The 288,358-nt window shown below is 40.7% G+C and overlaps 3 protein-coding genes across 3 annotated transcripts; 1 reads left to right on the forward strand and 2 right to left on the reverse strand.

Annotated features, from left to right (window-relative positions):
* Positions 1-36,962: 36,962 nt before the first annotated feature.
* SHC3 (SHC adaptor protein 3) lies at positions 36,963-235,379 on the forward strand. Its single transcript, XM_054588065.1, has 12 exons — positions 36,963-37,418; positions 95,402-95,472; positions 147,800-147,863; positions 150,230-150,349; positions 153,507-153,560; positions 158,852-158,903; positions 165,687-165,813; positions 169,851-170,001; positions 170,953-171,040; positions 186,542-186,700; positions 188,985-189,280; positions 235,251-235,379. The coding sequence occupies exons 1-12, from the start codon at positions 36,963-36,965 to the stop codon at positions 235,377-235,379; spliced, it is 1,767 nt and encodes a 588-aa protein (XP_054444040.1).
* On the reverse strand, positions 176,783-177,268 carry LOC129082358 (60S ribosomal protein L31-like). The gene has a single exon (XM_054588066.1). The coding sequence runs from the start codon at positions 177,257-177,259 to the stop codon at positions 176,882-176,884; it is 378 nt and encodes a 125-aa protein (XP_054444041.1). The 5' UTR covers positions 177,260-177,268; the 3' UTR covers positions 176,783-176,881.
* A 9,080-nt stretch (positions 235,380-244,459) lies between the features above and the next one.
* S1PR3 (sphingosine-1-phosphate receptor 3) lies at positions 244,460-245,651 on the reverse strand. Its single transcript, XM_054587955.1, has one exon. The coding sequence runs from the start codon at positions 245,634-245,636 to the stop codon at positions 244,500-244,502; it is 1,137 nt and encodes a 378-aa protein (XP_054443930.1). The 5' UTR covers positions 245,637-245,651; the 3' UTR covers positions 244,460-244,499.
* Positions 245,652-288,358: the final 42,707 nt, after the last annotated feature.

Raw genomic sequence — 288,358 nt, forward strand, 5'->3', positions numbered from 1 at the left:
GGTCCAGCGGTGTGTAAGGTTTTCAATCCTCACTTTGGCCAAGGAGAATGACCATGGTGCCATTGGAAAAGTTCCCTGTTATGTACAACTTAGGACCTGAAAAAATGGAATCAGGGAACTTGGGCCACTTCAAGGAATTGTCACTTAACAATAATAAAACTTATTCCCAACAAGTAAAACATTCAATAACAATTGGCTTAATGGAAGATTCTGGATTCCAATAAGGATTCTGATGAAATGTTACAGTCTGTTTGCCAGAATATGATTTTGGAGACATTCAAAGGGAAACCTCAAAAATATTTTGATTTACTTCATTTGGGGTTTTCTAAATATTTAATGTTTAAAATTTTTCAGACCATTGATTCAAAATGATGTTTATTTCCAACAACTTATGTTTGGTTGTATTTGTCACTTATAAACATTTAATAAATCCAGTCCCATATGCCATTTAGAAGTGTTGGTAATTGATATTCTTCTTTTTTTTTCTTATAATTCTAGCATTTAAGGTGCAGGAGGATGGTGAGGAGGTCCTAAAAGGAAGGCTGCTATAATCTGAAGGGCATAAAATCTCAGAAGCCATTCCAGGAATTATCCACACTTCTTCCTCCCACAGGGACAGCCTCCAACAGTTTCTGCTGAATTCACTGTTAGGATACAGAGGAAAATGGCCCTAAATTAAATCTCAATATTCCAGCCAGCCCAGCCGCTCAGGCTAACAGCATCTCAAAGTGAGGATAACACACTGATGTTCACAGGTCCCCCTTAGCAACAGGGTTGCCATGGGAACACATTGTAACTTGTTGAGAGGAAGTAAGCAGGAGCTAGAGTTTGCAGGAATTTCTCATTGAAATAATTACAGTAGTTCTCAGTATGTTTAAGAAATGAATGCACCATGATTTTTTTCTTAATTTTCTTATTCACATAATGTTTATGACAGTCTTGCATTGAAAGAGTTTAGCTCAAATGCTTACTATTTTAAATCTAAATACTATTGTATTTTTAAAAAGCCAGGTTTGGGAAACACTTGGCGATCAATTATTTTTTCTAGGACATAGAGAATCATATACATTTAAATGTTTGTCCAGATATGAAAGTCCCAAGAAGGAGCCTGGTTATAAATATGAGAGGCAGAAAAGATATGTATGAATCTTTTTTATAATAGGGGCATTAAAGATTTGATATGATTTTTGTGTTAATTGAATGACTAAGTGCCATTCATGCTTTTGTCCGATATTCTTGATGAATTGTCACTTTTTTAGGGTTATATCAGTACCATTACTAGTATTGAGACTTCTGAATATCTGATCATTTGGGAAATTCTAGGGCTAGTATGAAAGGCATTGTTTCTCTTCAGGAAATTTTGGGTGCTTCTCTGAATCATAACTCAAAGAATAATAAAATGGCATTTAATGAATTGCTCATAAAGATTCTTTGTGGTGGGGACCTGATTTTTATAAAAAGTAGCCTTTTATTATGGTATATATATTCCTAGTAGAATTTTCAGAAAATATATGAAGGCATAAAGATTCCCCACAACTCTCCCTCAAAGAGATACTCATCAGCAAGGTTGGGCACAGTTCCTTGAAGTCTTTATTTTTAGCTGTATGCTTTATTTTTCATTTTAGTGATTATGGTTAGGACAGTATTTAGAGACATGTATTGGAGACATGCATTGAACATACAAAGCAAAAGAGACTAGGTTCTTGAGCTAAGAAGAAAAACCAAAACGTGAACAAAACTTGCAGGTTATTTCACATACAGGGCTGTTAATTCTTAACTCGAGAAAGGTGGTACTGCAAGGTAAACCAATTAAAGTGCTCATTATGAAAACACTATTTTAAAATCAATGCTGGCTATTAAGTTAACTCCTGAAGGCAATTTTCCAGGGACCCTGCCCTGGGAAGGTGGTGGCATGATTAGCTGTGTTGGCTAGAACAGGGTTCCCCGCCGCACTGTGCCTGGGTCAGCACTAAATGAGGACCCCACACGATGCTATTCTAGTTTACTGTCACCATTTTCATTTATTTGATGTGAAAATGTCCATATCCTTCTAAGGCACAGGACCTTAGAATCAATACATTATGTTAACACAGTAACAAGTAAAATATCTAAAAATGTAACTCAAATAATAACATCCTTTTCACACTGTGTAGAAAATACAATTAAATCTAAATCATCCCACATCTGGGAATCCTGGGCATGGGGTCTTTTGTTCACTGCATTAACCATTGCACTGCTTTAACCAAGCTGAGGACCATGACAGCAAGTGCACTGGAGGCTGAGGGTGCCATGTCCACAGGCCTTCTGGGAGTTCCTATGGGCTCTGTCATCAGAAAACACAATGCAGAATACGGAGACCTCGATATAGAAACCAAGGCCTGCACTAGAGTTGAGACCTGCAAATCAGGTAGTGATGAAATTTCCACCAGATTAATCAGTGGCTGCATTTCTTTTTCCTCAAAGAGAATTTGGAAACTGGTTGTGCTACTATGGGCATTTTATAGGAGAAGATAGTTACTTAAATACCACCATATGCTGCAAAAAAAGTGCTTGAGGCAATTTCTTCTTCCTCCTTGTCTACCAGCAACAGGACAAGATAATGTTTAAAATATTTTTTATTGTGGTAAAATACACATAACACAAAATTTGTCATTTAAACCATTTAAGTGTATGATTAAGTACATTCACAATGTTATGTACCCATTACCCCCATTCATTTCCTAAATGTTTTTATCATTCCAAACATAACTTTCAACCCATTAAAAAACAATTTCCCATTTCACCCTCTCCCAACCCCTGGCAACCAGTATTCTACATTCCGTCTATGCATTTTCTGTCTATACATTTGACTACTTTAGGGACTTCATATATGTGGAATCATAGAGTATTTGCCCTTTTGTGGCTGATTTATTTCATTTAGCATAATGTCCTCAAATTCATCCATGTTGTAGCATGTGTCAGAATTTTCTTCCTTTTTAAGGCTGAATGATATTCCATTGTGTGTATATACTGTATTTGTTTAGCCATTGATTAGTTGATGGACATTTGGATTGCTTCCACCTTTTGGCTGTATGATACTGCTGCTTGTGGCTGTACAAATATCTGTTTGAGTCCTTGCTTTTAATTATTTTGGATATGCCCAGAAGTTGAATTGCTAGATCATTGGTAATTTTATGTTTAATTTTTTGAGGCCTTGCCATCCTTATTTCCATAGCAAATGTATGTTTTACATTCGCCCCAGCGATGTGTGAGCGAGGATTTCAATTCCTCTGCACCCTAATCAATACCTGTTATTTTCCATTGGTCAAACTGAGAGTAGCCATCCTAATGGGTGTGAAGTAGGGGAGGAAATATTCTAAGAGAAGTTAGCAGGAATCGAGGCAGAGAACCAATCATCAATGTGACTTCACCCACAGGACCAGATCTCCCTCCTGCTGGGAGCTGGGCTCACTGGGGTGGGAGTGCCGCTTCCTGTCTTATCTTGCCCTCCAGGAAGGAGGGAAAGCTCACCACCTGCTCTTGGTAAGCTTTCCCTTGACCTTTTCACTTCACTCTCTTGAAGCAGAGAGAGCAGGACAGCACATTCTAGTTTCTGACTGGGGTAATCCATATTGTGAATAGAAAGGTGTTTGTATAGAAAAGTGTAATTTTCAGGCAAAGAGAAAGTGAAAAGCCAACACCAAGTTGGATGCCCTCTGCAGTACCCTTTGAAGGAAACATCCATGGCCCAAGACCCCCTTTTGACTTCATCCCTGCTGGGCATGCTGCCTAGCGAACAGCATGCTGACTCGACTCCTGAGAGTCCTCTTCAGCCCTCTGGTGAGCACAGGCACCATGTTTTCCCTAATGTGAACATCTGGAGGAAAGGACCCCTTAGTTCTTCTGAGAAAGCCATTTGTCATCAAATTCAGGTGTCACCCATGGGGAATTGTTCCTGAAAACTTCTAGAAGGGATTTGTCACAACCTCCAGCACCTTCTGGCCTTTAAAGCCCTGTTGAGAAATGGAAACTGCAAAGGCTTGTGGAGATCCATGTCCCTGGACTGTGCTGGCAGAGAAAGAAAGCCCTATTGAAAACGTGCTTGTGTCAGGGGAGATATGATTCAACTTTTACCTTTTTGAAAGACTGGAAGAAATGAAGAAGATTCACAGATTTGACTAGGGACAAGTGTAGTGGCCTGTGCTCCCACTTCACCTCTGTGCAGTGCCTCAGGTGCGGGCACCTGTGACAGACCTAGGGTGTACACCTTCTCTGCAGGGTTCTTGAAACACCACCATTGTCTGGGCAACTCCAGCCTGACCTCCATCTCCACTTGGCACCTGCACTTGGAGGTCTCCAAGGAATTTAAACCTGACTCTTGATCTTCTTCCCCAAGTTGTCTCTTCTTCCTGTGTCCTTCATCTTGGTAAAGGGAACAGCTATCCACTCTTTAATCTTACCCTGGCCTTTTCATCTATTCTAACTCCTCAGTACATAGGAAAACAGTCACTTCTTTCCATCTCTGTTGCTGAGTCCGGGCTATTGTCACCACTCCCTTGGATCTACTGGCTGCCCCCTTTCATCCATTCTCTGACCAGCATTCAGAGGATGCTCCAAATGCAGATGGAATCCAGGCAGTCCCCTGCTTCAAACACTCCAATTGTTTTTGACTCCTAGGATCAAGTCCAAAATCAGTGCCATGGCCCACCCATCTGTTTCACTTCTCTTGCTCAGTCTCTTGGGTCAGTAGAATACCTCCCTTCTGGCCCTGTGGCTGCTGCCTGAAATGCCTTTTCTTCCATGCAGACCCAGTAGTGCTTATAGACTCCAGTCACAGATAATAGTGTCATGTCGTCAGAAAAGACTTCAGACATCCCAATGTGAGTTCAGCATTGTTTTTTGTACTTTTTCAGATTACTCTGCACCCTCTCATTGTTCTTTAGAGCCCTGCTATAATTGGTAATCACATGACTATTTTAAATTATTATTTTCTCCCTTTTATTAATGAAAATTTTGCATTTTAGATACACTCTTCTATACCTTCCATTCTTTGAATAATTAATTTGTATTTTTGTCCATGTTTAATTTTTAAATTTTTGATTAAGCTTTTAGCTTTGTGATCGTTGTAGATTTACATACAGGCATAAGAAACCTCATGTATTCTTCAGTTTCCGTCCAGGATAATAGCTGCAAAGCTGCAGGAGAACCTCTCCTACTGTCCTTTCCTGGCCACAGCCACTCCCTCGAGCTCCTCCATATCTCCTGGCAAGTGCTAATATGCCCTCTATTTCTTTTCTTTTTTAAAAAATATTTTATTTATTTATTTTTAGAGAGGGGAAGGGAGGGAGAAAAAGAGGGAGAGCAATATCAATGTGTAGTTACCTCTCACATGCTCCCTACTGGAGACCTGGCCTACAACCCAGGTATGTGCCCTAGACTGGGAATCGAACCAGCAACCCTTTGTTTCGCATGTCAGCACTCAATCACTGAGCCACGTCAGTCATGGTTGCCCCCTATTTCTATTATTTTGTTATTTCAAGAATGTTATCTAAATGAAATCATATAATGTACAACGATTTAAGATTGGCTTTTTCACTCAGCATAGTTATCTGGAAATTAACCCAACTTGTTGTATAGATCAATAGTTTATTTTTTAAGTTGTATTCCATGATGTGGATATACCAAGTTTGTTTAAACATTCACTTATTGAGGAAATTCTGGGTTGTTTCCAGTTTTTGGCCATTACAAAAATAAAGCTGCTTTAAACATTCATGTATAGGTTTTTGGGTACACATAAGTTTTCATTTCTCTGGTATAAATGCTCAGGGATACAATTGCTGGTTCATATAGTCACATATGTAGTATTTTAAGAAACTGGACCAACTGTTTACTAGAGTGGTTGTACCATTTTACATTCTTACCAGCAATATATGAGTGAACCACTTCCTCATTGTAGTTTTAATTTCCATGTTTCTAATGGTTAGTAATGCTTAACATCTTTTCATGTGCTTATTTGCCATCTTTATATCTTATTTGGTGAAATTTCTGTGTTTTTTGTCTATTTTCCAATTGTTTGCTTTTTTACTGTTCAGTCTTTTGATTTCTTTATACAAGGTCTGTCTAGAAGGTATCCAGTCATGTAATACAAAAAACAGAGACATTTATTGAAGAAGATACAAGAAACAAGAAATATTGTACATAGGACAATGATATCTCAGTGCCCTTCAAAATAGGCACCTTGGGACCTCACACAATTCTACCATTCGCCATCAGCTGCCCCGTTGTAGTTTCTTGAATCTCATCAATGGTCTGAAATCTCTTCCCTTTCAAAAGTGAGTTTAGTTTTGGGAAAAGCCAGAGGTTACAGGGCGCCAAATCTGGGCTGTAGGGAGGCTGAGTCACCTGGGTGATTTGATGTTTCACCAAAAGACTTTGCACGAGACATGATGTATGAGTGGGCACGTTGTCTGACAAAACTGCCAATCACCCATGGCCCATAGCATAGCTGTGGCCTTCTGAATCATCCATATAGTTTCCACAGAGGAATGTTCAAGCTTAACACAAAATTTGAAGCAGATTAATTGCTCTACTCACTTAGTAATTTTGAATGTGATGGCCACACAGTACACATGCTCACTCAAGGGCATCTACTGCCCCCACTGACTAGTACAGAGAAGTCATTGTTGTTCACACATTCCAGTCCATTCTCCTTGGCTGCCGGGTTTCATCGATGTTGTGCAAACCATTCTCGTTATATGAACAATGGCTAGACTTTCTCCAGACAGATCTCATATATTGTAGATGTTAGCTCTTTGTGGGATATGTGGTTTGCAAATATTCTCTTCCAAATTTGTTGTTTCATCCCCTATTTGTTTAAATGTCAGTTTCCCTTCCCTCCAACATAAGCTGTAGGAGGTTCCCGAGGAGCACCATGAGATGGACTCACATCACCTTACCCACCACAATCTCCTCAGCCACCAGAGACAATTGCATGGAGAATGAGGAATAAATGCATAAAATGGCAAGATATGTTTAATGATGTTTATATAGTTGAAATAACTCTAAATATAGTTTTAAAAGTAAATTTATTGCTTTTTTTCTGGTTGTAAATAATACACTTTAGTTATAGAAAAATAAAAAATGAGCATAACACAAAGAAAGCTATCACTTGTGACACTATCATTTGGAGATGACCATGTTTGTTTGTATGTATATACTAATATGAGATACATATGGATATATGTGGACCTACGCAATTTTCTTCTTCATGGATTTTGACAAAAGCTATGAGACTCTTGGGTAAGAGACAAAGAACATTGTTACTCATAGCACAGCATCAACCTATCTGTGACACAGAAGGCTAAGGGCACCACATAATCAGTGAGTTGCACTGCAGGAGAGGAGTGTATGCTTGAGGAAGCCACTGCTTTTACAACAAGCCTGCTCCTTGTCCCAGTGAGTATCATCTCATCCCTCAGTGTTGTTTGCTGAGAGATGGCCAGGGCAAAGACCAATCTAGGCCTTAAATTCTGGGTATACCTGGAAAGATATGTAGGAGCCTGAGAAAACTGTCTCTCTCATTACCTAGACGCCAAGCAACTTTTACATTTCAGGAGCATATTTTATAATGTTTTGCAAGACTTTCTTTCATGTAGTAAAAGTATGTGAATGTTTTTATGAACTTCACTTATTTATAATATGCATTACATGTATATGTCTATGTGTATATATTGTTTTAAATGTTTGAGATCAGAGACTTCCTGTCAAGATGGTGGTGTAGGCAGACATGGCTGACCTCTTTGCATAATCACATCAAAATTACAACTAAAATATAGAATAACCATGACTCAGAACTATCAGAAATCAAGTGGAATGGCAGTCGGATAACTACGGAATTAAAGAAACCACATCCATCAGAATGGTAGGAGGGGCACAGATGCAGGATGGGCTGGTCCCTCGCCCACTGTGGTGGATAAAAGTTCGGGAGGGATATCTCACGAGTGAGGAGTCCTAGCCCCACTCCAGGCCCCCCCAGCCCAGGACGATAAGTCCCCATAACTTCCGACTGCCAAAACCAGCATGGATTGAGGCAGTGGAAGAAACTGCTGGAGTCCCAAGCCTCTCCTCTTAAAGGACCCACATACCAACTCACCTACTCAGACTCACTCTTTCTGAGCTCCAGCATTGGGGTAGCAAGTTGGAAGGCACCAGTAGCATAAAGGGAGGAACTGAAGTGTCTGGCGTCAAGGCAAGCGGAGGCCATTGTGCCTTTGCTAAACCCTGCCCCCACAGAGCCAGGAAGCCGGTGCCATATCTGAGACTCCATCAACCTAGCTAACACTGTTTGACCCACCTTGGAGATGCCCAGAAGCTCTGCCCCACCCAGCTTATGGGCCCATCCAAGCTGCATTTCCATAGGAATGGCTGGTCTTGGCTCCTAAATCCTATCAAACAAGCAACAGCTGGCTTCAGGGAGCCCTAGTGGCAGCCAGATTAGACTCACAGCTTGGCTTCACCTGGGAATCTCCAAGCCCAGCACAAGTAGCAGCCATCTCAGGTAGCTTTACAGCTCAGGCAGGGTGCCCCGGGCAAAACACAGGAAAGGGCTGACCTTGGCCTGCACAGCCTGGGGAACCCCAGGGCCAGGGCACTCCCAGTGGACAGCTACAGACCATGTCAGAGCACCACCACCCTGCCCCCGCACAGCTGATCCTCCACGGGGGCGGAGGTTGGTGGTCAGTGGTCACAGACAGTCCTTGCAGCCGACTGGCCTGGGTAAATCCCTCCCATTGATCTGCCAAGAGCCATCAAGGCTCAATGATAGGAGGAAGATATGCTCAGTCCACATGAAGGGTGCACCTCAAGCACCCAGCTTGGGTGATAGGGGAGGCTGTGCCACTGGACCCTACTGGACACTTACTAAATTGGGCCACACTACCAAGACATGGAGTCAAAGCAGCTCTACCTAATACATAGAAACAAACACAGAAAGGCTGCCAAAATGAGGAGACAAAGAGACATGGCCCAAATAAAAAAAATATCAAAATGCCAGAAGAAGAGGCAAATGAAATGGAGATAAGCAATCTTTCAGATGCAGAGCTAAAAACACTGGTTATAAAGATGCTCAAGGAACCAAGGACCTCAACAGCATAAAAAAGGTTCAGTCATAAATAACGGTTACACCAAGTGAAATAAAGAACAATTAAGGGGAAACAACAGTGGAATGGATGAAGCCCAGAATCAAATCAATGATATGGAGCATAAGCAAGCAAAAAACAGCCAATCAGAACAACAAGAAGAAAAAAGAATCCAAAAAATGAGTATGGTATAAGCAGCCTCTGGGACAACTTCAAGGGTCCAACATTTACCTCATAGGGGTGCTGGAAGAAGACAAAGAGCAAGAAATTGGAAATCTATCTGAAAAAACAGTGAAAGGAAACTTTCCTAATTTGGTAAAGGAAATAGACATAAAAGTCCAGGAAACACAGAGTCCCAACTATGATGGAACAAAGAGACCCACTCCAAGACATCATAATTAAAAGGCCAAAGGTGAAAGATAAAGAGAGACTCTTAAAAGAAGCAAGAGAAAAGAAGTTACCAGATGGTTGCCAGATGGGAAGGGGGAGGGGAAGAGCAGGTAAGAGGTGAGGGGATTATGAAGTACAAATAGGTAGTTACAGAATAGCCATGGGGATGTAAAGCAAAGTGTAGGAAATGGAGCAGCCAAAGAACTTAACATGCACTACCCATGGACATAAGCCTGAGGGAGTAGGGGGCACTGGGTCAGGGGGCAGAGGGGGAAATATAAGGACAACTGTAATAGCATAATCAATAAAATATAAAAAGGAAATTAAGTTAAAAAAGTTATATACATGTCTAACCACTATGTTATATAGCAAAACTAATACAATATTAAATCTCAACTGTAATTGCAAAATAAAAATATTACAAAGAAAAAAATGTTTGAGATCAGAGTAGATAATCTTTGTCACATGCTTTTTTATTTAACAAAATTATTTTAACATGATGGATATCATAAAAAATCTACCCTCTCAGCAAATTTCAAGTATACAATAACAAAATTGTTAACTATGGTCACATTGTTGTGGATTAGATCTCTAGCTGTTATTCATCCTGCATAACTGAAACACTGTAACCCTTAGCCAACATCTCTTATTTTCCTCATCTCCCAACCTCTGGCAATCACATTCTACTCTGTTTCCATTGTAGATTCTATACGTAAGTGGGATCATGCAGCATTTGTCTTTCTGTGCTTGGCTTATTTCACTTAGTGTAATGTCTTGCTGGTTTATCCATGTTGTCATAAATGGCAGGATTATCTTCTTTTTAAAGAGTGAATTTTATGTATATATACATATGCATACATTCCCCAGTCCTCAGCAAGATGGGACCATGCGTGCTTGGGGAAGCCCTGCGGGTCTTGAGAGTGCCACCATTAATGACGGTCTCAGCCCTGTGCCACCTCAAAAGAAATTCAGGGAATTGTTTAAGCTCATAAAGGCTATGAGATAAAAATACTTTCATGAAGCCTGCGGGATTTGCACAGCATCGCTGTGGGGGAGGAGTGATGCTATAGCTGCCAACATTTTGCAGAGATGGCCATGGTGGGGCCATTGGCCTCAACAGATCCTCTAGGTACACAGCATCTCTGTTCTGGGAAGTGAAAGGTGGTCCACATTTCAGAAAGAGAGCAAGAGTTAAATATATTTGAGGGACTACTCTCTTTGGTGGAAATCATGGAAGTAACTTTGGGCTTGTGAACAAATGGAGGTAAAACCTTCCCAGAGCAAGATGAGGTGGGCATGTGGGGAAGACTGGTCTCCTTTCTCAGAGTAGATTCATGCCTGTCCTGCTGCTCTGGCCTGAGAGTCCTTATCTCGACTCTCTTCATGAACAAAGAAATTCAAGAGCAGAAATTCTACAATCCTCAGTTTAAATTTAAAACTATGGCTACAGATATTTGACAGGAAAGAAAGGTTGAAATGAAATTTCTGTTATCCACGAGACACAGAAAAGCAGGGACATCCTTGTACATTTTAAGGATCAGGGTATGAAGAAGAAAACAAATGCAGGTATTTGTCCATTGTTTTTAATTTATAAGTCACTTTCACATTCATTGTTCTCATTTAGAAAAATAGTTTTGTGGGATAGGGATTATGATTCCTATTTTATGAATATAGAGAAATAAAATTTGGAATGGTGAAGAGACTGTGGTAAGCTCACCTGGGAAGTGGTAGGTGGGCCGTATGATGCTGATAATGTTTAACAATCAGCTTCCTGGAAAACCAACCAACCAATCTTGATCAACAGTGTTCATGATTTCTGTGGTGTTAATGCTTCACCATGGCCAATTTCAAGCTAGTCGTGATTTCGCATGAAGCTCACAAAATCCCTGACAATTTAACACTCGGCTCTAGGGAGCTGGTACTAGCTCCTCCTGCCTGACACCACTGCTGGGGAGAGAACCTGTATCCATGTCTATCTTCCTTTTTTTCTGAATGCTCCCTCACTGCCGGGGTAATTTAGGGGTAATAATTTGCACCTGATGAAGCAATGGGGGCAGTGTTTGCAGTAAATGGGAAGTGGTGCATTAAATACAATACTGCATGGAATACTGTCCTGAGCTTTTGGATGCTAATTCCTACTTACATTCTATGGTCAGAATTGGTTCATTTTCTTGAGTGTGTTGTCCCTCCCTTGAGGGCTGCACATAACAGTTTGCCATGTCTACTGGCTTTTGTTGGAACTGTTGTTTTCTGTTGGCCCGGTTCTATTTCTCAAATTTTTGCAGCCGTGGGAAGTGAAGGAGAGTAGTCTTTGTGAGGCCATCACGAAGATTTTCTGTCTGCATTCAGCTGCTGTCTGTCCCTTAGTGTTTGGGGTTTATGGGCTGCGTGGGGAGCATGTTGCCAGGGAGACAGGTCTGACTCGAAGGAAGGCAGTGGGAGTCCTTCTGCAGAATCGTGAGCTGGAGCTGGCTGCCTGTCCTGCAACTGTGACGCTTTCTGCCACATGAAACTGCAGTGGGAGGTACTGGCCGACATGCGGGGTGAGTGACTACTGTGATTGTGGCAACCCTGCTGCAATGCAAGATAAGGCTCCATGGGGCACGCTATCAGAGAAGGCTCCAGTCTTCTCCCTGGGATGTTGTGTGTCACCTCCTCAGGCTTTGACCCTCCAACACCTATTATGCTATGCAAAGTCATTCTCAAGCCCACCTCTGCCACTGTACCAAGAACATACAGATTGTTAATCACTACACATTTACACTTCCAGTTAACTTGAACGCAGTGTTTGGCTCTCTGACTGTGGGTTACACATCTGCATGTGTTTCTTTTGGTGTCAGTTCTCTCTGACATCACACAACAGGTTAAACTACAGAGACACAATGCTGGGGGAAGAACATAGTGGTCCCAAGATCTTGAGCTCTGATTGTTGCTCCCAAGGTGCCTAATGTCTCTTACCATTTTCTCATCTGCAAAAGTGTAGAAAATACTTTTAATCTCATAGGTTTTTGTTGTGGAAATTCATGAGCTCCTCCAAATAAAATGTATCTCTGGGTCCTTGCCCTGTGGTAAGCACTCCACAAATGCTGGTCCAACCTCTGACCAAATTGCCAGGGACAGTTGACTTATGTACATGCTATAAACATAGAATCCTTACACTTGTTACTGCCCATCTTTTGTCAACATGATCAAACCCACACATCTCTCTCCCCACCTTCTCACTAGTGTAGCAATCCCAACCACGCCTTTTTTGCAAGTGATTAAAATCCATTAAAATTCATCCACAATGCATTCCTCTACATAATAGATGCATTTAAAAACTGAAATAAAACTTCCAGTTATAAGATGAATAAGACCTGGGGACATAGTGTACAACATGCTGACTATTGTTAACAATGTTGTGCTGTATATTTGAAAGGTGCCAAGAGAGTAGATCTTAGAAGTTCTCATCACAAGAAAAAAATTGTAACTATGTGTGGTGACGGATATTAACTAGACTTATTGTGGTGATCATTTTGCAATATGTACATATATCAAATCACTATATTGTACACCTGAAATGAATACAGTATTATATGTCAAATATGTCTCAATACAAATTTTAAAAAAGGAAGTGATTTAAATTAATTTGGTTTGAGAATTTGAAGATTTTATGTCATCCATGGAGGAACTTAGGAGCACTCTGTGCTGTACAAATATTGTTGTCAGTGCAGCTGGAAGTAGAGTGTTGTTTCAGACAAAACACCAACTAAGCATGGCAGAGGTAATTATTAATGCTGACCAGAGGAAAACCTCAGATTAATCTGATCAGATTAATGCTGATCAGATGACATGTTCATCTGATACACATGGGCTGGTTCTTGGGACATGAAGAGTGTCTTTTTGGTCCTTCGACTTCTCTTAGAAGACCTGATTTATGGACCAATTCACATTTCAGTGGTGCTGTCTCAATAAGCACATGTGGAAAGCTAGTATTCTATATTCCTGAGAGGACTGAGACAACTGCTCCTTAGAAGTGTGGGTATTTCAAGACAAAATTTGCTTTACTCGCCAGTGTTCTTCATGTTTGTCCAAGGAATCAGCACTTCTAAGAGGTAAAAACAAGTGTCATATGGGTCCCCACTCTTGACCAGACTCACAGGGCAGGATCAGGTCACATGGCATGCTGAGTGAGCTGTCGGGAGCCCCTGATGGCAGGGAGGAGAAAGGCATGCTTTTACTCTCTATGTGTTCATGTGTTCAATGAGCCCCAGTTAGGGACCTGAGGACAAGCTGAGCAGCCAGCCCTCAGGGTACATACCTTCAGGCATGGCAGAAGGTCACAGCAGGTTTTGTGAAATTTTGCTCCATTCTTTTCATCAACTTGTTCATTTCCCAACTCTCTCAGCCACACTCCTCTTTCTTTAGATTTTTGAGAGGGAACATCTTGCCACAGGGCATGGCACAGCAGTGAATGGGTTCCCTCTGGTCCAGTTAACTTTGCCAGGTTGGGTGTTGGCATCCTGGGCTGCTCACTGGGGACACCTCAGCTGCTCCTGTTGCCATTGAGATGAGCGAGATTCCTTCATACAATCTGCAAGGTCTTTCTGGACCCATTTATATCTCACTCAGTGGCTTCATCATGAATGCCTTCCACCCAGACCTGGATGGAAAATATGCAAGCCCAGAGCAAAGTGAAAATGTAGCACGTGGAGTGTGCCTTAGAGGCACTTGGAAAGCTTTTCTCTTTCTTCTGAGTGCTCCCTATTTCTAATAGTGTTTGTATTTTTTATTTAATATTCTAAGGGAAAAAGTTAAAAATTAAATTGTCATAAGTTTTATTGTTTGTCTTTATACTGTGCAGTGCCAGTTTTAGATGCAAACTTCAGAGCATTCAACTTGCATGTAAACTCACTGAAATGACCTTTGCATTTCCTGGCTGATCCCTGGAGGCCTTCAGCTGGCTGGCACAGAGGGACATGAAGATTCAGTGAGGGAAGGTGGAGGAGAGGACCCCTGGCACACAGCTGGCTCAGGGAGAGCTCCCAGCTGGGGCCTGCCCACCTGTGAGTTGGGGCATCCCCACACTGGCTCAGCCACAGGGCTGCTGGGTTCCGCCTCACCAGCTTTGGGACAAATATGCTGTGCTTTGATCATGGGACAGACTTGGGGAGTGAGCCTCTACCATTCTCCTGGGAACACTGTGTCAACTGACAGTGGATGGGTGACCCACCAAGGAGTCTTTCTGGATCAGGTATTGATGAGAGACTTACCCAGCTGAGGTGTGACCTCCTGCCAGCAGCCTTCCTGGTCTGCAGTGGTACATCCATTCGGAGGTGGGGGGAGCTGATAACTTGCCTTGCCCTACCTGAGATGCTGCAGACATGCTCACTTGTGCCTAGACCTCTGCTGGTGGCAGAGGTCACAGTGTGCAAACAGGGAGTCTAGCTAAGACCCTGGCACAGGGGAGAGGGGAGCAAGCAGTGGAGAACCCCTCCTGGGAAGAGAGCTGGTGGTAGGACTATGTGAGCCACCTCTTGGAGCATGCACCACTGCCCCCCTTCACTTAGAAAACACAAGGTCAAAGGTAAAATGAATAATTTTGACATCATGACAGTGGACTGGAGCATTAAGCCCCAGGGGTGTGCTACAGCTCTGGTCACTGCCCCCGCAGGTCGGCCGACCTCCCTCCCACTCCTGTGCCACGGCCACAATCTTGGCCACTTCTGCACACAGGGCTCCCTTCTCCTCCCAGCAGCTGTGCAAGCCCACCCTCTGCTTGAAGGAAGCCATCTGGCTCCTCTGCCCTCTTCAGTGTTCAGCCAAAATATCACTCTTCCTGCAGGGTCTCCCTGTATTCTCACTGAGCCTTCCCCACTACCAACATTTTTCCAATCTTGTGTCTTGTATTCCCCCCAGTATTTTTTTTCTTTTTTGGGAGTATTTTAAAATAAATCTCATATATGGTGTCAGTTCATTCATAAATGCCTCAAAATAAATCTCTGCCTTATATCAATGTTTATTTAAAACATTGACTACCCAGACCATTACCATACCCAGCAAAATTAGTAAAAATCCCTTAATAGCTCATCTGTATTCAGATTTCCCCAACTGTCTCAAAGGTGCCTTTTCAGTTTGTTTCAATCAGGGTCACCACAGTGAGTTTTGGTGGAGGATGAGGATAATTCACCCTACCAAGGTGGGTAATGTCTGTTGGAGCTGAGCCTGTCTTCAAGAACAGCATGCCCAGTAAGCAGGGCTTTCGCTGGGCTCCACTAGCTTGGCCTGGGTTTGAACCTCTCTACTTGCGTGAGTGGTTCATTTTGGTCCTAAGTCACAATTCACACTTCCCTTTCTCTTTTTGGTTGGAGATTGATTAAACCCCCACTTGCTGAACAAGCTTTGTAAGATTATGCTAAATAATATTCCACAGGTAGAAAACATGATGTGGCACTCACATCATTAGTATTTCTTGATCTTATTCAGGACTAAAAAAAAAACCCCACCTCAGAATGTTCCCATTTTTTTCCAATTCAATGTGGGAATGACACATCAGAATTGGGTGGAGAGAGAGAATAAAGATGGTGGGGAAGGGAATGAAAGTCACGCTGACCTCCTCCCAGGACCAATCTGGTATTACAACTAAATTCTGAAGAAATTGCCTGGAACAAACAACTGAGTAATTAATGAGAGAGGAGACATAACCTCAGACAGAGAAAAGAATCAGCTTTAGAGCAACCTAACTGATAAGGAGTGCAGTAGAGACTCGAGAAGGCAGGCGGGGTGCCCACCGGCTGCATCACCAGAAGGATATTAAAATGGCCAATTGGATCCCCCTGAGGAGAGGGGGGTCTAAACCATAAGTGGGGATCTGCAGCTTGCAGCACCAGAACCCATAAAGTACTCAGATAACAGCCAGATGCAAAAAGCAGCAGGGTTGCTCTCTGCCAGAGACAGGCGGCTGGAGATGCAAAGAGCCATTTAAAGGGCCAAAGCACAAATTCTTATTTGCAGCCACTTACCCTGGTCTCCGGCAAAGGCAGGGGCAGATTGGGCTAGAGACGCCTGAGGAAAGACTGGGAAAGGAGGCTTTTGGGAGAGAATGGAGGTAGCCAGTGGGATCCCGGAGCTGACTCATTCTCCGTGTGGCAGCACCCATCTTGCTCAGGCAGATCACTCCCCTGAGTGGCAAAAGAGTGAGAGAACACAATAGCCCCACCCCCCAGGAGGGACTTGGCCCTGCTGAGTACAGAGTGGCAGCCACAGATAGTAGATCCCTGGTTAAGGGAGCTCAGAGTGGTCTACAGACTCTTGAAGAGAGACTGGAGATGAAGGCTTTGGAAAGAGAATGGAGAGAGTAGCTGGTGGGATCCTGGTGCTGACTCCTCCTTGATACTGTAGCAGCCATCTGACTCAGGCCGACCATGCCCCTGAGTGACAGTAGTGTGAGAGGACACAATGACCCTGCCCCCAGGAGGGACTCTGACCCATCCTGTGATGTCTTTAAGCCTGACTGCTGAGTGGAGAATGGCTAGATTAACAGCTGAAGGAGACAGTCACAGACAGTAGATTCCTGGAAGTCTCCAACAGACTGTCTAAGGTCAGACAGGGACAACATCTGACATCATTAGAGGCAGATCCAGAAAGAAAAGAACAGTGGTCTCCAATCATAGAAGTCACACCACAAAGTCAGGAAATCAAGACAGATCAGTTTAAGAAGCAGAAGCAAAAAAGAAGAGTCTCACAAATAATGGGAAGAAAAAGAAACACCCACCCCCATTGAAGGTTAAGGAGGAATCCCCACAAAGAGAACTAAATGAAATAGAGGCAAGTAAACTATCAGATACTGAGTTCAAAACAACAGTTCTAAGGACGCTCAATGAGCTCAGTGAGCTCAGAGAGAACTACAAAAAACTACAGGGAAACTAGGAGGAACTTACTGCAAACTATATCAACATGAAAAAGGACATAGAAACTATCAATAAGAGACAAGAGAAATGAAGAATACAATTTCTGAATTGAAGAACACAGTAGAAGGAATCAAAAGCAAGCTAGAAGCAGAGGATCAAATCAGTGAGCTGGAGGACAAGGTAGAAAAAAGCTCCCAGAAAGAGCAAGAAAATGAAAAAAGACTCAGAAAGAATGAAGAGGCGTTTAGGGAAATGCAGGACAACATGAAACGTGATAATATAAGTATAATAGGGATACCAGAAGGAGAAGAGGATGAGGAAGGGATAGAGAACCTGTTTGAAAAAGTGATGATGGAAAACTTCCCTAATTGGAGAAGAGAAAAAGTCACCCAAGTCCAGGAAGCATCAAAGGTCTCATTCAAGAGTAACCCAATGAGGGCTACTCCAAGACACATCATAATTAAAATGGCAAATATCAAAAACAAACAGAGAATCCTAAGGGAAGCAAGGGAGAGACAGGTAGTAACATATAAGGGAGCCTCAGTATGGCTAGCAGCTGACTTCTCAACAGAAACATTATAAGGCAGAAGAGAGTGGCAACAAATGTTCCAAGTAATGAAAAGCAAATGCCTGCAACCAAAGGCGACCCAGCAAGGCTGTCAATTAAAATCGAAGGCAAAAGAAGGAGTTTCCCAGACAAAAGAAGGCGAAAAGAATACACCTCCTCCAAACCAGTTCTGCAAAATACGCTAAAGGGATGCTTTAAGAAGATGAGGAAAAAGAATCTATGAATACCCAGTTCCTTTCACTGTCACCAATACTTGATATTACAAATATTTTTACTACTTAATCTAATGGTGACAATGATGTTGACACTAAACTTGTTTGTGTATATTTCTTGTCTATTTCTAATATTTTTTAAAAAAACCTTTAAATGACTTTTTGGTATTCTTTATCCATTTTTTGACTGTTTGTAGAATTTTTTCCCTAAAAAACCCTCAAAGCTATTAACCCTTGTTTAGTTGTGTTGCAAATACTTTCTTATTCTATTACTTGTTCTTTAACTTTTTTTTAATACATATATTACTATATAGTCTTAAATGTTTAATACGGTCATATTGTCAATATCTTACTTTTTAGCCTTTGGGTTTTAATATGTTACTTCTGGGTAAGAAAAATATTATTTGGTATTTTCTCCCAAAACTCCTTAGATTTTACATATTGACTTTTAACTCACCTGGATATTTTTTGTATAATGTGTGAAATAAGGCTCTATATTTGTTTTATTTCAAGTAATAGTGGTCCATGCACCTTATTTGTTGAATAAGCCTTATTTTACCCATTGATATGACATATCAATTTAATCATATATTACATTGTTAGACAGATATATACATTTATTTCTACAATGCTCATTATATTTCATTGATCTACTTGATTATTTCTGTGCTGGTGTCATGTTTTAATTGCTGAGAATTATAATAGATTCACATTTTTTAATAATTTATAATGGATCTTGAATTTAAAAAATAAATAAATAAAATCAATCTGCATTTAAAAAACAAGGAAAAAAAGAAGGAGCTCCTACCTGTTGCAATGACATGGATGTGACTGGAGAATATTTTGCGAGGTGAAATAAGCCAGTCATTGAAAGACTAATACCATATGATCTCATCTACAAGTGGAATCTTTTCGGTAAAATAACCTAACGAACAAAATAAACCAAAAGGCAAGGAAACATGGAGTGGACAGAAAGTGACCGGAGGGGAGGAGGAAAGAGGACAATGGTGGAAAGAAGGAGAAGGAACTAGACAAAGAACATGTATGAATGACCCATGGACATGGAGAGCAGAGTGGGGATTGACAGTGGGAAAGGGGGGTGGGGTCAGATGGGTGGTGAGGGCAAAGAGGGGAAAATTGAGACAACTGTAATAGAATAAACATGATTAAAAATAAAATAAAATCAATAAAAATGAATATATTAAAAAATAATTGGATGGAGAGTCTGAATAAAATTCTTCAATGCTGATCAAGTTAGTCATATAACTGTGAAAAGCTTCATAGTTTTTCAGGGAGTTGGAATTTTTTCCCTCTCTTTAAAAATTATAAAGGTAACACAAAATACAGTTGAGAAACAAACTTAGATCACAGTTTTGAGGGCTAATTCCATTGTCCTTTTTCACTCTGCCACCGTCTTCAATCACATATATTCCTGTGAGACAGGCCCTCTCTGACTCAGCACCTGGAATGTCAAGTGCCAGTTCTGGTGGTGGCACTTCAGGAACATCACACAGAACCAGGGAAAGTCACAGAAGCACAGGCAAAGTGATCAGGAGGCGGAGAGGTTGGACTGCTGGTGGCAGGCATCTGAAAGGATCTCTTTAGTCTGAAAAGATCAAGACAAGAGGGAAAGGATCTTGTATTTTGAACCTTGCGTGTGGTGTGAAGAAGAACCATGGGCTGCTCCTGCTGCTCCCAGGACCGGAGAAAACACTTCAAACTTCAGAGGTGAGAGCTTGAAAGCAAACTGAGGAAAGTGTTTATCATGGGGAGCACACTGAATGCACCTGGTTTTAGGCACTGTTTAAAGCCTGTAGGTTCAGTTGTAGTTGGCAGGTCTGTCATGGATATGAAGGGAACCTGAAGCATTTTTGGGGCCTGGCCTTTATCTCTGAGAGCAAGGCCCCCAGCACACCTCTCCCTGACCATCTCACAGGGGCTATGGGCCTTGGATGGACAGAGGACCCATCATGCACAGTGGCTCTGGGTTCTTGAATGGGACTTGACCCCACAGAGAACAGAACAAACTCCTTCCTCCTAGGTTAGTTGTTCCCAACTTGGGGACCAGCAGGTCTGGGAGGTTTTTCAAATCACCCCTTCTCATTCTCCCCAGCCTCAGACAATTCTGAAAAGCCCCAAGCTAACCAGTAAACCCTTCTCTGAGGCAGAAAAGCACTTAATTCTCTTGTGCTCTATTGCTTTTTGATTCTTACCATTTACTGCAGTGTGCTGAGCCAGCAGAACATGTGGGTTTGTCCCCCGAGATTGTAGAGAGGCGTACTTTCATTACCATATGTCATTCAATGGCATGCTGCATGGCATAAGATGGGACACTAAGAATGCTTGTTCCACGAATAAATGAAGCTCTTTAAAGAAAAGCCTCTTGGTGTCACAGTGGATAAAATGTACCCACTTGGTGCTTTCTGCCACTTAAGCAAGCCAAGTGTTAAGATGTTATAGTGCCATAGGTCTCATGCACTTCAGTCAATTTTAACATGAAATCAGCACTACATATTGTTTCAAAAGGAATTTTTAAAAAATGGAAATAAAGGAGAGCGATACCTTTACAATGGAGAAATCTGAGAGGCACATTTTTAATCCAGTGCTCAAACGTAACTTAGAGATGATGGATCAAAGGATATGACCAGACATAGTGAGAAGAACAGTTGGTCACACTGAGTGAGGAAGGGATAAATGACATGATGTCTGCAGTGACTTCCACATCAGTCAAAAATACGTTCAGAGAGAAAGGGAGCAATCAAATACTACACAAGGTAAACAATTGTGGATCTAGGTGAAGGCATATGGTTGTTCACGAACTTATTCTTCCAACTCTTCTGTAGGTTTGAAAATTTTCCAAATGGAGACTTTGGGGGAGGGAGATGGAAAGTGTCACAGGAAATGAGAGGCCTCTGATGACCTGAGGTCCCAGGAGGCAGGGCCACTGCTTGTCAAAGAGGCTATCGAGGGCGCCCTGACTCCTAGAACACCTGAGTCTGCAGACCAGGATGAGACACACTTGTACTCTCCATCTTGTCACCATCCCTCATTCCGGGGATCATTCTGCTCCCAGTCCGTTCTCCATCCTACTTGATGCTGAGAGCCCGGTCCTGTGACAAGATGGTTTAACATACTTCTAGAGGTTCCTATTCGTTAACCAAAGAGCTTCTGCAGACCCTTAGCCAACCCCATCCCCAAGGGTCTCCATTCCCGACCCGTGCTGCCACGCCAACCACTCTGATTCAAAGTCTAGCTCAACAAGGCTTGGTGAACCCTAAATCCCCTGTCCTTCTTGTTATCCTCTTGAGGCTCCTACTGGGTCACGCTCACCCCGCCAGCATGGAACTGCTCCCTTCTTCCCCTCTGGGACCCCTGTGCTCTAGGAAACCTTTATGCATGCACCCAGCTCCCTGCATTGCCCTTACCCATCCCCTCGTCTGTGCTCCAGGCTTCCTGTGTGGGGGTCGGCTGGGTGGTTTGTTGCATAGCACAGCGCCAGACCCAGACTGCAGGAAGGGACGTGGGCAGGATTAGGATTGAGTCCCCAGGCCAGCAGTCCTCTTCCTGCAAGAAAACAGCACCGGTGTCCAAGTCCTTGGTGAGCTAGGCATTAAGGTCAGACCTGTGGCATCAGCTCTAAAAACATCTCCAGGGAAACAGCTCAGGGTCCCGGTCAGAGCTTCCCTGTTAAGATTCACCTAAATAGACTTGCCAGATAAAGTACAGGGTACCCAGGTAAATTTGAAGTTTAGTGAATTTTTTTTTGTGTAATTATGACCCAAATATTTCATGGGATATACTTATACTAAAAATTATTCATTGCTTCTCTGAGATTCAAATTTAACTGTGTGCCCTGTTGTTTTTTTTTTCTTTTTGAACATGGCAACTCTACACCAGACCCCTGTTTCTGTTCCACAAAAGCTCCTTGTTCTAATGGACACAAAGTTGTGTTTTTTTTTGAAAATTATTTGTTAAAAATTACATAAAATGTATTATTTTAATCATTTTTAAGTGTACAGTTCTGTGGCATTAAGTACATTCACATTCATATGCATCCATCACCATCATCCATCTCTGAAACTCTTATCTTGCAAAACTAAAACTCTGTACCCATTAAACACCAACTGCTCATTCTTTTTTCCAGCCCCTGCTACCCATCATCCTGCTTTCTGTCTCATACACAGATGCTAGGAAGAGGACTCAGAATTTTCTGAAGGGGAATCTGGACACATGGATCAAGAGCTTTATATTTTGAACACACTTTGACCCAGCATTTTCATCTATCAGGATTTAATTTAAGGAAATAGTCATGAATGTGTACAAAGGTGATGACATAAGGATCTTCTTCCCAGCACTGGTGCACTTGACAAAAGTGAGTTTGTCTGAATAACCCAAGCAGGAAACTGGCTTAGGAAAATAATGTACATTTAGACTGTAAATGAGTAACAGCTTGTAAAACAATGATGCAAAAGAGGAAGGTCCTTATCCTTTTTGTTTGATATGGGCTCCTGTGGCACATTATTCTCAGTATAATTTTTGCTTGATTTTTGTGGTAAAATATACCTAAATTCACCATTTTAACCATTTTAAAGTATACAATTCAGTGACACTGAGGACATTCACCATTGTGAGTGACTAGCACCACTGGCCAGTTCCAGAATATTTTCATTACTCCAAAAAGAAATATCACCCCCGTTAGCAGACACTGCCCATCTTCCCATCACCCCAGACCCAAGCAACTACTAATGTTTCTTCTGTCTTTGTGGGCTCACCTATCAAACTATTTATTTTAGTTAAAAATTTTAATCTTGGTAAAAATACACATAAGATTTCCCATCTTAACCATTTATAAGTGTACATTTACTGGTGTTAAGTAAACATATTCACTTTGTTGTGTAACCAACCCAGAACTTATTTCATTTTGCAAAACTAAGACTCTGAATCCATTAAATAAAAATTCTCCATTTCCTCAGCCACCTACTTTCCCAGGCCCCTAGCAGCCACATCCTATAATACTTTCTGTCTTTAAGGACCTCATATGAGTGGAGTAACGTAGTATTTGTCTTTTTGTCACTAGCTTATTTCACTTAGCATTATGTTCTCAAGATTCATCCATTTTGTAGCATGTTTCAGGATTTCTATCTTCTTTAAGGCTGAATAATACTCAATTGTGTGCCTTTTATTTCTTTTTCTTGTCTAATTTTTCTGGCTAGGACTTCTAGCATCATACTGAAGAGAAATGGTGAAGGCAGGCATCCTTATCTTGTTCCAGATATTAGAGGAAGAGCTTTCAGTCTTTCACCACTGAGTATGATATTAGATGTGGGCTTTTCATATATGATCTTTATTATGTTGAGATAATTTACTTTTATTAGCAGTGTATTGAGTGTTTTATGAAAGGGTGTTGAATTTTGTCATTTTGTTTTTACATCAAAAAATGGTGCTCAGATGTTTTATTTTCCCTTCATTTGTTAATATGTTGTATTATGTTGATTGATTTTCATATGTTGCACCATCTATACATTCCAGGAATAAATATTGCTTGGTCCTTTAATGAGCTATTGAATTCTATTTACTAGTATTTGTGGAAGATTTTTACCTCAATATTTCTGAGGACTATGTATCTGTTTCCTTTTCTTATAATGTCTTTGTTTGGTTTTGGTAATGCTGATCACCTATATGGGTTTGAAAGTGTTCGCTCCAATTTTTGGAATATTTGAGGAGAATTAGTGCTATTTTTAAAAAAAATGTTTGATGGAAATTTACCAGTGAAGCCAACTGGTTTAGATCATTGATTCAACCTCCTTACTAGCTATGAATCTGTTCAGATTTTCTATTTCATCATGATTCAGATAGGCTGTGTATTTCTAGGATGTTATCCATTTCATCTAGGTTATTCAGTTTGTTGGTGTATAATTTGTTAATAGTAGCCTCTTATGATACTTTGTATTTCTGTAAGAGCAGATGCAGTGAACCTCTTTCATTTCTGATTTGAGCCTTCTCTCTTTTTTTCCTTAGTCAATTAGCTGAATGTTTTTTCCATTTTGTTGGTCATTTTGAATAACCAAATCTTGTTGTTGTTGTTTTTTTAATTTTCCCTATCTTCCAATTTGTTTACCTCTGCTCTATTCATTATTACCTTCCTTCTGTTAGTTTTGGGTTTAGTGTTTTTTCTTTTTATAGTTCCATAAGATGTAAAGTTAGATTGTTTACTTGAGTTCTTTCTTCTTTTTCATTGTTTATTTACAGCTATAAACTTTCCTGTTAGTATTGTTTTCATTACACCCCATACATTTTGGACTTTCGTGTTTTCATTTTCATTTATTTCAAGGTATTTTCTAATTTCTCTTGTGACATTTTCTTTGACCCACTGGCTGTTTGAGTGTGTTGTTTAATTGCCACATACTCATATGTGTTGATTTTCCAGTTTTCATTCTGCTGTTGATTAATAGTTTCATTCCATTGTGATCAGAAAATATACTTTGTAAGATTTAAAATTTTTAAAATGTATCAAGTCTTGTTTTGTGGCCTATTATATGGTACACCCTGGATAATGATTCATGTACACTTGATAAAATTATATATTCTGCTGTTGGGTGAAGTATCTATATATGTCTGTGAAGTGTCTGTTTATGTCTGTGAAGTCCTAATGGTCTATAATGTTAAGTCCTCTATTTTCTTACTGATCTTTTATCTGGTTGTTAATCCATTGGTGAAAGTTTGAGTATTGAAGTCTCCTGCTATTACTGTAGAGCTGTCTATTTCTCCCTCCAATTCTGTCAATGTGTGCTTCATTCATTTAGGTGCTCTGATGTGTGGCACATATATGTTTATAATTATTATGTCATTAGTGAGTAGACCCTTTAACCAAGTACAATGTCCTTCATTGTCTCTTGTAACAGTTTTTAACTTAAAGTCTATTTTGTCTGATATTAGCATAGCCACATCTTTTTTCTTTTGGTTACTATTTGCCCAGAGTATCTTTTTTCATCTGTTCACTTTCACCGTATGCTTGCCCTTAAATCTAAAGTAAGTCTCTTGAAGACTGCATATATTAAAGGAAACTGTTTTTAAATGAACAGAATGAAAGTCAAAGAATTACAAAGAATTCTAATTATAGTTAAGTGCAATTATCAATATGCTAAAAATACATTTGACATATGCCAATATAGGCACTTCTTTATTAATTCATAGAAATCCAGATACAGTAGTGGTAATTATTACTGCTAAGGCAGTGAGGAATACAAATGATATTTTAAAACTGTATTGTGATCAATTACTATGTTTGTCACCCACACCTATATTTTATTGCAATGCTAAATTCTAGTTTAAGATTCATTTTTTTCCCTGTTGGAATTTCATGGGCCCCAGGTAAAGAACTCTGCTTATATAGAAGAACATAACACTGGACAGGTGTTCACAATATTGTTAAGTGAAAGAAAGAGGAAATAAAGCAAGTGATTTTCTTCATGTGGAAAAATAGAGACAAAGAATGAAAGAGTGGACTGAATATGAGCAGTGATTTAATTTTCTTCTTTATGCATGTCTGTATTTTAGGTGCCTACTTAATTGTTTCCAGGAGTCCTGTTCTTCATGTTTCATAGCACACTTGTGATTACCTGTTCTGCATTTGCCTTCTCACCAGTCATGGGGGCGTGTGGGCAGGCCCTGTCACTTGTGAATGTGGTAGCTGGCATTCCTTCATGGTGAAGGCTCTGGGCCTTTCTCTAGTCAAGACTTATACTGTGTGACTTTAATATTTACACACTCTTCATCCATCTATTCATCCACCTATTCATCGGATTGATCTTTCCTGAGTGGTGAATGAGCATGCAATTTGTACCAGGAGGAGCTGAGGTGCTGAAAGTGCATGATGCTTAGAGCAGCCTGTGCCCTAGAGACCTTGCAACCTCCTCAGAAGGGACATACATGGCTGTGGGACACTGCATTATCATTCCCTAATCACTGATCTACCTCTCCCAGGAAGATTGAACAGCATCTCTCACTGGACTCAGGCATGGCCATCTGATATGTTCTGGACAGTGAAATGTGAGCAGTAGTGACCTATGTCACTTCCTGGTGGAAACCTGAAGGTTTGAGCATTGCAAGCACTCTTCCCTCTGCCACAATTTTATGCACAGAGGCTACTCTGCCAGCTGAGTACCTGAGATAAGACAACAAGGAGCAGAGCCCAGTTGAGCCAGCATGGTTGTGCAGAGAGAGCAATAAGTGTGACACAAGGGTGTTGGGTTTTCTGTTACTATGGTGTAAGCTGACAGTACTGGGTGTGGTGTCAGATATGGTCCATCTGACAGTACTGGGGCAATCACACAGGTCTACATAGTAACACAGGCAACATTTATGAGCTTCCAGGAACTGAATATATCATTTATTTTTGCTGTTCTTTACCTGGTTTTCTGATATATCTGAACTGATACATCAAAATACACAAACTCCTTTTATTAAGGTGTAGATATCACTCAGATATCTAACTCAAGCTTTAAAGTGTTTTGAATTTTATATATTCTATGTTCCTGTCAGTTAAAATTATTATTATAGGAGGTGTGAATTCTAGGTAGTATCAAATAATGGTTGTCCTAAACTCTCATTTGGAAAAGCTCTCAGTAAGTGTGTGATTCTGGAAGAGGAATACAAGGTGAAGCCAACCTATAATCACAGCTAAGTAGAATTAAATGGAAACCTGTGGGATCAGGGTAGGGAAACACTCACATATAGTATTACAGATTACTATATATTTTTTGTGTATTATTATTCAAGTATAGGATTATAGATTACTATAGCATTACAGATTATTATCAATTAATCCTCCATTGTTCTCTGTCCTTGAACGGGAGGTCTTAGGCTAACCTAGAGGCAGTCATATACCTCCTAAATCCATCCTAAAGATTTACACATGGCATGCTTTGAATATTTGGTAAAACCTACAAGGAAAGCCAAATGGACTGAGCAAAGCCTGCAGTTCTTAGCAGTTCACCCAAAAATGACTCAACTTTCTAAACAAATTTTTAAAAATCACTTTTTAGGGTAAGTAATAGTAGATTAACATTGAACACCAGTTTTCATTAATTGCTGAGGGAATTATTTCTCTCAGTAAAGGAATATCATTACATTTGGAGACTACAACATGCTTTCTCGATAGGACTCAGTAACACCATCTTTGATTAAACTTTAATGTTGGGAAGTCCTCTAAGGGAAGTTCTTTTACTGCAGAATTTAATGTCACAGGCCCAACTCCTTTAGAGAAAACTCAGTGCATATACCCCATTTTTAGAACAGGCAATAATTCTCTCTTTTGCTAGATATCTACCTCTCATCTCACCCCATCTCATTCTAAACAGTCTTGCTGCCTTCATTTAACATCTTGTATGAAGAACAAATGACTTTAAGGCCTAGCATGTAATATCACTGGGAGATCAGAATTGAAGTAGTTTTACACAAGATGACACTTTCATTTCTAGTTATTATAAAAGGCTATTTCCAAACATTTTTCTTAAAATACATTTTTTTCTGGCATAATTTACATACCATAAAATCCACCCACTTAATAATTCAATAGCTTTTAGTACATAATTTTTACAATTCAATGCTTTTTAGTAAATTTACAGGATTGTACAACCATCTAGTTCTAAAATATTCTCATCACCCCAAAAAGTTTCCTTGTGCCCATTTATAGTTCATCCTCTTCCCCCACCACTTCCTCCAGCCTCAGCCCCAGGTAACCACCTCTATGTTTTCTATCAGTAGATTTGCCTAAGGGAATTGTATTTTCTTGACTTTGTGGAATATTACTCAGCCATGCAACATATTTGTGGAGATCATATTATAAAATTAAATGCCTCTGAAAATATATCCACTAGAGGAAAAAAGGGAACATGAAATTATTTCTACATAAAATTAGACATGCATGTGGTCAAGGAATTGACAGGAATACAGAATTCACTAAATGTTTCTGAATGAATGAATTCTTCAGGAAATACAATTTTTACACTTTTTTTTCAGTTTGAAACTTTATTTTGCCTTTTTTTATTGTTCAAATACATTTGTCTCCATTTTCCCGCCACCACTTTCTCCTGCCCACCTCCTCCCCTCAATCCTTTCCCACCATGGCTTTGTCCATGGGTCTTTTATACATGTTCCTTGACTTGACCCTTCCCTTCTCTTTCCTTGCCTCGCTCCCCTCCTTCCCTCTTGATTTTGTTGGTTTTTCTGTCAATGTTGCTGGTTATATTTTCCTTTCTTGTTTGTTTTGTTGATTAGGTTCCACTTATAGATGAGAACATATCGTATTTGTCTTTTCCCTCTTGGCTTATTTCACTTAGCATAATGCTCTCCAGTTCCATCCATGACGTTATGAAGGGTAGTAGCTCTTTCTTTCTTTTTGCTGCATAGTATTCCATTGTGTAAATGTACCATAGTTTTTTGATCCACTTATTTACTGATGGGCACTTAGGTTGCTTCTAGCAATTGGCTATTGTAAATTGTGCTGCTATGAACAATGGGGTGCATACATTCTTCTGAATTGGTGTTTTGGGATTCTTAGTGTATAATCCCAGCAGTGGAATCACTGAGTCAAAGGCAGTTGGATTTTTAGCTTTCTGAGGAAATTCCAAACTGTTTTCCATAGTGGCTACACCACTCTGCATTCTCACTAAAGGTGTACTAGGGGTCCCTTTTCTCCACAGCCTCGCCAGCACCTCTTATTTGTGGATCCGTTTATGATGGCTATTCTGACTGGTGTGAAGTGGTATCTCATTGTGGTTTTAATTTGCATTTCTCTGATGGCCAATGATGCTGAGCATCCTTTCATATGTCTCTGGGCCCTCTGTATCTCTTCCTTGGAGAAGTGTCTTGTCAGGTCCTTTGCCCGTTTTTTAATAGGATTGTTTGTCTTCTTGGAGTGGAGTCTTGTGAGTTCTTTATGTTTTGGAGATCAAACCCTTCTCCGAGGTATCATTGGCAAATCTATTTTCCCATGCAGTTGGTTCCTTTTTCATTTTGCTGATGTTTTCTTTAGCTGTGCAGAAGCTTCTTATTTTGATGAGGTCTCACTTGTTTATTCTTTCTTTTATGTCCCTTGCTTTAGGGGACATATTGGTGAAAATGTTGCTGCATGGGATAATTTTTACACATTTTAACTGAACAACTATTTCAGTGTTCATAGCCTCCCAGCTAATTCCTTATAGTGCAAATCCTTGTGGTTTTCTCCCTTTTTCCTGAGGTTTGTCCCCTGGGAATTAATTCCTTTTTGAAAGAAGAGATGTTTTCCAAGTACTGTTTGCTGTCTGGTGTGTCTGTTATCAGAGTGGATTAAAGTCTTCCCCTCCTTTCTCCATCTTCCCCACTGAGGCCAAAGAGCCAAAAGCTGGCCCAGAGACCACTTTGTCCCCTTTATTATGTGTGTACAATTGGTGATGCTCATGCTGAGACTGCCTTCTGGTAGCCATGGCAATGGTGTGAAGCTGTGGTAGTAGTTGTGTGGTCAGTGGTAGGGCTGGAATCAGGACACGTTTTTGTGTGATTATTTTTGTGGAGTGTTGGAGTCAGGCTGGCTATCATGTGAATCCTTGCTCTGCTACCGGCAAGTTGAGTCACCTTGGAAAGTCACTAAACCTTTCTCATCCCAGTGTGCTGATCTGTAAAGTGGTGTAATAATAGTACCTGCAGGGTAGGATCCTGAGGATTGGATTAGCCTATGTGAAGCGCTCAGCACAGAGTCTTGCCTGGAAAGGAACGGCAGCAGCCACAGAATGAGTGGGTCTCACCCTATCCCTCATGTGGGCATGTGGAACTGAGTTATCTGCATGGAGCGACAATATCTGAGTCTGAGAAACACAGCATTCATGGAGAGGTGCTGGCCACGCGGAGCTTTTCTTGGAGCTCGCCAGGGCTCAACATTTGCCTCTGAGCGTAGGCGCCCAGTTCACGATCAAGAGGAGCTGTCCCTGGTGCTGAACCAGTGACCCCGCACAGTTTTCAGTCCCCAGGTTTTCCACCATTGTGTGTCCTGTTACAGATCATTCTTATACCACAAATATTCCTACAGCCATGAGATGGGTGATAAACACCCGAGGGTCTCTGCAGAGAGAATGTCTGCCACCTTGGTCTTGGGACCCTCCCCCAGGTCTGGTGCCCTCCACTGCCTCCATAGTTGCCTCTTTGAGTGGTTCACGTTTTTTCCCTTCCAAACATTCTGTGCTTTCATTCTCTCTTCTCCCAGTGCCCAGCCATCCAACCCCTTCTCACATTGTTCTGCGATGTGAACTCCCTTTCACTACCAACCTCCTCCCAGGATGACCCCAATCTCACCCCAGCTCTCCAGTGAGACTGTTCCTCCTCCCCATCTACGCTCCTGTGGTACCATCAGCGACCTTCTGCTCCCTCCACTTCCCTCAAATGTGCATCCCTGAAGAGTCAGACCACCACCTCCCTAGAACCTCAAGACTGTGTCTCTTTTGATCTTCCTTCCGGGGCCACTTCCACCGCTGTCCTTCCTCTATCCACAGCCAATCACCCACTCCTGTTTGCCTGCTTTCTCATCTCCCTCACTCTCCTGCTTGCAGCCTTGAATAAACCTAACAATTTGTTTTCTTCCAGATTGTATGTAGGCAGGTGAACACTTTTAGAGAGAATCACACCTCTGCCCTCAGAGACACCACAAGTCATGGTGAGTTCATAATTCTGTGCGGTGGTGCTCTCACTCTTCCTCACTTGTTGGCAGTATCTTCTGTTCCCTTCATGGTCATTCTAAATGTACACCATCAGCTCAAACTCCTTACTTCAATAGACCCCTTTCACCCTTTAAGTACAGCCTTGCCTCTTATTTACAGAAAAAATTAGGTTAACATTCAAACTAGTCATAAAAATATTTTGGCTTCTTACCATGATCACAAATAGATTTATCTGCAGACATACTCACTGTACCTGCTATGGTCTGACCCCTCCCTCACCCTGCCCAATCTGTGCTGTGTCTGGGAGGCTGTCCCCTTACTTCCCATCACCAGGCTCCTGAACCTCTGGCTTCCTACAGGTTTGCACAATGGAGGCACCAATAGGAGATCAGGAAATGGGCAGAGAGAGAGACTGGGATATTTTTTCCTTGTTCCCTCCTTATCATTGTTTCCACCTCAGCTACCTCTGGTAGCTCCTCCTCCAAAATTCCAGCTGGAATTCCATTGGCTGCAGAAGTTCAATTGCCTTTCTCTTCCTTCTGCCCTAAATGTGGAATGGTTAATGGTTCTTAAGAATGCTTTGTGGGTCACCACCCTTTGGACTTCCTTAACTTCTCATTAAGTCCTCTTTTTGGGAACCACCTGTTTCCTACTCAACCCTAGGTGATTCCTCCATAATTCCTTTCTCTTCTCACCATCCCTCTAGGGCAGTAGCTCCACCCATACTTGACCCTCACTCCCTCTGTCCTGTTTCTCCATTTCTCCCATTCTGTTCTACTCCCTTACTCTAAACACAGCCCTAACTCTTCTATCACCTGTGCTATACCCTGCTGTACTTCCAACTCTTGCCCCCTTGTCTTTCCTCTTGTTTCATTCAGTCTTCTGTGCTTAGTGATTGGTAATCATCACATCCAATAGTAATTCTCAGCATGCACTTACTTAAGCTCTCTGAGTCAGGTGAGGCTGTAAGTCAAATGGGCTGGCCAGCTCCTAATACTGGGTGGTCCTGGCATGTTTGTAACCCTTCTGATCCTCAGTTTGTTTGTTTGCAGAGCAGGATGTGAACTCTATCTCACAGGTCACAAAATCAAAAGGAGATGATATTGCTTAGCACATGGGGAAGCTCAAGGAAAGTAGTTACAATTGCCACTGCTGCCTTTGTTAACCATCACCAATTTTCTCTTGAAACCAATATTTGTGGCCCTCCAAAATGCATAGGCTAAAACTCAACCTCATTTGGAGATGGGTCTTTAGGAATTGAGTAGGTCATGAGAGTAGAATCAGTGCCTTGTAAAAGAGACCCCAGAGAACTTCCTTGCCCCTTCTGCAATGTGAGAACACAGGTTGAAGACAATGTCTGTGAACCAGGAAGAGGGTTCACACAAGATACCAATCTCCTGGAATGTTGATCATGTCCTTCCAGCCTCCATAACAGTGAGAAATAAATGTTTATTTTTAAAGCTACTTCAGTCTGTGGTGTTTCTGTTATGGCAGCACAAACAGAATAGAAACACATCACCCATCAAACAAGGTTTCCATACATATTCTCCCAATCTTGACTAGTTTTTCTCAGCTTCCACCTGGAAAGTTTGGTGTTCCCTTGAATTCCTTCTTGTTGATCTTCCTTCTTAAGTTTGCATTAGTCACTGAAGAGCTCGCCTTCACCTACATGCCAATGACCTTCAAGTTTCAACCTCTAGCCCTGACTCCTCCTCCGCATGGACATCTCCATGAAAGTGCTCAGGATTCACAGGTATTCAAAACCCATCCTTCACCTTCCCTCTGGCTGCCTGTGCTTTTCAACCCAAGGGATGAAACTCATTCAGCCTCACTGCCCAAGTCAGAAACATGGCCTTTGCTGTTCATTTCCCAGAATATGAAGAGGGCCTTGCTCAGAACCCACAGCAGGCCACCTGCCCCACTGCCGGGATGTGGTGTGCTGGTGGTCTCTACTGTCTACTCCTTCAGGAGCTCAGGCAGAGGCCACTTGGCTGGAGACCCTTATCCTGGGGCAGCTGAGCAGGTGAGGAGTGAGGAATGATGGAGCAAGTGGGGCCTATAAGTTATAGGGATTACAGGGGACTCCTCCCCAGGCTGGAGCATATGTGGCTTCATACAGCCCCACTTCTTTCTATGCCCCATCCTGAGGCCTCCTCTAGCCTTCCATTGAGGTTGGTTCTTAAAAAATATCTTGCACCCTAAACTCTATCTCAGCTCTGCCTCCAGACAAACCATACTTCCCACTTTCCCTCACCCATCCTTGTCATCATATCATTTTACCTTCTCACTGTATCTTGAACCCACCCCCTCCTTTCCATTCCTCTGTTCTTACTTTCTTTCAAGACCTCATCATTTTTCACTTGTGCTGTTATTTGCTACCCCCTCAACTCCCCAGAGCTCTCCCATATCACCATCAAGACCTCCAGCATAAAATGCAAACATGGCTGCATCCCATTCTCAAGCCCCTAGGCCTCTCTGTGCATCTCAAGGGAGTTAGGCATTATACTTGGACTTTTCCTGGCTAGGGTCTTTTGGTGGCTTGGCCTCCCAACATTTCCTCTAAACCAACAATCTATGTGGGATTCTGGGAAACTGAGGTGTCTCAGCCTTGAGTTGTTCCCCACACAGCATCTCCTCCTGAGGTTTCCCCTCCTTGGCCTAGAAGATACTAGCAATTCTTCAAAACTCTGCGAAGTCATCCCTGACATCTTCAGGTTAAACTCAGCACACTCTCCTCTGGATAGTTTTTGTACCTCATATGTATTAAAACATTCACATAGAATTATAATGGTAATTTTAGATTTTCTACATATCTTGCTTGAATGAAACCTTCTAGGAGGAAAAGCACCTTCCCCAGGACTCAGCTTATGGCCCACCCTCAGGCATGCTTGAGTGGCTCTACAAATGGGGAAAGGCCAGGTAGGGGATTCTCCCCAAGGCCTCCAGAAGGTGTGTAGCCCTACCTACTCCTGACCTTTATTCCCTGCGACCCATGTTGGGCCTCTGACTTACAGCACAGGGAGGTAATACATTTGTGTCATTTTAAACACCGATTTTGTGGTTAAGATAGTGATAGAAAACCAATACACTGTTAAATTAATAGATTTAAAAAGAAAAACTGTAATAATCTGGAAAGGCTATTGTAAATGACCTAGGCTTCCTGGCTTTCTTCATCTCAATGCTGACTTTATAATGGTTTCCTTTTTTCTGTTTTGTTTGTGTTGCCAGACTATGAAAATGTCACCTATTATCCATCTCTGCATTGTCACAGGCTGATAAACCAGATACTGGGGCTTTGGGGACAGTGTTTAAAATAAGCAGGGCTGTCCTGGGAGGGAGGGGCATGGACCCCTGGGCTGGGCTGGCAGCTACTATTTTGGTGCTGAGCTGCCTTTAGGGTTTTTTTCTGCTTTTCTTCAGTGTTCCAAATCATTGATACCATCTTCTTCATAAGTAAAGTTTCACTGTACTATTATTAATCATCTTGTTTGATTATGTATCTTCTTACATGTAAATTTATATTGCTATTCATAATTTAAAATGGCTTATTGTTTCCATTTATCTCATCACAAAAAAAGAAATAAATCTTCTGTTGGCTAAAGGGTTAATAGTGTTGCTTTAGATTTTTTTTCTTCTTAGAGACTCAGACGTGCAGGCATGTTCTATATTCCTTTCACAAAAAGAATCCAGGGCGAGGTGCCTAGGTTTTGAATGTGACTTCACTGTACATTCATAATGAATGCTGAACCGAATGGTACATTCATGGTTGCTCCCTGATGGAAATGAATGGTTGAATGAAATTTTGGGGGCACAACTCACCTCCAGGAGGGCAGTCTTGTTCACACCCGTACCTGACCAGTGCTTTTTTATTTTCCTTGAAAACCTAGTTTTTCCTGTCTCAGAACAGCAGTCCCTTCTTCCCTGCATCTTTGTGATCAGGCTGGCTTTCTTCTTTTTGTTTTTCTTCCTACCCCCCTACACACACACACACACACACACACACACACACACACACACACACACACACACACACACACACACACACACACACACACACACACACACACACACACACACACACAGCCGTCTGCCGTTGGATGAAAGATCCCGCCTTTGATTGAAATGGAATCTTCCACTATTGAGCAAGCCTTTGTTGAATGAGTCATCGCGGCGGCTGCTCATTGGCTGCGGCCGCTGGAACCAGGGGATTGCCTGGCGCCGGCTGCAAGGCCCTGCTTCATTCACAGAAACGCTGGCTCCTTCGCTAGCCCTTTCATTCACACAAACAGCATTTCATTCACATTTTGCTGTTTTTGTCTGAAGATCACAGTTTGGGAATGATAGGGCATTTTCGCTTTAGATTTGGGGGGGCTTTGATAACCACCCCAATCGTCTAAGGGGTGTGCATTTGCTGTTGCTATGCAAGCAAGGGGAAGGGAAAAGATGAGAGCCGGCTTCCATCCTAGGCCTGCGCCTGGGCTGGTAGCTGCGTCTCCCCTGCACTCCTAAGTCGAGCAGCTGGCTCTCTTTGAGTGGCACTGGTTACAGCTGCTCCGTACAGCTCTTCAAGGCTCCGTGCCTCATGTGTCACATGTCTAGTCGTGGGTGTCAGAAGACTCAGGGTGACCTAATAACGAGTTAGAGGTAAATTCATTTGCTTGCACAGAGGTAGCTGGAAACTTGAACAGAGAGCGAGTCACTGTGATGGGCAGGCTATCTCAGTGCCAGACGAAGACGGTAGAGCCCATGGTGACAAAGGTCGTGGGTCTGGGCCTTGAAGACCTTCTGGGGGCCGTCAATGTCCTGTTCTGAGAAGAAGGAGACCTGTGCGGTTCTCTTGCAGCCCCTGTCTGACTCCTGAAAAGAAAGCATTTTTCCTGAGATTCAATGTGTAGTTAGAGCAGCTGCATTCCTCCATCCCTTTTACTGTAGGTCTACAAGCAGTAACTGAAAGGATATTGACATGTATTTGTAGCGTTTCTTGGGCATTTTTCCTGAGCCTGAACACATTCAGTTGGAATAAAGCTTCAAGCACATCTCCTTTTTTTGGAATGGATTTCTGGATCTTGTTGCCATTCATCAAAGAAGCACTCTTCTTTTTTTTGGAAGTAGGTTTTCAACTTACCCCTGGCTAAGAAAGACTGCTGTAATCACAGACCTTAACTGGCTCTGTGCAGATTTTTGCTTTTTGTTTTTTGTTTGAGGAACTGCATTGCTACAAAGATACTTGTCATGGCTGCTTTGTTGATTCGAAAAGAAAAAAAGCAAAACCCAGGAAATTGGTATTTTATGTTCACCTGGGAATGAATATTTTCCTTCTCCTTCTTCTTTTTCTCCCCCCCCCACTTTTTTTCTTTCTTTCTTTCTTTCTTTTTTTGCTGTTTAACAATCCCTGCTTGCTTTCCAAATCAGAATTCATGAGGATCCGCTGGAGATCTTTTTCTTAAAAAGCCTTCGTCACATTTTAACTCGTCGTTGTCAGATACTTACAGGCTCACACAGATGGGCTGACGGGGGAAGAGAAAACCCTAGCATAGAATAATGGGTTTCAGAAAGTTCCTCTGATCATCTGAAAAAATTGGATTTACTTCTGGCGCAGGAGGTGAAAAATCAAAGGTTGGAAGGAAATATCTGGGAAGGTAGAAAAAGGAAATTTGAGAATTGATTGGCTCTAGTGTGCTGTTAGTGGGTGTATGGTGTCTGTGGTTTTGTCCCCCCCCCCCTTTTTTTTTTGCTACAGGAAGTGATTTGCAGCGCTCACCGAGCCTTTGTTGAGAAGGGTCTCCTCTCGGAGTGAGTCATGCTTTTGCTGTGAGCAGCCCCAAGCAGCAGCTGGGCGCTCATCAGAGGAAACTATGACTTTTGCAAAGCGAGCGTGCCGCCCTCAGCAGCAGCGTCCGGGGCTCGGGCTGCGCCGCCGCGGCGGTTCGCGTTGTTAGCGGTGGGAGGCCGGCGCCCCCGCCCGCTCGCTCAACCCGGTCGCCGTCCGGGCCGCTGAGTCTGCCCCGGGGACCGCGGCTCGCCTGCTATGCGCGGCATCCCGCGCCCGCGCCCGCACCTGCAGCGCTCGGGCGGATGCAGCGAGCCCACGGAGGGGCATGCTTCCACGCACCAAGTACAACCGCTTCAGGAATGACTCGGTGACATCGGTCGATGACCTTCTGCACAACCTGTCGGTGAGCGGCGGCGGCAAGGTCTCGGCGGCGCGCGCAGCCCCGGCGGCGGCCCCCTACCTGGTGTCCGGAGACGCGCTGCGCAGGGCGCCCGACGATGGCTCGGGCAGCCTGGGTCACCTGCTTCACAAGGTGTCCCACCTGAAACTCTCCAGCTCGGGTCTTCGCGGCCTGTCTGCGGCCAGGGAGCGGGCAGGCGCGCGGCTCTCGGGCAGCTGCAGCGCTCCTAGCCTGACCACCCGGGACGGCAGCGCGCTCCCCGGCCCCCGCGCCCCTGCCATGCGCGCAGCCAGGAAGAGCCGGCCCGGTGACGAGCAGCCACCCCGCGCAGGCCCCGCCAGCGACCAGGTGCTGGGGGCCGGAGTCACCTACGTCGTCAAGGTGGGTGCGGGCGCAGGCCGCCGGGTGGGGAAGCTTGGGTGCAGGCTTGTCCACTACGGGTGGGTCGCCTTGCAGGCCAGGAGATACGCACCCCTTTGCAGCCACCTCGCCTGGCAGCGCGAACAGGGCACCACGAACATGACCTTCGCGAATCCGTTGGGAGAAGGTTTAAAAACGGTGACCTCCCTCTGTCCTGGTTTCCTTTGGCCCCACTTCTTTGGCATGTCTTCGCCGCCTCGCTTTGCCATGTGTTTGGCCAGTGCCTCTCTGACATGGACCCCTACACCTGGCTAATGTATGTCGGGCCTTCCTAGCAAACAGTGAACACCCTCCGGAAGAACTGGGCAGCCCCTGGGATGCAAAATGCAGGTGGTGCCACCACTTCTGTGTTTGCCCCAAACAGCAGGTTGGGTGGTTTCGTTTTCCCGTAGCAAGAATTTCCAGCTCCTGGTCAGTGCAGGCCAAATGTTGCCTTGCTTTATGTAAGATAGGCTGTCCTTTCTTAGCAAGCAAGGTTTTCTTTGGTGTCTGCCTTTCATTCCACATCTAAAGATTTTGGTTTACTGCAGCAGGAGGAGAATTTGGGACAGGCCCTCCACTCCTGGTCTTCCAGTTAAACAAATGAAGGGGGCTGAGCTGGTGGCATCTGGAGTCACAGTCTGGAAAGGAGATTTTTCCTCTAGCTTAAAGAATGATAAAATCCTGCCTGATGTGATCTATAAAATCCCTTCCTTATGCAAATAATTTGCAATATTTTCAGGAATTTGTTACTCAAGTACCGAGCACCACTAAGTGCCCTGTCCCACTCTTCTATCCTGCCTTCAGAAATCAGGAGGCTATCACAGCCCTGACCTACAACAGGGCAGATCTCCAGACCAGGCCTGTGGGGTAGACATGTATTATTTCAGTCTGGTCACCCCAAGGCATGACTTTTTATTTAAAAAGAAATGAGACAAATCTATTGTCAATTGAGAAAACTTCAGGACACCTGGTCCGTACATACTGGTTTTAGATCCAGTTTAAACATTCAAGCAGATCATGTCCCCAGGTAAAATGTTGTATCTTGGTAATTTTGGAACCAAGATATTAAAAGAAACAGTTTTTGTGGATTGTCTTTAACTATCTAAAAAGTACAAACAAAAGAATGTGATCATCAGTCTTAAGAATGGGGCTCAAAGTCTGCTTTTTAATTTATCTTCATTTTAGCTTGAAACTTGATTAAAAATAGGCACATCTGGTTGAACTTGTTATAAAAGAGAATGAATGTTCTTGTATTTCTTCTTTAAAATATATAACCAGGAGCCAAAAACAAAAAGAAAAAAACCACAACTAAACAAAAACCTTTGACAACTTTGATTAAGTATTGACACCAGAATACAGCACTTCTAGTGTGTTAGTATAATTGCTATCTCAAAACAAACAAACAAACAAACAAACACAACAAAAACAAAACAAAACAAAAAACCCAGAGACTACATTTAAAGTAGACAAATCGACCTTGGTAAAGCTTTCAATACCTGGCACATTGAATGAAGAGGGTAGTTTTCAACTGAAGGGAAAATTCTTAAACTTTTCCCTTTAAAGTTTTCTTTTTTTTAAAAAACATCATTCACTTTGTGCTTTGCCCTTGCTTTATGAAGAACAGAAGCAGACATCCAGTTCTAAAGGTCAGCTGTGGCTGAGTAATGATGAACCACTAAAACAAATCTGCCCTGCTGGTCCATTCTGTTGGAGTCAGGTTGTGACGTGCCAGCAGCAGCTACTCAAATTGTTGAAGAGCTGGGTCTGCTTAGAGCCTTCTGCGGCTTAGGGTCATTTTGTCATGACTCAGCTAAAGGGTTGCAGTGACTTGGGGTGCATAGCATGGCTAGATAGTGCCCTGTTCCGGTGCCTGGTCCATCCTCAGAGGTGAACAGGGAGTGGAACAGTGGTCATAAGCTCAGGTTGCCCTGGAGAAGTTTGAAATTACACAGCAAAGACTAGATGCTAAAGAACAATTTCTCATGCACATGTTTGATTTACATGATCATGCGGCTTTCTGCTGGTGTACATTTACGCATTGCCCATGTTGAGTTTAAATCATGAACATATTTTCTTGAATAATCACAAAACTGAAAAAAAGTCTTAATTTGGTCCTTTTGCTGATATGTAAATCATTTTATTGGTAAGGGACCTTTTTTAAATATCACTGTACATCAGTTGTAAAATCTAAATGCTTAGGGTTTGGGAAAGAGCTTATTATTATTATTCTCTTTGATTTAAATTTATTTTTAAATTAAGGAAAACAACCAAATTGTTTTCACTTTCCTGGAAAATGCATGTGCTTTGTAAGCATAGATTTCACTACTCTTAGAAATTCCTGCCTACAGACAATATTAGGGTATTAAACAGACTTGTTATTCAAAAACATTTCAACTCAATTTAATTACATGAAAATGGAAACTGTAAAATATGGAAGTCTGGTGGGTTTTGATCTTTTAGAAACATCAGGCTATTTGAACAGAAGGTTGTAATTTAAATTAATGAGGGATATACAATTTTAAAATGGATGCAGTTCCTGAGCAGAATTCAAAGCTCAGAGGATGTTTGTTGTCTTTCATGCTATTACTTGAATCTGTGGCTGATGACAGTGTTAGGTTATGCATATGAGGAAGGTTGGACTACACAACCTCTAGGTTTGTACTGATGTTTGAGGGCCACTTTGTAACACCTTTGTATCCCCTCACCGCACCTGACACCCGGCTTTTTCATTCGGTGATATGGAAGGGAAAGAACAAGAAAATATGGTTCTTAATAGACATAAAAGGAAAACCAGTGACAAAGAACAATGAATATTTTAATGACAATTACATTTTGGAACTATTTTAAATTTGGAACTGAAAGGCTGATAGAAATGCAAAGTATTGATCATGTTGCTGCCCACCTTCAAACTCTATTGCCTGAGAATCCAAGCTGGCTAGGACTGCAAGTGCCCATGGGGGTTGCTGCTGGTTTTTGGCAGGTTTCTTTATTTCTTGTTTTTTCCTTTTTACTGAATTTATGGAGGTGACACTGGTTAACAAAATTATACAGATTTCTGGTGCGCAGTTTGTTTTTTCTGTGTGGTCTTTGGCAGGTTTCAAAGGCAATGTTCAGGTTCATCCCCTCCCCCACCACCCTGCACACACACCACACACCATGTACACACCACACATTCACATCCACGGGTCCACAGAGCAAGAAGTTTAGGAAGGAGAGATAGACATGAACAGTTGAGGAGTGTCAGTTCATAAGGATGGCCACAGGCAAAGGAAAAGAGCTGTTTGAAGACTGGCATGGCTTGAGGTTTAGCCTTGACCCTGTCTGATGGGAAGCAACAGTGTGGGCTCCATGTGGGTAAGCCATTAATTCGGGAGGTCCCCTAGAGAAGGGTTCCTCCTTACATCGCAGACTCAAAACAGGATAAGAAGTGACCACACTTAGGACTGACCTGAGTGCCCACAGCAGGGGTCTGGAACTGAGAGTGAAAAGCAGTGCCTTCTGGTGCTCACAGTGCACCATCAGCATGTAACAAGACTGTCGCTTATGCCGGTAAGAACCACTGGTGACTGCACCCTCAGATTCACGATGAAAGAACTGCTGAATTATTTCCTGGTGTGCTCAGTTGTTTTTATTTTGAAACAGAAGCCTTGGTTTTATAAGAAGTCTTTAAAAATTATTTTGTTTTCTTCATTTGTGAATCTGATATTTAGGGTGGTATAAATTATTCATTTATTTATAAATGTCTTATTCTTTATAAATGGTCTTTATAAACTGTACTATTCTAAAATTTATTCATTTTTTAAAAAGATTTTATTATTTATTTTTAGAGAGGGGAAGGGAGGGAGAAAGAGAGGAAGAGAAACATCAAAGTGTGGTTGCCTCTTGCATGTCCCTGGAGACCTGACCCTATAACCAAGGCATGTGCTTTGACTGGGAATCAAACTGGTGACACTTTGGTTCACAGTCTGGCACTCAATCCACTAAGCCACACCAGCCAGGGTTAAAATTTATTCTTTTTAAAAAATTTTTTATTTTTAAACCATATTTATTCTATTACAGTTGTCTTAATTTTTCCATCGTTGCCCTCCTCTACTCATCCCACCCGGACCCCCTCACCCATAGTCAATTCCCACTCTGTTGTCCATGTCCATGGGTCATTCATACATGTTCTTTGTCTAGTCCCTTCCCATTCTTTCCACCCTTGTCTTTCTTCCCCATCCCCTTTGGACACTTTCAACCTGTTCCTTGTTTCCCTGCCTGTGGTTTATTTTGTTCATTAGTTTATTTTGTTGACTAGATTCCACTTATAGGTGAGATCATTTGGTATTGTCTTTCACTGACTGGCTTATTTCACTTAGCATAATATTCTCCAGTTCCATCCATGTTGTCACAAAAAGTAGGAGTTCCTTCCTTCTTTCTTTTTTTTTTAATGCAGATTGATATTACTTATTTATTTACTTATTTAAATGTCAAGATTCATGATAAAATATTAAAAAATTTAAATCCATTATCAAGTCTCAGCAACTAAAACAAGACACCAGCACAGAAATAATCACGTAGATCAATGAAATAAAATGAGCATTCTGAAAACAAATGTATATATCTGTCTAATAGTGTAATATATGATTAAATTGATATTTCAAATCAATGGGGAAAATAAGGCTCATTCAACAAATAAGGTGCATGGACCAATATTCCTTGAAATAAAACAAATATAGAGCCCTATTTCACACATTATACAAACAATACTCAAATGAGTTAAAAATCAATATTGAAAACCTAAGGAGTTTCAGGAGAAAATACCAAATAATATTTTTCTTACCCTGAAGGAAAATATTCAAATGCAGAAGCTATAAAGTAAATTATTGACAATATGACTACCTTAAACAGGTAAGACTATACAGTAATAAACATATAAAAAAGTTAAAGGACAAGTGAGAGAATAGGAAAGTATTTACAAAACATCTAAAAAGGATTAATAGTTTTTTTTAGGGGAAAAAATTCTACAAACATTTAGTCAAGGAATGGATAAAGAATACCAAAAAGTCATTTAAAGCTTTTTAAAAATAATAGAAATAGGCAAGATATATACAAAAACAGGTTTATTCAACAAATAATAAGGTAACAATTAAAATAACACATCATTGTCAGAATCAGATTAATAAGTATTAAAACTATTGATAATATCAAGTATTGGTGACTGTGAAAGGAACTGGATAGTCATAGATTATTTTTCTTCATCTTCTTAAAGCAGTCCCTTTAGCATATTTTGCAGTGCTGGTTTGGTGGAGGTGTATTCTTTTTGCCTTCTTTTGTCTGGGAAACTCCTTCTTTGGCCTTCCATTTTCATTGAGAGCCTTGTTGGGTAGAGCAGTCTTTGCTTTTCATTACTTGGAGTATTTCTTGCTGCTCCCTTCTGACTTGTAGCGTTTCTGTTGAGAAATCAGCTGCTAGCCATATCGGGGCTCTCTTATATGTCACTACCTGTTCCCTCTTGCTGCCTTTAGGATTCTCTGTTTGTCTTTGATATTTGCCATTTTAATTCTGTTGTGTCTTGGAGTGGGCCTCCTTGGGTTCCCCTTAAATGTGACCCTCTGTGCTTCCTGGACTTGGGTGACTTCTTCTCTCTTCCAATTAGGGAAGTTTTCCGTCATCACTTTTTCAATCAGATTCTCTATTCCCTCCTCCTCTTCTCCTTCTGGTAATCCTTATTATATGGATATTATTATGTTTCAGGTTGCCCTGCAGTTCCCTAAATGTCTCTTTATTCTTTTGAGTCTTTTTTCATTTTCTTGCTCTTCCTGGGACCGTTTTTCTACCTTATCCTCCAGCTCGCTGATTCATTCCTCTGCCTCCTCTAGCCTGCTTTTGATTCCTTCTGCTGCATTCTTCAATTCAGAAATTGTATTCTTCATTTCCTCTTGTCTCCTATTGATAGTTTCTATGTCCTTTTCCATGCTGATACAGTTTGCAGTAAGTTCCTCGTAGTTTCTCTGTAGTTTTTGGTTTTTCTCTCTGAGCTCACTGAGCTTCCTCAGAACTGCTGTTTTGAACTCAACATGTGATAGTTTACTTACCTCTATTTCATTTAGTTCTCATTTAGTGGGGATTCCTCCTTTCCCTTCGACTGCGGGGTGTTTCTTTGTCTTCCCATTATTTGTGAGACTCCTCTTTTTCGCTTCTGCTTCTTAAACTGATCTGTCTTGATTTCCTGACTTTGTGGTGTGACCTTCTGTGGTTGGAAACTGCTGTTTTTACTTTCTGGATCTGCCTAGGATGGTGTCAGATATTGACCCCGTGTGACCTTAGGCAGTCTGTTGGAGACTTCCAGGAATCTACTGTCTGTGACTGTCTTCTTCAGCTGTTAATCTAGTCACACTGAACTCAGCAGTCAGGCTTTAGAGACATCACAGGGTGGGGCAGAGTCCCTCCTGGGGTTGGGGCAATTGTGTCCTCTCACACTCCTGCCACTCAGGGGCGTGATCTGCCTTAGCAAGACAAGACGGCTGCTGTTGCATGGGGAATGAGTCAGCCACGGGATCCTGCTGGCTATTCTCTGTTCTTTCCCCCAAAGCCGCCTTCTCCATTCTCTCTTCAGGCGTCTCTAGCCCACTCTGCCCCCGCCTTTGCCGAAGCCCAGGTAAGTGGCTAGAAATAAAAATTTGTGTGTTGGCCTTTTAAATGGCTCTTTGCATCTCCAGCCGCCCATCTCTTGCAGAGAACAACCCCACCGCTTTTCTTTTTGGGCTCTGGTGCTGTAGGCTGGAGATCCCTGCTTATTACGATTTAGACCCTGCTCATCTCAGGGGGATCCAACGGGCCATTTCAATATCCTTCTGGTGCTGCCACCTGCTGGTGCCCTGCCTGCCTTCTTGAGTCAGTACAGCAGACTCACCTCACCTTACCAGTGAGGTTGTGCTAAAGCTGATTCTTCTGTCTGTCTGAGGTTATAAGGCTCCTCTCTTGCTACTGCTCAGTTGTTTGTTACAGGTGATTTCTCCACAATTTAGTTGTAATTCTAGATTGGTTCTGGGAAGAGGTCAGTGTGACTTCCACTCACTTCTCCGCCATCATGGTTCCTCTGTCCCCACTTTTCATCTTAACTGTTTGTTACAGGCTTTCCCCTCAGGTAAGTCTTGCTATGGAGGGCTGACCACATTTCCCACAGTTCATGGACTTACATCACACACACGTAATCCCCTCTAAGGAATTATTTCTTTGAAAAGAAGGACTGCTAAACTCTTCTTGATTCTTATGGGCCCAGTCATGGGCATCTTGTAGGTTCCCTCTTAGTGTGAATTGAAGTGATGAAAGGAGAATCCACAGAGCCATTGAGAGTCTAAGCAGTGACCACTAACTCTGCCCTCATGACAGAGATAGAAGAGAACAGCTTCTAGTCTTGAGAGCTGACAGATTTTTATTCTGGGTGAAGTGGGGTGGAGAGAGGGGCCTAGAGGGGGAGATTTGAGCTAAGGCCAGAGGGGCAACTGGTTTGTGGGAAAACAAGTTGTTTCATGCTTTGGAGTGTTGGGACTGAGGGACAATAGATGAAGAGCAAACCATGACAATGGTTTATAATGAGGAATTTAGTCTGAATTCCCAAAGTGAATCAAGCAACAGAGAACGTTTAATTAGAAAGATGAGACATGTATCACATTAACAGAAAAAGGGTGAAAAATATTCATTTCACTAGATGCTGAGAAAACCTTGGAAAAAATTCACCGACAATTCCAGATTTTTTTTAATTGGAAAACTAGGATTGTACGATTGTCCTCCTCAATGATTGAGTATAGAAGGCCTCATTCTGTAGCCTGAAGTGAGAAAGTGACCTTCACCAACAGAATTATGATTGTAGGACTTCGGACCAAGATGGAGGCATAGGTAGATACACTTTGCCTCCTTGCACCACAACAAATTTAAATCACAAAAAATAACCAGAAATGCCAGAAAATCGAACTGTATGGAAGTCCAACAACCAAGGAGCTACAGAAGAAACATTCATCCAGACTAGTAGGAGAGGTGGAGATGGACAGCTGGGGCAGAGAAGATGTGCAGCAAAGCAGTGGCTGGCAGACTGGACAGTCTCACATTTGTGTGCAGATAAACTAGAGGAACAACTAGGGAACAAGACAGACTGCACAACCCAGGGTTCCAGTGCAGGAAAAGAAAGCCTCAAAACCTCTGGAGGTAAAAACCTGTAAGGGTTATGGCAGCAGAAGAAACTCCCAGCCTCACAGGAAGGTCCGTTGGAGAGACCAATGAGGTCCTAGAATGTACACAAACCTGCCCACCTGGGAATCAGCACAAGATGGTCCCAATTTGCTTGTGGGTAGCAAAGGAAGGAACTGAAAGCCTGCTGAGAGCTGAGCAAGCAGCACTGTTTCCTCTCGGACCCCTCCCCTACATACAACATCACAACTCAGCAACCTGTGTTGCCCTGCCCTGGCAAAGACCTCAGGCTCTGCCCCTCCCAATGTAACAGGTGCACTGAGACAAAGAAATATGGCCCAAATGGAAGAACAGATCAAAGCTCCAAAAACAGAGCTAAGTGATGAACAGATAGCCAACCTCTCAGATGCACAATTCAAAACACTGGTAATCTGGATGCTCACTGAATTGGTTGAGTATGGTTGCAAAATGGAGGAAAAAGTGAAGGCTATGCAAAGTGAAACAAAGAAAAATATACACAAAACCAACAGTAAAGGGAAAGAAACTGGGACTCAGATCAATGATTGGGAACAGAAGGAAGAGATTAACATTCAACCAGAACAGAATGAAGAAACAAGAATTCAAAAAAATGAGGAAAGGCTGAGGATCCTCTGGGACAACTTGAAACATTCCAACATCTGAATCATAGGGATGCCAGAAGGAGAAGAGGAAGAGCAAGAAATTGAAAACTTATTTGAAAAAAATAATCAGGGAAAATGTCCCCAGTCTGGCCAAGGAAAGAGACTTCCAGGAGATCCAGGAAGCTCAGAGAGTTCCAAAGTCATTGGACCCAAGGAAGCACACACCAAGTCACATCATAATTATATTACCCAGGATTAAAGATGAGGAGAGAATCTTAAAAGCAGCAAGGGAAAAGGAGACAATTACCTACAAAGCAGTGCCTATAAGACTATCAGCTGATTTCTCAAGGGATACCTTGCAGGCCAGAAGGACTGGCAAGAAGTATTCAAAGTCATGGAAAGCAAGGACCTACATCCCAGATTACTCTATCCAGCAAAGAGATCATTTAGAATGGAAGGGTAGATAAAGTGCTTCCTAGATAAGGTAAAGTTAATGGAGTTCATCAACACCAAGCCCTTATTATATGAAATTTTAAAGTGATTACCTTAGAAAAAGAAGATCAAAACTATGGACAGTAAAACAAAGGGGAGAGGAAGAAGAACAGGGTAAAAATACAAGGAATAAGCAGCATAAAATAGTAGGTACAAAATAGGCAGGGGGAGGTTAAGAATAGTATAGAAAATGGAGAAGCCAAAGAGCTTATATGTACATATGCCTGCAGAAAGTAGAGGATGGATGGGAATAAAGGGAAGAAAAAAAAATGAGACATCTGTAATAGCATAATCAATTTTATATATATATATATATATATATATATATATATATATATATATATATACACACACACACACGAATTATCATTGTACTCTAGGTCCCGCCAAAGCCATTAAAAAAGGCAAAAATATTTGTCCAAGTGGAAAGATTCATGTAGAAGAATGTTCATTATTTTATTAACTGTGAGAAATTGGAAACTATCTACATGTCTAACAATAAGAAACTGTTTGAATAACTATTAGCACATCCATAATTCAAATATTAAGCAAATGCTGAAAGGAATGCAGCAGAATTATAGGTACCAATCTGAAAGACTTCCAAGGCATACTAAGTGAAAAAGGCAAATCACAGGGCAATATACCATATGTACAATTATTTGCTTGTGTAACGGAAAAAGGAAAAACTATAAAAGAAAGGAAGAAAAAGAAAAAGTGTGTGTGTATGTGTGCATCTGAAGTATAAATAGCAAGCAGTTGAGGATGATTGTCTCTAAGAGGAAGAAAATCAGGCATATTGGGAGGGGAGTTGAGGGGAAACTTTGAGACATTTCAGTAAAACTATATAATACTTTTTATCAAATTTAAAAAGAAGAGTCTCTTCCAAAGCAATCACCTGAAGACCAGTTAGTTTACTATAGTAATCACAGCAAGAAATGATGAAAGCATAAATCAGAACAAAACAAAAGGAAAAGAAGAAAGATTTGAAACTCTGTTGATTAAAAATGAGAGTTTAGTGATTGAACAGATGTAATGGGTTTAGGGAAAGGAGATACTCTCCAGGATGGCTCTACAGTCTTGAATTTGGTAAGTGGATGAACAGTGACATTAACTAAGGAACAGAAGGCAGGTGGGAAGTCGTGAATTCACTTTGAGACATGCTTCACTTAAGGGGCCAACAATGGGTACAATGTGTTGTACGGACAGGAAGTTAAGACTCTGCAAAGCTGAGTTACTGCACATTCTTCCTCCTCCCACCCCACCCCAAGAAGCAGTGGGTAATAGTTATTTATACCACATAACTGACAAAAACTACAAATCATGATGTTTTTGTCCAGAGAGCCAGGTATAAATCATTTGCCAGCATACCCCAGCCCTGGGGGTCTTAACCAAGTTGGTGAATAGACAGGAGTGAGAGCAGGGACAATGGTACAGGAGCTTGTGGACAGCACTGGAACATCAGAACCTTCCATCTGAACCATCATTTTATGAATTTTATTTTCTCATTGTGTGTGAATTAATCAGACTCTGGCAACAAGGTTATTATAGATCCCAGGAGTTGCTACTTTCAGTGGAAAAAATCACACAGCTCAGTTCTTTAGATTGTGCTGACACAGCAGTCTCGCAAATAACAGTCCTTTAAAGCGCAGTGTCTCAAACCAGAAGGATGGTCTGAACATGTCCTAAAAGGATTAGGTAGGAAGAACTAGCAAAGGAAACCAAAGTTGACAATCACATGTGAGAACCAACATTCCTAGACAGCACCCTAGCTTCCAGCAGTTACATGGACAAGGACAAAAGATAGAAGCTTCTCAACATGTAAGCTCAGGATAAGCTCAAGTGTTCAACAGCACCTCCTCTGGCTCAGGGCCCAGACCCACTTGCCAACCTGAACACAGATCTTCCACTCAAAGCCTGACTTCCAGAAAGGAGCCCAGCCCAGGCTACTTCCATGTTCTGGCAATATTTACTTGCTCTTTTTCTCTAATTTGCTCAAGGTTGACAAATAGAAGCACACATCAAAGCTCTTTTCAAAACAAATCCATGGGAGCGATCTTAAACTAAGAAAACTGCATCTATAAAGTTATTATTATTTACAAATTAGAAAAAAGATTCATGGCTGTTCCCTTGCAGTGGTGGCACACCCTAATCTAGAAACATCTGTTTTCCCTCCTCAAACTTCTGTCCCTGGTGAAGATTCTATATCATAAACACATACAATGGCTAAATTTCCAACCAGTAACCTTGCTTCTACCTCAGTGATAATATTAGGTGTGACACCCGCATTCCTAGAGGCACAGGAATGTCTACTCTGAGCAAGTGTGCTCCGCAGCCACAAACCCTTGCCACCAGTCCCATAAAGACCAGTTTCTCAGCTCTCCTTGTGAGCAGGGGCCATAGTTCATCTGTCTCATACCCTGGGCCCCTAGTTTAAAATCCACTCAAAGTAAATCCTACACAAATGTTTGAGGAATTTTAATTTTGTCTCCATTTGGCACCCACAGGAATGATAAGACAATCTGAGACTCTTTCAGGCCAGTTCTTTCTTTTTTTTTTTTCTTTTTATTTTCTTTTTTTTTTTTTTAGGTATTTATTTATTTTTAGAGAGGAGGAGAGAAAGAGAAAGAGAGGGAGAGAAACATCAATGTGTGGTTGCCTCTCACATGTCCCCTGCTGGGGACCTGCCCCGCAACCCAGGCATGTGCCCTGGGCTGGAAATCGAACCAGCAACTCTTTTGTTCGCAGACTGACACTCAGTCCACTCAGCCACACCAGCCAGAGCAGGCCAGTTATTTATTAACTTATCATTTATCTCCATTATCCCAAGGATTCTGAATTTTCATAAGTGTTTGGAGTCAACTAGTGGTCACTCTAGATAAGACTTCAAAAATTTGTGTATATACTTGCTAAGGTTTATTTTATGTATCAACTTGGCTGGGTCACAAGGTACCCATATATTTGACAAACATGATTCTGCATATTTCTGTAAGGATGTTTTGGATGAGCTAAATCAATAGATTGAGTAAAGCAGATTGCCCTCCCCAATTTAGGGGACCCTAATCCAATCAGCTGAAGACCTTAATAAAACAAAAAGACTGACCCTCCCTCAAGTAAGAGAATTCCTCCTGCCTGATGGTGGGATAACAGCTTTTCCCTGCCTTCAGACTCAGTATGGGCTCCTACTGGGTCTCTAGCTTGCAGGCTCACTCTGCAGAGCCTGGGGCCTATCAGCCTCCATAATCATGGGAGCAAATCCCTTGTAAGTCTCTTCCTATAAAGAGGTACATTCTCTTGGCCCTGTTTATCTGAAGAACCTGGACTAATAGGCTAATGTTAAAAACAATTTGGGAGAACATCTACTTCTAAAAGAATCATCTTGTTGCTAGAGGAGGCCCCATCTGGGCAGGGAGGTAGAGTGGTTTCGTGGAGACTGAACAGAGGAGGCTCCCATCCCCATCAGCTGGGGCTGCCATCAGAGGTGTCTCCTGGAGGACAGTGTCATCATCTCTGACAGAGAAAGCACAGAGGTTACCCCACCTCCTCACAGCACTGCTGGGGACCACCGAGTTGAAAGCAGGGATGTTTGAGCACAGAGGACACTGCATGTGCTCTGCCATATTCAGAACCACTATGAAGCCAAACCTGCAACCTATTCATCAAAAAGTTGAGTTCTGCCTGAGCACTGAAGCGGGAGGCCCCACTGAGCCCTGCATGATTTGAGGAGGCAGGGGTGTAGAAGGGGGTGTTAAAATCTCCATGACAAATGTTTACATTTTATAAAGGAAGGTTTACTGAAGAACCAGGTGAGTTCTTTAGTACATAGCAAAACTTCGGGACTGCAAAGCAAGAAAAGTTAGACAGTGTCTGGGGTTAGAACTGGGGGAGTGATTCCCATCTATCTTGGGTTCCAGCATCCCAAGGCTGTTCCTCTCACCATTCCCACCTCATAGAAATAAGTCTGTGTTGGAGACAAATGCCTGTTCACTCACACACCCTCCCCTCAGGACACCTGGGGGCAGGCGCCTCTCCTGCTGAGCAGGTTGTAGGGAGTCACAGACTGGGGAAGCTCAGAGGGTCCAAACTGAGACCAGAAGAAAAGGAAATTAGGGGGTACATGCCAAGCTCTAGTAGGTAAAGTCTCTTCAGGATTCAACATGGCATGGCCCACAGTCCCAAAGTGTGCATGCACTGTGTCCGTCTCCAGGAGGAGTGACCTGTCATTGAGGGGTGTTGGCTCTTCCAAACACACACATGCACAAAACATTAAAAACAGTCACACTTTTGTTGCTTTAGCCCAAGAGGTGAAAACATCTGTTACTCCCTCTTTGGGGGAAAATATCAGGGGCCTGGGTTATGTGGTATCTCTGCTGAACACCAGGTTAAGGACCAGTTCTTTCTCAACAGAATGAGAACTGTGTTGTGATTTTCACATTTTTTTAAAAGTCCCTTTTTGGGCAAGTGGCATTAGCAATGTTTAATATTTGCAAAACAAAAAGCAATAGTATTAAACACATCATCTGTAATCTAGACTGCCAAACAATTAGATTGAATTGAATTTAATAAGATAAAGTGAACGAAATCTTTGTTTCCTTTTCTGCCTATTCAACAGACAGAGTGAGGCTTTCTTCACTTATGGCTTCTTTGAGGGGCCTTCACGTTAGGAAATAGACATTTAGATGACACTCCAAGATGGCTCCAAATCTAAAGTGAGCAGCACAATAACAATGAGCTCTGAACATTTTTCTCAGAAAGCCTTGACTTTAAGATATTCCAATACTGCCAAGGGCATCAGGGACCCAATGAAAGGTGAGGCTTTGCTCTGCTCCTCAGCTTTCCCCTCGCCTTTTGACTTCTAGGTGGCTTCTAGGAGTCTGTAGCTTCCTGCAGGAGCCTGGAATCGTGGCTAGAATCCCTGGACACTGCTGGAGGGTGGTGAAACTTGCCAGACCAATGAGCTGTGCAGCAGCAGTAAAGCCAGGCTGAGCCCAGAATCCTAGGGCCAAAGACTCCACTGATGCATTCAGCTACCGCCCGCTGCACTGGGCAAGAGCAGAGGCTGATGTAAGACAGAGGCCAGTGAGATATGAAAAAAATGCCATCTGAGGAGGCTCACATCCCCATCCCCAGTCAGAGGGGTCCCCCAGAGCCCAGTGTCATCATCATCTCTGAAGGAGAAATCACATAGCTCGCCATACCTGCTCACAGCACTTCCAGGGACCACCAAGTTGAATGCAGGGACATTACAGCTGTGTGTGTGATCTTGGCACTTTGCAGATCAAATTAATAATTCTGTCTTTTAATCACAAAATAATGTCGTAACTATTTTTCAAACCCATTGGGCAATATTTACATGTCAGCCATCCATATTATGAGTATTTTCAATAATTTTAAGAAAAAACATCAACTCAAATTTCTATTTCATAACAAGGAATAACTCTTTAATCGAGAATTAAAATGAAACACAATATCACCATAATAATAGATCATGGCTATTATTGAAATAACTTTGCTGATGTATATTTAGTGTGACCCCTGCTTACACTTAGCAAAGGAATATAGTGCTAAGAAAAAGAAGATCTAAGACATTTTTATAGACACTGAAGCAAGTGTCTATAAAAACACCAATTAAGAATAAATTTTGGAATCAATATGGCAGAGAAGTGAGTGGAAGTCACACTGACCTCTTCCCAGAACCAATCTAGAATTACAACTAAATTGTGGAGAAATCACCTGTAACAAACAACTGAGCAGTAGCAAGAGAGGAGCCTTATAACCTCAGACAGACAGAAGAATCAGCTTTAGCACAACCTCACTGGTAAGGTGAGGTGAGTCTGCTGTACTGACTCAAGAAGGCAGGCAGGGCACCAGCAGGTGGCAGCACCAGAAGGATATTGAAATGGCCCGTTGGATCCCCCCTGAGATGAGCAGGGTCTAAATCGTAATAAGCAGGGATCTCCAGCCTACAGCACCAGAGCCCAAAAAGAAAAGCGGTGGGGTTGTTCTCTGCAAGAGACGGGCGGCTGGAGATGCAAAGAGCCATTTAAAAGGCCAACACACAAATTTTTATTTCTAGCCACTTACCTGGGCTTCGGCAAAGGCGGGGGCAGAGTGGGCTAGAGACGCCTGAAGAGAGAATGGAGAAGGCGGCTTTGGGGGGAAAGAACAGAGAATAGCCAGCAGGATCCCGTGGCTGACTCATTCCCCATGCAACAGCAGCCGTCTTGTCTTGCTAAGGCAGATCACGCCCCTGAGTGGCAGGAGTGTGAGAGGACACAATTGCCCCAACCCCAGGAGGGACTCTGCCCCACCCTGTGATGTCTCTAAAGCCTGACTGCTGAGTTCAGTGTGACTAGATTAACAGCTGAAGAAGACAGTCACAGACAGTAGATTCCTGGAAGTCTCCAACAGACTGCCTAAGGTCACACGGGGTCAATATCTGACACCATCCTAGGCAGATCCAGAAAGTAAAAACAGCAGTTTCCAACCACAGAAGGTCACACCACAAAGTCAGGAAATCAAGACAGATCAGTTTAAGAAGCAGAAGCGAAAAAGAGGAGTCTCACAAATAATGGGAAGACAAAGAAACACCCCGCAGTCGAAGGGAAAGGAGGAATCCCCACTAAATGAGAACTAAATGAAATAGAGGTAAGTAAACTATCACATGTTGAGTTCAAAACAGCAGTTCTGAGGAAGCTCAGTGAGCTCAGAGAGAAAAACCAAAAACTACAGAGAAACTACGAGGAACTTACTGCAAACTGTATCAGCATGGAAAAGGACATAGAAACTATCAATAGGAGACAAGAGGAAATGAAGAATACAATTTCTGAATTGAAGAATGCAGCAGAAGGAATCAAAAGCAGGCTAGAGGAGGCAGAGGAATGAATCAGCGAGCTGGAGGATAAGGTAGAAAAACGGTCCCAGGAAGAGCAAGAAAATGAAAAAAGACTCAAAAGAATAAAGAGACATTTAGGGAACTGCAGGGCAACCTGAAACATAATAATATCCATATAATAAGGATTACCAGAAGGAGAAGAGGAGGAGGGAATAGAGAATCTGATTGAAAAAGTGATGACGGAAAACTTCCCTAATTGGAAGAGAGAAGAAGTCACCCAAGTCCAGGAAGCACAGAGGGTCACATTTAAGGGGAACCCAAGGAGGCCCACTCCAAGACACAACAGAATTAAAATGGCAAATATCAAAGACAAACAGAGAATCCTAAAGGCAGCAAGAGGGAAACAGGTAGTGACATATAAGAGAGCCCCGATATGGCTAGCAGCTGATTTCTCAACAGAAACGCTACAAGTCAGAAGGGAGCAGCAAGAAATACTCCAAGTAATGAAAAGCAAAGACTGCTCTACCCAACAAGGCTCTCAATGAAAATGGAAGGCCAAAGAAGGAGTTTCCCAGACAAAAGAAGGCAAAAAGAATACACCTCCACCAAACCAGCACTGCAAAATATGCTAAAGGGACTGCTTTAAGAAGATGAAGAAAAATAATCTATGACTATCCAGTTCCTTTCACAGTCACCAATACTTGATATTATCAATAGTTTTAATACTTATTAATCTGATTCTGACAATGATGTGTTATTTTAATTGTTACCTTATTATTTGTTGAATAAACCTGTTTTTGTATATATCTTGCCTATTTCTATTATTTTTAAAAAGCTTTAAATGACTTTTTGGTATTCTTTATCCATTCCTTAACTAAATGTTTGTAGGATGTTTTTCTCTAAAAACCCCCAAAAAGCAATTAACCTGTGTTTAGAGTGTTGCAAATACTTTCCTATTCTCTTGTCTTTTAACTTTTTTATGTGCATATTACTGTGTAGTTTTAAACGTTTATTATAGTCATATTCTCAATATAATCATTGTTGTTCTGTGACTGGATGCACGACACATCCCATTCAAAGTCTTTGTAGGCTGTTCCATAGATCAGAGCATCATTAGTAGACCCATGAATTCTGTTTTTTTTTTCTGCCCTTCATTTTTAAAAGTAATCACAGGAGGTTTCAGTAAGAGAATAACCTTCAAGGAGAGCCACAAGTGAACATTATTAAGTTGAAATATTATATAGCCAAACTTCACCAGGACGTTTCCAAGCAGAAGACTTGATTTCTAAATACTTCCTCATGCCCCACCTCTAATTAAAGCACATGGACTAATGATAAATAATGGGGAAATGAACATACCAGCAAGTATTTTTTGAGGGCTCAAATACATGCCTTGTATTGTGGAAAGTATTATAGGTTGTGAAAAAGGTGCAGGGCAATTTTCCAAAAGGAACTTGCAATCCAATTGAGCAGGGCAAGTTGCTTCTTTTAAAAAGTAAATTAAAATCATGTTCAGTAAGGTGTTAGCAACCCAGTGAGAGATCCATGGTGAGCTACAATTATCAGGAAAGTCTTCACAGAGGAATGGGGTATTTTCTGGGTCCTGAAAACTGTCCAGATCTGAGTAGGTGGAGAGAAGGTTCAGGGCAAGAGAATCAGAGTGAGAATGGCTTTGGAGGTGGGCCTGGCCTTAGCCTAGGGGATGGGAAAGACCTTCTGCCACAAACCAGCCACAGACACAGGGAAACACTGTCAGTTGCCCTTGGTCAATAAATAATGTGCGCTGCAGCCTCTTAGAGTAGGAATACTTCTATTTAGTGGAAGAAACAGTCGAGTGCTGGCGCTTGTATTGTACTTGATAACCTCACTCCATCTGGCTGACATTTGCAGGACTGATCTTGTTCCTTACCAGGTGACAGGCCTTGAGGGAGCTGAGGTGTGTTTCTCTCAGTCTCCTCCTCTCCAAGCTAAGCACTTCTTACTGTCAACAGCCTTGCTCTCACTGTCTCCTGGATTCTTTTATCTGTTTGCATCCTAGTTTGTAAAATTGCAGCAAAGAGACTGCCCATGTAAAGAATGTGGTGGAATTGAAGTTTTAGCTTGGGCTCGTATATATTCCATTTTTAGGGTTTTGTCTTGTCCTAAAAATAACTTGGGCCTTAATTCATATGCCTACACTACTGAGAAATAAATTCATCTTTGTCTAAAATGCGGCTGCTCTTTTTTCCAAGAAAGGATGATAGGGCTTTCTTTGTGGCTTGTTTGTTATGATCTACAAAGCAGAGTTAGTTATGATTTGTAGAATCACACTTCTTTCTATCAAAAGGCTCATTGTAGACTTGCCTCCATCACCCATGGCCTCATGGCCTACTATAGGCCAGTCACTACTGTGAGTTTCCAACCATCAGCCTCTGTCATCAAAACTCAGAATTTCAATTGAGAAGGCCAGTGGAATTGTTACTGGGAATAATGTTACCTATCAAACAAAGTGAAACTCCCACAATAAAATTGTGGGATGAGTTCTGGTGCATTCACACCATGCAGTAATACACAGTCATTTAAAACAGCAAATTAGAGCCTTTTTACAGTTGACTGTAATAGATTTTTACAAGGCATTGTAGGGTGAGAAGAGCATGAAGCAACATGTGTAGTATGAACCCATTCTTATAACAGAAACAAGTTCAGAAATACTTATATATAGCCACAATTATAGTTGGAGACATCAACAGTCCACTCTGGGCAACTGATAGGATATCATGCAGAAAATCAGCAAGGATATACAAAACTGAGAGCATAATCAGCCAACAAGATCTAGTACACATGCTTAGAGTGGTCCGTGAAAACACAGCAGAATTAACATTCTTTAGCAAGTGCATGGGGAACGTCAACAAAATAGACCATATTTGAGCCATAAAACAAATCTAACCAAATTTAAAATACAACTGATTTTTGAACAACAGGGGTTTGAGCTGAGTGGGTCCACTTATATGTGGATTTTTTTCAATAAATACTGTAAAAGTAATCCTTCCTTATGAATTTCTTAATAATATTTTCTTTTCTCTAGCTTACTTTGTTGTAAGAATAGAGTATGTAATACATATAACATACAAAGTGTGTGTAATCGGCTGCTTAAGTAATTGGTAAGACTTTCTGGTCAATAGTAGACTATTAAGCTTTTGGGGAGTCAAAGTGTATATGTAGATTTTCAAATGCTTTGAAGGGTTGGCTCCCCTAATCTCTGTGTTGTTTAAAATTAAATTATAATTAAAATTGTAATTAAAATTATACACAGTGTGTTCTCTAACCATAATGTATTCAAATTAGGAATCAATAAAGAAAGATGGCAGTTAAGTAGTCAGACTTGGAAATTAAGCAACATACCTATAAATATTCCACAGGATAGAGGAGACATTTCGAATGAATTGAAAAGTACATATAATTAAATTAAAATGAAACTACAACATATCATAATATGGGGTTGGGCAAAAGTAGGTTTACAGTTGTGAGTGCATGAAACACAGGCTTTATTCTTGTATTGTTATTTATTAATTATTGTAATATTTTTCAAATGAACAACTGTAAACCTACTTTCCAGCCTGTATGTGGGACACAGCTAGAACCATGCTGAAAGGGAAATTTATAGCCCAAAATGCTTATAGTGGCAAAGAGAAAAGTTCTCCAACTAGTAATCTGAGTGCTTATGTCAAGACACTAAAAAAGAACAAAATAAATCCAAAGCAAGCAACAGGAGAGATAACAAAGATAAAAGCAGAAATCAATGACATGAAATACAGAAAATCAGTTGGAAAAAAAATCAATGAAACAAAATCAGATTCTTTGAAAAAAATCATTAAGATGGAGAAATCCATCAAGACTGACAAAGATAAAAAGAGTGAAGATACAAATCACCAATAGCAGAAATGAAACAGGGGTGATCTTAACAGATCCTGTAACCATGAAGCTTTCGAGACAGCCTGGTCCTATTCTCAGTCACTCCAGCCTAGACATGGCTGATGGCTACTTCTTAAGAGCAAGGAGAGGGAAGAAGGCCCTGGGCAAAAGAGCTGTGGCACTGACTGGAATGCAAAGCCAGGCATCCAGATACAGTCTGGACCAATCAATGGAGGCCTGGCATTTAGACTGCGGCCCAAAACCCAGTGGGTCTGTAGGAAAAAAGGTGGCAGGTCTGGAGACTTGGGTATTAGCATTAAGCCTATGAGGGTTTCATCTGCATAGAGAAGTCAGCTTAGCTCCATCTTTTCTAATAATTTGTTTATTAATTTTTTGAGAGGGTGAAGAAAACCAGTGCTGAAGAGGAGAGAATGGATTTCCTAAAACTAAGCAGCTAGCCTCATGTCAGAATGAGGATGAGAGTGTAGATGGTGACATATTAGAATAATAAGGGCAGGTCAGCTTGGCCTTATTCACACTTTAGCTAGAACATGGCTTCATCTGTAATAATACCAATATGTATTTTTAGAATATTTCTTCCCTCTTTGACTTTGAATAGCAGATGTGGCCTATTGCATTGCTGTGATTTTTTCAGATGAAATGAAGCACAGTGGTTTGCTTTTAACCAAATCCCATTCATACTTCCTCTCTCTGACTCAGCTTCCTTGTCATGAATGAAGCAGATGACACATGCCCCTGGCTAATATTTATAAAGACATCCTAGCTCTTTTGATGATATCCTATATGGCATTTGTATTAATACAACTTCATCTCTGTGAGATGAAAGGTTAAGAGAGAATTATTGCACTAGCTGAGGAAACTTATACATAGGGTTCAGATATAACCAAATGGCTAATTTCTTCCCTGTATGGGAGTTGGAAAAAATCTGACAGAGGAAGTAGGAAACTGAAAGTGGGTCATCATCTCTTGTACTACCTAACCCATTTGTTCCCACAAGAGCTGCAGCATACTCTCCTTACATTCCTTTGTGCCCACTGCACTGGAAACCCATTTCTGACTTCACTCTTCATAACAGTTACCCCAGGTTCTCTGGAAACATGGACAACTTTAACTCTTGATCTTCCCCTTCCCCCAGGTGATGCCTGCAGTATAAATTGCACCTGAATGTAAAGTCCTTTGTCTAAAATGGGGGCGACCAGAGCTTTATAGAGTCTTTATAGAGTTATCAGGAGGAGTGAAGCGAATGAACATTTGTAGGGCAATTGGCACAGTAGCTGGCAGGTGGCAAACTCTTACTGAAGCTGTACTCCTGCATCATCTGAGGCTCTATTGTTGAATCCAGAGCTTATCTCTCCAACGTTCTAAGAGTCAAGGCTGACCTCCATCTTCAGTCAAAGAGCTTGCTTTATTTGAGAACTAGTACTGTCATATCACAAGATCGTGGTTCCAACTCTGTGTCATAACTTGTGTGAGTCCATTATTGGACACATAATGGTGCAGTGCCATTCTTGGAGCCACTGACGTGTACATGAGTTTTGGGGCTGCAGCAGGAATAGCATAGCATGAGCTTGTTATGGGGGGGTGGTGAGTGGCAAGGTAATTACCAACAATTGTATTTGAAACTTTTTGGGAGGGAGAAGCATGGATGTTGGAAACAGACCTTGTTTGGGGTGCATGGTGTCTATGTGGCCACAGCTTCCAGTGTCAGTGTCAAAATTCATGAGTATTGATAAAGAGTTTGCCAGAGATGCCTTTTAAACCAGTGAAAGGAAGCTGAGATATTATAGGACTTTAGATATTTATCATAATACCAGATTATTCTGGTGAGTTGATTATAAATGATTTCATTTTTTTGATGTTTTATTTTCTAAAGTTTTCTACAATGAACACATTATTTATGAGAGAAAGATGAGCATTAAAAATAAAAGCAATGATCTTTTATTATTTTTATTGAGTACATAATAGACCATACAAATTTAAGTATTCAGCTCATTGAGCATAAACACACACATCATACCCAAGCAAGCACTTGACCAAGATTAAAGCATAGTCTCAGGCTTCTCATGCTCCAACCAGTCAACACCCTCCCAAATGTATGCGCTATTCTGACCTCTGGAACCATTGATTAGTTTATATCCATGGCCTTTGCAACGAAAAAATACTAACAATATTGGTCAAATCAGTGCTGTTAAGTATGGCCTATTCCTTTAGTGTGGATAGTAGCTTTTAATAAATTCAAGGCTACTTTTAGAAGAAATTTTATAAATCTATAGCTTTAATGACACAAAATCCTGTTTAAGTGGTGTAGGTAAGTTAATTGATGAAATCTATAGTTTTCTTTTTCTCAAATATATATAAACATTCATAAAAAATGTTAACTTTAGCCTCATTAAATCAAGTCCTTTTAGAACCTCCGATTATTTAATAGCAATATCAGATAGAATTACACGTACCATGTTATATTTGCTTGAGACTGGATGTAGTTGACTTAAAAACTATGAGAAGGTGCTCTTGAACACAAGCCTGTATGGTGGACTTGCTAAGATTGTTGGGCCACAGCTGACTTTAGCAAAGCTAAAAGATTTTTCAAACCTAAAAATTATGGGGCAGAATTTTGCTTGAATTTATAATTGCCACCCACTCTATAAATTGATGATATTCTAGCTCTGTTTATAGCTAGATCATTATAAAAATTGGGTATTCAGTTACTCATTCAGTTACCCAATATAATGGGTAGATCATTATAAAAATTGAGTATTCAGTTACTCATTCATTTATTCAATAAATTGCACTGAGTCAATTTATTATGAGTCAGGTCCTGTACAGGTGTTGAGGATACAATTGGGCATTAAAGAACAGATGTGGTCTCTGCTTTCCTGGATCGTACATTCTGTTGAGGAAGTCAGAAACTAATTGAATAATCAAGCAAACTAGTCAAATAGTTAGTTAAAAAAAATGCAACCATGACCAGAATAGCCAAAATAACCTTGATAAAGCAAAACAAAGTTAGAGGACTCACACTTTCCAATTTATTTCTTTTTAAACATTTTTTAAATTTTTCAAATACTTTTGCCTTCATTTTCCCTCCACCACTTTCCCTGCTCCACCCACCCCTACCTCCCACCCTCATTCCTTCCCCACTTTGACTTTGTCCATGGGTCCTTCATACGTGTTCCTTGATTTGACCCTTCTACTTCTTTTCCCCATTACCCTTCTCCTTCCTTCCCTCTCATTATTGTTGGTTTGTTTTTTCTTTCAATGTTGCTGGTTATATTTTTCTTGCTTGTTTCCAATTTTTTTTAATTTTTAATTTTTATTTTTTGATTTAATCTTTATTGTATTTTTTTCCAATTTCAAGACATTATGATACTGGCTTAAGTATAGACATACTGTGAATCAAAGGCTACCTGGAAGACTTGACTAGCTCAAGAACTGAAAGTAACCACATAAGATGTTCTGATAATAAAAATTCCTAACTGAGCAGGTCATAATGAGAAGTCACATCCTGGCTCTATATGATAGACTAATCTTGACCTTAAGAAGCCAGTCCATTCTTTTTGTGCATCAAGCATAACATATTGAAAATGTCAGAATGATTTCTTCTCCAGGCCTCCAGAGATAAACATCCTGGTACTGGGATGAAATGACCCCAACATTCTTTATTGTTATCTTTTATCCACATACCTCTGTACACTATGTATGTTAAGTGTTAACTGTCCTGCACCCACCAATGTAAAAAAAGTATGTATTTCTCCATTTCACTTTTTATTCAAACATAAAGATTTCTCACTTTACTTTTTCCCACCTTGTTAATCTACCGCCAATGGATTTCATGTAATGCTTCTTATGTCTCCTCCTTTGATTCTAATACATAAAATAAGCTGCAAAATTGCCACTTTCTGGGGCATTTGTCAATCCTTTGAGAATTCACTTCTGGGTCTGACCCTCAATCCTAGGCTCAAATAAACTCTTTAAACCTTTCTTTTTTAAAAAATAATTATTTTTAAATCATGTTTATTCTATTTCGATTGTCTCAATTTTTCCCCCTTTGCTCTCCTCCATTCATCACCTCCTGCCCCCATCGCCCACAGTTAATTCCCACTCTGTTGCCCATGTCCATGGGTCATTCTTACATATTCTTTGTTTAGTCCCTTCTTTCCACCATTGTCCTCCTTCCCCACCCCCTCTGGTCACTTTCAGTCTGCTCCTTGTTTCTATGCCTGTGATTTATTTTGTTTGTTAGCTTATTTTGTTGACTAGATTCCACTTATAGGTGAGATCATATGGTATTTATCTTTCACCAACTGGCTTATTTCACCTAGCATAATAATCTCCAGTTCCATCCATGTTGTCGCAAAAGGTAGGATTTTCTTTCTCTTCCTTCCTTCCTTTCTTCCTTCCTTCCTTTTCCTTCCTTCCTTTTTTCCTTCCTTTTTTTAAAAATACAGATTGATTTTACTTATTTATTTTTTAAATGTCAAAATCCATGATAAAATATTAAAAAATTTAAATCCATTATAAAGTCTCAGGAATTAAAATAACAAGACACTAGCACAAAAATAATCAAGTAGATCAATGAAATAAAATGAGCATTCTAAAAACAAATGTATATATCTGTCTAACAATGTAATATATGATTAAATTGATATTTCAAATCAATGGGGAAAATAAGGCCCATTCAACAAGTAAGGTGCAAGGATCAATATTACTTGAAATAAAACAAATATAGAGCTCTATTTCACACATTATACAAATAATATTCAAATGAGTTAAAAATCAATATTGAAAACCTAAGGAGTTTCAGGAGAAAATGCCAAATAATATTTTTCTTACCCTGAAGGAAAATATTCAAACCCTGAAACTATAAAGTGAAATATTGACAATATGACTATATTAAACAGTTAAGACTATACAGTAATATACATATAAAAAAAGTTAAAGGACAAGTGAGAGAATAGGAAAGTATTTACAAAACATCTAAAAAAGGGTTAATAGTGTTTGTTTTTATGGAAAAAAATTCTACAAACATTTAATCAAAGAATGGATAAAGAATACTAAAAAGTCATTTAAAGCTTTTTAAAAATAATAGAAATAGGCAAGCAATATACAAAATCAGGTTTAGATCCAACAAATAATAAAGTAACAATTAAAATAACACATCATTGTCACAATGAGATATATAGGTATTAAAAGTATTGGTAGTATCAAGTATTGGTGATTGTGAAAGGAACTGGGTATTCATAGACTCTTTTTCTTCATCTTCATAAGCAGTTCCTTTAGCATATCTTGCAGTGCTGGTTTGGTGGAGGTGTATTCTCTTAGCCTTCTTTTGTCTTGGAAACACCTTTTCACCTTCCTTTTTCATCAAGAGCCTTGCTGGGTAGAGCAGTCTTGGTTCAGGCCCTTGCTTTTCATTACTTGGAATATTTCTTGTCATTCCCTTCTGGCTTGTAATGTTTCTGTTGAGAAGTCAGCTGCTAGCCTTATTGGGGCTCCTTTGTATGTTACTACCCCTTTCTCCTTTGCTTCCTTTAGGATTCTCTCTTTGTCTTTAACACTTGCCATTTTAATGGTGATGTGTCTTGGAGTGTGCCTCCTTGGGTTCCTCTTGAATGGGACCCTCTGTGCTTCCTGGACATGGGTGACTTTTTCTCTCCTCCGATTAGGGAAGTTTTCCATCATCACTTTTTCAAACAGGTTCTCTAACCCTCCCTCCTCTTCTTCTCCTTCTAGTATACCTATTATACAGATATTATTATGTTTCACATTGTCTTGCATTTCCCTAAATGCCTCTTCATTCTTTTTGAGTCTTTTTTCATTTTCTTGCTCTTCCTGGGACCTTTTTTCTACCATGTCCTCCAGCTTGCTGATTCGATCCTCTGCCTCATCTAGCCTGTTTTTGATTCCTTCTACTGTGTTCTTCAATTCAGAAATTATATTCTTCATTTCCTCTTGTCTCTTATTGATAGTTTCTATGTCCTTTTCCATGCTGATACAGTTTGCAGTAAGTTCCTCATAGTTTCTCTGTAGTTTTTGGTTTTTCTCTTTGAGCTCACTGGGCTCATTGAGCTTCCTTAGAACTGTTGTTTTGAACTCAACATGTGATAGTTTACTTACCTCTATTTCATTTAGTTCTCATTTAGTGGGGATTCCTCCTTTCCCTTCGACTGCGGGGTGTCTCTTTGTCTTCCCATTATTTGTGAGACTCTTCTTTTTTGCTCCTACTTCTTGAATTGATCTGTCTTGATTTCCTGACTTTGTGGTGTGAACTTTTGTGGTAGGAGACTGCTGTTTTTTCTTTCTGAATCTGCCTCTGAAGATGTCAGATGTTGACCCCGTCTGACCTTAGGCAGTCTGTTGGAGACTTCCATGAATCTAATGTCTGTGGCTGTTTCCTTCCTGTTAATCTAGTCACTCTACACTCAGAAGGCTGGCTTAGACAGCACATGGTGAGGCAGAGTCCCTCCTGGGGAAGGGGTTATTGGGTCCTCATGCTGCTGCCAGTCAGGGGAGTGGTCTGCCTGAGGCGGATGGCTGCTGCCATATGGAGAGGAGTCAGCACCGGGATCCCGCTGGTTACTCTCTCCATTGTCTCCCCAAAGCCTTCTTCCCCAATCTCTTTTCAAGTATCCCTAGACCACTCTGTGCGCCCTTTCGCCAGGGAGGTTCTGCCATCTGTGGCTGCCACTCTGTACTCAGCAGTCAGGCTTTAGCACTGCTGGACCAGGGGTGAGTCCCTTCTGTGGGTGAGACTATTGTGTTCTCTCACACTGTTGCCGCTCAGGGGAGTGGTGTGCCTGAGCCAGATGGGTGCTGCAGTATGGGGGAGGAGTCAGCACTGGGATTCCACTGGCTACTCTCTCAGTTCTCTCCCCAAGTGTCCAGTCTCTCCTCAAATGTCTCTAGACCACCCTTCCCCCACCTTTGCTGGAGACCAGGGTAAGTGGCTGCAAATAAAAATTTATGTGTTGGCCCTTTAAAAGACTCTTTGCATCTCCAGCTGCCTGTCTCTGGCAGCGAGTAACCCTGCCACTTTTCACAGCTGGATGTTATCTGTGTACTTTTTGGGCTCTGGTGCTGTAGGCTGGAGATCTCTGCTTATGATTTAGACCCCGTTCACTTAGGGGGATCCAACTGGCCATTTCAATATCCTTCTGGTGCTGCTGTCTTTGGGCACTCTGCTCACCTTCTCAAGTCTCTACTGCACCCCTTACGAGTGAGATTGTGCTAAAGCTGATTATTCTGTCTGAGGTTATAACGTTCCTCTCTCACTATTGTTCAGTTGTTTGTTCCAGGAGATTTCTCCATAATTTAGTTGTAATTCCAGATTGATCCTGGGAGGAGGTCAGTGTGACTTCCACTCCCTCCTCTGCCATCTTGATTCCTAAACTTTTCTTTAGATTTGGAATTTCTTTCTTTGACAGTGTAGATCAATGCAGTAGAATGGAGAGACCAGAAATGAATCCATATATTTATGTTTAATTGATTTTTTTAGTCCTCACCCAAGTATACGTTTATTGATTTTAGAGTGAGGGAAAGGGAGAAGAGGGGAGAGAGAAAGAAAAAAGCAAGAGAGAGAGAGAGAGAGAGAGAGAGAGAGAATGTGAGATAGAAACATTGATCAGTTGCCTTCTGTATGCACCCTGACCAGGAATCAAACTCAGAACCCTATGGTGTTTGGGACAGCGCTCCAATCATTTGAGCACCCAGACTGGGTTAATTGATTTTTGACTAGAGTCTCAAGACCATTTAGTGGAGAATCGTCTTTTCAACAAATGGTGCTGAGACAACTGAACGTCCACATACAAAAGAATGAAGTTCGACCCATCTCACATAATACATCAAAATTAAGTCAGAATGGGTCAAAGACCTACATGAAAGTTAAAATATAAAACTCATAGAATCACATGGGGGTAAATCTTTGTGACTTTGGATTAGGCTATGGTTTCTTAGATATGATACCAAAAGCACAAACCATAAAAGAAAAAGTAGATGAATTGAACTTCATCAAAGGGAAAAACTTTGTGCTTCGAAGGACACTATCAAGGAAATAAGAAGACAACCACATAGTGGGAGAAAATATGTGCTAATCATATGTCTGATAAGGGACTGGAATTTAGAATGTATAAAGAACTATTACAACTCAACAATAATGAGAAAAATAACCTGATTAAAAATGAGCAAAAGGTTTGAATGGACATTTCTCCAAAAAAGACATACAGATTACCAATAATACCATGAAAAGATGCTCACATCTGTAGTCATGAGGGAAATGCAAACTGAAACCACAATCCTATATAACCTCATACTGAATAAGATAGACAAAGTAAAAAAGACACAATAGTGGGTGTTGGTGGTGTAGATGTAGAGGAATTGGATCTCATACATTGCTGGTGGGAATGTAAAATGCTGCAAGTGCTCTGGAAAACTCTCTGGCAGTTCCTGAAAATATTAAACATGGAGTTACCACATGACCCAGCAATTCCACTCCTAGGTATATAATCACAGGAACATATGTCCACACAAAAACTTGTATATGAATGTTCATGGCAGCATTCTTCATAATAACCCCAAGACAGAAACAACTCATGTCCATCAACTGCTGAATGGATAAACAAAAGTGGCATATCTACACAATAGAATAGTATTCACCTATAAAAAGGAGTGAAATAGTGACACATGCTGCAACATTGATGAACCCTGGAAAACATTTTGCTGAGTGAAAGAAGCCAGACACAAAAAAAGTCCATATTGCATAATTCCATTTATATAGAATGTCCAGAATTGGCAACTCTGTAGAGACATAAAGTAGATCACTGGTTGCCAGGAGTTGGGGGTGGGGAGAAAATAGGGAGTGACTGCTAATTGGTTCTATCCAGTTTTATTTTTGGGATAATGCAAATGCTCTGGAATTAAATTGTGGTGATGGTTGTATAATATTGTGAACACACTAAAAATGGCTGAATTATACACTTCAAAAGGATAAATTTTTATGGCATATACATTATATCTCAATAAAAATAATACAAAAAAAATCCATGTTAAATAAAATGAACTAGAGGTAAGTGGGGGCGTGACTGCATCAAGGATCTGAGCCTGAATGTAAGCAGCACTTGTCCAGATGAACAGGGAAATATTTTAGGTATCAGGAACACAGCATGAAAGGTCTAGGGAGGGCTGTGGAGGACCACTCATTTTTCTTACAACAAAATAAAAGTAAATCATATCCTGCAGAGTTGGCAAGGAGGGAGGGTATGGTACTCTCACACATGGTGAGCAAATGTGTAACTTGGTACAAGTTTTATGAAAAGTCAATTGGAAATAATGTATGTGTACTTGCATTAACTATGCACAGTGTGATGCCATTTGTTGGCATCCATGCCATTTCCTGTATTTTTCATTGTAATCCCATCCTACAGGTAGGGGAAATAGAGACTCAGACAGGTCCAGTACTGGCTGGCATTCACATGGAGGTCAGCTGCAATGTGGACCTGTAACCTAGGCCTGTGTCAGTGCAGAGCCTGCTCTTATCCAGCTATCAAGCAAGATGAAGAAACATGTGCAGATTTTATAGGGTTTTGCCATTTGCCAGCCAGGGAAAGTGACATGTGTTTTTCATGATTTTAAAAGAACAGGAGACAGAAGAGTTAAATTTAGCCAGTGGTTTTTCTTGTTCACTTTTGTATGTGAGTGCTTGGCACATAGAATAACTAAATAAATGTTGAATTGTGCAATTATGGTCTACTTTGCTTAACAGTGCATATGCTAGTTAACATTTAGATTTAGAGTTTAGGTATTTCACTCATAGAATATATATTCATATTAAAATTATAATTAATCAGCCCTGGTGTTTGTGGTTCAGTGGACTGAGTGCTGGCTTGCTAACCAAAAGGTTGCTAGTTTGATTCCCAGTCAAGGCACATGCCTGGGTTGTGGGCCAGGTATCTGGTTGGGGCCATGTTGGTGGTGGGCAACAGATTGATGTTACTCTTTGCATATTGTTGTTTCTTTCCCTATCTTTCTCCCTCCCTCCCTGTCTCTCTGAAAATAAATAAATAAAATCTTTAAAAAAATTATAGTTCATCATTGGGACACTCGAAGCATGTGTTTCAATTCAGAGGTTGTCAACTTAATGATCTTTTGTACCTGTAGCACCAAGTGCAAGTTACCTGTATCCATTCCTGGGGTACTATTCTAGATGGGGAAAAATTGGTACCTAGGTAAACTGAGAGAAATGTTGAAATGTATAGTGTACTCTTCTCTTTCTTGAATTTTAAAACTCTTTTTACTTTGAAACAATTACAGACCTATTTGCTGCTTTTACCTCTCTTCCTTTGCTGGGATCAGCCTCCTTTTTTCCCCCTGCTGTCTTTTTAACTACAAATACATGTTCTATACACTCACTTGGATTAATATATCTAAGTGGAAAGGCCTACTTAACAGCAAAATATCTAAGTTCCAGAATAGTTTCAGGGGAACTGCCAGGGAATGTTCAAGCACATTATACATCACAAAGCAGTACAAATTGGTGCTAATAAGTAAAATAAAAATTTAATGAAAAATTATGACTCAAGAGTCCTGCGTTATCAAGGGAAGGGTTATCAACTTCCTAGCTGTGATGCTGGAGGGATGTTGAAAGCCTCTGTGATGTCTTTAGCCCTTGATGAATACATTCTACAAATGTCTGTTTTGTACCTGTTACATGGGAGGCATTAGGAATGTGAAGAGTTGTAAAGACATGATTCTGCAGATCCTTCTGAGTGACCACATGTAGAGACCAGTGCTGGAGGCTTTGCTGGATGATGGCACAGGGCATCAACAACATTCTATAGGTGAGCTGTGGTGTTAGGGAGTTGACAGGGAGGAAGAAGTGACAATGACAAAACCTGGATTGCCTCTATTTTGAATTTTATCAACATGTTTTCTTACATTCTCTGTACCAAGCATTTTGATGTGATAAATTAGTGAAAAAGGCATTGTGCAAACAGGCAGAGGTCCACGGGGAAAGAACACAGAAAGTGCTCTCACAAGACTTTGTTGTTACCCTGAGGGTGGAGGGGCACTTTTCTGACCTGGTCTCCCCCTATTGGAAAGTAGAGTATTGTTTTGAAACTCTCCTAAGTAGTATGTATGTATTTTAAATAGTGTAAAATGTACATAACATAAAATGTACCATTTAACCATTTTAAAGAGTACAGTTTAGTGGCATTAACTGCATTCACATAGTGTGTTTAACTGCTTCTTAAGTAATCGAATACTCCTTTCCTAACTCCAAAGCTTCTAGAATTTTTTTCTTTATTATTGTTGTTCTGACATTACCCAAAGACATAGTTGCTTTTCTGTCTATTGTTCTTCTGATCTTGTTTAGCATTTGGTGGGACATATCAAAGGAGGACTTGGGTCTTCAGTTCTGGGAAAATTTCTCTATTGCCTCTTTGCTGTATTCTTGCATCTGCATTATATTCAATAGATGTTGAAATATCTGGAACCATCATCCATGTCTTTTACATTTTCTTTTCCTCTTGCCACTGCTGTGTACTTTTTTGTTGCGGGTGTTTGGTGTGGTCAGTTTCCCAGGGTCCATTTGCTCTTTCTGCCATGCTTCAAGGGGTATGTCCCTGCAAGGAGTAGTCTGGATTACTCTGAGCCAATCATTGTAATCACTTTCTCCTGTAGGGGATTGGGACGAAGTCAGAGCAAGGCTTCCTTGTGGCAACATTCTCTTAGTCCTCTCTGTGCCTTTCCTGCTCCATGTCAACCCTCTGCTGTGTGCATGGTGTGTGTGCTTTCTTCTTCAGTCTTATTCTGAATGGCTTTCCTCTCTCAGGGATCCTTAATGTGACTGACATGCTACATTCTTCTGTTTCCCATTGAAAGGAGGGATTCATTCTTACCTCATTACAAGGGATTTCAGTGGAAGAGGGAGGCAGCTGTGTGCATGCAGACAGAACATTTATTAATTTTTAGGCAAAAACTTTCTTTTCTGGATCATAATAATAAATGTATATCTTTCTTACTTTGCTTAGCTAACTTTACTTGCATTTGGGTGGATGCAACTGTTAGGGAAAGGATATATCCTGGCCAGCCTGTGTGTCCAATAAATGGAGTGAGAGCTCCCTGACCCTGGAACGCTGAGTGATGGTCAGAGCTCAGCTCAGGTTCACACCAGGAAGTCCCTGTCTCAGGCAGACAGTTCACTGAGGTAGAGGGGGCTTGTTATGTAATTTTAAAAATATTACCAAAACAGGGAATACTTACAAACTTAGGAAAACACACAAAGTATAATTTTAGGCTTTTCAAGATGAGTTGTCATATTTAAAAATCCAGTAAGTACATTTTTAAACAATGGTAACAAACAAATCCCCCTTAATTTCATCACACAAAGATAGCACTGGGAAGCAGTTGATTAAGGTCAAAAGTTAGGGTCTGACTTGTGGTGGTCTGGATTCAAATCCTGGTTCCTCCCGTGACATCGTAAGCTTGGCATTCCACCTCTCCAAGGTACTGGTTCTCCAAGTGTGACATCTGACCATACATCAGCATCAGGCTCCACACAGACCTACCAAATCAGGAACTCTGGGGCAGGTGGTGGGGGTGTGGGGGTTTAACAAGCTGTCCAGATGTTTCTATTCTGAAAACCATTGTTTTAAGCAAGGTTTGTTTTAGTTGCTCTTTAGCTATGTAATTATTTGTAATTACTTAAGTAATAAATACATGGATACATTCCTATTGTAAAAAATTAACACCATAAGACATATGTATATAGAGTATCAGATTCCTTCCCAGTGACCAATGCAATTATCTTTTTAGTGCCTGTTCTTACAGACCGTTTCTCTGCGCATATACATGCATGTACATAGACATGTGTGCCATGAGAAATATGTAGTTTTGTGAGTTTCCCTTTTTTGGTTTTAACATAAATGATATAGTATGCATACTTTCTTGAACTTGTTATTATTATTACTACTACTGCTTCTATTACTACTACTACTATTACTATTTTACTTGCCTTGGAGATGTTTCCAGAAAGAGATCCATCTTTTTCTGTTCAACTGCTGCTTGGATCAACCATAATTTATTTAACTTCTTTCTAATACAAACAACTACACAGTGAAAATCTTTGCATGTGTCCTTTCATAATTGTGTGAGTCTCCCTCAAGTAATTTCCCATAAGAGGAGTTTTTGGGTCAGAAGAGAACAGTGCACATCTAAATTTGGAGTCATTCTCTGAAACGGTTATATCAATATGGTTCCACCACCAGTAAGTTAGAATGTACTGTTTCATCTCACTCCCACCAACACTGATGTCATTAAACTTTTCTATTTCTGCCAATTCTCAATTTCTTATTGCGGTTTTTAACTGTATACCTTTGCGTGCTAGTGAAATCGAGCATACTTTCATGTTTCATGGACACCCAGGTATCTTCTGGTAAGCCTCTTCTCATATTCTGCCTCGGTTTCCACATTGGAGAATGAAGATAGTCACAGAATTGTTGCATTGGGCTAGTGTAAGAACTCCCACCTAGTGTGGTTAGCCTGATGTGGGGCACATAGGGAATGCTGAACAAGTATTTGCTCTTATGATTAACATTTTGGTATATTTCCTTCCATATTTGAAAGACTTGGTTATAATCATACTGTATATAGTTTAATTTTTTAAATCCTCACCTGAGGATATGTTTATTGATTTTAGAGAGAGAGGAAGGGAGGGAGAGAGAGTCATTGATGTGAGTGAGAAACATTGCTTGGCTGCCTCCCATATGTGGCCCAACTGGGGATCGAACCTGCAACCTAGGTATAGGCCCTGACCAGGAATCAAACCTGTAACATTTTGGTGTATGAGATGATGCTCCAGTTAACTGAACCACCTGGCCAGGACTATAGTTTAATTTTTAATTGACAATCTTACATTCTTTTTCCTAGTAATTATATAGTCTTCATAAATATATAATGATGAATAGTTCATTTGGTCATTTGACCACACTGAGCACTATCCCCCTGAGGGATGTTTAGTTTGTTTCTTTGTTGTTTGTTATAAATAACAGTTGACCGAGCATCTTTGTTCATGAAGCTTTTTAGAAGTGGTAATTAGAATCCATGCTTATGCTATAATTTTAGAAGTGAAATTTCTTGGAGCAAAAGAACTGTTTTGAAACTCTTTCTAGGTATAGCTAAGTTATTTTCTGTATAGTTACGCACATTTTAAAAATACTACATTATTATAAGAGTAATGCACTTACTCTTATTGCACTTATTACAAAAAAAGAATTTCAACAGTCCTAAAGAGTTTGAAATAAAAGTACAAGGCCATCTCTGCCCCTCAGCATATGCCCTGTGGCACTCTGGGTGCATATTTTGTCCTTTATCTAGTTACACACAAGTATGAATGTATGTTGGAGTAGGCAGAGAAAACATAAGGAAAAAGAAGGAATTTGTTCAGATGATTAATATTTTAAATGAAAGTTAATATTGTCCTGCCTGTTTTTTTAGCATTTGCACACATATTTTATTTTGATTTATCTTACTATTTCTCGGGTTTATGGAATTCCAAGCTATACCCCGTCTTTCTTTAAATAAGGCCCTTTAGGATAGACCTCATTGTGAAAACTCATATCTGGCCATGGTCCTGAAGAACAGATGCTAGAGCTCCACCATACCCCCAGCGTCCCCCATGGCCCCAGAAAGGGTATGTCGCCGGTCAGACAGTCCAAACATTGCCAGTGGGCTAAGGGTACCATGGTGCCTCTCTTTCCCTGAAGAATGAGGAATGTATTTGAGTACTGTTTTGCAGCTTACAAAGCACAGTGACACTAAATGACTCGGCAAAGTTTCTGCCCTCAGTCCTGGAGTTCCAAGCAGCTGGTGACAGTGGGTTTTTTGTTTTTTTGTTTTTTTTGGATTGATCTTTAGAGACAGAGAAAGGGAGAGAGGGAGAGATTTGTTGTTTCACTTACTTATGCATTAATTTTTTTGCTTTTTGTATGTACCCTGACCAAAGATTGAACCCGCAACCTTGGCATATCAGGATGATGCTCTAACCAACTGAGCTACCTGGCCAGGCCGAGAGTGGGTTCATTTTGAGGCCTGGGGGTCAGTTCAGATTTCAGTGGGTGCTTAAGCTTTCTCTAGCTTCCCAGCTCCCCTGCATGCTTGTTCTGTCCACCAGACAATTTTCTGTTGCTCTCTGTCCCTAGCTGCTGGATCCCAGGTGTATGTTCAGCAATTTTGGCTCCAAGAGGATATCTCCCTTCTCCACTCCCTCTCCTCCCTCTGAGACTCCTGGTGGAAGGATGGACCTGCTTCCAGAGCCATAAAGGACAGTTCTGGTGTGACTCTCAGGCCACTCTTGAACATGGCTCCCCCATGTTTCCTGGTCTCCTCAACCTCTGAGATGGCAACTCCAGGCTCTCCAGGGTGAGGCGAGAGCATCAGAGTCTGTGGAGGGTGACACACGTGTGACTAATCTTCCCTCCTCTGTTTTTTTGGCTTCCTGCTCTTTCTTATTTGCAGCTGGCTCAGACTCACAGTTGCAGAGTGAGTCTCTATCAAGACTCTCTACAGAATAATGGCTTTTGTCTTAGTACTGGGCGGTTATCACTCTTTTTTTATGCATTGAAGAAGCAACATTTCTCTATTTTCTTAAGGCTCTGAGTGAGTTTTCTTTCAGGGTCTTTGTAAGTTGCAGCTCTTTTTTTGATGGCTCTGATTTCTTGCCTACACAGCCCCATTATTTCTTTGAATTCTAGAACAAGCTAGCCCAGTTTATTCTATCACTGACATTCTCACTTCTGTTACAGGAACGCTGTCTCCACCTCTAGATGTTTTGCTTTTAACATTTATTATTCAGAAAGCTAATTTTATTCCGTGTTCCTGAGTTATCACTTTTATGAATAGTGCTGTTTGCCCACATTCCTGTGTTTCCTGAAGAAAACCTTCAAAAAGTTGATTAGAATGACTTTTTTTTAAAATATCATGAACTTGGGTTTCACAAAGTCCATCTATCAATGTTATGCCATCAGTTTCCTAAAATTTGGGGCCTATTGATGGCCTTAACTAGGGGCTGTGTGTCCAGGGATTATTATGGAAAAGAGGAGGAGCCAAAAGCCACGATGTTCTGGGACCCTTAAGGTAAACTAGAGTTGGAAGAGATAAAACGACTGAAATGTGTCCCATTTTTAACTAAATGTGAACTGTGGCTGAGCCCTTAGTCATATGTATGAAGGTGTCCCTAGGAACCTGGACTAAAGTGTCCAAATAAGAACATTACTGGTATCTCAAGCCACATGTATGCCAGGAACTGTGTGAGATACTTTACAGGTGGGTCTTATTATCACAACAATCCAGGAAGTACATATTATCATCCCATATAAGGAGAGCAAGGCTCTGGGAAATTTAAGTTGAAGAATGTTGAAAACTAAAGTTACAACTATTAGATGGAAGAACTGTGGCTGAACTAAAGAAGTTTGTTAGGCTGCATGCATCAAAGCCCCCAAAAAAGACACGAACAGGAGCTTGCTGCAAAGAAAGGGTTTATTTTCAGGAAGTGGCCCATGGCCAGAGACAGGTGAGCTAATGTTCAAAGACCTGGCTCCCTGATGTCTTTCAGCGGGTGGGTATATATAGGGGAAAATTATAATCATGGCTACTAAGGGAGTTAGGGTTGTGGTTTCTATTGATTGGTTGACACTAGGGTAGCTGATCATTGTATCTGGTCCTCTTGTCAGCTATGGAGTCACTCTCTCTGGTTTCCAAAGGTTTTGTGTGGTCTATAGGGTAGTTCTGCTTTTCTGGTCTGGAGCTGAAACACAATGGAGGCCTAGATGTTATCTTTAGTTTGACTGAACCTGTACAGACCTGAGGCTCTGTTTCTAAGATTATTTGATGCTGACCAGAACCTCATTTTGTCATGAAGGCTTAATGATTAAGGGAATGGATGTGCAAGGGAGAAGAAAGAAGGTGGGTGAGTGAAGGTGGACAAGGCCAGTTTGAATTAAAAGGAAAGAAGGAGAAAAGGTCATATTAAAGGAACTAAGTTTCCAAAAAAAAAAAAAAGCGCAAATGAAATGATGGTACTATGAGGGTACAGAAACAATATTTGAATTTACCTAACCTTCATACAATACCGATCAGATAAAGTAAGTTTGGAAAGTTAGATCAATCTCTATAGAGACAAATCTTAGACATGAATGGTCATCAGAACCCATGGAGATCTTGCCAGAGGGGTGGGATACATTTCTGAGAAGTTCCCACATGATGCTGGTGCTGCTGGATCGGAGACCATACATTAAGATCCACTACACCAAACTTACCACTCATGTGGACGGTACTTCATGGTCCTTCTTCAGTTTCTCAGTAATTTGTCTTTCCCCCTGGATTCAACACATTCCTTTTGCTGCCTGTTGTATAGCTTCATGGGCATGACTAGTAACCTGTAAGGCCTCTAAAGGCACTGTGAGACCTGTCCAATTTCTTTCTACCTGAGCATCCTAACAGGTGCAGGTGTTTATTAGTTGTGTCATGAATGATATAGGAGATTGTTACATGTAACCAGCAAACAAATGCTTGTGTTATTAATAGCTACAATTAATAATTACTTAGGTATTTTAAAGTAGTTTAAGAGACACTTTTTTTTTCTTTTGCTCAGCACCAGAAGCCTAGAAGGCAAATTATTCAGTATGCTATCAATAACATATTCAAGATGTAATAGACTTTTTTTCAGGCCAATCATGGATGGCCACTCCATTTGTGAACCATGCTCAAAAAGTGAGGAGACTGGGCAAACCATAATTCAAATGAACTTTAGAAGGTGCTTGTAATCGTCACCAAGGGTAGAAATCACCAGGGTTAACTCTTCATTAATTCCCCTAACTTCCTGTAGCTGGAAAGGTTTAGGGACTGAGGAGCAGGTAACCTTTAACTGTGTAGCTCTCAGAAGCTGCATTGGACCTGTCACTCCTGGACAGTAGTTCTAAACAGTTCCAGCAAAACCCCCAAGACTGTGACTCATGGGCCCAGCTGGAATCACACACCGAGCCTTGAGTGATTCCTGAGGTGGGGGAAGGAATTCAAAGAAGCCAATTGTAGGAGTAGCCCACTGGGGAGGTGTAATTGGTCTTCCTGACCACTTCACTCTTCATTGCATCATTAGAATGAGGTAGTTCACCAGAAGGTCTAGGAGGGAGGTTCCAGATGCCTCATAATCGGAATCACCAGATGTCCTTAATCACTTTGTGATCAATTCTGTATCATAGCTTGGATGTCCAATTTTTGGTGGAAAATATTTTATTTTTTATTTTGTAGTTGTATAAGTAAAAAATGGACACATTTTTCTTATACATTGTTTAGACAATATGGAATTATTTAGAGATAATGCTCCTTCCTCACCATCCCTTCTTACCACTGCTCCTCCCAACCAACACCTGCATCTTTGTCTCTTCTCTGTGCCCTCATGTTTACCAGGTGAACCAAGTATCCTTGTGTTCACACCCTTGGATGTTCCCTATCCTTTGAATTTAGACCGACACTGTGACTTGCTTTAATTATAAAATGTGGGGGAAATAATAGAATTTTTGGAGACTCTAAACTTAAATTATTTAAAAAATGGCTGCAGTTACGCATGTGCCTCAAGTATGTAACCACACATTTATTGATAAACATTTGAGGACGGAGTTCAAAATTTTCCTCTATACAGGTGATTCATTAATGGATATTTTTCATGTACAATGTCATGCACTTATGCATGGATAAAGTCCTACAAATAACATTCTTGGATCAAAGGGCAAGCACATTTTTCACATTCATAGATAATTCCAAATAGTCTTATGGAAAAGTTTCACCAAATTACACTTGCCATCATAACATGCAATAGGGCCCATTTTCCTATTTCCTTACCCAATTTGACCATTCTGCTGGGTAAAAAACTGTATCTCTCTCTGGCATTTATTTTAATTTCTCTGGTCTGCTCTTCACAGATGCATGTTGGTCAATTATCTTTCTTCCTCTGTGAATCCCCTGTTTGTGTTTTTTGCCTGTTTTTTCTATTGAGTTGATGGGCTTGCTTAATTTATTGCATTCTTTTACAGTCTTTCACATGCCTTTTCTTGTGATTTCTGTCATTTGTCTTTTCCTACAAATGTTACTAATTTTCAAGAGTTTACCATGGCCTCTGAGTTTTAGGTCCTGTCATAGAAATGTTTTTATCTATTTTCTTGTAATGCTTCTATGATTTTGTTTTTTAGCTTTAGCTGTTTAATCCTTTTGGGATTTATTTTTGTGCACAATGTAAGATGTGCATGTTGGAGAGGACTTGCCATTTATATAAGACAGTGTGCATAACACACACTTTATACAACCATACACAACAGCTGTGGGCAGGGCTGTGTTGATGCATTCTTTTCCTAATGTATAGCCACTCATTTATTTTTTATTGACTGGTTTATCTTCAATGATTCCCTCAGATATGTATGGGTCCTTGTCTTCTGGGTCCATTCTAGTCCCTTGCATGATTAGTCTATTCTCATGTGAATATCACATAATTTTCAACAGTTCTTTTTCATTTTTATCTTCTTCATGAATTTATTTGTGTTCTCAAAGATCTTCCTTTATGATATAAACTTTGGAATCAATTTTTAAAGATCTCAGGGAAAAAATCCCATTAGCACCATAATTGCAGATTAATTTGGGGGAGAATTGGGATGTTTTTAGTATTGGCTTGGCCAAAAAGTTTGTTTGTTTTTTTTCTGTAAGATGGCTCTAGCAGTGTCATCTTACCTTCAACTTTGTCCAAAACAATTTTGTTACATGGTATTTGTGGCAGCTGTCATCTTTGATGTCATGTGCATTAAGAAACAACTTAAAAATTGGTGAATTTTTGTGTGGCCATTTTAATATTGAAGATGAAAAAATAAGTAACATTTTGGGCATATTACACTTTTTTTGTTTTGTTTCTTATTTTCATTTATATTTTTATATATTTTTTAAAATTTTATTTTAATTTATTTTTTCAAATGCATTTGTCTCTGCCTCCCCCCCCACCACTTTCCTTTGCCCCCTCCCTCCTTCTCTCCCTCAGCTCTTCCCCTTTGGTTTTGTCCATGAGTCCTTGCTATATGTTCCTTGACTTTCCCCTTCCCTTCCTTTTCCCTGCCCTGCCTCCCTCCTTCCCTCTTGTCTCTGTTGATTTCTTTTCCTTTCAGTGTTGCTGGTCTTATTTTCCTTGCATCTTTGTATTGTTGGTTAGGTTCTGCTTATAGGTGAGATCATATGGTATTTGTCTTTCACCCCCTGGCTTATTTCGCTTAGCATAATGATCTCCAGTTCCATCCATGCTGTCGCGAAGTTTAATAGTTCTTTTTTTCTTTCTGCTGCGTAGTATTCCATTATGTATATGTACCATACTTTTTGATCCAATCATCTACTTATGGGCATTTAGGTTGCTTCCAACACTTGGCTATTGTAAATTGTGCTGCTATGAACATTGGGGTGCATAGGTTCTTTTGTATTGGCGTTTTTGTGTTCTTAGGGTATAGTCCCAGCAGGGGAATCACTGGATCAAAAGGCAGTTCCATTTTCAGCTTTTTGAGGAAATTCCACACTGCTTTCCACAGTGGCTGCACCAGTCTGCATTCCCACCAACAGTGTACTAGGGTGCCCTTTTCTCCACAGCCTCGCCAGCACCTGTTGTTTGTGGATCTGTTTATGATGGCCATTCTGACCGGTGTGAGGTGGTACCTCATGGTGGTTTTGATCTGCATTTCTCTGATGGCTAGTGATGCTGAGCATCCTTTCAAATGCCTCTGGGCCCTCTGTATCTCCTCCTTGGAAAAGCGTCTGCCCAGGTCCTCTGCCCATTTTTTGATTGGATCGTTTGTCTTCTTGGAGTGGAGTCGAGTAAGTTCTTTATATATCTTGGAGATCAAACCTCTATCTGATGTATCATTAGCGAATATATTTTCCCATATGGTTGGCTCCCTTTTCATTTTGCTGATGTTTTCTTTAGCCGTGCAGAAGCTTCTTATTTTGATGAGGTCCCACTTGTTTATTCTTTCCTTTATGTCCCTTGCTTTACGAGACATATCAGTGAAAAAATTGCTGCATGGGATATCTGAGAGTTTCCTGCCAACGTTCTCCTCTAGGGCTTTTATGGTGTTGTGACTTATATTTAAGTCTTTTATCCATCTGGAGTTTATTTTTGTGTATGGTATCAGCTGATGATCCAATTTCAATTTTTTGCATGTAGCCATCCAGCTCTCCCAACACCATTTGTTGAAGAGGCTATTGTTGCTCCATTTTAGGCTTCTGTCCCCTTTGTCAAATATTAGATGCCTATAGAGACCTGGGCTTATTTTTGGGCTTTCTATTCTGTTCCACTGGTCTATGGGTCTGTTCTTGTGCCAGTACCAGATTGTTTTGAATATAGTGGCTTTGTAGTAGAGTTTGATGTCCGGTATTGTGATCCCTCCTACTTTGTGTTTCTTTCTCAAAATTGCTGAGGCTATTTGGGGTCATTTATGGTTCCATATAAATTTTTGAAATGTCTGTTCTATTTCTGTGAAATACGTCATTGGTATCTTAATAGGGATTGCGTTGAATCTATAAATTGCTTTGGGTAGTATGGACATTTTGAGGATATTAATTCTTCCAATCCATGAGCATGGTATATGCTTCCATTTATTTGTGTCTTCCTTAATTTCTTTCTTCAATGTTGTATAGTTTTCTGCATACAGGTCTTTTACGTCTTTGGTTAAATTTATGCCTAGGTACTTTATTTTTCTTCTTGCTATATTGAATAGTATTTTTTTTCTGATTTCTTCTTCTTCTATTGCATTGTTGGCATACAAAAATGCTTTTGATTTTTGAATGTTGACTTGGTATCCTGCTGTTTTGCCAAATTCATTATTAGGTTGAGGAGTTTTTTGGTAGAGTCTACAGGTTTCTCTATGTACACTATCATGTCATCTGCAAACAATGATAGCTTTACTTCCTCCTTTCCTATTTGGATGTCTTTTATTTATTTTTCTTGTCTGACCACTGTGGGTAGAACTTCCATTACGATGTTGAAAAGAAACGGTGAGAGCGGACATCCTTGTCGTGTTCCTGATCTTAGTGGGAAAGCTTTCAGTTTTTGCCCCTTGCGTACGATGTTGGCTGTACGTTTTTCATATATGGCCTTTATTATGTTGAGGAATGCCCCATTTATTCCCATTTTGCTGAGTGTTTTGATCATAAATGGGTGCTATACCTTATCGAATGCTTTTTCTACATCTATCAAGATGATCATGTGGTTTTTGTCTTTTATTTATGTGATGTATCACGTTTACTGATTTCTGCATATTGAACCATCCCTGCATGCCTGGGATGAATCCCACTTGATCGTGGTGGATAATCTTTTTAATATATTGCTGGATGCGGTTTGCCAATATTTTGTTAGGGATTTTAGCGTCTATGTTCATCAGCGAAATTGGCCTGTAGTTTTCTTTCTTTGTAGGGTCTTTATCTGGTTTTGGGATCAGGGTGATGCTGGCCTCATAGAAAGAGTCTGGGAGTCTTCCCTCCTCTTGGATTTTTTGGAATGGTCTGAGAAGGACAGGGGTTAGCTCTTCCTTAAATGTTTTATAAAATTCTCCTGAGAAACTGTCCGGCCCTGGGCTTTTGTGTGTTGGGAGTTTCTTGATGACTGCTTCAATTTCCCCAGCTGTTATCGGTCTGTTCAAGCTTTCTGTGTCTTCCTCCTTCAGTGTTGGAAGATTATACTTTTCTAAAAAGTTGTCCATTTCATCAAGATTTTCAAATTTCTTGACATATAACTGTTCATAGTAGTTTCTGACAATCCTTTGTATTTCTGTGGTATCAGTTGTTATTTCTCCTCTTTCATTTCTGGTATTATTAACTGGGGTCCTCTCCCTTTTTTTCTTGATGAGTCTGCTTAAAGGCTTGTCAATTTTATTTATCTTTTCAAAGAACCAGCTTCTGGAATGGTTGATCCTCTAAATTGTTCTTTTTGTCTCTGTCATTCAGTTCTGCTGTAATCTTGCCTATTTCCTTCCTTCTACTTGCTCTGGCATTTATTTGTTGTTGTTTCTCCAGTTCTTGAAGTTGTAGTGTTAGGTCTTTTATTTGAAGTGTTTCTATCTTTTTTAGGTAAGCCTGTATTGCTATGAACTTCCCTCTCAGGACCGCCTTTGCTGTGTCCCATAATTTTGGACTGTTGTCTGTTCATTTTCATTTGTTTCCCGAAATTTTTTGATTTCTTCTCTTATCTCATTATTGACCCATTCATTGTTTAATAGTCTACTGTTCAGTCTCCATAAGTTTGCAAGTTTTTGAAGTTTCTCTTTGAGGTTGATTTCGAGTTTCAAGGCCTTGTGGTCTGAGAAAAAGTTTGGTATTATTTCAATTTTCCTGAATTTGCTGAGGTTTGCTTTGTGTCCTATCATGTGGTCTATCTTTGAAAAACTGCCATGAGCATTTGAAAAGAATGTGTATTTTCCTTCTTTGGTATGTAAGGTTCTATGTATGTCAGTTAAGTCTCTTTGATTCAGTGTGTCATTCAGCGCCACAATATGTTTATTAATGTTTTATTTGGAAGATCTGTCCATTTTTGACAGTGGGGTGTTGAAATCCCCTACTATCAGTGTGTTGCTGTCTATATCTTTTTTGAAGTCATCCAACAATTTCCTTATAAACTTGGGGGCTCCTATATTGGGAGCATATAAGTTTACAATGTTGATGTCTTCTTGATAGATTCTTCCTTTAAGTATTATAAAGTGCCCCTCTGGGTCTCTCTTTATGGCCTTTGTTTTGAAATCTACTTTGTCTGATACAAGTATGGCAATCCCAGCCTTTTTCTCTTGCCCATTTGCTTGGAATATTTTTTTCCATCCCTTTACTTTCAATCTGTGTAGGTCTCTTGCTCTGAGGTGGGTCTCTTGTAGGCAGCATATGTGTGGGTCATGTTTTCTTATCCATTCAGCTACCCTGTGTCTTTTGATTGGGGCATTGAGTGCATTCACATTGAGAGATATTACTGATAGAAACTTACTGACCTTTTCTCTTTATACCTGTGTTACTCTCTCTCTCATTCTTTTCCTTCATCTTCTTAAACCAGTCCCCTTAGCATATCTTGGAGTACTGGTTTGGTAGAGATGTATTCTTTTAGCCTTCTCTTGTCTAGGAAACTCCATATTTCCCCTTCTATTTTAATTGAGAGCCTTGCTGGGTAGAGCAGCCTTGGCTGTAGGCCCTTGCTTTTCATGGCTTGGAATATTTGTTGCCATTCCCTTCTGGCTTGTAGTGTTTCTGTTGAGAAGTCAGCTCCTAGGCATATCGGGGCCCCCTTGTATGTTACTTTCTCCTTCTCCCTTGCTGCTTTGAGGATTCTCTCTTTGTCTTTGCCATTTGCCATTTTAATGATGATGTGTCTTGGAGTGGACCTCCTTGAGTCCCTCTAGAGTGGGGTCCTCTGTGCCTCCTGGATCCATGAGAGCCTTTCTCTCCTCAAATTAGTGAAATTTTCCATCATTACTTTTTTGTGGAGGTTCTCTATACCTTGCTCCTCTTCTTCTCCTTTTGGTATCCCTATTATATGGATATTATTGCGTTTCAGGTTGTCCTGCATTTCCCTAAATGCCTCTTCATTCTTTTTGAGCCGTTTTTCCATTTCTTGTTCTTTCTGGGAGCTTCTTTCTACCTTATCCTCCATCTCACTGATTCGATCCTTGGCTTCATCCAGTCTGCTTTTGATTCCTTCTACTGTGTTCTTCAATTCAGAAATGGTATTCTTCATATCCTCTTGTGCCTTCTTGATAGTTTCTATGTCCTTTTCCAGGATGATATAATTTGCTGTAAGATCCTGATAGTTTCTCTGCAGTTTCTCATAGTTATCTTTGAGCTGGCTGAGCTCATTGACCTTCCTTAGAACCATTGTTTTGAATTCAGTATCTGATAGTTCCCTTGCCTCTATTTCATTGAGCTCTCTCTGTGGGGAGTCCCCTTTTCCACTCATTTGGGGGGAACTTCTTTTTCTTCCCATTTTTGTGAGAGTCTGTTAAGTCTTTTTGTCCTTTACTTTTTTTTCTGGGCCTACCTCTGATGATGTCAGTTGTTGACCCTATAGGGCCTTGGGTTGTTTGTTTGAGCCTTCCAGGAGTCTACTGTCTGTGTCTGACTCCTGCTTGGGGCATCTCTGTGACCCCTTCGGTCAGGGCTGGGCTATTTTCTGGGATCTCTCTGCTCTCTCACGCCAGAGCCTTGAGCGTGCTCCCGGTGCAGCAGGATCCCCCGCCTGCCTGGGCTCACATGTGCTTGCCCCAGACCAGGGGGCTTATTTGTGACCTCGCATACTCATCTCGCCCTCCTGGCCGGCGAGCTCCCTGGCACTGGTCAGTTTAGGGTCTTCTAATGTGTGTTTTACCCGCTTTTGGCTCTTTGGGTGCGTTGCTTGCCCTTGCCAATTGGGGACTACGGAAATGGGAGGAAGTCAGCTCCAGGACTCTCTGGTTAATCCTGTCTCTGGTCTCTCCTCCAGGGACTCTGGGCAGCTCTACTAATTTTGTGGGCCACTCCGCCATGGCAGGCGGGCAGGTCAATGTACGCCTACCCTTGCTGCTCTGTGCACTCCCTCGCATGCCGAATCGGTGCCAATCAGTGGGAGGCCTTGCCGGCCGGTGGAAGCGTTCGCCAGCCCGCGCGGGTCACACACAAGCTCGCCAACCCTCGCCGGTCACTCTACACAAGTGTGCGTGCCTGCACCCGGTGTTTTTGGTGTGTCTATGTGTGCTTTTCGGCTTTTGGCTCTTTGTGGGTGTGGCCTCTTCCCACGCACTGGAGACTACGGCAAGGAGAAGGAGTGGGGACTCCCCGGTTCCTCCTCCTGTTCTTTCCCCAACGCCTCTGTTTCTAGTCTCTCCTCAGGGGTCTCTGGGCAGTTTTGTGACCCCTTCGGCCAAGGATCCACCACCTGTGCAGCCTGCATTTCAATCGCAGGCAGTCTGGTTCCTGCGCGCCCCTCTTCTGCCTCTTTGGGGGCGTGCCTTTCCAGCCCACAATGGAGACTACGGAATGAGGAGGGAGTCGAGGCTCCCTGATTCCTCCTCCCATTCTTTCCCCAATGCCTCCATTTCCAGACTCTCCTCAAGGCTCTCCCAGCCAGTCTGCACTCAGCCCCACAGCTCACATGTGTACAAGCTGTGCGCGGAGTGCACAAAAGGCAGGTTAATTGATTCCCTTATGCCTGAGCGAGATGGTAGCTGCAGAGTGGGAGGTGAGTTATCACTGGGGCTCCACCAGCCACCATCTCAGTTCTCTTCACAAAGTTTTCCTCACCAGTCTTTTCCCAGGCACCAGCCCACCCTGCTGCTGCCTCTACCCAGAGATCACGGAGGGTGGCTGCTACTGCAATTTTTTCGTTGGCCCTTTAAATGTCTCTTTGCATCCCCAGCCACCTGTCTTTGGCAGAGAGCGCCCCTAAGCTTTTTGGGGTTACATTTTGTCTGTATTTTCTTGGTTTTAGCTGCTGTAGTTTAGGAGTCCCTGTTTATGATTCAGACCCCGTTCTTCTCGGGGGAAGCTAACTGGCCGTTTCAATGTCCCTCTGGTGCTAGTGCCCGTGGGCACCCAGCCCACCCTCTCGAGCCTCTACCGCACTTCTCACCCGTTGGGATGTGCGAGAGTAGAATCCACTGTCCGCCGCTCCAAGGCTCCTCTCCCACCATAGTTCCATTGTTTTCCAGGTGATTACTCCACTATTTAGTTGCAATTCCAGTTTGGTCTTGGGAGGAGGTCGGCATGACTCCCATTCACTCCTCCGCCATCTTCTCTCCTATCCATATTAGGCTTTATTATTTCAAGAAAGGCAAAAGACGACAACAGTGAACTTAAACAACACACTGGCACATGGATTAAATTAATATTTACAGAACATTTCTTCCCAAAGCAGCATAATATACACTCTTAAATGCTCATGGAACATTCTGAAAGATAGACCACATGTTAGGATACAAAATAAGTCTTAACAAATTTAAGGAGGCTGAAATTATATCAAGCACCTTCTCTGACTATAGTGGTATGAAACTAGAAATCAACTACAAAAAGACCCCAACAAACTAAAAAACATTCAAATACATGGAGGCTAAATAGCATGTTATTAAGCAATAAATAGGTTATCAATGAGATCAAGGAAGAAATAAAAAACTACCTGGAAACAAATGAAAATGAATACATGACAACCCAAAACCTATGGGACACAGCTGAAGTGGTCCTGAGAAGGAAGTTCAAAGAATTACAGGTTTACCTCAAGAAATAAGAAAAACCTCTAACAAAAAATCTAACCCTACACATAAAAGAACTAGGAAAAGAAAAACAAACAAAGCCTATTGTAAGTAGAAGGAAGAAAATAATATGACATAGAGTGAAAATAAGTGACATAGAAACTAAAAAGACAATACAAAAGGTCAATGAAACCAAGAGCTTGTTCTCTGAGAAGATAAGCAAGTTTGATGAACTTTTAACCAGACTCATCAAGAAAAAAAGAGAAGACCCTAATAAATACAATCAGAAATAAAAGAGGAGCAGTAACAACTGACACCAAAGAAATACAAAGGATTGTAAGAAAATATTAGAAACAATTATATGCCAACAAATTTGACTATATCAATGAAATGAATAAATTCCTACAAACATACAATCTCCCAAAACTGAACCAAGAAGAAGTAGAAAACCTGAATAGATCAATAACAAGTAATGAAATTGAAGCAGTAAACAAAAAAATCTCAGCAAATAAAAGTCCTGGAACAGATGGCTTTACAGGCAACTTTTACAAAACATTCAAAGAAGAATTAACACTTACCCTTCTCAAACTATTCCAAAAAATTTAAGAGGATGAAAATCTTCCAAGCTCCTTTTATGAGTCCAACATTACCCTAATTCCAAAGCCAGATAAAGACACGACAAAGAAAGAAAATTATAAGCCAATATTCCTGATGAACAGAGATGCTAAAATCCTCAGCAAATATTAGTAAACCAGAGACAGCAACACATTAAAAAGATCACATACCATGATTGAGTGGTATTTCATTCAGTGATGCAGGGCGGGACAATATTCAAAAATCAATAAATGTGATACATCACATAAACGGAAGATAAAGTTGCATGATTATATCAGTAGACACAGAAAAAGCATTTGATAAAACCCAGTGCCCAGTTATGACAAAAAAATCTCAGCAAAGTAGGAATAGAGGGATCATTCTTGATAATAGTAATCGCTGTACATGAAAATTCTACAAGCAACATCATACTCAGTGGGCAAAGACTAAAATCGTTTTCCTTAAGAGTAGGAACAAGATGGAGATGTCCACTTTCACCGCTCTTATTCACATAGCACTGGAAGTCCTAGCCTCAGCAATCAGACAAGAAGAAATTAAAGGCATCCAAATTGGAAAGCAGGAAGTAAAACTGTCCTTGTTTCAAGATGGCATTCTATAGTACATAGAAAACCCTAAAAACTACCCCCAAAACTACTAGATCTAATAAATGAATTTGGCATCACATAAACTGTAAGAGCCTGTACAACCAGTAGAGAGCTACAGATGATAAAAATTAATATTCAGAAATCAGTGTCATTTTTATACATCAATAATGAAGTATCAGATGAAGAATTAAGAAAACAGTCCCATTTCCCATTGCAACAACAAAATAAAATAAGGTATCTGGAAAACTACGGTACATTGAAGAAAGAAATTGAGAAAGATATTAGGGTCAAGATGGTGACATATGTAAGCATGGCTCACTTGTTTGCACAGCACATCAAAATTACAACTAAAATATAGAATAACCGTCACTCAGAATCATTAGAAAAGAGGTTGAACAGAAGTCTGACAGCTATGTGATTAAAGAATCCACATCCATCCAGACTGGTAGGAGGGGTGGAGGTGTGGAATGGGCTGGTCCCACATCCACATGTGTTGGATAAAAAGTCAGACGGAATATTTTGGAAGCCATTAGTCTCAGCCCCTCATCAGGCATCCCATCCCAGGGGTCAAGTTTCAGGAAGATGAGTCCCCATAACTCCTGGCTCCAAAAACCAGTGGAGATTGAAGTGGTGGAAGAAACATCTAGAGTCTCAAACAGTTCCCCTTGAAGAACCCCCACATGAACTTCCTTAGACTCACTCTCTCTGAGCTTCCGCACCTGGGTAGCAGCTTGAAAGACACCAGTGGCCTACAAGGAGGAACTTAAGTGTCTGGCTTCAAGGTGGGAACTGGGGGGCAGCTTCCTCCTAGACATAAATGTGGACAGAGGCCATTATCCCTTTTCTGAAGTGACCCCCCCGCCCCAACAGAGCCACAGAGCTACAGAGCTGGCAGGCGGGTGCCATATTGGAGATCCCATCAGAATGGCTAACATTGTTTACCATGCCCTGAAGATCCCCCGAGCCTCTGGCAGACCTACCTTATAGGCCAACCCAAACTGCTAACTGTGGCATTTCCATATGAATTGCTGGTGTTGGCTCATGCCTCACAACTTCTGAAATCCTATCAAGCTAGCAACAGCCAGCCTCAGTGAGTCCCTAGACCTCCGCACCTCTTGCTAAGTGGCTCCAGACCCAGCACTAGCAGTAGCCAGTCTAGATTCACAGCTTAGCCTCATCTGGGAATCTCCAAGCTCAGCACAAGTAGCAGCCATCTCAGACTGCTCTATAGCTCATGCAGGGTGGCCCTGGGAACAATACAGGTCAGGGTTGACCTAGGCCTGCACCACCCAGGAAACCCCAGAGCCTGTACAACCAGTAGAGAGCTACAGACGATGTCGGAGCACCACCACCCAGCCCCTGCACAGCAGATCCTCTATGGAGGATGGAGGTAGGTGGTCAGTGGTCACAGCAAGTCCTTGAAGCTGACTGGCCTGGGTAAATCCATCCCATAGCTCTGCCAACAGCAACCAAGTCTGAACTACAAGAAGAAGGTATACTCAGCCCACACAAAGGGCACACCTCGAGTACCCAGCTTGTGTGACAGGGGAGGCTGTGCCACTGGACCCTAAAGGACACTTACTAAATTAGGCCACACTACCAAGGCAAGGAGTCATGGCAGCTCTACCTAATCCATAGAAACAAACACAGGGAGGCTGACAAAATGAGGAGACAAAGAAACATGGCCCAAATGAAAGAAAAGATCAAAATCCAGAAAAAGAGGTACCCAAAAGGGAGATAAGCAATCTATCAGATGCAGAGTTCAAAACACTGGTTATAAGGATGCTCAAGGAATGTACTGAGGACCTTAACAGCACAAAAAAAGATCCAGTCAGAAACCTAAGATACACTAATGAAATAAAGAACAATTTACAGGGAAACAACAGCAGAACGGATGAAGCCCAGAATCAATCAATGATTTGGAACATAAGGAAGCAAAAAAGAACCAATCAGAAGAACAACAAGAAAAACAGAATCCAAAAAAAATGAGGGTAGTATAAGCAGCCTCTGGGACAAGTTCAGGCGTTCTGACATTTGCATCATAGGGATGCCAGAAGGAGAAGAGAAAGAACAAGAAATTGGAAATCTATCTGATAAAACAGTGAAAGAAAACCTCCCTAATTTGGTGAAGGAAATAGACATGCACGTCCAGGAGCACCCAAATCCCAGGAGAATCCCAAACAAGATGAACCCAAGGAGGCCCACTCCAAGACACATCATAATTAAAATGCCAATGGTTAGAGATAAAGGGAGACTCTTAAAAGCAGCAAGAGAAAAGCAGTTAGCTACCTGCAGGGGAGGTCCCATAAGACTGTCAGCTGATTTCTCAAAAGAAACTTTGCAGGCTAGAAGGGATTGGTAAGAAATATTCAAAGTCATGAAAAGCAAGGACCTACAGCCAAGACTGCTCTTCCTAGCAAAGCTATCATTTAGAATTGAAGGGAAGATAAAGAGCTTCCCAGTACAAGAAAAAGCGAGAGGAATTCATGATTACCAAACCATTGTTATATGAAATGTTAAAGGACTTATTTAAGAAAAAGAAGATCAAAACTATGAACAATAAAATGGCAATAAGTATATTATTTATCAACAATTGAATCTAAAAAACAAACTAAGCAAACAAGAAAAACAGAGACAAAATTATGGATATAGTGAATGTTTTGATGGATGCCAGATGGAAGGGAGTATGGGGAATGGGTGAAGAGGTGAGGGTATTAAGAAGTACAGGTAGATAGTTACAGAATATCCATAGGGATGTAAAGTACAGTATGGGAAATGGAGTAGCCCAAGAAATTACAGGCATGACCCATGGATATTAACAATGGTGTGGGGATTGCCTGATATTGTGGGGAGTACTGGGTAGAGAGAGAAAAAGGGGGAAAATTTGGACAACTGTAATAGCATAATCAATAAAATATAATTAAACATTAATGTAAAGAAGCCAAAGAAAAGAAATTGAAGAAGATACAAATAAGTGGAAGCATATACCGTGTTCATGAATTGGAAGAATTAACATTATTATGCTGTCCATACTACCCAAAGCAATCTCTAGATTCAATGCAATTCCTATTAAAATACCAATGACATATTTCACAGATATAGAACAAATATTTTAAAAATTTATAGGGAACCAAAAATGACCTCAAATAGCCTCAGCACTCTGAAAGAAGAACAAAGTTAGAGGTATCACAATACCTGATATGAAACTATGCCACAAGGTCATTGTAATCAAAACAAACTGATACTGACATAAGAATAGGAATATAGATCAATGGCACAGAACAGAGAGCCCTGAAATTAACCCATGCATTTATGGTCAATTAATACTTGACAAAGGAGGCACACACATACAATCAAGTTAGGACAGTCTCTATAATAAAATGGTGTTGGGAAAATTGGACAGGTACATGCAAAAAATGAACCTAGACCCTCAACTTACACCATTCACAAGAATAAATCCAAAGTGGATAAAAGACTTAAATGTAAGCTGCAAAACCATCAAAATCCTAGAAGAAAACATGACCATTGGAGTCTCAGGCATTTCTTGTAGAAGTATCTTTGCTGATATATCTCTAGGGCAAGAGAAACAGAGGAAAAATATACAAATGAGAGTGTTCAAATTAAAAAAAACTTTTTGCACAGCAAAAGAAACCATCAACAAAATGAAAAGCAAACCCATTGTTCATGAGAACATATTTGCCAATGATACTTCTATTATGGGGTTAATTTCCAAAATGAACAAAATAGAAAATATGACACCAGGAAAACAAACACTCCAATTAATAAAATGGGCAAAGGATCTGAATAGACACTTCTCCAGAAAGGACATACAGATGGCCCAGAGATATGAAAAAACGCTCAATGTCACTAATCATCAGGGAGATACAAATTAAACCACAATGAAATATCACATCACACTTGCCAGATGGCTGTCATCAATAAATCAAACAAGTGCTGGTGAGGATATAGAGAAAAGGGAACCATAGTGCACTGTTGGCGGGAATGTGGATTCATGCAGCCGCTGTGGAAAACAGTATGGAGTTTCCTCAAGAAATAAAAAATGGAACTGCCTTTTGACCTAGTGATATTTCTTCTGGAAAGATATCCTAGGAACAAGAAACCAATTCAAAAAAATATCAGTGCAGCATTACTGGTAGTGATCACGTAAGTGATAGTGTTCATGGTATTCATATTACTTAGTGGTGGTTGTATTCACATAACTGCAACCTTGCTCATAGTTTTTAATAATGCTTTGATGGTGGTCATGGTATACAGGTAACCCTAAGTGGTGTCATCACACCCACACTCTTGTGATGGTGGTCATGGTTTATCCCCCTAAGTTTGCAATTGTACAAAGTTAGAGATGATGGTATTCACATAGTGATGTAGTGATGTAGCTATGACACAATGTTACTGCAGTGATAGTATTTACTTTACTTTGTAATGTTGCTGGTGGTAGTATTCACATAACTAACTCTAAGATGCTGTTGTGATGTGCACATAATTGTGACATTGTTGGGTGTGGCCATCTCATTACTGAAAAGTGGGTCATGATCTTCATATCTCTTAGTGACAGTGGTCGTGGTATTCACATAACCTCCCATTGTGTTGGTGGCATCCTCACACCTCTATAACATGGTCTGTGGTATTCACGTAACCTACACTATTGTTCATAGCTTTCACATGACTTGTTATAACACCACGCTATTTACATAATTCTGCCAAGCTGATCATGGTATTTATGTAACTGTGTGATGGTGGATGTGGTATTTATGTAAGTCCATGACTTTGGTGGTGGCGGTAGTCCCATAACCCTGTGACAAGTGGTCCTGGATATCACCAGTCTGTGATGTTGGTCACTGTATTCACATGTCTGCAGTGTTGATGATTATTTAATTCATATATTTCTGCCACATTGGTCATGGTATCCACATAACCATGATGGTGGTGTTGGTATGTAAATAATTCAGTGGTGTGGTGGTGGTAGGTCCATGTGACTGTGGGATAGTCAGGGTAAAAGCCACATTTTATGGGGAGAGAGACTTAGGCTTACACAAGGTTTGCTTAAAGTCACATAATGAGATATTACAGAGCCAGGCCAAAATTCAGGATTTTGAATAATTCAAATGCAGCCTTTTCTGTATTACACCATGAAGTATCTTCCTGCTAAGTCTAAATTTAAAGGCATTAGTGCAAAGATCTGTATATTTAAACTCCCTGTTGGGTTTGGAACATAAATATTGTATTTTTACCATTCTAGTTGTTTATCTATGGCCTTAGTTGTGTCAATATATTCATACACACACACACATGCACACACATTTTTATGTGAAAAACAAAAAATTTAATAACAAATCCAGATGTGTAAATTGAACTTTTTTTGGTGGAATTTATTATTTCTTTTTAATTTATAAATAATGTTTATTCTATTATGGTTGTCTCTATTTTTCCCCCTTTACCCTCCTCTACCCATTCCACCCCTACTCCCCTTTCCCACAGTCAATTCCCACTCTGTTGTCCATGTCCATGGGTCATTCATACTTGTTCTTTGTCTAGTCCCTTCCCGTTCTTTTCACCATTGTCCTCTTTCCCCATCCCCTCTGGTCACTTTCAGTCTGCTCCATGTTTCCATGCCTGTGGTTTATTTCATTTGTTAGTTTATTTTGTTCAATAGAGTCCACTTATAGGTGAGATCATATGTTATTTGTCTTTCACCAACTGGCTTATTTCACTTAGCTTAATATTCTCCAGTTCCATCCATGTTGTCACAAAAGATAGGAGTTCCATCTCTCTCTCTCTCTCTCTCTTTCTTATATGCAGATTGATTGTATCTATTTAGATGTCAATGTTAATTATAAAATATTACAAAATTTAAAACCATTATAAAGTCTCAGCAATTAAACCAACATGGCACCAGCACAGAAATAATCAAGTGGATCAATGAAATATAATGAGCATTCTAGAAACAAATGTATATATCTAACAATGTAATAATGATTCAATTGATATTTCAAATCAATGGGTAAAATAAGGCTCATTCAACAAATAAGGTGCATGGACCAATATTACTTGAAATAAAACAAATATAGAGCCCTATTTCACACATTATACAAGAAATATTCAGGCGAGTTAAAAATCAATATGTAGAATCTAAGGACTTTCAGGAGAAAATACAAAATTATATTTTTCTTACCCTGAAGTAAAATATTCAAACCCAGAAGCTATAAAGTAAAATATTGACTGTATGACTATATTAAACAGTTAAGATTGTACAGTTATACACATATAAAAAAATTAAAGGACAAGTAATAAAATGGGAAAGTATTTGCAACATGTCTAAAAAAGGGTTAATGTTTTTTTTTAGGGTAAAAATTCTACAAACATTTAATCAAAAAATGGATAAAGAACACCAAAAAGTCATTTAAAGCTTTTTAAAAATAATAGACTGGACAGTTATACACATATAAAAAAATTAAAGGACAAGTAATAAAATGGGAAAGTATTTGCAACACGTCTAAAAAAGGGTTAATTTTTTTTTTAGGGTAAAAATTCTACAAACATTTAATCAAAAAATGGATAAAGAACACCAAAAAGTCATTTAAAGCTTTTTAAAAATAATAGACTGGGCAAGAAATATACAAAAACAGGTTTAGTTTCAACAAATAATAAATCAACAGTTAAAATAACATATTGTCAAAATCAGATTAATGAGTATAAAAATATTGGTAACATCAAGTATTGGCAACTCTGAAAGGAACTGGGTATTGATAGACTCTTTTTCTTCATCTTAAAGCAGTCCCTTTCGCATATTTTGCAGTACTGGTTTGGTGGACATATATCTTTTAGGCTTCTTTTGTCTAGGATACTCCTTATTTCACCTTCCACTTTAATTGAGAGCCTTACTGGGTAGAGCAGTCTTGGTTGCAGGCCTTTGCTTTTCATACTTGGAATATCTCTTGCCACTCCCTTCTGGCTTTCAGTGTTTCTGTTGAGAAGTCAGATGCTAGTGTATCGGGGCTCTCTTATATATTACTATCTGTTTCTCCCTTGCTGCCTTTAGGATTCTCTGTTTGTTTTTGATATTTGCCATTTTAATTATGATGTGTCTTGGAGTGGGCCTCACTGGGTTCCTCTTGAATGGGGCCCTCAGTGCTTCCTGGCCTTCCATGACTTTTTCTCTCCTCAAATTAGCAAAGTTTTCCATCATTACTTTTTCAAACAGGTTTTCTATCCCTTGACCTCTTCTCCTCCTTCTGGTGTCCCTGTTATATGGATATTATTACATTTCAGGTTGCCCAGCACTTCCATCAATGCCTCTTCATTCTATTTGAGTCTTTTTTCATTTTCTTGCTCTTCCTGGGAGCTTTTTTCTACCTTGTCCTCCAGCTTGCTGATTCGACCTCAGCTTCATCAAGTCTGCTTTTGATTCCTTCTACTGTGTTCTTCAATTCAGAAATGGTATTCTTCATGTCCTCTTGTCTCTTAATTGATAGTTTCTATGTCCTTTTCCATGCTGATATAGTTTGCAGTAAGTTCCTCGTAGTTTCCCTGTAGTTTTTTGTAATTCTCTTTGAGCTCACTGGGCTCATTAAGTTTCCTTAGAACTGTTGTTTTGAACTCAATATCTGAGTGTTTACTGGCCTCTATTTCATTTAGTTCTCTTTGTGGGGATTCCTCCTTTCCCTTTGATTGGGAGGTGTTTCTTTGTCTTGCCATTACTTGTGAGACTCTTCTTTTTTGCTTTTGCTTCTTGAATTTATCTGTCTTGATATAATGACTTTGTGGTGTGAACTTTTATGGTAGGAGACCGCTGTTTTTCCTTTCTGGATCTGCCTCTGATGATGTCAGATGTTGTCCCTGTCTGACCTTAGGCAGTTTGTTGGATATTTTCAGGAATCTACTGTCTGTAGCTGCCTCCTTCAGTTGTTAATCTAGTCACTCTGCACTCAGCAGGCTGCCTTAGCTCAGGGCAGGACGGAGTCCCTCCTGGGGGCGGGGTTATTGGGTCCTCTCATGCTGCTGTCATATTGGGGAGGAATCCACACTGGAATCCCGCTGGCTACTGTCTCCATTCTCTCCCCAAAACCTCTGTCCCCAGTCTCTCCTCGTGTCTCCATACCTCTCTGTGCCCCATTTAGCCAGGGATCTACTATCTGTGGCTGCCACTCTGTACTCAGCTGATTGCTTTGACAGCTCAGGGCGGGGTGGAACCCCACCTCGGGGTGGGGGCTTTTGGGTCCTCTTATGCCTCTGCTGCTTAGGGGGAATGGTCTCTACCTGAGCAAGATGGCTGCTGCTGCATGGGGGATGAGTCAGCACCGAGATCCCACCAGCTACTCTCTCAGTTCTCTTCCCAAAGCTTTCTTCCCCATTGTCTCCTCAGGTGTCTCTAGCCCACTCTGCCCTCGCCTTTGCTGGAGACCAGGGTAAGTGGCTGCAAATAAAAATTCATGCATTCGCCCTTCAAATGGTTCTTTGCCTCTCCTGCCACCAGTCTCTGGCCGAGAGCAACCCTGCCGCTTTTTGCAGCTGGCTACTTTCTGTGTACTTTTTGGGTTCTGGTGCTTATAGACTAGAGATCCCCACTTTTGGTTTATACCCAGCTCTTCTCAGGGATCCAACTGGCCATTTTAAGATCCTTCTAGTCCTGCCACCCATGCGCACCCCGCCTGACTTCTTGAGTCTCTACCACACTCCTTATCAGTTAGATTACATTAAAGCTGATTCTTCTGTCTCCGAGGTTATAAGGCTCTTCTCTCGCTATTCATTTGTGTGTTGCAGGTGATTTCTCCACAATTTAGTTGTAATTCCAGGGTGATCCTGGGAGGAGGTCAGTATGACTTCCACTCACTCCTGTGCCATCTTGATTCTCTCTCCGAACTTCTGAAAACTTATGTTAAATAATACCAGGGCTGCCTGGTATACCAAAATAAAGCATCTTTGAGGATAGTGTATAGTTTATTTATAGAATCCAAAGTGTAATTATTAAATAATGAAATGTAATATAGGCTAAAATATTGATATTATAGTGTTTTCTTCCATTGTTTCTTTAAAAATTATATAGCTCTAGAAGCCTTATAAAGGACTGGAAATGTGATGTTGAGATATTGGCATCTGGGTGATTACAAGGTAGATATGTGTTTAAACAATCATTGAATTATCCGTTTAAGATTTCTGTATTTTATGGCACATAAGTTACACCTCAACATGAGTTTTTAAAAATGTATTTATAAATAAAATGAAAATATTAGAGGTTTCAGAAAAGTTGAGTGTAATGCCAATGTAAGCACTCAGGATATTTTCTTATGAGTTATTGCTTTTATAGAAAGAAGACAAAACATCACCATGAGTAGAAAGTTAAATGTGATTTAAGAAATGTGTAAGGCTTCCAGAAATACCCTTGGTTTTGTTAGGAAGTATCTCTTCATTTCAGCTGCCAGGGCTCATGATTTATGTTTTTTTCCCTTTGCAGTACTTGGGGTGCATTGAAGTTCTTCGTTCAATGAGGTCTCTTGACTTCAGTACAAGAACACAAATTACCAGGTAAGCCCTTTTTGAAAATGCACCTATGATTTTACTTAGGAAATGAATAGTTTTAGAAGTTAGTATCCTAGAAATTTCCTGAAAAAAAGGCTGTCCCTTGAGTGTTGGGGACTGGTGACAGGGAGTCAGGACCCACTGTGTTTCAAGACTTATACATGTTTATCCATATTTGTGACATGTATCTCTTGACCTAGCACCCTGAAGGACACTCTCCATTTCCAAGTGCCTTTATAATTAAGCTGTAGACAAATAGATTGTTTATGTTTGCTTTTTTAATAAATCAAACTCTAATACCAGATAGATATTTTAAAATTTGCTGAAGTGCATTCTTTTTACAAAGAAAATCAAGATGTCAGGAGTGATTTCCAACAGTATACACAGAAAATAAAATGCATAGAATGGAAAAAAAATATTAATGGAAGTAGTATTGTAAAGAGCAGAGTAGTTCTTTTAAAGGATCAGTGATTTTGGGCAGGTTTATATATTCTCCATCATCAACCAGATTCTAAAGTTCTTGAGGGCCAGTTCTGTATTTAAGCCTTGTTTTTTTAAATAAAATTTATAGCCTAATGCAGTTTATACATTTAGGTAAAGGCCAATTCAAGCCATCTTGAACAGGAGAAATGGAAAGCTAGGAATGGGTCCATTAAAAAGCTGTTTCTGTGGGTAATGAACTTATGTTGCTTTGGCAGTTGTAAAATTGTTCAGTCTCAATTGTGACCTTGGAAAATGCTTCGTATTTATTTCACTTAAATTACTCTGATGTATTTTTGGGTTAGCAAGCCAAAGTATAAAGATTGAGCTTTAGAAAACAATTATTTGTAGTAATTAGCTGCTAAATGATGGACACACCTCAATCCTGTGTTTCATTTATTTATTTATTTATTTATTTTTGGAGACAGGGGAAGGGAGGGAGAAAGAGAGGGAGAGAAATATCAATGTGTGGTTGCCTCTCGTGCATCCCTTTATGGGGACCTGGCCCACAACCCAGGCATGTGCCCTGACTGAGAAGCAAACCAGCGACTCTTTGGTTCACAGGCCATCACTCAATTCACTGAACCATACCAGCCAGAGCTCAGTTCTGTGTTTTAAGCACTACAAGACACCTGTTCTTTCTCAATGAAGAAATTAGTGGGCAAAAGAGTTGATGTTTGTCTTTTTTCTAAAGCTACCCAGGACACATGTACATGGTGGGGACACACAGACATTCATCACCTATACTAAGGGAAGAATCGATGTCCACATATTTGCAGAAAATGGTTTATGACAGTTGCCAAGGCCAAAGAATGGTATTTTGCAGTGAGAGCATCTAAAAGAAGAGTTAGAATGTTTACCTAGTCGATCATCCTGCCCTCAACAAGGTGTATACAGTGCAATGTCTCTGGGCAGAACACTTTGCCACATGCTTGAGGCAGTACTGGAACCTATGACACTGTTCACCTTCTGTGTGATGGCTGTTGTTTTTAAAGAGAATTGTCAGCTATTTCTACTGAATTCCTTTATAGATACTAGAACTTCTGAGACAATTCATGCTGGCTGTGAATGTGCAGTGTGCTGCCTCACTGAACCTTCCAGGTTTGGGGGAGAAGGATGCATATGCAAATGGCTGAGGGGCATGTGAGGGGCACAGCCACATCCTGCTTCTGGGAGGGTGGTAGGCAGGGGATAAGTGAATAGCCCCAGTGTTCTCTTGGATGAAGGTCTTAGCAGTCTTTTGGGTAGAACCTAAATGGGTAAATGTGACAATAACATTGAAGAAAGCCATGGAACAGACTTCCAGTCCCATTATATTTAGAATGTGCAGCTATGTAATGGGCTGAGTAGAGCACCATTCATGGACACAAGAAAGTTGGTGCTGAATTCTGGTTGTACCAGAATTGCCTTGAGTTTATTAGACTTTTTGAAAAATATGTTTGCTTGTCTCCACAATGCTATCTGTCTCTTGCCTCATTTTTATCTTATGACATGTTTCTTATTTCAGTTGATAGTTGAAGACCATTCATAAGCAGCAATATGACAAATCAATGTCAGAAGCCTTTCATCCAGGAGAAGAAAACTCAGCAATGTTCTCTAGATGTGGCACAGGGTGGAGCTTTCAAGGCCTCCATGGTAACAGAGTGTTAAACATGCCTGGGATTAAACTCTACCACCACGGTTTAATTTAAGGCATTTACTTTAAGGTATACTAAAGACCTTCTTGAAAACTTGTAGGGAAATATAACACTGAATTAAGTTATATTATATAGGTTCTAGGAAAACCTGTTTCCAAAATCCTTAACCATACCTTTTATAAAAAAATATTTTTGTAAACAAATAACCAGTGTTTACTCACCTGTTCCATTATTTCCAGTTTTGGATACATGTGTCTTTTGAAGGTGCTGACAGCTGAACTAAGTGTCCTTTTGTTGGGTCAGTTTAGTTTTATGCTCTCCCTGTGTCTGAGTTCAGATTGATTGTGGTGCTTGCAACAGTACCACTCATGGATTACTGATCTCTTACCAGTAGAAAACTTTAAAAACTACCAAGGGGCTGCCATCGTTGTATGCTTAGTTTAGGATGTGACTGTTAAATACCTTGCACACTAACTCTTTGGGCAGAGAAGCTTGGTGACTTGTTTACACTAATGGTGCCAGCTTTGTGGAGGAGTTGGCCTATATGTGGAGTCCAGCTCTGCCAATTTTTCTCTCAATGGCTGTTGTGAGAAACAGGACAGTTTCTACATCTGATGCTCATAGGACAGGGTCTGGCAGAGAGGTAGACTTGTGTAAGTGTTTCCTCCATCTCATTGCCTGAGCTTGTATTCCGCACAGTAGATACAAGACCCCAGTGTTCAAAGAAGGGAATGTTCGTGAGTATAAGGACAATTGAGGTTGTAGAGATGGTGGTCTCATCCGCTCCTGCTTTTCTGGGTCAGATTGTCAGTGAGGTAGAGAGAGGAGTTGAGAGATACGGTATTTGTGAGAGTTTGCCCAGGGGACAGAGATGTCCTCCAGAAGAAGAAATAGCTTCTGAAGAAGAAAATAGCTTCCTGATATGCCCTTGTTTGCCAAACCCAGTATAACCTTACCACCTAATGTGTCCCTTATCCAGTACAGTTTTGGAATGTGGCATAAAGTGCCTCCCCACACCCTGTAAATTCGCAGTGACATCATTGCACTGTTGCGGGCTATCAGAAATCCCACTGCCGAGAACCATGAAATTTGGCCATTGTAGTGTTTCTCAAACTTGTTCCTCACTGTCACCAGCACTTCATAGTCTGTGAAAACACCATTAGAAACCACCATTCTTCTGCTTGGGTTTTATGCCTTGCTGTGCAGCCCCTGAGGAGTGGGAGGGAGGATCTGTGGTTGATGTTGCTATGGGTGGGTGGGGGCCTCAAGTGGGGAGGACCCAGTTGGGGAACATTCAAAGATGTCTCTCATCCGAATTAGTTCATGGAGATTTCCACATGATATTATGTGGCCAACAATATTGGAAAATCACTGTTCCAGTGCCTGGCCTGACCTGGCTGAGCCTGACTGTCAGACAATCACAACATGCATCCCCCTGAGATGTCCTGTCATGTGACTACTCTCAATTCAAATTGGGCGATTGGTCAAACAGTGTTCTCAGTAAGACGATTGAGGGCTATCTGAACTGACACCTGGAGAGCCGCCTGTTAGGCCGCCCTGCACAGTGATAAAAAGCCCCCAATGAGCCCTTGGTCACTGGCACAACCTTATCTTCTTTTTCTTTTCCTTTGATTTCTTCATCTCATTTTAATTTTATTTATTATGTTAAGTTTTACCTATTATTGGAAGTCATCTTAAACTGCTTTTGGAACATGGACTGCTACAGCCACACACACACACTCACACACACATATACACACAATTAAGCCCACAGCACTCAGCAAGTTGGTCTTTCTCCAATAGTAAATGCAACATCTGACATGTATTTTTGGTTCTAAATGACTCCAGCTGACTTCCTGTACTCCTTGGGAGAGCCAGATAAAGGCCAAATTTGCTTTCCACTCAGGGTTGTAGACATGTGGACTTAGCCATGTGTGGGCTTGCTACACTTCCAGGGTGAGCTCAGCTAGATGTATAATATGTTGCTGAGGGCCCAACATAAACCCAATTTTTCCAAACTGTAGAGAGTGAACAATTGACTCTAATTTAGTTATTTTTGTTTTTATTATTTTAAAAGTAGTCAGAGTTTCAACGGGTATTGAAGACCCTGGTTTGGCCTAGACATTCACTGGCACTGCCCCATGGAGTGGTCCACTCCCCAGCATTACACTTGGCCTAAAACTTTCAAGGATTCCACTTTAGAATTGGTATGTTGTGAACATGTGTAAAATCCCTTTTTGAAAACTAAATCCAAAACCTGTAAAAGAAAAAATCTTTCTTTTGGGAAGCTATCTCCCTTTTCTACTTTATTTCCTTTTTGTAAATATACATTTTATTGATTATGCTATTACAGTTGTCCCATTTTTTTTCTCCCCTTTATTCACCTCCACCATGCACCACCCCTTCCTCCAGCATTCCCCCTGCACTTAGTTCATGTCCATGGATTGTACATATAAGTTCTTTGGCTTCTCCATTTCCTATTCTATTCTTAACCTCCCCGTGTCTATTTTGTACCTACTATTTACCCTTCTTATTCCCTGTACCTTTTCCCCCTTTCCTCTCCCTTCCTCTCCCCTTGATCTCCACTTCTATGATTCTGTTGCTTGTTTTTTTGTTTTGTTTTTGTTTTTAGGTTCAGCTGTTGATCTGAGTTTGTTGTCATTTTACTGTTCATAGTTTTTGATCTTCTTTTTCTTAGATAAGTCTCTTTAACATTTCATACAAGAAGGGCTTGGTGATGATCAACTCCTTTAACTTTACCTTATCTGGGAAGCACTTTATCTACCCTTCCATTCTAAGAATGATAGCTTTGCTGGATAGAGTAATCTTGGATGTAGGTTCTTGCCTTTCATGACTTTGAATACTTCTTGCCAGCCCCTTCTTGCCTGCAAGGTATCCCTTGAGAAATCACCTGATAGTCTTATGGGCACTCTTTTGTAGGTAACTGTCTCCTTTTCTCTTGCTTCTTTTAAGATTCTCTTCTTATCTTTAATCTTGGGTAATGTAATTATGATGTGCCCAGGTGTGTGCTTCCTTGGGTCCAACTTGTTAGGGACCCTCAGAGCTTCCTGGATCTCCTGGAAGTCTATTTCCTTGGCCAGATTGGAGAGATTTTCCTTAATTATTTTTTCAAGAAAGTTTTCAGTTTTTTGCTCTTCGTTATCTTCTGGCACCCCTGTGATTCAGAAGTTGGAACTTTTCAAGTTGTCCCTCTCCTCATTTTTTTGAATTCTTATTTCTTCATTCTGTTCTGATTGACTGTTTATCTCTTCCTTCTGCTCTCAATTGTTGATTTGAGTCCCAGTTTCCTTCCATTTGCTGTTGGTACCCTGTATCTTTTCCTTTATTTCATTTTGCATAGCCTTCACTTTTCCCTCCATTTTGCGACCATACTTAACCAATTCAGTGAGCATCCAGATTACCAGTGCATCTGATAGGTTGGCTATCTGTTCATTGCTTAGCTCTATTTTTGGAGCATTGATCTGTTCTTTCATTTGGGCCATATTTCTTTGTCTTGGGGCACCTGTTGCATTGGGAGGGGCAGAGCCTTAGGTATTTGCCAGGACAGGGCAACCCAGGGTGCTGAGTTGTGATGCTGTATGTGGGCGAGGGAACAGTGCTGCTTGCTTGACCCTCAGCAGACTTTGTGTTCCTTTCCCTGCTACCCACAAGCTAAGTGGGCACTTCTGGTGTGATTCCCAGGTGGGTGGGTTTGTCTACATTCTAGGACCCTGTGGATCTTTCCAATAAACTCTCCTGTGAAGCTGGGAGTTTCTCCTGCCACTGCAACCCCCACAGGTTTTTTACCCCCAGAGGTTTTGAGGCTTTCTTTTCCCACACTGAAACCCTGGACTGTGTGGTCGGTCTCATTCCCAGTTGTTCCTCCCTATTTATCCACACTCAAATGTGGGACTGCCCAGTCTGCCAGCCACCTCCTTGATGCGCATCTTCTCTGCCCCAGCTGTCCATCTCCACCCCTCCTACTGCTCTGGATGAATGTTTCTTCTTTAGCTCCTTGGTTGTCGAACTTCCATACAGTTCAATTTTCTGGCAGTTTTGGTTATTTTTTGTCTTTAAATTTGTTGCTGTCCTTCTTTTGGTTGTGCGAGGAGGCAGAGTGTATCTCTACTTCTTTTAAAGTTATATTTTATTGATTATGTTATTACAGTTTTCCCTATTTTTCCCCTTTACCTCCCTATACCCAGCTCCCCCCACCATTTCCTCAGGAAATCCCCACACCATTGTTCATGTCCATGGGTCATGCATATATAAGTTCTTGGGCTGCTCCATTTCCCATGCTGTACTTTACACCCCATGGCTATTCTGTAACTACCTACTTGTACTTCTTAATCCTCTCATTGCTCTCTTTATTTTTTTTTAAGATTTTATTTATTTTCCTTTTAGAGAGAGGGGAAGTGAGGAAGAGAGGGAGAGAAGCATCAATGTGTGATTGCTCTCATGTGCCCCCTAGTGAGGACCTGTCCTGAAACCCAGGCATGTGCCATAATTGGGAATTAAACTAGTGACCCCGTGGTTTGCAGGCCAGCACTCAATCCACCAAAGCAACACCACCCAGGGAAGCTTTAATTTCCTCATTTATTTCCCCATTTCCCCATTATGCCCTACTGTCTGGCATCCATCAAAACATTCACTATATCCATAATTTTGTCTCTGTTTTTCTTGTTTGCTTAGTTTGTTTTTTAGATTCAATTGTTGATAAATAATATACTTATTGCCATTTTATTGTTCATAGTTTTGATCTTCTTTTTCTTAAATAAGTCCTTTAACATTTCATATAACAATGGTTTGGTAATCATGAATTCCTCTCGCTTTTTCTTGTACTGGGAAGCTCTTTATCTTCCCTTCAATTCTAAATGATAGCTTTGCTAGGAAGAGCAGTCTTGGCTGTAGGTCCTTGCTTTTCATGACTTTGAATATTTCTTACCAATCCCTTCTAGCCTGCAAAGTTTCTTTTGAGAAATCAGCTGACAGTCTTATGGGACCTCCCCTGCAGGTAGCTAACTGCTTTTCTCTTGCTGCTTTTAAGAGTCTCCCTTTATCTCTAACCATTGGCATTTTAATTATGATGTGTCTTGGAGTGGGCCTCCTTGGGTTCATCTTGTTTGGGATTCTCCTGGGATTTGGGTGCTCCTGGACGTGCATGTCTATTTCCTTCACCAAATTAGGGAGGTTTTCTTTCACTGTTTTATCAGATAGATTTCCAATTTCTTGTTCTTTCTCTTCTCCTTCTGGCATCCCTATGATGCAAATGTCAGAACGCCTGAACTTGTCCCAGAGGCTGCTTATACTACCCTCATTTTTTTTGGATTCTGTTTTTCTTGTTGTTCTTCTGATTGGTTCTTTTTTGCTTCCTTATGTTCCAAATCATTGATTGATTCTGGGCTTCATCCGTTCTGCTGTTGTTTCCCTGTAAATTGTTCTTTATTTCATTAGTGTATCTTAGGTTTCTGACTGGATCTTTTTTTGTGCTGTTAAGGTCCTCAGTACATTCCTTGAGCATCCTTATAACCAGTGTTTTGAACTCTGCATCTGATAGATTGCTTATCTCCCTTTTGGGTACCTCTTTTTCTGGATTTTGATCTTTTCTTTCATTTGGGCCATGTTTCTTTGTCTCCTCATTTTGTCAGCCTCCCTGTGTTTGTTTCTATGGATTAGGTAGAGCTGCCATGACTCCTTGCCTTGGTAGTGTGGCCTAATTTAGTAAGTGTCCTTTAGGGTCCAGTGGCACAGCCTCCCCTGTCACACAAGCTGGGTACTCGAGGTGTGCCCTTTGTGTGGGCTGAGTATACCTTCTTCTTGTAGTTCAGACTTGGTTGCTGTTGGCAGAGCTATGGGATGGATTTACCCAGGCCAGTCAGCTTCAAGGACTTGCTGTGACCACTGACCACCTACCTCCATCCTCCATAGAGGATCTGCTGTGCAGGGGCTGGGTGGTGGTGCTCCGACATCGTCTGTAGCTCTCTACTGGTTGTACAGGCTCTGGGGTTTCCTGGGTGGTGCAGGCCTAGGTCAACCCCGACCTGTATTGTTCCCAGGGCCACCCTGCATGAGCTATAGAGCAGTCTGAGATGGCTGCTACTTGTGCTGAGCTTGGAGATTCCCAGATGAGGCTAAGCTGTGAATCTAGACTGGCTACTGCTAGTGCTGGGTCTGGAGCCACTTAGCAAGAGGTGCGGAGGTCTAGGGACTCACTGAGGCTGGCTGTTGCTAGCTTGATAGGATTTCACAAGTTGTGAGGCATGAGCCAACACCAGCAATTCATATGGAAATGCCACAGTTAGCAGTTTGGGTTGGCCTATAATGTAGGTCTGCCAAGGCTCGGGGGATCTTCAGCATGGGGCAAACAGTGTTAACTATATTTATGAAGTCTCAGGTATGGCATTTGCCTGCCAGTTCTGTGGCTCTGTCAGGGGAGGGCTCAGAAAAGGGTCAATGATCTCTGCCTACATTTCTGTCTGGGAGGAAGCTATCCTCTAGCTCATGCCTTGAAGCTAGACACTTCATTTCCTCCCTGTATGCCACTGATGACTTTCAAATTGCTACCATGGTGCTGGAGCCCAGAGGGAGCGAGTCTGAGTAAGTTTGTGTGTGAGTATGTGGGCTCTTTAAGAGGAAATGCTTGAGATCCCTGCAGTTTCTTCTACCAACTCAATCCCCACTGCATTTTTGCAGCCAGGAGTTATGAGAACTTACCTTTCTGGCAGTAGAACCTTGGGTGGGGGCCTGGTATGAGCCTGGGACTCCTATTTCCTGAAATATCTTTCCCAAATTTTTATTGTCAACTCCACATGGTATATGACCAGCTTGTTCTGTGTCTCTTTCCCTCCTATCAGTCTGGATGGATGTGGTTACTTTAATCCTGTAGTTGCCAGACTTCCATTCAACTTGATTTCTGTTGGTTCTGGGTGATGGTTGTTCTATATTTTAGTTGAAATTTTGATTCGCTAGTGTGAGAGATGAGTCCTGTTTACCTATACTGCCATCTTGCCTGGAAGTTGCCACCATTATTCCCTTTTTTAATCATTCAGCATATGATTGGGTATCTGGAGGTTTATTTCTGATGTTGCATGTGTGTTGAAGTTCAGAGCCAGATGGTCATGTCTCTCACATGACTGTGGCTCATGGTGGAGTGTTAGCAAATGCAGGATATGTCAGCAGCCACTGAGTGGGACTGAACTCACTCATATTGGAATCTCTCCTGTCTGATGTTTCACACAGGGGACTTCAGTTACAAGGTTGATGTGTGACCATTTGCTATTGGTCTGACAGTGCTGAACTGTTGATAGCTATAAGACCTTGACTGAGAACAAAATAATAAATATGCCTTTGGTGACATGAAGGAAAAGGAGCGGAGGCTGAAGACCTGGCATTCTGAATCATGGGTGCTGACAATATAGTGAGCATGATGCCTGGCTTGCAGGTGTTGCCTCCAGTCGGGCTGTTCACTAGCAGATCTCTCTTCAGCCCTAAGTAGGGTCTGTCAGATGAGCCCAGCATGGCTCCACATGCTGCCCACCCTCTGCTCTCCAAGTCCACCTGGAAGGCTTGGTAACTTCTCCAGTCTCTTCTGGCTTCCATCATTCTATAAATGCTCTCAAAAAAGCCCAAGGTAAAATCTTTCACTGCACAATCCTTCAGCTCCATCGTGTCCTGGGCACCCTTATCTGTGTGCATCTCTCCAGCTCTGGTACATTTCCTCACATGTGCAGGAAAGCCTCCCTGAGACAGTGTGCCCTGGTTGGACTTCCTGCAAGAGAGGGACCGAGCAGGCTCTGTGCCAGCTCTCTGACCTCTTCCATGTGGCAGGCTACAGCCATGCAGACCCATTCACCATCTGCCACCAATGTATCTGTGTCACATGCCCTGTCATCACAAGTTCATGGGGGATTGGAACAGTGCACAGGGTATAGTGTGGGAAAGGTCACATTTACTAACAAGGTGTTTGTATTGTTTATAGAGGCTTTCCCATCCTCAGGGCATTGCTCAGGCTGTGAGGAGCTGCAGCAGAGGAAGACGGACAGGTGGAAGAAGGTGAGGTAAGGTGCTGGGTTCCTTGGGGAGAACTGGGAATGGTCCAGGGGATCATACCTGCCTACCTGGCAGAATGATGGAAACATCCAGGAGGTGGGAGTCTGGACTTATTCTATTCAGGTGTGGGGTCATTGTTTCTTCTTGGAGAACATGAACTCAGTGTGCTGTATGTCCACGGGCAGCATGGTGGTTCTGTCACTTTCTCACTTTGCAAGCTCAGAGGAAGTCAGCAGAAGGGCCCATGTTTGAAAACCACCATATTGGTGGTAAGATGTGGGCTTCACCCCTGGCATGTGGTAGAGCACAGGCTGCCTGGCTCGGTGCCTTGCTGCTCCATAGCTAGGATCTGACTACTCCATTCTGATGCTCCAGAGTTATTCTTTCAACACAAAATAAACACCTCTAATGTTGATGTAAGTTCAGAGTGCCAGGAAAAAGAGCAAAACTGTAAAAATCTTCCCTGAAGCTGGATGACTCTCAGAATTAGAACAGAGAGCAGCGGTGTGAGCAGTCTGCCCACCTGCCTCTGTGTTTTCGGGAAGCACCGGATGGTAACTTGTGATTTTAGCTTTATTGGCTCCTTCTAAATTTACTTGTTCTGAACACATTTCTCAGGCTGAGCCTAACACAGCCCTGAAGCCTCAGAGGGGCGAGGCTTGGCAGGGAGAGAGTTTGTGTTTTTTCAGTTTAGAATTTTTTTTGAAAACACCAGCTTGCCTATGTGCATACATGTCTGAGCTTTGGTTAAAGCAAGCTGAGTTCTCAGCTTCATTTTTACATTGTTACTTGGTTTTAACACCGACCAGAATAGTTTTGTAACTCTTTCATTGGTTTTTGCGTGCAAGAATGTGCTAGACATAGGAATGCATGGGTTACAGGTACCCAGGGGGACACCACACTGGAGGGAGACCCAGAGTCACAAGGCAGTAGAACAACCATTCGGTGCATATGAAAAGTACCATGCAAACATGGAAGAGGGTCCCTGGGGCCTGGGTGAACCTGGGAGGACTTCCTGGGGGAGGGAGCATTTAAACCCAGGATGGATATCTCCCCCAGTCACATGGTAGACCAAAGGAGACAAAAGACTGAGGCAATTACTTTTGCTTGTGCTACTCAGGGGCATCTGGAAATCCCTTAATTGTCCTCACACAGGTTCTGACTTTCCTATTGTGTGGTAATTTTAGTGCATGCTAAGCGTGGTGGCTAGAGCCTGAACTGGCACAGGAACACAGGCACAGTCTGCACCCTTTTGAGGTCTAGCCCCAGTGGTTGCCTTCAGGACACTTGAAGGAGCTGGGGTGCACAGTTTGCTTTCCCACAGGTCTTACTTTGTGCTCACACTGCATCTGTAGCACTCGGCAGGACGGGCAGCAGGGAGGGGGATTACCCACTGAGGGTTAATTCAGGAGCTGGGCCCCCCACTGTTGCGCTGGCTGAGTCCTTGTAGGGTGTGCCTTGGAGATCTCCTGTGGAGGGGTGGGGATGCTGGAATGTCTGCCCACTGACTGCCTCCCACTAAGTTAAATTAAAGTAAGGATTGTCTTAGGCAGGGACAGAGCTCCACATTTTGGGTGCCCTGAGTGGACTGAGGATGCTGGAGAAGCCTCTGTCATGGCAGCGGAGGCCAGACTTGGGCCCTGGAGGCAGCATAATACATTTATGGGCACCATCCATGAAGCTCAGAGTAGGTTCGGGCTGCTGGACAACAGCTGGCTGAAGGGACAAAGCATCGAAGCCCTTGGCTCCTGGGCCTGTGTAATAAATGGGAGTTTTCAGTTGAGGCTCCTCTGAATAGCTGTCCCAGTCCAGTCTTTGGACAACAGAGTCCTGACCCCTCCTTATAGCAAAGCTGTATGTAAAATACATGGGTGAACTCCTAACATAACAGATGAGTAAAGGGATCTTTGGTGCCAACCCAGCACCACATCTTACCACAGAAGCACATTCCAGTCACTCATTCCCTCTCTGGGGTGGGGTTCCTCACCCACGGAATAGAGATGGAGCCCCTACTTGAAGCCTGTTGAGAGTTTTGGGAATGAGATCTGCCAAGTGCTGGGCCTGTGCCTGGCATGCAGTAGGTAGTCAACAAATCTAGATAGGGTTATTATCATGAATTTAATTTTGTTGTTCATTCTTTCCAAATTTTTGTATAGGACAATGGTAATTACTGACTGATGTTATAACAAATTATCAGTAGCAACCAATTTGATCTAAGGTATTTTTTTCTAGCTGAAAAGCAAGATTGGTTTTGTTACGTATAAACAACGCAATATTATTTGGCAATAAAAAAGAACAAAATCTTAACATTTGTACTAGTATGGATGGACCTATAGGGTATTTTGCTAATTGAAATAAGTCAGTCAGAGAAAGACAAATACCATATGATTTCACTTATACATGGAATCTATAGAACAATATCAATGAACAAAAAAAACCAGAAACAGACTCAGAGATACAGAGATCAAACTGATCTGTCAAACTGATGATTGACAGAAGGGAGGGGGGACTGGGTGAAAAAAATGAAGGGACTGGGAAGTACCGATTGGTAGTTACAAAATAGTCATGGGAATGCAAGTGTAGGAAATAGAGTAAAAAATATTGTAATAACTATGTATGGTACCAGTTGGGTACTGGAAATAGCAGGGGGAATACTGTATAAAGTATATGATTATCTAACCACTATGCTGTACACCTGAAATTAATACAAAGTATTATTGAAAGCAATCTGTAATTGAAATGAAATAAAATAAATTAGCACCAATGGGGAAAAAAAAAGATTGGTTTGATGCAACAAACTGAAGTTGTTGAAGAGGATAAAATATTTGGTAACATGGCATTAATTTTCACTTGAGCCAATATTGTCTAGTGTTTCATTCTATGTTCCTGCTTTGCCAATTGCTAATATAATAATAGTAACATTGATATTAAATACTTGCTATGTTCCAGGCATTCATTAAGCATGCTCTTCATTCAACAAATATTTATTGATAGCATACTATACCCAGTCACTGTTTAGATCTTAGGAATAAGGTACTGAAGAAGAGCTTGCCTTCCATTGTGGGGAGAGAGAGAGAAAATGAATACAAACATACAAAAGGATGTTAAGGTGAACTATATGAGCTTGTCATTTTTATAGTTAAAAATGATCAGCTGTCAGCAAGTGCATAGTAATTTCATACAGTGATAAGAGCATGCAGGGTCTCTACTCAGGAACCCTGGGAGGCAGGCTGTATGCATGTTAGAGATGAAGAAACTGAGGACCAGAATGTTTTTGCCAACTTTCTGATACCACACAGCTAGGAAGTGGCAGAGCTGAGAACTGAAGCAGACAGTTGGGATCAGAGCATGCAATCATAACTAGTTGTATACTGCTGCTTGTAGAAGAGTTGGATCTTTCAGAAAAACCCTGACATACACTGGAATGTGGGAATCCCTTATTAATTACTGAGTGCCCTTTGTGACCATGCTGGAACACTGGCCTTGAGTAGGTTACAGAGGGAATGAAAGCAAACGCAGGGTGTGTTGAGGCGCTTGCCAGCGGTGGGGATGAGTTGGACAGATGCACTCATTCTAAAAGGGCTCTGCAGACTGTGCAACTTCCGTTCTGCTTACCCTGTTCATCCTGGGAATGGACATCTGCACCTCACCAAACAAAAGAGGAAATGTAATAGAAGTGTTTTAACAAAAAAATTCATATGAATAGTTTATAGAAAGGATGAGGCCCTTACTGCCTCAATTAGCTAGAAGTGAGCAGGGTGGGATAGCATGGGGAGAGGTGGAGTGTAATTGGGAGCTGAGAGGATAGATGAGATGAGGAAGGATGGGCTGAGTGGGAGTAGGATGAAATGGATGGGCTTAGGGGGAGGTGGGAGGGGCTGGGTTGAAAGGATGAGGTGTTGTCATTTTCCCCAAGAGGTTTGGAAGAGATCTGTCTTCCTTTTTTCACCTTAAAATCTGAATAAACCAGCCTGATTCCCTATTTTTTCCCCACCTGATAAATACAGATATCATTCTACTTCTCTGTTTCCCACATTCATTTCAAGCACTGGTTAACATTATGTCAAGATGACCCCCATCTTCCTAATTCCCTGACCAGATGGTTATGAAGATCAGGTGTAAGTTAAATAGTTGTTACTGGGGAGGACATTTGTTGACCAAGGGCATGAAAACTTCTGACTATGCGGCCTGGGAACTTGGCTGAGGAGATCATCCTAGTGAGTCTCCTTGGCAAGACTGTCAGAGTCACCTGGGCATGCATGGCTAGACAGCAGACCCGTGCCGGGGGATGGTCTGGGGCAGCCAGTTGGCTGCACAGATAAGCCAAAAGCTGGCAGGATGTGTGGCAAAGAAGGACAAGTGGGTAGGATAAGCTCAGATATCACTGAAATGCAGAGAAAGGGGTTAGACACAGTGTGTGAGTTTTAGCAGAGGAAGTCAAGGACTTTGCAGAGTCTTATACAGAAAGCCTCAAGACTTGTTTGCTTATTTATTTGGTTATTTATTTGCTTCTTAAGCTGTCTCTGTCTCCTGGTGGAACTTTCTGGTTGATAAATAGATATCACTCTTTGAAGTCTTCACTAGCAAGAAACATGCTAATTACCATGATATTGTCCCTTGGAGATTCTGCCAAAGTGGGTTGGGCAAAGCCTGAGCCATTCCGAAGGTGACCCTGCTAATATCTCCGATGGTGGCAATAGGGACAGAAAGTTTTTGTCTTTTCTTCTGGGCAGGGACAGAGCTCCACATAGGTAACCTGAGCTCCACTCTACTATGAATTCCTTTAAGAACCCAGCAGGCTGGGCAGAAGGGGCCTCAGGGCGGGTTTGTGTTCTATCAGTACTCTGAACTGGGACAGAGTCCCCAAAGATTTAATATAAACACAGATCATTTTTTTCTAGAGTAGTGGTTCTGCAACTTGGGCATACATCAGAATCACCTGGAGAGCTTATCACAACAGATGGCTGAGTCCCACCCCCAGAGTTTCTGATTCAGTGGGTCTAGGGTGAGGGTGAGAATTTGAATTTCTAACAGCTTTTCAGGGGATGCTGATGCTGCCTGTCCATGAACCACACTGAGAAGCAGTGTTCCAGAGTTTTATTTTTAACTTATGAACCATTTGCAGCTACCATCTATGAAACAGCTTTGAAATAGAGTCCATTAATTTTTTTCAAGTAATCCTACTCATCCAAAAATTTTAAAAATGGAGAGCATAGATGACTTGGTAGCTTAAAATGGTTTAAATAGAATCCATAAGATGAATATGTGGCATTCACCCCATACTTTCCTTAAGGACCATCTGGCATGGTGTGTATTTATAATCCCCCTGCCAGAAGCACATTTGTGTAAGGATGTACCTCTCTGATTGCTCCTTTTCTGGCTCATTTCTGAGTTCACTTACCCCTCCCTCTCCAGTATATCATTTCATAAGTATCTCTTTGCCCTTGCAGAGGGCAGCCTAGTGTTGTAGGTTCTGGAGCTAGAGTATCTGGGCTTCTGCTAGGCTGAACAACTCTCCAGCAGTGTGACCTGTGTAAGTAACTTAAGTTTTCAGTGTTTCAGTTTTCTCATCTCTAAAATGGGAATCATAATTGTACCTCCTAACTTCCTTCACAGGGTTGAGAAGTAATTGAGTTAATATCTGAAAAACACTTAACATGATGTCTATTTCATGGGAGGGCTCAAGACACAGTAGCTAATATTGTTATTTTCATTTTTATTATATCCTCTCCATGTTGGTAATTTCTTTGCTTTAAATAACACTTGCAGGTGTATAAGTCACAAATTTGTATCTGTACCTTTATATCTTCTCGCAAGTCCAGCCCTGTGTTCATAGTTGCTGATTGGGCCTGTGTCTTCTTGCATATGCTCAGTCAGTTGCCAAGTCCTAGGCGACCTATCTCTATCGCTCTGTTCTGTTTACTGCCTGTCATTCTGACCTCCATTCCCAAGTCAGGTCCAGCTCACATCTCCTTGTATGTTAGTCATAATTACAATGCACACATCTCCCAAACTAGAAACTGTGGAGTCAGTCTTTTCTCTTTTTTTCTCCCTTGTTCAATTACAAATGCTTGTTGATTTTCTTTTGGAAACCTTGGAAGTACTTTCCCTGCTTTCTTTCAGTCTCTCTTCTCCTTTGATTCCCCGTGTATCTGCTAATCAGTTAATGTGCCTGAAACATATTACTCTCCACTAAGATTCATTGTTTATTCATTACCTGTAGAAAATACAATGAAAAAAATGTATTATTCAATGATCTGCTTAACCTGCCTTAGCATACCTTTGGAAATATACTTCTCATAACTCCCATTTTCCTGGTCCACTCTCCATGTCTCAAGGCCAACTCTTCAGCCACAGAATTTTTTTTTTTGCCATGAACTATAAGACCACATTGTCTGAATTGCTCTGCAGGCTTATTCCACATTGCACACAGTATTGGACTTCTAAAGACACATACCATATTTCATTTTCTCTAAAACATGATCTACTGTTAAAAAATACTTCATTATTTTATTTTTAAATTTTTAAAAAAGATTTTATTTACTTTTAGAGAGAGGAGAAGGGAGGGAGAAAGGGAGAGAAACATTAATGTATGGGTTGTCTCTTGGGTACCCCCTACCGGAGACCTGGCCAGCAACCCGGGCATTTGTCCTGACTGCGAATTGAACCAGCGACTCTTTGGTTTGAAGGCCCGCACTCAATCCATGGAGCTGCACCAACCAGGTTATTTCATTATTTTATAACCACTAAAAGAAGAACTGCCTATTGCTTTCATATCTCTTAGAATCAGTTTTTGTATATTGAAAAAGCTATTTTGGATCTCTGCAGACAGATTTATATCATTATAACACTGTACATCTGTTAAAAAGAAAGTATAAGCAACATGGAAAAGGTATTCCTAAAAATTTTTTCTAATTGAGGGTCTGAATATAGTGAATCATTTCTTGCTTCAAAATTGGCAAAATTGCTGTCTATTTTTTCCCCCCTAAGTTTTATTGTCCTTTAGGCCATTTTAAGAGCTTTGGATATCAATGAAACTGGAATCGAAAAAAGAAGAGAGAAAATATTTGAAACCAAAAGGTATTTAAAAAAAATCACTCAAATTGATAAACTGCTAGTAAGACTAATCGAGAAAAGAGAGAGAAAATTCAAATTACCAGTTACAAGACTGAAGGAGGGTACATTACTACAGATACTACAGACACTGAAAGGATAGTAAGGGGATATTTTGAAAAATTTTATGCCAATAAATTGGGTAACTTAGATGAAATGTACAAATTCTTTGAAAGATACAACTACAGAGTGGCTATATAATATGAAGAGGCCTATATCTATTAAAGAAATTAAAGAAATTGAATTCAGAGTAAAAAGTACAAAACAAAGGCAAAATCTTACATATAGAAAACTCTAGGACCACATGTTTCCACTGGTGAATTCTATGAAACATTTAAGGATGAAATATCACAATTATCCATAATCTTGTCCCAGGAAATAGAAGAGAACACTTCCTGGTTCATTTTATGAGGCTAGCATTACCCTGATACCAAAACCAGACAAAAAAATTATATAAACATTTCCATAGATGCAGAAAAACCTTTGGCAAAGTTTGACATATATTCATGAAAGAAACTCTCAGCACACTAGGAATGAAAGGAAACTATTAATCTGATACTAGGACATGCACAGAAAACCTAAAGCAAACATTATAGTTAAGGGTGAAAAACTGAATACTTTCTCTCTAATATCAGGAATTAAACAAGGAAGCCCACTTTTATAACTCTTATTTAACTTTGTACTAGCCATCTTAGTGTGGTAAGAGAAGGAAAAAAAGTAAAAGCCATATAAATTGGACAGGCAGAAACAAAACTGTCTATTTGCTGATAACATAATCGTCTACATAGAAAATCTTGAAGAATCTATCTAAAAGCTACCAGAACTAACGAGTTTAGCCAGTTTGCAAAATACCGTTTATACAAATATCAACTGTATTTTTATATACTAGCAAAGGTCAATTGGAAAATAATATTTTTAAATGATCATTTATGGCAGCATAAAAACATGAAATACTTAGTTTTGAATTTAATATGTTTGAGACTTATCTGCAAAAAACTACTAAATATTAATGAGAAAATAAAAAGATCTAAGTAAATGGAGAAATATACTGTTTGTGGATTAAAAGACTCAGTATTGTTAAAATGTCAAATCTTTGCAAATTGATCTATAGATTTACTACAATCCCAGTCAAAGTCCCAGTAGGCTTTTTGTGGAAATTGACATGGTGGTTCTTTAATGTATAGAGAATAACCAGAGACCAGGAATAGCTAAAACAATTTTGAAAAAGCAATACAAAGAGAATTCACACTGTAAAGTTAAATAATCAATATAGCGTGGTATCAGCATAAAGAAATAAGAACAGATGTGTAGAGTCCAGAAACATACCCACACATAATAGCTAATTTATTTTTGACAAAGGTGCCAAGATAACTCAGTGGTAAAAGGGATAGTCTTTTTCAACAAATGATTCAGAGACAATTGAATATCCACATGCAAAAACCAACAACAAGCTTCTAACTTGAAGTGGCTCATAGACCTAAATCCAAATGCTAAAACTACATAATTTCTGGAATAAAACATATGAGATGGGCTTTGTAATCTTGGGTTAGGCAAAGATTTCTTAAGACATAAAAAACACAAATCATAAAAGAAAAAAAAAAAAGGACAAATTGGCTTCATCGAATACATAAAAATAATCTTAAAAATTTTCTTTTTGAAAGACAAACTACTGACTGGACAAAAATATTTACAAAAGACCTATCCAGAACATAGAAAGAAATCTATGCAGTAAATGAATTTAACAAAAAAAGTCTTTTCAAAAAACCAATTAAAAAAGTGGAAAAATGATTTGAACAACACTTCACCAAAGAAGAGATATGAATGGAAACAAGCTCAACATCATCAGCCATTAAGGGAAATGAAAATTAAAAGCATGTTGAGATACCACTACATACCTACACAATGGCAAAATAAAACAAAACACGCTGCCTATACCCAAGGCAGGCCATTATGTGGAGGAGCAGTTGAAACTCTCAGACGTGGCTGTTGGGCATGCAGATTAGTACAGTCAATGTAGAAAAATTTCGAAGTTTGAAATTTTCTCATATAAAGTTAGTCACTTACCATAGGATTTAGCAACCCCCCTTTTCTAAAAAAGAAAGGGAAACATACACACAACATACAAAACCCTGTATATAAATGTTTAGGTAACTTTATTCATAATTGCCTCATATTGGAAGCAACCCAAATACTCATCTACTGGAGGATGGACAGAAAAATTATTGTATGTCAATATAATAGAACACTACTCAGCAATAAAGAGGAACAAATTCTTTAAAAACACTTATGTAGTCATCATGCTGTATATTAATTCCCTAGAACTTACTTGTAATAGGAATTTTGTACTTTTTGACCACCTTCACCCATTTCCTCCACCTTGTCACCTTGTGCCTCTGGCAACCACCAAACTATTCTCTGTTTATATGATTTTGATTTTTTTTTTTTTTTTAGTTTCCAAATATAAGTGATGTCATACAGTATTTGTCTTTGTCTGACTTCTCTCACTTAGCATAATACCCCCAAGGTCTGTCCATGTTGTAGGAAATGATAAAATTTTTCTTCTTTTTGTACAATGCTGCAGTGGGGGTACAGATACCCCTTTGACATAGTTATTTCATGTTTTTGGAAATATACCCAGAAATGAATATATTTGCTATTTCTGTGAATTTTCTATTTTTGTTAAAAATGCCATTTGAATTTTGGGAGAGATTGCATTGACTCTGTAGGTTGTTTGGGGTAGTATAGACATTTTAACAATATTAATTCTTCCAATGCATGAACATGGAATATTTTCCATTTCTTTGTACCCTCATGAATTTCTTTCCTTGATGTCTTATAATTTTCAGTGTACCCATCTTTCACCTCTTGGTTAAAGTTATTCCTAGGTATTTTGTTCTTTTTTTTAAATGAAATTGGAAGTGGGATTTTTTTAAAGTTAATTTTTCTTTTTGATAGTTCATTCTTAGTGTATAGAAACAAAATTGATTTTTGTATATTGATTTTGTATCTTGCCACTCTACTGACTTTGTTTATTAGCTGTGGGCTTATCACCTATATCCTTTATTATTTTGAAGTACATACCTTCCATACCCAGTTTGTTGAGAGTTCCTATCATGAATGAATGTTTAATTTTTTCAAATGTCTGCATCTATTGAGATAATCATGTAATTTTTATTCTTCATTTTGTTAATGTGGTATATCACTTTGATTAATTTGCAGATGTTGAAACATCCTTGCATCCCTGAAATAAATCTTGCTTGATCGTGGTGTATGATCCTTTTAATGTATTGTTGAATTTGGTTTGCTAATATTTTATTGAGGATTTTTGCATCTATATTCATCAGAGATATTGGCCTATAATTTTCTTTTCTTGTAGTGTCCTTGCCTGGTTTTCATGTCAGAGTAATATTGGCTTCTTAGAATGAGTTTTGGAAATGTTTCTCCCTCTTCTCTTTCTCTCTCTCTTTTTTTTCTTTGAAAGAGTTTGAGAAGGATTGGTATTAATTATTCTTTAAATGTTTGGTAAAATTCACCAGTAAAAGCTATCTGGTCCTGGAGTTTTCTGTGTTGGGAGGTTTTTGATTACTGACTGAATCTCCTTACTACTAATTAATCTGTTCAACAAAATCTTGATACATGTGATAATATGGATAAATCTCAAAAGCACAACTTTTTTTAAATCCTCACTTGAGGATATGTTTATTGATTTTAGCGAGAGAGAAAAAAGGGTGTGTGTGTGGGGGGGGAGAGAGCAAGAGCGAGAGTGAGAGCGAGAGAGAGCGAGAGAGAGAGAGAGAGAGAGAGAGAGAATGTGAGAGAGAAACTTCGATTAGTTGCCTCTTGTATATGCCCTGACTGGGAATTGAACCTGCAACTTTTGATGTATGGTATGTTGTTCCAACAAACTAAGCCACCTGGCCAGGGCTAAAAAGAGTGAATTTTATCTTATATAAGTTATACCTTAATAAACCTGTCTTTTAAAAAGGTGCTCTACTATTGCCTTTGAAGTTTTCTTTGAATAGTCTGCAAGTTGTGATGCACATATGCAGGAAATGGCAGCTATATCATGACTGCTGCCTGACCAACAGTGGTTTCGGAGATTCAGTGTAGTCCCTTTTCCTCAATAAGGAAGAGAACCCTCTAAGGCTATGAGAACCTTGATGGTATCACCTGACACTAGCTTTTCCTTATATCTCACAGACTTTGATTACTATTTATTGGATCAATTAGTGCTTTTTACACCAGAAAAGATTCTTGGACCTGAACTAATAGGTGGAGAATTTTGTGCCTTGGGAAAACATAGGGAGTCGACAGATAAAAATCAAGCATATACAGAATAACTATATTCTGTACATCAAGATGTATTCTTTTTTTCTGATTATAAAAATAATGCCAAATAATTAATGCATGCTTATTGGTACAAAATTGGAATGTACAGAAACAGTATAACCTCCCACCCACAAACCCAACACCATTAAATATTTTAAACTCCCACATTTCAACTTTCAGATGCACTCTTTTCACATTTTAATATCTCTGAAATCTGGATGTCTCTTGAATTCAGTCGTATCTTAACCTCTTCCTGCCAGGCAGACAGCAGTTGTGGTTTTGCTGTCATGGTTAAACACGTGACCATGTGGTTGTTCAAGTCAGGTCAAGTAGATGACTTTGATCCTTAATGATCAGTCTACCAACCGTTTAAGCAAACATGAGATCTCATTCTAGGTCAAATCCTTTCCCTAGCACCTTCTGGAAAGGCCAAGCATTAAAGCTTGCAGAATGGGCTTCAGTGGCTTAGGAGAAAATACTGAAATAATCATGGAGCATTCTTTTGAAAAACTGCTGTGTCACCTACATTCTTGGTGGCTCAGAGGATGATATTGCATATAAGTGCCTGGACACCAATAACTCAATCAAAAGATATTCAGAAAAAGTGTTGAAACTAAATGCAACGACGTAGGAGGAATATTTTAACCTATTTATTTCACTTGCCTATTTCTTTTATTTATGCACAAAAGTGATATAAAATAAAAATCAATGCATTAGTAAGTCTAAAAGAGTACTTTATTTTTATGTATTTCTAAAATATATTTTATTGATTATGCTATTACAGTTGTCCCAATTTTCTGCCTTTGCTTCCCTTCACCCAGTACCTACCTACCATTCCATCTGGCAACCCTCCCCACACTCTTAGTTCATGTCCATGGGTCATACATTTAAGTTCTTTGGCTACTCCATTTCCTCTACTGTTCTTAACCACCCCTGCCTATTCTGTACCTACCAATATGCACTTCTTAATCCCTGTACCTTTCCCACCATTCTCCTGCTTCCTTCTCTCAACTGGTAACCATCCAAATGATCTCCATATCTATGATTCGGTTTCTGTTCTGCTTGTTTGTTCAGTTTGTTTTTTTTAGATTCAGTTGTTGATAGTTGTGAATATATTGCCACTTTAAGGTTCATAGTTTAGATCTTTTTATTTTTTTGTGATCTTTTTTAAAATTATATTTTATTGATTGTGCTATTACAGTTGTCCTGATTTTTCCCCCATTGCTCTCCTCCACCCAGCACTTGTACTACCTCAGGCAATCCTCCCACCATTGTTCCTGCCCATTGGTCATGCATATAAGTTCTTTGGCTAGTACATTGCCTATATGGTACTTTACATCCCCATGGCTATTCTGTAACTACCTATTTGTATTTCTTAATCCCCTCACTCTTCACCATTTCCTTCATACCCTACTCCCATCTGGCAACCATCAAAATGTCTCTGTTTCCATGATACTGCCTCTGTTCTCCTTGTTTGCTTAGGTTGTTTTTAAAATTCAATTGTTGATAAATGTGTATTTTTTTGCCATTTTATTGTTCATAGTTTTGATCTTTTTCTTAAATAAGTCCCTTTAGCATTTTGTATAATAATGTTTTAGTGATGATGAATTCCTTTAGTTTTTTTCTTATCTGGGAAGCTCTTTATTTGCCCTTCAATTCTAAATGATACCTTTGTTGGGTAGACCAAGCTTGGCTGTAGGTCCTTGCTTTTCATGACTTTGAATATTTCATGCCAGTCTTTTCTAGCCTGCAAATTTTCTTTTGAGAAATCAGCTAACAATCTTATGGGAACTCCCCTGTAGGTAACCAACTGCTTTTCTCTTGCTGCTTTTAAGATTTTCTCTTTAATGCTAACCTTTGGCATTTTAAATATGATGTACTTTGGAGTGAGGCTCCTTGGGTTCATCTTGTTTTGGACTCTGTTCTTCTGGACTTGCATTTCTATTTCCTTCTCCAAATTAGGGAGGTTTTCTTTCATTACTTTTTTTTAAAGAGATTTCCAATTTCTTGCTCTTTTTCTCCTCTGGCACCCCCATGATGTGAATGTTGGACCTCTTGAATTTGTCCCAGTGGCTGTTTACACTACCCTCATTTATTAGGATTCTTTTTTCTTCTTGTTCTGATTGGTTGTTTTTTGCTTCCTTATGTTCCAAATCATTGATTTGATTCTGGGCTTAATCCACTCTACTGTTGTTTCCCTGTAAATTGTTCATGATTTCAATTAGTGTATCCTTCATTTCTGACTGGATCTTTTTTTATGCTGTGGACGTCCTCAGTAAGTTCCTTGAGCATCCTTGTAACCAGTGTTTTGAACTCTGCATCTGATAGGTTGATTATCTCCATTTTGTTTACCTCTTTTTCTGGATTTTGATCTGTTCTTTCATTTGGACCATGTCTCTTTGTCTCCTCATTTTGTCAGGCTCCCTGTGTTTGTTTCTATGTATTAGGTAGAGCTGCTATGACTCCCTGCCTTCATATTGTGGCCTAATGTGTAGGTGTCCTGTAGGGTCCAGGGGTATAGCCTCCCCTATCACACAAGCTGGGTACTCGAGGTATGTCCTTCATGTGTGGGCTGAGTACACTTTCCTCTGTAGTTGAGCCTTGGTTTCCTTTGACAGGTCAGTGGGAGGGATTTGCCAAGGCTAATTAGCTGCAAGAATTGGCTGTGACTACTAAATACCAACCTCTGCCCTCCATGGAGGATCAACTGTGCAGGGGCAGGGTGGTGGTGCTCTGGTGTGGTCTGTAGTTGTCCACTGGGTGTACTGCCCCAGGCGTTTCTTCAGTGGTACAGGCCAAGGCCAAGGCCAGCCCCCATATGTATTTTGCCTGGGACCATGCTGCCTGAGCTATAAAGCAATCTGAGATGATTGCTACTTATTCTGAACTTGGTGATTCCCATGGAAATACAAGCTGTGAATCTAGGCTGGCTGCTGCTTGTGCTGGGCCAGGGGCTCACTGAAGCCAGAAGTTGCTTGTTTGATAGGGTTTTGGAACTTGTGAAGCATGAGACGACACCAGCCATTCATATGGAATAGTAGCTTGAGTGGGGCCATAAGTTGAGTAGGGTGGAGTCTCCAGGGATGTCCAAAGCTGGCCAAACAGTGTTAGCCAGGTTGATGGAGTCTCAGATATGGCACCAGCTTCCCAGCTCTGTGGAGGGAGGCTTTAGAGAAGGGACTATGGCTTTTGCTTGCCTCAATGCCAGACACTTCAGTTCCTCCCTTTATGCCCCTGGTGCCTTTTAAGCTGCTACCTTGCTGCTGGAGCTCAGAGGGGGTGAGTCTGAGTAGGTGAGTCTGTGTGTGGGTTCTTTAAGAGGAACTGCTTGGGGCTCCAGGATTTTCTTTCACTGCTTCAATCCCTGCTGGTTCTGCAGCCAGAAGGTGTGGGGACTTATGTTTCTGGCATTGTAACCCTGGGCTGAGAGACCTGGTATGGGTCTGGGACTCCTTGGTTCTGAGTTATCACTTCCTAATTTTTATTGACCACACATGGATGAGGGGCCAGCCCATTCTGCATCGGCACACCTCCTGTCATTCTGGATGGATGTGGTTTCTTTAATTCTATAGTTGTCAGACTTCCATTCTACTTGATTTCTGATCATCTGAATGATGGTTGTTTTATATTTTTGTTGTAATTCTGAATTCTGATGTGGTTTTGTGAAGAAGAGAGCCATGTCTGCTTATACTGCCATCTTGATCAGGAGTCCTTTTTCTTCTTTTTCTTAAGTAAGTCCCTTTAACATGTCATGTACTAATGGCTTAGTGATCATGAACTCCTTTAGTTTTACCTTGTCTGGGAACCACTTTACCTGCCTTTTGGTTCTAATGATAGCTTTGCTGGATAGAGTAATCTAGGTTGTGGGTTTATCCTTTTCATCACTTTGAATACCCTTTGCCAATCCCTTGTAGCCTGCAAAGTTTATTTTGAAAAATCAGCTGACAGTCTTATGGGAACTCCTTTGTAGGTACCTCTCTGTTTTTCTCTTGTTACTTTTAAGATTCTCTCTTTATTTTTAACCTTTGACATTTTAATTATGATGTGTCTTGGTATGGTTCTTTTCACATCCATCTCGTTTGGGACTCTCTGTGCTTTCTGGACCCGTATGTCTATTTCCCTCATGAAGTTAGGGAAGTTTTCTTTCATTATGTTTTTGAATAAGTTTTGAATTTCTTGTTCCTTCTCTTTTCCTTCCAGCACCCCTATGACTCAAATGTTGGTATGTTTTAAGTTTCCCCAGAGACTCCTCAGTCTATCCTTGTTTTTTGGATTCTTTTTTGCTTTTTTGCTGTTCTGATTGAATGTTTTTTTTTCTTCCTTATGTTCTAAATCATTGATTTGATTCTCAGCTTCCTCCACTACATTGTTGGTATTTTGTAAATTTTTTTAGTTCACTTAGTGTAACTTTCATTTCTGCCTGTGTCTTTTTTTATGCTGTTGAAGCACCCAATGAGTTACTTGAGCATCTTAATAACCAGTGTTTTGAACTCTGCATCTGATAGATTTCTCATCTCCATTTTGCTTAGTTCTTTTTCTGGAGTTTTATTCTGTTCTTTCAGTTAGGCCCTATTTCCTTATCTCCTCATTTTTGGCATCCTCCTGTGTTTGTTTCTATGTATTAGGTAGAGCTGCTTTGACTCCCTGTCTTAGTAGCGTGGCCTAATATAGAAAAGTGCATTCATAAGTTGGATAGAGCAGAGCCTTAGGTAATTGCCTGGGTGGGGCAACCCATGTGACTGAGGTTGATGGAGACTCAGATATTGTGTTGCTGCTCTGTGGTGTGGTGTGGATAGGGCTCAGAAAAGGGACTGTGGCTACTGCCTGGCCTTTGGAGTTTTGTCTGGGATGGAGCTGTCCTTCAGCACTCATGCTGTTGCCAGACACTTTTGTTTCTCTATGTATGTCTCTGCTGCCCTTCAAGCTGCTTCCCTGGTCCTGGAGCCCAGAGGGAGTGAGTCTGTGTAAGTCCTGAGTTTGTTGCGGACCTTTTAAGAGGAGATGCCTGAGAATCCCACAGTTTCTTACGTTGCCCCAATACCCACTGGTTTTTACAGCCAGAAGTTATGGGGACTTATTTTCCTGACACTGGAGTTCTGTACTAGGGGGCCCTGGTGTGGGATTGGTATCCCTCACTCCTGAGATAGCCTTCCTAATTTTTACCCACCACACATGGGTGTGGTACTGCCTGTTCTGCAACTTTGTGTCTCTATGTCTCTACATCTCCACCTCTCCACCCCTCCTACCCATGTTAATTAATGTGACTTCTTTAAAGCCTTGGTTGTCAGACTTCTATGCAGCTAGATTTTCTAAACAATTCTGGGTGATAGTTGTTTTGTAGCTTGGTTTTAATTTTTGCTGTGGTTTGTGAGGAGGTGAGCTGTGTTTATGCTTCCATTTGACTGGATAAAAAGAGTACTAAAAAAGTATAAAAAGTATAAAATATTCTATGTGATATAGTAGTGTCCTATATCATAGTTGGCTGCATTTTTTCTTTTGTTGTGGGACATACAGTATGATCTATTTTACAATCAGTTGCATCCTCAATTCAAAATGTTATGTATATAAATATAACATTTGCTTCATTTATCTCTATGCATTTTAAAATATTTTAATGATTCTAAACTAATAGAAAAGGTGTAAGAATAGGACAAACAATTCCTGCAAGTCTGAGCCATTTTTTCTGAACCATTTGAGAATAGATTTGAGATATTGTGGTTTTTTAACCTGAACTATGTAAGTGTATTTCCTGACGACAACGACATTTCCTTATCTATGTACAGCATAGTGAACTTTAACACTGATAGGACACTATTACCTAATCTACCGTCCTATCTACATTTCATCAGTTGTCCCAATAATGTCCTCCACAGCTGTTTTTGTCCAGTCCAAGCTTCCATCCAGGATTGTGCACTGCATTTAATTGTCACCTCTCTTTGGGCTCCTTTAATCTGGAACAGTTGCTGGACTTTCTTTTTGTCTTTCCTGAGATTGCTTTTCCATGATTCATTTCAGGTTTTTCATTTTTGATAGCAAACCATAGTTTTGCTGTGTCCTTCTCAATGTATAAGATTAGGAAGTGCATGATGTCACTGTGTCTCAATATTCATGATGTTAACTTTGATGACTTAGCTAAGGTGTTGTATATTTCATACACATTGTTGATACAATAGTGTTCAGATTGTTTATAAAAGATCACATTCATCTTTTCTCCCTTAGTATTATAAGCACTTTCTTAATATTGTTTATTATTGAAAAAGTATGAAAGCTAATGTGTCTACATGCAGGGAGGATTGAATTAAATTGTCTTGTAAACTTAGGTTTGAGTTTCTTTGATGAGCTCCCTGTGAGACATCTTATGGCCCAGGAAGGTGACAGGCTGTCCTTGGATGTGTCCTATGTGGAGCTTTGGCCTGACATACAGTAGGTGCTTAATCTATGTTTGTTGAAATCTTAAAATTTTAAGAATCCAGGGAAATGACTGAAAAATGAAGCATCAGAAAAAGCAAATTGCTAATAGTGACAGCCTAGAAGTTGTGAGTGAGATAAACTCCATGTAAAGAGGTGATATTAAATAATTTTTCTTTCCATTCTGCCTCAAAGGCCTTTTCTAAGAAAATTAGTGCAGCTGTATCTGTTGAGCAGTCTGCAGTATATGCAAACCCTCCTGGCTACTTGTGTCCTCACCAACATTTCTTTGTGACCCCCTTGGACCTGCAGGACAGCCAGGTGATAGCGAAGGTGAGGTGGGGCTATTATTGCTGTAGTCTATACAGGGTATTCCCAGGATGTGCACTGGGGTGAGCCAGAGCAGCCACTTAAGCAATTTTAAACTGAGCTCATCTTCCTTGGGTGCCTTTCTTTTGAGTAAATAGCACATTGATGGGTTACTCCTGAGAAAACACCGATAACTGTTACTGCTGATGGATGGTGCAATGAAGGTTGGGTCTTGTGTGGGAGAGAAAAATAGTCTCTGCATCAGGATTTCTCAGCCTTGCCACCATTGACACTAGGGGCAGGGTCATGCTTTTTTGTGGGGGGCTGTTCTGTGCATTTATGACCTTTAGTAGTCCCCTATCCTGTACCCACTAGATGTCTCCCACAACATTGTGACAACCAGAACTGTCTTCAGACTTTGCCTAATGTCCCATAGATTAGCACTGCTGCTCTGCACTAATCTATATGGCTTAAAACAGAATTCTCTCTCATTATAAATGTCATATATACATGCCCATTAGAGAAATTCTAGGAAACAAAGTACAAAAAACAGGGAAGGGGAGGTTTTCCCTTATTTTTCCACACATTTATGATCATACTTTATGCCAAGTTTTGTGTCTTCCATTTGTTCTTAGAAGTAGTATTAAAGGATCATGTTCATATATTAATTTACTTTTATGTTCTGTGCATGTTTTATCTTTAGGTCATCCTCTCTAATCTATAGTATTTACTTAATCTTAATGGAAATGAACTCAGCTCTTCACATGTGGTGGGAACTGAGTCAAAACACAGACCTCACTTGGGGTAGATGGGGTGGGGTTTCAAAGTTTCTGGAACTGAGGACATAAGCAAGTGCCTATGTCCTGGTTCTCAGGGAATCATCTCCTGCTCTCACTTATCAGCAGGAAAACATTTTTTATGTTTGGCTAAATTCTTATTTTCATCTGAATATGATCCTTACCTCTATTTAATATTAGTGCACAGAATAGAGTAGAACCTGATCCTCTGAAATGTATGTGCCTAGTATATGTTATTTATTATGTCTTAGCTGTGGTTTGTTTACATCTGAGGCAGCACTTTCTGATATGTGGCCAGATGCCCACAAAGCTTTTTAATAACTGCAGGGCACAGGTTGTTTTGGGGGATGTCCCATGAGAAGCATATCATCATTTAGGTTTGAAAGGGCCTTAGCTCAATGATTTATAGCCATGGGAAGGAATTATATCATTATAGACATCAAAATGCATTGAAAAATGATGATCAACTTGACAGGAAATACTGAAGGTTTAATTATGTGTGGAATAAAGGAGGGTCCCATGGCCTTGCAGACAGCGGCAGTATCTGGCTCTGACAGCAATGGGTGGTTTTTCTTAAATTATTTTTGGCTTCTACTTAATTGCTACTTTTTATTATGGTAAATATACAAAACATAAAGTTTACCATTTTAACCACTTTTAAGTTTAGTGGTAGTACGCACGTTTACATTGTCATGCAGCCGTGATCCCTGTCACCTCCAGAAATTTTTCATGTCCCCAAACTGAAACTCTGTCCTCATAAACACTAATTACCTGTTCCTCCTCCCTGGCCGCTGGCACCCAGCACTCTGCTTCCTATGAATTTGATTACTCTAGGTAAGAGGAAGCGTACAGTGTTTGCCCTTTTGTGACTGGTTCTTTCATTAGCATAATGTCTTCACAGTTTATTCGTGTTATGGCATGTGTCAGAATTCCCTTCCTTTTTAAGCCTGAGTCATATTCTATCGTATGTATACTCCACATTTCATTTATCCATTCATCTAGTCAAAGGACACTGGATTGTTTCACCTTTTTGGCTATTGTGACTAATGCTATGAACATGGGTGTATAAACATCTCTTTGAAACTCTGTATTCAATTCTTTTGGATAGTTACCCAGAGGTGGGATTGCTGGATCATATGGTAGTTTTATCTTTAATTTTCTGAGGGACCGTTGGACTGCTTCTCAGCATCTGCATCATTTAACAGTCCTACCAACAGTGAGTAAGGGTACCAATTTCTCCATATCCTTGCCAATACTTCCCATTTTTAAAATATTGGCTATCCTTTAATAGCCATGGATTGACTTGGTACCTTGTTAGAATTTTAACAGGAGCAATCATTTGCACTTGTATTGTGTTTTGCTTTTTATGCCGAAGTCCCTTCGAATGTGAGTTCATACTTGATCTCCTCGGGGATGACGGGTGTTTGCCTGTACTCTGATGCCAGGTGTTTCAGCCTGAACACATCATCTTTCTTCCAGCATGTAGGGCTTATGTTGCAGACTAGAACCACTCCTCACCCCACCTCCCAGCTCTGTGACCTCAGACAGGCTCCTTAACCTCTAGTCTTAGGTTCTAACATGTAAAATTGAAGCATAATGATTCCTACTGTATTAAAAGATTAATACCCTTAGAGTCATAGGACAGGTCCAGAAACTGAGTAAATACTGGGTAAACATTAGCTGTGACTCTTATTATTATTGATACTTTTACAGTCTTCCTACTGTGGCAATTACATGGCCAGTTCACCAGGTAGAAAGTCATTGTCCTCAAGTTATGTGCGCTCCCCTGGGAAATGCCTCCTGAGTCCCCGCCTTCCTCTCATCCTACCTCAGTCCTTCCCAGGTCTCCTCACCACAGGGCTCGCTCTCACATTAGACTCCAAAGGATTTGTCCAGCAATGCTTCCACCACTAGTCTTTCCTTAAAAAAAAACAACAAAAAACACACACTCCTGTTTCCAAATTACTTTCATCATGTTGTTTTCTAGCTTTAAAAGTTATGATGGCTCTTCAAGACATAGCAGATTACATCTCCTTCCTGCTGACTGGTTTTCTCATTTTAATTGTTATTCTTGTTTTTCTGTTTACAAATGAACTTGTTGAGGTATAACATGCCTCTGGTGGAGTGTACAAATCTCAAGTGTGTAGCTTACTGGGATTTCACAGATTTCTATGCCAAGGAGCTGTCATCAGCTCACCATCTCTGGACCTCAGATGGTTCCCCTCTGCCCTCCTAAGCCAGTGACCCCTCATCTGGTTCTTGAACATCTCATAAATGGGAGGACACAGTGTATCCTTGTGTCTGCCTTTCCCCCCAAACTCATCATTTTGTCTGGAACGTCCTTCATACTGCTACCGGCCCTTTTTTTTTTTTTTTTATTGCTGAGCGGTGTCCAGGGTGTAGAATGCCATAAAGCTATGCATGTTCTTGTGTGTGTGGGTATATGTCTCTCTTGTGTGCATCAGTGGGTCAAAGGGTAGGTTATGTTTCTTATTTGATTAAAAATATTTTTATATGTGTAACTATACATTTTCCCTTAGTTTCATTGAGACCTAAGTTACATAAATAGAACCCATTTATCTTAGGTGTGCACTTTGATGAGCATTGGCAATTGTATACAGTCACTTAATTGCTAACACAAAGAAGATATACAACATTTCTCTACACCGCCCCTCTCCTCCACCCCACCCTCTCCAATTCCCTTGTACCCTTTTCAGTCAACAGCAGTCTTCACATCTGCCCTAGACAACCAAAGTTCTTTCTGGCAACATAATTTTGCCTTTTCTAGAATTTCACATAAATAGAGTCATACTGAATGAGGCCTTTTGTGTCTGGCTTCTTTCACTCAGCTCATGTTTTAAGGGTCAGCATGTTGTTGTGTGTCAGTGCTAGTAGGTATGCAAAGTGAGCCAGAACTTTGGAAAATGTCTGGTCAGCTTTTAAAAATAAAGTTAAATATAAATTTACCATACAAACCAGCAATAAAAACGTATGCCAACAATACGTCAAAGTTAATAGCAGTATTATATGATAGACCCGAGAAACAACCCAATCATCAACCAAACAGTGAGTAGAGAAACAAGTTCTGGTATATATATGCTATAAATACCACTCAACAATGAAACAAGAATGAATTAGTAATGCATGTGACAACATGGACTAATTTCTTGTTTTATTTTTTCTTTTTAAAAATTTAATTCCAACAACAGATGCTTATTGTGACAAGTCAAACAAGATAGAAATATGGAAAGAAAAGATAACATTTCTCCCTATTTCAATCACACCTACTTGAAGTAAGGTAACAAATAACCACATCTTTTTTTGCATTTGTGCACATACACACCATACATTATATGATACACACACCACACACACAAACATACCACAAACATACCACACAAAACATATACTACACATGCATACCACATAGGCCACACATACACCACACACACACACACACACATTACACACCACACATGCACAACCACACACCATGCCTTCATCATATATCATGCATACCACACACACCGCACACCATGCACCATACATATATACCAGATATACATACCACACACCACACACACACACACACACACACCACATAACTCCTTTACTTTTTGTTAAAAATTGGGATGCTACCACACCTATTACCTCACAGTTTGACTTCTTTGTGAACAGAGCAGTAGATTTGGATCTAACCTCTTAATTTTTATATCTGTAAACTATTATGGGTATATGAGAGTTTAGTCAACTATTCCCATTATGTTTGTTTTCCTGAGGGTTTTTGTGTACCAGGGAGGTAGCACCTTGTAATATATATTTGTAGCTGGTGTCACTTCTTTTAATGAATTACCTTTTATATCACTTGCCCATTTTTCTATTGGGCTTTCTTTATTTTCTTAGCAATCTGTGGAAGCTTTTTGCATATTTGATATATGCTGAAATATTTTACAATACAATTAAATTTTTTATTAGACTACATCTATTAATGGTTCTTTTATGACTTGTCTTGAATATCTTCCTCACTGTGAGATTATACTAACGATTTTCTAATATTTTTATTTACTTTTGGATTTTTTCACATGTAATATGATGTCCACCTTATCAACTTTTAAATTCCCTTTTATACTGCCTCTGTTTATGGGCATATTGTCATCCACTGATAAGTCTGTCTTCCGTGTTCCATTAACTATAGTTCTGATCATGGTGGTGTTGTGGTCACATTTCTGATCTGGTAGGAAGCATTGTCCCTCGCTATGCTTTTGTGTTGTTTAAGAAAATTTCTTCACAATTTTTGAACTTCCTTTGCTTTCCAGCAATAGATTAGTGTAAAAAGGTTTTATTAAGATTATAATTATCATCAAATTAATTTATTGCTTTGGGGAGAATTGCTTTGCCTTGAGGAGGGCGAATGGATAGGAACATGACATGTACTCATCTGCCTCATGTCATCTAAGTGACATGCTATGTCCACAGGGTGCTGGATGCCAACCCATTGTATGTATTGATATGATTGTGTCTGATGGGCTGGGACAGCTTTGGAAGGGCAGGGGTGTTTGATCATTCTCGTGAGAGGGCGATGGCTGCAGCTCTCAGACTGTCCAGCTGTGTTGTCCCAATTGTTGTGGGCTTTGGTGCTGGGGCAAGGTCTCGTACCGGCGGCTGGGTGCCCCTCATTCCTGTGTGACTGTTCCCTTGCTAATGGTGGGGGGTGGGGGCACTGATGGCAGTGCAGCTCCCTAGTTGCCATGTGCACTGGATGGGAAAGGCCTGGCTCTGGAGCATGGGAGTCTAATTCTGACTTGACTCCACGAATGTTGTGTGATTCCAGGAAGAGTTAAGTGCCTCCTCTGAGCTTAATTTTCTTTTATTTAGTTTATTTTTCCCAAATGGGAAAGAATGATGCCTACATCTCAGGGATGGCAGCTTAAGGAGGTGAGGGTCTTGAACATGCACAGCAAGGGTCAGCTCTGCCTCACTCTTGGGGGCTGCGTCTCCACGGTGTGTATGCATGTGCGTGGTCATCTGTGTGTGCATGTGAGAGTATGTGAAAATGAGTGTTTGTGTGAGTGTGTGTATGTGTGAGAGAGAGATTCCCTCCTACAGCTTAGCCTCTGTTCTCAGGGAGCTCAGAGACACTCCCCTCCAAACCCCAGTTTCCTCTAGTGCTGCCCCTTAAATCTAGGGTTGCCTTTACACAGAGCTGCAACCCAGAGATATTTATTTGCAGGTGTACTCAGTGACTTCTAAAGCTCTGCCTGCTCCCTCTTGCCCTTTCTCCTCCTGAAAAAAGTCATAGGGACTCTACTTTCACATAACACAGAAACAGATAAACATGGGCAGCAAGTCAGGCATGAGGACTGAGAAGGGCCTTACTGCAAATGCTGCAAGTAGAGTAGTCTATTATGAACAGAAGAGGGAACTATGTCCTGCCTAAGTAAACACCACCAGATTGGGCCCCACAGGAAGGACTACAAAGCAGCACTGATAAATGAGAGAATCACCATGTTTTCTGTCTTGCCTTGCAGATGTGCACACTGAAGGGCACTTTACGCAGGACTCCCACACTCAGCTGTCTCCACTGTCTGGACTGTCCAGCTCTCAGCCTGGCCCCAAACCTCCCTGGTGACCTCTGCTTGCTCTGCTCCCTCCTGCAGCTCCTCCTCCATCCCCCAACATCTCAGGGTAACTTCTGTCTATTCCAAAAGGCCTGTCCACTGTTCTTTTTACTGATGGTGTTGTAGTCCTTTGCCTTATATTAAACAGATTTTTGAAAAAACAGCCCATAATATCCATGGAGTATTTCTTTCTAGGAGTTTGTACTTTAGTGTCTTGTATTTCATGTGGCTTGTCTTCTAGGGCTAGTTCATATAATAATCTATAGTTGTCTTATTATTAATAAAATGGTGACAGGGAGGACATTTTTGACCAGTCGAGTGGGTCTCTGGCTCTCCCTCCCCTCCACTGACGGCAGGGTGTCTGTGGACCCCCTCAATCACCCCCAGTGACCCTCAGCAGCTGCCTGAGATGAGAAGCTCACTGAGATGGACTCCCAAGAGCCTGAGCTCCACTTCATATCCCCCCAGTGCAGCTTGATGTCTGAGAGTATTTGTTATGACTCGTCTCAGAATTTTGGCACTAAGTTCCTCCCAATGCCAGGGTTAGGGACAGAAGAAATCCTGCTGAGGGGTAGTGTTCTTCTACCTTGGGAATCACAGAAATAGGCCTTAGCTGCCTTTGGGGAAAGGACCTCTGGCTTTTGTTGTGTTAACTGACAACCATGAAGTATTTGCCTTCGTGGAATTCTCCTCAACTGGGAAATTAGTTTGAATTCCGGTTTCACCACTGACTTCTTGAGGGTTTGTGTAAAGCAGCTGAGCATGTCTGGAACCACATGATGTGCGTGCATGTGTCTGTGTGCATGGATGGGGGTGTGTGTGCACACCAGAACCCTGAGATATCCTGACAGCCTCTTAACATAGTCTCTTGCACATAAGAATACAATTAAAACTGTTCGTACAAATCCAAAAGTGGACTTTTCAGTAGCTTATGTTCACTCATAAATCTATTTATTTTCCTGTAATTTCCTAGAGACCATATGTTTTTTGGGACCATATGTCTGCAAATGAATGAGATTATGGTCAATGTGAACATATATAATGTCATATCTGGAACCAGAATTAGCTACCAAGACTTCATAGTTCTTTCTATCTCTGACTTTCTCTCTCTTTCTGTATAATGTGCATAGAGAAAGAGAGAGAGAGAGAGAGAGAGAGTCTCTTATGTACATATGGTTGTAATTATATATCATCAAGTTCATATGCCTCCATCAATTAAGACTCTTTTTTTCAGTTCTGAAGGAAGATGTGTATTTGCCTCTTTGATTTGAATTTTGTGGATGACAACATTGGTGATTATTTTGTGTTTACCCCATGCCAGGCACTATTAATGTTAGGAGGTTTTTTGGATTCATAGATGATCTCATTTCATCCTCATAGAGATCCTATGATATAGGTGTGATTGTTTACCTCACACAGGCTGAGCTCAGATGGTGAGGGCAGAATTCACAAGTGTGCCCTTGCTACACCCGTGGGAAATCCTGTGGGCGCAAGGAACCAGAGGGTTTCACTGGGGAAGGAATGCGTGTCTATTTCTCAACAAAGGGGGTTAGGATTCTGGAGGCATTTCTTTTTTTTTTTTTTTAATTTAAATTTAATTTTTTAAAAATTTATAAACCATGTTTATTCTATTACAGTTGTTTCAATTTTTACCAATTTACCCCGCTCCACCCATCCTACCCCCACCTCCCCACTCCCATAGTCAATTCCCACTCTGTTGTTCATGTCCATGGGTCATTCATACTTGTTCTTTGTCTAGTCCCTTCTCCTTCTTCCCACCATTGTCCTCTTTCCCCATCCCCTCTGGCCACTTTCAGTCTGCTCCATGTTTCCATGCCTGTGGTTTATTTTGTTCATTAGTTTATTTTGTTGAATAGAGTCCATTTATAGGTGAGATCGTATGGTATTTGTCTTTCACTGACTGGCTTATTTCACTTAATTTAATATTCTCCAGTTCCATCCATGTTGTCGCAAAAGGTAGGAGTTCCATCTCTCTCTCTCTCTCTCTTTCTTTATTTCTTTCTTAAATACAGATTGATTTTATTTATTTTTTTAAATATCAAAGTTAATTATAAAATATTAAAAAAATTTAAAACAATTATAAAATCTCAGCAATTAAACCAACATGACACCAGCGCAGAAATAATCAAGTAGATCAATGAAATATAATGAGCATTCTAGAGACAAATGTATATATCTGTCTAAAATATAATAAATGATTAAGTTGATATTTCAAATCAATGGGTAAAAAAAGGCTTACTCAACAAATAACATGTATGGACCACTATTACTTGAAATAAAACAAATAAAGAGCCCTATTTCACACATACAAGAAATATTCAGGTGAGTTAAAAATCAATATGTAGGATCTAAGGAGTTTTAGAAGAAAATAGAACTATTATTTTTCATGACCTGAAGTAAAATATTCAAACCCAGAAGCTATAAAGTAAATATTGACAATATGACTATATTAAACATTTAACTATATAGTAATATACATATAAAAAAAGTTAAAGGACAAGGAATAAAATAGAAAAGTATTTGCAACACATCTAAAACATGGTTAATAGGGTTTTTTTGTTTGTTTGTTTTTAGGGAAAAAAGTTCTACAAACCTTTAATCAATAAATGGATAAAGAATACCAAAAAAGTCATTTAAAGCTTTAAAAAAAAGAAATAGGCAAGAAGTATACTAAAAAAAGTTTAGTTTCAACAGTTTCTAAAGGAACAATTAAAATAACATCATTGTCACAAATTAATGAGTATTAAAAATATTGGTAATATCAAGTTTTGGCAACTCTGAAAGGACCTGGGTATTCATAGAAACTTTTTCTTCATCTTAAGGCAGTCCCTTAACATACTTTGCAGTGCTGGTTTGGTGGAAGTATATTCTTTTACCCTTCTTTTGTCTGGGAAACTCCTTATTTTGCCTTCCATTTTTATTGAGAGCCTTGCTGGGTAGAGCAGTCTTGGTTGCAGGCCTTTGCTTTTCACGACTTGGAATATTTCTTGCCATTCCCTTCTGGCTTGCAGTGTTTCTGTTGAGAAGTCAGATCCTAGCTGTACCGGGGCTCCCTCATATATTACTACCTCTTTCTCCCTTGCTTGCTTTAGGATTCTCTGTCTTTGATATTTGCCATTTTAGTGATGATGTGTATTGGAGTAGGCTTCATTGGGTTCCACTTGAATGGGACCCTCTGTGCTTCCTGGCCTTCCATGACTTTTTCTCTCATCATGTTAGGGAAGTTTTCCATTATTACTTTTTCAAACAGTTCTCTATCCCTTCCTACTCTTCTTCTTCTGGTATCCCTGTAATATGGATATTATTATGTTTCAAGTTGCCCTGCATTTCCCTCAATGCCTCTTTATTCTTTTAAAGAGTTTTTTTCATTTTCTTCCTCTTTCTGGGAGCTTTTTTTCTACCTCGTCATCCAGGTCACTGATTCGATCCTCAGCTTCATCTAGCCTGCTTTTTATTCCTTCTACTGTGTTCTTCAATTCAGAAATTGTATTCTTCATTTCATCTTATTTCTTATTGATAGTTTCTATGTCCTTTTTCATGCTGATATAGTTTGCAGTAAGTTCCTTATAGTTTTTTGTAATTCTCTCTGAGTTCACTGAGCTCATTGAGCTTCCTTAGAACCATTGTTTTGAATTCAATATCTGATAGTTTACTTGCCTCTATTTCATTTAGTTCTCATTTAGTGAGGATTGCCTTTCCCTTTCGACTGGGGGGTGTTTCTTTTCCTTCCCCTTATTTGTGAGACTCTTCTTTTTTGCTTCTGCTTCTTAAACTGATCTGTCTTGATTTCCTGACTTTGTGGTGTGACTTTCTATGGTTGGAGACCACTACTTTTACTTTCTGGATCTGCCTCTGATGATGTCAGATGTTGACCCTATGTGACCTTAGGTAGTCTGTTCGCGACTTCCAGTAATCTACTGTTTGCTGCTGTCTCCTTAAGCTGTTATCTAGTCACTCTGCACTCAGCAGGCAGCTTAGACAGTTCAGGGAGAGGTGGAATCCCTCCTGGGGGCAGGGTTATTGGGTCTTCTCTCTCTGCTGCCATATAGGGGAGGAGTCTACACTGGGATCGGGCTAGCTAATTGCTCCGTTCTTTCCCCAAAGCCTCAGTCCCCAGCCTCTCCACACGCGTCTCTAGCCCACTCTGCCCTCGCCTTTGCCAGAGACCAGGATAAGTGGCTGCAAATAAAAATTTATACATTGGCTTTTTAAACAGTTATTTGTGTCTCCAGCTGCCTGTCTCTGGCAGAGAGCAACCCTGCCGCTTTTCACAGTTGGCTGTTTTTTGTGTACTTTTTGGGCTCTGGTGCTGTGGACTAGAGAGCCCTGCTTTTGCTTTAGACCCTGCTCTTCTCAGGGAGATCCAACTGGCCGTTTCAATATCCTTCTTGTGCTGCCACCCGTGGGTGCCCTGCACGCCTTCTCAGGTCTGTACCGCACTCCTTTCCAGTTAGATTGCACTAAAGCTGATTCTTCTGTCTCCAAGGTTATAAGGCTCCTCTTGCTATTGTTCAATTGTTTGTTGCAGGTTATTTCTCTACAATTTAGTTGGAATTCCAGGTTGGTCCTGGGAGCAGGTCAGTGTGACTTCCACTCACTCCTCTGCCATCTTGATTCTTTCTCTCCATCTGGAGGCATTTCTATACCTCTAAGGTCCTGAGGTCTGATTGAGTCTTGTGTTCTTATTTTGGAAAGTCAATGTATGTCTTTGGGAGATGGGTTCAGTGGTACCGTCTGTGGGTTTGTGTCCCTGAGAAAGCCTTCTGCAAATTTGATTTAAACAGAGCAAATTTCTGCTTGCCTACCCACTGGCCACTTCATTCACTTTCCATGCTGGTCATGGCCCATTGTGACCTGGGATTTACTGGGCAATTGACTGACAACTGAGTTTCACATCATGTTCCTTTAAATCTTCTCTTAATTACATACAGCAATATTTTGACCAATATGTCCCCTGGGGCAAGGGATACAAAGGAAAGGATAAACAAATGGGACTTCATCAAAATAAAAAACTCCTGTGTGGCTAAAGAAAACATTAGCAAAATGAAAAGGGAACCAACTGTATGAGAAAATATATTTGCCAATGATACCTTGGACAAGAGATTGATCTCCAAAATATATAAAGAACTCATATGACTCCATTCCAGGAAGACAATCTAATTAAAAAATGGACAAAGGATCTTCTCCTTAAAGGAAACCCACACTTCTCCAAGGAGGACATACACAGGGCCCAGAGACATATGAAAGGATGCTCAGCATCACTAGCCATCAGAGAGATGCAAATTAAAACCACAATGAGGTACCGCTTCACACCCATCAGAGTGGCCATCATACACAAATCAATGCACAACAAGTGCTGGCGAGTCTGCGGGAAAAAGGGAATGCTAGTACATTGTTGGTGGTAAAGCAGACTGGTGCAGCCACTGTCTTAAGGGGTGCCCTTTGTGTGGGCTGAGTACATCCTACTCTTGTAGTTGAGCCTTGGTTGCTTTTGGCAGATCAATGGGAGGCATTTACCCAGGCCAGTATAATCCAAGGACTATGACCACTGACCACCAACCTCTGCCCTCTGTGGCGGATCAGCTGTGCAAAAGCAGGGTGGTGGTGCTCTGATGTGGCCTGTAGCTGTCCATTGGGTGTGATGGCCCTGGAGTTTCCTGGGTGGTGCAGGCCAAGGTCGGCCCCAACCTGTGTTTTGCTCAGGGCACCCTGCCTGAGCTGTAAAGCAATATGAGATGGCTGCTACTGCTGCTACTTGGGCTTTGAGATTCCCAGGTAAAACCAAGCTATGAATCTAATCTGGCTGCCACTAGGGCTCACTGAAGCCAGCTGTTTCTTGTTTGATAGGATTTAGGAGCCAAGAGCAGCCATTCTTATGGAAAAGCAGCTTGGATGTTCCCATAAGTTGGGTAAGGCAGAGCCTCTGGGGATCTCCAAGGCAGGTCAAACAGTTTTAGCTAGGTTGATGGAGTCTCAGGTATGGTACCAGCTTACTGGCTCTGTGGGGGGATAGTTCAGCAAAGGGACAATGGCTCTGCTTGCCTTGATGCCAGACACTTCAGTTTTCCCCTACATAGCACTTTCAAGCTGCTACTCCAGTGCTGGAGCTCAGAGGGAGTAAGTCCGTGTGTGGGTTCTTTAAGAGGAACTGCTTGGGCCATTAGCAGTTTATTACACTGACTCAATTCCTGATGGTTTTTGCAGCCAGAAGTTGTGGGACTTATTTTTCTTGCACTGGATCCTGGGCTGTGGCTCCTCACTCCCAAGATACCCCTCATGAGATTTTATCCACATGGGTGTTAGATCAGCCTGTTGGGTGTCTGCACCCCTCCTACTCGTCTGGATGGATGTGGTTTTTTTAATTCCATAGTTGTCAGACTTTGATTCAGCTTGATTTTTGACAGTTCTGAGTCATGGTTGTTCTGTACTTTAGTTGTAATTTTGATGTGGCTGTGCAAAGATGTGAGTCCTGTCTGCCAATGCCACCATCTTGAAAAAAATGACCATTTTAATTTGCCCAGTGGTACTATATGTGGTGTGGTTCAGAATCTCTTTTGTGCCCACATTGGCAACATAGATGGTGGTTTACCTTTTTTCATCTTGTCTATTTAGAAGTCTGGACATGAGTGATTTGGATTGGGAGAGGGTGGAGCCTGTGAAGTAACTCTCTCCCTTCACATCCCTCCCCCAGGGTCCAGCCTAATTTTCCCTGGTCAGATAATGGAGCCCCTAGAAATGGACTATGTTGGGAGAAAAAGCCAACAAGGAGAAATGAAACCTATACATTCCCTTCTATTCCATCTCACAAGAGTTTTCCTTTCCATTGGTTGGTAGGTCAGCTAATAACATAATTCTCTTTCTGTCTATTATGGACAAGCTCTGTTTACCTTCACTCTGGCCCTTTTCTCCTTGGTTGGAGCAAATATAGAGTCTGGAGACCGAGGACAGCAGAGATGGAGCAACTTACTTTGTTTTTCCCTAAGGATTATAAAAAATATTTCAGGAAGGATCCCCAACACACAGTTAATCATGGAAAGATCATACTTTTTTTTCTCTTTCCCTAAAACTTTATGGAAACCTGTTAGACCTTGTGTTTTGTATTCTTTTAAGATGGTTAATCTGGTGCAGCCACAGAGGAAACACAAGAGAGGCCAGGTTAATGTAGGGCAGGGTAGGGCAGGGTGAGCAGTTTAGAACTGGCTAAGTTGAATAATACCATTGGGCTCTGAAATATAAGGGTGGTCCCTAGTTGCCTGGCACCTGGTTTTGGGATCATTAAGGCAGAGAAGTGTTGCTTCCTCTGGAACATAGGTCAGATAGAGGAGACCTGGCTCTGGGTTGGCTGCTTTGCATGTCAGAGGCATGTTCTAGGTCCTTTGAATCACTAATAATCGACTAACTCTGGAGGAGTGGTCTCTCCCTAGCTAGAAAGGTTTTCCAAGACCTCGAAACATCATGGTAATACAGAAGATAATTAAAACAGATGTGTCTCTGTGGCACAGGACTGTTAAATTCGAAATCCTGTTGTGTGAACCCATTTTTACCTGCAGCCTCTGAGTCTTGTATGCATCCACCTTCAGGATCCTCAAGGGAAAGATGTCACTGGGAAATACACACTCCATCTCAAGGGCATTAGCCGGTAAAGAAAAGAGTAGGTGGGGCCTACGCATCCAAGTGGCCTGGCTAACAGGGCACCCACAGTGGTTTTGCTGCCATTTTACGAAGGAAAGTGAACAAAAGGAGAGTGAACTGATGGGAGACCAGGTGTTTGTTCCAGGTGTCTGTTATTCTGTCAAGACTAGAACAAGAGAGAGACTTTGTCACAGAGGTCTGCCTTGAGTATCCCTGGATGCACTGTTCTCCCTGGGGAGCATTATAACTACCCTTCCTGCCTCCTGCCTCCCAGTCCACCCACATGGCCAATCACTGTAGATCAATTGCATTTCCTAAAGTTTATACATAAATGAAATCATGCAACACATACTTTCTTTTGTCTGACCACTCTCAGGCAGCATAATTAAGATTTGCTCACACTGTTGGTGGGAATGCAGACTGATGTAGCCACTGTGGAGAACATCACGGAATTTTCCTCAAAAAACTAAAAATGGAACTCCCTTTTGACCCAGCAGTTCCACTGCTGGAATTATACCCTAATAATCCTGAAACACTAATTCAAAAGAACCCATGCACCCTAATGTTCATGGCAACTTTAAGTGCCCATCAGTAAAGGAGTGTATCAAAAAACTGTGGTACATTTACACAATGGAATACTATGCAGCAGAAAGAAAGAAGGAGCTCCTACCCTTCACAACAGCATAGATGGAACTGGAGAGCATCATGCTAAGTGAAATAAGCCAGGTGGTGAAAGACACCATATGATCTCACCTATAAGTGGAACCTAATCAACAAAACAAGCAAGTGAGAAAAATGTAATCAAAGACATGGAAATAAAGAACAAACTGATGGTGATCAGAGGGAAGGAGGGGAAGGGAATAATAGGGGAAAGAAGGGGAAGGGTCAAGTCAAGGAACAAATATAAAGGACCCATGGACAAAGAAAATGAGGGGAGGGGGAGATTAAATGGGGGGTGGGCAGGGCAGGGGAGAATAATGAGGGAAAAATGAGGATAACTATAATTGCACAATAGTAAAAAAATTAAAAAAAAGATTTCCTCATGGTGTGTGTGACCATAGCCCACTGTTTTTTAGTGCTGAGCACCAGTTACCATGGTTTATTTATCCACTCAAGGTAGATTTTGGGTCTCCACGGCCAACATCTTGCACACCCCTCAAACTCCTGGCTGCTTAGCATTGGTACTGGGAATTTCAAAGGCCTTATGTGGCTTTATGACTGTAAGGACTCCAAGAGTCTAAGCCCTGTTGTGGATGACCTTGGTGCGGAACATGTGAATGAGCTCCCCAGAGGTCCATGGGCTGGAATTCAGACAAAGCACCATCTCTGTGGACCTCCCTCTGAGCCTGGCTTTAGAGTTGTGTGTTAATGGTATCGATGTCTGTCAGTCTGGGCTCAGCAGGCTCAGGCACTTGCTGGCTGTGTGATGTCAGACATGTTGCTTAACTCTTCCGTGTCTCCATGTCCTCAACTATAAAACCAGCATAAGTGGCCCAACCTTCCAGGGTGTGTGAGGATTAAATAAGGCCATAACTTGAGAGCACATAGAACAAGGCCCCGCCATGCTGTCAGCCCTGTGGGATCCCGTTTTGTTTTGGGGTCAAGTTTGCTTGCTTCTCCTGTATTCCTGCTTTGCTATAAGGAAGCAGGTTTCAGTGGAATTGTGTTCATTAATGCTTTTGGTGTTTGACCTCAGAAGATGCATCTCTCATAGAATCTGTCAGTGAATAGAGGTCCGTAGGGTCTCCCGGAGTTTGTGGATTCCACGCTGCTGTGTGGCCCGTTCAGCCCCTCAGTTGAGCTCTGAAGACAGTGGCGCCCTGCGGGCTGAGTAGGCCCACCTTGACCACGTGAGTGCTTGGCTCATTTAGAAAATTGCTCCTGCTTGAAGGAGCAATTATGAGATGTGCATTTCTCCCTTGGACTGGATTATCAGTGTTGTGAAGCAGTCAAGTTGGGAGCAGAAGACTTTTCTAACAGAATTTTAAAGGGGAAAAGAAAATTCAGTGAAAGTGAAAGAATAAAGCAAGATCCTGATCTGTCGAAGATGTCTATGAGGCCACCTGAGACCTTGAGCAAATTTTAAAAATTAGTTATTTAAACCCTAAGGAATATTAGCTTTGTTACGGCATCAGTTCGCTTTACTCTTTGGTCCATACGTTGTTACTAGTCCCAAGAGCTTATCTTTCATTTTATGAGATAACTTTCAGAGTGAATAAGGAATCTCTTTTTCAGTTTACTAATGAGTTTTTTTATGTGAACTTATACAATACTATTTTTTTTGCCTCTGTTTTATAATAATTAACCAGTATTTATTTCCACCAAATGTGTCCAACTGAGGGCTTATTGTAAACATTGAGACTGTCGGTATGATTACTGTCATGGGTGACTGCAAAGTCATGAACACTTGGGAAGCTGCTTGGGTATCTCATTGATTTCTCCAGTGACACACAGATTTCAAAATCCATGGCTCTGTTTATGGTTGCAGCATACCTGTTGTTAGAAGATTTAAGTGGTTTCAACCCATTCTGGTAAAGTCACTTTGCAGAAATCAAGTTTAAAGTATTTTCAATACCTGGAATTAATGTTGAAATCTATTTTGCCTAATGGTTGGTTATACTTGGATGCTTTAGGCTGCAGGTGCCAGGAGAGTGCCATATATTTGCTGTGGACAAAACTCGAAGAAGCCACTTGCTCTCATGTTCCTCTGGGTGCTATGGGATCCTGGATGCCCTCCACCCTGACTGGAAGCCTTCTGGTAGTCCTGCTGGGTGTCAGACATTGCCCACCTGTGACTCTTGGCTTGGATGGAGATAATGACCTTCTTTCATGTGTCCTTGGGAAGGGAGAGAGTCTGTCTCCATAATGAGAGTGAGAGCATCTATGATACCACTCAATGTCACTTGCCACAATTAGACAGGCCTTTAGCTTTTCTTCTCCAAATGGTCTTTTTATTGTCACTTTCATCATCGAAGTCTGGGCTTATCCTCCTGCCTACTGTTTTCCAGCCTATCTGTTATGAACATGTGGCTGCTCAAACAATGTCCATTCACTTCTATTTCTATCATATCAGCCCTACTTAAAAGGCCTCTGTGGTTTACCTCAGCACATCACTGAATGCTTGGCAGACCCAGGTCTGAATTCTTAACTCCTCTGCCTGATGTGTATGGCTCCCTGCAAATCTGGCCCCAGTCTACCATTTCCTGGCATACCCACTGCTCTGTGAGGCTACTCCTCACACTCCTACCACCATGTCATGCCCCTTTCTTCTCTCAGTCCAATTTACCTTTTCTCATGAGATCTTTTTCCACCACCCCTAGGTCTCGCCTCTTTCACTGCCTGGGTGCACCTGCCCTCTCTTTCTCTGAAGTAGAGAATTACACTCTAAGTAATTAATAGTACGCAATGTACTCTGTGATGTTCCCTAGACTATTCCCATGTGTTGCTCTCTTCTGCTTCTCTGTAGGTTTCTTAAGGGCACAGACTTATTTTTCTTTTCCATGGTGGTCAGGGCTGTGAAGGATTCGTGGTGGGGATGGCACGGGAGATTAGAGGCCAGCTCCTGGGTGTGGGACAGGGGAAACCCATAGACCTTGGTCCTGCTTTCAGCCATGGAAAGATGGAGAGGAATGTTTCTGGTGGGGATAATCAAGGCTTGTTTGAAAATGTTCAGTCTGAGAGGACTTTAAAATAATGAAGTGGAGATATCAACTGGGTATAGTAATTGTCTATAAGATCATGGTACTCTGGGGGATAAAGACAAAGGAGGTATTTGGAGGTCAGACACCTTAGGATGGGAGTGGTTGGATGGAGGTCACCACAGAGTAAAATGGGACTAAGGTCCAGTGGGGGCACGGGTCCAATAGTCCTGAAGTCTGTGGTTTGAGACCACCCAAGTAGGGTTTGGGAAGACAAGATGGGGTAGATATCTATTTTGCTGCTATTCACCCAGCACCCCCTGGAAGGTATAACAGGACAAGGTTGGGAATTGTGGAGAGGATTTCTTCAGTCCTGTTCCCTGTGACCCCTTCCCTCATCTTAAGACAGAGTGTGGGTTTTCAGGTGATCACACAGACTTTGGCATGTGTCACCCAGGGTCTGGGGGTGTGGCACCCAGTGGACCAGTGGACTCACGCCAGTGAAATCCGAAACAGAAATGGGTGTGTTTGGGGAGTAATTGCCTCCTGCTGGCTGCCAGGCAAAGATGCTAGAGGCAACAGGCACCTTATGTGGGCCATGAGCCCACTGGACCCACCCAAGAGGGCTTTCTGCTAAAGATTGGGGTCATGCCAGCAGGAAGAGGCTGGAGCTACCCCACAGGTGTGACCCTAGGATGGGGAAGATGTGTGGTGCCGGAACCCAAATCTTCCTGGGGGAGAGGTCTTCAAAGAAGCAAGGAGAGTGCCTGGGAGAGAAGTCGGTGCAAACCTCAGCCCTGGCCCGACAGCACAGGCCCAGGGCTGGCTGTGTCACTGTGTGTGCCCCAACTTCTCCCTGAGCACCCTACAAACCCACCCCAGGCAAAGTGTCAGCAGCTGCAGCTAGAGGTTGGGAGGCGCCTTCCGTTGTTGGCCATCTGAAGGTTTCCGCCCCAGGCTACTCCAAAGGAGGGAGGAGGTTTTTCACAGTTATGCTGAGGTGGGACATTTTTATACTGAAAATAGGAAAATGAAGAAGGTTGTAAGTGATTGAGGATGTTTCCTTGTCTGAAAGTGAATGAATTAGATAAGGGACATGCTCTGCGTTTCATCCAGGTCAGGAAGAGGACAGAAGAGGTGGGCAGGATGGAGCCCTGGGGCTTTCCACAATTTGGAAGCTGAGTCACAGAAAAGGCATGAGACTGGCCAAGAACACCAAGAGTGCAGAGGATGGCAGAGGAGCATGGTGTCTAGATGCCAAGAAAAGGCAGTGTGTGAGGGGAGCAAGGACAGCAGATTACCCATTGATTTGGTGCCTTGGAGGCTGTTAGTGATTTTGCAGGGAAACTAGTGTGAACTAGAGCTGGTGTGGAGGGAGCTGAGGAGGACAGGGTAGGTGAGAGGGCAGGGGGCACTATCAACTTCTCTGTGTTGGTGGTCCATTTTATGGAGGTGCCATAATTTCTTGAACCAGCCCCTATCATGGACATTGATTGTTTCTCTTTAGTCTATTGGAAACCTTACTGTAGTCAGTGGAGGTGTCCAGAAGTCTTCAGGCTTGTTTGCGAGTGTATTTAGAGGGTATGTGCAAGAAGTAGAATTGCTGGACCAGAGGGGCTGTGCATTTGTTGGGATTTGATCAAGCTGATCAATCTGACCCCAAGGAGACTGTGCCGAATTACCTCCTCACTGATGTGGAGTCTTATCAAGCTTTAATATTTGGCTGTAAAAATAGGAATTTTAGTGTAGGCTTTAATTTGTGTATTTATTTATTATAAATGAAGCTGAGGACCTTTTCATAATTTTAAGAACCACTTGTACTTTCTGTGAACTTTTTTCATTATCATTCATCTATTTTCCACTGGGTTTTTGATGTTTTCTTATTGACTTGTATCAAAACCATTGTCTCCATGAAATATTATTTTTTTCCTTATGTATACAATTTTTTTTAATTCTTTTGAATGTTTCAATATATTCTTTTGTGGTTTCTGGATTTTGTATTATCTTTTCACTCAAAGATTTTTTAAAAGTCCTATTTTTTAGTACTTTTAGTTTCATTACAAATAAATTAAATTTGTGATCTATCTAGGATTTATTTGCATATAAGGCACAAGATTGGAATGCCACTTACTTTTCCTTCCCTAGCTGCCCAGTGACTCGAATGCGCCTCACTAGGTAACTCTTTCCCCTTCCTGATGTGCATTACCACATTTATTACTGTAGGGGAGGAAAAACATTTTTGCTTTGCCCTCCTATGTCTCTGGCTTAGATCCTGCAAATCAGACAAAAGACATTAACAAAAGAGAAACAAATGGTTGATTAATGCCTGTGCATACAGGCATGGAAACTCAGTAATAAGTAACTAAAAAAAGTGTTTAGAATTTAGGCTTATCTCCTAACCAAAGATCAGTAAATCTGTACAGAAGTGACAAGACAAAGGAAAGGACTTTGTGTCTGGCACAGCAGATTGTGGGAAGGTAAATGTGTGTGGGAACTAATGGAAGATGTGGTTCCAGTAGCAAGGTTTGTCAAGCAGATTTCTCTGCTGCAACTCAGGGCTGATAGGGGTGGGCTGTCTAACTTTTTAGCGTCTTTGGGCCACACATTAAGTACATTGTGACACATAATCACAAAAAAAATCTCATAATGTTTTAAGTAAATATATGATTTTGTGTTGGGCTGCATTCACAGCCATCTTGGGCTCATGCGGTCTGCAGGCTACAGGCTGGACACCCCTGGTAGAGCTTCCTGGTAGAGAGGGGATGGGCATGCCTTTACAAATTTATGTCCTGCTTTTAGGCAAATAGGGGAGGACACAGAGCTTTTCTTGAATCTGCTGCTTCTCAGTTGCCTTTAGCTCAAAATAATCCTTATGCCAAAGTGGTCTATTTGGGGATGCTCTGTTCTGATCCTCTTCACTACATGAGTCTCTCCTTTTTGATTGCTCATGAAGTTGATTGCAATTTGCTGTTGTATGTGTTTGTAGGTTACCTCTCCCATACTAAATATAATCTCCTGAGTGCAGGAAATCACCCAGATATTCTTTTTTTTTAATTGAATCTGGAGAGAGAGAGAGAGAGAGAGTAGATCGGGTTAGCAACAATGAAATGGACAAATAGGGATAAAGATGGTGCTACATGATTTGAAAGGTTCTAGTTCAAAAGTCCTACGTGATAATAAAAAAGTTCTGAAAGGTGAATGGTGCTGGCCCTAATGATGAGAATTTTAGCTGAATAGGGGAAGATGGTGAAATCATGAAAAAATGGAGGTCAGCATTTAGGGTAACTTTCAGATAACTGTGATGGTGCCAAATATTTCATTTTCCTATTAACTGAGCTCTGAGGTCATGATTTGGCTTACCAAAAGGGGATTGCACTGAACAGAATGTTAAGAAGCAATCTCTATTATTAAAAACAGGGCAAAATTATTACCTTAGACTTATACTGGGATTAAAAATAATGACACAAAGCTACATAATTATTGATAAATGAACAAATTGAAACAGTACTGCTCACCAAAATGCAGGTACTAAACAGGGGAATAATCAGAATTGTTATATTTAAAATTAGACATTGGAATTAAAGTTACTAATTTCATTTATTAATAGGCATGTCACATTTCTACTTCAAACAAAAATAGATACCATCAGCCTGATTAAAATGAGAATTGCACACACATACTATCATATGAGCATTAGGAACAAATTTATGCCAATGAGAAGGGAGAACATTTTTCTGAAAAGCAGCTTGATTTGCCAACCTCTTTGGGGATTCTAAAGGCTGGCTCACAAGGGTATCGTTAGGACTATCCTGAGTCTGTGAGCTTTGAAAACTTTCTGAATTTCTTATGTTTGCACATTTTGAGGTAAGATTGAGTCTCTTACTGTGCCCTGATATACTTGTATGCCTCTCTCTGGGAGGATTTGTTTGATAGAATATGTTTATTATTTGCATTCTACTCCATACTCCTATTCTTAATGCTCATTTGTTATTTCCACCTCCTTGTCCCATGCAAATTAACAGCAAGCTTGCTGCCCGAGCTCTATGTTGGGCTGACTACATTAGACCTTGGATGGTGTCTAACCTATACGTTAGACATTTAACATTTCTTTCTGGAAAACAATCATCCGAGACTCTTATCTTCCATGGCTGTGGATGGAAAAAGAAATCTGATGCATGTTAGGCATATTTAAGAAATGACATATAGTAGACTTTCTACCTTAAAATGTTTTTCTTGCCTACTGGGACCATCAGAGAATTAGCTGCTTTGTTTAGCTAAATATATCACTTAATATACCAAGTATAGTGCAGGGATACATCAAACTTTAAAAAAAATTAAACATAAAATATAGATACTAGAGTTTATATAGTTGTTTAAAAAAGACAACTTGACCTTCTTCAATAGGAATTTACTTTTAGAAAGTACTTTGGGTGATCATTTTGATAGAACCACAGTAAGAATATTATTATAAAATAAATGACTAAGCATAAACATCAAATTTATTTGTTTCTTTTAAATAAACATTTTTTCCTGAGTCATGCTGATTCACAGTCTACAGTTTTCATGGTACCTGACTTTTAGAATAGCATATCTTTCCCCAGTTCCTACAATGAATTAAATGGTAAATGTGAAGTTTATCTTTTTAGTCTCTTATTTGACAAGGTCATATTTCTCTTAAAAGCAATGTATTGTGATGGTAATTATTTTTCCGGATGATAGAAAATAATTTCAAGAAGTATTTAGCTGAGAAAGCTTGTGGAATGTTCCTGAGGACCTATTATCTTCTTTATCATTCAGCGTATCCCCCAACTGCTGATTGCTTATTTTTTTCTGTGTTCTCTTACTGTTTCGTCCTTCCCCACGTGGGAGTTGAGAGGTTCACCTGGCCTCTTTCTGGTCTGCTGACTTTGGAGCCATTTTCAGTAGATCTCTAATCATTTATCACTGAGGGTGAGTCACAAAGTTGAGCTTCGTTTGCTCTCATGTGACTACTCCAGCCACATCCTCCTTGTTGTAGGCCTCAGCCTCTTGCGTGTGCACTTTTCCTCTGTGTTCCTGTGCTCTTCTGCCCTGTGCAGACCTGGCGGTCAGACCCTCCACAGCCTGTCCTCCTGTAAGGTCCCTTAATACCTTGGACACTCATTGTTTTCTTCAGGACAACTGTGGCTGGCACACTTTAGCTGCTCAATAAATGCCTGCGCCATGGGATTGACCCACACAGAACCTCATTTATGGCTCATTTGTATACCCCAGGAGTTCCTCTTTTTTAAAACCCTTTTGATTTTATGATATTTACTAACTATAGAAGCTGGTGTTAAACAAAAACCTATGAGGGCAAAAGTTTGCCTGAAATAAAGGGTTTACTGATCTCTGCTCTAGCCATTAAAAGGACCAGGTCCTGGGGCATGCAATCTGAGCCACCATCAGCAGGGTGAAGAATGAGCATGTCCACCATCCTGGGATTCATGGGCTCTTTTATACAATGAGTGTGGAGAAACAGATAGAAGATATTTGGAAAGAATTTACATTGACTACAGGTAAAGAGATGGAAAAAGGTGAAGTGGGGGCAGTTCTAGGACAGGTGCAGAGAACTTCTGGATTGGTCATGGGCAACAGTGGGAAAGTTCCAGCATAAGCAGGATGGAGTGTTTGGCTGTTCTTTCTAGATAAGAGCTGAAATAGTCACCAAAGTTGATTCAAAGTTCAACACACATTCAGGAATGTGAACAGTCTTTTGTTGGGTTTGGCTCCAAGCTGTTAACTAATTAACCTCTAACTTTTTTATCCCACCCTTTAGAACCTACTGCAATTTAATTTAGGACATCTCAGGATTTTTCTCTTGTCATTGGGAATAAGAGTCAAAGAATTACATTTCTTTTAATTACATTCTAACTCATTTCAGAAGGCTCTTGATCAATAGCAGGACTTGATTAAGAGTAGCCATCACCATGAACAGAACATGAAGAGTACATTTCAGGATACTGACTCTCTGAAATAGAATCTTAACCAAACATAGAAAACAAAATAAAAACTAAAGCAATGTGTGGAATTGATATATACCTAGCGCACATGAATATGCAACTGTCACAGAAAGAGCTAGGGTACTGCCAGTCAGAGGTTCAAGATGACCTGTTCGAGTTCTGCTTAGAGGAGAAATTGGGTGACTCACGAGCTCGCAGGTCTATTTTCTATGCTGTAATACATAGGTAATTATTCCTCCTGGAACATTCACCTGTAGGTTCTCTGGGTTATGTAATCCTGATTGACATGACAAATGAATCTCTCTTCCTGTCCTCTTAAAGGGAAGCCATCAGCCGTGTTTGTGAAGCTGTCCCTGGCACCAAGGGAGCCTTCAGGAAAAGAAAGGTAGGGTCCTCTCGGCTCTGTGTCTGTGTCTTCTCTACTTCTTCGCTCTCCTGTCACCACTCAGCATCTTTAATTACACGCAATTGTTCAGTTCTCTCTTTTCATGGCCTGCCTCTTATCACTTTTTTCTTTTTTGCCCAGGGAGAACAAAAAAACATCCCTTAATTTAAAGGGAATAACTTGCAGTGGCTCTTGTCACTTTTAAAAACAGAAAGAGCTTAGATTCCCTCTCTTTGCCACGTGGTTGACAAAGACAGTTAGCTATTGCTGCCAACCCAAATTTGACACCTTCGTTACTCACTGTGGGCCTAAGCATAAAGACAATGATAACAGACTGGTAAAACAGAACCAGACATTCTTCTAAGCCTTTGGAATCACTAATTTACTTCATTAGAACAACTCTCTGTGGCAGACATCCTCAGTAGTGTGTTGGTAAAAGTTTCACAACTGTTTTTCAGGGGCGGGGAACTGAGAAGCATGAAATTCATAGTGTTTGTCAATTTCTGTGGTATAAATACTTCCACCATGTAGAATTTCAGGTTCTAACATGATATCTCTAAGTTGGAGTAGGGCATAGATGTGCAGACACCATTATACAATATCTCCACCACACAGGTAACACAGGTACAATGGACGTAAACAACCTGAACTGCAGGTAATAGTTAATGCTGCAAAAATTAGGAAGTGATGAGTTTTGAGTATTTAAAATATAATTTATTTAATTGTAACTTTCCATAAATTAATTTTTAATAGCAGCTGTTTTTAATGGCCAGCTCATAAAATTCCTAAACATTCAATAATTGCCTCTTATTACCTAGCATAAGCAGCTCTAGAATACCACTGGGTATCCCCATTATACAGAGATAAAAACTCAGGCACACAGACGAGAGCACATGATGCAAATAGGTGATGGAGCCAGGCTCCAGCCCAGACCGCTTGTTTCCAGGGGCTATATGTTAAATCCCTGTACTCAACGTTTTTATCTTGAGGTATTTGGACCAGTAGGAAAAAGAAAATCTTGATTAAGAGAAAGCTCAGAAAAACTCTTCCCTTAAGTGTCTAGTAAACACATAACTAAATATCAACCATCAGTACTTTTCTGTGCCTGAACTGAATGTGGGAGAGTATCCCTCTGAATATCTCTGAATCTGTCCTGAGGCTGAGGTTTTGGGGCAGTCTGTGTGCTTGCCTCTGCTATCCCAGGGCTGTGAGTCATTTCTGTCTTCATAGGTTTGGGACATTTGTGACCCAAAGGGCAACTGAGTTTCAGGCAGAGAACTTTGTGGGATGAAGGCTCAGGTGGGCTGGCCTGTGTTCCTGTCATCTCACAGGGGACCTGGGGAACCAAGCATACCTCCAGCATCTTGAATATGGGAACTAGAAGGGTGTCTGAGAAAAGAGACAAGGGATCCTCCTCTTTCAGAACCAGGTGGTGCCCTACTGGCAAATCTTGGGGTACCCACTTGGTTCTCTAGGTGCAGGAAGTAGAAATGATGCTGATTTCTATGCTCTCCCCCAGGTATACTTGATCAGGGCCCAGGAAGCTCTGTCGTTGAATAGTTCTGGCAGAAGATTCACAAACTAACTGTACCTGCGTGGTTAAGAACTGGGGTTGATTGGCATGTCAAAGGGGGTTTGTTTTAATCTGAACAGTAAAGTTGGGGGGTTAGCAATGGACAGTGACAAGGGTTGGCGGCCCATGCAGGGACCCAGGGAGAGGGTGCCTGGCTGGAGAATGCAGTCCATTGGTTCCTGTGCCAAGAACATTTCTTATGGACTGATGGATGCACCAGTTAGAGCAGAGCTGAGTCTTTCTAGTCTGTACTGGCTCCAAAGCAGTTGTATTCTAATTGGACTATCCATGTTCTCTGACCCAGAGAATGTACCAGGCAAAGCATTTGTGTTCCATTCCTTCAGCAGCAGGCATTCTCATAACTCAAATGGTATTGCTCATAGCTCCTGGACTGATTTAGTCTGGCTCTGACTAGTATGACTCTTGGTGGAATGAAGCTAGTTCTCTGTCTGCAAAACTTCAGGTCTGGCCTGTGGCTCTTTCTCCAGGCTAGCGAGTCACACCATGAGATGCATCCCAGCCTGAGCTGCCTGGGCCACTGACAGCTCTGCCTTTCCCTCTTCTCAGTGTGTGCATAGTGGGTGGTTTACAATTCCCATGTTGCACATTCTAGAATTTTTGTGTTAGTGTCAGATTCCCCCTCTCAGCTTTTTTGAAGCATAATTTTCATGTGCCTAATGAGGATGAGAAGGTGGAAGTTTGGGGGGATGTAGCAGATAAGAACAACATAGAGGCCCCAAAAGAGTGGCCTCCAGTGACTCAAAAGCGAAAATAATGCTGCATGATTTCACAGCCTCCAAGCAAAATGCTGTCCAGCATCCTGGGCAAGAGCAACCTTCAGTTTGCGGGGATGAGCATCTCCCTGACCATATCCACTGCCAGCCTGAACCTGCGGACGCCGGACTCAAAACAGGTCTGTAGGTACTCAGGCCCCCTGCCCCAGTCAGTGGCCCCCACCTAGTGGGTGTTTCACAGGCTTCTCTCTTCCCAGGTCCACGTGGAGCACACTTGTGTAACACCTTTATGAGCCTGCAAAATTTGACTGGCTACTTTGAAGGGTCATCAACAGGATGATAGCTGGAGTTGGCTCTCTTTAATTGTTTTATAAATTACCTCTTTTTTTTTTTGGATAATGTATGAAATCATTTATTTACTTACAATGTCAAAAGTCTCCTCTTAATGTCCTTGCCCCATTTTGTTTTCTCTTATACTATATTCCATTGGTTCTACACCCCACATTTTATTATCTTTGAAATGAATGGCATGTCGTGGTAATTTTTTCCTAGTGGGCCACTATTTTGGCTCTCAAGTATGATAGCATCATAGGGTTCATATAATACGGCAGGTCCATGGCTTTCCAGCGTGGAAGGAGTTTTGTTACTGATGAAGTCAGCACAGCAGCGATGTTTATTTAGGCTAATTCTGTCTATTGGGTTTCTCTGCAGTTTCTTTCTTAGGTTTCTCCGGCCATTATCAGCTAGAAAAATGGTTTTATGTTATATGACCTGTTTGGTCAGTCCCTGGAAGATCGTACTCTCAAAGCTGTCTTTATTTGACCTCATTCAGAGCTTGCCAAAGAGGGGGAAAAATGTCATTTTAGGGACATTTGTCAAAAAACAATTAGAGGCAATTGTTTAATATTATGGCTCAAATATATATATGAGTGACTAATAGATTGGTCACCATGGAGACCAACAGGGGAAAATGCTCAAACCATAAATGCCTTCACCTGCTCTGCTCAGCCCAGGCCTCCACAGCTGGCAGTATGACCTTGAAAATTAGATGTGTCCACACTGTAAAGGATGGGCAATCCACAGACCTACGGATGACATATTTCCTGACTGGTAGTGTGTTACCATACTGGATACCACTTCTGCTTTCCTTTTTCCTCACTCAAGTAATGGATGATCCTTTGTCTTTTCTCATCGGCACTTCTAAGGGATAGGTTAATCTGTCAGTTAAGTGGTAGATTAAGTAACCTCAACAGGCTCAGCCTCTCTCTGGAACATCCCCAATGCTGAGTACCTGTGACGGGTAAGAGATGTTGGTCCCCTCAGCTCTGCACTCATATGCCCACATCCATTCTTGTTCTATGTGCTGATTGCACCTTTTGTTTCTAGGAATCCTAACTCTGGTCCTCAATTCTGCAGGATCTTATCTCTTAACTTTCCTTTTATCTAATTTCCCCACCTTAAAATAAGGAGAAGAAAACTCAGAAAAAGCAGAAAGGATTAGGCCACCCTGGTTGGCCCCCTCTATCCTGGTATGGGGCTGGCTGTGTATGTCCAGTTCTCGTTGTCCTGCCCTTGGAATAGATGGTGGGAATGAGTCCTGGGAGTGCCAGCTCAGACATTGTGAGCATGGTCTGAAGAAGGGAGCTAAAGCTCACAGCCCTCAGGCTCTCCTGTGTGGCTGAGTTGAGGGTCTGGCTGTGGCAAGCTGAGAATAAGCCAAGTGGACACTCCCTTCCCAACGCAAACAGTAGAAGGGCCATGCCCGTTCCCCTCTGCAGAGCTCTCAAGAAGAGAGGAAACACCCTCAAAGCAAAGACTCATTTTTCAATTAATTAGCTCTCCTTTTCAACTCTCTTAGCCAGAGGGCTCACATACACACACAGTGACAGTTATGCATCATGTTGCCCCAATGTGATTTCCATTTTGCTCCTAAATCTTAGTGTCCACCTTGATTTCCAAACCCCAGGTTTAGAGCTGCTCTGGAAACAATAATTAAATGAGCAAAACTTAATTTTAGAAGTCATAGTTTTTCCTCTTTTGGGGACTGCTATGTCCTCATTGCTCTCCCAGGAGCCCTCCACCCTGGACTAGTGGCAGGACTCCAGAAAGCTGCAAAGGGCAACTGTTGGTTTGATCCATCTGAATTTGGACATAGGCTACAGAGCTGGACTCATTGTTTTCATTCATTTGCAGTTGACCTTTGAACAATGCCAGGGTTAGAGGTGCTATCCCTGTGCAGGCAAAAGTCATGTATAATTTTTGAGTCTCCCCGAAACATAACTACTATATGCTCAGGTTTTTCTAGGCCCTGAGTAGGTTTGCATGCCCCCAAAACTGAAGCAGGCATTTAAAAATATCTTATTTTATCTTACAATTCATTTATAGTTTTGCTTTGGGTTTTACAGAAGCATGGGTAGAAAAATCCCTTGGATGGTAGGATAACAGCAATGTAAATTCTGACTGCCCACCAGTGAGGGCCTGAGGGGGCTAAGCAAAAATAAACCTGGTTATGTTGGAAGTGAGAAAACAGTTCTGTTCCCACCCCCAGGAATTTACTTCAATGTTGTTACATTGTCTTTAAAAAGATAAAAGTGGTGTGGAAGTCTTATGTAGCTTTTTAAATTTAGGGCAGCTTCTAATTTCTAGCATCTGCTAAATTACACTATGTCCTGCAGTTTATAATGCTAATGGAAATTTCTTATTTAAAAATGAACTTGGAGTGTCCTTGCTAGTTTTTAAATTGATAAATTACAAAAATGCCTGAGATGGCACCAATTTTGATCTTGGATGTAGGCTTTCCAATTTATAAGCACATGATGCAAATGCGCTGGTGTGGGGGATGGCCACACTTCCTCCACTCCAGCTGTGGGGTCTTCCCATATGCCTTTGGAAACAGACACTACACAGTTGAAATGTTTTGGTGTGTGGGTGAGACATTTTTCTTCTCAAAGAGGCTTGGTTGCTAAGACCCTTCGTGTTGGGTCATAGCTCTGCCCATTAGCAACTATAGTACTTTGAGCAAGCCACTTGGTTCCCCTGGGTCTCAGCCTCTGTGTCTGAAATGGGATTACAGCAGCTCCTACATCACAGAACTATTGTGGAGCTTAAATGAGCTAATTGTGGCAAAGCTGCTAGAGGAGCAGTGGACATGCTGTGAAATTCATTAAAGGTTACCTATTGTTATTACTTTTATAGTTGTTATTTTTATTGGGCACTGATTTTACCAATTTTTAAGAAACCTTGTTGATTCATATTGTGTAGCAACAAACAGTTGGCTTTCCAAAACATGGGAAGTGTAATAACGACACATCTCATTTCTTGTTTTGGACCTGGCAGATTATAGCGAATCACCACATGCAGTCTATCTCCTTCGCCTCCGGGGGGGATCCGGTAAGTGTCCTTGGCATTATTTTCTCTTGATCTTGTTGGGAATTGATGAGAAGGGGCCCTGCTTCTGAGGTGCGCTTCTTAGAATACAATCACGAAAGTTTACTGTAATGCCAACTATTTCCCCCTCCTGATTTCGTAAGCGTTTTAAATTATTTCATTAGCCAAGAGCTGTCAACAGCCCTTAAAGCATTGGCTTTCTTAAGAGGTAATGAAAGAGCTTCCCAGCATTTCCAAATGTCTTCTGAGTCAGTCTGCCCTGCTTTGTTTCTTTTTTTTTGTTGGACCTCCACTAGGGTCTTCTATTTTTATATCTTAAGTCTACTCGAATGCTGTGAGTTTACTTAGTCTGGTTTTTTCATAAATATTTGAAATTGGGATTGTTCTCTCCAAATTTAATACTGTAGCCTTTTAATGGTTTGTTTAGCCAACAGGTAAGGAGGTGTAGAGACAGAGAGAGATAGAACAGAATGAGAATGTTCTGTTCTTGCATCACTTATTTTATGCAGGAAGTGCAATAACAAGGAGATTGGCTTGTCACATTGGGTCAGGAATGTGATGCTGTGATGTCAGTGTTCACGTTCAGTTTCAGAAGAGCACACTCACTGCTGTTCACAGTGGGCAGCCCAGCCCTTTGAAGAAACCCAGGCAGGAAATCAGTCATGGGGGAACAAGGTGTAGAGGCCACCTGATATGCAGCTCTTCCCAGCAGTGAAGGGGAGGAAAGCTCCTGCCCGCCACCCCCCCACCCCCCGCCCCCATATGCTGTCATGTTATTTTTCATTGGTTTGGGAAAAGTTCTCACCAGTCCAGGGAAACATCTAAAAATTAGGACAACAGAGTGAATTTTTCTTAGAGCTAAATTTACTCAATCAAAAAAAAATTGTTCTATATCCCGGGAAGATGTCTTTTAGCTGTTAATTTTTTTTAATAACAAAAGAATGGTGCCTTATAGTGGAATTTTTCTTATAATTGTTGTTTTGTATTATTTTGCCAAATTATCAGTAGGCAATGCTTAGATTGCAAGTAAAAGTTTACTGGTTCAAGGCCTGAGTAATCGGTTGGACATATTACTCCTTATCCCAAGGCAGGGACCTTGTCTATTTCTAGCCCAGGAAGGAAAGAAGGAAAGTTTTCCCACACCCGTGTTTATCTTACAGATTTTTCCTCCCAGGTTCCTTCTACCTGGGTAACCTGATTGTAGAACTGCTGTTGGCACATAGAAAGCCAAATGAGGGAGCAATTTCCACTGCTGGCTCCAGTCTCTACATTTCCAAAGGGTAGTGCAGTCATGGCACAGAGTGTCTTAGCTATAGGAGAGGCAGCACTCCACCCTGCCCTTCCCCAGCTGCTACAGCCCCCAGGAGGGCATCACCACATGCATTGCCCCAGCGTTGCTCCTGCCCAGAGAGCTTGGCCTCAGGGAGAGGCTTGGGTATCTCTCCATCTAAGACCCTTGAAACAAGGGCCCTGTCAAGAGAAGGAATTTGTCTACCCTGAAAATGGTTCTTTGCCCTTAAACTTCTGTTTAATAGTCAAAGAGTGGTCAGACCACCATTTAACCATCTCATTTAGTGAACTTTGGCCCCTTTTCACACTTAGGGTCATGTTTTCAAGTCACCTATGATAGTTTCTTCTTCTTTTCCCCTTTCCTTCCCTTCCCTCACCTTTCCTCTCCTCTCCCCTTCCCTTCCCTTCCCTTATTTTTCTAGTCCTTTAATTTCTTATATTTCATTGTAAAATGAAAGATCTCACTGAGTTGTATATTTGGAAAGTGGAAGTATTCCATAATCAAACCTACCACAGGTGCATTCTTGAGAATTAAATTTAGATGTACATAATACATCTATTCTGTGCCTGCATTGCACCTATGCACATTTCTGTTCTTATGCTTTTATCTATATCTGTATCTGGTTCTAATTAACTTGCAGTGGCTGTCTACTTGTTTGCTCAATGTGATGCTTGAAACAATAGTTTCTTTAAGTTGGAAGGTGACCCAGTTTGAAAAATAAAAGGCAGAAACATTGCACACCTGCACTGACAGCTCCTTTCGGGCACTTGTTGCAAGTTTCATCTCCATGATGATATCATGAGTGGAGATGCACAGATCTAGCAAATGGGAAGCCAAATACATTGTCCTGTGCTAAAATTTATTTGGTTCTCTAGGATTCATACAACTTGTGAACTATTTTCAATTGTCCCTATCACCACCTCATTTAAAAGAGGAAGCATTCAGGGACCCTTAACATAATTCATAACATTTTATATTCATTTTGATTTTTTCTGATATAGAAAATGTCGCCGTTAAAAGCCTCGTTACTTTCCACTTCCATTGTAAGCAATCCAAGTGCATATCACATTGTCCATGACTTCTCATAATGATTTGGTTTGTAATTATTACAGCTGGTGGGTGTTTTATTTATTTATTTATTTTTTGGTGGGTGTTTTAAATAAAACCAACAATTCTAGATTTTATTCATTGTTCTGCTGCCAAGTGTATATCTACTAATTGCTCTGTGCCTTAGTTTACCAGGTAAGAAAATGATATTTTGAAATGTCAAATAAGGTGGATTGGAAAACAACATTAATCTCTCCAAGAAAAAAGGACACACATGAATTATAATCTACTATTATTTACAGTGTTATAAGATCACCAAAAGAATGCCAGAATAATGGTCAAGCTCAGTAAGTCTTGGAGAGTGAGAACAGAGATGAGTAAATACAAAACAAGCACTTGGTAGCCCCATCTTTGGAACTTTATTTGCTCACTCATGTGATGTCAAGAACATTTTTTTAAAACAGCAATACACTCCCTTAGTGTGCCAAAAAAATTATTGGCATCAGAAGATCTATGTCCTGGTTTGGCCATTGACCATCGGAGTGACAGGAATACATTACATCTTCTGAGCAGAGTTTCTCAGATTGGAAAAAAAAAATTAAAAGAAGAATTTTCTTGTGTTTGTCACTTGTTGACTCAAATTAATTTTGTTACCCAAATATGTACAAAAATAAAGTATAGACTCCTATGTTATACTTTTTATTGAAGTATAAACCCCAATCAAACTTGGAAGTTTATTAATTAACACGGTAAAGCCAATGAGGTTGAAGGTAACATTAATTTGTTCTGATGGGTTTTGGTGAAATGAAATCTCTGCTCTCAGTGTGACGCTAGAACTGGTTACCATGAATCTTTTGAGGTCAGCATCTCTCATGCGTGCCAGATGACTCAGTTCTTCCGCTAATTTCTTCTATTCAAGCAAACACTTAGTTGTACATTATTGTGTATAAATGTATCATTAACTTGCTTCCAATGGGGCCAAGGCATGTAGTCTTTTCTGATTAGATGGCAGTTCTTTTCTACCTAACTTTTTAAAAACCTGGTACTCATAATGTTGGAAACCCAGCTAAATATCTTGGCACTGAAACTATGTGCAGAACACGATAACATGGTGGTCATTCAGATGATCCTGAAAATTCTTGTATTAGTTTTTAAGATTATCATGGAAATGAAAATACAAAATTAAGAGGAAATTCCGGTGACATTCCAGATGCTGGGGAATACACCTTCCCAACCCTATGTTCCACGGATCTCAGTTTGGGAAACACTAGCGCTACCTAAGAAAACTTTTGACATTAACATCTGAATCCAGGACGAGGGTCTCTGATTACAAGCTACAGTTCTGACTTTTGCCAATAGCTTCAGAGTCTTTCCAGATCTTCCTTGATAGAAATGCCCAGAAGCCAAGGTGGATGGATTTGACTGTTTCTTCTCTTTCCCAGGTCATTTTTTGAATATATACTAATGGACAGAGGCTGAGTGGGAAGAGCAGACAGCTGAGCTGGGCTGCACACTGGAGAGTGACCCTGGTGTAGCAGGCCATTATGTGAAGATAGCTGGAGGAGCTCCCCTACCCCTGCTTGGTCTGACTGTGTCATTGGCAGCTCCAGGGGCAATGATGTACAGAAAGTGCCTGCACCCCCCACCACCCAGCAGTGCATGTTCAATGACCATTGTACGCCCACCCACATGACCTCACCCTCCTCCCCTCTCTCACTGGAGGGTTTTCTGGGAGCGCTGTAGGGAGAGAAGAGGTTGGCTCCCCTGCCCATAGGATCTAACAATGAAGAAGTCTTGACAGAGAACCTTTCAGGTGCTGAAAACAGGAGCTAATCAACAACCTTACAGGTCTTCGAAGCAATAACATTTGGAAACTATGTGCAACAATGGGATAGACCTTTCCCAGTTGCCCACTACTCCCTTGAGACTTTTTTGAACGTTGCAAATATCAACTTTGCAGAGAAGTCTTTTCTGCTTTTATGAATTAAGAGAATTTTCAGTTCCTCTGAACTGTTTAAAAACAAATCCATGTGGTTACTTTGGCCTGTTCCTGAGGCTGTAATGTCCTCTATGCCCTAATTAGATGGGGAGGCAGGCAAGGAGGCTCACGTTTCACATGTAGGGATGAGACTTCTAAATAGAGCTAATATTTTTGAAACATCTTAAAAGTATTTAAATCACTACTTATGTCCAAGAAGAAAGGAACCATTGTATCTCATTCACCTGTGAGGGCGTGTTTGCAACCCATCTTTGAACATCCACTGCTGAGTTTTTTATAGACCAGCAGTTCTCAAAGGCTGGTTCCCAGACCAGCTGCAGCAGCATCACCTGGACACTTGTCAAAAGTTCATATTTTGTGGCCTAACTTCAGACCCACCAAATGGGAAACCCTGGGGTGGGACTTAATTTATATTTTATGTTGGGGGATTCTGACACCAGCTCAAGTTTGAAGACTACTGCTGTGGACAGAGATGACAGGAGTGGTTCTCAGCCTTGGTTCACGTTGGGATCATCTGGGGAGCTTTAAAACATCCTTGATTCCCAGGCCTCACATCCAGCCCAGTTAAATCAGATTACCTTGAAGGTGTTACTCAGTGTTTTTAAAGCTCCTCAGTGATCCAACTTGCTGACAACAAAAGCCCTTCATATCTTTGCTGCTCAAAGTGTGGGCTGGGAAAAGCAGCAGTGCCGTGTGCAAGTGTGCAAGTGGGCTGTGGACGGAGAGCTCAGGGCCCTTCCCTGACAATGTCCCCATTTCCCTGCCCCTCCCCACCCCGCCCCGCCCCAGTCAGAATCTGCATCTCACAAGATTCCCAGTGATTTCTGCTCTTGGTACAATATGAGAAATGTTGCCTTATGCGCCTGTTATTGGGCAGCATTTCATTCCTGAGCTGGTTCATGCACTGTGTGTTTCTCACTTGTGATTAGTGATGTGAACATCTCATTTTTTTGACAGGACACAACAGACTATGTTGCATATGTAGCTAAGGACCCCGTTAATCGCAGAGGTAAGCAATGCTTGACCCTTGTAATCTCTCCCTCGAATACAGCCAGGCTTGACACTGGATATTAGTCAGATGTGTCTCTCAGCTTGGCCAGCCCCTTTCACCAAAATGAGCCCACGTCATATCTCATTGTTCATCATCACTGAGGTCTGCCAGCAGTTAAGTGTGACAGCACACCTGTCTGGGCCTGTGGGTGCCAAATGCATACCTATATCCAGCCAGCTACCACTTGGAGCACCTGTCCTGCTCAGTGCAACTCATATTCTGAAAGTGGCCCTGTTGCATATAGAGAACTACAAATCATCCACCTCCTGATGGGCTCCAGCTCCTGTGTATTCACTGCTAACTACGCCTCCCTGAGAAGCCTTACCCTGCCCTGTACAGCCCTGAAGGCCAATGACCAAGCTTAGGTCCTATCACCTTATACCCCTCAAAGCCACACAGCCTGGGTGGTGGGTCCAAGGCATTCACATAGTTTCCATCCTCATGGAGCCTTTACTCCTAGACTCTCCGGGCACCTCCCCCGCCCATTTTTTAAATAAATGACAAAACCAAAGCTCCACTCACTAGATGCTAGCAAGCCTGGGTGGGTGGCCTAAGGGCATGCTGCCCTTGAATGGGCACACCATAGGCAGTGACTAGGCAGTCACTGGCACACCATACAACTGCAATTCAGAACTCATTGACTAAGGTCACCAGTGGGGTTTAAAACAATACAAAACAACACTTCCCTCTGTTACCCACCAGTTCCTCTACTCTTCCCACCCTTTATCCTAGGTACCAAGTGTTAAGTTCTCCTAGTTTTCAGAACTTTTTTCATTTATATACTTACATGTATGTTTTCTTATTTTTACATTTCAATACAAATGAGATCTTAGCATTCTATTTTGTGTGCTCACCGCCCCCTCCCCCCCCCACCATGACATTGGACATATTTTTGACAGCCTAGAGATCAGGTTACCTGATCCATGATATGGCTTCACTGAGATCTGGCCCTCAGAGTCCACTCGGGCCTCTAGGGCCACAATATTATGTGCCCCCGCAAAAGGCATTTGAAGAGAAACAGTGTTAGATGATTGATATAACAATGGACATTGCAAATTACTGTGCAGACTGGCTGTAAAAATTTGCATTCCCATATAAGTGTTAGGGCAATTTTCCCTTGGAGCCTTTTCCAAGCATGGTTGGTAAGCAGTGATTTGGTGGGGCTGCCTTTCTTGGGGATGAAGATAAGATCTTACAGAGAATGTTAGCTGTTATTCTCCTCCAGGTGTGCTGGAGCTCCCCTATAAGCTGTCACTGGGGTCTCTGGGGGAATGGGGGACTCCATAGATGAGGTGTTCTAATGCAGATAATGTACTATAATTGTCACATTGTCACTCCTAAACCAGAAGTGGGATAATTACAAAGTTTTTAGCATAGATGGGAAGGGGACATGGTGGTTTTGATGAGTTGAGGACTGTCCCTAACACCTCTTGCTAACATGCTCTATCCCACCACTTCTTGCGCTCAAAACAACTTTTATGTAATATCTGCAGATAGCTAGTACTTGTCTTGGGTGAGAAAGCAGATTGACAGTTCAATATCAGCTCATTCTTTCAGTTAGAGTCTGTATTATTAGTTTGCTGGGGCTATTGCAAACTAGGTGCCACAAGCCAGGTGCCTTAAAATAAGAGAAATCATTGTCTCATAGTTCTGGAGGCCAGAAATCTGAGATCAAGGTGCCAGCAGGGCCACACTCAGTGCAAAGCCTATGAGGGAGAATCCTTCTTGCTTCTTCCTGCTTCTGGTTGTGTACATCCTGGGCCTATGGGTGCATTACTGCAATCCTCGATCTTCACATGGCTTTGTGCCCTGGCATACCTCTGTTTCCATTTGGACGTCTTATAAAGGTACCAGTTACACTGGATTATACCTACTAATCCAGCCTGATTGCATCTTCACTAGTTATGTCTACAACAACCCTATTTCCCAATACGGTCACATTCTGATATAGGGTTGCAACCTATCTTTCATTGGGGACACAGTTTAACCCTTTAAGAGAGGCCAACTCCTTCAATCATCCCAAGATCCCACCAAGTTGGGAGAGGGGGTAGGTGGCAGTTTGTGTCTCCCCAGGCACAGAATTCCCAGTTTCAGCCCAGGGTTAATAGTTTTTGAAGTTCTTTCTCTATTTTTGTTTGTTCCAAATTAACTTCACACAATCCTAGACATTTTTGATATCTTCAGTGGCTCCTAGGTCAGTGGTTCTCAACATGAACTACACCAGTGGTCCCCAACCTTCAGGCTGTGGACCAGTACTGGTCCAGGCCTGATAGGAAGCAGGCAGCACAGCAGGAGATGAGCTAGAATGCAATGCACTTGAATCATCCTGAAAGCAACCTCCCCCCCGCCCTGCCCCCCGCCCCCGGCCCCCAATCCATAGAAAAATTGACTTCCATGAAACTGGTCGCTGGTGCCAAAAAGGTTGGGGACCACTGAACTATACTTCAGTTGAGGAAACTTTTAAAAATCTCAGTGCTCAGGCCTCAGAGAGTATGGCTCAGGCACACTCACTTTTCAAAAAGCTCTGCCAGTCATACCCACATTCAGCCACAGCTGGGAAATAAGCCTCTGAGCCTGAAGGAGCTCAGTCCAGTTCAGTCTGACTTAGAGCCATGGAAGTATACAGGCTGCTGTCTTGCTTTGAGCCATGACTAGGAGTACTTTCACCCACGGTGCCTTTTTAACCCTATGGAAATCAGAATCCACCCCTGATGCCCCGTGGTTGCTGTACCAGGCTCCCTTTGGCATGTGGTGCTATTTAATGTAAGACAAATGCCGACCTTGGCACTGGTGCTGGTCCTCTGGGGGCGCCACTGGCACAGGGGCCCTTGGAGATTTGGTGGGTGATGTGCACTTCTGCCTTACAATAATCCGTCACCTATAACAAACTACTCAAAGTTTAGTGGTTTCTGATATGATTAAGTGTCAACAATCCGGGCAGGGCTCACTCGGCTAATTCTTCTGCTCCATGTGGAACCAGTGGGCGTCACTGGGGAGCCTTTGGCTAGCCTTGTCTAGAGGGTCCAAGTTTACTTCATTGTCATGCATCATACCTTGATAGCAGGGATTGGAAGACTAAGTCATCAGAGTCCTTCTCCCTTTCTTGGGAGTCTGAGGGGCCTCTCTCTCAGGGCATTAGGAAATTTCACATGGCACTTCTGAGCTCCATGATACTGAAGTGGCAGCTTCCAGCACTCTGAAATGCCAGACAGCTTCACTTCTGCCATAGTGTACTGTCAAAACATAGTGTACTGGCAACCTGCTCAGATTCAAGGAAGGGGAACAAGACCCACCCTCTTATGGGAATTCGCAGCCTTTTCTATGCACCATAGCTGTCAGCTATGATATTAATAAATCAGGCTTTGCTGGATCCTAACACATTGTTTTTTTTTTTTTTTTAAACGTTGGAATTTTCATTTGCTACACAAGGACCCTCATCCCCTTTAGTCTTATATGTATATTAGCTTAGATTGCACTGTTTGAATCACAGTAGCAGCTAAAAAAAAAAATCATGCTCTAATTAGATATATGGCTGCCACAGGAAGCATGCACATTATATCATTTGTAATTGCAATAACCTCTGCGGCACAACCTGATCTGACTGTGGAAAGTCATATCCTACACATAGCTGATGCTGACCTAATGGGAAAGAAGTCTATGTGTTTAGTCTGAATAGCTTCCAACACAGTCTGTAGTTCTTCCTCCAAGATTTTCTCAGTAATGGGAAATTCAGCGAATGGGTTTGAGCGGGAATCCTGTATGTGGGAATCCTGCACCCTGTGACTACACTTGCTTACTCCAGGCTTCGCTAATGGCACAGAGTGGTTATGACAAAAAACTAAGGGTTGCTCTGGTTTTGGACAGTTGTAGTCCCCAGGGGGCAACTCTCTGGAAAAGGCCTTAAATAGTAAGAACTCACTGAGGGTAAACAACACAGCACCTCCTCTTTGTTTCCTTTGTAAAAAAAAAAAAACCAACAAAAATCCCTCCTCTGCACAGTGGGCGAAAATGATTGTTTTTTCTTTCTTTCTCCCTCCCTCCCCCTTTCCTCCCTCCCTCCCTCCCTCCCTCTCTCTCTCTTTCTCTTCCTTCCTTCCTTCCTTCCTTCCTTCCTTCCTTCCTTCCTTCCTTCCTTCCTTCCTTCCTTCCTTCCTTCCTTTCCTCCTTCCTTCCCTCCCTTCCTTCCTTCCTTCCTTCCTTCCTTCCTTCCTTCCTTCCTTCCTTCCTTCCTTCCTTCCTTCCTTTCTTTCCTTTCTCTTTCAACTAGGAGGTTAATTTCCATCCACTAACATTGGGTGAGAGGTTTGTTTTTCTATGAGTGGACATTTAAGTAGCTCTACATCTGGCTATTGTCAACGGTGATTGTACATACAAGCCAGGCCCTGGGCTTTAAACATCCTGTGCCAAAGACTCTGAATGTTATCATCTCACTTAAGCCTCTGGCTGAGAGCCAGACTTGTGCACCTCTGTGCTCAGAAGTCTCACAGCCCTCATACTTGACAAGCCACAGATCTTAATCTTTCCTCCCTCCACAAAACATCTTCTAGTCTCATCACCATGCCCACAGGACCTGAGTGAGCTCAGTCCTGCTTTAAGCTGTCTCATTGCCCACCATTCCCTCTCCCCTCTGGCTCCATGGTCTGTTGGCTCTTCTTGAACACCAAGCTAGCGCCTGCCTCGGGGCCTTTGCACCAACTGGGCCCCTGATTGCAACATTCTTATACCAGACCTTCACATGGTTCACTCTATGACTTCTGTCAGGCTTTTCCAATGTCACTTTCTACTACTGCGAAAGGGCCAGTTGCTCCTTTGTTTGTTTTGGGCCATGTTTAGGCTTTACGACATCATTTTGAGCTCTGTACATGTTTCTCACCTAGTCTTCTTCTTGCACATGAATGATGACTTTGGCTCTGTTCTTTCCTCGTGAGGGTGAAACGAGCAACCCTGATGTCCACCAGGGGGAAAGCCTCTTCATTTCTCACACACACCAAGTCATACAGGCCAGGTCAAAGGAGGGGGGCTTTTGTCTAAAGAATATTGCAATACTCTGAGAGAAAATAACAGGCCCAGCAAGATTGGCAACCCAGGGTTAGTTTTGGATTTGGAGTGAGTTTTTGGAACACATAGGCATTTTACAGAAGGAGTCTCACACCTAGCCTACAGATGCTGTTTTCTCAGTCCTTTGAGAATGAACCAGGTAGCAGAGCCCAGAGTGGTTCTGCCAACTTGGGCATCTTAGACCGACAGGACCCGGCCCTCACCCAGCGAGGGCCTCCCACCTGGAGCTCTGCAGCTTGCAAACATCCGTGGAACTGACTTCAAGAGGATGCTCTCCAGGCCTGATGCTGTCTGGTGTGTGGAAGATGCGGTCCCATGGAGTCGCTGTGTGGCTCCCTCTGCTGAAACCTGATTCTTCACGCATTATGTTAAAGGTTAGGGCACTGCTTTTCTCCTCAGAAGAAAAATAAGGTGCATTTCTTGAACTCTCCCCAGTCTTTATTCTGGCTCTTTAAAGTACTGGTCAGCTAACTCCTGAGTCTGCTGCCAATGCTGGAGGTGGAGGTGTTTGGCTGGAAATACGGGATGTGGGGGAACCAGGTGTCTTCCTCACACCAGCCTTGACTCCTCCTTCCCTATCCACTGGAAAGACATGTCCATTTCTATCAGTTAACCAATAACCCAGCAACTCTAATAGCTGTTTCATATGGGCTTGCTTTGTGCCTACCCATGTTGCTACTGAAAATGAATAGTCAATGACAAGACTATGGCTGGGACATCTGGGGACCAATCCCGTGGCCATACCTAGTATATCCAAGAACTGCATGGTGGTCCACAACACAGTGCAGTCCCCCTATTTGCCCCACCAGTGCTTCCCCTGTGTCCTCAGGGGTGCACCCCGCTCCAGCCTGGGGGACAGGGTAGAAGCTGAGGACATGGGGGCAGCTGCTGCCCCCATGAGTTTTGTGCATAGAGAAGCCAGCATTGTGCTGAAAGTCATCAAACTTCAAAGGCAGTGATGTCTCTGTCCCTTCCTGGGCAGTTTCCCATCTTAAGGAGTCCTCTCTCTCATGTGTACTGGGTTTTCCTGCAGCCAGAGGACAGTTTGGTGTCTCTTGTGCATGGAAACAACTACCTTTGTAGAAAGGGCCCCTCCTCACTGCTGGCATCCACCACACTCCTGGAGGAACCCTCCCTGAATACAATTATATCCTAACTGTTGGAAAGAGAAAGGTGTAGTGGGACACCCATGTCTGTTCTTTGCTCCAGGAAGAATGCCTCTGTCTCATTAGTAACAAGACAATGTCATGCTGGTCACAGCGATGGGTGAGAGGCTGAGGCTCCTCTGGGAGGTGCCAGGGAAAGTCACTATCTTGAGGAGCAGAAGTAGGGCCTTCTCTATGCCTTTCCTGACTTGATCCTCTTTTTACTGAAGGTTTCTCATGGGTTGTGCTGCAGCTTGGTCGAGGGACAGTGTGTCCTTGAGGGATGGTCGGCAGCTGCCACAACGGGATTCATTTTTAATTTTAGAGAGAATAGGCTATTAAAGAATGCATCTGACAGTGACACTGGGATTAAGCTGCAGATAGAGTCTCCAGGACATATTATGAAGGACACATGTACCTCTTTGTCCCCCTTTTCTCACTGAAGTTGATGGTTTTCACCCTCAGGAGGGTTTCTGTGCAGGAGCCTGGGCACCTCCAGTGTTTGTCTCTAATAGGCCCGGGTCTCTGGCTCCCACAGCTTGTCACATTCTGGAATGCTGTGATGGGCTGGCCCAGGATGTCATTGGCTCCATTGGACAAGCCTTTGAGCTCCGATTTAAGCAGTATTTGCAGTGTCCATCCAAGATTCCTGCTCTTCATGACCGGTGAGTAGTGCTACTGTTTGCAGTGGCCTTTCTGCATTTTATCACCTTTTCTCTTAAAAAAAAACACTCAAAGGCATGGAAACAACTACCAAACTGACTCCCTAAAGTGTGCCCTGTTCAGGCCTCTCTGGCCTCAGAGACACCTGGTGGTGCTGGGCTGTGGCTGAGGAAATCAGCAGATGGAAGCCAAAATATGTGCAATGCTCTCAATGTTTAGAAAAACATTTTTTTTTCTTGAAACTATAGTGACAGTAGCCAAGGTTACAAAAAAGCACTGTAATATGTTTTTTTCTCTGTTTATTATGCAACCATGTGATATTTCCATATGTCACCTCCTTAGGTCTGCATCACCACAGATTCTGCATGTCCCATTGTCCTTTTCATCATGGTTGACCAACTCCCTGACTCAGAGGCTTCTCTGTGAGGCCCATGCCTGCAGTGGCCAGTGTCAGTCCCGCTTTCATGGCTTTTGTAGCTTGGAGACTCAGTGGCCATTGTGGTCCTGGTCAAGATCTTTAACCAATCTGAGTCTCAGCAGCTTTCTCTGTAAAATAAAAATAATAATGCCTTGACAGTACTGTATTTTAAGTGTTAAATAAAATAGTAAGTGTGAACAGGAGTTTTGAGGTAATTAATTATAAAAAATGTTCAGGATTTACCATTGAATTTCCTTAGGATGTAAGTATATTTCATACAACATAAAGAATTTTAAAAAAGTGATAAGGGGCATAGCGATCATTCACTACTCTGTCCTTGATTGAACTTTCAAAATAAAAGCCTGCTACCATTGTGTGTTCACTGTTAATAAAACTTTATTTTATTTCTTCTAAATTTACTTTGCGTGTTTATTTCCCAACTTCTACAACTATATTTTGTGATGTGGTCATGGAGGCAGTGACTGCCTTTGTCTTCATTATTATGAAGATTTTTGTCATCTCTCTGAAGTCCTCGCCTTTCTTGAAAGAGACTTTAAAATGTTTTACCTCATCCACTGGGAAAGTTCTTGTAAGACTTTCATTTGAAGGCCTCACTTTTTCCTGGTTGACAGAAGCTACCACAAGATCAGCAAGCTGTGTGCAAGGAGAGTTAGAGTTAGAAAGTAACAAAGACCCAGATGGTCCTTGCAGGAGAATGAGTGAACAAACTTTTAAATTGTATATATAATGGGATGTAGTCATTACAAAGAATATATCAGGATAAGTGCATTACTAGAAAAAAAAATCTCAAAATATTTAAATGAAGTGAAAAAGAATATGAGCTATTTATGTAAATTTTAAAACACATACAATTGTATACACAGTTTATAGATAAATGCAAGCATATAAAAACATACAGGAATATTATACACCAACTCTAGGATATCCAAGGATGAGGTGAGTGGACTTTATTTGTCAAGCGTTATTCCTCCTTAACATTTTATAATGAAAAGCTACCAATATACAAAACAATTTTAAGAGTGAACACCTTTATATCCATCATCTACATACTACCATTAACATTTTATTGTTGATTTCACATATCTATACATCTGATGTTTGACAAATTTCATTTCTTTTTTTTTGAAAGGAAGCAAATATAGTAAAATGTTCACACTATTTAATCTCAGTAGTAGATGCATAGATACATTTTATATCAATTATTATTATTTTCTGTACTTTTGAAATTTTATCTAGAAGTCAAATAAATGCTATTAAAACAATATGTACAAAAGTAGGTAGCTAGAGTTAACTGAATGACCAAGCTTCTCTGGGAATATACTTAAGACATGAAGTCCTGTGTGTTTCTATATAAAAGAGTTTGAAGCCCTGGCTGGTGTGGCTCAGTGGATTGAGTGCTGGCCTGTGAACCAAAAGACTTCAGGTTCGATTCCCAGTCTAGGGCACATGCCTGGGTTGCGGGCCAAGTCCCCAGTAGGGGGTGCATGAAAGGCAATCACACACTGATTTCTCTTCTTCTCTTTCGCTCTCTCATTTCCTCTCTAAAAATAATAAATAAAAATCTTTAAAAAAAGAATTATAAAAAATAGTTTGAAGACATTTGTGGAAATTTAATTTTGTATCTGTGTTCTCTATTTCTTCATGTTGATATGTATTACCATCTAGTGTTCTTCCATTTCAGCCTAAAGTACTTTCTTTAACATTAATTGTAGGAAAGATTTACTAGTGATAATTTTCTTCCATTTTTATTCATCTGGAAATGTCTTATTTCTGTTTCATTTTGGAAGGATAGTTTTTTTGGATATAGAATGCTTGGTATACTGTCCTTTTCTTTTAGTACTTGACTATGTCATCATACTACTTTCTTGCCTTCATTGTTTCTGATAAGTAGCCAACTTTTAATATTATTGAGGATCCTTTGTTTAAAATCTGAGTTTCCCAGGGATAGTTTCTGTTGATTACCTTTTTTTTCTTGTGTTTTTTTTTTTTTACATGTCTCATAATTTTTATTTTTTGTTGAAACTAGAGATTTTAAATAATATAATGTGGCAACCCTGGAAATCAGATTTCTCCCCTTTTCAGGATTTGTTGTTGCTGGTTTTTGTGGTAGTTTAGTAACTTTTCTAAACTAAATCCATAAAGTCTGTATTCTTTGTCAAATATGGCCACTGATAACTCCATTCATTTTAATTAGTGGAAAGCCAATAATTGGAAAGAAATTTCCTTAAATTCCTGGAACTGGTAAGTTTCCTAGTCTTTGCTGAGGGGTTCTGTTTGTGTGTGGTGAACCCCTTCAATACTCAGCCAGGCAGTTGGCAATTCCGCCTTAGCTTTCACTTCCTGCTTGTGCATATCTTCAGGCTAAGCCAGTGGTGAAACTAGGGCCTTTTTACATCTTTTCTGAGAAGGCATACATCCTTGAACATGAACAGATCCCTATGAATACATGTGGCCTTCTAGATTCCTGGAAATACGTTGAAGTTTGTCAAAATCCCTCTGAACACATCCCACTTTCTAGCTTTAAACTTTTTAAAGATTTTATTTATTTTTAGACAGAGGGGAAGGGAGGGAGAAAGAGAGGGAGAGGAACATCAATGTGTGGTTGCCTCTCACACGCCCTTTACTGGGGACCTCTCCCGCAACACAGTCATGTGTCCTGACTGGGAATCGAACCCGTAACCCTTTGGTTTGCATGCTGGCACTCAATCCACTGAGCCATACCAGCCAGGACTCCTTCTAAGCTTTTGAATAGCCTACTCTTTTCCCCCATTTTTGACAAATGTCCCAGGGGAGGAGATATTTTTCCCTGAATTATGTCAAATAAAAGCAGTCTTAGGAGTTACCACTTCTAGGGAATGACTAGACAGTTAGTATAACAACTACTCTCTGGGAATGAGGCTGTGAAGGAGACTCAGAGCTGTTTTGCCCTCTCCCATGGCTATCAGGCTACTGGTTTTTACTGTGACTGTGGGCTGTTTGTTTTCAAAACTACCATGGAGATGGGAATAGGGCAAGTTAAAATACCACAAAGCCGCTGTTCTTAAAGCTTTTTTTGTTTACTCAAACGAAAAAAATTCCCTAGGCTGTTGTAAGCTTCTGGTTATTTCCCAGGGTTTTAAATAGTTGATCCTGATTGTTTTTTTTTTTTTTTTTTTTTTTTACCACTTTTATTGTTGCTTTCATGAAAGAAAAAATTTTCAGAGGTCCTTATTCTGCCATTTTCCCTGATGTCACTAAATCTTCATTTTTTAGTTGTTTTGTTTTGGACAAATTTCACAATTTACTAAAATGTGTGTCTGTGCCTTCAGGATCTGGTTATCTTTATAAATTTTTCTTTCTTAAATAAAATGTACTTTTAAAAAGGACTTTTTTTTTTTGTTTCAGATATGACTGCTCTTTTCCAAAGGGTAGAACTGTGAATAAGGCAGAGATATTTGTCTAAACCACCATGTGTTTTTCATATATGACTGAGACCTACATGACTGAAGGGGCAGTGGCTAAACTTACTTTCCTGGGGTGACAGGTATTAACATTAGATTAGTTGGTTTTAACCACAAGCTCAAAATTTGGCTAAAGCTCTTGAAAATTCTCTTTTAACAGAATGCAGAGCCTGGATGAGCCATGGGCTGAAGAGAAGGGAGATGGCTCTGATCATCCATACTATAACAGCATCCCAAACAAGACACCTCCTCCAGGAGGGTTTGTTGATGCTAGACTGAAAGTGAGACCCAATGCCTCTGACATAGCCCAGGTGATTTTTATAACTTTTCCTTTTGATGCTTGATAACTGAACTTTATTTCCTTTCATTTTTCTCAACTTTATATTCAGGTTGGTGTTCTGTCCAGTTAACAGAATAACTCACAGACTTTTCCCTCTTGGATTTCACAAAGCAGACAAATAAGGGAAGCTTCTGTTTTAACATGACAAGATGTTAGTCAAATACCTTTGAAGTATATTTTGATGATTGAGGTAGTAGTCTGGGGGTTACTTTTCCATCTTAGGACAAATTTCATTATAGTGCAATCTTAATGAGGAGAAGATAAGGTTCAAGACTTTTTAAAAAGCCTGAGTACTTTGGGTTCTCTGAAAAGAGAGTGGACATACACCTTTAAAATGGGCAGAATTTAATGAGGTTTTAAGATTTTAACCATTTTCCCTCAAACTCAAAATTCTAATGAGGTAATTGTTTTCTAGAATTGTGATATCTGTATTTTGTAATAATGAGTTTAATGTTATTTACCTTATGTGAATAATAATGACACTAATAATAGTGTCAAAATAACATTGAAATGAATTGTTGGTAGCTCGGACACTGAGAGGGAATAGACTGGGTGGACTTGCCTAAGTGCGTTGGATAGACAGTGTGTTCTGACACATAGACCCTCTAACTGAAATTTATTTTAGGGCATGTTGAGTGATGGAATATGGACAGAAGAGCTCAATTCATGCTCACACTTGCGGGGATGTTGGAAGAATGAAAATAAGGGGGAGATGTGTGGTTTTTTTGAGATGCAGTCTCTGCCTCACACCTATACAAACTTATTTCCCAAATCTCAATGGCAGTTGTGAGGCATGGAGGGAAAACAGCATGTAATCAGAGATGCGATCACCTGACCCCTGACTGATGTCTCTTCTACTGTACTATGGCTTTTGGAAATGGGCAAACAAGAAGAGCAAAATTTTTTCTCTTTGTGTCTACAGTTTTCAGGAAAAGAACAAACCTATTACCAGGGAAGACACTTAAGAGACCCATTCGGTGAAGACTGGCAGCAAACACCTGTCAGGCAAGGTGAGAGACAAGGTAATGAGGGTGAAAAACATAAAAAATACAAAAGTCATGTGCTGTTTTCCGGTCCTTCTTGCCTCTCCTCCGTCTTTTAGAGAACACTGATTTACTTTATATCCTTATATAGATTAGTTTGCATTTTCTAGAATTTTATATACATATAATTATACATGATTACATTCCTTTTTATTTGACTTCTTTTCGCTCAGTGAAATTATCTTTAGATTCACTCTGTTGCTCCATGTATCAATAGTTTTTTTTTTCTTTTAACTGATGACTAGTGTTTCAATGTGTGAGCATCCTATGCTGTGTTTACATGCTGATTGATATTTATTTCCAATTTGTGGGCATTACAGATAAAGTTGGTTTGAACATTTGTGTCAAAAAATACCCCAAACAAAAATAATGTCTCCCCAGTGTGGTTCGCCTACTGAGGAATTGGCAGAAAAACCCACTGGAAAAATCTACTGAGAATGGGACTTCAGATTCCCAACCACATCATAGAAATATATAAAGTAAGTTCTATTAGGATGCCACACATTGACTGATGCCCCCCTGGCACCAGGACCAGTTCATGTCCTTCAGCACTTACTGTCCTCCAGTACCCTGGAGAGTGTCTTCTGGCACGAGGCCTGAGGAACTGATCTCTCCAATGGCACCTCCACCCATTTCAACTGGGAGTTTGTTGAAAGACTATGAAGTGCGATTCAGGCTGTTCCGAAGTTCCCTAGCAGAGCTGAGCCCCAGTGGTTTTTCACAGGAGCTAGTAGTAGCTTTCCCTTCCTGGTCTCCCCCATCGCTTCCTCTCCAGGGTCAACTTCAGGAGGAGCAGAGTGATACCAACCATAAGCAGAGATGGCGTCAGGGATACATCCTTCATGGGCCCTGGGTATATTTAGAGGACATGTCCACATCTTATCAAGTCAATGAGAATGCACCTACACGCATATTAAAAATCATTCATATATAACCAATAACTAATGCTAAAATAAGTTTTGATCCTTAGACAGTTGTAAATACACATGTTTGTGTATATATGTATTTTATGTATTTTAAATCATTTTTTTAATTTTAAACTTTTTCCTTCCTCAAACACTTCCATAACTCCTTCAATAGCTTGGGGTCTCTGGCTATTAATGCTATAGGATCTGAAGGAGATGGAATGACACATGAATTAAGATCCAATTTATGCTTCTATGTATATAAATTTAACCATTTATTGATAAAATGTTAAAGCTTTTCCCTTATTGTAGCAATTTGGGCCAGGAGTAAATGACAATAAGTTTTTTTTTATTATATTTTTAGTTATAGTTGACATTTTATTTTATATTTTATTATTTTTATTATATATATTTTATTTTTTTAGTATTATTTTATATTAGTTTCAGGTGTACAGAATAGTGGTTAGACAGTTATATAATTTATGAAGTCATCCCCTTGATACAATATTATTATTATATTATTGGTTATATTTTCTATGGTGTATTTAACATCCTTTTGACCATTTTGCACCAATTTGTTCTTCTTAATCCTTTTGCCTCTTTCACTCAAGCCCCCCAACTCCCATCTCCTCTGGCAAACAAACTTTTTCTTTTTTAATTTTTAAAATTTGTATTTATTTTTATTGTTCAAATACATTTGTCTCCATTTCCTCACCACCAGTCTCCCCTACCCTTCCCACCCCCACCTCCCTCAATCAATCCCTCCCCACCTTGGCTGCATCCATGTGTCCTCCATACATGTTCCTTGATTTGACCCTTCCCCTTCTTTTCCCCATTACCCCCATCCCTCCTACTCTCATTTCTGTTGGTTTCTTTATTCTTTCAATGTTACTGATTATATTTTTTTTCCTTGTTTGTTTTGTTGGTTAGGTTCCACTTATAGGTGAGATCATACGGTATTTGTCATTCACCACCTGGCTTATTTCGCTTAACATAATGCTCTTCAGTTCCATCCATGCTGTCATTAAGGGTAGTAGCTCTTTCTTTCTTTCTGCTGTGTAGTATTCCATTGTGTAAATGTGCCATTGTTTTGGGATCCACTCATTTACAGATGGGCACTTAGGTTGCTTCCAGCCCTTGGCTATTGTAAATTGTGCTGCTATGAACATGGGGGTTCATAGGTTCTTTTGAACTGGTGTTTCGGGATTCATAGGGTATAATCCCATCAGTGGACTCACTGGGTCAAAAGGCAGTTCCATGTTTAGCTTTTTGAGGAAATTCCAAAGTGTTTTTCACAGTGGCTGTACCAGTCTGCATTCCTACCAACAGTGCACTAGGGTTCCCTTTTCTCCACAGCCTCGCCAGCACCCGTTGTTTCTTGATCTGTATGATGGCCATTCTGACTGGTGTGAAGTGGTATCTCATTGTGGTTTAAATTTGTATTTCTCTGATGGCTAGTGATGTTGACCATTCTTTCATATGCCTCTGAGCCCTGTATATGTCCTCCATGAAGAAGTATCTGCCCAGGTCTTTTGCCCATTTTTTAATTGGATTGTTTGTCTTCCTGGAGTGGAGTCATGTGAGTCCTTTATGTATTTGGAAGATCAAACCCCTGTCTGAGGTATCACTGGCAAGTATATTTTCCTATATGGTTGGTTCCTTTTTAATTTTGCTGATCTTTCCTTTAGCTTTGTAGAAGCTTCTTATTTTGATAAAGTCCCATTTGTCTAGTCTTTCCTTTATGTCCCTTGCTCTAGGGGACGTATCAGTGAAAATATTGCTGCGTGGGAAATCTGAGTTTTCTGCCTATGTTTTCCTCTAGGACTTTTATGGTGCTGTGACTTATATTTAAGTCTTTTATCCATCTCAAGTTTGTTTTTGTGTATAGTGTCAGTTGGAGGTTGAATTTCAATTTTTTGCATGTAGCTGTCCAGCTCTTCCAACACCATTTGTTGAAGAGGCTATTTTTAGTCCATTTTATGCCTCTGCCCCCTTTGTCAAATATTAATTGACCATGAGTTTATTTATGGGCTCTCTATTCTGTTCCATTGATCTATGTGTCTGTTCTTGTGCCAGTACCAGACTGTTTTGATTACAGTGGCCTTGAAATATAGTTTGATGTCAGGTATTGTGATCCCTCCTCCTTTGTTTTTCTTTCTTAAAATTGCTGCGGCTATTCAGGTCGTTTATGGTTCCATATAAAGTTTTTAAATGTTTGTTCTATGTGAAATACGTCATTGGTATTTTAATAGGGATTGCATTGAATCTATAAATTGCCTTGGGTAGTATGGACATTTTGATGATATTAATTCTTCCAATCCATGAACACAGTATATGCTTCTATTTATTTGTGTCTTCCTTAATTTCTTTCTTCAGTGTTGTATAGTTTTCTGCATACATGTCTTTTACCTCCTTGGTTAAGTTTATTCCTAGGTACTTTATTTTTCTTGTTGCTATAGCAAATGGGATTTTTCCCCTGATTTCTGCTTCTTCTATTTCATTGTTGGTGTACAAAAATGCCTTCGATTTCTGAATATTGATTTTGTGTCCTGCTGTTTTGCCAAATTCACTTATTAGGTTGAGTAGTTTTTCGATGGAGCCTTTGGGGTTATCTATGTACCCTATCATGTCATCTGCAAACAATGATAGTTTTACTTCATCCTTTCCAATTTGGATGACTTTTATTTCTTTTTCTTTTGTCTGATCACTGTGGCTAGGACTTCCAATACTATGTTGAATATAAGTGGTAAAAGCGGACATCCTTGTCTTGTTCCCAATCTTAGTGAGGAAGGTTTTAGTTTTCTCCTGTTGAGTATGCTGTTGTCTGTAGGTTTTTCATATGTGGCCTTTATTATGTTGAGGTATGCCCCTCTTATTCCCATTTTGCTGAACGTTTTTATCATAAATAGGTGCTGTACCTTATCAAATGATTCTTCCACATCTATTGAGATGATCATGTGGTGTTTGTCTTTCCTTTTGTTTATGTGATGTATTATGTTTATTGATTTGCAAATATTGAACCATCCTTGCATCCCTGGGATAAATCACACTTGATCATGGTGTATGATCTTTTTAATAAATTGCTGTATGAGGCTTGTGAATATTTAGTTGAGGATTTTAGCGTCTATGTTCATCAGCGATATTGGCCTGTAGTTTTTTTTATTTATTGTATCTTTATCTGATTTTTTGATTAGGATGATGCTATCATCATAAAAAGAGTCTAGGAGTCTTCTCTCTTCTTGGATTTTTTGCAATAGTCTGAGAAGGATTGGGGTTAGATCTTCCTTAAATGTTTTTTAAAATTCTCCTGTGAAACCATCCAGTCCAGGGCTTTTGTGTGCTGGGAGTTTTTTGATTACTGCTTCCATTTCCCCAGCTGTTATTGGTTTTTTCAGGTTTTCTGCTTCTTCCTCAATCTGGATCAGAAGATTATACTTTTCTAGAAATTTGTCCATTTCATAGAGATTTTCAAATTTCTTGACATATAATTGTTCATAATAATTTCTTACAATCCTTTGTATTTCTGTGGTATCAGTTGCTATTTCTCCTCTTTCATTTCTGATATTATTTCTTTGGGCCCTCTCCCTTTTTTTCTTGATGAGTCTGCTTAACAGCTTTTTGAATTTGTTTATCCTTTCAAAGAACCAGCTCCTGGATTGGTTGATCCTTTGAAGGGTTCTTTTAGTCTCTATGTCATTCAATTCTGCTCTGATCTTGATTATTTCTTTCCTTCTACTTGTTCTGGACTTTGTTTGTTGTTGTTTCTCCTTTGTTGAAGGTGTAGGGTTAGGTCATTTATTTGAAATGTTGCTATCTTTTTTTAGGTAGGCCTGTGTTGTTTTGAACTTCCCTCTACTGCCTTCGATGTGTCCCATGGGTGTTGGACTGTTGTATGTTCATTTTCATTTGTTTCCAGAAACTTTTTGATTTCTTCTTTGATATAATTATTGACCCATTCATTGTTTAATATTGTGCTATTCAGTCTCCATGAGTTTGAATGTTTTTGAGTTTTTTCCTTGAGATTGGTTTCTAGTTTCAAGCCTTTGTGGTCCGAGAAAATGTTTGTTATGATTTTGATTTTCCTTAATTTGTTGAGGCTTGTTTTGTGTCCTATCATGTGGTCTATCTTTGAAAATGTTCTGTGTGCATTCGAAAAGCATGTGTATTTTCCTTTTTAATGAAAGGTTCTATATATGTCAGTTAAGTCAATTAGATCTAATGCACTGTTCGGTTCCACAGTATCCTTGTTGATGTTTTGTTTTGAAGATCTATCCATTTTTGACAGTGGGGTGTTAAAATCCCCTATTATCAGCATGTTGATATCTATATCTTTCTTGAAGTCCTCTAAGATTTTCCTTATGTATTTGGGTGCTCCTATGTTGGGTGCATATAGATTTACAATGTTTATGTCTTCTTGATAGACATCCCTTTGAGTATTATGAAGTATCCTTCTGGGTCTCTTTTTATGTCCTTTGTTTTGAAATCTATTTTGTTTTATATAAGTGTTGCTACCCCTCCTTTTTCTTGTCCATTTACTTGGAATATTTTTTCCATCCCTTTACTTTCAGTCTGTGTAGGTCTTTGTTCTGAAGTGAGTCTCTTAAAGGCCGTATATATGTGAGTCATGTGTTTTTATCATTCAGCTATCCTATATCTTTTGATTGGGGTATTTAATCCATTTGCATTTGAACTTATTATTGATAGGTATTTATTCATATTTTCCCTTTGTATCTGTGTTTCTCTCTTTCTCAATCTTTTTCTTCATCTTCTTTTTTTTTTAAGCTTTCCAAATGATTCTTTAATTGGCAAGTACTTTAAGATATACCAACACATTACATTGCCACTAGAAACAGGAAACCAAACCTCAAATGCAGCTTTATAACTTTTATTTGACAATCAGCAGTTAGTTCTCATCCACATTAACTGTTTGTAGATTTTTGAAAGTGGTGACAGGTACATAGGTGACCAATGTATAGAGCTTGTCTGGTGAATCTTCATCCTCATTTCGTTTTCTGGACAACCGCACCTGGATATGGTATGGGACATTCCTTATTCCTTTGGCCCAGACAGCTTTGTTGAGCCTGGTGTCAATGAGCACATCTGGAGTTCCCATCTCCTTCATGGCAAATTTCCGGATCTCTTTGAGTGCCCGAGGGGCACGCTTCTTGAAGCCCACTCCATGGATGTGCTTATGGATGTTGATGGTGTACTCTCTGGTCACTACCTCATTGATGGCAGAACGGCCCTTCTTCTTCTCACCACCCTTCTTTGCGGGAACCATTATGCCGGGCCCAAGCTGCTCTTCATCTTCTTAAAGCAGTCCCTTTAGCATTTCTTGCAGTGCTGATTTGGTGGAGGTGTATTCTTTTAGCGTTCTTTTGTCTGGGAAACTCCTAATTTTGCCTTCCGTTTTAACTGAGAGTCTTACTGGGTAGAGCAGTCTTGGTTGCAGGCCTTTGCTTTTCATGACTTGGAATATTTCTTGCCATTCCCTTCTGGCTTGTAGTGTTTCTGTTGAGAAGTAAGCTGCTAGCCGTTCTGCGACTCCCTTGTATGTTACTACCTCTTTCTCCCTTGCTGCCTTTAGGATTCTCTGTTTGTCTTTGATATTTGCCATTTTAATGATGATGTGTCTTGGAGTGGGCCTCATTGGGTTCCTCTTGAATGGGACCTGGATTGTGCTTCCTGGATTTGTGTGACTTTTTCTCTCATCATGTTACGGAAGTTTTCCATTGTTACTTTTTCAAACAGGTTCTCTATCCCTTGCTCCTCTTCTTCTCATCTGGTATCGCTGTTAGATGATATTATTACATTTCAGGTTGCCCAGCACTTCCATCAATGTCTCTTCATTCTTTTTGAGTCTTTCTCATTTTCTTGCTCTTCCTGGGAGCTTTTTTCTGTCTTATCCTCCGGCCCAGTGATTCGATACTCTGCTTCATCTACCCTGCTTTTACTTCCTACTATGTTATTCAATTCAGAAATTGTATTCTTCATTTCCTCTTTTCTCTCATTGGTAGTTTATATGACTTTTTTCATGCTGATACAGTTTGCAGTAAGTTCCTCATAGTTTCCCTGTCGTTTTTGATAATTCTCTTTGAGCTCACTGAGCTTCCTCAGAACCATGGTTTTGAATTCAATATCTGATAGATTACTTACCTCTATTTCGTTTAGTTGTCTCTCTGGGGATTCCTCCTTTCCTTTCAATTGGGGGGTGTTTCTTTTTCTTCCCATTATTTGTGAGACTCTTCTTTTTTGCTTCTGCTTCTTAAATTGATCTGTCTTGATTTCCTGACTTTGTGATGTGAAATTCTATGGTAGGAGAACACTTTTTTTTCTTTCTCTTCTTTCTGGATCAGCTATTGATCTCGTTTGTCCTTAGGCAGTCTTTAAGATATTTCCAGGAGTCTGTTGTGTTTCTGTCTCCTCCAGTTGTTAATCTAGTGACTCTGTTCTCAGCAGTCAGGCTTAGGCACTGCAGGGCAGTGCAGAGTCTGTCCTGGGGACAGGTTTATTGCATCCTTTCACATTCCTGCCACTCGGGAGTAGTCTGCCTGAGCAAGATTTCTGCTGCTGTATGGGGGAGGAGTGACTCGAGGATCTCTCCAGTTACTCCCTCAGTTCTCTCCCCACCTGCATCTCCAGACTGTCCTCAAACATCTCTAGACCATTCTGCCTCCCCTTTAGCCTAGGAGCTACTACTTGTGACTGCTGCTATGTACCCAGCACCCCGGCCAGTGCTACATCAGGAAAGGGCAGAGCCTCCTGGGGGTGTGGCTTTCCTGTCCTTTCAGACTGCTGCCACTCATGGGAATGGTTTGCCTGAGCAAGATGGCAGCTGTGGAATGGGGAGTGAGTCAGCACCAGGACCCCTCCAGTCACTTTCTCAATTCTTTCTCCACAGCCTCCTTCCTAAGTCTCTCCTCAGCAGAGTCCAGTCCACTCTGCCCCCACCTTTGGCAGAGTCCAGGGTAAGCAGCTGCCACTTCAAATTTTTACATTTAAATGGCTCTTTGTGTCTCCAGACACCTTTCTCTGGCAGAGACCACCTCTACACTTTTTTGCAGCTGGCTATCATCTGTGTGCTTTTTTTGGGCTCTGGTGCTATAGGCTGGAGATCCTGTCTATGGTTTAGACCCTACTCATCTCAAAGGGATCCAACTGGCCAATTCAATATCCCTCTGGCACTGCCATCTGTGGGCACCTTGCTCACCTTCTCGAGCCTCTATCACACTCCTTACCAGTTAGGTTGTGCTAAAGCCAATTCTTCTGTCTGTCTGAGGTTTTAAGGCTTCTCTCTCACTATTGTTCCATTGTTTTCCAAGTGATTTCTCCACAGTTTAGTTGTAATTCCAGGTTGGTCCTAGAAGGAGGTCAGTGTGACTTCTACTCACTCCTCTGCCATCTTGAAGCCTCCCACAAACTTTTTTTTATCCATTCGTCTATTGACGGGCACTTGAGTTGCTTTCATATATTGGCTATTGTAAGTTATGCTGCAATCAACATAGCTGTGCATATATATATTTTTGACTTAGTGTTTTGGATTTCTTTTGATAAATATCCAGAAATTGAATTGCTGTGTTATAAGATAGTTTTGTTTTTGATTTTTGAAGAACCTCCATACTGTTTTCTTTAGTGGCTGCACCAGTTTGCAATCCCACCAATAGTGCACGATTGTTCCCCTTTCTCCATATCCTCACCATTCTTGTTTCTTGATTATTGATGATATCTCCAGACTGTCCTTCTGACAGGTATGAAGTGATATTTTATTGTGGTTTTAATTTCTCTGATGATTAGTGATGTTTAATATTTTTTCAGATGTCTATTGGCCATCTGTATGTCCTCTTTGGAGAAGTACCTAGATGCCCATTTTTTTGAAGGTGGTTTAAAAAACTTTTAAAAAGTTATTGATTTGAGAGATAGAGGAAGGGAGAAAGAAAGAAGAAAGAAAGAGAGAGGGAGAGAGATAGATCGATCAAGATCAATTTGTTGTTCCATCTATCCACACATTCATTGGTTGATTCTTGTGTGTACCTTGACCACGGATCAAATCCATAAGCGTGGCATATTGGGATGATGCTCTAACCAACTGAGCTACTTGACCTGGTTCCTCTGCCCATTTTCAATTGTACTTTTTGTGTTTTTGGTGTTGAGTTGCATGAGTTCTTTATAAATATTGGCTATTAACCCCTTAACAGATGTATCCTTGACAAATATCTTCTCCTATTCAATAGGCTGCCTTTTCATTTTGTTCATGGATTCTTTCGCTGTGCAAGAATTTGTCCCATTTTTTCCTTTTTTTTTTTCCCATGTCTGAGGAAATATATCAGAAAATACATTACTAAGAGAAATACCAGAGAGTTTACTGCCTATGTTTTCTTTTAGGAGTTCTATTGTTTGAGTCTTACATTTTTATCTTTATTCATTTTTAGTTTATTCTCATATATGGTGTAAGAAGGTGGTCTTGTGGTTTGGTTTCACTTTTTTGCATGTATCTGTCCAATTTTCCCATAAATAAATCCATAATGTATGGATTTATTGCATAGACTGTCTTTAACTCATTGTACCTTCTTTCCTTCTTTGTCATATATTTATGGATCCTACAGTTGTGGGTTTATTTCTGGGCTTTCTATTTTGTTTCATTGATCTACATGCCTGTTTTTATGCAAGTATCATGCTATTTTGATTACTATCGCCTTATAGTATATTTTCATATTAGTTAGCATGATACCCCTAACTTTGTTCTTTCTCAAGCTTGCTGTGGGTATTGGGGTCTTTTGTGGTTACATTTAAGTTTTAGGATTTTGATTATGCTTCTGTGAAAAATGCCATTGGGTTTTTGTTTTTTTTTTGCCATTGCTATTTTGATAGGGATTGCACTGAATCTATAGATTGCTTTGGGTAGTATGGACATTGTTAAAATGTTATTTTTTTCAATCCATGAGCATGGTACATGCTTCCATTTATTTGTATCTTATTCAGTTTTTTTCAGTGTGTTGTGATTTTCAACTACAGGTTTTTATCTCCTTGGTTAAATGTTTTTCTGGCATTTTTTGCTGCAGTTATAAAATGCGATTGTTTTCTTAGTTTCTTTTTCTGATAGTTCATTATTGGTATATAAAAACACAACTGATTTCTGAATATTAATTTTGTATCCTACTACTTTACTGTATTTACTTATCAGTTCTAATCACTTTTTGGTGGAATCTTTAGGGTTCTCTATAGGTCGTAACATATCCTCTGAGAATAATGACAGTTTTACTTCTCCCTTTCCAATTTGGATGCCTTTAATTTTTTTCTTGTCTGATTGCTGTGGCTAGGACTTATAATACTATGTTAAATAAAACTGGTGAAAGTAGACAAACCTCTCTTTTCCTGACCTTAAGGAAGACAATTTTAGCTTTTCTTTGTTGAGCATGATGTTAGCTGTGGGTTTGTCATATGTGGCCTTTATTATATTGAGTTATGTTCCCTCTATTCCTACTTTGCTGAGAGTTTTTGTCATAATGGGTGCTGGATTTTGTTAAATGCTTTTACTGCATGTATGGATATGATCATATGATTTTCATTCTTCATTTCATTTATGTGGTGTATTACTTTAATTAATTTGTGCATATTGATTGAACCAAACATTGCATCCCAGGAATAAAGCCCACTTGATCTTTTTTATGTATTGCTGAATTCAGTTTGCTAATATTTTTTTGAAGATCTTTTAAAACTATATTTTATTGATTATGCTATTATGGTTGTGCTGATTTCTCTCCCTTTGCCCCCCTCCACCCAGCATCTCCCACTCCTTCAGGCAATACCCCCGCGCTTGGTCATGTCCACGGTCATGTGTAAGTTCTTTGGCTACTCCCTTTCTTTACTGTACTTTACATTCCCATGGTTATTCTGTAAAAACCTATTTGTACTTTTTAATCCCCTCACCTATCACCCATTCTCCCATGCCCACCCTCCCATTTCTTTATCTTTAACCTTTGGCATTTTAATTGTGATGTGTCTTGGTGTGGGCCTCTTTGCATCCATCTTGTTTGGGACTCTCTGTGCTTCCTGGACCTGCATGTCTATTTCCTTCCCCAAATTAGGTAAGTTTTCTTTTATTATTTTTTCAAATAGATTTCCAATTTCTTGCTCTTTGTCTCCTCCTTCTGGAACCCCTATGAAGGGAATTTTGGATTGCTTAAAGCTGTCCCAAAGCCTGCTTACACTGTCCTTGAGTTTTGGATTCTCTCTCTCTTTTTTTTTCTTCTTGTTCTGATTGGTTGTTTTTTGCTTCCTTATGTTCCAAATCATTGATTGATTCTGGGCTTCATCTCTTCTTCTGTTGTTTCCTGTAAATTGTCCTTTATTTCAATTAGTGTATCCTTAGTTTCTAACTGGGTCTTTTTTATTCTGCTGCGGTCCTCACTAAGGTCCATGAACATCCTTATAACCAGTGTTTTGAACTCTGCATCTGATAGATTGCTTATCTTCATTTCCTTTAGCTCTTTTTCTGGAGTTTTGATCTGTTCTTTCATTTGGGCCATGTTTCTTTGTCTCCTCATTTTGGCAACCTCTCTGTGTTTGTTTCTATGTATTAGGTAGAGCTGCTTTGACTCTGTGTCTTGGTAGTGTGGACTAATGTAGTAAGTATCCTCTAGGGTGCAGTGGTACAACCTCCACTATCACCGAAGCTGGGTAGTTGAGGTGCACCCTTTGTGTGGGCTGAGTACACCCTCCTCTTGTAGTTGAGTCTTGGTTGCTGTTGGCAGATCAATGGGAGGGATTTACCCAGGACAGTTAGCTGCAAGGATTGACTGTGACCACTTATCACCAACTTCTGCCCTATGTGGAGAATTAGCTGTGCAGGGGGAGGGTGGTAGTACTCCCACATGGTCTGTAACTGTTCCACTGGGTATGCTGGCTGCTGGGATTTCCCAGGTGGTGCATGCCAAGATCAGCCCTGACCTGTGTTTTGCTGGGGGCTACCCTGCCTTAGTTATAAAGCAATCTGAGATGGCTGCTCCTTGTGCTGGGCCTGGAGATTTCCAGGTGAAGCCATGCTGTGAATCTAGGCTGCTAGTTCTGGGCATATGGCTCACTCCGGCCAGCTGCTGCTTATTTGAGAGGATTTAAGAAGTTGTAAAGCGTGAGTCAAGACCATTCATAAGGAAAAGCAGCTTGGGTGGGCCTGTAAGTTGAATGGGGGGTGGAGTCTCTGGGGATCACCGAGGCAGGTCAAATTGTGTTAGTGAGGTTGATGGAATCTTAGATATGGCATCAGTCTGCCAGCTCAATGTGGATGGATGTGATTTCTTTAATCCCATAGTTGTCAGGCTTCCATTTAACTTGATTTCTGTAGGTTCTGAGAGATGGTTGTTCTATATCTTAGTTGTAATTTTGTTGTTGTTGTGTGAAGAGGAAAGCCATGTCTGCCTATGCCACCATCTTTGTTGAAGATTTTTGTGCCTATGTTCTTTAGGGATATAGCCCATAATTTTCTTCTTTTATAATGTCTTTGTCTGGTTTTAGAATCAGGATAATGATGGTCTCATAGAATGAACTTGGGATTTTTTCCTCCTCTTGAATTTTTTGGAATAATTCGATAAGATTAGGTGCTAATTCTTCTTTGAGTGTTTGGTAAAATTCACCTGTGAACCATCAGTCCAGGGCTTTTGTGTGTTAGGAGTTTTTTGATTACTGATGTCATTTTGTTGGTAGTAATCAATCTGTTCAAAATTTTCTGTTTTTTCTCGATTTGGTCTGAGAAAATTGCATGTTTTCAGGAATTGATCCATTTCTTCCAGATTGTCCAATTTTCTGGCATATAATCATTCATAATGTTTTCTTATAATCATTTGTATTTCTGTGTTGTCTGTTGACACTCCTCCTTTTTCATTTCTGATTTTATTTATTTGGGTCCTCTCTTTTTATGAGTCTGATTAAATGTTTATCAATCTTGTTTATCTTTTCAAAGAACCAGCTCTTGGTTTCAATGACCTTTTGTATTGTTTTTTAGACCCTATTTTGTTTATTTCCAATCTGATCTTTATTTTTTCCCTTCTTTTTAACTCACTTTGGGCTTTGTTTGTTGTTGTTCTTCTAGTTCCTTTAGGTGTAAGATTAGATTCTGTTTATTTGATATTTTTCTTGTTTCTTGGTTTAGGCCTGTATTGGTATGAGTTTCCTTCTTAAGACTTCTTTTTTTGCATCCCATAGATTTTGGGTCATTGTATTTTCATTTTTATTTGTCTTCAGGTATCTTTTGGTCTTCTCCTGATCTCATTGTCAACTCATTCATTGTTTACTAACATATTATGTAGCCTCTGTGTGTTTGTGTGCTTTTCATTTTTTTCTTTTTATTGATTTCTAGTTTCATACTATTGTGATCAGAGAAGGTGCTTGATAGGATTTCAATCTTCTTAAATTTTTTGAGAATTTGTTTTTTGGTCTAACATGTGATCTGTCCTGGGAAATGTTTCATTTGAACTTGAGGAGAATGGGGTGAAATTCTCTAAAAATATAATTTAAATCCATCTGCATTAATATGTCATTTCAGGCTGATTTTCCTTGCTGATTTTCTGCCTGGAAAATCTATCCATTGATGTCAGTGAGGTGTTAAAGTCCCCTACTATGCCTGTATTATGGTTGATTTCTTCTTCTAGATTCATCAAGATTTGTTTTATATTTTTAGGTGTTCCTGTGTTGGGCGCATCAATGTTTACAAGGGTTATATACTCTTGTTAAATTGATCCATTTATCATTCTGTAATGACAATAAATTTTAAAAATTCCCTCCTTGTGAGATAATTTCACATGTTTCCTGCCCCCAGCCAAAAGATAACCTATTTGTGCTTGCTTGGTCAATTGAACATAATGTCTGGCAGAAGCTACCACATGGCTCTACATCAGAGTATGATGGAAAGAGCAAATAAAAGTCATAATTTTGTCAAAGACATTTTTTGCTATGTTTTTACTTTTGTTCCATAGACATTTAAAATGTGTCTATATAATATATACATACTTACACATATAAGGAGACATTATTTATATTATATATTTACTTTATTGAAAAATAAGTTAGGTTTATTTAAAAATGAGGTGTCTTTTTGTGTATTAGGTACTCTGGCCAAGACCAAGGACAGATAGTATAAGAGATTCATCAGGGCAAAAAAGAGCCTTACATAAGTTCTTGAGACTCATTACTCTTAAAAAATTCCAAGTTCTCTTTTGAAAATAATACATATCTTTTTCCATTGAACAAATAAGAATATTCCTCATTACTTTGCAAGCAGCTATTCCCCCTAGATAAAATGAACTCTTGAGGCTGCCATGGTACATGTGTCTGGCTGTCCTGGCTCTGCATCTGCCATTGTGTGAGTGGGATAGGGTTGTCCTTAGGAAAGGTATTCATTGGGCTTTTCATCTTCTCTTTTAAAAATTCAGTTTGTAAAATTCTTTTTACAGACTGATTTGTTTGCAATGCATACACATGTGTGAACTGCAGCTAGCCACTGCTAAACCAAGACATGTAACCCAGGAACAGCATGTGAAACCTAGAGTTCATGTACAGGAATAAGAGTAGAGACAATTCATGACTTTGCTAGAGATTCTCAACCTGAAGGAATTTTAGCTAAATACTGGCATTCTCACATGTACAAGCAGACAGAGATGTGCTGTCAAAAGTCCAATAATAGGCTCTGTGGAAAGCTTCTTAAAAAGTCTGAGCTGACTCCTCCCAGCTGGATTGAGCCAGCTTCAACATCTACTGCCCATAGGGAGTGAAAGGTGGCCTTCTCTGGAGATGTGAATACCAAAAGGCCATCTTGAGAATATGTATGTGTTAGAGACAGGGATCCTGTAGAAAGGATTAGATAGTGACCCAAGCAGGCATGCTTGGGAAATACCCTTCATTCTCCTCTGGCAACAATAGCAGGGCCTGCTGGCCTAGTTTGGATATAGTCTGGGTCTAGCTAGGAAGTACCATAGAGGTCCTGCCTTGCTGGGAGGGCTCAATCACGCCCATGCCGGCTGGATCCCTTGCATGGAGTCAGGGGCTGCAAGCCTGGCTATGTTTTGTATGAAAGGTATCTCAGTTCAATAGGTAGTAATCTTCTAAATTGGGGTCGAAGCGCCTGCACTGTAATACTAGAATGAAGTTAACTTACAAAGCATTCACTTACACATAAAAAGAAAAAGGGTGATTAAAATTAGACTTGTCACTCTTCAGTTCAGTTGTTTGATCTGGGGTCTTTGTAAAGGGGATGGGTAGACCAAGGTATGGCCTGCTCCCTTCACCTGCCTAGCACAAGGCAGAGTCTTGGTAAGGCACTTACCATTGTGGGAATCCACTGTCATAGGCTCACAGCTCCCATTTTGACATGAAGGTATAGAACATGTCCTAGCCAGAAGACAACAGTGCATGTAATGAGCTCAGAAGGGGAGATTTAAGTTATGAAGAGTTGCAAGAAGAATTTTCTTAGGGTTAATCTGAAGGACCTTCTCTGTAAGACTGGGCGGCTAACTATAAGGACATCAACAGCATTACCATCAACAAGAGAAAGAGCTCATTTTTTTTGTTGCAGGATCCATGGACACCTATAGCATGCCAGAAGGAAAAGCGCATGTGGCCTCTACGGGAGAAGCCCCCACCTATGTGAATACCCAGCACTTCCCTCTGCAGACTGGTTCGACTGCAGGGAGCAGTGCAGAGAGCAGCCCCAGGAAGGACCTCTTTGACATGAGTGGGTTTCCATTTGCCTTTAGTTTCCTTTTCTTTTGAGGTTGCTTTCTACACTGCTTTGTATTGGAAATCGGTGCAATTACTGAATTTTCTGTTAGCTGGGTTTTGATTAACAGGGATGACTAGCTGAAATCTTCTGGACTGTGATTAGACTTTTTAAGGCTTTGAACTTGGCCAACTTCTGCTTTGGGATTACATTCCTCTCTGTTGTCCAGAGACAAAGCAATTTCCCCCTCTTTTTGGCATTGACTTACCTCCTGAAGATCTGCACATGTATTGAGGCAAACAATATACATAAATAAATGTACTCATTTATTTATTTATTTACTTAAATATATTAATTGCTGTTGTGTACTAAATGCTGTCTCAGTTGTTAAGGATGCCAAGGCGAAATGGTATGGCCACTGTCCTCACAGAGCTCTTAGTCTATTGAGCAAGATTAACATAGAACCAAGAAATGGCAGCAGACCCCTTTCATATGCACACACATGCTTGCCTTCCCTCTCATTTTTCTTTTACTGCTTCTCTTTCTCTACCACTACAAATCTCTTCCCCTATTCCACTGAACACCTAATGTGTCAAATACCGTTCTACTCACTGGAGATATACAGGAAAACAAAATAGGCAAAGTCCCTATTCTTGTGGAGCTGAAATAACAACTATGTATTACCAAGTAGAAACAAGTGGTGGTTCTCTGAGCCTCTGCTTGTTTTAATGATGTCTTACAATTGCAGTTTAGTAGTTGTATTTGTGGTCAAACAATTTTACTGTTTAATTTATTCAATTTATCAGCAATTCTTGGCCCCAGAGCATGGGGAGAGTTAGATTGGCCTGGAATTTGAGATGGGAAAGTTGAGAACTGGAGCCAACATTATCTCTTCCATCAATTTCTACTCCCCAAATTAGAGGAGACAAAAAGGCAAAAGAGCCCTAGGAGACTAGTATATATTGAAAAGTGTGAAAAAACAAAGGCAGCACCCTGGGTTGTTTATTTTGAACTACTAGAGCTAAATAAGGATGGTGATAATGGTGGTGATGGTAATGATAAATAGTGATAATGATAATGGGATATGATGATGATGGTGGGAATGATGATGATGCTGCAGAAGGAATATAATAAAAATTGTCAACTACTCCAGGTAATCAGGAAAAAGATAGGTAAAAGAATGAAATGAAATTGTAATCAATAATTTTAACTTCTTTTTCATTCCAACTATATAAATGATTTAACAAGTATCAAAATGACCTGATTTTGATTTCATTTATTCAACTTACTTCTGCCCATCCTCTACTAACAATAGGTCTTATTTTACAGTACTTGTTGAATATTTATAGAGTAGGAACTATGTCCCAGGAATAATGTAGGGCTTTGGGGATGTAATTGTGCCCAAGAGAATGCTGTTTTTGTTCTTGTGGTGCTTGCATTGTACTGGGTTGGCAGTGTGGCTCCAAATAATCATTATAATACCACATATTTGTATAGCACTCCACACATTTTTTTTAGAGTGCTTTTCTGCAATTACTTATTTGAAAATCAAACACTGAGATTTAATTAGATGTGCCTGTTGACTTATTTGCCTCTGACATTTGTTGATGTTGGAGCAGATGTCCTCCCATTGACCATGCCCTGTAGGGAAGTCGTGTTCTGAAGGGCCTGAAGTCAGCTCAGCCTCAGCCATGCACACAAGAACTTTTTCCACCAGAAAACAGTGAAGGTCTAAGGGAGGTAGGGCTCTTTGTCTGGGGCAAGTCACACATGGGACAACAAATAAACATTGGTTTTATTTTCTTTTAAAAAAATCACCCAATACAAAGATTTAGAAGTAAGCATTTGATGGGTTGTGTTTAGCTTTTGCACAAAATCAAAATCCTGCAATTTGTCTTTTCCTTTGTGTATTTCCTTTGGTTTGGCAGGTTTTTATTCAGAAGAGAATGTATTTGTTAAAGAGGCTAGCCAACGTTCCAAAGAAAGTGGATATTGTGTAATATGCATGGATCCCTGGGGTGTGCAAAACTGAAGTCATTATAACCAATTAGACAAAGAGTGTGCTTGAATCCTTGGCACCCAGCTGCCTTGGGAAAGCAGACTTATCAGAAGGAGTCATGCCAGGATTTGTGCTGTGCTTTCAAACACTTATGATGAATCTCGTTATATTGTCAGCCTGTCATTTGTCTCTAGTTCCTTCTTCTGGTAGAGTTGCCTTTGCATTCCCATCCCTCACATTGTACTGTTTACCATTTTGTTCTTCCTGGGTCCACCTGTTGCTGGCAAATGCTGATGGCAGAACCTTTTGAAGATGCTCTAAAGAACCAGTCCACAGGACCTGTGCTGAGCAAGGCTGCCTCTGTGGAGTGCATCAGCCCTATCTCACCCAGAGCCCCGGATGCTGTGATGCTGGAAGAGCTGAAGGCTGAGCCTTGGTACCAAGGCGAGATGAGCAGAAAGGAGGCAGAGGGGCTTCTGAAGCGAGACGGAGACTTCCTGGTCAGGAAGAGTACCACCAACCCTGGCTCTTTCGTTCTCACTGGCATGCATGATGGCCAGGCCAAGCATCTTCTGCTTGTGGACCCAGAAGGCACGGTGAGCATGGTGACTGCTTTCCCTCCTCTTCCTTTAGGTGCCTGTGATGTCCTGATGGTCAATCCTTCAGGACTCTGAGCCCAGGCACAAGGGACTAATGCTTTCAGGCCAGAGCTGGGCTACTGGAGCTCACAGTCAGGGCCCTTGCAATTTATAAAACTTGGAACATCACTAGGGCCCAGGCTATGAGCCTTAGTTCTTCTTTTCTTAAATTTGTTTTATTGTTGTTCAGTTACAGTTGTCCCTCTTTTTCCTCCATTACTCTCCCCTGCCCCACCCTCCCACATTCAGTCCCCCCTGCTCTGCCCATTGTCCTTGCCCATGGATCCTTTATACATGTTCCTTAACTTGAGTTCTTCTTTAACATAAATACAGAAACTGAGAAAGTTTTCCTCTCAAATACATTCATAGTGGACAAGGGTGTACAAGGCTCCTTGAGCTTTTAATATTTCTCTAAAATATTTTAAAAAGCTGAATCCCAGGCTTTTCTTTGCAGGTTGTAAATGGGATGAAGCAGTAGGTAAATCCCTGTTCATTAGTGTTGTGCCTTCCCACCAACAGATGTGATGCCTCATGACAGTAAGCTCAACAGTATAGCTGTGTCTCAATGACTCTGTGGCTTTAACTAAATATCCCATTGTCTAGTCAACAAATATATCTGACTTCACCTTGACACAATCTAAGATTACTAAGTTTAATACATGAAATTACTTACCCTAACCATTAGGTAAATTCTAGGATTGTTGTTTAAAATCTTTTATCCAATGAAAACAAAGAAGCAGGTAGAGCTATCTAAATAGTGATTAAGAACATTGCATTTTTTGGTTGATAGGTAGAGATGAAGACTTAGCCTTTAGCTTCATGTGGTGAACACAATTTAGCTATGTGTTTCTGGGGAGGGGCGGTGTTACCCGAGATGATTCATTATCTTGGGTGTCTAGACTAAGTTGTCTGCATACCTCAGCTCTCTAGACATCATCTCCACACCTCGTCTTCTCCTACCACCTGACAACCACTTCTGTGAATGTAATATATAGCCTTCCAATTTACCTTTTTTTCATTGTGTGGATTTTTAAAAAAATATATGCACAGTGGGGAAAAATGTATATTTTGTGTTTGTTCATTGAAAAAATTTGCCACATGATATTGTTCCACAAGTCCAATTTCATATCTTTCTTTTTCCCCTGGGCACATGTTCCTGAGGTCTGTCAGTGGTGACTTCTGTAAAATGAAGGGTACCTTGGGTGGGCTGCCTGGGCTTGCTGTACATGGTCCAAATATCACTCCCTGAACTCCCTGTGAAGGCCTGAGACACTGGAGGCACTACCAACCTTTGTGTCTTTTATCCTGTACCCAGGACGGTATCGCTGGGAATTCTAGGAATGGAGAGTTTGTGGTTACTGGGTATACATACATTTAATTTCACTATGGGTTGCATTTGCTTCCAGAAGGGCTGGACTACCTACAAGCATATCAGCAAGGCATGAAGGGTCTCACATCCTCCTCTTCCTTGATGTCACCCCTCTGGTGTTGCTTACCTGGTAGGACCGGGGATTGAAGTGGTATCTCATTGTGTGCCATTCAGTTCTTGGAATACACTTCATCTATAGGTTTTTTCTGTACATTTTCTATTCCTATTTTTTCTCCACATTTCTCTTTTAGTCTTCTTATTGGGCTTTTTTTTTTTTTGTTAAGTTTCTCAGTCATAGAATTTCCATATGTACTCTTTCACTATTCCACCTTTTGGATAATTTTGTCTGAAACACTCTTCATCAAATAGAAGTATTTCTTTGGAATATAGCCAAATCCATCAATTTTCCCCATTACAGTTTATGTTTTGAACTTTAAAGGATTTTCCCATCTGCAAATCACAGATATACTATATTCTTCTATATTTTCTCCTATGAGCTTTATAGTTTTATCTTTCACATTTGCAACTGTGGTTACTTTTGAAGATAATTTAAGATAGAGACCCAACATTTAAAAAAATCTCCACGTAGGGATCCAATTTTTTGTCACTATTTGTCAAATAATTCATCTTTTTCTGTGGTACTGTTGCTCCTCCTATTAAGTTCCCTATGTCATGGGTCAGTTTTTGCACTGTCAATTCTGTTCTATTAATCTCACAGTTTATTATTCCTTGTACAAATACCATACTGAGTTATTCATTACGGTTTTGAAATTATCTTAATTTCTGGTAATATATTCTTCTTGATTCTCCTTTTTGTAAGTTGTCTTACCTATTTTCAGACTTTGATTCTTTTTTGTTCTGATTTTAGATTTACTTTATCAAGTAAGTGAAAGAGAGAGAGAGACAGAACAGCTTCGGATTTTGATAGGATTTGTATTGCATACATAGATTAATTTGGGAAGGGGTTGCAAGGTGGCAACAGTGTAGGAGGATCTTTCTCTTACCTCCTCCCAGAACAAAACTGGAAATAAAACCAAATAGATGAATGGTCACCCAGAGTTACCAACTGAAGACTACCTGAAGAAGAGACTTTTAACCAAGGAGGGGCAGAAACCACCTCAAGACATTCAGGAAGGGCTGGGTTGTGAAAGGGAACAGCCCTGCTCCCACAGGTGGCAGGCCGAGGATACAAAGGGATAGTGTAGCTTGGAGAGCTTCCACCTGAAAGGCCTGAAGCTTGAACCCCAGACTAAACTCCTCAGCACAGAGCACCAGAGCCTGGGTCATCCACCTGTGTAACGTCCAGTGGTGATAAGTGGCGGGGTTTCTGTCTGTTGGGGAAAGACAGAACTCTCTGGGAACAAAGCCATAACTTTTTTAAAGGGGCCAAAGGACAAGTTTTTCATTGGCAGCCACTCACCCTGGGATCCTGTGACAGGAGGGTGGTATGGACTGGAGTTGCCTGAGAGTCTGGGGTAGGAGGCATTTGCGAAAGATGTGGGGGAGCAGCTGCCAGGATCCCTGTCGGGCGGGGGGGGTCATCCCTGATATTGCAGTAACCATTTTTCTTGAGAAGAGCAAGCCCCTCCTAGGGGAATAAGCCTGGGGAAAAACAATTACCCTACCCTCTGGTATACTGCTTCCCCTACCCTGCATCTTTTTTTATCACCCTGCATCTTACTCCCTGCTGAGGAGTCAGCAACACAGGCAGACTCAGGAAGTGTCAGGGACTGGATCTGGGGCTTGACCATTCCTTACACTTTCCTGAGAAATGTTCTGGCTTTCCTTTCATAGGAGAGCTGATAGAAATACCCAATAGAAACACACTCCTGATTTCTGGCAAACCCAAACTCTAGGCTCCAGAAGCCCCACAGGCCCCACCTGTCTGCCTACTAGGGACTCCACCCTGCTGAATTCAGAGAAATAATCCAGGGCAGACTGAGATATGGGACTCTGGAGCAGCGGGACACACCCACCATCTTCCTTGAAGTCTAAACAGAACTTCGCCCCATCATGGAAGATTCAGGGGTTCCATCCTCCCAATTTTGCTTGATGCCCTTTCAGAAACAGCTGTTTCAGTGACTAAATCTGACATCCAGTCAGTCAACAGGCAGAGGCAAGTATAGGCAGATCCTGGGGTGCCTTGGGATGTTTGCTGACCCACCTCTGGGTCTTGTGCCTTGAAGCATAGCTTGGCCCCTTTCATATGCAGCCAAGTCCAGTGGAGGCAGCCACAAGCTGTGTGTCACTTGCAGATTTGACTAGGCTGCCAAGGGCCATACATGGACAGCATCTGATATTGGTTTACACTAGCTTTAGACAACATTGGAGAATACCCAAAGGGAGATCCCAGCAGACAGGCACTAAACTCCACTGAGATGAATTCCGTTTGGTTCTTTTTCATTATTTTTATCATTATATTTTCTTTTTCATAGCTTTTTAATGTTTTCTTCTCTTTAAAATTTTCTGTCTACTTTTCCTTTCACATCTCATATTTTCTCTTTCTTCTTCATACTCTATTTTTTTTCTTATTTTTCGTTCTTTTCCTTTCTTTGTTCTTTTTTTTTGGGTTTTCTCTTTCTATTGCTTATTTTTATTGTTTCTTTTCCTTCTTTCCTCTTCTAATCTTGTTTTCTCTCCCTTTGTCTGCTATGCTTTGTTTTTTTTTCTCTTTTTAGCATTTTATTTTTTATTGTATTTTTTCCATTACCACTTAGTCCTCTTATACCCCACAACCCCTTGATGCCATCAGACTGTTGATTGTGTCTGTGAGTCTTTTTTTCATTTTGCTTGATCCCTCCTCACTGTAACCTCCAGCCCCTTAGCTGTCATCCTGCTTGCTGTCTGTGAGTCTGACTATATTTTGCTTGTTAGTTCACATTGTTCATTAGATTCCACATATGAATGAAATCACATAGAATTTCTCTGATTGGCTTATATAATTTAGCATAATGTTCTCCAGATCCATCCATACTGTTGCAAAGGATAACATTGTCTTCTTTTTTATGGCAGAGTAGTATTCCATTGTGTAAGTGTCCCATAGTTGTTTTATCCACTCAACTACTGATGGACACTTGGGCTGCTTCCTTATATTGGCAATTGTATACAATGCTGCCATGAATATAGAGGTGCTTATGTTCTTCTGAATTAGTGTTTTGGGTTCCTTCGGATATTTTCCCCGAAGTGGGATCACTGGGTAAAAAGGCAGATTCATTTTTAATTTGCTGAGGAAACTTTCTACTACTTTCCACAGTGGCTGCACCGATCTGCATTCTCATCAACATTGTAAAAGGGTTCCGCTTTCTCAACATCCTTGCCAGCACTTGTTGTTTGTTCATTTATTGATGATAGCCATTCTGACAGGTGTGAGATGATATCTCATTGTGGTTTTTATTTGCATCTTTCTGATGATTAAGATGTTGAGCAACTTTTCGTATGTCTATTAGACATCTGTATGCCCTCTTTGGAGAATGTCTATTTGGGTCCTTTGCCCACTTTGTAATTGGGTTGTATGTATTTTTGGTGTTGAGTTTTGCAAGTTCTTTATGAATTGTGGATATTAAAACTTTATCAGATATATCAATGAATATGTTCTCCCATTTTGTGGGATATCTTTTTATTTTGTTGATACTTATCTTTGCTGTGCAAAAACTTTTTAGTTGAATCTAGTCCAATTTGTTTATTTTTTTCATTTGTTTCCCTTGCTAGGGGAGATATAACAGATTAAATATTGCTATGAGCATGTCAGAGATTTTGTTGCCTATGTTTTCTTCTAGGATCTTGATGGTTTTATATCTAAGAGTTAAATCCTTAATCCATCTTGAATTTATTCTTGTATGTGGTATAAGAAGGTGATCTAGTTTCTTTTTTGTGCACATATCTGTCCAATTTTTCCAACACCATTTCTTTTTTTTCTTTTCTTTTTTTTTTAAATACATTTGTCTCTGCCTCCCTCCCACCACTTTCCCTTGCCCCCTCCCTCCTTCCCTCCCTCAGCTCTTCCCCTTTGGTTTGGTCCGAGTCCTTGCTATATGTTCCTTGACTTTCCCCTTCCCTTGCCTTTCCCTGCCCCCCCCCTTCCCTCTTGTCTCTGTTGATTTCTTTTCCTTTCAGTGTTGCTGGTCATATTTTCCTTGCATCTTTGTATTGTTGGTTAGGTTCCACTTATAGGTGAGATCATATGGTATTTGTCTTTCGCCCCCTGGCTTATTTCGCTTAGCATGATGCTGTCCAGTTCCATCCATGCTGTTGCGAAGTTTAGTAGTTCTTTTTTTCTTTCTGCTGCATAGTATTCCATTGTGTATATGTACCATAATTTTTTGATCCAATCATCTACTGATGGGCATTTAGGTTGCTTCCAATTTCTTGAATAAACTATCTTTAGCCCATTGTATGTGCTTGCTTCCTTTAATGTCTATAAAGTTGTGGGTTTATTTCTGGGCTCTCTATTCTGTTCCATTGATCTATATGTGTGTTTTTATGCCAGTACAATGTTATTTTGATTACTAATGGCCTTGTAGTTTAGTTTGATATTAGGTAGCATGATTCTTCCAACTATGTTCTTTCTTAGGATTGCCGTTGCTATATGGGGCCTTTTGCAGTTCATTCATACATTTTTGAAATATGGAATGCAGTTCCATATACATTTTTGAAATACTTGTTCTAGTTCTGTGAAATACATCATTGGGATCTTGATAAGAATTGCATTGTATTTATAGATTCCTTTGGGTGTTATGGGTATTTTAATGATATTAAACCTTTCTATCCATGAACAATGGTATGTGCTTATATATATATTTGTACCTTCTTAAATTCTTTCTCCAGTGTCTTATACTTTTCTGAGTATAGGTCTTTTACATCCTTGGTTAGGTTTATTCCCAGGCATTTTATTCTTTTTGAAGCAATTGTGAATGGGATTGTTTTCTTAATTTTGTTTTCTGTTAGTTCATTACTGGCAGATAAAAATGCAACTCGTTTCTAGCATTAATTTTGTATCCTGCTACTCTGCTGAATTCATTTACCAGTTCCACTAGTTTCTTGTTGGAATCTTTGGAGTTCTCTATGTATAGTACCATGTCATCTGGGTATAAAGATGGTTTTATTTCCTCCTTTCCAATTTGGATGCCTTTTATTACTTCTTCTTGTCTGATTGCTGTGGCTAGGGCTTCCAGTACAATGTTGCTCAAGAGAGGTAAAAGTGGACATACTATCTTGTGCCTAATCTTAAGGGTAATGCTTGTAGTTTTTGTCTGTTGAGTATGATGCTGGTAGTGAGTTTGTCATATGTGGCCTTTTTAATGTTTAAGTATATTCCCTCTAATCCCACTTTGCTGAGAGTTTTTATCATAAATTGATGCTAGATTTTATAAATGTGTTTTCAGCATGTATTGATATGATCACATAGTCTTTATCCTTTACTTTGTTTATGAGGTGAATCACATTTATTGATTTGCCAATGTTGTACCAACCTTGCATTTTGGACTAAATCCCACTTCATAATGTATCCTCTTTTTGATACATTGTTGTATTCAGTTTGCTAATATTTTGTTGAGGATTTTAGCATCTATGTTCATCAGGGACTGTGGCCTATCATTTTTTTTTTGGTAGTGTCTTTATCTTGTTTTGGAATTAGAATAATACTGGCCTTGGAAAATGAACTTGGGAGACTTCCTTCCTCTTGAATTCTATGAAATTGTTTGAGAAGGATAGGTATTAGTTCTTGGAATGCTCGGTATATTCACCTGTGAAGCCATTCTCTCCAGGGCTTTTGTTTGTTGGGAGTTTTTGGATTACTGCTTCAATTTCACTAGGTATAATCTATCTATTCTGATTCTCTGATTTAGTTTTGGAAAATTGTGAGTTTCTAGGAATTTACCCATTTCTTCCAGATTGTGTAGTTTGTTGGCATGTAGTTGTTCATAATATTTTCTTACAATCTTTTGAATTTCTTTGTCCATTGTTATTTCTTCTTTTCATTTCTAATTTTATTTATTTGAGTCCTCTCTCTTTTTTTTCTTGATGTGTCTGATTAAAGGTTTGTCAATCTTGTTTATCTTTTCCAAGCACCAGTTCTTGGATTCATTGATCATTTGTATCATTTTTTGTAGACTCTATTTTGTTTGTTTCCCCTCTGATCTTTATCATTTCCTTTCTTTTATTCACTTTTGGCTTAGTTTGTTGTTCTTTTTAATAAATTTTTAAAAAAATTTTATTTTTTGTTCAAATACATTTCTCTCCACCTTCCTTCCACCACTTTCCTCTGCCCTCCTCCCTCGCTTCCCTCAGACCTTCCACACTTTGGCTTTGTCCAATGGTCCTTTATACATGTTCCTTGACATGACCCCGCCCTTCCCTTTCCCCGCACCCTACCTGCCTCCCTCCCTCTTGACTCTGTTGGTTTCTTTTTTCTTTCAGTATTGCTGGTTATATTTTCCTTGCTTGTTTGGTTAGTTAGGTTCCACTTACAGGTGAGATCATATGTTATTTGTCTTTTGTCACCTGGCTTATTTCACTTAGCATAATGCTCTACAGTTCCATCCATGCTGTCATGAAGGGTAGTATCTCTTTTTTTTCTTTCTGCTGCATAGTATTCCTTTGTGTAAACATACCATAGTTTTTTGATCCACTCATTTACTGATGGGCATTTAGATTGCTTCCAACACTTGGCTATTGTAAATTGTGCTGCTATGAACATTGGGGAGTATAGGTTCTTTTGAATTGGTATTTTGGGACACAGGGTATAATCCCAGCAGTGGAATCATTGGGTGAAAAGACAGTTCCATTTTTAGCTTTTTGAGGAAATTCCAGTGTTTTCCAAATGGCTGCACCAGTCAGCATTCCCACCGAGAAAAGTGCACTAAGGATCCCTTTTCTCAACAATCTCGCCAACACTTGTTGTTTGTTGATCTGTTTATGATGGCCATTCTGACCGGTGTGTAGTGGTATCTCATTGTGGTTTAAATTTGCATTTCTCTGACGGCTAGTGATGCTGAGCACACTTTCTTATGTATCTGGGCCCTGTGAATGTCCTCCATGGAGAAAATCTGTTCAGGTCCTTTGCACATTTTTTTTATTAGGATTGTTTGTCTTCCTGGAGTGGAGTCATGTGAGTTCTTTAAATAGTTTGGAGATCAAACCCTTGTCCAAGGTTTCATTAACAAATATATTTGCCCATACAGTTGGCTCCTTTTTCATTTTGCTGATGTTTTCTTTAGCCGTGCAGAAGCTTCTTATTTTCACGAAGTTCCACTTGTTTATTCTTTCCTTTATACCCCTTCCTTTAGGGGACATATCGGTGAAAATATTGCTGCGTGGGATATCAGAGTTTCCTGCCTATGTTCTCCTCCAGGACTTTTATGGTGCCGTGACTTATATTTAAGTCTTTTATCCATCTTGAGTTTATTTTTGTGTATGGTGTCAGTTGGTGATCAAATTTCAATTTTTTCCATGTAGCTGACCAGCTCTCCCAACACCATTTGTTGAAGAGGCTATTTTCACCCCAATTTCTGCTTCTGCCCCTTCTGTCAAATATTAGTTGACCATAGAGACATGGGTTTATTTCTGGGCTTTCTATTCTGTTCCAGTGATCTGTGTGTCTGTTCTTGTGCCAGTGCCAGACTGTTTTTATTACAGTGGCCTTGTAATATAGTTTTATGTCCAGTATTGTGATCCCTCCAGCTTTGTTTTTTTTTCCTCAAAATTGCTGTGGCTATTCGGGGTCGTTTATGGTTCCATATAAATTTTTGAAGTGTCTGTGAAATAAATCATTGATATTTTAATCGGGGTTGCATTGAATCTATAAATTGGTTTGGGTAGTATGGACATGTTGATGATGTTAATTCTTCCTATCCATGAACATGGTATATGCTTCCATTTATTTGCGTCTTCTTAATTTCTTTCTTCAGTGTTGTATAGTTTTCTGCATACAGGTCTTTTACCTCCTTGGTTAAATTTATTCCCAGGTACTTTATTTTTCTTGTTGCTGTAGCAAATATGATTTTTTCTCTGGTTTCTGCTTCTGCTATTTTGTTGTTGGTGTACAAAAATGCCCTCGATTTCTGAATCTTGACTTTGTATCCTGCTGTTTTGCCAAATTCACGTATTAGGTCGAGTAGTTTTTTGGTGGAGTCTACAGGGTTTTCTATGTGCACTATCATGTCATCTGCAATAATGAGAGTTTTACTTCCTCTTTTCCAACTTGGATGCCTTTGGTTTCTTTTTCTTGTCTGACTGCTGTGGCTAGGACTTCCAATACTATGTTCAATAGAAGTGGTGAAAGCAGGCATCCTTGTCTTGTTCCCAATCTTAGTGGGAAAGCTTTTAGTTTTTGCCCATTGAGTATGATGTTGGCTGTATGATTTTCATATATGGCCTTTATTATGTTGAGGTATGCCCCCTTTATTCCCGTTTTGCTGAGTGTTTTGATCATAAATGGGTGCTGTACCTTGTCAAATGCTTTTTCTGCATCTATCGAGATGATCATGTGGAGTTTGTCTTTCCTTTTGTTTACGGGATGTATTACATTTATTGCTTTGCGTATATTGAACCATCCTTGCATCCCTGGGATGAATTCCACTTGATCAAGGTGGATGATCTATTTAATGTATTGCTGGATGCGGTTTGCCAATATTTTGTTGAGGATTTCAGCGTCTATGTTCATCAGCAATATTGACCTGTAGTTTTCTTTCTTTGTAGGGTCTTTATCTGGTTTTGGGATTATGATGATGCTGGCCTCATAAAAAGAGTCTGGGAGTCTTTCATGGTCTCTTCATCGTCATCTTCATCGTCATCTTCAGGACAGAGGTTAGCTCTTCCTGAAATGTTTTGTAAAATTCTCCTGTGAAACCATCCAGTCCAGGGCTTTTGTGTGCCGGGAGTTTTTTGATTACTGCTTCAATTTCACCAGCTGTTTTTGGTCTGTTCAGGCTTTCTGCTTCTCATTCAGTGTTGGAAGATTATACTTTTCTAGAAATTTGTCCATTTCATCGAGGTTTTCAAGTTTCTTGACATATAATTTTTCATAGTAATTTCTTACAATCCTTTGTATTTCTGTGGTATCAGTTGCTATTTCTCCTCTTTCATTTCTGATATTATTTCTTTGGGTCCTCTCCATTTTCTCCTTGATGAGTCTGCTTAAAGGCTTGTTGATTTTGCTTATCTTTTCAAAGAACCAACTCCTGGATTGGTTGATCCTTTGAATGGTTCTTTTAGTCTCTGTGTCATTCAGCTCTGCTCTGATCTTGACTATTTCCTTTCTTCTACTTGCTCTGGACTTAGTTTGTTGTCGTTTCTCCATTTGTTGAAGTGGTAGGGTTAGGTCGTTTATTTGAAATGTTGCTCTCTTTTTTAGGTAGGCCTGTGTTGCCATGAGCTTCCCTCTCAGGACTGCCTTTGCTGTTTCCCAACATCTATGTATCAAAGCAAAAGCAGTCTTGAGAAGGAAGTTCATAGAATTATAGACTTATCTCAAGAAATAAGTAAAATATCAAATAAACAATCTAACCTTACACTTAAAAGAACTAAAAAAAACGACAAGAATGCCCACAGTGATTAGAGAGAAGGAAATAAGGTCAGAATGGAAATAAATGACTCAAAGACTAAAAACAATTCAAAAGATCAGTAAATCCGGGAGCTGGTTATTTGAAAAGATAAAGAAATATGAGCAACTTTTAACCAAGCTTATCAAGAAACAAGAGAGAGCACCCAAATAAACAAAATCAGAAGTGAAAGAAGAGAAGTATCCATTGATAGTATAGAAATACAAAGGATTTTATGAAATTTTATGAACAACTATATGCCAACAAATTGGACAACATGGGTGAAATGGATAAATTTATAGAAATATACAGTCTTCTGAAACTGAATCAGGGAGAAGCAGTCAGCCTGACTAGACCAGTAATAACTAATGAAGTTGAAGTAGTAATGAAAAATTCCCAGCAAATGAAGTCCTCAAGCAGACTGGTTCACAAGTGAGTTTTATCCTTCAACCAAAAAGGAACTAAGTCCTATTCTTCAAAACTGTTCCAAAAAAAATTCTAGAGAAGGGAAGACTTGTAAACCTGTTTTACGAGGCCAGTATTATTTTAATTCCAAAGCCAGATAAAGACACAACAAAGAAAGAAAATCATAGGCCAATATCTTTGATGAACCCAGATGCTGAAATCCTTAACAAAATACTAGCAAACTGGATCCAAGTAATACAATAAAAAAAATTATACTCCACGATCAAGTGGGATTTATTCTGGGGATGCGAGATTGACACAATATTGGTAAATCAATAAATGTGATACATCTCATAAACAGAATGAAAGATAAAAATCACATGATCATGTCAATAGAAGCAGAAAAAGCATTTGATAAGATCCAGCACTCATTTATGATAAAATCTCTCAGCAACGTGGGAACAGTGGGATCATACCTCAACATAATAAAGGCCATATGTGAAAAATGTACAGCCAATATCACACTCAATGGGCAAATACTAAGGTATTTTTGTTAAGATCAGGAACAAGATAGGGATGTCCATTTTCACCAGTCTTATTCAACATAGTATTGGCAGTCCTAGTCACAGTACTCAGACAAGAAGAAGAAATAAAAGTCATCCAAATTGGAAAGGAAAAAGGAAAACTTTCATTGTTCACAGACAACATGAAATTGTACATAGAGAACCCTACAGACTCCACCAAAAAACTACTAGATCCAATAAATGAATTCTGCAAAGTAGCAGGATCAATTTTCAGAATTTGATGGCATATTGTACACCAATAATAAACTGTCAGAAAGAAAAACTAAGGAAAAAATCTCACTTACTCTTGCAACAATAATAAAAATAAGGTACCTAGGAATAAATTTAACTAAGTAGGTAAAAATCTGTATTTGGAAAACTATAGGACACTTAAGAAAGAAATTGAGGAAGATACAAATAAATGGAAACATATACCATGCTCACAGATTGGAAGAATTAGCATCATTAAAATGTCCACATTACCCAAAACAATGTATAGATTCAATGCAATTCCTATTAAAATACCAATGTATATTTCACATATCTAGAACAAAAATTCCAAAAATTCATAGAGAGCCGAAAAGGACCCCAAATAGCCTCAGCAATCTTGAGAAAGAAGAACAAAGTTGGAAGTGTCACAATACTTGATATCAAACTATAATATAAGGCCACTGTAATCTAAACAGCCTGTCACTGGCATAAGAATAGATACATGGATCATTGGAATAGAACAGAGAGTCCAGAAATAAACCCACACCTTTGTGGTCAATATTTGAGAAAGGATGCAACAGCATGCAATATGGTAAAGGCAGTCTCTTCGATAGATGGTGTTGGGCAAACTGGACTGGTATATGCAAAAAAAGAAAAAACAAAAGAAACTGGACCACCAACTTACTACATACACAATAATAAACTCATAATGGATGAAAGACTTAAATGTAAGTTGTGATACCATAAAAATCCCAGAGGAAAACATAGATGGTAAGTGTTCTCATATCTCATGTAACATTATTTTTGCTGATATATTTCCTATGGAAAGGAAAATAAAGGAAACAATAAACACATGAGACTACATCAAACTAAAACAAACTTCTGCACAGCTAAAGAAATATATTTGCTATGATATATCTGATAAGGGTTTAATTTCCAAAATACATTTAAAAACCCATATGACTCAACATCAGGAAGACAAACAATCTAATTGAAAAATGAGCAAAGAACCTGAATAGACACTTTTCTAAGGAGGACATACAGAGGACCCACAGAGATATGAAAAAATACTCAACATCACTAATCATCAGAGAGATGCAAATTAAAACTACAATGAGATATCACTTCACACCTACCAAAATGGCTATCATCAATAAATCACCAAACAAGTGTTGGTGAGGATGTTGAGAAAAGGGAACCTTAGTGCACTGTTGGTGGGAATGCAGATTAGTTCAGCCACTGTGGAAAACAGTATGGAATTTCCTCAGAAAATTAAAATGGAACTGCCTTTGACCTAGCAATTCTACTTCTTGTAATATATCTTAAGAATCCTGAAACATTGGTTCAAAAGAATATATGCACCCCAATGTTCATAGCAGTGTTATTTACAATAGTCAGGTGCTGGGTACAGCCTTAGTGCCCATCAGTAGATGAGTGGATAAAAAAGCTGTGGTGTATTTACACAATGGAATACTACTCAGCCATAAAAGAAAGGAAATCTTACTTTTTGTGATAGCATGGATGGACCTGGAGACCATTATGCTAAGTGAAATAAGCCACTCAGTGAAAGACAAATAGCATGTAATCTCACTTATATGTGGGGTCTAATGAGCGAAAGAAACTAATGAACAAAATAGAATCAGAGGCATAGAAATACAGAACGGACTGACAGCTGTAAGAGAGGAGAGGGGAGGTGGGGACTGGTTGAAAGAATGCGAAGGAATTAGTCAAAAAACATATATGGATGCACCATGCACATGGACAAGGTGTGGGGATTGCCTGAGGAGGTGGCAGAACCTGGATGGAGGTGGGCAAAGGTGGAAAAGTTTGGACACTGTAATAATTAATATAAACTATAACATATAACTTAAAATTTAAAAAAAAGTTTAATTTCGGGAGAGCTGATATTTTTCAATATTAAGTCATTACGTCCATGAACATAAGTCTCCACTTATTTTGTTTTTAAAATGTTCTTTGTTAGTATTTTAAAATTCTCTTCAGAAAGCTCTTTTGTATCCTGTGTTAGGTTATTTCCTAGAGTGTCCAGTTTTAGTTCATGTTGTAAACAGTATGTTATTTTTAGTTACTATTTAGTTATTATTGCTGCAGGGAGAGGAATGTGGTTGCAGGGGTTTTACTGTAACAGGTGTCATGTCATTCCAAATACTGAAAGTTTTGTTCCCTGCCTTCCAATACCTTTTCTGAAATGTTCACCTGTTTGCTCTCCAGAGCACCTTTGAGCATTGGCCAGGAGAGGGCGCCCTTTTCTTCTTCCCAGACTGAAAGGGACGGTTTGAGGTTTTGTTCATTATGGATGATGGAAACTTTGGGTAGACTGCCCTTGCCAGCCCTTCCCCTCCCCTCCCCTCTCCTCCCCTCCTCTTCCCTTCCTTCGTTCATTCACTCTGCGATATATACCAAATGACTACTAAATCCAGGCATTGTTTTTGTCACTTGGGATATATTTGTGAACCAATTAAAAGAACACTCTCTGCTCTTGTGGAATTGATGCATATTGATTACCTAATTACTTTTATCATATGTAGGTACTGAACTTTATCTTCATCTGCATCTTTTGAGATAGCACTGTTATTTTTTTCTTAAGTCTATTAATATGGGGTATTACACAGGCAGATGTTTCTGATGTTATATCCTGGCATGAACACAATTCAGTCTTGACAAAGAAATTGCAATGTTGGATTTGGACACGTAATGTTTCTTTAGGATTTCTTCAGTTGCTGTTCCCAAGTGAAATTTGACTTCATTGTCTTTGCTTATGTCATTTGTGTGTGCTCATCTGGTTTGGGTGTCAGCTCTATATTCATCTCCTACAATGAACTAGATTTACTACAAATAAGAGAACCTTTCCCTCATTTTTTATCTCAAATAGAATCCCCTGGATATTTCCTATTTCTTTACCCTCATTTATTGTTACCCTAAAGCACTTATCACACACAAGCACCTGTTTATTTGTGAATTTGTTTATTATTTACCACAAGTCCCCAGTCCTGACTGTAATCTCCATGAGGGTAGCAGTCTTGCTCCCTGTGGTATCTCCCAATATCTAGAATAGAGCCTGGAACATAGTAGTTATTCAACAAGAATTAGACAAGTGAATGCATTGATTAACTTCAGGCTTTTGTAGGAATCAAGAACCCAATAAGGTGATGTGGAATCCTAGGGGTCACATGTTGTTGGCAGATATAGAATCACAAATAAGCTTTTCCTGAACAGAATAAGTCCATAACTCTTTCCATTTGCATAGGCTGTCTGTTAATTCAGTTGTTTTTATCCAAAGAAAACAGGAGAGGAAATACCAAAGCAATTCAATGAGAATATAAATATTTCAGTTGAAAATTTTAGGTATTTTTTAAAAATGAAAAGTTAAAATTTAGCTAAATTATACCATTTTATAGACCAAAGGTTATTAATTTTTTGTTCACTCAGTCCTTACAGGCAAAAGTATGATATAAAAAGGTATCTACTACTACTAAACAGTATCACAAAGCAGTATCAAGATAATGTAAAAGATAAAAAGTAAATGAATTGTGATGATGTATTTAAAGCAAGTGTCCAAGACAGCCAAACCCCACACTGTTCCATCTATATAACTTTAATTTTGGAGGAGAAATTTGTAAGTTATGTCTACTAATAATTGTTCTTTTGGGGGGCTTTATGCTGGATCTGATGATCTAGTTTAATTGATCCTCTGGTGGACAGTTTTAGCTGAAAAATAAAATGGAAATGAAAGACTTAGTTAAAAATGTAATGTTGCTTCCTTGCTGTGAGGACACCAAAATAGACGATGAACACATTCTCTTCAATATTTATTCATCTGATTTTCATGGTAATTGGTTGGTCTCTGACTATAAAGGGGTAAACTTGGCACAGTGGATTACTCGGAGAAGTAAGGATGCAAAACAGCTCTGTGTCTAAATTTATTCCAGAGTCGAACCTATGTGCCTTCCCACCATGCACTGATTGTTCAGGGTGGGCGTATCTGGGGCTGCTGAGTTGTGGGTGACAAGGGTGATTGTGGCAGGCTTCTGAGCTGTGAGGCACTGAAGCTACTGTCCCTGAGGTAGCAGCTGGAAAGGGGCCAAGGGCTGGGTGTGTAGGAACAGTCTCAGAGATGGAGTCTGGAGCGCTTTATTTTTTCTTTTCAATAGCTTCAGAATCATTTAGTCAGTCCTCTTGTGGCTTAAATTACTCCCTGAGTCACTGATCATTGATTTATAACTTTGGCCTTGAAGGGCCAGCAAAGTGAGGTGGGCATGGGCTTCCATGTGAATAAGTTGCTGCAATGCCAGTGAGTGGATGTTGCTTGGGCTTCAGAAATGTGGCTCAGGCACACTTGAAAGCATACACTGGGCTGTGCATTCGAGACATCACAGAAACACAGCAACCATCCTGCACTCATAATTACCAGGTTTTATTTTATTCTGCAAGTAATTAAGAAAACAAAAAGTCACTTGATCCCTCCATTTAAACAAACACATTGTTATTTTGAAATTTCCTTTGTATCATTCAGTCTGGACTCTGAAAGTGGGAACTCTCCTGGTTTAACCTAGCAGAGCTTCAGTTCCCACTCACCCCAAGATCATGTGTGTCAGGCCCCTCTGGTCCTTGGCTGACTCAGGTGCCAGGCAGTGTCTATCCCTGGGTCTGCCTTGTCAACACCGGGGCTCTAAGGAGAGGAGAGTGAGGTGGAGAAAGCATGCTGGCTGGCTCTCAATGGCTGGCAAGAGAGGCTCACATCATGAATAGGGGCCTGTGTATGCCTGATGGGTAAGGCTGTTTCAGCAACATGCTTTTTAACTCTTTATCAATGTAACGCCCCCAAAATATGAACAAATAAACTATTGCAAAAAGGCTTTTAATGAAAAACAATAGCTTCTCCTTCACTCCTCACCACATTCTCAATTCTGAGAAAAGCGGGGCCAACAGTTTCTCTTCCAAGTTCTTTCCAAAGAGCTTGAACCGTTAATCACTGATTTCACATCCTTTTTTGGTGTTCCTTCTGAAAAATAAAGATTTGGCTCATTTTTTCTACTTCTCTCAACTTTTGACAAATTTTTAAGTTTTGTCCCTTTAAATACATCAAACCTCTCTTTGTTGTTCCAACAGTGTCAGAACCCTGCTTGACTTTTGCCTCTGCCCTTTGGGGCAGGTGGTCCCCCAGTCCTCTAGCTTCTCTCCGTTCTTCCTCCATTCTCTTTTGTCAGAAACACCTTCTTTTTTGAAATGCATAAAAAATAGAGACAAAAATCTAATGAACTCCCATGTTCCTGTAGGCTGCAAAAATTACCGGTACAGTTTCCAGTAATTTTTCACTTGCATCCTACCCCATCAATATTTTGGTGGTATAGCAGTTCAAAATATAGTTCATTTTTGAAAGTTCAGTTCAAAGAACTTTTTTCTTTGGAATCATTGGAGAGTAACTTGCTCAAATGCCCATCACCCCTGAGTACTTGAGTGAATTTCCTGCCAACAGAGACATTCTTCTGCATGACCACAAGACAACCATCAGAATCACCACCTCCTCATCTTCCAGAGCTTTCCTATGTTTCACCAATTGCCACGAGAATGTTCTTTATTGCAAAAGATTCCAGGTCAAAATCACATTGTGCATTTAGTTTTTATGTCTCTTTAGTGTTCAACCTGGAACACTTTTCTGCCTAGATCTGTCTGATGTTTGCCTATTATTGGGTTCCGGTCCTGCACCGAGGCTGCTCTGCCACAGAAATACTACTGTGTGTGTCCCCACATCCTGCTGACCAGGAGTGTTCACTGGACCACTTGCTTAAGTGGTATGAAGCAGCCTTTTCCACTGCAGACTTTCTCCTTTCCCTAGTGATTAATAAATATATGGTGGGGAAGGTACTTTGAAAGTATATAAATTCCCTTTTCCCAATCCAACTTTCAATCTATTCACTTTTTCATTTTTATCAGTGATTTGTGGTTTCCTGCTTTATTCAATGGGTTATAATCAGTTACTATATTTATTTTAGGTGTCTTCAAGATGATTCTGTGTCCTTTTGACTTTCATTATTCTTTCAGCACTTTCTTCCTTCTGATACAAAACAACATGACAGGCTTATGACCTCTGGCCGGTTCATACAATCAGCCTCTTCTTCAAAGGTGCCCTAGCCAGGGTCTCTTCATAAAGAGACCAAGATCTGGGCAGACACATGTGTGCTCATTGCCAGTGGGATGTTGCTCTACCAGATACAAGTAGTACACACACAAATATAAGAGCACACATGCATGCACACATGTGCATGCACTTATTTCCACACCTATTTCTATATCTATCTGTCTATATTAGACACTGTGAGTTCATGACTATTCTTACAGTTCCACTCTGATATCACAGGGTTCATTTTATGGTTTTCTTTTCCACATATATATATATTTCCCTTGTCCAACAATGAAAAACTCTGATTTTCCTTGATATTTTTACCTATTTGATAACGCCTGATACGTAATGCATCGCCCATCATGGCTGCCCTCCTCCCCCTTCATGGAAACCTTCCTCACATAGCCTGGGATCCAGCCATTCCCCATGTGCACCTCCTTTCCCTGTTCTTGTGTGACAGCCATGCTGCTCTACTCTCTCACATTTGTGCTCTCCCTTCCTCATCTCTGACACCCTCCTGGCTGCTCAGCCTTTTCCCTGCAGGCATTCTCCTCCCTCTGCCCGGACTCCAGGATCCTACTTGAGCTGCTCCGCCCCACACTGCACAGACACCAATCTTTCTTGGCTTTTGTACTGATTGTTCATTGAGGAAGGGAGAGGACGAGCTGTTCAACGTACAGCAGGCCCCCGAATAACATCATTTCCTTCACACTTGTTCCCTTTTAATGTTGATGAGACATGACAGGGACTTAACATTTGTTTATATCAATTAGCTTGTGGTCAAATTGCTTTTTTTACACATTGTTTTGATTGAAGTTGCAGAACCTTCCACAGCATTGAGAACTTACTGTAACACCTCTCAGGCCTCCTGTCAATTCTTTAGCACGCATCTTCACCAACAAGGATATTGAGAAAACAACACATCATCATTGTTATATCCAACAAAGCTGAAAACAATTACTTAGCATATTGAGATTTTTCTAATTACCTCAAAGATTTTTTTTTATAGTACATTTGTTGGGATCAGAATTCAAACATGGCCCACATGGTGCCATTTGTTATGTCTCTTAAGACTTATCCTTTTTAGGTTTCCCTCCAGTCTCCCATGTCACTAATTTCTGTAGAATATCCCATATTATGATTTGGGCTGTTGTTTTCTTGTGGCATTGTTTAACTTGTTCCCTGCCCTCTATATTTTCTATAAACTGGTAGACATAGAGATGTTCAAAACAGCTTTATTGGGATGTAATTTACATACACACCCATTGAAGTGTACAATTCAGTGGGTTTTTGTATATTCACAGATATGTGGATCCAGCACCGCAGTCACCTTGGGAACATTTTGTCATGTAGAAAATAAATGTTATCATGTTTAGCTATCACCTCCTTATCCTCTCATCCTGCACTCCTTAGGAATTGCTCATCTATTTTCTGTTTCTGTAGGCTTTTCCTTTCTGGACTTTCCTATAAACAGAAGTAGATACTATATGGACTTTTTGTCTAATTTGTTCACTTAGCAATAGGTTTTCAAGGTTTATCCATTTTATAGCTTGTAATCCATCCATGTTTTAGCTTGTATCAGTACTTCATTCCTTTTTATAACTGAATACTATTCCATTTATGAACAGATCACCTTTTATTTATGATCAGTCTGTTGATGGATATTTGGCTACTATAAACAGTGCTGCTGTAAGCATCATGTAAAGTTTCTGTGTGGACACATGCTTTCATTTCTCTTGGACATTTACCTAGGAGTAGAATTGTTGAATCATATGGTAACTGTAATTTAACATTTCAGGAACTGTCAGATAGTTTTCAAAGCAGCTGCACCGCTTAATATTTCAGCCAGCAGTAGATGAGGTCTCCAATTTCTCTACATCTTCACCATCCTTGTTATTCCCTGATATTTTGATTCTAGCCATCCTTGTGGGTAAAAGTGGTGTACCATCATGATTTTGATTTGCACTCCCTGATGATTAATGATGTCAAGCATATTTTCATGTTTATTGGCCACTTATGTAACTTCTATGGAGAAATGTCTATTCAGATCCTTTCCCCTAGCTTTTCTTTCCTTTTCTTTTTTCTTCTTTTCTTTCAATTTGTTTTTATTGTGGTAAAATACATCTATCAAAATTTACCATCTTAACCAGTTTTAAGTGTACAGTTCAGTGATGTTAAGTATGTTCATATAGTTTGTCACCATCTATCTCTAGGGTCCTTTTCATCTTGCAAAACTGAAATTCTGTCCTCATCAAACAACAACTACCACTCTCCTATCCCCATGTCCAGGCATTGACATTTTACTTTGTCCCTGCAAATTAGACTAGTCTAAGTACCTCATAAAAGTGGAATCATACAGTATTTGTCCCTCTGTGACTAGCTTATTTCATTTAGCATAATGTTCTCAAGTTTCATCCATGTTGTAGCAGGTGTCAGAGTTGATTTCCTTTTTAAGGCTGAATAATATTCCATTATATATATACCACATTTTATTTATTTACTCATCAGGTGATGGATACACATTGCTTCCATTTTTGGTATTGTAAAAAAATGCTGCTATAAACATGAATATACAAATAACTCTTTGAGAGCTGCTTTCAATTTTTCAGCTATAAATTTAAAAGTGGAATAGCTGGACCATAATTTATTTTTAATATTTTTTAGAAACTATCACACTATTTTCCACAGTGGCTGCACCATTTTACATTTTCACTAACAGTACAGAAAGTTTCCAATTTCTAACACATCCTCAACACTTGTTATTTTCTAGTTGTTTTTTTTTTTTTTTTTTGGTAGTAGCTGTCCCAATGAGTTTGAGGTGGTATCTTATTATAGTTTTCATTTGCATTTCCCTAATGACAGTGACATTGCACACCTTTTTATGTGCTTATTGATAATTTGTGTATCTTCCATGGAGAAATATCAGTTAAGTTCTTTGCCCATTTTGGATTGGACTGTTTGTTTTTTATTGCTGAGTTTTAGGAGTTCTCTATATATTCTGTATGTCAAATCCTCTTTAAATACATGATGTACAAATAGTCTCTCCAATTCTGTGGTTTGCATTTTTACTCTGTTTGATAGTGTCTTTTCATGCACAAAATTTTACAGTTTTTATGAAGTCCAACTTGTTTATTTTTTTCTTTTGTTGTGAATGCATTTGGTGTCTAGCCATAAAGTCATTGCAAATTCAGTGTCTTGAAGCTTTTGCTTTATGTTTTCTTCTAAGAGTTTTAGGTTTTATGTTATGTCTTTGATCCATTTTGAGTTAGTTTTTGTATATGGTGTTAGCTATGGGTGCAAATTCATTCATTAACATGGGGATATCAAGTTTTCCTACCACCATCTGTTGAAAGGACTGTCCTTTACCTAGTAAATGATCTTGGTACCCTACTCAAAAATCATTTGACTACTTAAGCAAGAGTTTATTTCTGGACTCTCTATTCCACTGGTCCATATGCCCATCTTTATATCACTACAGTATTTTGATTACTGTAATTTTATAGTGAGTTATATAAAATCAGGAAGTGTGAGTCCTCCAACTTATTCTTTTCAAGATTGTTTTGGCTATTCAGGATCCTTGTGATTCCATATGGCTTTTAGGATGGATTTTTTTATTCCTGCAAAAAAATCATTGGGATTTAAAAAAGATTTTATTTATTTATTTTTAGAGAGATGGGAAAGGAGGGAGAAAGAGAATGAAAGAAACATTGATGTGTGAGAGATACATCAATTGGATGCCTCTCACACACTCCCAATAGGGGAACTGGCTCGCAACCCATGTATGTGCTCTAAACAGGAATCGAACCAGTGACTTTTGGTTTGCAGGCCAGCACTCAATCCATTGAACCACAGTAGCCAGAGTAATCATTGGGATTTTTAATAGGGATTGCATTGAATCTGTAGATCATTTTGCATAGTATTGAAACATTAATAAAATTAAGTCTTTCAATTCATAAACACACAATGTCTATTTTTGTCTCTAATTTCTTCAGCAATGGTTTTGTGTATTTTACTTTCTTCTTTAAGCTAATTCCTAAGTATTTCATTATTTTTGGTGTAATTGTAAAATTGTGTTATTTTCCTTTTCAGGTTGTTCATTGTTAGTATATAGAAATGCAATTGATTTTTGCATGTCCATTTCGTATCCATTAACTTTGCTGAATTCATTTGTTCCAACAATTTTTTGTGTGGAATCTTTAGGGTTATCTATGTGTAAGATATCACCTACAAACAAAGATAATTTTACTTCTTTCCCAATTTGGATGATTTTAATTTATTTTTTGCCTAATTTCTCTAGCTAGAACTTCAAGTACTATGTTGAACAGGAGATAAAAGCAGATATCCTTGCTTGTTCCTGATATTAAAAGGAAAATCTGTTAGTCTATCACTATTGAATATGATGCTTGCTGTGGGTTTTTCATATATGGCCTTTATTATGTCAGGTAGTTTCCTTCTATTCCTAGTTTGTTGGGTGTTTGTGTCACATAAGGATCAATTATACTGATCAATTTTCTATGTTGAATCATTTTTGCATTCCAAGAGTAAATTCCTTTTGGTCATAATATATAAGCTTCTTAATATGCTGCCGAATTTAGTTTGCTAATATTTTGTTGAGGATTTAAAAATCAATGTTAATAAAAGATGTTGGTATGTAATTTTCTTTTCCTGTCATGTCTTTGTTTGGCTCTGATTTCAAGGTAATGCTGGCCTCATTGAAAGGGTGAGGAACAGTTTTCTCCTCTGCTTTTTGGGAAAAGTTTGAGAAGGACTTATATGAGTTATTTAAATGTTTGGTAGAATTCACCAGCAATGCCCTCAAACCAGGGCTTTTATTGTTGATTTTTTGATTACTGATTAAATCTCCTTACTAGTTATAGGTCTATTCAGATTTTCTACTTCTTTGTGATTTAGTCTTAGTAGAATTTGTCAGTTTCATCTAAGTTATCCAATTGGTTTGCATACAATTGTTCATAGTACTTTCTTATGTCCTTTTTATTTCTGTAGAATCAATAGTAATGTCCACACTTCATTTCCAACTTTAATTATTTTGAGTCCTCTTTCTTTTTTTAGTAAGTCTAGCTAAAGGTTTGTTAATTTTGTTCATCTTGGAGGAATCAAGATGGTGGAAGAGTGAATGGAAGTCACACTGACCTCCACTCAGGACCAATCTGGAATTACAACTAAATTGTGCAGAAATCACCTGGAACAAACAACTGAACAATAGTGAGAGAGGAGCCTTGTAACTTTGGACAGCTGAGGAATCAGCTTTGGCACAACCTGACTGGTAAGGAGTGTGGTAGAGACTTGAAAGATGAGTTGGCACCCATGGGCAGCAGCACCAGAGGGATATTGAAATGGCCAGTTGGATCCTCCTGAGAAGAATGAGGTCTAAACCATAAGTGGGGCTCTTCAGCCTGCAGCACCAGGGCCCCAAAAGTACACAGAAAACAGCCAGCTATTAAAAGTGGAAGGGGTGTTCTCTGCCAGAGATGTGTGGCTGGAGCTGCAATGAGCCATTTAAAGGGCCAATACATGAATTTTTATTTGCAGCCACTTACCCTCGGCTCCAGCAAAGGCAGGGGCAGAGTGGGCTGGAGACGCCTGAAGAGAGATTGAGAAAGAAGGCTTTGGGAAGAGAACTGAGGACATAGATGGTGGAACCCAGTGCTGAGTCATCCCCCATATGTCACCAGCCCTCTTGCTCAGACAGACCACTCCACTGAGAAGCAGCAGTGAGAGGACATGATAACTCAGGACCTGGGATGAACTCTGCCTGCCCTGAGATGCTTAAGCCTGACTGCTGAGTGTAGAGTGACTGAAGGAGACAGCCACAGACAGTAGATCCTGGAAGTCTCCAATAAACTGCCTAAGTTCAGATGGGGTCAACAACTGGCTACATCAGAGGCAGATCCAGGAAGAAAAAACAGTGATCCCCTACCATAGAAGTTCACTACAATGACAGGAAGTCAGTACAGATCTATTTAAGAGCAGAAGTAAAAAAGAAGAGTGTTACAAATAATGGCAAGACAAAGAAACACCCCCCCCCCCAATTGAAGGGAAAGGAGGAATCCTGAGAAAGAGAAATAAATGAAATAGAGGCAAGTAAACTATCAGATATTTAGTTCCAAGCAATGGTTCTAAAGAAGCTCAATGAGCTCAGGGAGCTCAGAGGGAATTTCCAAAAACTACAGGGAAACTATGAGGAACTTACTGAAAACTATATCAGCATGACAAAGGACATAGAAACTATCAATAAAAGGCAAGAGGAAATGAAGAATACAGTTTCTGAATTGAAGAACAGTAGAAGGAATCAAAAGCAGGCTAGATGAAGCAAAGGAATGAATCAGCAAATTGGAGGATAAGGTAGAAATAAGGTCCCAGAAAGAGCAAGAAAATGAAAAAATACTCAAAAAGAACAAAGAGACATTTAGGGAAATGCTGGACAGCCTGCAACATAGTAATATCCATATTATAGAGATACCAGAAGGCGAAGAAGAGGAGCAAGGGATAGGGAACCTGTTTGAAAAAGTAATAATGGAAAACTTCTCTAACTTGATGAGAGAAAAACTCGCACAAGTCCAGGAAGCACAGAGGGTCCCATTCAAGAGGAACCCAAGGAGGCCCACTTCAAGACACATCATCATTAAAATGGCCAATATCAAAGACAAACAGAATCCTCAAGGAAGCAAGTGAGAAACAGGTAGTAACAAAGAAGGGAGCCCCAATACAGTTAGCAGCTGACTTCTCAACAGAAACACTACCAGTCAAAAGGGAATGGCAAGAAATATTTCAAGTCATGAAAAGCAAAGGCCTACAACCAAGACTGCTCTACCCAGGAAGGCTCTCAATTAAAATGAAAGGTGAAATAAGGAGTTTCCCAGACAAAAGAAGGCTAAAAGAATACACCTCCACCAAACCAGCACTGCAAGACATGCTAACAGGACTGCTTAAGAATATGAAGAAAAAGAGTCTGTCAATACCCAGTTCCTTTCACAGTTACCAATACTTGATATTACCAATATTTTTAATGCTTATTAATCTGATTGTGACAATATGTGTTATTTTAATTGTTACTTTTTTATTAGTTGAAACTAAACCTTCTTTTGTATATTCCCTGCCTATTTCTATTATTTTTAAAAAGCTTTAAATGACTTTTTAGTATTCTTTATCCATATTTTGAGTAAATGTTTGTATAGTTTTTTCCCTAAAAAAACAAAAAACAAAACTATTAACCTTTTTAAAGATGTTTCAAACACTTTCCTATTCTAGTACTTGTCTTTTAACTTCTTTTATATGTATATTACTGTGTAATCTTAAATATTTAATATAGTCATGTTGTCATTATTTTACTTTATAGCTTCTGGGTTTGAATATTTTCCTTCAGGGTAAGAAAAATATTATTTTGTATTTTCTCCTAAATCTCCTTAGATTTTACATATTGATTTTTAACTCACCTGAATATTGTTTGTATAATGTGTAAAATAGGGCTCTATACATGTTTTATTTCAAGTAATAGTGGTCCATGCACCTCATTTGTTGAATAAGCCTTATTTTCCCCATTGATTTGAAATATCAGTTGAATCATATATTACATTGTTAGACAGATATATACATTTGTTTCTAGAATGCTTATTTTTTTCATTGATCTACTTGATTATTTCTGTGCTGGTGTCATGTTTGTTTAATTGCTGAGACTTTATAATGGATTTAAATTTTTTAATATTTTATAATGGATTTTGACATTTAAAAAAATAAATACAATCAATCTGCATACGGACACTTGGGCTGTTTCCATATATTGGTGATTGTATATAATGCTGCAGTGAACATAGGGGTGCTTATGTTCTTCTGAATTAGTGTTTTGGGTTCCTTCGGATGTATTCCCAGAAGTGGGAGCACTGGGTAGAAAGGCAGAATCATTTTTAATTTTTTGATGTCTCTCCATACTACTTTCTACAGTAGTTGCATCAGTCTGTATTCTAACCAACAGTGCAAAAGTGTTTCCCTTTCTCCACATCTTTGCCAGCACTTGTTTGTTGATTTATTGAGGATAGCCATTCCTACAGGTATAGCATGATATCCCACTGTGGTTTTAATTTGCATTTCTCTGATGATTTCTTTCTTTCTTTTTCTTTTTCTTTTTAAAAAAAAAAAGCGGCCTCGACTCCAGGCTCTAACAATGTGCAGTCTCTGATGATTTCTTGAGCAACTTTTCATATGTGTATTGGACATCTGTATGCCCTCTTTGGAGAAGTGTCTATTCAGATCCTTTACCAATTTTTTAATTGGGTTTTATATTTTCTTGGTGCTGAGTTTTGTAAGTTCTTTATAAAGTTTGGGTATTAACCCCTTATCAAATGTATCAGTGAATATGTTCTCCCACCTGTGGGTTGTCTTTTAATTTTGTTGATGTTTTCTTTTGCTATGCAAAACTTTTTTAGTTTGATGTAGTCTGATTTTTAAAATTCTTTTTCTTTTGTTTCTCTTACCTGGGGAGGAGAAATATCCAATAAAATATTGCTTTGAGCAATGTTTGAGACTTTGCTGCCTATATTTTCTTGAAGGATTTTATGGTTTTGGGTCTACAGTTAGTCTTTCATTCATTTTGAATTTATTCTTCTGTGTGGTGTAAGAAGTGGTCTAGTTTCATTTTTCTGCATGTATCTGTCCAATTTTCCTGGCACCATTTATTGAATAAACTACATCTTTAGCCCATTGTATGTGCTTGCTGTCTCTTTTGAATATTAATTGACTATAAAGTTTTGGGTTTATTTCTAAGCTCTCCATTCTGTTCCATTGATCTATTATGTGTTTTTATGCCAGTACCATGCCATTTTGATTACTATGGGTTTGTAGTATAGTCTGATATCAGGTAGTGTGATTCTCCAACTTTTCTCATTCTTAGGACTGCTGTTACTATGTGGGGCCTTTTGTGGTTCCATATAAATTTTTGAAATACTTGTTCTGTGAAATACATCATTGGAATCTTGATAGGAATTGCATTGAATATTTTCATGGCTTTGGGTAGTGTGGACATTTTAATGATGTTAATCCTTTCTGCCCATGAACAATGGTATGTGTGTATATATATATATATATATATATATATATATATATATATATATATATGCATCTTCTTAAATTCTTTCTCCAGTGTCTTATACTTTTTTGAGTACAGGTCTTCTACATCCTTGATTAGATTTATTACTAGGTATTTTATTCTTTTGGAAACAGTTGGGAATGGAATTATTATTATTTTTGTTCATTATTGGCATATAAAAATGCAACTAATTCTGTATCCTCCTACTTTGCTAAATTAATTTATCAGTTCTAGTAATTTCTTTATAGGATCTTTGGAGTTCTCTATGTATAGTATCATGTCATCTGCAAAGAAAGACAGTTTTACTTCTTACTTTCCAATTTGGATGCCTTTTACTTTTTCTTGTCTGATTGCTGTTGCTAGGACTTCCAGTACTATGTTGATCCAGAGAGGTGAAAGTGGCCAACCTCATCTTGGTGCTAATCTTAAGGGTAACGCTTGTTGTTTTTGCCTAGTGAGTATGATGCTGGCAGTGAGTTTGTCATAGATGGCCTTTATTATGTATAGGTATGTTCCCTCCAACCTCACTGTGCTGAGAGCTTTTATTATAAATTGATACTCGATTTTATTTAATGCTTTTTCTGCATCTATTGATGTGATCATGTTGTTTTTATCTTTCATTTTGTTTATGAGGTGAATCATATTTATTGATTTGCCATTGTACCAACCTTGCATTTGTGAAATAAATACCAATTGATCATAGTGTGTTATCTTTTTGAAGCATTGCTGTATTCAGTTTGCTAATATTTCATTCAGAATTTTAGCATCTATTTTTATTAGGGATATTGGCTTATAGTTTTCTTTTCATTGTAGAGTCTTTATCTGGTTTTGGAATTAGGATGATGCTGGCCTTGGGAACTGAGTCTGGGAGCCTTCCCTCCTCTGGAATTTTTTGAATTAGTTTGTGAAAGAGAGGTGTTTCTTCTTAGAATGTTTGTAAAATTTACCTGTGAACCATTCTGTCCAGGGCTTTTGTTTATTGGGAGTCAGAGTTTTTTTTTTTTTATTACTGTTTCAATTTCACTAGGTGTAATCTGTTTATTCAGATTCTCTGATTCTTTCTGATTTAGTTTTGGAAGATTGTATGTTTCTAGGAATTTATCCATTTCAGCCAGGTTGTCCAGTTTGTTGGCATATAATTGTTCATAATATTTTCTTACCATCCTTTGTATTTCTTTAGTGTTGGTTGTTATTTCTTGTCTTTCATTTCCGATTTTATTTATTTGAGTCCTCTCTCTTTTTTTCTTGACGAGTCTGGTTAAAGTTTTGCCATTTTGTTTATCTTCTCCAAGAACCAGCTCTTGGATTCATTGAACTTTGTATCATTTTTTTTAGACTTTATTTTGGTTTTTCCCCTTTGACCTTTATCATTTCATTTCTTCTACTCACTTTGGGCTTTGTATGTTGTTCTTTTTCAAGTTCCTTTAAGTGTGAAGTTAGATTGTTTATTTGAGCTTCTTGTTCTTTGAGATAGGCCTAATGCTATATATTTCCCTCTTAGGATTGCTTTCCCAGTGTCCTACTGATTTTTGGTAGTTGGATTCTCATTTTCATTTCTTTCAGGGTATCTTTTGATTTCTTCCTTGATCTCATTGTGGACCCATCCATTGTTTAATAACATGTCATTTAGCTTCCATGTCATTGTGTGTTTTTCAATTTTCACTTGTGATTGCTTTTTAGTTTCACAGCATTGTGGTCAGAGGAGATGACTGATATGATTTCAATCTTCTTAAATGTATTGAGGCTTGTTTTGTGTCCTAACATGTGGTCTATCCCAGAAAATGTTCCAAGTGCACTTGAGAAGCATATATGTTCTGTTGCTTTGGGGTGAAATGCTCTGATGATATTAATTATATACACTTGATCTAGTGTGTTGTTTAAGGTGGCTGTCCCCTTGTTGTTGTTGTTGTTTTTTGTCTGGAAGATCTATCCATTAAAGTCAATAAGGTGTTAAAATTCACAACTATGAGTATATTTCTTTTGATCTGCCCCTTTATGTCCATCAAGATTTGCTTCACATATTTAGGTGCTCCTATTTCGGGTCCAAAAATGTTTACTGGAGTCATATTGTTTTGTTGGTTTGTTCTCTTTTTCATTATGCAGTATTCTTTGTCTCTTACTAGAGCCTTGGTTTTAAAGTCTATTTTGTCATATATAAGTACTGCTACCCCAACTTTATTTTCCTTTCCATTTGCATAAAATATTTTTTTCTATCCCTTTACTTTTAGTCTGTGTGTATCCTTCTATCTGAGATGGGTCACTTGGAGGCATCCTATATATGGGTTTTGTTTCCTTATCCATTCAGGTGCCATATGTCTTTTGGTTGGAGCAATTAAGCCATTTATATTTAAGGTGAGTATTTGTTTTTATTTTTTAATTTTTATTTATTTTTTATTGTTCAAATACATTTGTCTACATTTTCCTGCCATCACTTTCCCCTCCCCCACCCACTCCTACCTCCCACCCTCAATCATTCCCATTTTGGCTTTGTCCATGGGTCCTTTATACATGTTCCTTGATTTGATCCTTCCCCTTCTTTTCCCCATTACCCCGTCCCTCCTTCCTTCTCGTTACTGTCAGTTTGTTTTTTCTTTCAATGTTGCCAACTATATTTTCCTTGCTTGTTTGGTTGGTTAGGTTCCACTTACAGGTGAGATCATATGTTATTTGTCTTTTGTCACCTGGCTTATTTCACTTAGCATAATGCTCTACAGTTCCATCCATGCTGTCATGAAGGGTAGTATCTCTTTTTTTTCTTTCTGCTGCATAGTATTCCTTTGTGTAAACATACCATAGTTTTTTGATCCACTCATTTACTGATGGGCATTTAGATTGCTTCCAACACTTGGCTATTGTAAATTGTGCTGCTATGAACATTGGGGAGTATAGGTTCTTTTGAATTGGTATTTTGGGACACAGGGTATAATCCCAGCAGTGGAATCATTGGGTGAAAAGACAGTTCCATTTTTAGCTTTTTGAGGAAATTCCAGTGTTTTCCAAATGGCTGCACCAGTCAGCATTCCCACCGAGAAAAGTGCACTAAGGATCCCTTTTCTCAACAATCTCGCCAACACTTGTTGTTTGTTGATCTGTTTATGATGGCCATTCTGACCGGTGTGTAGTGGTATCTCATTGTGGTTTAAATTTGCATTTCTCTGACGGCTAGTGATGCTGAGCACACTTTCTTATGTATCTGGGCCCTGTGAATGTCCTCCATGGAGAAAATCTGTTCAGGTCCTTTGCACATTTTTTTTATTAGGATTGTTTGTCTTCCTGGAGTGGAGTCATGTGAGTTCTTTAAATAGTTTGGAGATCAAACCCTTGTCCAAGGTTTCATTAACAAATATATTTGCCCATACAGTTGGCTCCTTTTTCATTTTGCTGATGTTTTCTTTAGCCGTGCAGAAGCTTCTTATTTTCACGAAGTTCCACTTGTTTATTCTTTCCTTTATACCCCTTCCTTTAGGGGACATATCGGTGAAAATATTGCTGCGTGGGATATCAGAGTTTCCTGCCTATGTTCTCCTCCAGGACTTTTATGGTGCCGTGACTTATATTTAAGTCTTTTATCCATCTTGAGTTTATTTTTGTGTATGGTGTCAGTTGGTGATCAAATTTCAATTTTTTCCATGTAGCTGACCAGCTCTCCCAACACCATTTGTTGAAGAGGCTATTTTCACCCCAATTTCTGCTTCTGCCCCTTCTGTCAAATATTAGTTGACCATAGAGACATGGGTTTATTTCTGGGCTTTCTATTCTGTTCCAGTGATCTGTGTGTCTGTTCTTGTGCCAGTGCCAGACTGTTTTTATTACAGTGGCCTTGTAATATAGTTTTATGTCCAGTATTGTGATCCCTCCAGCTTTGTTTTTTTCCCTCAAAATTGCTGTGGCTATTCGGGGTCGTTTATGGTTCCATATAAATTTTTGAAGTGTCTGTGAAATAAATCATTGATATTTTAATCGGGGTTGCATTGAATCTATAAATTGGTTTGGGTAGTATGGACATGTTGATGATGTTAATTCTTCCTATCCATGAACATGGTATATGCTTCCATTTATTTGCGTCTTCTTAATTTCTTTCTTCAGTGTTGTATAGTTTTCTGCATACAGGTCTTTTACCTCCTTGGTTAAATTTATTCCCAGGTACTTTATTTTTCTTGTTGCTGTAGCAAATATGATTTTTTCTCTGGTTTCTGCTTCTGCTATTTTGTTGTTGGTGTACAAAAATGCCCTCGATTTCTGAATCTTGACTTTGTATCCTGCTGTTTTGCCAAATTCACGTATTAGGTCGAGTAGTTTTTTGGTGGAGTCTACAGGGTTTTCTATGTGCACTATCATGTCATCTGCAATAATGAGAGTTTTACTTCCTCTTTTCCAACTTGGATGCCTTTGGTTTCTTTTTCTTGTCTGACTGCTGTGGCTAGGACTTCCAATACTATGTTCAATAGAAGTGGTGAAAGCAGGCATCCTTGTCTTGTTCCCAATCTTAGTGGGAAAGCTTTTAGTTTTTGCCCATTGAGTATGATGTTGGCTGTATGATTTTCATATATGGCCTTTATTATGTTGAGGTATGCCCCCTTTATTCCCGTTTTGCTGAGTGTTTTGATCATAAATGGGTGCTGTACCTTGTCAAATGCTTTTTCTGCATCTATCGAGATGATCATGTGGAGTTTGTCTTTCCTTTTGTTTACGGGATGTATTACATTTATTGCTTTGCGTATATTGAACCATCCTTGCATCCCTGGGATGAATTCCACTTGATCAAGGTGGATGATCTATTTAATGTATTGCTGGATGCGGTTTGCCAATATTTTGTTGAGGATTTCAGCGTCTATGTTCATCAGCAATATTGACCTGTAGTTTTCTTTCTTTGTAGGGTCTTTATCTGGTTTTGGGATTATGATGATGCTGGCCTCATAAAAAGAGTCTGGGAGTCTTTCATGGTCTCTTCATCGTCATCTTCATCGTCATCTTCAGGACAGAGGTTAGCTCTTCCTGAAATGTTTTGTAAAATTCTCCTGTGAAACCATCCAGTCCAGGGCTTTTGTGTGCCGGGAGTTTTTTGATTACTGCTTCAATTTCACCAGCTGTTTTTGGTCTGTTCAGGCTTTCTGCTTCTCATTCAGTGTTGGAAGATTATACTTTTCTAGAAATTTGTCCATTTCATCGAGGTTTTCAAGTTTCTTGACATATAATTTTTCATAGTAATTTCTTACAATCCTTTGTATTTCTGTGGTATCAGTTGCTATTTCTCCTCTTTCATTTCTGATATTATTTCTTTGGGTCCTCTCCATTTTCTCCTTGATGAGTCTGCTTAAAGGCTTGTCGATTTTGCTTATCTTTTCAAAGAACCAACTCCTGGATTGGTTGATCCTTTGAATGGCTCTTTTAGTCTCTGTGTCATTCAGCTCTGCTCTGATCTTGACTATTTCCTTTCTTCTACTTGCTCTGGACTTAGTTTGTTGTCGTTTCTCCATTTGTTGAAGTGGTAGGGTTAGGTCGTTTATTTGAAATGTTGCTCTCTTTTTTAGGTAGGCCTGTGTTGCCATGAGCTTCCCTCTCAGGACCGCCTTCGCTGTGTCCCATGGGTGTTGGACTGTTGTATATTTATTGTCATTTGTTCCAGAAACTTTTTGATTTCTTCTCTTATCTCATTTTAACCCATTCATTGTTTAATAGTGTGCTATTCAGTCTCCATGAGTTTGAAAGTTTTTGAGGTTTTCCTTTAGGTTGTTTTCCAGTTTCAAACCCTTGTTGTCTGAGAAAATGCTGGTTATGATTTCAATTTTCTGAATTTGTTGAGGCTTGTTTTGTGTCCTATCATGTGGTCTGTCTTTGAAAATTTTCCATGTGCATTTGAAAAGCATGTGTATTTTGCTTCTTTGGGATGTAAGGTTCTATATATGTCAGTTAAGTCCATTTGATCTAGTGCATCATTCAGTTCCACAATATTCTTGTTTATGTTTTGTTTGGGAGATCAGTCCATTTTTGAAAGTGGGGTGTTAAAATCACCTATTATTAGCGTGTTTCTGTTTATATCTTTCTTGAAGTCCTCCAAGATTTTCCTTATGTATTTGGGTGCTCCTATGTTGAGTACATATACATTTACAATGTTTATGTCTTCTTGATGGATTTTTCCTTTGAGTATTATAAAATGCCCCTCTGGGACTCTTTTAATGCCCTTTCTTTTGAAGTCTATTTTGTCTCATATAAGTATTGCTACCCCTGTTTTTCTTTTCTGTCCATTTGCCTGGAATAATTTTTTTCATCCCATTACTTTCAATCTGTGTAGGTCCTTTATTCTGAGGTTGGTCTCTTGTAGGCAACATATGTGTTAGTCATGTTTTCTTATCCATTCAGCTATTCTGTGTCTTTTGATTGGGGCATTTAGTCCATTTACATTTAAAGTTATTATTGATAGGTACTCATTCATTTTTTCCCTTTGTACCTGTGCTCTTCTCTTTCTCACTCTTTTTCTTCATCTTATTAAATTAGTCACTTTAGCATATCTTGTAGTGCTTGTTTGGTGGATATGTATTTATTGTTTTAGCCTTCTTTTGTCTGGGAAACTCCTTATTTTGCCTTCCATTTTAATTGAGAGCCTTGCTGGGTAGAGCAGTCTTGGTTGTAGGCCTTTGCTTTTCATGACTTGAAATATTTCTTGCCATTCTCTTCTGGCTTGTATTACATTTATTGATTTGCGTATATCGAACCATCCTTGCATCCCTGGGATGAATCCCACTTGATCATGGTGGAGGATCTATTTAATGTATTGCTGGTTGCTGTTTGCCAATATTTTGTTGAGGATTTTTGCGTCTATATTCATCAGTGATATTGGCTTGTAGTTTTCTTTCTGTTGAGAAGTCAGATGCAAGCTGTATCAGTGCTCCCTTTTATTTTAATACCTCTTTCTCCCTTGCTGCCTTTAGGATTCTTTTTTTGTCTTTGATATTTGTCATTTTAATGATGATGCGTCTTGGAGAGGGCCTCATTGGGTTCCTCTTGAGTTGGACCCCCTGAGCTTCCTGGACTTATGAGACTTTTTCTCTCCTCCTGTTAGGGAAGTTTTTCATCATTACTTTTTCAAACAGATTCTCTATCCCTTCTTTCTCTTTTCCTTCTGCTATCTGTATTATACAGATATTATGTTTCAGGTTGTCCAGCATTTCCTCCATGCCTCTTTTTGAGTCTTTTTTCATTTTCTTGCTCTTTCTGGGACCTTTTTTCTACCTTATCCTCCAGCTCACTGCATCGTTCCTTTGTTTCATCTAGCCTGCTTTTGATTCTTTCTACTGTGTTCTTCAATTCAGAAATGGTATTCTTCATTTCCTCCTGTCTCTTACTGAGTTTCTATATCCTTTTTCATGTTGATAAGGTTTACAGTAAGTTCCTGATAGTTTCCCACAGTTCTCTTTGAGCTCACTGAGCTCATTGAGCTTCCTTAAGACTATTGTTTTGAATTCAACATCTCATAGTTTACTTGCCTCTCTCTTCTAGTTCTCTTTCTGGGGATTCCTCCTTTCCCCTCCTTTGGGAGGGGGGTGTTTCTTTTTCTTCCCGTTATTTGTGAGACTCTTCTTTTTTCCTTCTGCTTTTTAAAATGATCTGTCTTGATTTCCTTACTTTGTGGTGTGAATTTCTATGGTAGGGGACCACTGTTTTTTCTTTCTGGATCTGCTTCTGATAATGTCAGATGTTGACCCCATCTGACCTTAGGCAGTCTGTTTGATAATTCCAGGAATCTACTGTCTGTGGCTGTCTCCTTCTGTTAATCTAGTCACTCTGCACTCAGCAGTCCATCTTAGCCACCACAGGACGGGGCAGAGTCCGTTCTGGTACCTGGGTTATCGTGTCCTCTCACATTGCTGCTGCTGAAGTGTGTGGTCTGCCTGAACAAGATAGTTGGTGCCATATGGGGGAAGAGTAAACACTGGGATTCCTCTGGATGCTCTCTCAGCTCTCTCCCCAAAGCCTCCATCTCCATTCTCTCCTCACTGTCTCTAGACCACTCTGCACCCCCTTTAGCCAGGGATCTACTATCTGTGGCTGCCACTCTGTATTCCGCAGTCAAGCTTCAGCACCCTTGGTCCTGGGTAGAGTCCCTTCTGGGGGACAAGGCTATTATGTCTTCTCATGCTGTTGCCACTCAGGGGAGTGGTCTACCTGAGCAAGGTGGGTGCTACCTCATGGATGTTGAGTCAACACCAGGATCCTGCTGGCTACTCTATCATTCCTCTCCCCCAAGCCTCATTCCCCAGTGTCTCCTCAGACATATCTAGCCCACTCTGCCCCCACCTTTGCCTGGAGACCAGGGTAATGATTGTATATAAAAATTAATGTGTTGGCCCTTTAAATGGCTCTTTGTGTCTCCAGCTGCCTGTCTCTGGCAGAGAGTAACCCTGCCATTTTTTGCTCTGGCCTTGTAGGCTGGAGATACCCATTATGGTTTAGACCCTGATCTTCTCAGGGGGATCCAACTGGCTATTTCAATATCCCTTTGGCGCTGCTGCCCTTGGGTACCCCACCCACCTTCTCAAGTTTCTACTGCACTCCTTACCAGTTAGGTCCATGCTAACGTTGATTCTCTCTGTCTGTCCGAGGTCAAAAGGCTCCTCTCTCATTATATTTCAGTTTGTTCCTGGTGATTTCTCCACGATTTAGTTGTAATTCCAGATTGATCCTGGGAGGATGTCTATGTGACTCCATTCACCCTTCTGCCATCTTGAAATTTCTATTTCAGGTGATTGTTCATAGATTCATACTTAGTTCCATTTTATATTAGACTATTGTTTTTTTTTTTCTTTCTTTCTATTTCACTTGTCACTCTTCTTAAAGGAAGCTCTTTAACACTTGTTGCAGTACAGGTTTTGTATTAACAAGCTCCATTAGAATTTTTTTTTGTCTGGGAAGCTCCTTATTTCTCCTTCAGTTTAAAATGATAGCCTTTCTGGGTAAAATAACATTGGTTTTAAGTCCTTGCTTTTCATCACCTTGAATATTTCACGCCACTCCATTCTGGCCTGTTATGTTTCTGTTGAGTAATCAGATTACAGCATAATTGGTGATCTTTTGTGTATAACTAGGTGCTTTTCTATTGTGGCTCTTAGGATTCTTTCCTTTTTTAAGCCTTATTTTAATTTTGATGTGTCTCAATGTAGGTCTCTTTGGGTCCAACTTGTTTCAGACTCTCTGAACTTCCTGGACTTGTGTGTCTTTTTCCTCCACCTGATTAGGGAAGTTCAATCATTATTTCTTCAAATAGGTTCTTGATCCCTTGCTCACTCTCTTCTGGTATACCCATTATACAGATGTTGTTTTGCTTCATGTTGTCCAAAATGTGTCTGAAGCTCTCCTCATTTATTTTAGTTCTTTTCTCTTTCTTGATACTCTGCTTGTGTGTTTTTCCTACCTTGTCTTCCAAGTTACTGATTCAATCCCTTGCTTCATTTAACCTGTTTATTTCTTCCAGTGTATCATTTATTTCTGATATTGCATTTTTAATTTATTTTTTTATTGTTGTTCAACTACAGTTGTCCCCGTTTTCCCCCTCCCATTTTCCCATGCTGCACCCACCTCCACCTTCCACACTCAATACTACCCCCCTGCTGGCTTTGTCCATAAGTCATTTAAACATGTTCCTTGATGAGTCTTCACCTTCTTTGCCCCATTATCTCTTTATTTCTGACCAGTCCTTTTTTATTGTTTCTATCTTTTTGCATGCTGTTGAGTATCCTTATAATCATGACTCAACTCTCTATCTTATAAATTGCTTGCCTCTATTTCACCTAATTCTTCTTCTGGCAAATTATCTTATTTTTTAATCGGGGTCTGTTTCTTTGTCTTCCCATTTTGGCTGCTGCTTTATATTTGTTTCTATGTATTACATAGAGCTCCAAAGGCTCTGATGTAGGCCTTTGTCAGATGCTGCTTGTGACTGGCCCTGAGCAACCTGTTTAGAGCAATCAGGGTTCCACAGCATGTGGCTCCCTTTGCTGGGACTGTTTGTGTGTAGAAAGAAACAGGTTGTACACCATAGTGGGCTTTTATCAGCACCAGGCACGGAGCAGGGTCAGTTAAAGTCTCAGAGCTCCTAGAGCTCTGGCTTAGTTGTTACACTAATCACTGATATAGCTGCAAGCTATACTCAGCAGCCTGGCTTAAGCTCCACAGGGTGGGACAGAACGATGCTTGTAGGCAGGGCTATAGCTTACTTTCATACTGATGCCACTTGGAGGCAAATGCTCTTTTTGAGAAAGATGCCTTCTGCAGTATGGGGAATGACTCAGCACTGAGATCCTGGTGGCTGTTCCTTCAGTTCTCTCCCCAGAGCCACCAAACCCCAGACTCCCCTCATGTATCTCTCTTCCACTCTGCCCTCCCTCAACCAGAGCCCAGGGTAAGTGGCTGCAATGAGAATTTGGTGTATTAGCCCTCTAATGAGGCTCCAGCACCTCCAGCTGTCTCTCCCTGTTGTACAGAAACCCCACTTCCTTTCACAGCTGTATGTTATCTAGGTTTCTTTCCTGGCTCTGGTGCTCTAGGGTGGGGAGCCCAGCTTGGGGTTTAGGCCCCACACTTCTCAAGGGGTACCCTCCAGCTGCTGATATATCTGTCTAGCACCTCAGCTGCTGCCTTTGGGAGCCCATCCAGTCCTCTCATGCCTACTATGCACTCCTTACCAGTCACATTGTGATGATGTGGCTTCCGTCTGTCCTTGGTTATAAGACTTCTTTCCCTCTTTTTCTTAATATAGTCTTTTATAGCTATAAATTTCCCAGCCCTAGTGGCATCCCATAAGTTTGGTCTGTTTTGTCTTAATTTTCACTTCTTTTAAATATTTTCTAAGTTTTCTGCTAAATTCTTTTTTGATCCAATTATTCTGTAGGAGACTTTTGTTTAATTTCTTTGTATTTGTGAAATGTTTTTCCTGCTTTGTATTATCAATTTCATTCCATTTTGGTTAAAGAAAATCATTTGTATTAGTTCTATCATTTTAAATTTGTTTGTGTTATGACTAGCATATGTTCTATCCAGGTGAATGATCAATGTGCACTTGAGAAGAAGGTGTATCCTGATGTTATTGATTGCAGTGTTCTATAAGTGTTAGTTTTGTAGTGTTGATCAAGTCGAGTCTTCTGTTTCTTTACTGATCTTCTGTCTAGCTTGCTCTATCTACTATTAAAAGTGAGATATCTAATTCTGTAACTGTTATTGTTGAATATGTCTATTTCTCCCTTGATATTTTTCAGTTTTGCTTAATGTTTTTTGATGCTATGTTGTTATATTTTATGTTTATAATTGTTATGTTATTAATATTGATGAATTGACTTCCTTTTATCTGTATGAAATGCCCCTCTTTATCTCTAGTAACTTTTTTTTGTTTTGAAGCCTATTTCCTAGTATTTGTATAGCTTTCTTGTTGCTGTTTGCATGCTATATCTTTTATTATCCTTTACTTTCAATTTACCTCCATCTTTGAATTTAAAGTGTATCTTCTATAGACAGCAAATAGGTAGATCATGTTTTATCTACTTTGACAATTTATGTCTTTTGATTGAATTCTTTAATTTATTTACATTTGATGTTAAATGATATAGTTGGATTTATTTTTGCCATTTACTTTTTGTTCTCTGTGTGACTTGTATCTTTTTTGCTGCATTCTTTACTGCTTTCTTCTGCATTAAATGAATATTTTAATTTCTTGAATAAAATTTTCACTATATTTTTTGACATTATTTTTAATTGTTGTTCTAAGGTTTACCATATACATATGAATTTACCAGAATCAGCTTCAGATTTATACTATCTTATTGCCTGTGACATATAGAAATGTTATTCCTAGATAACTCTATTTTCTTCCCTCCTTTGTGTGGCATTATTGTTATATATAATACATATATAAATATTACAAATCCAACCATACAGTGTTATAATGATTACTTTGTCTTTTGAAATTATTTCCTTAGCCCAGTGCAGCTTGGCTCTTTCCCACCTCCTTGATGCTGTTATGGGAAAATTTGTTATATGTATTTTACATTTCTATTTGGTCTCAACATTACATTATATACATACTGTTTTATATATTAGTTTTAATGTTAACCTCAAAGTTTCTAGTTGCCTTTTTCTTGAGAGAAGGCACCTATGCTTTCCTCATCATGTTACTATTATCTAGTTCATTCCATGTATTTTTGGAACACACCCGTGTGCAGGCATACTCTCTGACTAATAGACTCCATCACTCCAGGAATATATTTCAATTGCTCTCTGGGTAAGTTTCAGCCTATTGGATATACTATATCTTCTTCCATCTTGGTCTTTACTCAGTTTTCATTGGAGTGGTTCCTCAAGTGCCTTCCTCAGAACAGATTCAGGAGCATGAAATTTCTCATCTCTAGCTGTCTGAAAACTGTATTTTGAAGTCATTTTTGTTTCATAGTATGGTTTGTTGTAGTATAACTGGTCTGATTCTTGATCTTTTATAGGTTACAGGCTCAGTAGGAAGAAATATTGCTGCAAGCATCCAGAAGGGCTGGTCTTATTAGGGATCAAGAATACTTAGGAGCCTGATAAATACCTCAAAAATGGTGGGAAATCAAAATAAGTAATAAATACAAAGTGTATTCTGATTTTTTCAGTTGCACCAATGAGGCTGTAACAATCTTACTTTATCTGTTCTCTGCCACAGCCTCCAAAGTGACATGTGGGAGGTAAAAGTCCTTCTTGGTTAGTTTTCCTTTTGCTATCTGTCTATTCTTATCCAATTTTCAGAAATTCAGATGAAAATTAATGTTTCAAAATATATTCATCCGGGCTCCTCTGTGATTCACTTGTTTTTAAGTGGCTGTACAAAGCAGAACAGAATCAGAAGATACTCCTGTGGATGAGAAACACCACTGGCCAAGAAATCATGGGTTTTGGGTTTAAATCTGCTGCTAGTCTGTAATGCTAGTTGCTATGTTAACTTGTCTAGTTACCTAACCTATTTGCCCTCATTTTAGAAGGATGAGTTTGCTGGACCTTGGTCCTCAACTTGAGTGACTCAGACCCTCCTGACAGCTTGAGGAAGCACAGACACTCCCCTTCTCTACCCTAAGCAAAGTTCTGACTCAGCTCATCTGGGGTGGGGCCTGAGGATTTGCATTTCTAGCAGTGCAGGTGCTTGAGGCCATGAGGTTCTTGGCTAGCTTTAGCTAGAAATGAAGATTCTCTGGGACTTGGGGAAGGGGCAGAGGTCCCAGCTGAGGAGGAGACCAAGTTCTGCCTAGATTGCTAGATGACCTCCTGACCTCTGTTGTTGGCATTGTGTCAGTACAATAGACAGTTCAATAGAGATTATGGTGACATTTCAGCCATGGTCACCTCTGACTTTGGGTATCCAGAAGGAACAAGAATGAGGGAGCCACGCTAGTGTCCTCCTCACTCTGTATGTGACTGGTTAGGAAACCATAGGATAACAGGGAGAGAGGAGGCCATCTAGGACCCTGCCTGTGCAGAGATTCAAGTTCAGTTTCATTATTTGTATGGAAAACAAGTGCTCATGTACAGCAAGACATTGATTGGAAGAATGTAAACAATTGGTGTACAAGATCCCAAGCCTGATTCTTGACATTGTATTTTGGGGGCTGACATGGGCCTGGCACTGTAGACTTTGTACCTAAGAAGGACCTGGATCTTGCCTTAATTTCAAATCTGGGAGAGGCCAGGCAACGTGACTACAGTGGGCTGCATCCCACATAGGTTAGGCTGTACTGAGGCACGAGCCTTTGGGGATGAAAGTCTCCCTGTGGATCCAGCCAATGGTGATACAGTAGACTAAGGACAGCAACTCTGTGTATGCAGCCTGTTCCAGCAGAGCCAGTTTTAATCAGGAAACATTTCTATTGATGATATGGTTCGTTCCAGTCTGACCCTTTTGAAGGGGCAACATGACCCCTTGTCATCAAGTGACAAGTCCAGCTTCTCACAGTTGCTGGAGCAAGGTGAGGGACCTTGTATGTTCTGAGCCTGTCTCTTTCCTTCTCAATCCTGGGATGTACATTATGTGCTTTAGTTACAACGTTGTTCCATGGCTAAGAAGAAGATGTTTGGGGAGGGCAACACCAGACAGTCCTTATGGAACCTTCCAGCTCTTATTTTAAATTTCCCTCTGCTGCCGCCATGTTCTGCTGGCCACAAGGGGCACCAGAGGCACACACTTTCACCCTAGCTAGACTGGCAGCACCTCACCTGTAGGGGCCCAAGACAGGTGAGCATCCAGCCTCCATTGGGTCTAGAGGCCCAGCCAGGCCTGAGGAAAAGCCACGGCTCACACGACTCTTTGCTTCTCCTCTTAGTTTACTCTGTGCTGATGGATTTTTACAAAGGTATCAGGTTAGCTTTGCTGGGTGAATGTGGGCTGGCTGCTGGTCATGGAGGCCGCTAATGGGCAGATTGCTTTGGGGGTGAATTGAGTGCATCGGTCCCAGCCCTCCTTCTTTAGCAGGTGAATTAGGACTTTCTTCAGTTTTCAGAGCAGTGACTTATCCCGGAGACTTCGTAGAGGTGAGCCTGAGCCTATGGTGGTTGACTAGAAGGCCCCAGAGTGGGTTTCCTGGCCAAGAATACTAAATTTGGAGTCACTCTGTTTTGTTTTATCCAGGTACAAAGCTCCTGAAAAGTCATCTTGGAGGTGGATTTGTTGCGTTTGTTATACTTCCTGATTGAACAAAAGGTTACAAACTCATCCCTGCTGGAGTTCCAATGGGCTGGCTCAGTTGCCCCATACCTGGGAGGGAATTGATGCTCACGTGTGATGTGATTGTGTGCAGTCCAACAAGGCTCGCCACTTAGCTGTCCTCTCCTCTGACCCCCTGGATAACTGGCTCCCTGCACTACCCCAAACCTCAGCACATTGTTGTGGCGCTCATGTGCACCACTTCCTTCTTCTACAGCTGGGCACTCTCAATGTTCACTAGGGTAGAAAGTGCAGACTGGACACCAGGCTCCCAATGCCCCTCCCGACACATGTCCACACTGATTATTCAACCTTGATGGAGGAAAGGTAAAGAATAAATGAGGTAGTCATGCGGGGAGCTCAGAGACTTCACTTGGTCTCTCTTGTGCCATCTAAACCCCAAACCTAGACATTCTACTTTAAAACTGAGGTCCTGTGGTAGACTCACTGCCTCCGGCCCCCATCTGTGCACCTCCCATTGGGGACACTGTGGGAGGCGGGGAGGCATATAACTTATGGTGCTGAGCATACATTCCTGTCCCTGCCTCAAGGAGAAGTATACTTTCATTGAGCTGCCGTAGGACCTTGAGGATCCCTGCCTTAAAAAGGTAACACACTTTTGGGAATAATGATTTACAAAAATCAAACCAAAGTAGAAATTCTTTACCATAAACTATTCTGGGAACCCCAAAGCAGCCTTGTTCAAAGATGTTGCCCTCTCTCCTTTGGAAACTTTATCCTGTTTCCCCAGCTGCTTCCCCTGAAAGACTTATCCCACCCCACACTATTAACTTGAATATTTAGTCTTCTCTTTTTAAAAAATAGACTTTATTTTTTAGAGAAGTTTTGCATTCACAGCAAAACTGAGAGGAAAGTACAGAAATTTCCCACATACCACCTGCCTCTACTTATGCACAGCCTCCCTCATTATCAACATCCCACCAGAGTGATCTGTTACAACTGATCAACCTACACTGACACATATCGTCACCCAGAGTCCATAGTTTACATTAGGGTTCACTCTTGGTGCTGGACATTCTACGGGTTTGGAAAATGTATAATGACATGTAGCCACCATTATTGTATTGTACAAAATAGTTTCACTGCCCTAAAAATCATCCTCTCTGCCTCTGAGGGGAATAATTGTTTCCCTCACCCTAGAAACCACGGATCTTTTACTGTCTCCATAGTTTTACCTTTTCCAGTTATATAGTTGGAATCATATAGTATGTAGACTTTTCAGATTGGCTTCTTCCAATTAGTAATATCCATTTAAGATTCCTCCATTCTTTTCATAGCTTCATAGCTTATTGCTTTTTAGCACTTAATATTTCATTGTCTGGATGTATCACTGTTTGTTTACCATTCATCTACTGAAGGAAGTCTTGATTGCTTCCAAATTTTGGCAATTATGACTACAGTTGCTATAAACATTCATGTGCAGGTGTTTATGTGGATATAACTTTTCAATTCCTTTAGGTAAATACCAAGGAGTGCAATTGCTATATCATATAAGATTATAGGTTTCATTTTGTAAAAAAACATCAAATTATCTTCTAAGGTGGCTGAACCACTTTGTATTTTCACCAACCAACAATGAATGAGGGATTCTGTTGTTCCATGTCCTCATTTTTAATTTTAATGAAGTCCAATCTATTATTTCTTTTATGAATTTTGTCCTTGATGTCATATCTAAAAAGTCATCATGAAACCCATAGTCATCTAGGTTTTTTCTATTGTTATCTTTCTTGTAAGACTTTTATAGTTTTGCTTTTTACATTTAGGTCTATCATCTATTTTGAGTTAATTTTTCTGAAAGGTGTAATGTCAGTGTCTAGATTCATTTTTTGCATGTCATGTATAGTTGTTCCAGCATCAAGAAAAGATAATCTTGGCTTCATTGTATTGTCTTTGCTCCTTTATCAAAGGTCAGTTGACAATATTTACGGAGGTTTATTTTGGGGCTGTCAGTTTTGTTTCATTCATCTGTTTTTCTGTTCCTTTGCCAATACCACATTATCCTGATTACTTTGGTTTTATTGTCTTGAAAGCACGTAGTGTCAGTCCTCCAACTTTATTCTTCTTTAATATTAAATTGGCTATTGTGGGTTTACCTCTCCATATAAAAATTAGAATCATTTTGTCAATATACACAAAATAAGTTGTTGGGACTTTGATTGAGATTGCATTGAATGTATAGATCAAGTTTAGAAGAACTGACATCTTGACAATATTGAGTCTTTGTATCCATGAACGTGACCTACCTCCCTGCTTATTCTTTTATTTTTTTTATCAGAATTTTGGTTTCCCCACCTCAAGTTCCTGAAGGAGTTGGTCTGGGTGGGGTTTACCAAAGCTCCTAAAATGATTTTGACATGCACCCAGATTAAGGCTACTGTCCCAGACACTTTCCTGTCATAAATCATTAATCTACCCCTGCTACCCCAGAATTACATTAGTGTTAATTGTTAAGAAGAGAGATTAAGAAGTCCATGTCAAGGCAACATGCTGACAGTACTAGTCTCAAGTTGAGCTGAATGCTCCCAGCTTCCAAGGAAGGGCTTGCTAGCCCATGTCACTCAGGTGGTCTTTCTGAGCCAGGAATTCTAAGGAGCTCCAGGAGGATTAAACAACCTCAATGGAAAGATGCCAGAAAGTCCTCCAAAAAAGTTAATTTCTGAATAAGTCAATGACATTATTATTTTTACTGAGGCTTAATGACCAAAAGTCAGGCCGGAGAGGTCTCTTCCCCTCTGGTGCTTACAGAGATGGGTGAGGATGAAGCCCACTTCAGAACTGGATCCCAGGAGAGGAAGACATCCTAATTTCAAAGTTTCTGCTATTGCCACTAATTGGTAGATCCTAGAGCAGATGTCTTGGGTAGGGGTTTCTGATATGTACACTTTGAACATAGATTTGGGGTAGAAGTGAAATCTGGGGCTGAAGGTCCAGAGAGCAATATCCCATTGGTGAGATTATGGAGGGAGAGAGGCAAGAGTGGCTACCTTAGGGAAGCGGGTAGATTAAGAGCTTGGGGAGAGGGGAATATTAGGACAAGTAGGTCAATAGGAGAATGAACATGTCCTTGGAGTTCCTGAGGGAGGGGTGAGAGATAGCTGATTGTCACAATGGAGGGATGGGCTCTCAACCATAAGGTAGGGAGAGGGGCCGGGGCATCCAGGCATCCCAGACCCACCATGAGGGCCATCTAAAGGCCTGGAGGGTGAATGGGTATAGCCAGGCACCTGCTCTCTGCCTCATCTGCAACTCACCCTCATAGAAGGAGGCCCCAGGGAGCTGTGTCCAGAGCATACTGGGAGATTACTCTTGACCAGGCCTCTTACTGCCTTGTTCAAGTGTGATCTATACTTGGGGTGTGCCAGCTCAGAGAGAGAGAGAGAGAGAGAGAGAGAGAGAGAGACAGAGAGAGAGAGAGTGTGTGTGTGTGTGTGGGGGGGGGGGTAGCCCTCAGGGACTGCCATACAACAGCCTGCAGGTGGGAGGGCATGGGAGCCTGCAGATCTCAGTGAGTGGTGCAGGACCGCTAGTCTGAGGTTTCTGTGGTGGACTCTATGAGGTCAGGAGGGAAAAAGGGAAGAGAAGGTTGGTAGGGAGCAAGTGAGCTCACCATGGCACCTTGTTGCTGAAGGTGGCGGAGGCTCTGGCTCAGTCTCTGGCTCAGTCTCAGAGGAGTGGACAGATGAGCAGACTGAATAGACAGGCCAGCAATAGTGACCAAGGACTTTGAAGACATCATCTCTGAGAGTGTTGGGTGCTCCCAGGCTCCCAGGAAGTGACCCTCAAGTTCAGGTGATATGGCTGACACCAAGCAAGGTATGTTCTTTTATTTCTGCCTGTGGGTAATACTAACCTTCTCTCCATATCCTTCACAGATCCGGACAAAGGACAGGATCTTTGACAGCATCAGCCACCTCATCAATCACCACCTGGAGAACAGTCTGCCCATTGTCTCTGCCGGGAGTGAATTGTGCCTCCAGCAGCCTGTGGAGAGGAACCCGTGACCAGCCAGTAGCCCTGTCTTGACACTGCACCATGGTCAGGAGGACTCAGTTCTTCCTGGTAGAAGCGTATCAGGCTACAGGAACTCAGGCAGCTGCCTGAAGGCTCAGAGCCTTATTCCAAAGCCCCAGGAGGAAAGTGTTCATAAAGTGCAGGTTTCATAAATTTCTTCTGATCTCTCATGTGCATAGTAAAGGTGTACATACCTATACATCCTGTACAAATGATCCCTCTATATTTCTACTTTTTAAGACTAAGAAAGAGGTAAGACTATTGTTCTGTGCTGTATGTTTTTAATGAAAAAATGCTTGACTGTAGTCGTCTGGGCAAAAATTTACTTCAACTGACCCATTCTACTGGGAAAGTCCATTAAGAAGGTTTTACCTGAAGTTTACCTAACAAGCACAAAATGGGGAGTATAAGCAAGCAAGAGAGTTGGTAATTGACACAGGGATGTAATAGAATCGGGCGAGATGCTACCCAAAGAGGTCTAGGTTTGCATGCAAAGCAGTGTGATGCTGGTTCTGATGTCTGCTGCTTCTCTTCCAAGAAGACTCCCTGGATGGCTGCATCACACCTGAGTGTATGGGGTGTCCATGACCAGAGGGCTGTGGTAGCTTCTCTAAGGAGTAGGTGTCATGTCAGTTGTTTTGATTCATGCTGAGCCCAGGAGTGTTGTTCCCCATGACCTTGGTTGTCCAGGGTTTCTTTGGAATGCATTTTGCTGTCAAATATGGCATAAAATAAGGCTCACTAATGAAGAGTAGTGAAAATAAGCCTCAAAATGAGTTAGTATGGAGGGGTGGTTGGGTTAAGCATAGGGTTGTATGTCTTTCTGGTCGACCAGTTGATTCCAGGCTGTTTCAGTAGCTGTTGGTAAAATTGTCCCTCACCCTCGTATATTCAGTAGAGAAAAAAAGCACATGTATGAGCTGTGCCAAGGACAGGGCACACATGCTCACAGTTCTCTCCTGGAGACACTGGCAACAGCCAGTCATTTCTCCTGGGCCCATGCTTGCCTGAAGCTGTGTGTTTGTGAGAATCAATTTGAAGATCTGCTTCTGGAGCAATTGGTGGGTAAAGTGGGTGATTATCTCTATAACAGGTTTCTCAATGGCTCCATGTAAAGGTGTGCGCCACACACAATGCTGAGTGTTGTCTCCGTCCTTTGAGATAAAACACTGTGATTTCCTGCTGGATCTTTTGGTATTGGGAAGTTGACCTGTTTATGACCTTTAAAATATACCTGGGATGAGACCACCATGTGACTGAACAGATGGCTTTTAAAAGATAGAAGGATTCATTTGTGTACTGGCACCTTTTCATTGGTGCTGCCATGCTGGTCCCTGTCCCAGCAACATCCCAGAGCGTGCCCACCTCCTTGATCAGTGTGGCACAGAGATGCTCCCCACTCACTTGGACTTGAATAGTACTAACTTTGGTGCTTCATAACTGAGGAGATAAGGGTCAATTTTAAAAATTCTGATGAGTACTAATTCTACAAAATTCCTCTATGTGAACCCCATCTCTACTTTTGGAGTTTTGTGGCCAGGATGGGAGGGTGAGAGATAGCCGATGGGAAGGATGAGTCAGGGCAGGTTCAAGGCTTCATATGTAGCCTTCTTTGGAGATTTTGCTCTTTGAGTTTCCAGTGAATTCAAGGCGACAGGGGCTCCAATCTTCTAGAGTGTTCCACAGTGGATTGGAACTAATCTAGGCCATCCTGCAGCTTCCAGGAATGGTTCCAGTTTCATGTGCAGTGCAGATGTCCTGCTCCAAGTTACCTGGAAGCATGGAGTCTGAATAGGGATGTGGAAGAGCAGTTGGCCCTGCCTCCTGCCCTGTGACAACACAGGCTTTGGGGTGGTGGGAAGAATTGCCCTGTGTTCCCCTCCTGGATGACTGCAGATGTACATACTCATCTGACCTCCGTGAGGAAGCATGAACCTTCTCTGTGTGTGCGATGCACATAGGTAAAAACAGATAAAATAGCTTTCCTTTCTACAGTCTTGCATGCCCCACTTGCAAGGCTGCAATGCTAGTGTGACAGGGCAAGAGCAAGCAGGCAGTGAGAATTAAGAATCGTGAGCCCCTGAACACTTGACCTGCTTTACTTTTCCTCTTGGGAACCTGCAGTTTAAGTGGCTCTCTGCTCTAAAGTAAGTGTTTATCTCAGTGATCAGCTGTGTGTGTGTGTGTGTGTGTGTGTGTGTGTGTGTTGGGGTTTTTGTATGAGAATCAATTTAGAAAATTAAAAGTATTTGGGGATCAAAGTTTGTTTCAATATAAACTCAAAATATGCATTTTTAAAGCTCAGATTATAAGATTGCTTACAATGAACAGAGCCACTGGGGAGCAGATTTGAGACACAGCAGATGGCTGTGGTTTTCCTGTCTTTGCTTGCTCCACTTGTAAAGCTTGTTAGAGCTTGCACTAGTCAGCTCATCTCTTCCTTCGGGCATGTGTGATGGGCATAACTGTGAGCCTTACTCACAGACAGGGAAGCTGAGGCTGCAACTTGTTAAAGGCCTCATGGCTGGTGGACAGCAGAGCTATTCTGCCCATTCCTCATTTCCCCAGCTCTGCTGAGCTTGAAGCTCAGGACTTGGAGGCAGATGTGATGGAACCTTCTTCCTGCCCACAATGGGTTCCTCCTCCAGCAGTTTCTCTAACTGTGTCTATGCCTGGGCAAAGGCAGACAGAGAAGCACTGGGCAGGTGTTTCAGTGCCCCTAATGCCCAGGGCACATATGTTGCAGCCATGCAGAGCCACCTTGGGTCCATGGAATGCTCCAGGCCTGCTGCCTCTCTCATGGGCTCCCCGCCACTCAACCCAGGCCTCTGTGTCTGCTGGGAGCACAAGGCAGGCCCAGCAGTCCTACAATACCCCAGTTTGTGAAATGGCCCTGGGGCCCTCTACTCACCTCCCCTCCCACCTGCACCATCCTGTATGAATTACCTGTTTTTCAAATGACACTTTGGTCCCGCTGAGAGCCTGTGGGCCTCCTGTGAGGCCACTCATCTCTGGTTTAAGTCAACTTTGATGCTTGACTACCAAGGAGACCCTGAATAGCTCAGTGGGCAGGCTGGTAAACAAGGCATTGAGACAACTGCTACTCTACATCCTGTTCCTAAGCTACTGCTCCTGGCCGTTTTTTACTTGAGAGGCTAAAGGACTGGTTCACACTGAGTCTTGACCGATGTTTTACTTGAGCAACAATTCTGTTTAAGGCCGTCTTGATGTTGGGGTAGATGGACAAAGACCCAACTGGGACACATATGGTGTCCTGAGGGTTTCCTTGTGGAGAAGGTCCCTGCTAATAATTCCAATGAGGACAGAAAGTGACAAGCCATGTGTGGAAGAAAAAGCATGTAAAGGAAGAGCAGGCCTGGGGGAGGGACAGCACTTTTTTGGCACCCCAAAAAAGCCTCCAGGCTTGGGGACACTGTTGACACATGTTTTCTGACTCCATGTCTGTCCTGGGGTCTGGATGGGGCCCAAGAATTTGCATTTCTAATAAACTATGAGTGATGCTGGTGAGGAGTCTAGACTTTGAGAACCACCATTATGTGAGAGTTGCCAACTCTTTTATGTCCCTTATTGATGACTTCCCCTCCTCTATGATTATTCAGGGTGGGGCAAAAGTAGGTCTATAGTTGTTTATATGGGAATTAATACAATAATTAATAAATGATAATACAGGAACACACTGTTTCACATACTTACAACTGTAAACCTACTTTTGCCTCACTCTGTGTTTTCATGCTACTTCATGTCATAGTTCCAAGGGTCCTTGCTGTGAGTGTAAAAGTGGAAGATTAATAATTAGCATTTACAACTCAATGCAATCATTGCTGGAAGATAAAATGCCAGTGGCCAGCCACAATTTATTTATAGTGGGTTTATACATATCTATAAGTTTGCAAGCAATGTCATGAAGAGTTTTAAAACAAGTGCATTTAATAGCAGCCAGAAAAATTGCAACTTCATATGAGGATTTGCGAATGTCAGACACATATGTGCATATACAATACATGCATTGATTACCATGGATGAGTGTCTCTGTCTGTAGGTGTATATATACATTACATCTACCTTCATTGATTAATGGGTGTGCATCTCTCTGTGTGCACATAAAGGTTGACTGTGCAATTTGCACATGGAGACTCCTCCCTGGGTTTTGACATTTTGACTAACAAGAACGACTAGAAAGTTAAATGTTATGAGTCTGGGGATGTGTTCTGGCATCCACAGACCTCTGGAGGAGGGTCCTGGCTATTGCAGAAAAAAGACAGGAGGGTCATGGTTGGGGAGCTCACTGTGGAAAACAACAGATGGATATGAAGTAAGAGAGGGCAGTGGGGGAGATGAGGAAAAGAGAGGACTAGAAGGTGGAGGAGGAGAAGATAAAAGGAAGGGGGCATACAGTCAACTCCAGACTAATGACCTGTATCCATCTGGCAGTGTGCAGTGTCTGTGGGAGGCCAATGAAGAAGGACAAGCACTGTCAGGTGCTGCCCTCAATGCAACATGCTGTGGGAGGCAGGGAGCAGCTGTGTATTTGGCAGCATTTCTCAGTGTTTGTAACCAGTTTGCTCTTGGTCTTGTCTGTACACTAGTTCACACGTGGCAGGCACTATGCTGGGCTCCTGGGATAGAGAAGTGAATGATGGGGTTCTGCCTGGCTGTGAGTGTAATCCAGTAGGAAGTAAACATGCACAGGGTGTTGGTGTGACAAGCCTGATAGTGTTCTGGCCAAGTCCAATAGTACTGTGGAGACTGGAGATCCTGGGTGGGTCTGGGGACTCTGAAGGCTTTGCAAACTGAAGGGTAGGTGAGACTGGAGCATTAGTGTAGGAAGAGAAGGTCCAGGGATCCACGAGGAGGCAGGACACCTTCACACAGGCACAACAGCTCGTGTTGGCAGGGGTGTTGGAGGTGGAGGTGAGGCTGCTACTGTCACTTTTCTCTTCCTTCCTATGTTCACAGGGGCCTCAAATAAATGAATCCCTTAGGCCCCCCAAAACACAGTGCTCCCTCCAGGGGGCTAGAAGAGCCATTCTCATGCGGGAAATGAAATCTTAGTTTAAGTGCCCGTTTTGTTGTGGCACCTTGAAATACTATAGGTAGAAAAATTTGCACATGGGAATATATGCTGCTGTCCTGAGGTTTGAGGTAATTCATTCACACTTATTGCCCAGACACTTATCTGGGACATGTCACCATGACCAGAGGTTCTAACCACCGAATCCAGAGACTTAGAGCAAAAATTAATGGGAAAATCCATCCTTACAATTGAATGACCTGGTAACAACTATGTGTTGATTGCAAATGGAATGTTCTCTGTTCATTTGACTTTTGAATATAACTTGTTCTAGAATATTATAAAATTAAGTGTGTGAATGTTTGTATTCAGATTTAAACTAATTCATTTGATCTTTAAGTCCAAGGATTAGGAGAGAAGTTCATATAAATTTAATGTGTAATAAGATATTCATTACTTTTTAAAAAAGCATTTGGATGACAAATTATACATATTGATAAACATTATTTAAAAACGTTGTGTTTGGTTTTCCATTAACTTTTGTGAAACTAAAACGAATTACTGTAAAGTTTTCTGTCTGGGTTTATTGCCAATTCACCACTTTCTACTTTGATATTGTAACAGAATGGGCCTTTGGAAATCCCTGGGGAGTGGAAATACAAAAGTGGTTTCAAGTTTTCTAATCTCTGCCCTATGAAAAATGGTAATACTGAAGCTACTTGGCTAACATTGGGGAGATTTGACAGTACAACAGGGAAGAAAATTGGCTTAAATTTCCTCCTCACTTTGCGAGAACCAACTTTACTCCTTCAGGATATGATGTGATTTCCAGCTGTAAGCCCTCAATGGTGCACTTGGCATGTCCGTGGTTCTGAGTCAGCCAAGTGCAGGGGCTGCTTGGCATCCCCAAGTGTCATCATTGTGGCCTGAGAGGGAGGTTGTCACCCATGTAGGCAATGCTGCACTTATCATTGGTTATCAGAAAATGTGCCTTCATTTTCACCATAGTGGTGTGTGCATTTCTGACTATGTACCAAACCCTTTGATCTCTGACTTAGATACTAAAACATTGGGTTGAGGTTTTGCACTCCTAAATATTTAAAAGCATGGGCTTCATAATTAATCAGAAGTTTTCTATAAAATACACCTTGTTACATTTCTGTGCAAAGCTCTTTGTCAGCGCAGTATAACCATGGGTCAAAAGTTGAGATAACAGCTGTTTTCTATATTGTCCAGTGTTTAAATGACTGTCGTTGTAAAACCCTGTGGGCAATAAAGAATATTACAGAAAGTCTCTCATGTGGATGGTGGATCTTGTATTGCCTCAATAGAGAGGAAGGGAGTTTGAAATCTTTGCACAGAAAGCAGATGCTCTCAGTGATTCTCTGGGAGACTTCTTAATTGGCTGAAGGTGTGAAAAGAAAGTGGCAGGAGGGCAGAAGCATACCTGAGGGGACTTAGGTTCACTGTTGGGCCTTGAACAGAATCAGAGGTGAAAGAAGAACTGGTTCTCAGTTGTGTTGGGGAGATTCATTCATGACTGTCACCACGACACTAGTTACGCCAAATTCTGTCCTCTTTCTCTATAGAACACAGGAGACCTGCGCACACGTGTGCACACGCACACCCCCCCCCACACACATTCTAATACTTACCATTCATAAAGGATAAAGCTGGGAAAAGGGCCAACTCTGACCTCTTTACTTGTTTTGTAATTGGAGCAGAAACAAACAACCCACCTCTTGGCCCTACCCTGACTGCCATGTCTTCTACAATCTTCTCCCTGTCCAAGAGCACTCTATTGACCTTTTTCAAATAGGCTGACCTATCAAAATTGGTGGAATACCACACTGAACACTAGATCCACCAGTGGTGAGTAATAGGGTGGAAAGGTGGTCAGGGTTCTGAGAGAAGTTTGACTCCTGAAGAGACACTGGTACCAGGTGAGAGGCCAAGTGGCCACCTTGTACACAGCCCCCACGTGGATTCCCAACAATGGTTTATACAAAAGCTTTTGGTTTTATTTTTTAACAAACATACATGGAACATAATAATGGTTACTAACTGAATGAGATCTAATGGGCAGATTCCCTGTGGCTTTGAAACACTTGACTTCTAAATGATCTCTAGCTAGCTAGTTAGGAGTGTACACATTGGTGTTAAAATTGATTATTTTTGTACATATCAAATGAACACAATTACTTCTTTTGAGTATTTTACATTCAGATTGCTTAACACTTTTGTGTTATTTCAAAGGAAAGTTGTGGCTATTGTGCAAAGTGTTATTAATATTAGCACCAGAGATCTTGGGCCCCAAAGCAACTCAGAACCAAGACAGAAAGTTCTAAAGTCATATCATGACCAAAGTAAAATGTAATACCCAACATTTTGGCTCTCTGATGCATTTTTCTTTTTTTAAAAAAATAAATTTTAAATTTTATTTTAGAGAGAGAGGAAGGGAAGGAGAAAGAGAGGGAGATAAATATCAGTTGGTTGTCTTCTGCCATCTGCAAGCACCCCACTGGGGGAAGAGCACAGAGCCTGTAAGCCAGGCATGTGCCCTGACTGGGAGTCAAACTGGTGGTCTTTTGGTTTGCAGGATGACATGCAACCCACTGAGTCAACCAGGGTGATGCATTTTTACCCAGTATCTTAATGCTTAACTTTTCTAGAAATGTCCTGGGTTTTCCTATGTTATTTGGTAAAAGAATAAGCTCCTTTCCAGTGATATAAAGAAGGTAACAACAAAAAAAAGTCACTGATGAACATCTTACAAATAGGATTTATCCCATCAGTAATAAAAATGAGGAAAGTCTTTGGTCAGTACATGGAGATCCCTCTGCAGCTACAGAAATATCCCTTAATAAGAGGAACTTGAATCAGATAAAACAGGAGTCAATTTCTCTTTAAAAAAGTTAATGTGTTATGACTACTCTTTTAGTATTTACTCAGGCAATATCCTCACTGAGCCTAAAAACATCAGGGGATTTCTTATGTGAGATTTCCAAATTAAGGATCCTTTTGAAAATTGTTTGTTTTGCTTTTGGGTTTTGTTTTTTTTTTTTAACAAAGAACTCAACATGTCAACTGTATGCTTATGAGAGCTCTACAGATGTGTGCTTCTTTTCATCAGTTTGTATTCATATAGAATCCCTGGGGAAGAGCATGCATAAAAATGCCCTCAGGCAATCCCTTTATAAGGTACATAGAGTGATATAGGCTAGACCTATGTTGAAAGGTAAGATTACAATATATATCTTTGAAGAATGCACAAACCACCAGATCATGTTTCCTCTCCTGACAATTAAACTGCTCTAACAGTGCCTGTCAGGGTCAGCTTTCCAGAAGTCATGAGACTGCTGCTGGCCCCAGCTCCCCAGCTTTGACAACACTGGGATTACTGACTTAGTGCATTTCTGATATAGAATTGAACTTAACATAGGATCAATGTTCTGTCTTATAAACCTGTCCTAATTCAATAGAAATTTTCCACTAAACAGTTGGCTGTTTCCAGCAACTTGGAAAGATGATATAGTCCAGGGGTCTGTTCTTGTTCTGTCCGAGCTGGTGGTTTGGTCAGAACATGCTTGTGTTACCTGTTGACTGCACTGAGTACTACAGTTTCTGCATGTGCCCATCGTAGACAGGTGAAACCCTAGTGCTATGCAGCCTACAAACCACAGGCACACAGCATCTGTTCTGGGAACAGTCAGTGTAATGCAGTTACGCAAACATCGTCCCAATGTCCTGGGAAACACGCTGTACATGGTATGGTCCATGACCTTCCCTGTCCAGGAATACTAGAGAGTAGCCAGTGGGAGTCGGGGAAGGTGGCAGTGACATCAGCAGCTTGGTACATATGTAAGAACTTGGAACCTAAAAAGGGCAAGGTGCTGTCTACACTGAAATGGGTTGCTGAGTCCTTGAGCTCTAGCCTTAGGAGGCGTGCACAGATTTCCTGAGTCTCTGGTCTCTGGTGAAACCCTGGTGAGCATGTAATAAATAAGCATGTGGCCACACAGCTGGGTGCCTCTCCTTTAATGGAGATGTAAGGACCTTTATGCCTTGAGACTGGGCCTCACTTGCAGAGGATCCCGTTCTGCAGGGTTTTGTTCCTGTCAGTTATGCAGGGTGAGGTGACCGTTTGGGGAATGTCTTCCTTGCTCTTCGGAAAGGGGCTGCTGTTGTTACTGCCGCTGGATTTGCTTTTGCTTGGATCAAGGGCAAGCTGGATGGGTGAGGAGTGGGTGCTTTGGGCCTTAACCAGGCAGTTGCAGACCAGCCGGAAAAAAGCGCGCCGCATCTCCTTGCTGGCCAGTGTGTAGATGACAGGGTTCATGGCGGAGTTGAGTACTGCCAGCACAATGAACCACTTGTCCTTGAACAGGATAGCACACTCCCTCACTTTGCAGGCCACGTCGACAAGGAAGAGTATGAAGAGTGGGGACCAGCAGGCAATGAACACGCTCACCACGATCACCACAGTTCGTAGCAGGGCCATGGACCGCTCTGAGTTGTGGGGGCTGGCCACCCTGCGGCTGCTAGACTTCACCAGGCAGTAGATGCGCGCATACAGGATCACGATGGCCACCAGGATGGCAGTAAAGATGCTAATGCAGAAGGCGATGTAGCTCTTGGAATAGAGGGGCAGGATAGTGGAGCAGTCAGGGAGGTTATTCAGGCAGTTCCAGCCCAGAATGGGTAAGGCGCCCAGTGAGAATGCAATAAGCCAGCACATTCCAATCAGAAGGAAGACTCGATGCTTCTTGTTGGCATCATATGGCCTCATTTTGATCATGGTCAAGTGCCGCTCAATGGCGATGGCCAGTAAGCTACAGGTAGATGCCCCGAGGGCCACGAACATGCTGCCTTCCCGCAGGAACCAGACTGTGGGAGACAGGCTCAATGTCTTCTTGCCTGACATCAGAATGTTGACCTTATAGGCAATACCAGCCAGCAGGTCGCAAAGAGCTAAATTGCCGATAAAAAAATACATGCGGTTGTGAAATTTATTGTTTTTCCAGATAGCAATCAGAACCATCAGGTTCTCCAGGACGATGAAGCTGCAGATGACCAGGAACAGCACTGTAGTGAGGGTGCTGCCCTCAGGGGTGTCCTTCAGTCGGCCGGCCAGCTTGCCCACGTAGTTGTAATGTTTGTGCAGAGTCTCATTCCAAAGAAAGGGTCTGGGGCTCGGTGTGAGGACCCTGGCCATCACTTGGAATTCACAGATGGTCAGCTGGAAATCCACCAGAGGGCGCCTTGGGACCGTCCATTTCTAATAAAGACCAGCTGAGGCTTCTGCAGAGATCCTGGCCAGATCGCAGCTGGGGTGTTGAGACTGGGCTCCTGCAAAAAGAAAAAAAAAAACCCACAAAAACAAACAAAAAAAAACCACAACGAGGAGTGCTCCAGTGATAAGGTCACATCACCTAAGAGAAAGGGTGGCAGCAAAGCTGGAGAAAGGCACCAAAAATGCTCAAGCACTTTGACAGCTGATCCTTACGAGCTCAGGGAGGGCCTCCTGTGATGTCCAGGGTGAAGCAGACCCAACTATTAAGGTAGAAAGGGCTTTCAGTGGACTCACTGACTTCAAATTTAAGTTATTTGAATATATAAATGTCTAACTAAAATCAAATGAGGTTAATTTAACACAAGCCAAGTTCCTAAATGATTAGGGAAGACCTGGGAAGCGATTTGGTGTTTGCAGTTGCCACAAGGGAAATGTTATCAGTTAATCCTCACTTAGTACACAGGAGCTGACAAACTATTATTCTCAGTTAACAAGAGAAACTCAGGATTATCTCAGGCTGAAAAAATAGGATGGATTCCAGAAGGTGCCCACCTGATTTCTGAGAGCTCTCTAGTGAGTCTTAGAGTGACATCACGGGAAACACCCACACTTCCCAGATTGCCTCTCCTGGAACCAACCAGAGCCAAGGACAGAAATCAGATCCATATGGCCCATAGGTCTGCCAGGCAGAGAGCCCCAACCCAGGACCATGCTGCCACCTAAGGAAGGACAGCAGAAGGACACAAAGCAATACCGCCTCCGCCTCCCGTCCCCCCACCCCCCGCCCGGCCGCGTGACCAATTCACTAGTGAGCAGCTGAGCGTGGATTTGGGGAGGAAGGAATACAAACCTGTAAAAGTGGAATCAACTTCCACGGAGGTTAAAGAAGAAAAGAGAAAGCAAGGACAAGCATGCTGACTTTGGGGTAAAATTCAAAGGCCTGAACATTAGCTGGTACTGTCTAAGCCCCCAAAACTAATTCAAAAGAAACTTGGAAGCACTAGTGAGACAGTGAAGGTGGTGAACCCAGGAGCCAGGCCCTGGATGGCCCTGAATTTCAACCCTTCCTCCACTGGACCCTGGGTACTCCCCACACCTTCTGTGTCCTCCTGTGATGTCCAGGGTGAAGCAGACCCAACTATTAAGGTAGAAAGGGCTTTCAGTGGACTCACTGACTTCAAATTTAAATTATTTGAATATATAAATATCTAACTAAAATCAAATGAGGTTAATTTAAAACAGCCCACTGTGTGTATCCAGTGAAGTCATTTTTTGGTACTTTTTAAATGTTTAATCACAACCCTAAATTTGGATCAGGGCAAATGGACTACTCTCCAATGACTTGGGGCTCTGCATTTTGGGATGTAATGGAATCTTAAGGCCTCATCTACCCAATGAGCTCATTCCCAGGTATGAACTGAGGTCCAGACAAGCCTCAGTCCCTAGAAAGACCCAGTGGTCAGTTGGACAGCTGTTCTGCAGGGAAAAAGCAGAGAAGACCTTAGCCAGGGCCCCTAACCACAGGACCCTCCAGGTAACTGCTTTTCTGTCCCTCAGGTGCTGTACCCAGGGCCCTGTGGAGGCTGCCAAGCCTTTCCCCCCTTTTATTAGTTTGGGGGGACCTAGCCCTCTGAGATTGGGCAGGGGTGACCCCACTGCTTCTTTGTGAGGATTTATTCCAGTGTCCAGTAGCTTCAACGTCCACTTGTTCTGGAAAACCTGTGGGCCCTGGCACCTGAGCTGATGCCTATGCTCTGCTTAGAACTGTCCCTAACCCCTCCTTGGCCCCTCCATGATAGCTGTCTAAGGCCATGGAGGACTTGGAGGTCAGCCTGAATGCCAAATGTGGCAGAAAACTCTTCTCACCTCAGAAGGGTATAGCAGGCAGGTTCTGAGGCTGGACTAGCAATGAAGGACTGGTGGGGGCACCTGCTGAGTCTCCTCCATTGCTGATCAGCCCTGGGGCTGCCTCCCCTGACTGTGGCCCACCCAGACCCAGGGGCACCTTACTGCCTAAGGCAGAAGGCAAGGCTGCCCTGCAGCCTCTAGCCCTACAACTTCCTACCCCCAACTTGGACTGAGGCCCACCAAGGACAACAGACCTCTGTTGGTTCTTCAGAGGTGACAGTGATAGGTCACCTTGGTGGGCAGCTTTCCCACTAGCCCTCTCCTAGTTTTGTCCTTACCTTATTTTTATTTAAGTCTTGTCAGTCCTTCAAGCCCAAGTCAAATTCTATCTGCTGTGACATTTTCTGGAATCAGCCCAGCCCTTGGTTACTTGTCTCTGAGATGGCATATCTCATTGTTAAAACAAACTGCAATCTGTGTTTTTTAGAGTACAAATAAGAGCAGCAGCTGGCAGTCTCAGAGTCCTTTGCCTAAGTGCTTATCTAATCTTCACACTGACATTGTGATGTTCACATTTCTCACAGTACCTGGTACATTAATTAACAGGTGTCCCATAAATGTGTGTGCCTTTATTACTGCTTCTCTTTGAGTTCTTAATCTGTGAGGAGTGAATGAGGAATCCAGGCCCTGCCTTGTTGGACACTATGCCCAGAAGGAGAGCTCAGCCCCAAGGGCACAACCACTGAGTGAGCACTCAGCATTGCCCACGCAGAAGGTGCTGCCAACAACACCACAAGTATTCTTGTTCATGGAAGAGGCCCAGCAAAGGAGGAGGGAAGAGAAACATAGGTTCTGCTTCTCTGAGTCATAAAGAAGCAGGGTCCTGAGTGTGGCTCCTTCCCCCAAGCTGGCCCGAGGGCCCTCTGTGCACCCCCCACACCAGGCTACCTGCTGCCATGTCCAGGTGGCCACCCTTCTGCCCACTACACCAGCTCTTCCAGTTTGCCTTAAAATGTCTCTTGAATATTTGCTTCCCTATCAGCAGTTTCCATTCCAGGAACTAATAATAGCATGTATATGGTTAACACAATGCATTATGATAACTGACTTAGCGCCAGGGCAGTCTAAATGATAATAATAAATGAGTGGTGAAAATTGTATGTGAACTCCCACCAATATGGGAGAAGTGGGAGAAGGGGTTCCAGGCATCTTCATTGGAAAAATTTTTGAGACCAGGTACATCTTAAGCTTGTGTTCTGTGTCTCAGTTTACCCCATGATAACTCCATGCCATTTATGTACCTCATAGCCCTCTCTGGACATCTGAGAGCCCTTTGATTGTGCCATGAAACCCAGACAGAAGGGAAGTGAGTCCCTTTAAACCTGCTGGATCTGGACATCCCCAGGAGTAAGGAGCAGAGGGCGAACAGACTAATAGCTCTGTGGACTGACATCTTTTCTTTCCCCTCTGCATGTAGAGTTTTGATGAAATTGAGCAGAGAGAAAAAAAAAAACAACACCCAAGGAAACAATAAAAACTAATAACAAGCAGTAAAATAACCACAATAAAAACAGTATTAAAAAAAAACCAGTATAAGGTATGCCAGAGACGACTCAAAGCCATGAATTCTGAGGGTGAACATATTTCCCCATTAATGCTTGATTTATCATTTCTCTAAATTAAATATTCATTGCTCAAGGACCATATTCTTTTCAGAACAATTTTCTGTTAAATGTGAGTCTCCACATTTGCCATAAGTGGAAGATATCCAGTTGTCTTTGGAATTTAAAAGCATATTTTCTTTGGATTATCAACATTAGAAAGTAGACCCATCCTGAGAATCAAGTGCTGGCTAAAGGCCAGACTGATTTTATATGTGTCTGAACGTTGCTGTGCCTGGTCAAAAGCACCTCGCAGGAGGCCAGCTGTCTCACCCCACAGAGATGGGTTCCAACCCAACATCCCTGATGCTGGCCCCTCGGGTACCCTCAAGCCCCCTCTAGCCACTGCACACTCCCAAATGGTACCGCTGTCTGGGCTTCTCATCTCGAGTACAGTCTGTTGCTGACCTTCACAGGAAAGGAGTCCCACAGTGTACAGTTGTGCCCAGGTCTTCCTCTGGAGCTGATGCTCCTGCCAGTCACGTGTACAGATGCTGATTGGATGGATGCACTGTTTACTATTTGTGGATATAGGGTGGTTTCTCTGTGTTCTGGATGCCTAAGTCCCTGTAGAAGCACATGCCTGTTGTCTGTGGCACCATTGATTTGCAAGCCTGTTGGGTTGGTACTCAGTCGGGGCTCTGATGTGGAGGGTCCCTATAAAGGCTCAGTGTTCTTGGCCTGTGTCCTGCAAGTGAGTGCTTGTGTGGAGCAGGAGAAGTCCCCCCAAAGGGTGAAATTATAAATGCTCACATTTTGTTTTATTTCAGATTACTGTGTGGGGCTGGCACTGACACTGCACAAGTTTGATCACTGCCTAAATTCCACCTAAACACTCAAGGCCCAATACTGAGAAATATGAGCTGGCTAGTCTCATACATCCTCAGAAAGCTGGGTCATATTGTAATAGACACATGGGCTTGTTGGCAGTGGTCTTTCAACAAATCTAGATTTTGACAGTGCTGTGCCCTCAAGCAGACCTGGCTTGTGTCCATCCATAGAGCCTGACCCCCGTCAGACCCCTCTCCCACCGCATCTCACCCAAAGGAGGTATACCACCTGCACCTGAGCTCCCCTTAAATCTACCCAACTGAGATGGTTCCTAAGGGTCCTCACTTATCCTCATAAACTGGGACCTCCCATCTACCTCCAGGCATTTCAACACCAACACTTTTTGTTTTTACAGAGGAGGAATAAAACGGCTTCTGAAAGGTGGTTCCAAGGTGTGTCACTCTAGGTAAGACCTTGTCAAGTTGGGGTGCTTCCCTTCCCTCCATTCCAAGGAGGCGTATTTGCAGGCAGGGGAGGATGGGAAAGCTCTGGACTGCTGATGGATTCCAGATGTGCTTTCTATGTTAGCAATTCACTTTCTCTACACATGTCAATTTGAAAAATAAACAAACTATAAAAAGAAGAAAAAGAAAAAAGTAAAGGAAAATATTTCCACAAAGTCTGGGGTCTCTCATGGCAAAAAAGAAAAGCACAGTAAGAGAGTGACAATTTTCTTCTGGTCCAATGCAGGATGCATTATTTTTTAAAGGCATTTTCTTCAAGGGAAATCAATTAGTTCATCCTCCGAAATGAATTAAAACACCAAACATTTGCCAATTTCTTGGAAAGCAAGATTTTTTTTTTCTTTCAAAAGGAAATAATGAGTTGGCCATTTCACAGCCCCAGCAAAATTGCTTTTCTAGTGAGTACTTTTCCTTACTCTGGATTTCTTAGGTGATCCCTCTCTGCTTTCAGAGATAGTTCGCAGCAAGAAACTTCATGCACACACTGCCTTTCTCACTTGCACTTTCTTCTAGGCCAGTAATGGAGCTTCTGGTGAGAAAACCACTGCTATACATGAACCAGGTAAGGATTTCATGTTCAAGTGCTCATTCTCCTGGGCATCCAGGCTTGTCCATAGGAAGGCAATTGCTTTTGATGCAAGAGCTATTACCTTCTTCACTTTTCAACCGAGCTTTTCAATCTTTCCACTCCCTGCTTGCTCTAAGTAAGGGCACAGGATTGAATTCCTACTAAGATTGTCACAGGACCAATGGGGGTGTAGAACTGAGCTCCTTGAGGCAACTAAAGGCATATGCAAATAAGAATTGTTCTGCCCAAGAAGTCCTAAAATTGGGATCCCTTGGATCCCTCCCATCATTTCCCAAAGCAGGGCTCTCACTTGGTGACAGGGCATGTACACCACATATTGCACCTGGCAGGGACCACATCTGGTCCCCCATCTGCCTTCTGAATGTACACAGGAGAAAACTGAGGTTGGTGGGAAGGGGTCACTCTCCTTAGTGGCACAACTTATAAGAGACCAAACTGGGCTGGATGTGTGTGCCCAGTAGATCACATTAATGATAAGCCTTTTTGGACGCGACTACCTTCTCATGTGTTTTTCACCTTGATGGTGACAGGAGCTCCCCAGCATCCTTTTCAAGCAAATGGTCTCTAGCTACTATGATAGCAAAATTGTGGAATGGTGGCTTTACTGAAATATGTGGAAAACTCTGCTTCCAACAAGATGAAGTGTTATTATCAAGGCCAAAAAGCCTCATTGGTGGACCAGGACTCCCAGTCCAGCTCACAGTGCCAATGGGATGCCAGAGCCACCCACTGGGTGTCACATTCTCCACCAAGTAATCTTGTCACTGATTTAACAGGACCGGTCTGTTGTCTACACTCTTATAGACACAGCTTCAATCCTTCAAAATAGAATAATACAAAAACAAAACAAAAAAGGTGACTTTACATCTAGTAGCTGTAACAATAACTGAAATAAATGTATTATTAATTGACACCAGATAGGATTCCACTCAGTATATCATATAATCTCCAAAAGCTTCTGGAAAACATCTTAAGGCAATTAATTACTTCCACAGAAAATAAATGGCAAAGGAAAAATATGAAATGACTCTAAAACTGATCAGAGAATTATAAAACCAGGTACAAGGAAATGGGCTTCTGCAGGCCACAGCACTATGGTTAGGTTCTGGCTCACAGAGCAGACTGCCAGAGGTGCCTCATCAGCGGTGTCAGCACTTAAGCCCATAGTCCTAAGTCCTGGCAGACAAAATGGGTTCTACAGGATGGCAACCCCAAAATTTTCAAGATTATGATGTATTCAAATTCCCATTTTCTTGTAATAAAAATATATGCATACATTGTAGATGCTGAATTATCTTTAGGAGATAGAAGAGATGCCATAACATCAAAAGTGTGTCATAATTTCCAGAGAAAAGAAAATCAGTGCCTGCATTTTGAGAAATAAGGCTGCTAGCAATTAGTAAGGCTCCTTCCACAGGAAAATGTGAGTGTCCACTATCTAAGTGCTAGTTAGAAGAGTCAAGCACTTAAGGAAATTCACAAACATTAAGAGGAAGGTGGCATTTTCAAAGATGAAAACCAGATAAGAAATCAGTGGGTCTGTATCTTAGGGAAGGCTCTTAAGGGCTAACATTGCATTTTAGACCACCCAGGTAGGGTGACAAGAGCAGCTGGCCCAGTGTAAACATTTGCTGACTGAGAAAATAAAAATGTGCTCCTCTCTGACAACAAAAATGATTCATACTGGCACTGAGCTCTGCATTAATCAAGTGAGAAGTTGTACAGCTCCCGGCACTTCCACAACTTCTTGAGCATCACAAACACACGCACATGCCACCACCATCACCACCATCAGCACCATCAGCACCATCAGCACTGCCATCATCACCGCCTCCTACACCAACATCAGCCATGGGCATGGCCATCCTTGTTAGTTACAGACCCCCAGAACCTAATTCTACCCTTGCACTTTGTAGGAATTACATTTTTCTTAATTATGCCTGCAAGATTTTCATCAGTGAAGAAAAGAATGCTGAAGAGATAAAGTATGAACATGTGATTAGATCCAACGTCTCCAACCCCTAGTGCCCAGAAATTCCTGATTCTGGAAGTACTCAGAGCTCCAGCTGTGACAGGTACTATGTATAGGGTGGACTTTCCACTTTTGAAATAATCTTCCAAAAGAGCCTTCTGTTCATGCTGCTGTTCTTCCTTTATTCTCAGAACAAATTATGTTCTTATAAAAAAAATTCTAACAAGAAGTCCCTCTTTTACATTTAAATATAAAAACACCGCGAAGAAATGTGTCATTGGGAGTGTCCAATGCCAGAAAAAGAGAGACACAGAGAGAGAGCGCGCGAGAGAGTGACTATTGGAGACTGGTGGTTCAAAGTGGCGAAGCTGGCCGTCCTCCCTGCATCGCCGAAAAACTTGCTGGGCACCCCGTCCCCGCTTTATCTCACTTAGGAATGCAGCACACTGATTTTTCGAGGGAGCCTCACTACTGCACTGGGACTTTACCTTCCAGCCCCGATTGACAGCCTTGATAGCCTTGTTTGAGAAATAAAAAGAAAAACGGAATTTTGTGCTGCATGTAACTTCAAAAAGTGATTTTATCAGGAGAATGACCACAGCCACACTCTCAGAGTCCCCAGATCCTCATTCTGCGTGGGCGCCTGACTTTTTAATTGTCCAAGTTAAACGACGGATGGAACTTCAAGGAAATCCACTTCTCTTTCATTCAGGTTATTGAGAAATACCTGAGTTTAAAGGCTCCAGCTGTAGTTTAAAGGGAAGGGCCCCCTCCTCCTCCAGAGGCTCGGTCACCGGAAACGCTGGCTTGGGGGAGGGGATGATGCTGTTGCGGTGGGCTCGCAGCCCAGGTCACTGTCTCGCCCGGGATTGGCTGGAATTTCGTGACAAAAGTGGGCCCAGCTGCTCCCAACCACCCCGGAGTCCGCAACCCCAGCCCCGCCGGCTCACCTCCGTCTGGGAAGAGCATTTGGGCTATCGGCATCCTGGAGCCCGTTCCTCCGCTCACATGCAAGCTGGGCTGGAACACTGGGATAGTCTTGGGGCTCAGAGGGTCGTACCCGGGCGTGGAGGTCTCGCTTGAGCTCGTTCTGTCACCACATTCAGCTCCGGGTCCCTGTCGCGTGTTCTCGAGACCCGCTCCCTCAGCTTCTGTCCGCTGAGTCAAGGCTCAAACTTTTCGCGTGTCCTTGGGGGCGGGGCCCGCGCTCCACATCCCCGCCTCCAAGGCCCTCCTCCCCGCCTCCACCTCCTGCTCCCTGCGCCGCGCCCCCAAAGTCTCCATGCCCCCTTCCCATTTCCCCACCCCCAAGCATCCACGTCCTTGCGCCCCAACTCCGTCTCCTCAACCCCGCCCCCCGCCACCGCCCCTATACCCCTTCGTCCCGCTCCCGGCCTTCAGCCTCCAGCCACCATCTCCCGGCCCCTCTTGCCCCCAGCTCCCCACCTCTCCACGCCCCCCGCACCCCTCCGCAGTGTTGTTGGGGCTGGCTTGCCATCTGTCCTGGCCCCCAATCGACCTCCAGACCTTGAGCCCCCCAGTCTAGCTCCAGGCGCCGACCCTTGGACCCTAGGACCCATCCCGGACAGGTCCGAACTGAATCCGGGGCTGAGCTTGGACCGGGTGCACTGACCGCGAGGATTTGGTCCGATCCTTACTGTTATGATCATTATTATTATTATTAAGATCAAGATCATTTCCTTTTGAAACGGACCGACCCTGGCTTGTAAAGGAGCGCCTGGAAGACTGCTTAGCGCTCGCCGCGTGCCTCCCCCTCGGAGCCCTCGGTGCAGAGGCCGGCCCTCGGGCCCACGCGCTCCGGACGGCTGACCCCACCCAGGACTCGAAAGCAGCAAAGCCGGCGAAGCTGCGGCAAGCGATTTCAGAGACCTTTCCGCCTCCCACAGGGATTCGTCTTTTCTGTGATTAAATAAGGTGCTCCCTGAGAAGGACTTCTTAAAGAAGAATCCTCAGGGGAGACGACTACCTAAATCTTCTACTGGAAACGGAAAGTGAAGGCCCTGGAGTGAGTGAGCATAGCAGTTTACCCTAGGGCATCAGGCGGGAGGTGGCGGGAGATGGTGGTGGAGGGTGGGGTGGCAGGGAAGGAGAGAGGACAAAAGGAACCAGGAGGCCCATTAAACAAGGCAAGTCTGTGCATTCCTGAGCAGACAAAATTGGAGCAGCAGAGTGATGTGGGGAATCTTGGGAAAGGGTCTCCCTCAGATACCTGCCCCTCGTGTAACCTCTCCTCTCCGGAGAAGGAACCCGGAGCCACCTTTCCATAGAACTGGGAGCAGATTCTTATTTGGGGTGGGTTTGAGCCCTGCTGGGCACCTGCCATATAATGGCATCAAAGTTCAGGCTGCTGGAACTTCTGCTGGCCTTCTTTGTTGCCTTGGGGACATTGGGCTAGAGCCCTGGGAGGACACAGAGCTCTGGCCTGCGCTTGGGGTCCAGTGGAAGGCGGCTGCTGCCTGTCCCTGTTGTCCTTAATCTAACCTGCCTGTGCTGCTGTGAGCCCCCTCAGCCTGAGCCTTCCAAACTGACTCAGAGTGTCCTGTACAAGCTCTGGGAAGCCATTCCTGCCCCATAGTGCAGGTACGACCAAATGTGTCTCCATTTTCCACTCCTACGGCGTCAAGTCAAGAAAAGGAGAGGAGGCACTGTGTTTCTTGGGCCACTTGCTATCACCAGGGCAACAAGATGGTATACTAGCCACTGTGTCTGCGGACTTTAGAAACCCCCCAAAATAATGGGGTTCCTTACTGCGGCTGTCCAAGGGAGAAACAGGACTTGACATACAGTGGCATTCTTGAAACTCCCTGTTTGGTAAGGAGTCTTTTCCCCAAAGATTCCCCATCCTAGGCAGCTCTCCCCACACCAGTCCAGTCCTTTCACTGACCTAGTATCCCATCCCCATTTACTACTCCCCTGCTGCTTGGCTTTAAAACTCAGAGGCTGGATCCTGACAGGACCGGCTCCATGCTCCCACAGAGCCCCTACAGAGCATATTCTCTCACCACTTCTCAGAATAAAACCAGCCCTCTCCCCAAGAGTCTGTGAGTACAAATCTCCACCTCTGTACCTCTGGTTAACAGCAAAAGCTCTTTATAGAAGAATACCAGCTCATAAATATAGACAGAACAGGAGAATTCACAAGTTCCCATCCTGCAGCCCTCGGGGAAATAATTGAATCAGATAAAGTGATTTAATGCACCCAAAGATGGAAGTGTGGAGAACTGGCTAACTGCACAGTGTTAACTGGTGAAGGAAAATTATTTTTCATTTTCAATGGTGACACCTGGCTTCCAGCACCTTACAGGAACCTAGCTTAGCATCACACATGCTGGATCAACCTGACAGCAAAGATCGTGCCAAATCTTGTACACAAAATAGCACCAATGCTGTGTTCCTGCTAAAAAACACTTAACTTGAATTGGAAGTCCAGTGTGGAGCCTACACTTTCAGTTTACAGGATGGAGAAGTGATAGAACAACAAGGTAAATGACACCAGGGAAAAGCAATTAGATGAGTCCTGAGAACAGCCATGCTGTAGTCAATTGGCCTGCTCTCCTCAAAAAAGTCAATGTCAGAAACAGGATGAGAATGGTTCTAGTACAAAAGCAGCTAAAATGATGCGACATTTATAACAACAAGCATCGAGCCTGAGATACTCCCTGGGTCAACTGGCTATCATGGAAGACATTTTGGAGGATATTTCAATAAGATGGAGTGTTGAATGATATTACAGAGCTATTGTTAATGTTGTTAGGTGTGAAAATAGCACAATGCTTCTCTAGGAGAATAGTCTTATATTTAGGATATTGCTGCTGAACTAATAAAGGGTGAAGTGTACTGATGTCTGAAATTTGTTTTTAAATTATTCTGCAAAAACAACATATACACATGGAGCTGATGTCACAAAATGTTAGCAATCTAGGTTTATATATGGGGGGATTATTTTTTCATAATAAAAGTTGGAGAAAACTAAAATGTCAGGTACTAAATAATTTAAAAAATTTCCCCACCTCTCTACTCAGGCTATCAAAGTAGATCTAGGCTTGTGGGAATAAAAGCAAGATCGTATGATTTATATCTGTATACTTTTGAAAACCACATAGCCCCAAATTTGAATATCATTTGAACAAATATATTACATATTTACTTGTAACTTTAAAAGAGAACATACATCCACTTCCCAACACTAGTGCCTGCAGCCTGGCAAACAGGTACAGAGTGATTAAAGGACATCCAGCTGTAAGACTAACCATCAGGGAACCTTTCCTAGCAGAGCCGAGGCATTGCAGAAGTGGATTACAGGAGTTGAGTAGCTGGGAAGGCTAGACCCTTTCACCTACAAATGCACCTATTTTCTCCCCATTCTTCTCCCTCCCAGCCTCTGCCTCCTGCATCCCAGGATGCTTTCTGCAGTCCTCAGGTCAGAATTAATCTGCATCATGCCTGTTCTTAGCTCTGTTTTAGCTCTTATCTTGACTGAATGTGCATGCCATCATTTTTGAATTTCTGAGGCTGCTCTTCAAGCATACCCTTAGGATAATGTGGTGTGAGCTCACATATGTGGAGAAGCCTGAGGTGGGAGCTCTGGGCAGGGGCAGGGTCACATGGGTGGGCCACAGGGAAGGGTACCTGATAGAAAGAAGACCTCAGGAGCCCTGGGCAATGTTGAGGACCAAGGTTGTGGTTCTCGGACAGATCACCATAAGTGGAGTCATTTACACAGTGCTGGAGAGAAATAACTTTAAAACATTGATCTGAATACAGATTTGCAAAATGAAATCTGGCCTTTCATATTGTACAATAACCCTGTTTGGACTCAAATGAAGCCTCTGATTTGCTGCTAGAACTCTTTCACAATAAATATTCATTCGTTGACAGACACACCTATCAAAGCTGAACTTCACGACTTCAGTTGTGACTTCCACAATTACTACATCTCCTGTCACCATCTTTATTCCTCATGTACCCCCTAAAGATTTCAGGAGTTGTTCTACTTACACTTCATATTTTGTAAGGATGTTTGTAATATTCAGACACCTACCTAGTTTGTGTGTGTTCATGTAATTGTGTAACTATATATGTGTGTACATGCATGTGGCTGTGTGTATGTGTACATATGTATATATGTGCATATGTGTAGATATGAACACATGCATGTGCTATGGAGGTGTGCATGAGTATGTGTGGGCATTTGGGTGTGCATGTGTGCTCTTCATGGTGTCTATACTTTTGTGAGGGAGGTAATGTGTCCCACCCTCCAGGGAATGTGAGCATCTGGACCCTGTGGTATAAGACGAAATAAATGTTTGGTCTTCTGTTCCTGGCTCTTGGCCCAGACCTCCTAAAATCATTGAATTTATTGTCTTTTGTGGAGGGGGGGTTGGGTTGGGTGGCAGATAGCTTTAGGATTGGGGAAGGAGGGGAGAGGAATTGGAAATGTAGTTAATCACCAATGGCCAATGATTTCACCAATGATATCTGCATAATGAAACCTCCACGGACACTCCTAAACCACAGACACTCCTAAACCACGGACACTCCTAAACCACTCCTAAACAGAGTTTGGGGAGATTCCATGTTGGTGAACACATCTGTGTGCTGGAGGGTGAATGACTCACCCAGAGAGGAAGGTTTGTGCCCCCTCTTCCCTATACCTAGTTTTAGGCATTTCTTCCATTTGACCGTTCCCAGATTGTATCCTTTATAATAAACCCGTAACAAGTAAAGTGTTTCTCTGGGTTCTGTGAATTGTTCTAGCAAATGACAAACCTGAGGAGGGTGTAGGAACCTCTGAGTTTGTAGCTGGCTGGGCAGAAGACCCAGCAGGAACAGCCGGACTGGAAAACTCAGCCTGGGGAGGTGCAACGGTCTAGCGTGTTTGTGGGTGTGTACACATGTGTGCGTCTTCAATAGACACCTGCATACTTTGAAAGCAAGAGGAGAAAGAATGGGCTAGCGCTCTTGATTCTCTATATTGTTTTGAAGGAGGAGAGTTGTCAGAGGACTTAGAGTGATGCCTGTGTCTAAATTCCACAAACTGGGTAGCTCAGTCTGCAGCAGCCTTGATGCTTTATGTTAAATTAGTCCAAAAATATGCTTGTCTTGCTGGATGCCATGCCTGGGAAACTGGTGCAGGCTGGCTTGCCAGAGCAGGACTCTGTTTATGGAAGACTGCTTATGCACACTATCTGTGGTATAATTCAATGCAAATGCTTGGTTGTGTTTACACAATCATTCACATAGCTGCAGTGAACAGGTGGGCTGCGCAAACCTGTCTGCACTCTGCTTGGACCCGTTCTGTGTACTCCTCCTAGGCTCCTGTCTTTTTGAACAAGTATCTGCAACATTGTTGGATAATAGCTTTTTCTTGGCTGCAGAAGAGTTTCCTTGGGTGTGGGCATGGAGATAAACGTAACAGTAATTGTGGATCTTCTCACTTCTTCATCATCAAAAGCTTGTGGGTTTTAAGCAGAAGAGACTGATGGGGGCAGAAAGAGGAAATACCAGCACTGACTTGGTGGTTACTCCTGTTGGGCACTGTTCCAAGAGCCACACACAGTGCTTACTCCTTAATCCTCACAGCAACCCTATGAGATCAACAGCAATAACATCCCATTTTTCAGATGAGGAAACTGAGGCCCAGAGATGATTGTACATTTGCCCAATGTCACACAGGTGGTAAGTGGCAGAATTGGAGAGATTTGCCCATTTGAAATCTGTTGATCTATTTTAGCTTTTTGGAGATTGCAGTCCTCCTGAAAGACATTGGACTAAACTTTATGTGTAGATGACCAGTACTGGGGAAGCCTGCAGAGAGGCCCAGGGCGTGACTTCCTTGACCTCACTTGGCTAGAGCCTGAGAACAGAAAGGGGAGGAAGATGGACACCATCTGCTCACCCTCACTCTTGCCAGTCCCCACATGTACTCTTGGCTCTGAGCTGTGTGTGGCTGCTTTGGGGGAACTGGATGGAAGCTGCCCAGATCCCTGCTAGACAGTCCCTGTCAAGCCCTTCGGACTGTTAGCCAGGCTAGAATGCTGCAGTCAGGAGAAGTGTGGGGAATCTTGATTCTGTCATCATTCCTAATTAATAAAGACCCTGTCAAACTTCCAAGTTTCAATGTCTACATCTGGAAGATGGTACCTTGTTCCATATTCAATGGGTAAAAATGTTAACTATCTAGGCGTTTAAATGAGGCATAGAAAGTCTGTAATTTTATACAATATGCACATGTGTGAAAAGCTTTTCTTTTCACATTAAATGAATGAAAACAATGCACAAAACTTTCTTCTTGATTAAAAACATTTTAAAAAGCTGAGATTAGGAAAGGGAAAATGTCTCAAATTAATAATCTAAGCTCTTGCCTCAAGGAACCATAATGAGAAAAATGAAATAAACCCAAAGCAAGCAGAAAGAAGGATATAAAAAACATAGGAGCAGAAATTAATTCAATTAATATAGAAAAATAATCAATAAAAGAAAAGGTGGTTCTTGGAAAGATCAATAAATTAACAAACTTCTAGCCAGACTGACAAAGAAAAAAGAAGACAGAAATTACCAGTATCAGGAATGAAACAGAGGCTGTCACTGCATACCCTGAAAACATCAAGGGGAAGAAGAAACAAAAACCTAGGAACAATTCCGCACACATATATTTGACAACTTAGATATAATGGACCAATCCTTGAAAAGCACAGACTACAACAATTCTTTTAATAAGAAATAAATAATTTGAATGGGAAGTGGAATTTATGAGTGCTCAAAAAAGAAATCTTAAGATCCAGATGGTTTCACTAAAACATTCTACCAAGCCATAAAAAAAAAAAGAAATAACACCAATTCTACATGATTTCTTTCAGAAAATAGAAATGCATCTTAAATCATTTGCTAAAGCAAGTATTATCCTTATATCAAAACTGGACAGAGACAGTATAAAATAATAAGATATACAGGCCAATATTTCTCATAAATATAGACACATACATTCCTAATAAGACATTAACAAGCAGAATTCAACAATATATGAAAATAATTATTACCATGACCAAGTTGGGGTTATTCCAGTAGTAGAGTGCTGATTTAATATTAAAAAAATTGAGCAATGTAATCCATATACTAACAGCCTATGAAAGAACCATGTAATCAGAACAATTGAGTGAAAAAAAGTATTAGACAATTAACATTCATAAAACTCTCAGAAAATTAGGAATAGAGTGGACCTTCTTCAACTTGACAAAGAAAATCACAAAAACCCTACAACTAACATCCTACTTGTTGGTGGAAGACTGGATACTTTCCCCTGAGATTAGGAACAAGACAAGATGCCCATTTTTACCACTTCTATGCATCACAATACTGGTAGTTCCATCTAACACAATAAAGAAAAGAAAAGAATGAAATCATATAGATCAGAAAGAAGAAATAAAACTGTTCCTATTTGCAGATAGCATGATGATCTTCATAAAAGTCCTAAGGAATTTCCAAAAAACAAACAAATAAAATCTCCTAGAACTAATAAGTAAGGTTGCAGGATACAGTGTCAACATACAAAAATCAATTGTATTCCCCTATATTAGGAATGGATATATAGAAACTGAAATTAAAAATACAATACAACATATAATCACAAAAAGTCTTTGGTATAGCTCTAACAAAATATGTACAAGGCTTGTATGCTGAAAACTACAAAGCACTAAAAAGAGAAATCCAAGGTCTCAATAAATGGAGAGACATATCGCATTAGTGGATTAGAAAACTCAAGATAATAAAGCAGCCAATTCTCCAAAATATATATATATATATATATATATATTCAACACTATTCTTAATAAAACCCAAACAATTCTTTTGTAGAACCAGACAAAATTATTGTAAAATTTATGTGAAAAAGCAAAGTAAATAACATCACTAGAACAATTCTAAAGACAACGGATAAAATGGGAAGAATCACTTTACCTAATTTCAAGATTTCCAATAGAGATAAATCAATCAATAGTGTTATTGCCAGAAGGCGAGGTACATAGATCAATAGAAAAGAATAGAGAACACAGAAATGGCCTCATACGGGGATCAATTAATATTTGACATAGGTGTAAAAGCAATTCAATGAAGGAATAGTTGTCTTTTCAAAAAATGGTGCTGGAGCGATTGGGATCCAAAAGCAAAAAAAAAAAGGGGGGGGAAAAAAAGGGTCTTGACCTAAACCTCTTATCTTAAACAAAAGCTAATTCAAAGTGAATCTCGTATTTAGATGGACAATGTAAAACTGTAAAATATTTGAAAAATAACAGAGAACTCCTTTGGGACCTGGGGCTTCATGAAGAGTTCGTAGTTTTATAGATCATGATAGCAAACGTGATCTATAAAAGATCGAAAATTGAACCTCATCAAAATTAAAACTTGTGCTAGGCAAAAGACCCTGATAAGAGGGTGAAAAGACAAACTGTCCATGGGAAGAAAACATTTGCAATCTACACATCTGATAAATGACTCATATCTAGAGAATATAAAGAACTCTCAAAACTCAACATTTAAAGAATTCAAATAGAAAATGGGTAAAAGGCATGCCAAAGAATGTGGATGGAAACTAGGCTCTTGACTAGCCATTAGGAAAAAGAAAATTATGGCCACAATGAAATTTTACTACATACCTATGAGATCGACTAAAAAAAATTATTTTAATACCAAATGCTGGTAATGGTGAGGAAGAACTGGGTCACTCTAGTGGGAATGTAAAATGTAAAACTGTTCCACTGTGGGAAACAGTTTCATAGTTTCCTAAAAAATTAAACATGCAATACCATGTGACCTGGCAATCACAATCTGAGGCATTCATACCAGTAGAATTAAAGCTCTGTCCACAGGAAACCTGTATATGATTATTCACAACAACTTTAATTGACAAAAATTGGAAACAACCCAAACATTCCTAATGAATTGTGAAATGTTAAACTGTAGTACATCTATACCCAAGAATTTTACTCAGCAATAAAAAGGAATCACTGTTGATGCATGCTGAATGAAATGAGCCAGTCTCTAAAGGTCACATTTTGTACGATTTCATTTACATACCATGAATGGAAATGGAGAAGAGATTAGTGGAGGCCAAGGGTTAGTTATTGAGAGAGGGGCTGGTGAGGAAAGGGTGGGTGTAGATATAAAAGAGTATCATGAGAAAGATCTTCGCAGAGAAGAAACAGATCTTTGTGGTCATAAAAACATCAAAACAAATTTTACAGCTACAGAGAAAATATTGCACCAATAAAACAAGAATGGAATCTATGAAAAAGAAACAATCAGAGAAATTGCCTGGGGTTGGGGTGAGAGAGGAAATTTACTTATAAAATTTTAAAATGTGCATTGGTTAAGGTTGGAAGATAAAGAATAAAAAAATTTATTCCCCAGTAATTAGAGTAAAAAGACAAAGAGAGGGGATAAAAGATAATAAAATTATAGAATAAATCCAGAGAATTCAACATTCAGAATGAGGACAGAAAAAACAAAGGACACAAATCCACCCGTCCTCCCTCCCTTCTCTATTGCTCCCTTCTTTATTCCCAACAAGAGGAAAACAAATGACTCATTTCTCAGCCCCTGCACTTTGTGAAGGCATCAGAATAGTTGCTTAATGGCTGCAGGTCCCTAAGTAGTAAGAGCAACCAGAGGTTCCCTGACTCCTAGCTCTATCAGCTATGCAGACTTAGGTTCTTGCAAAGTAAGATAAAAGGAGAGGTAAACCATAAAGCAGGAGATAAACCTGCCTGCTAGGCCAACCTGCTGCCTGGAGCCCCACAGGTAATACAGAATTTTCACTAATGTTGATTCATGAAAAGTAAGGTAAATTCCACTCAGTAAAGGTCATGGTGAATTTTGCAGGGCTTCATGAAGTATCATGCTCACATAGGCACTTAAAGATAAATAAAGGGGACAGTAGGAAGGAAAAATGTTTGCAGTGTTATGATTTTAAATTTGGAGGCTCAGGTCAAGCCAGAGGAGAGTAGTAGATAAAGCAGGAAAACACACTCCAGCTGTGAATTATTGGTGATCCAAAAAGCTGAGTCAAGGAGGTGAGTAACTTGAGAACCAGCAATGGCAGGACTAGGTTTTGTGCACATCTCTCTGAGCACCGAGAGCCCGAAGCTCTGCGCCCTTCCTCAAGCTTCCCCAGCTCCCCTAGTTAGTGCAGGTCCCCAGAATTTGCTGGCTCAAGGATTTTTAGTTCTATGAGCTCTATTATATTGTCCAGAAAGAGGATATCTCAGGAAAAAAATAACCATTACTCATTCAGACCACAAGTGTAACAGGGCACAGCCAGGGCCACCCCGCCACCCCACCAAAGGGTATTTTGTAATGGGGTCCAGAGATTGGGGTGTCCAAGAAAAATATATTCTCCCCACCCTAGGGCGGGCTGCCATAGGGGATGGGAGCCTTGAGCAGGGCCATTGAGAAGTCAGTTTGCCTGTCAATAACAGGATAGCTTCATTCCTCATTTGCAAAGAGGATTATTTGGCATGTCACCAAAGCTAATCAGGAAGGTTTAAAAGACTTAATACAGAATGTAACTGGGAAGGAGAGAGGAGAGACAGGGGTCTGCAGGAGAGTAAAAGGGACACAGATTCTGGGGAACAGTGTGAAGACCACACGGGAAGAAAGAGGGGAGAAAGGACTCTTGCTAGTGGGCCAGGAGAAGGTGCCACATGGTTATGGATTAAGAGCTGGAGATCGCGGCGATGTAGCGAATGGTGCTGAGACCCGAGAGAGGCCTGTCTAGCTGAGCCCCGGACTTCTGTTCTTTTTCTTCTGAAGGATGGTACCCCTGACTGGCCTGACTGGCCTAACTGGGCAAAGGGGGGAGGCAGGATGGTGTATGTGCTGGTGGTTGTTTCAAAGGGATTTTGAGGTTTAAGGGTGACATTTGGCCATTAATCAAACCTGTATAACTTGAATAAATAGTTCCTTTCCTTTTCACCAAACTCTGCCATTCAGAGCAATAATTCCAAGGGTGGCGGGCAAAGGACCCATAACCGAGGGTTCCCGGGAAGGAGGGTGTCATTGTTTCAGTAATAGCATCTGGGCACGCCCCCTGCCCCCCAACAGGTCCTTTTGTTCGGTAACACAAGCTCAGGGAGTAACAAGTCCATGGGACTTCTAGGCCGGGTCTTTCTGCCCCTCCCTATTCTTTATGACAGAGAGTGACCTGGTTCTTTCTCACCAGGAGTCCACACCCCAGTACTTGAGTATGATGAGTAGAACACATTTACCCTTCAATTTTCCCATTGGAATACAAACATCATGTGTTAAATCTTTTACCAGAAAAAAGTGGACATACTGATTTTTGATTACTTAAAATTAACTTTTTATTCTGAAATAGAGATTCATAAGAATCTGTAAAGTTGGTACAGAGATGTCTCATGGAACTTTCATCCAGTTCTCCTGCTGGTTACATTTTACTTTACTGTAGTACAATACCCAAACCAGGAAACTGACATGCATGGTGTGTATATGTGTGCAGTTCTGTGCCATTTTATAACTTGTGTAGGTCCTTGTAACCACCACTGGGCTGTACTTGGAAAGCAGGTGGGAGGGGAAACTGGGCTCCAGCCCCTTTGGATTCTTCTGTTTCAGCCCAGCTCACAGATCCTAAAGTTCCCTGGGGTTCCCATGGTTAGCACCCCTTCTGCAAGTCCCAGTTGCAGCTCCCTCCACTTTGCTAAGGCAGCTTCCACCCTTTCACCCAGGTTGCCTCTCCCAAAAGTTTTCTGAAGTGTCTCTTTTCCTGATGTCTCCAGTCCATGCCTTTGTCCCTGGGCCTCCAAACCTTGTAAAATTTACTGCCACTCTAGTGGGGTTTCAGAAGAGAGAGAAGGTAAATGTAATCAATGTAATATATTCAACTGGAGAGCCCATTGGCATTGAAACACAGGAAAACCATTCTCACTTTAAACAGTAACAACAACAAAACCACCCTTCCATAGACAACTTCCTCCTCCCAACCCTGCCATCTTTCCTCTGTTCCCTAAAAAGTTGCTATTTCTCCCTTTCCCCAGTTCACTCCCATTTAGCTTGAATCCACTGCTCCAGCCAAAACATGTCTTGCTAAGGTAACCAGGGCCTTCATGTTACTAACCCCAACACCCTTTTCTTTTACTGTGGCCCCTCAGCTGACAATCAGTTTTGAGCACACTTTCTGGTGGTCTTTCTTTCCTGGGCCACCTGTTTCTCCTCCTCCCTGATGTTCCCTCTCCTCTTTGCAGGTAACTCTGGCTTTCAAGGGGCTGACACTTGGCTTTCCTCAGGCTGGAACTAGGGCCTTCTCATTTTTAATTTCCAGAATGACCATAATACAAATACAGTCCAACTGCCTCTAAATCTCCCTTCACCCTGCAGTCAAAAAGATCTTTTCAAAATACAAATGGGATTGTATCTCTTTACCCTTTCCTGGCTCCACAGCTCCTGGGGTAGAGTCCACACTTTCACAGCCTAGTGCCTTGTGTATTCCGGCTCCAGCTCACACCCAGGACACACCCACAGTGACTCAGCTCTCTTCTCTTCACATGTGGAAACCTCTTCTTGCCAACTGCTGCATCCCACAGTGCCTGTGGCTTCCTCCTTATCTCATGAGATCCTACATACACTTTGGCTTCTAGATGAAGGAGCCCTTCGTACAGGAAGTCCTTGATGCACCTCATTCACTCCCTCCTAGCTACTGAAGGGATAAATGTTCTCATTCCCCCTCCCCTCACCCCCATCTGTAATCTTCCAGACTCTGAGCTCTGTTATTGAGAGAACTTGGATCTCTGGGGCATGTGCACAATATATCCTGTGCTTTTTGCCTCATTTAGTCAGTCCCAATGCCGAGTGGAGGGTGTTTTCAGTTGTCATGGATCAGAAACAACTTACATTCACTCTTGCAGCCTGCTTTAAAAGCATGCAGTTTCTGACTCCCTTTTTATTGAGAGGGATAGGACTTCTATTTTTTCCATGAAGTGATATTTTTATTTTTTCATTTCATCTAAGTCAAATGCAAATGTAAAGGCAGTGAATGTTCAGGATGCCCCCATACTGAAACCTGGTGCTTGGAACCCTGGGAAGCCTGTGGGAATCCTGGCACCCCAGAGCTGGGCCTGTCACTTACATGGAGGTGGAGCCCCAGAGGTTCAGAGGAGTTTTGCTTTCATTTACAGCATTGTAGGGTCAAGGGGGGTTTTATTCACCAAATTAAAATATTTGACAATTGACTGCTTAGTATAATCAATGTTTGGAAAAATGATTACTTAGGAGGAGGACCTGCACTTAGAACTAGTGCCCTTGGAACATAGCTGGCCCCTTTGGATAGATTCCAAACTGGAAACTGGGGAAGCGTAGGCTCAGCAAGTCTGTAGTCCTGAAGCTCAATATCACCCTGAGAAAAGTGTGGAGCGTGCATGTATATATGCACGTGTGCCTGCATGTGTGCATGTATGTATCTTTGTATATGCATGTGTGTGTTTGCATTTGTGTCAAACATGTGTGGAAAAGCAGTTCCAGGTCCACCAAAGTTTGTCCTTTGGAGGCTGAGTTTGAAGCAGCTGTCCTGTTGCCTTCCTCACTTAGCAGTTGTCTCTGATGCCTGGTGTGTTTGGTAATGACTTTTGAATGTTTCATGCCAATTAACACTTTGGTTTCTAATATGTGCATCCCACTTTCTATTAACTGTGTTGAAAGACAATTTGAGATGAAACCTGCTTTTTATTCCCCACTTTCTATCTTATTTGATGTGGATTACAATGGAGCAAAGTATTTTCTGTGTTGACCTAGAATTTTAAAATACTTCCACTGGCATTTAGGTCACACCCATCTGAGTTTGCAGGACAGTGACCAGGTTTACCAAATTGCAAATTGAGCCCATATACTCATCCCTTTGGACTGACCCTTATATAGGCACACATCTGCTACATTCACCAGCAGTTTTTATGTAATAGATACCTCTTTAACTAAACATCCAAGGATGATTTCTCTCAGCAGGGCCATAATAATTGGTCCAAAATGGTAGCTGGTGGCAAGAAGCCCAGGGCCCATCGAAGCCCCCCAACCCTCAGTGCAGGTGTCTGAGTGCTGAGGGCCCTAGGTCCAGAGAGGGTAAGCAGCTACCACACAGCACTGCGGGGGTGGCAGTAGTGGGTACCAGGAAGGTAGCAGGGCAGAGGTCAGCTCACTGTGGGACATGGGCTGAGTGCCCAGATAAGGGGCTGCAAGTGGACCCAGAGCACCACATGCCTTAGCAGGAATGTGATGTGCCAGGGCTTAGATTCCCTAATGTGATATGCCAGGGTAAAAACATTATCTCTAAGGTGGGTAATAGGCAAGTGCAATACAAAGAACCATAGGCCCTGAGTGAAGATGAGAAGATGTGGCCAGGTGACAGGTGGAGATGTCCACTAGGATGGACATGGCTATACAGGACAGACCCTTGGGTAATTCCTTGTAAAGAGCAAGGCTCTCTTGGCCCCAATCAGTGCCCCTTCTTAGAGGCAGAGAGAAGGAGCCCTCCTCTCCTCAAAAGCTGGATGGGTTACCAGGAACCGAGATCAAAGGCTACCAGAATAGCCCAGGTCAGACAGGATGTGGTCAGCTGTGATGAACAGAGTGGGTGGGAGACAAGGCCAGACTGCCCCTGTAACCTTGGGCCTTGTGGTGACTCCCAAACCCTTCAAGTGTTCTTGAGGTGGACCAGCAGAAAGGAGGTAGGTGAACCCCTAGGCTGATGGTTTGGGAAATTCACTTTTCATGATGACATGGGGTGTCTTACTTTATTGGCCTTGATTTTCAGTGAAGGAAGAATGGTTATTGGCAGTGACTGGGAACAAAATTTTCTGAATGTTAAAAATTATAACAAAGGAATGTTGTCTTGAATACATTCATGAATACAACTACTCTTGTTTCAAGTTTGCAGGCACTTATGATTTTCTTTAGCAAGAGAAAATAACCAAATTTAATACATACATATGTATGGGAGCCCCACATACATGAAAATATCAGAGAACCCACGTGCAGAGACAGAAAGGGGGATTGAGGTATTTAAAACATCCTGAGCTAGGAATGAAGTATGGTGTACTATGGATTTCAAAGTGTCCTTGCAGGATGTTAAGAAGAGCAGACATTTACTAAGCAGACATTTGACCTGCCCTACAGAAAATAGTGAAAGGGAGGGTCCAAAGTTTCTCTTGAATTCAACCTGATGCTACAATTGCCTATAGCTCAAAGTAATCCACATACCATGGAGGCACATCTTAAGGTATCTCATTCCGAACACCCACAGTTCCCACCTTAGAAACTCCATTGGACTTCATGTTCCAAAAACAAGCCCGATAGACCATTCTATAATTAAACCAGTCTCAGTCCTGGGAAAAGTTCAGTTTGATTCAACAGTTGTGTTTCATTTCAGGAGGTGGTGATGTCAGTGGGCTCCCAAAGCCTGTAGAGCAAGCAACCAAGTGTTTAGTGGGAGGTGAAGGGACCAAAGTTTTGCCATACTGAAGCTGCCTTTTGGGGACATTGATTTTAAGCTGTTTATTTGGAAACAGGGCTCAGAAAGAAATGTCGACTCTCCCCTCTTTCCTGCCCAAAGAATTCAGAAAGAGAAACTTGTTTCAGGAAGGATGTTCTCCTTAGCCTAAATTGAATTAAGCATGGTAAAAAAGAAGGCTTCAGGCAGGGGCCCTTTGGATAGATAGCCCCTGTGACCCACCGTTTCTTAGTTGCCTAGCAAAGATTCTCCTTCCATGTATGTTTCACTCTTCCTCAACTACCTGTAAATCAACCGTTCTCACTTCTGAAATCTAAGATCATATCTCACTCCTTTCTGCTTTGTCCAGAAATGTCTTATATACCCATATTTGCCTCACTGTCTTTGGAACTTTTATGTAATTATCAAGCCTATGTGGATTCCTCATGTGCATGCATTAAACTTTGATTTTCTCCTGCTAACTTATCTCGGTTAATTTGATAATTAGCCCAACATGAGGACTTAGAAGATAGGAGAAAATGTAATAATATTTTTTAGCCTCCACAGAAGCATCTCTACAGGAACAAAAGAAAAACAAAGGTTAGCATTATTCCAGTTTTTGAGTTGTGAAGGCAGACATCAAGAAGGTTTCAAGATGCCTGTCTCAAATAATCTTCAGATGGAGTCAAGGCTAGCAGTGACAGTCTGATAGAGTCTCCTGGTCTGCACTTTGAATGCTTCTTGTGATCCTTCTGTAGCAGGCACAAAGTTTGCCCATAGATAAACTGTTGTGATTTGTTGACAAATTTGTTATCGTTTTACAGTTCATAGCTTTTGATCTTTTTCATTTTCTTAGATAAGTCCCTTTGACAGTACATAGAATAGGGGCTTGGTGATGGAGGGGCTTGATGATGATGAACTCCTTTAAGCTGACCTTATCTGGGAAGCACTTTATCTGCCCTTCCATTCTAAATGATAGCTTTGCTGGATGGAGTAATCTAGGTCGTAGGTCCTTCTCTTTCATGACTTTGAATATTTCTTTTCAGCCCCTTCTTGCCTACAGGTTTCTTTTGAGAAATCAGCTGATAGTCTTATGGGCACTCCTTTGTAGGTAACTGTCTCCTTTTCTCTTGCTGCTTTTAAGATTCTTTCCTTATATTTAATCTTGGATAATTTAATTATAATGTGCCTTGGTGTGTGCTGCTTTGAGGCTAACTTCTTCGGGATTCTCTGAGTTTCCTGGATCTCCTGGAAGTCTACTTCCTTGCCCAGATTGGGGAAGTTCTCCTTCATTATTTGTTCAAATAAGTTTCCAATTTCTTGCTCTTCCTCTTCTCCTTCTGGGACACCTATGATTCAGATGTTGGGGCATTTAAAGTTGTCCCAGAGATTCCTAAGCCTCTCATTATTTTGAATTCTTGTTTCTTCATTCTGTTCTGATTAAATGTTTATCTCTTCCTTTTGCTCCAAATTGTTGATTTGAGTCACGGTTTCTTTCCCTTTACTGTTGGTTCCCTGTATATTTTTCTTTGTTTCACTTTTCATAGCCTTCCCTTTTTCCTTCATTTTGCAACCATATTCAACCATTTCTGTGAGCATCCTGATTACCAGTGTTTTGAACTGTACATCTGATAGGTTGGTTTTCTCTTCATCATTTAGTTCTATTTTTGGAGCTTTGACATATTCTTTCTTTTGGGCCATATTTCTTTGTCTCAGCATGCCTCAGTGTCTAGAAAGGTATTCACCCAGGCAGGGAATCCAGGCTCCTGTGTTGTGATTCTGTGTGTTGGGGAGGGGTCCAGGAGGAAAAAATGCCACTTGCTCAGCTCTTGCCGGCTTTCAGTCACTTCCCCCACTACCCACAAGCAAATTGGGTCCTTCTAGTGCTGATTCCTGGGTGGATGAGTTTGTGTACGCTCCAGGATCTTGTGGGTGTAGTGTCTCCAATAAACTCTTTCTGTGAGGCTAGGAGTTTTTCCCACTGCTGCATCCCCCAGAGGTTTTGAGACTTTCTTTTCCCACACTGGAACCCTGGATTGTGTGGTCTGTCTTGCTCCCCAGCTGTTCCCCCTGGTTTATCCACATGCAAATGTGGGACCACCTGGTCTGCCAGCCGCCACTTTGCCACGTGTTCTCTCTGCCTTGGTTGTCTATCTCTGCCCCTCATACTGGGCTGGATGAATGTTTCTTCTTTAATTCCTTGGTTGTTGAACTTCTATACAGTTTTATTTTCTGGCAGTTCTGGTTGTTTTTTGTTTTAAAATTTGTTGTTGTCCTCCTTTTGGTTGTGTATGGAGGCAAAGTGTATCTACCTATGCTTCCATTTTGTCTGGAAGTACAGAGATTTTTAAAAAATTTTTTGTTTTAAAATCATGTTTATTCTACTACAGTTGTCTCATTTTTTCCCCCTTTGCCCTCCTACACCCATCCAACCTCCACTCCTCATTCCCACAATCAATTCCCACTCTTTTGTCCATGTCCATGGATCATTCATACATGTTCTTTGTCTAGTCCTTTCTTCTTTCCACCATTGTCCTCCTTCCCAATCCTCTCTGGTCACTTTCAGTCTGCTCTGTGTTTCCATGCCTGTGGTTTATTTTGTTCATTAGTTTATTTTGTTGAATAGAGTCCACTTATAGGTGAGATCATATGGTTCTTGAATTTCATTAACTGGCTCATTTCACTTAGCATAATATCCATGCTGCAGTTCCACCCATGTTGTCACAAAAGGTAGGAGTTTCTTCCTTCTTTCTTTTTTTAAAATGCAGATTTATTTTTTAAAATGTCAAAACGCATTATAAAATATTTAAAAATTTAAATCCATTATAAAATCTTAGCAATTAAAACAACATGACACCAGCACAAAAATAATCAAGTAGATCAATGAAATAAATGAGCATTCTAGAAACAAATGTGCATATCTCTCTAACAATGTACTATATGATTAAGTTGATATTTCAAATCAATGGGGAAAATAAGGTTTATTCAACAAATAAGGTACAAGGACGACTATTACTTGAAATAAAACAATATAGAGCCCTATTTCATACATTACACAAAAAATATTCAGGTGAGTTAAAAATCAATACGTAAAATCTATGGAGTTTTAGGAGAAAATACAAAATAATATTTTTCTTACACTGAAGTAAAATATTCAAACCCAGGAGCTATATAATAAAATATTGACAATATGGCTATATTAAACATTTAAGACTATATAGTAATTTACATTTTAAAAAAGTTAAAGGACAAATAATAGAATAAGAAAGTATTTGAAACACATCTATAAAGAGTTAATAGTTTTTTTTTTTAGGGAAAAAATTCTATAAACATTCAATCAAAAATAGATAAATACCAAAAAGTCAATTAAAACTTTTTAAAAATAATAGAAATAGGTAAGAAATATACAAAAACAGGTTTAGTTTCAACAAATAAAAAAGTAACAATTAAAAAACACATCATTGTCACAATCAGATTAATAAGTATTACAAATATGGGTAATATCAAGTATTGGTGACTGTGAAAGGAACTGGGTATTGAGAGACTCTTTTTCTTCATCTTAAAGCAGTCCCTTTAGCATATTTTGCAGTGCTGGTTTGGTGGAGATCTATTCTTTTAGCCTTCTTTTGTCTGGGAAACTCCTTATTTTGCCTTCCATTTTAATTGAGAGCCTTGCTGGGTAGCTCAGTCTTGGTTGCAGGCCTTTGCTTTTCATGACTTGGAATATATCTTGACATTCCCTTCTGCCTTGTAATGTTTCTGTTGAGAAGTCAGCTGCTAGCCGTATGGGGTTCCCTTATATGTCACTACCTTCTTCTCCCTTGCTTCTTTGAAGATTCTCTGTTTGTCTTTGATATTTGCCATTTTAATGTGTCTTGGAGAGGGCCTCATTGGATTCCTCTTGAATGGGATTCTCTGTGCTTCCTGGACGTGTGTGACTTTTTCTCTCCTCAAATTAGGGAAGTTTTCCATCATCACCTTTTCAAACAGGTTCTCTATCCCTTCCTCCCCTTATTCTCCTTCTGGTATCCCTTTTATAGGGATATTATTATGTTTCAGGTTGCCCTGCATTTCCCTAAATGTCTCTTCATTCTTTTTGAGTCTTTTTTCATTTTCTTGCTCTTTCTGGGAACTTTTTTTCTACCTGATCCTCCAGCTCACTGTTCCTCTGCTTCATCTAGCCTGCTTTTGATTCCTTCTACTGTGTTCTTCAATTCAGAAACTGTATTCTTCATTTCCTCTTACCTCTTATTGATAGTTTCTATGTCCTTTTCATGCTGATATAGTTTGCAGTAAATTCTTCATAGTTTCCTGTAGTTTTTGGTAATTCTCCCTGAGCTCACTGAGCTCATTGAGCTTCTTTAGAACCACTGTTTTGAACTCAATATCTGATAGTTTACTTGCCTCTATTTCATTTAGTTCTCTTTGTGGGGATTCCTTTTTTCCATTTGATTGGGGGATGTTTCTTTGTCTTCCCATTATTTGATAAACAGGAGAAAGTCAAAGTTTTAATCCATGTGCATGGGGAATTCACATAAGAATGAAAATTCCAAAGACAGTGAGACGAAATTGGGTATGTAAGATATTTTTGGACAAAGGAGAAAAAGAAAGGACAGAGTACTAGATTCAAGAAGTGAGAATGGACAATTTATAGGTCATTGAGAAAGAACATACATCGCAGGAATATTCTTGTTCGGCAACTCAGAAACAGTGAGACACAGTGGATATCTAGCTAACAGGCTTGGAGTCTTCCTGCTAGGGTGACGATTCTTTGGGTGATCAAGCCATGGCTCCCTTTCTAAGGTAGGTTTCTCTATCTGAATCTCTTGGGCAGAAAAGGGGGAGGATCAAATATTCTTCCTGAGTTTTGTTTCTTAATAAACAGCTTAAAATCAATATCCCAAAGGGCAGCTTCTCTGTGGTAAAATTTTGGTTTCCTTCAGTCCTACCTTTGAAATTTTAAACAAGTTTTACATTTCCAAAGCTAAATTGATAGACTGCTCCATATTTCATTCAGTCTTGAGAATAACGCAGTTCAGTTAATCTGTTGAGCTTCATTTTATGAGGCAGTGAAATAAGGCTTGTATTGTGCAAGCAAGCAATCAGGTATTTAATAAGAGGTATGACTATGAAAACAAAAGAGAAACAACTGTTAAAGATCAGAGTGAATTATGAGTCATTTTCTGTAAAGCTGAGCTTCTTTGGCTGGAATGAAGGCAGGCAGTAGCAATCAGTTTCTCCTTGTCTGTAACTTGAATACCTCTTATGATGTCATCAGGTTCTCAGGTAAATTCCTTGTGTGTCTTACATAATATTACACTGAGATTGTTTAATTATGAGTTGTTGTGGTGATTTCTTTGAAGCTTATGCCATGTCATGTCAGAAAAAAAGTTTTAGTTCTCAATAATTTAAAGTCAAAGGATGGGAGGAAAAGAAAACATAAGTCAAAGGGTTATAGCCAAATGTTTAAGAAAACTAGAATATTCAGGATCAAGGCCAGTTTCTAGGTAAAATAAAACCTTAAAAACAATTAACAGCTAGAATTTAATATTCAAAACTGTGTTTTATAGTTTCTTCCTAAAATCACTCTCAGTTTTATCAATGATAGCTTAATTAAGACTAATTTATTTAATTTACTGCATAAGTTTAATTTCAATAAATTTGGGCTGATTACTTGCATAAAGACAACAAGAATAGCAATATATCATATAGGCTTTTTCAAATCTGCTTTGCTGAGATTTCATAAGGAATTTCCAGATTGAACTTTAATTAGCCTTGCATTGCTAAGAACCCAAGCCACATAGTTACCATTAGCCTTTGTATGCAATACCTATAGATTTGGGTGAATTTCTCAGGTTCCCAAGGTCCCCTGAAATGTCATGCAGTTGGTTCTTTGCCATCTCCCAGAAAGCAACTTTCATTCTTACCTGGAAAATTCCTGCTGTAAACCATGTAAGCAAGGTATCATGCTGTTTTTCCAAGAGGTTTTTGTTAGCTTCCAAAGTCAAACTTAATTCCTTAAAGATTTTTGGTGACATTAGTCTATGCATGCCTCTTTCAAACATGCTATTTCAGCCAAAGCTTTGATAATAATATCAGTTTCCAATTCTGTCCAGTTATAAATAAAACAGATTCTTATTGAATTTATGCAAACAATTGTATTGCCATGAAAATAATAATACTAATTAACAGTTTCCAATTCTTGAGGGATTAGGTAGAAAGAAAAATGTAAATGTTTCATACAGCTTACAAAGATATAATTTATCAAGTTGCTCTAACACAAATGAGTTTTCTTATATATGGCAAACAAAAAAATATATAAATTCAGCAAGAGTTCAACTAAAAGTTATAAAAATTAAAACCATCCCCAGTTCATCCAGTCCCATATAATTTATTCTTGGTTATCTTGATCATTTGCCAGCACTCCCATGAATCTAGTTATTCCTTAGAGTTCTATAAATCTTTATATAGTTTAAATTATCATCTGAAAGTTTATTTTCAGAAAACTCTATTTTAGATTAAGACAGAGTCCTTTCCATGAATCTTTCTGAAGATAAAATATTTTCTAAAGCATAAGAGTAAAACAATGACTGTGTGTAAAGGACAAGACTTAAAATGGCACAGTTATAGGTATGATTATAATATAATTAACAAAAAACTTTGCTTTTTAAAATTTTTTTAAATTTATTTTTTTATTTTTTAAATACATTTGTCTCTGCCTCCCCCCCACCACTTTCCCTTGCCCCCTCCCTCCTTTCCTCCCTCTGCTCTTCCCCTTTGGTTTTGTCCATGAGTCCTTGCTATATGTTCCTTGATTTTTCCCTTCCCTTCCCTTTCCCTGCCCCCCCTTCCCTCTTGTCTCTGTTGATTTCTTTTCCTTTCAGTGTTGCTGGTCATATTTTCCTTGCATCTTTGTATTGTTGGTTAGGTTTCACTTATAGGTGAGATCATATGGTATTTGTCTTTTGCCCCCTGGCTTATTTTGCTTAGCATAATGCTCTCGAGTTCCATCCATGCTGTCGCGTAGTTTAGTAGTTCTTTTTTTCTTTCTGCTGCGTAGTATTTCATTGTGTAAATGTACCATAATTTTTTGATCCAATCATCTACTGATGGGCATTTAGGTTGCTTCCAACACTTGGCTATTGTCAATTGTGCTGCTATGAACATTGGGGTGCATAGGTTCTTTTGTATTGACGTTTTGGTATTCTTAGGGTGTAGTCCCAGCAGGGGAATCACTGGATCAAAAGGCAGTTCCATTTTCAGCTTTTTGAGGAAATTCCACACTGCTTTCCACAGTGGCTGCACCAGTCTGCATTCCCACCAGCAGTGTACTAGTGTTCCCTCTTCTCCACAGCCTCGCCAGCACCTGTTGTTTGTGGATCTGTTTATGATGGCCATTCTGACCGGTGTGAGGTGGTACCTCATGGTGGTTTTGATCTGCATTTCTCTGATGGCTAGTGATGCTGAGCATCCTTTCAAATGTCTCTGAGCCCTCTGTATCTCCTCCTTGGAAAAGCATGTGCCCAGGTCCTTTGCCCATTTTTTGATTGGATCATTTGTGTTCTTGGAGTGGAGTCGAGTGAGTTCTTTATGTATCTTGGAGATCAAACCTCTATCTGATGTATCTTTAGCAAATATATTTTCCCATATGGTTGGCTCCCTTTTCATTTTGCTGATGTTTTCTTTCGCCGTGCTGAAGCTTCTTATTTTGATGAGGTCCCACTTGTTTATTCTTTCCTTTATGTCCCTTGCTTTAGGAGACATATCAGTGAAAAAATTGCTCTGTGGGATATCTGAGAGGCTCCTGCCAAGTTCACCTCTAGGACTTTTATGGTGTTGTGACTTATATTTAAGTCTTTTATCCATCTTGAGTTTATTTTTGTGTATGGTGTCAGCTGATGATCCAATTTCACATTTTTGCATGTAGCTGTCCAGCTCTCCCAACACCATTTTTTGAAGAGGCTATTATTGCTCCATTTTATGATTCTGCCTCTTTGTCAAATATAGATGCCCATATAGATCTGGGCTTATTTCTGGGCTTTCTCTTCTGTTCCACTGGTCTATGGTTCTGTTCTTGTGCCAGTACCAGATTGTTTTGAGTATAGTGGCTTTGTAGTAGAGTTTGATGTCCGGTATAGTGATCCCTCCTACTTTATTTTTCTTTCTCAAAATTGCTGTGGCTATTCGGGGTCATTTATGGTTCCATATAAATTTTTGAAATGTCTGTTCTATTTCTGTGAAATATGTCATTGGTATTTTAATAGGGATTGCATCGAATCTATAAATTTCTTTGGGTAGTATGGACATTTTGATGATATTAATTCCTCCAATCCATGAGCACGGTATATGCTTCCATTTATTTGTGTCTTCCTTAATTTCTTTCTTCAATGTTGTATAGTTTTCTGCATACAGGTCTTTTACCTCTTTGGTTAAATTTATTCCTAGGAACTCTATTTTTCTTCTTGCTATATCGAATGGTATTTTTTTCTGATTTCTTCTTCTTCTATTTTATTGCTGGTGTAAAAATATGCCTTTGATTTCTGAATGTTGACTTTGTATCCTGCTGTTTTGCCAAATTCACTTATTAGGTTGAGGAGTTTTTCGGTAGAGTCTACAGGTTTTTCTCTGTACACTATCATGTCATCTGCAAACAATGATAGCTTTACTTCCTCCTTTCTTATTTGGATGCCTTTTATCTCTTTCTCTTGTCTGACTGCTGTGGCTAGGACTTCCAATACGATGTTGAAAAGAAGTGGTGAGAGCGGACATCCTTGTTGTGTTCCCGATCTTAGTGGGAAAGCTTTCAGTTTTTGCCCATTGAGTATGATGTTGGCTGTAAGTTTTTCATATATAGACTTTATCACATGGAGGAATGCCCTATTTATTCCCATTTTGCTGAGTGTTTTGATCATAAATGGGTGCTGTACCTTATCAAATGCTTTTTCTGTGTCTATTGAGATGATCATGTGGGTTTTGTCTTTTTTTTTATTTATGTGATGTATTACGTTTATTGACTTGTGTATATTGAAGCATCCCTGCATCCCTGAGATGAATCCCACTTGATCATGGTGGATAATCTTTTGAATGTATTGCTGGATGTGGTTTGCCAATATTTTGTTGAGGATTTTAGCATCTATGTTCATCAGCGAAATTGGCCTGTAGTTTTCTTTCTTTGTAGGGTCTTTATCTGGTTTTGGGGTTAGGGTGATGCTGACCTCATAGAAAGAGTCTGGGAGTCTTCCCTCCTCTTGGATTTTTTGGAATAGGCTGAGAAGGACAGGGGTTAGCTGTTTCTGAAATGTTTTGTAAAATTCTCCTAGGAAACTGTCCAGTCCAGGGCTTTTGTGTGCCGGGAGTTTCTTGATTACTGCTTCAATTTCTCCAGCTGTTATCGGTCTGTTCAAGCTTTCTGTGTCTTCCTCCTTCAGTGTTGAAAGATTATACTTTTCTAGAAATTTGTCCATTTCATCAAGGTTTTCAAATTTCTTGGCATATAATTGTTTATAGTAGTTTCTGGCAATCCTTTGTATTTCTGTGGTATCGGTTGTTATTTCTCCTCTTTCATTTCTGGTATCATTTATTTGGGTCCTTTCCCTTTTTTTCTTGATGAGTCTGCTTAAAGGTTTATCAATTTTATTTATCTTTTCAAAGAAGCAGCTTCTGGATTGGTTGATCTTTTGAATTGTTTTTTTTTCATCTCTATGCCATTCAGTTCTGCTCTAATCTTGACTATTTCCTTCCTTCTACTTGCTCTGGGATTTATTTGTTGTTGTTTCTCCAGTTCTTGAAGTTGTAGTGTTAGGTCTTTTATTTGAAGTGTTTCTATCTTTTTTAGGTAGGCCTGTATTGCTATGAACTTCCCTCTCAGGACCGCCTTTGCTGTGTCCCAAAGGTTTTGGACTGCTGTATGATCATTTTCATTTGTTTCCAGAAATTTTTTGATTTCTTCTCTTATCTCATTATTGACCCATTCATTGTTCAATAGTCTACTGTTCAGTCTCCATGAGTTTGCAGGTTTTTGAAGTTTTTCTTTGAGGTTGATTTCCAGTTTCAAGCCCTTGTGGTCCAAGAAAAAGTTTGATATTATTTCAATTTTCCTGAATTTGCTGAGGCTTGCTTTGTGTCCTATCATGTGGTGTATCTTTTAGAAACTTCCATGAGCATTTGAAAAGAATGTGTATTTTTTTCCTTTGGGATGTAAGGTTCTATATATGTCAGTTAAGTCTATTTGATTCAGTGCATCATTCAGCTACACAATATGCTTATTGATGTTTTGTTTGGAAGATCTGTCCATTTTTGACAGTGGGGTGTTGAAATCCCCTACTATCAGTGTGTTGCTGTCTATATCTTTTTTGAAGTCATCCAAGAATTTCCTTATAAACTTGGGGGCTCCTATATTGGGAGCATATAAGTTTACAGTGTTTATGTGTTCTTGATAGATTCTTCCTTTAAGTATTATAAAATGCCCCTCTGGGTCTCTTTTTATGGCCTTTGTTTTGAAAAATACTTTGATACAAGTATGGCAACCCCAGCCTTTTTCTTTTGCCTATTTGTTTGGAATATTTTTTTCCATCCCTTATCTTTCAATCTGTGTAGGTCTCTTGCTCTGAGGTAGGTCTCTTGTAGACAGCATATGTCTGGGTCATGTTTTCTTATCCATTCAGCTATCTTGTGTCTTTTGATTGGGGCATTTAGTCCATTTACATGGAGAGTTATTACTGATAGAAATGTATTCATTTTTTTCTCTTTGTACCTGTGTTTTTCTCTTTCTCACTCTTTTCCTTCATCTTCTTAAACCAGTCCCTTGAGCATATCTTGTAGAGCTGGTTTGGTTGAGATGTATTCTTTTAGCCTTCTTTTGTCTGGGAAACTCCTGATTTCCCCTTCTATTTTAGTTGAGAGCCTTGCTGGGTAGAGCAGCCTTGGTAGTAGGCCCTTGCTTTTCATTACTTGGAATATTTCTTGCCATTCCCTTCTGGCTTGTAGTGTTACTGTTGAGAAGTCAGCTCCTAGCCGTATCGGGGCCCCCTATGTTACTTTTTCCTCCTCCCTTGCTGCCTTGAGGAGTCTCTCTTTGTCTTTGATATTTGCCATTTTATTGATGATGTGTCTTGGAGTGGGCATCATTGGGTTCCTCTTCATTGGGGCCCTCTCTGCTTCCTGGACCCCTGAGACCCTTTCTCTCCTCAAATGGGGGAAATTTTCCATCATTACTTTTTTGAAAAAGTTCTGTATCCCTTGCTCCTCTTCTTCTCCTTTTGGTATCCCTATTATGCAGATACTGCGTTTCCAGTTGTCCTGCATTTCCCTAAATTCCTCTTCATTCTTTTTGAGTCTTTTTCCATTTCTTATTCTTTCTGGGAGCTTTTTTCTACCTTATCCTCCATCTCACTGATTTGATCCTTAGCTTCATCTGGCCTGCTTTTGATTCCTTCTACTGTGTTCTTCAATTCAGAGATGGCATTCTTCATATCTTCTTGTGTCTTCTTGATAGTTTCTGTATCCTTTTCCAGGTTGATATAGTTTGATGTAAGGTCCGGATAGTTTCTCTGCAGTTTTTCATAGTTATCTTTGAGCTGGCTGAGCTCATGGAGCTTCCTTAGAGCCATTGTTTTGAATTCAGTATCTGATAGTTCCCTTGCCTCTATTTCATTTAGCTCTCTCTGTGGGGATTCCCCTTTTCCACTCATTTGGGAGGCACTTCTTTTTCTTCCCATTTTTGTGAGAGTCTATTAATTAATTAATTAATTAATCAATTATTTCCTTCTGCTTCAATTGATCCTTGTAGATTTCCTGAGTTTGTGGATTAAACTTCTATGGTAGTAGGTGGGTCTTTTATTTATTTATTTATTTATTTATTTATTTATTTATTTATTTATTTATTCTTTACTTTTCTTTCTGGGTCTGCCTCTGATGATGTCAGTTGTTGACCCTATATGACCTTGGGTCATTTGAGCCTTCCAGGAGTCTAGTATCTGAGTCTGACTCCTTTGGGCAGCTCTGTAACCCCTTCGGTCAGGGTTCCACTATTTCTGTGCATCACTCTGCACTCTCACGCTGGTTCTTTGAGCATGCTTACCCCGGCCCTGGGACCAGCAGACTCGCCCAGCCTCATGATTGCCTGTTGCCAGGCGCGCCCTGGCTCATTTGCTCTTGACAGCTTTAAGTATGCTGGAAAAAGGGGGTTAGACATGGGAGACTAGCCAATTGTGGTTTTTCAGTGCCCCTCTTCAATGTTTTTCCCTATTAGACTTTTAAACAATCAGTTTCTAATTATTTAAAATTTCTGTTATTTATTTAGTCCTTTAAAATCTGTTAAAATACAGATTCTCATAATCTTTTATCTTAATAACCTTTAAAAATTTCCACCTTGGGAAATCTCTAACTTTCCCTTCTGTCTTTTAAAAAATTCTCTAGTAAATTAATCTAATATTTGAATTAGCATCTATAAGTTCCAAAAAGCTAAATGGCAAATTCAAAAGGCTTAAAACTAGTTACATTTCTTTGGACTTGTTTTTTTATTTTTCTTCCTAAGTGCTGAGCAATATTATTTCTAATGTCCTGGTATTTTGTAATGTCTGCAACTATCTGAAGGTAAATAGGAGAGGGGTCAGAGTGGACTTTGACTTTTGTTCTATTCTCTGTCCTTCCATTTTATTAAGTGTGTGTCTTAATGGCTAGTTAAAATACCAATATGAGAGCTCTCTAAAAATTTTCAATTTGAAAATTTTTCCAATTCTAGGTATTCATCATCTGACCAGTAATTATAGTATTTTATTAGCAATTCAAACAATAGCCTTTTATGATCTTACTAGGGAAGCAAAATGCTTCCATGAAGAGTAGAAAGATAAGCAATCACAGATCTAGCAGTTCATTTGCAGAGTTAAACTACAAAAGATGGGAAGCCTTGTCTTTCAACAGCTGTTCCAAAACACAAGGAATCATGTGCTTTCCTCCTTGAGTAGAATAAGGTTTAAGATTTCCTAAGCTTGGATCCAGAGTCTATTTTGTTGGCCACCAGATGCATATGTATCCTCCAGCTGTTGGAAATAGATTCTCTCTGGGAGGAAGAGGATAGACACAGAAAACTCCTTGAAAGCTTTTCATGGCTGAGTAGAAAGCAAGATCCACCTTGAAAAAGCACCCTCTGGATTGTAGAAGTCAGAGAGAAAATATTCTCACTAATCATAAGGCCAAGCTCTCTGGACGTATAACAAGATGAAAGGAAAGAAACCAGACAGAGAGAGACAAACAAAACCAATGAGTACTCAGTCCTAGTAACCAAGAGTTGCTAGTCCAAGAAGCTACTATGACAAATATTTTCCCTTGCTAATCTATTAAATTTAGGCAAGAGAAAAAGATTCTTACCACTTTCACTTCCACTGGATCCTACAGACAGAGACCTGGGGTAGTGCTGACATAGAAGAACCCTTCCTTACTTTTTGTTGGCTTGTGACAGATGTCCCAGGATCTCCTCATCTGCAGCACCCTCATGGGAAAACGTAGGGTTCCAACCGGTGACTTACCCGGCTCACAATGCCAACTGTGGGGGAGGGACACACTTTCTTCTACCCCCAACGTTCTTCTGGCTGCTCTAATAATCAAATGGACTTGAGATAGATTAGTAAGAGAAAATAATTAAATTTAATACGTATGAGTATGTATGGGAATCCAGCATACATGAATCAGAAACCCCACATGCAGCAGAGATTCCTGGGTACTTTGAAATGATGAATAAGTACAATGCAATCAGAAGGGGTAGCATAAGAATAAATCACATCAGGAGGCCTGGACAGTTCCCATTCTGGATACTTTTCAAGGATGGTCCTCAAAGCCAGGACATTCTTGTCACTTGGCACAAGGTTTGCAAAATAAAGGCTGACATTCAACTCAATCTGTTGGTTTTTTATGGGATTTTCCTTCCTAAGGTTGGCTCTCTCTGTCTCTTAGAAATGAGGACATTTCTTGCTTGGGAAGAATTTCTGAGTAGTCACCTCTCCCAAACTTCTTCTTGGAAGTTGGACTACAGAGAGTGCTCATCAAGGTAAGAACCTTAACTTCTCAATATTTCTCAGTAATTTATGGAAAGCCTAATTAAGTGAAAACGTTTCTGTTCAGGCTATCTGGTAAAAATGTGTTTCGTCTTGCCTCTGTTACCGAATAAAAGGACCCGTGGCGGTTGGGGGGTGGGTGGCGTGCCCAGATAGCTATTACCAAAACAATGACATCCTCCTTCCCCAGGACCCCTCGGTTGTGGGTCCTTTGCCTGCCGCCCTTGGAATTATTGCTCTGAATGGCAGAGTTTGGTGAAAAGAAAAAGGAACTATTTATTCGAAAGTTATACAAGTTTGATTAACGGCTAAATGTCACCCTTAAACCTCAAAATCCCTTCGAAACAACCACCAGCACACATACCTTCCCCGCTTTGCACAGTTAGGCCAGTCAGACTGGTCAGGGTACCCTTCTTCAGAAGAAAAAAAAGAACATAAGTCCGGGGCTCGGCTAGGCAAGCCTCTCTCGGGTCTCAGCACCATTCGCTACATCGCCGCGATCTCCAGCTCTTAATCCCTAACCATGTGGCACCTTCTCCTGGCCCACTAGCAAGAGTCCTTTCTCCCCTCTTTCTTCCCTTGTGGTCTTCACACTGTTCCCCAGAATCTGTGTCCCTTTTACTCTCCTGCAGACCCCTGTCTCTCCTCTCTCCTTCCCAGTTACATTCTGATTACTTTTAAACCTTCCTGATTAGCTTTGGTGATATGCCAAATAATCCTCTTTGCAAAGGAGGAACGAAGTTATCCTGTTATTGACAGGCAAACTGACTTCTCAATGGCCCTGCTCAAGGCTCCCATCCCCCATGGCAGCCTTCCCTGGGGTGGGGAATATATTTTTCTTGGACACCCCAATCTCTGGACCCCATTACAAACATACTTTGAGGAGGGGCCCTGACTGTGCCCCGTTACACCTCTGCAAAGTATATGACATCAAAATCTATATATGAATCAATTTTTTAGTAAATTCAATTAATGTGCCCAATGGCAGATTATTCTTTTGGAGATGATTCATTTTCATTAGTAATTGATTTTCTATGATCAGTGTTGTCTAATGATTTAGGTTTGGATCTCTGTTTTAAGCAAGCATTTATGTGTATCAGAGAAACTATTAAAATCCTGTCAATTATCTTGCAAGTAACTGAAAATGCCACTCCTTAATTTATAGATTTAAAAGGTCATAATTCACTTTTGTTAAATAAGGTTTCTTAAATAAAGACTTCTTAAGCAAGTAAAAAAAAAAAACTCTTAACAATTAAGAAACCTTCCTGAAATCACTCATCTCTTCTTAGTGACTGGCAATTTAGATCGAAGCTGGGAAACAAGAGCAGGGACCTGAAAACAGGATGAAAGGAAAGACTGTGGTGCTTCAGGAGACCTCTGAGAGGTGCTACACCGCTGACAACACAGAGGTCACTTGGATGCAGGCAACCTGTTCAACTGAGCACTCCAAGTGATGAGCATGGGCAGATGCCTCAGAGTGCTTGTGTCTGTACTCACTGGCTTCCCATCTTACGAATTCAGACAGAATAAAATAATGTCACAAGTCACCTTGTAGAATCTGTATTATTCACCAAGAGACAAAGAGTCAGTTAACCTGAGAAAGGCCATTTACTGTGGTCAGCCCGGGAACACATTTTATGCTAGTTCCCCATGAGAGTGGCCTCATTGAACCTAATCCAGTGTGGACCCTTCTCCAAAAGTCCCAAGACGTTCTGCTTCTTGCCCACAACTGTCATAGGAAGGAGACAGCATTTGGGGCTATGCAATCTGGCTAGCTGAGAGACCACTGCCAAAGCTCCAATTCATCTCTCATTTTTTATGGAAGTCCTTTCCAATTTCTGTTTTGTATTTCAGAAACTCAATTTACATTTATACCAAAATTGATTTTGTAAAACATCTGTGCCCGTTACTTACTGTCTTGGGCTTCTTAGCTTGATTTTATTTAAATTTTCCCTTATATTGATTCTGCCTTTAAATAAAATCATTTGGTGCCAAATGCTTTGGAGGGCCTGATGAGGAAGGTCTATCTCTCTCCTGCCAGGCTGAAACTGTCTCAGACATTTTCTTCTACTTTCAAACCTTTGATTATATCAACAGTTATTAAGAATTTATAAATTTCTATAAATAAATGCTCAGAAACTCACATCATTGTCACATAATTGCATCCATTTTATGGAATTCAATGATACATGCTTAATAATACCTGCAAAAATGACAAGTTTAATTTTCAAAATGTCAAACAATAAATTTCCAGCAGCTGAAGTCCATACTGGTGTTTTCTGGGTGGGTTTTCCTGGGCACCATCTTCTGATGGTCAGAATTGCAGATGGCAGGCTCTGCTGAGGGGTTCACAGCATGAAGGGGCCCCATTCTCCCATGAGCCTACACAGGTGCAGACCTTACTCTTACGTCCTGAGGCAATGTTCTGCCATAATCAGGCTGCCTACAATGTGCTCACTGGTATGACCAATCCCCAGTATTTTGACGGTGAAAGTGAGAACAACTTGGCCAGCAACTGCTATAAGCAATTTTCAACTTTACAACTTTAAAGTTCTTTATCATGTGACCTGCAGGAAGTTTTCTTAAAAGAGGTTCATCTTTTTCATCCTGAACTCTAAGCCTCTTTGAGTTACTGTGATGTCTATTCTCTATCTTCCCTGAACAAGTATGACATGAAGCTGGAGCTTATTAACTTGGTCATCGAGCTGAAGGGGAGAGGGTGGGGTGCATGGGTGGCTGGAGAGGTGGACATGTGAAAGGCAGAGGGACGTGTGATAAGGCACAGGAGGTAAGTGAATGATAAGATCTAAGTGGCATGCATATGAATGCTCACAGCAAAAATCTTCCAGTTTTTCTGTTTATTTGAGAAATTTGAAAAAAAAATTAGGAGGGAAAAGGCAGAGGTAGACAAGATGACTCAAGATCTTTTAAATACCTGTGGCTTTGATTTTTCTCCCCTAGCTACTCACATGCAGCTTACTTCCAGCCCAGGAGCCGGCAGAATAGTTGTGGGCATGAGTCTTCTTAATTTGATGTTGGTCCTCTTTGGCAGGGATCAAACTCCATACCATTTCCCTTCCTGGCTGTCCGAATCAATACTGAGCACGGAGTGCATTTTCAATTATTATTTTAAAGTGGACTGGCAAATTGGCTCTCACAGTGCATTTCTTATTGTTTTGGAAAAGCAGGCAGGGTCAGTGGAAACCGAGTAACTCATCTCTTTTTCAGCCATTAGGGTGGATGTTGCAGGCCCTCGGGTCCTTCCTTGTGTTATAAGTATTTCTTGAGGGTTACCCACAGGCTCTGAGGACACAAAGCTAAGCAAGGAGATACTGCTTTTTAGGAGTTTATAGGGTAATGGTTACAGTGTGATAAGAATGCTGCTGAGGAGAGGGCTGCTCAGGAATCCCCCAGCCATGTTTACTGGGGGAGGTCAGCTGGACACCCACCCAGAGGCCACCTGTAGCTACCTCCCACAGAAGCTTCCTAAAGCTCCAGTCTCTATTGTGGGAAAGGGCTGGGGAGTCGGTGCCTGGAATCAACCCTCATCAAGGATTACCATCTTCCTTTCCCCTTGGGAGATGGTGATGAAGGGGTCTCCCCAGTCTCTGAAAGGCTGCCTGCAGGACTGAGCCCTAACTGTCCATAAGACCTCATCCCCACACTCTTCACTGGCCCTCATTCCCCCTCCCTAAACAAGTACTTCCTGAAATCATCTCCAAATGAACTACAGAAACTAAACTTGACCTCAGCATCTGTGTTGGGAAGGACCCAAACTGAGACACCAACACTAACAGCCTGGATCCAGGTGGGGTCAGAGGGCTCCATCCAGCAGGCAGGGGTGGGGGTGAAACAGGGACTTGCAGTGCCCAGACAAGGTGCAATTCATGGAGACACGAAAAAGTGCAGCATGCTTGAGAGATCTTTTTAATTGTATCATTGAAAAACAAATCAATTAAAAAAATCAAAGAATGGTAGAGCAAGGTGTCTTATCCTTGGACTACTGACATTTGCACCAGATAATTCTTTTTTGTGGGGCCTGACCTGTGTACTGTTGGATGTTGAGTAGCATCCCTGACCTCCACCCATTAGATGCCAGTAGCATACCTTCCTCCCAGTTGTGACGACCAAAATGCAGTGAGATATATGACCCACATCTTGCTTATCCAATCATCTATCGAGGCACACTTTGGTTGTTTCCATGTTTTGGCCATCATAAATAATGCTGCCATGAACATAGGGGTCATATATCTCTGCAAGTAAATACCCAGAAGATACCCAGAAAAGGGATTGCTGGGTCATACAGTAACTCTATTCTTAATTTGTTGAGGAACCACCATACAGTTTTCCCAGTGTACCAGCTTATATTCCCACCAGCAATGAATGAGGGTTCCTTTTTCTCTATATCCTCTCCAACACTTATTACTTGTCTTATTGATAATAGCCATTCTAACAGGTGTGAGATGGTATCTCACTGTAGTTTAGATTTGCATTTCCCTAATAGCTAGTGAAGTTGAGCATCTTTTCATTTATCCATTGGCTCTTTATACACATTCTTGAGAGAAGTATCTGTTCAGGTCCTGTGCACATTTTTTAATTAGATTGTTTGTTTTTTTGGGTTGAGTTGTATGAGTTCTTTATATATTTTGGATATTAACTCCTTGTTGGAACTGTTGTTTGCAAATATCTTCTCCCATTTGGTTGATTACTTTTATTTTTTGTTG

This window comes from Pteronotus mesoamericanus, unplaced genomic scaffold, assembly GCF_021234165.1.
Source record: "Pteronotus mesoamericanus isolate MK-2021 breed Mesoamerican mustached bat unplaced genomic scaffold, CSHL_Meso_final scaffold_125, whole genome shotgun sequence".
In the NCBI taxonomy this organism is placed as follows: domain Eukaryota; kingdom Metazoa; phylum Chordata; class Mammalia; order Chiroptera; family Mormoopidae; genus Pteronotus; species Pteronotus mesoamericanus.

Bases quoted from the DNA above. Each gene is read 5' to 3' on its own strand.
- LOC129082358 (XM_054588066.1), bottom strand. From the start codon at position 177,259: ATGGTTCCCGCAAAGAAGGGTGGTGAGAAGAAGAAGGGCCGTTCTGCC.
- S1PR3 (XM_054587955.1), bottom strand. From the start codon at position 245,636: ATGGCCAGGGTCCTCACACCGAGCCCCAGACCCTTTCTTTGGAATGAG.
- SHC3 (XM_054588065.1), top strand. From the start codon at position 36,963: ATGCTTCCACGCACCAAGTACAACCGCTTCAGGAATGACTCGGTGACA. The intron at 37,419-95,401 runs GTGGGTGCGGGC...TTCCCTTTGCAG, and splicing joins GAGTCACCTACGTCGTCAAG to TACTTGGGGTGCATTGAAGT. The intron at 170,002-170,952 runs GTGATTTTTATA...TTGTGTCTACAG, and splicing joins ATGCCTCTGACATAGCCCAG to TTTTCAGGAAAAGAACAAAC.